General features: G+C 41.1%; 1 protein-coding gene across 3 annotated transcripts; it reads left to right on the top strand.

Moving 5' to 3' along the window:
* The first annotated feature begins 78,506 nt into the window (after nt 1–78,506).
* TAFA4 (TAFA chemokine like family member 4) lies at nt 78,507–248,258 on the top strand. 3 transcript variants are annotated; one of them, XM_075183425.1, is made up of 6 exons: nt 78,507–79,340; nt 138,330–138,449; nt 145,612–145,727; nt 227,363–227,518; nt 243,638–243,766; nt 246,348–248,258. In XM_075183425.1, exons 2-6 carry the CDS (start codon nt 138,370–138,372, stop codon nt 246,407–246,409), a joined length of 543 nt encoding a protein of 180 aa, XP_075039526.1. In that variant the 5' UTR covers nt 78,507–79,340; nt 138,330–138,369; the 3' UTR covers nt 246,410–248,258. The 3 variants fall into 3 exon arrangements, with proteins under 3 accessions (XP_075039526.1, XP_075039527.1, XP_075039525.1); XM_075183426.1 differs by lacking the exon at nt 78,507–79,340 and having other exon boundaries at nt 138,320–138,449; nt 243,638–243,762; XM_075183424.1 differs by lacking the exon at nt 78,507–79,340 and having other exon boundaries at nt 138,320–138,449.
* The last annotated feature ends 37,809 nt before the right edge of the window (nt 248,259–286,067 follow it).

The raw sequence follows: 286,067 nt of genomic DNA, 5'->3' as shown, positions 1-286,067 counted from the left end.
CCAAATTCTTAATGACTACTATGTGAACCCCCCTCCAGACCTCAGTGCCAAACCATTGACACACGCATTCCAAACCCTTATCGCTATATCTGTGTGGCGATGGTTCTCCCCTCTATATATAAACCATCTATATGCACAGAACATGTATACAACACGTTACATACAAATGGCCTGGCTTTACCTGTGTTTCATGCAGATATTTTGAATCCCCCCTCAGTCTTTAACATGTTGTACAGAGGCGTAGAGCCCCCAATCAGAACTAATATAATGTTGCAAGGTTATTAGATCTCATTAGTGCAAGATAGGGCTTCTGATTGCTACCGTGCTAAGGCACAGTGACAGCTTAGATGGAGCATTTAAACGGCTTTCTGTGATGGGTAAAATGGGAGAGATTTTTTTTCCCTGTACATTTATACAGTGGAAGGTGTGAACCATTAAATGTTTTGTCTTGGCACAGAAATTCAGTACGGGTACATAGCGCTCATTCTTGCTGTAGCTTACCTGGTAAGAAGGAACACCCTAAAATATTCTCAGGGTCCTTATTAATATTATATATTTTTTTGCATATAGAATTGTATTAGAACATTTAGGGGTATATTTACTAAACTGCGAGTTTGAAAAAGTGGAGATGTTGCCTATAGCAACCAATCAGATTCTAGCTGTCATTTTGTAGAATGCACTAAATAAATGAAAGCTAGAATCTGATTGGTTGCTACAGGCAACATCTCCACTTTTTCAAACCCGCAGTTTAGTAAATATACCCCTTAGGCTCAGCATTGCCATTTCAGGTTATAATGCGATCTCTGGTTACGGGGAGACAAGCCGACTAGTCTAAGGTCTCGAGGAACAGACGCTGGGGTTTAAATCGGGATCCTCGGCAAGTCGCTCAGTGTCGGCATTATATGGTTAACCCCTTTAGACACCGAGACGCTGCTTCTATTCACTGGTGCCTGGTAACGCCAAACCCACGATATCCGTAATTGGTATTCCGTCTTCAAATCGTTTGGTCTGTCACCCTTACAGCAAATGGATTCCTGCACACTCTGCCATTTGACACAATTTGTAGAGAACCCGAGCGTCTGAGGACTTGCAGTGACAGAGAGGATTTCCCAGCAGGCTCGCACAAGCAGTGACAGATTACGGCCAGTCTGCCGCCTCTTTCACTATCACTTATTTTTTAAGCCATTTTCTCTCTTCCATCACACTGGGAGTTCCCATCTCCAGATCAATATTTTATCCATTGTTAACGGACAGAGATCAGTGGCTCGTTCTGCCTTCACAAAAACCAGGTCATCAGCAAATACTGCCTGTACCGCAGGTATAATCCTTCACGTACTTTAATCACCGCACTGATTTTTATCTCCCATTCCTTGTCTTGCTACGAATAGTTTTTTGTTCCCCCTTTTTAATCTGGTTAACATTTAAATTATATTTACAAGTAAACTATGTGTCTTCACATTTTGTGTTTATATAAATGTTTATTTAAACATCCAGACATTTTATCCATTACAGAAAGCCTTTTTTTCCTCTCTATATTAGATTTTTTTTAAATGTATTCAGCCATCTTGCCTGCTGTATCAATGTCCAATGAAATATAACTTATAGAAAAGGTTACAGAACGCTGCCCCCAGTGGCCATATTATATAATGAAAGATGGGATAATTGTTCGGTATTACCAAACAAGATTGATAGGAATGATACATTTTCTTACTGTACTATTTTATAAACTCATCAAGAATTTAATTGTATTATAAAAAAACATGAAAATACCTAAATGTTTAATTTAAAGACAGTGATCACAAGTGGTGATATAATAAAGCACATATTGAATGGAAAGAAATAGATCTATTAAAAGCCTATTAAATATTACTCAGATGCTGTAGTAGGTACTAAGTTTTATATTTGGGTGCATGTCACTTTACCAACCTGCGGATGACACTTTGTTGTGGCTACCTGACTTACGTAAATGTTCAAAACCCCAGTGGTGTAAGTGGGGGGTATATACGGTGGTATGCCAGACCGGCACTTCTACTGCCTTCATTGTAATACTATTAAACTCCATTCACTTACATTCCCATTACATTTTCCATACCGCCACTTCTAAATTTCCACTTCGACCACTGCACCAACCTGTACTCAATTCTCTCTCTGCCTTTCATACTGTAGGGGTATTAGAGGTGCAGTAAGACTTTTTCAAGTCTTCCCCAATAAATATCCATCGTTTTTTCTTATACATTGAATTGCCCCATACTCGAGGACCTGGCTCGGTATAGTATACAGCACACTCACTTGTAAATTATATGGATATTAGAAGAAGCCAAAATGTTCTGTGACCATTGGACTGTAGGTCAAGGGCTTTTAAGCAGATCACAGAAATTTGAGGGGGCTCCTAATATTTGGGTGCATTAGTCCCTCAAAATACACAAGATTTCTTAATTAAAACAGTAACAATGACATATCTCACCGATTATAAGCAGTACCATTAGATCTCACTTCTTCTACAGACATCAAGTGCTGGAGTTTATACATATTTTGACGTTCCTTGTGTATTATAAGTGAAGTAGAACAGTTTGCCTTTTTCTGTTTTTCGTCACTATATCACATCCACTTTTTCCTTTTCGGTGATATCTGTAAGGCCAACAAGAGCAATCTATTATTCATTGCGCTAGATGAAACCGGCCAAATGTAGAGTTGAACCGTTCACTCTACTTGGTCAAACTCTAGCCAATGAACTCGTCAGAACTTTCACAGGGCTAGACCAAACTTTAGCCAATCAGGGCATTAGAATATTTAAAGGGCTGCACTATCCTGTAGCCAATAAGAATATTAAAATATTTAAACGTCTAGAAATAGAATATTTAGAGGGAATATACTGGAACTGTGTATGCACGTATGGTGTAGGCTAGTTTTTGTCGATTTTAACCAAATTAGGTAGACAATGTAGTGGGTGTGGCCACTTGTTCATCCATCTATCAAAGAGGATGGAAAGTAGAGTGATAGCAATACAGCACAACTGTCTATGTATGACTTCATCAGCTGACATCAATAAGGAGCTCCTTACGGACATGTCAAATAAAGTTGTTTGGTTTTGGGCTGCCAAATTTGCCACATATCTGGTCATCTTTCTTTTTTATGCTCTTTCTTGCTCTTCTGCTTCACTCCTCTATCTCCTCTCTTTCTCTCCTCTTTTTCTTTACTTTCACTCTTCATTCTCTTTTGTTTCACTCCTCTTTTTCTTCTCTTTCTCCCCTCTTTCTCCCCTCTTTTTCTCTCCTCTTTCTTTCACTTGTCTTTCTCCCCTCTCTTCTCTCCTCTTTTTCTTCTCTTTCACTCCTCTTTCTCCCCTCTTTTCTCTCCTCTTTTTCTTTCTCTTCTCTTTCACTCCTCCTTCTCCCCTCTTTTCACTCCTCTTTTTCTTTCTCTTCTCTTTCACTCCTCTTCCTCCCCTCTTTTCTCTCCTCTTTTTCTTTCTCTTCTCTTTCACTCCTCCTTCTCCCCTCTTTTCATTCCTCTTTTTCTTTCTCTTCTCTTTCACTCCTCTTCCTCCCCTCTTTTCTCTCCTCTTTTTCTTTCTCTTCTCTTTCACTCCTCCTTCTCCCCTCTTTTCATTCCTCTTTTTCTTTCTCTTCTCTTTCACTCCTCTTCCTCCCCTCTTTTCTCTCCTCTTTTTCTTTTCTTTCACTCTTCATTCTCTTTTGTTTCACTCCTCTTTTTCTTCTCTTTCTCCCCTCTTTCTCCCCTCTTTTTCTCTCCTCTTTCTTTCACTTGTCTTTCTCCCCTCTCTTCTCTCCTCTTTTTCTTCTCTTTCACTCCTCTTTCTCCCCTCTTTTCTCTCCTCTTTTTCTTTCTCTTCTCTTTCACTCCTCCTTCTCCCCTCTTTTCATTCCTCTTTTTCTTTCTCTTCTCTTTCACTCCTCCTTCTCCCCTCTTTTCATTCCTCTTTTTCTTTCTCTTCTCTTTCACTCCTCTTCCTCCCCTCTTTTCTCTCCTCTTTTTCTTTCTCTTCTTTCACTCCTCTTTCTTCCCTCTTTTCTCTCCTCTTTCTTTCTTTCTCTTCTCTTTCACTCTCATTGCTTTAATGTTGAGACCTTTTGTAAATAAATATTGTCAATAAATTCCCAAATTCACATTTGTCCATCTTTATCTATGTGATATAGTTCACATTTTCAATGTAATATTCCTCCAATTACACAAGGTTTTATTTTGCCATGAAAGCCATATTGTGAAGCTGTAGCCTATTCTTGTACATTCCAAACTGCTTATACAACCCATCCATTAGACCAAGTGTTCTGTGTGAGCAAAATAGTCTTTCATTAGACTTTTAAAGCAAGAGAAATCTCTGCGGAAAAAAAAATGGATCTGAGATTTTCCTAGCAGGTGGTCAGACAATGAGTTTTTCACCTGTAGAAGCGTACTCAGACTTGTCTTCTAAGGAATATGAAACGCCAGCTCAATCTCTTTGCATTAAATGCCATCTTGGTCGGGTGCATTGAACTGTGCACAGTGGATGGATAGTGGCATTTTAATACTTCCACTTAACAAAAAAAAAATGGAAAAAATATATATATATACGCACTGGCTTTTCTGTTTTAATGAGACAAGGAGCACCATTAGGCTAAAATGTGTCTACAAAATGTTACACTTTTATTTTTGTCATATTGCCAGCTGGGTGGTGTTAATGCAATGGACGAATGTGCTAATTGCTAACTGAATGCTATATGTCAGCTGCTGTGTTTTGCAGTTCTGCCATAACATCTGCACATTTATTTATTTTTAATTTCATTTATATTTAAGACTTGTATGAAGCACTGACGATAGCTGGAATGACAACATTTTATAATAAAAAAAAATGGCACACAGTTTTCAGTGGAAACGTGCAACCAGCAATAGCTGTTAATTAAGTGTTCTGCAATAGCTATTTTCTATATCTGTTAGCACGCAAGGCGTCATACAGCTGTTGTCATTAAAATCTTAAAATGAAATGTTTGTTTGCAAGTTAAAATGTATAATCCTGCACAGGTATCGCAAACAGCACTGGTCTGAGCCTGCGTGATGTATGTGTCACAAAGGGTTAATCACAGCAAACCCATCTGGTCTGTCCAGTTTTGGGGTTTCCCTATTTTTTACTTTCTTTTTCTTAAAAAAATAACTTTTTTTTTTTTTTTTTTTTTTTAAATGGAACACACCAGAATTGGAGCGAGCCGCAAGACTCCTGGTACAGCTGCCAGTGGAATTGGCGTCATTGTATTGATAAATTGGGCAGTCAAAGATTTTCTATCGCTACGGTAGAAATTATTCCATTTCGAATGGTCTTAATCAACAGACTCCTACATAGGGTTGTCCTGTACAGCCGTTTTCCAATATTGCCTTTCAGACTGGAGTTATCATAAGATAAATATTCTAACTCTATCGTTTCCAGATCATACGGCTTGAAGAGAAAGAGAGAGAGTCTACTCCTCATGCTAACAAACCCCAAAATATATATACTAAGAATTATTAATTTTAATAACCAAATAAACAAGTAACTTTATTGTTACGTGCGTGTTTAAGGGGTCAGAATTTTTTTCTGGATATTTAGTCTTCATCTACTATTCATCTGTATGATTTTGAAGTGGATAGGGGGGTAGAACAACCTGTAGCCAGGTCATCGAAATGTTCCCAGCAGAATAGATTGTTGAGAAGCGGAGGATGCTGTTATTTTGTGATGATGTGACGAGGCAGCGTCATGAAGTGTAGAGGGGAATGGAGGCAGTAGGAAATCACAGACTGAGAGTTGGATTGTGGAAGGAGCAGGGTCCTCAACAGCACAGAGTAGTGATGTCAGGCTCTCGTCAAACTGCTGTAGGAAGATTGCGCTGTCCTTTGATTTATGTTTATGACATTTGTCCTTTAGTTATTGTTTTATATGTTCGTCAACACTAGCCCTGAAGAAGTATAATTGCCCATATTGATCTTTACAACAGCAGTAAAGAAGGAGCGAAGGTCGTAAGCAAGTGCCTTTTTTGCCAACCTACCACAGTCTTTCACATCCTCCCTTTCCATGAAGCTCCTGTCTAATGGCATGATGTTACCTGCCCTCTCTCAGCCCAAGTGCCCTCGCTGTAGGTAACATTTTGATAGGTCACCTTCCTCTCCCTGCAGTAAATCAAAGTGATGTATCAGAAATACCAGCAGTCTGCTCCAATAACGGACGCTTGTAAATGCCAAATAAAGAACACATGGAGAACAGCTATAAACACAGAGGTTTCACGTTATCACTAACACGCCACAGACTTGTAATTAGCACGTCTGGTTAATATTTGAAGCCTTGTGAAATCTGTTCATGTAAAGTGTTAATCAAAACTATGAGAAAATATCAATATGGAACTAGTTGTGATAACTCAGGTAGTCAACTGTTTCCATCATTAGTACTCTCTAGCGTCATTTCAGAATTCTTTTTTTAAACAATTTTTATTGAAGAAGTTAGGAAATAATAACAATATTTCAAATGTTAACCATTTTCAAATTCAATAAACATGTGTACATGTGAGTTTTTACATGCTTTATAGACGCGTAAGGAGGAAGATGGATAAATCTAGTCCGTCATATTCTAGCAATGGAACATTTGCGTAAGAAAACTCATCAAATCGTGAATTATAAAGTCACAATAGCAAAGAGTATGTATAAGAAGAAAAATAAGAAAAAAATTAAATAAAATAAAAATAACTCGATTGTCTACCTTCTGCATACTTGAGGGTAACAAAGTGGAAAACCGGAGGCGCTGGGAAGCCCCCCCCCCCAAAAGAAGTGTAAAGCTACATACTCTTCTGTATCTCGATCGGAGGGTCTTGAAGAAACATTCTAGTTTTGGTGAAAACATTCTCTAAGCTGTACAGCTTAAAATAAAATAACCACAATGGTATAGGTAGAATGTTCATATAGCTCTCTCCAACCAGTCCATTCTCGGGAGAAAAAAAACATATCTTTTGCACCTACATATGCAGAATGGTTTTCCTGGCCGCAGCAGAGATTGCCATCAGCAATTTCCCCCCCCCTGCAGTAGTCCGCGTGCCAGGTGGGAGTACGCCCAACACTGCCCACTCAGGGGTGAGCGGTAGGTAGTTCACCAGCTCTGTCGTTGCGAATCTCCATATGTGGGTCCAGAAGGCCTTAATCACGGGGCAGGCCCATAAACAGTGGTATAGGTCAGCTTGGGGTTCGTCACATTTAGGGCATCTAGACATTTCTGAATTTTTAACTATGGGGAGTATTTTTTTTTTTTTATAGCTATCTATCTATCTCATTTCTATCTATCTCATTTCTATCTATCTATCTATCTATCTATCTATCTATCTATCTATCTATCTGACTCAGGTCTGTCTAACTCATCTATCTATCTAAGCTATCTTTTTTATCTCTATCTCATATCTATCTATCTATCTATCTATCTATCTATCTATCTCATTTCTATCTATCTCATTTCTATCTATCTCATATCTATCTCATATCTATCTATCTATCTCATTTCTATCTATCTCATTTCTATCTATCTATCTATCTATCTATCTATCTATCTATCTATCTATCCACTCATCTATACCTATCTATCTGACTCAGGTCTGTCTAACTCATCTATCTATCTAAGCTATCTTTTTTATCTCTATCTCATATCTATCATCTATCTATCTATCTATCTCATTTCTATCTATCTCATGTCTATCTCATATCTATCTATCTATCTATCTATCTATCTATCTATCTATCTATCCACTTATCTATACCTATCTATCTATCTGACTCAGGTCTGTCTAACTCATCTATCTATCTAAGCTATCTTTTTTATCTCTATCTCATATCTATCATCTATCTATCTATCTATCTATCTATCTATCTCATTTCTATCTATCTCATATCTATCTCATTTCTAACTATCTATCTATCTATCTCATATCTATCTATCTATCTATCTATCTATCTATCTATCTATCTATCTATCTACTCATCTATACCTATCTATCTATCTGACTCAGGTCTGTCTAACTCATCTATCTATCCATCTAAGCTATCTTTTTTATCTATCTCATCTACATATCTATCTATCTATCTATCTATCTATCTATCTATCTATCTATCTATCTATCATTATCAGCCTATTAAACCTTTCACACCACACGGTGCTTGAGCACGAAGCTGCTCTGAAAATCCATTTGCATTTCAATGTATCGAGTCGGAGTGATCACAATTGTCCTGTCACACTTATTTATTTGGCAAATATTACTCTGCAACGAGAGGTGATAAAAAAAATACGATTTTGTTTTCATTTCTCCCGGTTATGAAATCTGATTACATCAGATAGCTCAGCTTTGCTTTAATGTGTCTAAAGATAGAAAATATTCTCAACGGCTATAAATACACAAATTGTTTCTGGCAGGCAATCAAAATGTTTTCCACCGCGTATAAATGTGATGTGCGCGGATCTGACCTCCCCGTGAAATGCGCTCGTATACCTGGTCAAGTTTGGAAACTTTCATTGTGACTAATACCATTAAGACGGCAATTGTCGGTGGCTGGTCTGGTTATGGGAACTGTGAAAGGGAGAGAGCGCTGTGTTTTACATACAAAACATGTTACACATCTAGTCCTGTGGCCTTATATATCTGTTTTCAATATATTTCCGCACACACACATACATATATAAATAAAATGAAAGAAGTAATCAGAAGGGACCATACACTGCAGGCTGTTGTAGTCTATCTTATAAACTGTGTTTCTACATCAATAGGAACTTGCAATGTTTAAACGGGGGTGCTGGAAAAAATGGGCTGCTCCAGTACTGTTTTAAAAGATAATTCCTCCCTAAAATAATTTTTAAATCTCCCCTCCCAATAAATAGAACTGTGCGGCGAGCCATATGCCAGGAATCTTTGAAGTTGTGGAGATCTACTCCTAACTAGAGCTCCTGCGGCTGCTTGTTTCACATTGATAAACAATGCTTAAAATCTTAGAATTGGGAGATGTAGTCTTTTAGTGCTAGTGTAGGGTTTGGGGTATTTTTTTTATTTAGTCATTATAGATATAGGGTTAAAATTTAGGATAGTTTAATTTTGGGATGCTATTATCATCATCATCATCACCATTATTTATATAGCGCCACTGATTCCGCAGCGCTGTACAGAGAACTCACTCACATCAGTCCCTGCCCCATTGGAGCTTACAGTCTAAATTCCCTAAGTTACACAAACAGACAGACAGACAGAGAGGGAGACAGACAGACAGACGCACAGACTAGGGTCAATTTTAGATAGCAGCAAATTAACCTACTAGTATGATTTTGGAGTGTGGGAGGAAACCGGAGCACCTGGAGGAAACCCACGCAAACACGGGGAGAACATACAAACTCCACACAGATAAGGCCATGATCGGGAATTGAACTCAGCACTGTGAGGCAGAAGTGCTAACCACTTAGCCACCGTGCTAAGTGGTTTGATAAAACAAATATTTGAGAACAAATAACTTCTTCAGCCTTTACGAAGGAAACAACTAGACCCAGATTAAGACCCCATTGAGATCAAGGCGAGGTCCTGGTTTTGGACCACCCTCCTCCGAAGGTCCCTTCCTAAATACCTTTCCCATGGCATTCCCCTGAATCTTTCCAACAACTACTCTTTTTACTGTACATACCCCCAACTTTATTTCTACTTTTTTCTCCTTGTAATCAATATTACAACACATATATACTTGGTAGCTCTTTTATTTCACTTTCCCTTAGCGGCTCTTTGAGAAGGTTGTTCTGCTGTGATTGGTATCTCGGAAGCAGCTCGCAACTCTTTCATGAGGCCAATGTTGATGCAGATAATGCTGGAGGCAGGGTAGAGCTGCATTGCTAGTTGAACAAGCTGCCCACCCTCCTGTCCTCCCAACAAGTAGTGATGCAGACCAGTCAGGTCTAGGCAGGAGTGGGAGGGGCAAAATACTGTACTAACCGAAAAAGGCCCATCTGGGCCTCTCCGCAAGTAAAATCTAAACAAACTCAAGCTAAGGAATTGCAATGTGTTGAATAAAGATGAAACTGTAAAGCATTTCTTACTGAACAATTCTGCAAAGCAAAACGCAGTACGATACAACTGCTAATAGCTGGAAATGATGGCCCGTCTGCCCCTTAATTTAGGTTGAAATTAAATTTTTTTGCTCCCTGACTCCCCACCAACATGACCCAAAATCCTCAAATACATCCACACTATACAAAAGAAATTGCAATCCTGATACCATACGTCTGTGCCTATTTGGCCTTTTCACACAGCCGGGCCTGCTTTCATTATATCCTGATCTCTGGTCCAATCCTATGCTGGGCCTTTAGGGATCACAGGGGCAAACGCAGGATTTGTAGAGGGGGGTTTCCACACCACGTCACTAGTGGGCGTGACTAGCATGCATGGGGGCGTGGCTATAATTTTAGACAGTGCTTGGATGCTCTCCAACTCTTCTTAGCCCTATAATAAACATGAGCAATGCTGCGTGCACTACTGTTAGGTGCACACAGCTCTCCCTTTTCAAACAGAGCTGTGTGAAGCGGGGGCAGGGTGCCGCCACCTCATTTATACAGTGCCCCAGGCTGGGGGGGGGGGTTTCCAGGGACTAGGAACCCCCCCCCCCCCTCTCGGTTTGCCTATGGGTCACACATCTGATTGCATTTGCAACTGCTATGCCCTGTATGTCTACTTTACAATACACCGATACCAAAAACGGCACCATGACATTCCAGTAACTACAGAAACTATGGAAGCTGTCAAGGTAGCCATCCACCAGTAGATCATTCCAATAGCCAAATCACTGTTCTTTGGCCACAAACACATAGAGCCATATTTGACAAGTTTAAGTTGGATCACGAGGAGGAAGGGAGGGATCAGAAGACGCCCCCAATGTTTTGGACAGCTGGTGACCACTCACACAAGCTGACATGGTCATCCATTTATATTTTAATCCTCCAAGAACATTGTTTTTAGGTTCCTCTAATGTGCCAGTTTGAGGCCCCTTTGTTCAAAATGACGACATCAGTCATTAGGTTTGTCTCATACGTAGCTATCTTTAATCTACAGCATCTTACCCTCCCACCGAGCTACCACCCTCTTCTATCTCCCCTCCGACTGTTGTGTGGGAGCAGTCCTTTCTTTTAGTTGCATACATCAAAGGTATCGTCACTGCAAGCGATTATCCACTTCAGTAATAATATACTTTATGGATCTCTTAGGCGAGAGGGACGGAGAGTGCTGTACAAGTATAAAATGAGGACAAATTAATCCCATGACAAGCAGAAAGCTAATCTTGTACAACATGTTCATAACAGGAATTAGAGTGCTGCTTGAGTACTGTGCAACTCTCTGTGCCTTAAAGGGACAATACAGCTTATTTAAGAACACTATTCAAAGGTGCAAATATGCCCGTAACCCATAGCTACCAATCAGACATTTGCTTTCATTGTCTAATTAGCATTAGACAAAATAAAAGCTAACAGCTGATTGGTTGCTAGAATTTGAGTGCAGGTTTGCACCTTTTAGAAATTAAATATCCTTGGTCAAAAGTGAGCAATTAATGAGTTGCATTCTCATAAATATTGTTTATTCATGAAAAGGTGAGCTAGGTGCGCCCAACTGACTTCTCTTATACCCATGTGCAAAAATAATATTTTGTTCTGTAGGAAGGGATACAAGAATAAAAATCAGTGTAAGCGTTTTTCACCACATAACTAAGACGTGAAAAATACTAATATTCCCATGTTTGCCAATACCTCTAATTGGCTACGCCAAATGCGTAACAATCTGGTCACAACCTCGTGGACATAGGGGGGGATATTTCTGGGTTAAAGTTAAATCCCATCTCATCAAATTCTTATATCAAGGTTACTTTGATAGTGGTACATTTTGTGTCCCGTCCGATGGACAGGAACCTAAATCTTGTTCCTAGACTTGCATAGAAGATGCCAGGCCCTGGGAAGGTTACGTGGCAAATCTGAGATGGCTGTTTTACTCCTGGGGTTACTAAGGCATTGAGACGTAAAGGGGTATATTTACTAAACTGCGGGTTTGAAGAAGTGGAGATGTTTCCTATAGCAACCAATCAGATTCTAGTTATCATTTATTTAGTACATTCTACAAAATGACATCTAGAATCTGATTGGTTGCTATAGGCAACATCTCCACTTTTTCAAACAGTTTAGTAATTATACCCCAAAGTCTGTTTCCAAGAAAGGGGAAGGTCCTCTCGTGAATATCAGCACAAAGTGCCATTGTTGTGTATGTATCTAATAACGCTGTGTCAGCAGATTTGGGAGGTTTGGGAAATCTGGACTTCTGCACTGGAAATAATTTTTTTCCTAATAATACAGGAGGGAACCAGGGGTGTATTGAATAAGGGGAGAAGGGTTATATCTCAGCTTGCATTTGTCCCATATTTTAAGAGAATACACTGTAATCTTATTGTCTATCCTTATCTTCTTCCGAATCAGCTACAATGCCCATAGTAATGTAGGCAATGAGGAAGGGATGATGCAAAGACATCCAGACTGGACCCAGGGGTTAATTATGGTTCCATGTTACACTATTTGGGGCGACTTGTGCTGCCAAGCAGTAAAAATCCAAATTTCCTCAGAGAGAGGCAACCCAACTGCAGGATGACTGGTTATTGGCCAATTTTGTCCACAAACTTCTTTAGACAGAGTTATATGATGTGTGGGTCACGAGGCCCCCACAGATTTTTGGAAAATCGAGCTTTCCTGTTACCCAAAAGGTGCTGAATCACATGTCTTTGGAAATCACATAAAGGTCCTGGCTGAGTTGGTAAAGATGGAGCCCGGAACAGGTAGAGCAGCCTGGGAAGAATAACCGTCTTGATCGCTGCAATCATTCCCAGCTGTAGGCCAAGTTTGCCTAGGTTAAGCAGGGTGCCAGGATATAGAGAAGTGAGGAAGGTGTCATTAACCCTCTAGGCGAGGATTCTGGGTCCTTCAAGGACATTTTCTAAATAACATGATCTGACCAAGTGTAGGGGGGAAATGGGAGTTAAGTAGATTAAGTAGCATACCTCCCAACTGTCCCGATGTCAGCAGGACAGTCCAGGATTTAGGGCTCTGTCCCACCTGGGGACATGTTGGTCCTGACAGTGGGAATGTTAGGGGACAGGCGATAGCTAATGGGCAGCCTAGTGCTTTACAGAGTTAGGGAGCCCTATGAGGGTGTGGTCACATGCCCAACATGACTAGGTCACGCCCCTAGAAAGACGTGGCCACACCCCTTGTCCTGCTGCTGGGTACTTGCATTTTGGGAGGTTATGTAAAAATAGTTGATGGTGGACTAACTGGCTTTTGGGGACAAATCCACATTAAATAACCTTCAAAATTACTTTGGTGATTTTCTCTATTGCATCATATTCTAAGACCTCAGGACTTATTCAATAATATAGTGCAAAGAGCAAGCGGGTGCTGTTACCCATGGCAACCATTCAAATGTGAGTCAATCCAATGTTACTAACATTCCATATAAGAATATTGGGGTGAATTAGGACACATCTATGATCTATGATCTTACAAACCACACCCTGATCTATCCAAACCACGCCCTGATCCTCTGATCCAGCCCTTGCCGCACCACTTTCAGGTGAGACCACGTCACTTTCCGTACAGGCTTTGCTTAGTTTGACCACTAAACCGTGACTGTCTTGGAAAGATCAGGGCTGTTGACTAGTATGGTTAGATTAATGACAGCTGATATCTGACTGGTTGCTATGAGTTACAGCTCGTGGGTTCTGCTTTCACATTTAATTAAGTAAGCCCCCTTGTCAAGTTCTATTCATTTTCTTGATATTTATGTTGAAATCCATTGCATGTCAGGGAGATTGCTTCCCAAATCTATACACTTCTGCATAATTTATAACGTTTCAGTAGGATTCTGTGCATGCATTGGGTAGTAAATACAGACAGCTTAAGCAATGTATGTTTTTCCAGAGCTTCATCGTGCACCTATATTTCACATTTTTTACCCCTAAATCTTTTTACCTTTTCCAGTCTAACATTGTCTAAAGCTGGGTACACACTACAGAAATTTCGACCAACTTTCTATGCCGATCGCTCAGTCCATGGACTGCATACTGACACACACTGACCTGACTTTTGAACGAGCGGTCGTATGTCGGCTGTTTGAGCCGATTATTGGACGAAAACAGTGTAGTGTGTACCCAGCTTTAGACACAGAGCTCAGCCAACCAATGTTCAATTTTAAATACGCACGTGTTGTTTAAATGGTGGCACAATTTTATGTGGGACCCATAAAAGAATATGATATCTCTCCAACAACCACATTTAAAAAATAAATAGTTTCCAATAACATCTGGGACTCAGTGTATATCTCTTCAGTTGACTCATCCCGAGTCGTTTTATTTGTTTATATGGTACATATTAAAACAGAGATCCATAAACAGAATGATCATTTCGCCTAAGACTGCTGACTGCAGCCATCGTCCGTATTAGATATTTGGGTTAAATGAATTAAGATGCTTGATAAATGTTGATCCAATTGTTTTTTTAATGCCTCCGCTATGAACCGATAAAAAAACAATTATTATAATGAGAAAATGCAGAGAACCCAATACTGTTTGCACAGCTCCTGAAAATGCTTAATAACTGCAATCCTATTTGGTATGGTTTCAGTTGTCTGGTTCAGCTAATAAGACTCTTAGGCAAAATGCAATTAATAGCTATAGAATAAGCAGTGATTTGGCCGGTGTGAGCCGCTCGCAGACAGTCTACGCCTTCATGTTGTTAAGAATGCTGACTACATATGTCTGCGCTGATTACTTTCTGCACTTTGTATCTTCCAATTACGCTTCCAAATTTACTATGGACTTTTGAAACCTGTAGGACAAATACATTTAGTTGATCGAATTACATTTGAAGGTCAGGACTCAAAAAAGAATTTCAAACCCCTTGGCTGGAAAATGTGTGATGGTGAAAGCAGGGGGTGGGGCTGTTGGGGCAAAAAAAAAATCATCTAAATTATTGATACTGCTATTGAGATGCTAAACAGACACTAATTATAGGTCCTCAGAATGCTTTCTGAAAATGCTGTGGCCCAGGTAGTTCATGTCGTCAGACACTAGGTGGCACTGGAAGACTTCAAATGATTAAGTGCAGATGCTATTTGGAACTTGGTTCAGATTCTTCAAGCTTAGGTGCTGTAATTGTCAATTGTTAAGTTGTAATGCCAGGCATTTAAATACCACAGTCTGAAGGTTATTTATGTTATAGACATTTTACCAACTGTAGTGTTTTGTGTGGGTGTTTAAATATAAATTAAACACACATGTATACTATGTGGACAAAAGTATTTGACCACACCTGTTAATTGTTGAATTGAGGTGTTTCAATCAGACCCGTTGCCAGAGGTGTATAAAATCAAGCACCTAGCCATGCAGTCTCTGTTTGCAAACATTTGTGATACAAAATGGGTTGTTCTGAAGAGCTCAGTGACTTCAAGCGTGGTACTGTGATAGGATGCCACCTTCGCAATAAGACGGTTCGTGATATTTCATCCCTGCTTGATATTCCATGGTCAACTGTAAGGGATATTATTAGAAAGTGGAAGCGTTTAGGAACAACAGCAACTCAGCCACGAAGCGGAAGACCACGTATAATCACAGAGTGGGGTCAACGACTGCTAAGGCGCATGGTGCGTAAAAGTCGCCAACGCTCTGCTGATTCCATAGCTGAATAGATCCAAACTTTCACTGGCATTAATGTAAACACAATAATTGTGCGGCCGGAGCTTAATTGAATGGGTTTCCATGGTCGAGCAGCTGCATGCAAACCTCACATCCCCAAGACCGATGCCAAGCGTCGGATGGAGTGGTGTAAAACACACAGACACTGGAATGACTGTGGAGCAGTGGAAACGTGTTCTGTGGAGTGACGAATCACGCTTCTCTGTTTGGCAGTCAGATGGGCACATCTTGGTTTGCGGATGCCAGGAGAGCGTTACCTGCCAGACTCCATTATGCCAACTGTGAAGTTTGGTGAAGGAGGGTGTCACGGCAATAGGGTTTCTGGAATCCATCTCGGGACCCCTGGGGCTAGCTGTGGCAGGAGTGTAGTGGAACCTGGGAGGCCGGATGAATGCCTTGCTCATAGAGCTTGCGCTAATCTCGAATACTGGAAGTTAGGAGGAGGAATGCTAGATTCCATACTGAAATAAATGCCTGTAATCTGGAGCTGATGGACTGGAACCTGGACGAAGGAACAGGGGGGACCTGAACCCACAACCAGAGACTCACTACCTCCAAGAACTCAAAGACTCAGGCAAATATAGTACCACAACTGGGACTGGGAAGACTCAGAACTCAGGCAGAGGATTTACCGGAGTGGCAACTTCCTGAACAGACTAAGCCTGTATATATATATATATATATATATGATCAATGTGTCCTGCAATTCACACTAATTATATATGGTATGTCAGGTCACATGATCAGATCCTTTCTCTGGTCTGACAGGTCACATAATCAGCTCGCAGCAGCACTGGCATACTTGCCAACTCTCCCTGAATGTCAGGGAGACTCCCTGAAATAGGGATGATCTCCCTCACTCCCTGAAGAGTCTGGCATTCTCCCTGATGCTGAGCCAGTACAAGACATGGTTGGCTTCACCATCTGTGACATGATGACACAGTTCAGAAACTATGTCCTATGTTCATGCATTGATGCCTGTGGAGGTGGCCATTTTCATGGAGACCAAGATTTAATCAAAGACTGACAGGTAAGACAACATGACTTCAGTAATGGAGACAGAAATGTAAAAGACACTTCAGTCTCTAGAGATTCCTTAGCTGCTTTTCTTTAACGCATAGTTGCCTACTCCCACTTTTCTGGAGAGCAGGGCAACCTCCCGGTTCTCACCCCTGCTATAGATAAGTGGCGGGGGCAGCGCTTAAAGACGCATATATCGCGTCATCTTAGCCCTGCCCCCTGCTGTAATTGGCCATAATTGTGACAATGATTTAGGGGGCAGGGCCAAAATGATGCGATTCATCAAGCCCCGCCCCAGCACACCCACCTCCCCCGGGATCTCCCTGAATCCAACGAGGAAAAGTTGGCAAGTATGAGCACTATAGGTGTGGAGAGATTTCCCTAATTGCTACATGTGAGGGATAGGTAAGATATGGAGGAATTGCATAGTAGCTGCTAGAATGCTTTGTGTATTGTATATCAGCCACTAAAATGTTCTCCATATATATTGGTCACTACAATGCTCTATGTGTTGCGCTGTCCACAACAACACAGGAAGAAGGCCTTGGAGTTATGGTTTGATCATGTAGGGAGAGGTGGTGGTGTAGCAAAGACAAAACTACAGGGCTGCAGGGACCACTATGAAGATGGGAGGGGTGGGTCATGGACCATGCTTGGTCAGTCCCCCTCCAAGGCCGCTGTTCCCTCCATGACCCCCGCTCTTCTCTCAAAGAGACCAGCGGAAGCCTCTCCTGAGCTGACGCAGGATCAGCAGAGGCCCGGTAGGGCAGAGCGGCGTTGTCGGTCCATATCCGAATTTTGCTATGAGGCCTGGTGACACAGTGTTCTGCTCATGTTGTGTAGGAATCCCCCCGGGATCCCAGCTCAAGCACGCGCAGGACTGGCTTGGCAAGCGATTAGACTCCTCATATCGCTGTCAGTCAGTATTACCGGGGAGCTGAGCATTTTCTCAATAAATTACATTGTAAAATATTTTCTATCGCTGCAATACACAGCAGTAGAATGTCATGTCTTAATAAATAGACCCTCTAATGTAGTAATGCAGTTACTTGGGTTGAATTAAACAAAGAGAAAACAAAAAGTAGACTTCTAAGCAATTAATTAATCCCAGGTAACTATAATATTAAGTTAGGTGGAAAGTTTTGGAGCAGAGGAAGTCATACTTGGTGGGGCTAAAGTACTCTCTAAAACTGCGTACACACTACAGAATTTTCCACCAACTTTTTATGCCGATCGATTTTACATGCGACCGATGGTCCGATCGCTCGGTCCATGGACTGCATACACACTAGCCTTGTTTAGGACGATAAAGGGAAGAGCGGACGTCCCTTTAGCTACTTTTTACAGCCATGTTGTCGTGAGCAATGACTGTAATTTCGTACTCACTGTTGTGGATTGGTCGGAAGTGTATATACACTACACAGCGGAAACGGGATTGGAACGAAAATATTAAACTGTACGACCAACCAAATGAGGCGACAATCGTCCATTTGGGCAGACTTTCGACCATCGTGTCACTGCACACACTGACCCGACCTTTGAACAAGTGGTCGTATGTCGGCTGATTGAGCCGATTATTGGACGAAAACCGTGTAGTGTGTACCCAGCTTTAAACTCATTAGTGACACCCCCGCCCCAATGTATTCATGATAAGGACATTCTCCCCATGTGATTATACAACACACAGCTCAGCTTTAACCGATACAAAACTTATTGTATGGAAAGACCCAAGGCTGATGTTGATAAATGCTATGCCTGCACATACAGTACTGCTCACAAGATTCTATTCTGAACAGCTAAATAAAGTCTATAAAGAATGTGAATGAACACTTAGGGAATACTTGAAGTTTTCATGCACATAACGTAAAATAAAGGGAATTATCACCCGAAGGCACAACGGTGACGCCTGAAATAGATGGAGGTGGCAAGGTTTGATCTTCAAAGTTGTTCCCGCACTTGTTGCTATAGAGACTCAAATATATATTGCAGTAATAGTTTATTATTTTACAGGTAGGTGGGGAGCAAAATGACAGCAAAATTTCACACAAGTCCAGTTTTGTGGCAGAAGAGGCTTTTACTTTCCTTCGAATTCCATTCTTCGCTGTATTTGTAAATTTGCATTTTGCAGAATGAGGAGATGTGAGAGATTTGGGGCAGCACGGTGGCTCAGTGGTTAGCACTTCCGCGTCACAGTGCTGGGTTCATGAGTTCAATTCCCGACCATGGCCTTTTCTGTGTGGAGTTTGTATGTTCTCCCTGTGTTTGCGTGGGTTTCCTCCGGGTGCTCCGGTTTCCTTTTCCTTTTCCACACTCCAAAAACATACTAGTAGGTTAATTGGCTGCTGTCAAAATTGACCCTAGTCTATCTGTGTGTGTCTGTTAGGGAATGTAGACTGTAATCTCCAATGGGGCAGGGACTGATATGAGTGAGTTCTCTGTACAGCGCAGCGGAATCAGTGGCGCAATATTTAAATAAATGGTGATGATGATATCAGTTCTTTATGCGGAATGAGGCTTCTGCAAGATCGCTCATACAGGGCAAACCTGACTTGGCTTTCTACCTTTAGACGATTTTAACTAATAAGCCGTTATTTCCAACATTTGCTGAGTATGTTGCTTTAGTTTTCTAACTTCCCTTTGTGAGCAGGAAGACGGAGATTATATTGACTCTTTATAGGTGCACTGTATACAGTACTGAAGGCTATACCTTCAAAAAGACATTAATAAAACAGAAAAAAATTCAGAGAAGGGCCACTCAAATAATGGATGGGATATTTAACAAAACAGGAATGACTTTAATAGTTGAGAATTTATTAGAGGAGAGAATGGAAATAGTTGATTATTTTTGCGAGGATGTTGAAAAACCCATCTTTTACTCTCAAACATTTGTTTCTATTATTAAAAAAGCACAATTTATGTAGAGGTCTAGGGCCTGATTCATTAAGGATCTTAATTTGAGAAACTTCTTATTTCAGTCTCCTGGTCAAAACCATGTTACAATGCAAGGGGTGCAAATAGTATTCTGTTTTGCACATAAGTTAAATACTGACTGTTTTTTCATGTAGCACACAAATACTTGATAGCTTATTTGTACACTGACATTTAAAGTTGATATTTGTGTGCTGCATGAAAAAACAGTCAGTATTTAACTTATGTGCAAAACAGAAAACTAATGTTCACCCCTTGCATTGTAACATGGTTTTGTACAGGAGACTTAAATAAGAAACTTCTTAATTTAAGTTCCTTAATGAATCAGGCCCAAGTACACTAAGTACATGTCTGGTAAACTTATTAAGGTATTTCGGGAGGTCTAAGAAGGGGAGCAGCAGTAAGGCATACTGCAGCTGGAGAGGGAGGTCAGTGACAGTGAGTGTGTTGGCTTAAGTTCGAACTTCTGACCAGATCCTCTGCACGACCGGGCAGGACCACCAAATATGGAAGAACGAACCTGGTTCTTGACAGCCTCTCCAGTAAAAGGGAGAAGAGCTAGGATAGATTTTATGGAGTCCGGTCAGGGCCAGGTACCAGCGGTAGATCAGCTTATACGCATTTTCTTTAGAGGATTTGAGGACGCCCTCCTATATGTCTGATCATTATTCTTCATCCAGTGCCTCACCAAAATCCCCGTCCCAGTTCCTAACATGGGTAGACATGTGCTGGGTTGATGTAAGCATGGAGTGCTACAGAGAGGAAACAAGGACCTTGGACGAGGAACCGCGGAGACAATATTGTTTAAAGGGACAAAGAGGTCTGGAAGAGACTCTGGAGGAAGAGGTACGAGAGGAATCTCAGATTTAGAGAAATTGATGAAATCCAGCAGTTAGAAGTATTATAAGAGTCCTGGAGGTAAATGTTGCCTATAGAAACCAATCATGTTTTAGTTATCATTTATTTAGTACATTCTACAAAATGACAGCTAGAATGTGATTGGTTGCTATAGGCAACATCTCCACTTTTTCAAACCCGTCGGAAACTCGCAGCTTGATACATTTACCCCTTGGAGTGCAGCGAATGTAGGAAATACATTAAGAAATCGAAAACCAGTTGAAGACCAAGAGGGGAGGGAGATAGGACTGAGCCCGGGGGTAAATCTGGATTGTACCAAAGAGGTATGAGAGGAGAAGGTACAGGGGCCAGCTTATAAATCCAATTGCAACAAGACCATATGGTAACAGATAAATGAACGACTGGGTTAGAGGGGGCCACAAGGTGCCAGGGGAATCATTGAAGTGGATTGAGAGGAGAGCGAGTCAGATTCTATATCAACCCAGGGTGAAGGTGCTCCCCATAGCAACATGATTTTAGCAGTCATGTAGCTTGTACATTCTAGAACACGATAGCTAGAATCTGATTGGTTGCTATGGGCAACACCTCCACTTTTCCTTTTTAGAGGCTTTAGTAAATATACCCCTAAGTGTTTGCAAACAATGGGATTTAGGCAAGTAAGAGTTAGTTCAGAAAAAATGTAGAATGTAGTTTAGAAAAACACTAATGAATGAAACACGCTGGACAAAGTATTGATGTACAAACCACTACATTAGACAGGTTATTCTATCTCGGACATGACTGTTAATGATCGCTGGTAGGCAGGGTCAGTGGGGCATGGTAACAGGAATGCTGGATCTTAGCAGGAAGACGATATGGGCTGAACAGCTTCTATTGCTTCCAAAATAATTAGTGAATTTGTAAGTCATGTCGGTGTTTTTAGACACTGAACAAATGTTAAATATAATAATAAAAGCTCAGCTTAAAATCCACTGTAAGGGCTTTTTTTTTTAATCCAGAACCTGAAAATTACAATGATTCTAATTAGACTCCTGTGTAGTTTTAGCCGGTCTCATTCTCCCACTAATGTTATTAAAATCCTTTCCCTCTTGACCCTCTCCCATCTATACGTCTGTTTAAATTTAACATCGCAGCAAAACATGATTTAGCCAAGGTGCAATATTGTACCTTCTAGACGGATGTCCTCCTCACTCTAGTAATCGAAGTAGGCTGGTATACGTTGGTATGTCATGCCCATACTTGCCAACTTCTTCTAGTTGGCGTCCCGGAGCTGCCTGGGGGAGGTGAGCGGTTGGGAGGGGCGGGGATCCAAAAATCGTGCCCTTTTGGACCCGCCCCTCATAATGTAATGACGCAAACGTGTCATTTTACAGCGGGGCGGGGTTAAATGCCGAGATTCCCGGAGAATCGCGGCATTTTGGACCTAATTCTGCCCACTTCACTAGGAAGTGGGCAGATGCGGGAGACTGTTATACACTCCCGGAGACCCACCCGGAATCTGGGAGTCTCCCGAACATTCTGGGAGAGTTGGCAAGTATGGTCATACCGCCACTTCTTCTACTGCCTTCCTTGTGATACTATCACATTCCATTCACTTACGGTTTCCATACCGCCACTTCTAAGTTTCCGCTTCGACCACTGCCTATCTCTAAATGCTTATTCCTCTATGTTCAACCTTCACTCCTTCCTTAGATTTACTGAGAAAAATATGAAGAAAAAATAGTATAAAGAGGAAAAAGTAAATCAAACCAGCATAAAGCTATTTCTCTACTGATCAATGCTGTCCGAGCAAGTTTCCCTATATGGCAAATACAGCCCTAGTCTTATCTTGTCTCCAATTTACCTAGAAATACAGAGTGTGGTAGGCCAGAAGCCCCCATAACAACTAAGCACTGCTTGTGAGAGAGACTAGCATTTAAATTTGTATAGATTATTACATACTAATGTTACCCACCCATGCCTAGGGGCATGAAACACAATCAAAGGGCGCGGCGCCCATTAAATTTCATATTCTACTACATGCCACTGAGAGCCTTTAAAAGTATTTTTTGCAGTCAGCAGTAGGACTGGTCACGTGCAGGTAGGGATTAAAATAAGTTACCTGGACGTGGAAAGTATATAATGTCTGAAGATCCAAGAAGTAGATCCAGAAAGAAGAAGAGTCAAATAGAATAGCTGAAGTCAGAGATGTCAGAAGGTAAAATAATCGTGGTCATAAGTCAAGCTCAGGACTGGAGGCAGCGGAGTGGTAGATGTCACTAGCCCTAGTCAAGGGTTGGAAAAAACAGGATAGTCACCAGGCCAAAGTTCAGTGACAAAGGAGTACTGGTCTTCCTTGATATGATTGTGTTTGTCCATACCCTACAAAAGCACAACGACCTGCTTTCAAAGTATTGGAACATGGTCGAACATGGGCTAAAGTTATCGTTAGACAAGTGACAAGTGTAAGTACTATCAGGCGACCATGAAATATGTGAGACATATATTTGGGAGACCTGTCCATTTGCTTATTCAGGTGTACCCGAATAAAGCTCCTGGTCTAAAACTTAGATAATGAACACTTCATTCTGTCCAACTTATTTCAGTATATAATGGCAGCCCTTAGTTTACCCCCCATTTACTGCTGGAAATCCAACGCGTTTCGTCCCAATTGCTGGGACTTTTTTCAAAGCAGCTTGAGGAGTAATGAAACATATTGAATATTGAATATGTTTTCTGAGCTAAGGTAAAAGAACTTATTATAAGTCACCTTTTATCCAGATATTGTATTGTGATTCATAAATGAGGAAGATTATCATTTGGGGATAGATTATCTCCTAACTGAGTGGACCAGGGAGAGTTCCTAAGGGAATCTGTGGACATTCTAACCCTGTCTGCGGACTGCGACTTATGAAGTACTAACAACTATTCAATATTTATAGAAGCTGTTGTCTCTAGTAAGATATATAGTTAAGATCTGAAAGATCTACTGATCATAATATATTCACGCACAAGTGTTTAATTAAGCCCATATACATACCATGTTTTTTTCCTCTGACAAGCTGGTATTAATTATTTATGCTATGTGATAGTTTGTTTATGTGTTTTTATTAATTAATTTCATCCTCTTTAGGAGATATAATTTTAACATGTGACAGTATTTTTTTTATTAATAAATATCTACTCAGTTTGATATAAAACAAGCCACATATTTTATTTCTGACCAGAGGTTTTTAATTTAGTTTTGACATTTTTGATCAATTGAATTTTTAAAAATAGTATATATCATATATCTAAACTGCTAGAAAGACTACAACGCTATTTCATCTTTTATGAAGTTCATGTTTTGATTATGGGGGATTCAGGAATAAAGACTTGAAACAGCAGCAATAGTCTTAAGCCCCAATTAATAATAAACGGTAAAATAATTATTGCCGATCCAGGAGCCAGTTGTTCTTAAAACGTTTATTTATATAGAGCCATTATATTAATGTCATAAATTAATGTTATACACCATCCCTGGCTAACTATAAATTTAATTTATATCATTTTTTTTTGTGTTTGTGTTTTGGGGCAAATATTTTTACTGAGGAGAAGAGACTTCTGGGTAATTCCGTTTACATGGTAGCCCTTTAAATCAATTGATTTACCCACTGGGCGTAGCCTTGGTTCCAGTTGTAGAGTCCCATGCACAGACTGATAGCTGTTACAATAAATCTGTTTGTAAGCTGAAGTGTCAGAATTTAAATGTTGTAACATGTTTGACATTGACTAAAAACTAAATAAAATCATAATGTTTAATGAATTACTCACTAGCTGGTGTTATCTGGGGTTAACTGACATGACTTAATTGCGTCTCTAATTTACCTAATTAGCGCTGTTGCTTTAAAGAATTCTGCGACAACTCAACGAGCATGTTTGTTAAAATTCTTCAAAAGAGACGCAACGGCTAATTATTGTGATCTGCATAAACAAAGAACTGTAACATATTTTACAAGGGGAACAAGGCTTTCATCAAACAAGTAATGAATGAAATATAGGAGAAGGCAAGATTTGAAAGACACAGTCTAGACCATTCATCTTATTAGCAGAAGACTTGTACAATGAATCCTTTATTTAACAATTTGTCAGTTTGCCAAAAATTGCCTAACTTATAAGGGCAAGAAGAAGTTTCGCTTGAAAGTTTCATTCCAATGACGTATCTTTATTGACATATTTGCCATGTCCAATGAATCCTACGTGAAATTCCAGACTTTTGTTTGTCTTGAGATCTGAATCTTTAGAAAATACTGCTTTACTTTTATTTGAACTTTTCGATTTTCTATTTGTTTTTTTAAATTCATTTTGATCGAGGTGGGTCCAGAACACAGAGAGTAGGCGTACCACAGTAAGTGCACTTAGTTGGCCACCAAGATGAACCCTTAGTTTGCAGAGGGGGGTCCAGAACACAGAGAGTAGGCATCCCACTGGAAGTGCACTTGGTTGGCCATTGAGGTGAACCCTTAGTTTGCAGAGGGGGGTCCAGAACACAGAGAGTAGGCGACCCACAGGAAGTGCACTTGGTTGATCATCAAGGTGAACCCTTAGTTTGCAGAGGTAGGTCCTGAACGCAAAGAGTAGGCGTACCACTGGAAATGCACTTGGTTGGCCGCCAAGATGAACCCTTAGTGTGTAGATGTGGGCTCAGAATGCAGAGAGTAGGTGTACCACAGGAAGTGCACTTGGTTGACCATCGAGGTGAACCCTTAGTTTGCAGATATGGGCCCAGAAAGCAGAGAGTAGGCATACCACTGGAAATGCACTTGGTTGACCATTGAGGTGCACCCTTAGTTTGCAGAGGTAGGCCCAGAACACAGAGAGTAGACGTACCACTGGAAATGCACTTGGTTGACCATTGAGGTGCACCCTTAGTTTGCAGAGGTAGGCCCAGAACACAGAGAGTAGGCGTACCACAGTAAGTGCACTTAGTTGGCCACCAAGATGAACCCTTAGTTTGCAGAGGGGGGTCCAGAACACAGAGAGTAGGCATCCCACTGGAAGTGCACTTGGTTGGCCATTGAGGTGAACCCTTAGTTTGCAGAGGAGGGTCCAGAACACAGAGAGTAGGCGACCCACAGGAAGTGCACTTGGTTGACCATCAAGGTGAACCCTTAGTTTGCAGAGGTAGGTCCTGAACGCAAAGAGTAGGCGTACCACTGGAAATGCACTTGGTTGGCCGCCAAGATGAACCCTTAGTGTGTAGATGTGGGCTCAGAATGCAGAGAGTAGGTGTACCACAGGAAGTGCACTTGGTTGACCATCGAGGTGAACCCTTAGTTTGCAGATATGGGCCCAGAAAGCAGAGAGTAGGCATACCACTGGAAATGCACTTGGTTGACCATTGAGGTGCACCCTTAGTTTGCAGAGGTAGGCCCAGAACACAGAGAGTAGACGTACCACTGGAAATGCACTTGGTTGACCATTGAGGTGCACCCTTAGTTTGCAGAGGTAGGCCCAGAACACAGAGAGTAGGCGTACCACAGTAAGTGCACTTAGTTGGCCACCAAGATGAACCCTTAGTTTGCAGAGGGGGGTCCAGAACACAGAGAGTAGGCATCCCACTGGAAGTGCACTTGGTTGGCCATTGAGGTGAACCCTTAGTTTGCAGAGGGGGGTCCAGAACACAGAGAGTAGGCGACCCACAGGAAGTGCACTTGGTTGACCATCAAGGTGAACCCTTAGTTTGCAGAGGTAGGTCCTGAACGCAAAGAGTAGGCGTACCACTGGAAATGCACTTGGTTGGCCGCCAAGATGAACCCTTAGTGTGTAGATGTGGGCTCAGAATGCAGAGAGTAGGTGTACCACAGGAAGTGCACTTGGTTGACCATCGAGGTGAACCCTTAGTTTGCAGATATGGGCCCAGAAAGCAGAGAGTAGGCATACCACTGGAAATGCACTTGGTTGACCATTGAGGTGCACCCTTAGTTTGCAGAGGTAGGCCCAGAACACAGAGAGTAGACGTACCACTGGAAATGCACTTGGTTGACCATTGAGGTGCACCCTTAGTTTGCAGAGGTAGGCCCAGAACACAGAGAGTAGGCGTACCACAGTAAGTGCACTTAGTTGGCCACCAAGATGAACCCTTAGTTTGCAGAGGGGGGTCCAGAACACAGAGAGTAGGCATCCCACTGGAAGTGCACTTGGTTGGCCATTGAGGTGAACCCTTAGTTTGCAGAGGGGGGTCCAGAACACAGAGAGTAGGCGACCCACAGGAAGTGCACTTGGTTGACCATCAAGGTGAACCCTTAGTTTGCAGAGGTAGGTCCTGAACGCAAAGAGTAGGCGTACCACTGGAAATGCACTTGGTTGGCCGCCAAGATGAACCCTTAGTGTGTAGATGTGGGCTCAGAATGCAGAGAGTAGGTGTACCACAGGAAGTGCACTTGGTTGACCATCGAGGTGAACCCTTAGTTTGCAGATATGGGCCCAGAAAGCAGAGAGTAGGCATACCACTGGAAATGCACTTGGTTGACCATTGAGGTGCACCCTTAGTTTGCAGAGGTAGGCCCAGAACACAGAGAGTAGGCATACCACTGGAAATGCACTTGGTTGACCATTGAGGTGCACCCTTAGTTTGCAGAGGTAGGCCCAGAACACAGAGAGTAGACGTACCACTGGAAATGCACTTGGTTGACCATTGAGGTGCACCCTTAGTTTGCAGAGGTAGGCCCAGAACGCAGAGAGTAGACGTACCACTGGAAATGCACTTGGTTGACCATCGAGATGAACCCTTAGTTTGCAGATGTGGGTCCAGATCGCAGAGAGTAGGCGTACCACTGGAAGTGCACTTGGTTGACCATCGAGGTGAACCCTTAGTTTGCAGATGTGGGTCCAGATCGCAGAGAGTAGGCGTACCACTGGAAGTGCACTTGGTTGACCATCGAGTTGAACCCTTAGTTTGCAGATGTGGGACCAGAACGCAGAGAGTAGGCGTACCACTGGAAGTGCACTTGGTTGACCATCGAGGTCCATTATCGAAAAACCAAGGCCAATTGCTATTTGTTAGTTTCACTGCTTATAAAGGGCCTGTTTTTCAGGCTCTAACAAGTCTATGGCTAGTATAGCAGCTGCCACTATTGTATGTTATAGCTACATATAAATAAAAAAAAGAATTTAAGGATAAAAGTCCTAACTTGTTTTGCGGAGCTGTTCACATACAAATCTTTTTTTTTGGAGACATTCCTACCTAAATATTATACTTTATAATCTGATATAACACAATTAGATCACCATTGTACAACTCTCTACGGTTGTGTTTCACCAATGGACTTTTGAAGATTAAGGACAGTATTGGGGATCAAATGGGAAGGTGGATGTAAAACGTTCCTTAACCATGGGTTAAATAGTTTGTTTTTTTACGTACATATACTGAATGTATATTTCTCAGAGCATCATCATGTTTTGTATTAACAATTTAGAAATTATTAGCTGAACATTTCCCCTTTACGACTACCCCTTGACAGATAACTTTTAATATAGTGACCTTTCTTTCCACATTCCGTAGTTCTTATAATGAAACTATCATTTCATGCTTGTCCTGAATTCAGGGGCATAGCGAGGAGCCATGGAGCTTGAAGCAAGCCCCCCCCCCATTCAATCTTTAACTACCCCTCGGTTTCCTCTTCTCTCCTGGTTTACCCTAACCCTTCTCTCCCCTCCCTCGCTCCTCCTTCCCCAGCGCTTTTTAGACAATTTTAGACAAATTTTTTGATTTTTTTTGTTATTTTTATAAAATCCTCTTGGGGAGACTCACCTTTAATCTCCAGTAGTTTCTCCTCAAACCAACTTACGAGAAATGGGTTTTCTATTTTTAATTTTATTATTGCAAAATGTCTTACCTGCTCTATATCTACTCGAACCAAATATGGAATCGAAAAAGACACAAACATGAAAAATACAAAATATAGGCATAGTCAAAACCATAATAACACATTAAACATTTGGCAAATACTTCCACGTTTTGACTAGTGGACATGATATAATGACACCACAAGACTTAAGGGAGCCTGAAGGAGGTGAAGGAAGTAGAAGAAATTAAGCACCTCTTGCTCCGCCCATGCTCTGCCTATGCCCCGCCCCTGCTTATATTCTCAGCAATTGCGGAGACAGACGTTTCGTGAGCTGAATCAGTAGCGATGGGGAAGCAGCCCAACAATTCACTAGGAACAAGCGATCGCACTGAGGCACACTTTACGTCTCATGGATGTCAATGGTTTCTAGTGAATAGATACTCTGCCTTCTCATGCCTGTTAGTTCGCCCACAAAACCCGAAGAATTTGTCCGTGCATTTCATTTTTTTACAGTTGATTTGCTGTTTATTTGATATACAGCATGATATAGCAGCCATCCAATCCTTTTTTTTTTTACTGTATTCTCAGCAATTATCAAGCTTCCTCTACTCCTGCTCAACTCTAATCAGATATGATACTGTTAACCCTTTCCTCCAGATGACAAGTGTGGATGAGAGCTGATGAGCTGTTACATTTCACCTCTGCAGAGATGTACATGTGTCATTGTAGAACGCAGATAACTGTGAAACTCCACAGTTAGCAAAACATTCCTTTCACCTCGCTGGTAAATTGCTAATAAATAGCCGGGATATTACACATTCTCATACTAACATTTTTTTTTTTATGTTTGCATTTGTAATTTAGTAGGACATACAGAAGGAAGATATTTTGTTTACCCTTAAGCCTCGACTAACATATTCTGTTAATTAAAAGCGTAAAATTGCAGAGTTCCTAGGCTAAAATACAAGGGCGAGCAATGCGCTCATAAGCTGTTAGACTTAGGTACCTGACTCGCTGTTAGACTTAGGTACCTGACTCGCACCAGGACACTGGGTCTTGTAGAAGCTGCTTGTACCACTATATTGTTATCCTATGTATCTCTTCATCTATCTTGTATTTATCTATCACACATTACATCTATCTATCTCGTGTCACATTATCATTTATTTATGCAGCACTACTCATATTACACAGCGCTGTACAGAGACTATGTCATTCGCATCGGTCCCGGCCCCATTGAAGCTTGCAATCTGAATTCCCTACCCCCCAATACCCACACCCTACCTAGAGACTAGTGTCTAAAAACCAGTTACCCTTTGTATGTGTTTGGAATGTGGGAGGAAACCAGAGCACCCACTGGCATAAACACAGGGAGAAAATGTAACGTCCACACAGATGGGGCCTTGGTCAGAAGCAAACTCATGACCCCAGCGCTGTGGGACAGCAATGCTAACCACTGTGCCACAGTGCTGCCCATCTAAATAAATAAATCAATAAATCTTAGATTTATCTTTTATCTTATTTATTAATCTATAATCTACCTCTCTATCTCATATCTATCTATCTATCTATCTATCTATCTATCTATCTATTTATCTCATATCTATCTATCTATTTATCTCATATCTATCTATCTATCTATCTATCTATCTATCTATCTATCTATCTATCTAACTAATATTAATCTATATATCTATCCATCTATCTATCTCATATCTATCTATCTTTCTATCTCATATCTATCTATCTATCTATCTATCTATCTATCTATCTATCTATCTAATATTAATCTATATATCTATCCATCTATCTATCTCATATCTATCTATCTTTCTATCTCATATCTATCTATCTATCTAATATTAATCTATCTATCTATCTATCTATCTATCTATCTATCTATCTATCTATCTAATATCTATCTATCTATCTATATATCTATCTAATATCTATCTATTTATCTAATATCTATCTATCTATCTATCTATCTAATATCTATCTATCTATCTAATATCTATCTATCTATTTATCTAATATCTATCTATCTATCTATCTAATATCTATCTATCTATCTATCTAATATCTATCTATCTATTTATCTATCTATCTATCTAATATCTATCTATCTAATATCTATCTATCTATCTAATATTAATATATCTATCTATCTATCTATCTATCTATCTATCTATCTATCTAATATCTATCTATCTATCTATCTATCTATCTATCTATCTATCTATCTAATATCTATCTATTTATCTAATATCTATCTATCTATCTAATATCTATCTATCTATTTATCTAATATCTATCTATCTATCTATCTATCTATCTATCTATCTAATATCTATCTATCTATTTATCTATCTATCTATCTATCTATCTAATATCTATCTATCTAATATCTATCTATCTATTTATCTATCTATCTATCTAATATCTATCTATCTAATATCTATCTATCTATTTATCTAATATCTATCTATCTATCTATCTATCTATCTATCTATCTATCTATCTATCTAATATCTATCTATCTATTTATCTATCTATCTATCTATCTAATATCTATCTATCTAATATCTATCTATCTATTTATCTATCTATCTATCTAATATCTATCTATCTAATATCTATCTATCTAATATCTATCTATCTATCTGTCTCATATCTATCTATCTCATATCTATCTATCTATCTATCTATCTATCTATCTATCTATCTATCTATCTATCCAGTAATACCATTGGGCATTTTTTGGTGATAAATGTCTATACATAGTAAAATAGTCTTCACTTTAAGCTGATGAGGAGACGGATGAGCTGGAGATGACCGTACACCTTCCAAGGCTCAGAACATTTATGCATTTATTGTTTTTTTCCCCTGCCTATTATTTCCTCCTGATTCTCCTTAATGCTACAATTTAGGAAGCTATGAATTTTAAAACTAGAAAATGATTTCACCCAGCCGCAGGAACCTCGTTGTAATGCGCCAATCTCTCCCCTGGCCAGCTGCACGCGGAATAAAAATTGACAGTATATATTTACAGGAAGTGCATACTAAATGCTAAGCTCTGCTCGTCTGTACAAACAATGTTACTTTTACATTTTGTTGGGTGTGAACACGGAAAATCAGGCAAAATACTCTCAACACATCTTATTCAAGAGTTTAAATGATTTCGGAACATTGCTTGTGAGAGATAAACCCAAGCAGTTCTGTGGATGGGTTAGAAAACCGTGACGTTGCTTTGTGGAAAATACCGCGCATTTGTCAACAGACAAACAAAACAGCAATCCACATCCGTTTATATAGTCAATTTTACGGTAAATTTTCTTCTGATGTTGACAGCGAAATAGGGTCGTGTACCTTATTACCGGTGGGAAATAAAAGAACGCTAAACCTTCTAACACCATATCTTCAGTCTGAGGTTACACAGAACCATTTGTTTTCAGGAATTAGGTCTGCATTCAGATTTAAACAATATATAAAATACCATCTATAACCTCTCCGGGGAGTTATCTGTAAAAGTCAATATGCTATTATATATCAACCTTATTTCTGGGATGTACTTTTTAGTAGCATTGCAGAAATACCTGGCAATGGAAGAGAAATATTCCAGTTAACATGGGAATTGTATTTTAAAATAGTTTTATTTGTATGATAATTTTTTTTTCCTACTTTCTCGGATAGGAAACTAAGATTAGAACAAAAGGCCACATTCGGTTTTGCAGCTTAAACAATTGAAATAAATGGTTATTTGTGTAAACGAGCGGAACAGAGATGCAAAAATGCATTTCTTGGGTAACAGAGAGAAGAGGGAGGGTTTGTTTGATTGGAACTTCGTACAAATTTTTCCAGATTGATCGATTCATTGTGATTCACTGATGAATGAAATTGATTCTGATGGTGAGAAGTTTTACAGTTGGACTAGAAATGTTCATTTAAATGGCCGTTCAATCGTTTCGAGGCATTTCCATGGACATTTTATATGGAGAGATCTTCTGCCTTGGGTGGTTGTCATCATCATCATCATCTATTTATATAGCGCCACTAATTCTGCAGCGCTGTACAGAGAACTCATTCACATCAGTCCCTGCACCATTGGAGCTTACAGTCTAAATTCCCTAACATAGACACACACTCACACAAAGACACAGAGAGACAGAGAGGGAGAGACTAGGGTCAATTTTGATAGCAGCCAATTAACCTACCAGTATGTTTTTGGAGTGTGGGAGGAAACCGGAGCACCCGGAGGAAACCCACGCAAACACAGGGAGAACATACAAACTTCACACAGATAAGGCCATGGTCGGGAATCGAACTCATGACCCCAGTGCTGTGAGGCAGAAGTGCTAACCACTAGGCCATTGTGCTGCAACCATTTCTTTCTCCACTCCGAAGCCTACTTATTACCGGGTGTATGCCTGATCTCAAACTGTTCACCAGTGATACCTTTAGGTGAACCTAGGGCGCCATTGGTTGGGGGGGCATTGGAAACACTGAATGAGTGACAAAATGTTGACATAACATCCTTCTTTTACTGTTTTTATTGTCCCTGAGTCACCTCCACTCAGACAACTGCCCGCTGACACGTAGAAGCAAGAGCTGGAACGTTCTTTACCGCTGAAGTTGCCGGCTTGTACGTCTCCATGTCTGTGGTACGCTGGGAATGTGGCGCTGGGCTATGATGTGACAGTCCAGCACCACGCTCCCAGTCTGAGGAACAGAAGATGTCGCCTCCTGCCTGCTTAGGTCCTACCTCCCAACTGTCTGATTTTGGTGGGACATACCGATACGTGGGCCACAGAAGGGGCGGGGTTAACAGAAAAGCGAGTGGGGTTTCACTCACAGTGGCCCTTTTGGGGGTGGCTAAGGGGTTAGCACTTCTGCCTCACAGCACTTGGGTCATGAGTTCAATTCCTGACCATGGCTTTATCTGTGTGGAGTTTGTATGTTCTCCCTGTGTTTACATGGGTTTCCTCCGGGTGCTCCAGTTTCCTCCCACACTCCAAAAACATACTGGTAGGTTAATTGACTGCTATCAAATTGACCCTAGTCTCTCTCTTTCTGTTTGTGTGTGTGTGTTAGGGAATTTAGACTGTGAGCCCCAATGGGGCAGGGACTGATGTGTGTGAGTTCTCTGTACAGCGCTGCGGAATTAGTGGCGTTATATAAATAAATGGTGATGATGATGATATTGATGGAACGGGGATAATTTTGTCCTACTGTTGAGATTGTAAATGTTGGGAGTTCTGGTTTAGGTAAGAAGAGGTGGGTACCAGCTATATTATGTTCGGCTGCACCTACAGACCTTCTGTCTGCCCTGCTCTTCACTCATATATTTCAGTATGCAGGATAAGAGTTAGGTGATGCTGATCACTGATATCTATGCAACTGAACCCATGTTTAGAGGTTTACTGAATACAACCAAGTGTACATCCCATTGAGCACACGCATAACTGATCTGCCTGTCCTTTGGGTGCGATCATTGTAGTTTTGTAGGTGGGAATATTGTAGAAGTGGAAACGTCATCACTAGGTACCGAGTTATTCACCCTGATTTATGTTCCATGTAACTCATAAAACTGTGAAGACACCAGGTGGTATATTTACTAAACTGTGGGTATGAAAATAGTGGGGATGTTGCCTAGAGCAACCAATCAGATTCTAGCTCTCATTTATTTAGTTCATTCTACAAAATGACAGCTAGAATCTGATTGGTTGCTATGGGCAACATCTCCACTTTTTTTTAACCTGCAGTGTAGTAAATATACACCATGGTTTGTCTTTATTTCAAGTAAAACATAAGCTAATTTGCATGGGTGCCCAAATAAATGGGATTGAGTTTCATATCCCCCCGCCTTCCTGATTATTTAAATATCTTATCCTGCAAAAGAAAATCTAATTTTTGAGGATTGACCAAATAGTGAGGTATATCATTGAACTGGTTAGAAATGCTTTTTATCCAATGGAAAAATACATACTTACCTCCCACCCATCCGTCTTTCCTTCCTCAAGTAAATGCACTCTTGGTCCCAAATCCTTCTGTCTTTCTTTCCACTCAAATTGACCCTCATTTCTGGTCTTATAGGTAGATTTGTATAGATATTTTTTTAAAATTGGCTCCAAAAGATGCATACTGACAAAAATGTCTTATAATAGTGTGTGTTTTAGTGATTTATTTAAAAAAAAGAAAAATATATGCTTAGGCTGTTTAACTAAACTAATTTGTGTGTGAAAGTAATTAATTAAGACACATATACCTTGCACTGTGCTACACCCCCAAGCTAATGTACTATACAAGGATTATCACACCTCCGCGTCCTGTAACTAGAATGTTGTTAATTGTACCTTTATCTCTTAACATTTACATGAACCAAATAGCAATCACAAAACAAAAATGAACATTATAGGGATAGTGTCACTTTAAGGGGGCCAATCCCACATGAAACACCAATGATGTTGTTCAAGCTACTATCAGCATAATTTAATAAATATTATTTTATGAGGAAGGGGGGGGGTACAAGCCCTATTCAGCTTAAAAAGATCCCTCTTGAAAAAAATCATTTACATATCAATAATTGCTTTTTTCAGTACAGTGTTTCCGTTAAAGGCATCCTGGGATGGAGTTAAGAGTACAGGTATTGTACAGAAATGCTGGTAAAATCATTGATGGACTGTATGCAAGTCCCAGGTTTCTGATCTATGTGTTTTGAACTGCAGGCAAAATTGAGGGCTTTGGAAAGCTTTGGGCTCAAGTAAGAGCCGGATCAAGGATTCCCTGGAGTGAATGGAGAGAGAGGGAGGGCCTCCATTCATTAGGCCCATTTAGGGCCTAATGAATGGAGGTGAAAAATGGTATTTGTTCATAAGTGAACTAAACTTGCCAACTGCTGTTGGTTTGTGAGTTGGACATAAAGTCCTTTCACACTTAGAGGAGGGTTCTCTAATGAATTAGTTAGAGCCGGACAGGCCAGGATTTATTTTGTTGTTTTATTTTGTTTTTCATCTTTAATAAAACTAGCGGAGGCTAGTTGTACCATAACATTGGATTACTGTGACTTTTTATGGCTTCTGGCATTTCCAGCGCTATCCTGCCAGAAGTTTGAGCATACGTCACCCTTCATACCCAGACACCTACTCCGATCACTGCTCTGCTTATAATGTGGACTCGGAGGCTTAGGGGAAAGGTGCCCAAGCCGAAAAAACATATTGCAGTGTGGGAGGGATGGCTGGACGCCCCTATATGCTTGGTGCCCTCCTACCACGTTTACCGTGCTTACCATCTTCCGCTGGCCCTGGCTTTATGAAATGTGCCCATCTACCCTAGGAGATGGCCTCTGTACCCTGATCTCGTGACAATATATATATATATATATTTATTTAAAAACAAGGCGATGCTTTCCCTGGCGAGAACCGAACATTTTTATTGTCAATGGAGTTATCATCGCAAAAACTGCCAACATTTACAGGACAGATTCCTATTGCAGGGAATGAGGACTTTTTAGGACTTTTCACACTTTGATAACTAATGGCCTGATTCATTAAGGATCTTAACTTGAGAAACTTCTTATTTCAGTCTCCTGGACAAAACCATGTTACAATACAAGGGTTGCAAATTAGTATTCTGTTTTGCACATAAGTTAAATACTGACTGTTTTTTCATGTAGCACACAAATATCAACTTTAAATTTAAGTGTACAAATAAGCTATCAAGTATTTGTGTGTTACATGAAAAAACAGTCAGTATTTAAGTTATGTGCAAAACAGAATACTAATTTGCACCCCTTGCATTATAACATGGTTTTGTCCAGGAGACTGAAATAAGAAGTTTCTTAAGTTAAGATCCTTAATGAATTAGCCCTAAGTGCCTATATAGCCTAATAAGAGAAAGGCTCAATCTTTTAAAATTATGTATGTTCTCTTTATTTCCATGGGAAGTTGCCGTTGTTACAGATTATTGCTGATATTAATATTGAAAGTCCAACTGTTTGTTTCTGCTATGTCATTTCTCTCACTTTGACCATCTATGAAATTACGATATAATATTAGATTGGGGGGACTGCCACAGACATCAGTCGGTTTAAAGGATTTCTATGCACCCAGCATTGATCAGTCTGCCTTAGCGATGCCAAAACTTGATGGAATAATGAATTTTACACCGCGTGACTCGTTTTGTCTTCATCAATTCTCCTGGATGTGTCTTTTTGCCTCCTCTAGGTGGGTAATATAAAATGTAAAATAAACAAGGTCCCTGCCAAGTGAAAGGCACAGTGTCTGGGGAGTGCGGTGCATTAATGTGTGTTGACAAAAGCGAAGGTTTGATTTGTGAACAGAAACTGTGATATTCTTACAACGCTCCATCAACAGACAGATTCCCTCCTTCACCGTTCTCCGTCTGTGGCAGTGATAGAAGACAATACTTACTGGATGTAAAAGCAGCTTTAGGCAACCTGTGTTGTGATCCAGCTGTTGGGGAACTACTGGTACCAGCATGCCCTCCAAAATCAATATGAGCCAGGAAACCACAGGTAGCCTAAAACTGGGTACACACTACAGAAATTTCGACCAGCTTTTTATGCTGAGCGATTTTACATGCGATCGATGTTCCGATCACTCGGTCCATGGACTGCATACACACTAGCCTTGTTTAGGACGATAAAGGGAAGAGCGGACGTCCCTTTAGCGACTTTTTACAGCCATGTTGTCGTGAGCAATGACTGTAATTTCGTACTCACTGTTGTGGATTGGTCGGAAGTTTATACACACTACACAGCGGAAACGAGATTGGAACGAAAATATTAAACAGTACGACCAACCAAATGAGGCGACAATCGTCCATTTGGGCAGACTTTCGACCATCGTGTCACTACACACACTGACCCCACTTTTGAACGAGCGGTCGTATGTCGGCTGTTTGAGCCGATTATTGGACGAAAACAGTGTAGTGTGTACCCAGCGTAAGTCTGCTTTAAACACACACAAAATATGTCATTAAAGAGGATAAGGTGCTGATTGTTAACAGTATAGCAATGATATGAACACTACATACTGTGGAAGGTATTACAAATATTTTTTGTAAACTCTTAATTCATTTTGATAACTGGGAGCACACATTTGGAAGTTGGGTCGAAACATTTTTGTCACAAAATCAATTTCGTGCTCAAAATTATTTCTGTTAAACAAACGTGGCAGAGAACTTAAAAATGGTTAAATGATTTCGCCTTACAAAAGTTGCAACACAGTGATTTAGCTTCTGAGGCAATAACCGATTACATACTAATGTATGATGAATTATGTAAACAAAATAACTCATTCAGAAATGTCAAAAAGAGCACCTATCTGAGCGGGTTCTGGCGGCCGCTAGATGGCCGATAGCTAAGTTGTGGAAGTGTGCAGAGCCCCCCGTGTCTCTTCTCTAAGCTCTAAGATCCTATGGGGTATATTTACTAAACTGCGGGTTTGAAAAAGTAGAGATGTTGCCTATAGCAACCAATCAGATTCTACCTGTCATCTTGTAGAATGCACTAAATAAATGATAACTAGAATCTGATTGGTTGCTATAGGCAACATCTCCACTTTTTCAAACCCGCAGTTTAGTAAATCTGGCCCTATGTCTGGTTTATTGCCAACTTGGAGAAAATCACTTCGCTACTTCGAAACAAAGAAGACAAATTCCATCAAATCTGGGCTGCCTGGCTCTATCTCTAGGATCCCACATTTTCCACCCTCTAAATAACCCTACCCCTGTGCAAACCCCATTTAACACTGGGCCTATTGCCTCTTCAAGTCCCATAATACAGGCTTAACAATATCCCCTTCTGTAGGAGTCCACACTCTTTTTAGCTCCCCTGACCCGACGACCATACCCCCTTCCAGCCCTACACCCCTTCAATGTCCATAGTCTCACCCACCCTCCCTTTATTCATTATTACCCTGTTTTACTGTTATCTATACTTTTACTATAGAAAGTGACATTGACTGATATTTTCATTTTGAATGCTTCATTCAAGTTTTCTCTCAATTGTGTTTATATAACAAAATTTTGAGTTAAAAAAAAATCCGACCGTAGGAGTCAAATTTTAAAAATTATTGGGGATGTTCCAATTACCCCCCATATAAATAAAAATTGCCATGTATTACTACAGCACAAATATATGGGCTCCAATGGATTCTACAACAGTTTAATTATTGGGATTATAGCGAAAAAATATTTTTTTTACACAAGTACATTTGGCGGGTTTGAATGTTTAACGACATGTAAAACATATAGCTTAAAATTGGCATAATTAATATTTAGAAGTTAATGCAGAGTGAAAGTAACCAGTATAATACACAATAAATGATTTTAATATGGAGGGCTTTGCCCTACGGAGGATGTAGTGGCCTTAATGTGTTTACTGTGTCTCCATTGTTTGGATAAAGGTCGTACGGCGGTTTGGACCAGTCCGTTGGTCGCTTCACAAACACTTCAGCATTCACCTACTATTTTGGTTCATGGATTTATTTTACCATGAGATGAGATTCTCACTGTGTCTGTTCAGGAATGTCATAAATAAAAACATTGCTTTCCTCCCTGATAGTTTTTAATCTTTCTGTCAGGTATTGCTTGACAAACAGATTGATTTTGGCAGGTATGTTTAGTCCACTTTTGACCTCACTCAAAACACCCAACTGTATATTCCTGGACAGCCTCAGCCATCGCCCTCAAACCAAAGCGGACTATAAAATATTTAAATTTCTTAATGTAACAACTTATAGTATACCAATCTCATTTTAGAAAAAAACAGCACTGTCATTGCAAAAGACTAAGGGGTATATTTACTAAACTGCAGGTTTGAAAAAGTGGAGATGTTGCCCGTAGCAACCAATCAGATTCTAGCTGTCATTTGTGTAGTACATTCTAAAAAATGACAGCTAAAAGCTGATTGGTTGCTATAGGCAACATCTCCACTTTTTCAAACGCGCAGTTTAGTAAATATACCCCTAAGAGACAGTTTCCAAAATGATGCTTTCTGGAATCTATGAGATCTAGATTTCTATTCATTTGCGTTAACCAAATTTAACCATTTATTTTTTTAATGTGCTCTGTATAACTCAAAGCTATCATAACCTAGTCCATTAGGGAGTACAAGCTATTATTGGAAGTATCAAAGAAATACAAATTTAGTTTATTAACCTTATTCTTAAAGAGTTTAGGCATCAAGGCACGCGCACTGAGCGCAACGCGCGTTTGCTTTAAAACAGACATAAATCAATTCTGCGCACTCCCGAATTCAACAAGAAACGGATCTGAGGATGCGTGCGTTGATGAATTTGGTTGTAGGTCTGCTGTGCTCTGCTACACAGAACACTGCAGGATACGTCCAATACCGATGTGGATTATAAATCTGCAAAAGAACGCAGAGAAAAAAAAATATTGAATTAATGTTACCTGTTAATAATATAGACATTAATGACAATTAATACATAGCTAATTAATACTAATAAACAGTTAAATATTATTTTTTAGGATGATCTTAATGTCTAGTGAACATAAAATACATTTTTACAGTTGCTTCTGATTGCAAACACATGTTATAGCATGCATACGAGAATGTCGGCCCCACTGATCCGGACTTAGACTAGCCCTGTAGCTGGAGGAAGAGATAGGGCAGAAAAACAAGTAACTTTGAGACGCCAAGAGTTGATTCGGACGTGGCTGGGTGCGCTTGAGTCCCGCTCCGTTCAAATACGGCTCCAAGATTCCACACATGAGAGTTTGGCGACTCAGAACCCCCAATAAGAAAGGAAATTATTTTAAAATTGGCAATTTTCTTAACACAAAATTATAAATGATTGTTTTTTTTTACCGTGTTGGTGGATCTAACAATGCTGAAAAGTGCAATGTTTTTATTTCAAACAGATATCACTTACATACAATCGCTAAGGGTAGTTTGTATAAGGGACGTTAGAGGGACATTTCAGTTCCTGCGTCTTGCAGCAGGATGTCCGTGCAATCACCTGTTAGCTAAGTAAGGCCACATTGCAGATTATTTATATTTTTATTTACAGTATAGAATCCATGTACTAAAATAAAAATATTATTTTCAACTCGAAGTTAGATCCTTATTATGGGATTTACTAATAATACTGAATACCCCAGTCTGATACCGGCCACAGTTGTACAGTCTTGATGACGGGATTAACAGTCTGTGATAGATTAATCTCTTCTCCTGCAGTTATTTTTTTCCCCCAGAGGTAATGAGAGTCGCTATAGACAAGTATATATAGTTTGGAATAGATTGATAGGGATTAGTGATAGAGGACGATATCTGCTCTCCAATGTATCAGTGCGGCTTAAGAAAAGGATTTTCAATGTGTGGATCAAGTGAATAATTCATTGGCAACCGGACATCTTCTTGGGAATTACCTGCAAGATGACATGGGAGATGGTAACAGATTGACCCGCAGCCATAAGGTCAGATGAGTATCGGATTTAATTCTACAGTGATAGGAAACAGGTATCACAGTGACAATCTAGAGATTGCGTTGAATGCGTCTGAGAGCAAAAACAGGCAGACAAACTAACTAATGATTTCCTAATCTGTCCCCTTTTCTCATCAGCATATCTACAAATTCCAATTAGACTATAATGATTTAAATTACCAGAAAAACAAAATACTGCCGTCCACATTTTATTACATCACCATATGATATTTGCATAATAATGGTCATTTATTTATGTAATGTACTAGCTAGTCATTGCTAGGGTTCCTCTTAAGTAGTTTGCGTCACCATTGCTAGACCCGGACTACAGGGACCACTCAATGATCAAGTAAGAAACTGTTCACTCATCATCATCCTCATATATTTATATATATATATATAGCGCCACTAATTCCGCAGCGCTGTACAGAGAACTCACTCACATTAGTCCCTGCCCCATTGGGGCTTACAGTCTAAATTCCCTGCCATACACACACAGACAGAGACACGTGTCAATTTGAGAGTAACCAATTAACCTACTAGTATGTTTTTTTGGAGTGTGGGAGGAGACCCATGCAAGCACAGGGAGAACATACAAACTCACAGATAATGCCATGGTTTGGAATCGAACTGAGGACCTCAGTGCTGTGAAGCAGAAGTGATAACCACTAAGCCACCATGCTGCAATTCATAAATGCACAAAGGATGAATCACGCCCCCCACCCCAAGATCACCAGCCCCCCAATAATTGTCCTTCCACCTTTACTCTGATTAACCCTTATTTCTGTCCGACGGCTCTCTGAACACACTTATATACTTATGAAACAGAACCGTATAAAGCTGCATGCTTTTTAGCCCATTCACGTCTCATCTGAGAACAGTCTCCCATGCTAATTACCTTGTGTCTATATTCTGATTATCAGCATTGCCCGGACAATCCGTGGATTGATCACTACCTGCCTGTCATGTTACTCTTGTTTCGCTGTTAAGAGAATTCAAAACATTTCCTTTGGGTCCAGCCTAATAGTTCAGTACCAAAATGTCAATATTAAATGTTAGGTATAAGATACCAGATAATGACCATAATGTTTTAACTTTCCATAAGAATCCATTGCTATTAACCCTTATTCATATAGAACTGACATATTTCAAAGCTGGTATACAGTAACCCTGGAGTCAATTTAGTCTGAAGCAGTGTATTCGGTGGTACGCCATACCGCCACTTCTCCTACTGCCTTCATTGTAACACTATCAAATGCCATTCACTTATATTCCCATTGCATTTTCCATACCACAACTTCTAAATTTCCACTTCGACCACTGGTCAAAAGCCAATTAACTTACCGCTATGTCATTGGACCAGGGGAGGATACAGAGCACCAGTAGGAAACACACAAACTCCTCACCAATAGCATCCTGAGCCATAATTGAAACCAAAGTTCCACCAATGACAAGCACCATTGCTAAACCCTGCACCAACTTGCCACATGGAGAACCGTTGCAACGCCAGTAACATTCTTCAATTTTCAGAAAACTACTCATACAACACTCACGTCCAGCACAAACTGACTGACTTATAGATCAATTGACTCAATTTTTTAACCTGTTATTTGCAAATTTGAAGTTTTTTCAATGCGCCTGCCTCAGTGTCCACTTCTATCACAGCACTAGTTTATTCAGGAGCTGACTATGATTTGAGTTAGTGCATCTAATCCCTCCTGTCCTTTGGCTCTTCAGCACAGTGACAATCACCTCTCCAACACCTCTTCACTGTTTACTATGCTCTTTTAGGGTTTATCCAAACAATCATTTTTTTTTATTGTGTTCCATATGTAACAGCGTGAGAAATCTGTGGGTAAAGTAGAGCAGGATAAAGTTAAATTGCTATATTGTGCCTTATGTACCATCCACATGAGCATCCATATGCCATGCACATGAAGATCCTGGCGGCATGAATATGAATGTTGTGAAAATGAGGACGACTGCATTTTACCTACAGCTTTTTCAAGTTCAGTTGAATGTAGCTAAAAAAAACAATTGTCTGCCTTAATAAAAAAGAAAACAGTTGGCAGATTGTATGGGCTAATTGTAAGTCCTATAAATATTCTGTGTCCCTATATCCTATATCCTATTCTACCTTCTGCTATTAATATTCTATTTCCTGTAGATCTATAGCATATCTATACATGGCACTACCCCTCTCCACATAATGTCTGGGTGATTGCAGAAGTGTCTGTGACATTTACTCTGTGCTATTGATTGCATAGGGAAATTCAGCCAGTGCATCTCAAAGAGACAGTAATGCAGAAAGATTATCTCTGGGAACCAAAAAACTTGTTTAAAAGAGCTTTATACGTCATCAAGAGCACTTACAACAATATTGAAGTATTGCTCTAATTCTGCTGAGTCAGCACCAGAATAGACAACATGACTACTGGTTTACACTGGTTACATTTTAGAAATACATATTAGAAAAGTTCGGCTGCCTGTTCAAAATGAATTGTTCAGGTTGCAATTGCGCTGGTTAAATCTAAGGTGTCGAGTCTAACGGGGACACTGAATTTTTACCAGAAACCCCTGCAAGGGAGTGATGGTCTTTGGTCTTTTTTTAACTAAAACACAGGCTGTAGTCCCAAGAACCTAGGCAGTAGATGACTGCGCAGAAGGACCAGATGGGAAATGAAGTTGATATACAGATCATGGCATACCTCCCTGTCCCGATTTCAATAAAACAATCCCAGTGGGAGTTTGTATGTTCTCCCTGTGTCTGCGTGGGTTTCCTCCGGGTGCTCCGGTTTCCTCCCACACTCCAAAAACATACTGGTAGGTTAATTGGCTGCTATCAAAATTGACCCTAGTCTCTCCCTCTCTGTCTCTCTGTCTGTCTGTCTCCCTCTCTGTTTGTATGTCTATGTCTGAGTGTGTGTCTATATTAGGGAATTTAGACTGTAAGCTCCAATGGGGCAGGGACTGATGTGAATGAGTCCTCTGTACAGCGCTGCAGTATTAGTGGCGCTATATAAATAAATAATGATGATGATGATAGGGTTCTGAACTGCCCGGGGACATGTTTGTCCCACAGGTGGGAATGTTGAGGGAAGAGAGGTTTGTAAAGGGAAGCCTAACTAGGCAGCCCTCGGGGGCGCGGTCATGCCCCTGCCGCAATGTGGTCACACCCACATGTTGCTGTGACCACGCCCCCTTCCCCACTGGTGGGGAAAGACATGTTGGGAGGTATATCAAGGTCAGGGAGGTCAGCTATGCTTCAGAATCGGTACAATAGGCCGGGATCATGGTCATTAACAGGGTAAAGGACAAGCAGGGTCAGTAGCAGAATGACAGAATGAGCAAGCACACACCCACAGCAACACAGCCTGTTGCTCAAACATGACAACTCATCTCATAAAGAGCCTCAATGGGAGCGTTTGTATAATAAGAAACCATTAACAAACACACACGCATGAAAAAATGTCAAGGTCAAGGAAAATGGTCACGGTGCCTAAAACTACAGGAATGTAGGAACAGGTTTGTAACACCCGTGAATTGCTAATGGAACAGTACTGTTACCTGAACGTTCCGTTACGCTGTAAGAGAAAAGGTACTGTGACAATAGTTACATGCCAATTGTGGATCGCACAGAGGTTTGCCAGTGCTGGTACATGCTTACCTGCTATAGGGGTATGTGCTGGTACATGCTTACCTGCTATAGGGGTACGTGCTGGTACATGCTTACCTGCTATAGGGGTACGTGCTGGTACATGCTTACCTGCTATAGGGGTACGTGCTGGTACATGCTTACCTGCTATAGGGGTACGTGCTGGTACATGCTTACCTGCTTTAGGGGTATGTGCTGGTACATGCTTACCTGCTATAGGGGTACGTGCTGGTACGTGCTTACCTGCTATAGGGGTACGTGCTGGTACGTGCTTACCTGCTATAGGGGTACGTGCTGGTACATGCTTACCTGCTATAGGGGTACGTGCTGGTACGTGCTTACCTGCTATAGGGGTACGTGCTGGTACATGCTTACCTGCTATAGGGGTACGTGCTGGTACATGCTTACCTGCTATAGGGGTACGTGCTGGTACGTGCTTACCTGCTATAGGGGTACGTGCTGGTACATGCTTACCTGCTATAGGGGTACATGCTGGTACGTGCTTACCTGCTATAGGGGTACATGCTGGTACGTGCTTACCTGCTATAGCGGTACGTGCTGGTACATGCTTACCTGCTATAGGGGTACGTGCTGGTACATGCTTACCTGCTATAGGGGTACGTGCTGGTACGTGCTTACCTGCTATAGGGGTACGTGCTGGTACATGCTTACCTGCTATAGGGGTACGTGCTGGTACATGCTCACCTGCTAAAGGGGTATGTGCTGGTACGTGCTTACCTGCTATAGGGGTACGTGCTGGTACATGCTTACCTGCTATAGGGGTACGTGCTGGTACGTGCTTACCTGCTATAGGGGTACATGCTGGTACGTGCTTACCTGCTATAGGGGTACGTGCTGGTACATGCTTACCTGCTATAGGGGTACGTGCTGGTACATGCTTACCTGCTATAGGGGTACGTGCTGGTACGTGCTTACCTGCTATAGGGGTACGTGCTGGTACATGCTCACCTGCTATAGGGGTATGTGCTGGTACGTGCTTACCTGCTATAGGGGTACGTGCTGGTACATGCTCACCTGCTATAGGGGTATGTGCTGGTACATGCTCACCTGCTATAGGGGTATGTGCTGGTACATGCTTACCTGCTATAGGGGTACGTGCTGGTACATGCTCACCTGCTATAGGGGTACGTGCTGGTACGTGCTTACCTGCTATAGGGGTACGTGCTGGTACATGCTCACCTGCTATAGGGGTATGTGCTGGTACGTGCTTACCTGCTTATCATTCCACAGTTTGGGCACTACAGTACCACAAAGCATCCTTTCCGCATGGGACTCGAATGTTATATCCAGAAAGTGTTTATATTATCATAGGGAAAACGTTTCACCGCTAACGCTACATAGACTGCATATTGTGTCCTATAACCAGGTGGACATCATCGTTACAAACTAGAGTCTGTTTGAATTAAGAGGATTTATCAGTGAAATTTAATTGCTGTTTTTATGTGGGGTTTTATTGTATGTTTTTATTACATTTTTGTATTGCTGCTGGTGCTTCTGTGTTGCGTTGCTGTTTTTTCTGCCACATCTATTGATTAAATACTCAGCGCAGGGTTCAAGTTCTTATTATTGTGTGCATTTACTTTAGGATGTAAGCTTCTTATCTTACAATGTTTTAGGTTAAAGTTTACTTATGTCCTACACACAGCAGAGAAAGTCATTTTGTGGTCTTACAAACCTTTCAGTCTATCGATTTACTAGGAACTAATGACATAACTGAAGAATGAGGCACACGGAATAAAAATTGTCTGTGTTCTCTGAAAAATAAAATGTAAAAGTGCCATATTCCATTGTTTCTTGTTTTTCAGCCAATAAGGACACTGATAATATGCAGAGGTGCTTACTGCTCCCTGAGCAAGCACTGGTTGGGGCTACTGTTCTAGGGCAGGGGGTCAGGAAACTTTTTTACCTTTTACCCCCAAATATCTTTAGCTACGCCGACATTACCCCCTTGATTTGAAAGGAAGGAAATCATATATTATTAAGTATTGGAATTCAAAATTTTATTGAATCGATTCAAAATTTCAACTTCAAAACTTCAGGTTTTGGAGAAATGATGTTGCTTCATTTTTGATACGAGAGCATCAATATTGAGGCATTTTGATGCCAGAGCAATTTGGATACAGTCTTCAGCGTCCAATCGATTTCTCTGCTTTGTTTTTATGTTCGTTAGAGTGGAAAATCCTTGTTCGCAAAGGTAGGTTGTTGCAAAAGGCAGCAATTTTTTTACTGCCTCCTCATGTGCAATTTTGAATGCCTTTGCAGCTGTTGACATCCAAAAATATGACAGATCTGCTTTGTTTTCAAATGCAATACGTGCTTCGTTATTGCATCAAAGCTCAAGAAGTGCCTCTGCCAACCCTTGAGGCTCTTCTGGTACAACAGCAATTTCACATTTAAAGGGGTCTACAATCCAACTGACAGCATGTGAATCGGCAGCATTACCCCCAGGAATTTAATTTTTACCCCATTTGGGGTAATTTATCCCTGTTCCCTGACCATTGTTCTAGAGGGTAGAGTCATTGTAGAGCAGGACCCTGAAGTAGGTAGTTGGGTCATTGTTAGAAGATGTGATAGAGGAAGGTTAGTCCTGATGTTATAAAGTCCTGATATTACACATCCTGATAAATATGCCAAATTGGTTGATATTAGGGTTGTCCTTTCAGAGGTAGCATCATTGCCACAGGAAACATGCACTAGAAACCAGGGAAATGACTGCTCTAGTAAATATGGAACCAGGAGTGTAGTCTGGACAGAAGCTTGTGGTAGGACATTCAGAGAACAGATCAGATTAAGTATAGAGGATTGGGTCAGTAGACTGGTGCCATTGAGAAAGACCAATATGGTACATATTGGTATTAATGACAAAATCAGAGGCGTACGGATGGTCCTCAAAAACGGTTTGAGAAAATTAAGCTGTAAACTTTAACAGGGAATTCCAAACTAGAATTTTCTGAAACACTACCTGTGCCTCGTACTACATCTGAAAGACAGTGGAAGCCTAGGAAGGTCTCGGAAGTTGGTCTAGAAAGAAAGGTTTGGGTTTTTCGGAGAACTAGACTTCCTCTCTCAGCTACAGACTATACAGTAGGGATGGACTACACATCAATGGGGGTTACAACTGTGATTAGGGGGTTAGAAGTCTGGACCAGATTTTAAACTGGGAGCAGTGAGGGTGGTCAAAGATAAGAAGCAACATGCAAGACAAGGAACAGGGCTTAGACATAAATTGGGAGAATAAAAATGGTTCAGGTATAGGAAGCCAATTCTAGAAAGTGGTTGAAGAAACAGAGTAGAACAGTTGTTACTATTTAATATAAACTATATACTATCTGAAGTACAGGTGCACAGGAAATTAGGAAATAGATCTCACAACATGGTGACATTTGACTTGAGTTTCAATAAATTGTTTTGTAAGGGAGCTACAAAAACTATGCATTTAACAAGGGAAGAGTTTGATCAGCTCAGAGAACATTGAAGCTTGTAGACCGTGTTCTCAAATAAAAATACAGAGACCAATTTCTTGGAAATAGATTAAATAAATACTGTTGTAAGAACGTACTGCATGGCAACAAAATATCTATGGATAAAAACAACCATTGTGGGTTTATAGGAAATATTAGAGATAATAAATGAACATTATTAGCCTAAAAATTCAGAATGGAAAAAATAAGAATGTAGCAAAAGATGTAAAATGAAAATAGATTAGCAAATATTGAAGCTGAAATACAGAGTTCTAAAATAAGTCTAAATTATTTTTCAACTACATCGACAACAAGAAAAATAAAACTGATAATATTGGCCCACTTCATGATAAATTAGGGAAAATAATTGTAGACGATAAAGAGAAAGCGAATCTTTAAATATGTTTTTATGCCTGTATGCACAAAGATGGAAAAATGGAAGGAAATAGGTTGGGTAGCTACAGTACATGCACATCACTAAATGTAGCTTGCCAAAAAAACAAGAGGAGGTACAGTTAGAGTGAAAGAAGTTATAGACTTGGAACACATACCATACACCCATGTGAGCTAAAGGAACTAAGTTCAGTAATTGATAAATCATTGTTGTTTCTTATTATAAACTCTCTAGCAACCAGGTCAGTGCCACAAGCAAGACAGTGGATAGCAAGATATAGCACCAGTTTTAAAAAGGGCACAAAATTGAAATCAGTAAATTATAGTGTTTGCGTGGGTTTCCTCCGGGTGCTCCGGTTTCCTCCCACACACCAAAAACATACTGGTAGGTTAATTGGCTGCTAACAAAATTGACCCTTGTCTGTGTCTGTCTGTGTGTCAGTCTCTGTCTGTGTGTGTGTGTGTGTATATTAGGGAATTTAGACTGTAAGCCCCAATGGGGCAGGGACTGATGTGAGTGAGTTCTCTGTACAGCGCTGCGGAATTAGTGGCGCTATATAAATAAATGGTGATGATGATGATGATTATAGGCCTATGACATTGATTTTAGTCGTGGGTAAATTATATGAATTGATTCTGAGAGATGCAATTCTGAAAGACACAGTTTTGTAGAAAATAATTTGATAACACAGTCTGTTGAACATTTACTAAACGTATAAGTGTTATTTTATATATACACACAAGCTGGGTATTGAATTGTAACCATGCATCTAAATATTCCACATTATAAACATATATAAATTTCCATTTAGAAAATATCAGTTTACAAAAGTGTTTAAATTTTTCTTTTTTCTAAATAATTGACCATGTCTTCCAAAGTGCTCACACACAGATAATCTATTGTTTGCCAGGGATATCCGTTGGTTTGCCCATTAAAGGTATCTCGATGAAATAAAAAAAAACATTAGTCATTTTCTTTGCATGATTTCATTATTTTCTTTCTGCATATATAACACTGACACTTTAATTGACATTTTCACAAATTAAGATAAATGATGTAAAATTAAACAAACACATTCTCCACTGAAACCTGCCTTAATTTAAGGTAAATTGACATTATTCAGAATTTTTTTTTACTTTTTTTTAAACACAAATTCATTTTAACCAACTATGCAGAGTTTAAACAACAGGTAAATTAGTGATGCATTTTAACGGCCTGTATTACATTTGATGCATTTCACAAATTACAATGCAAATCCTGGTGCACGACTAATTAATTTTGATCGCATTGATTTTGGCATCGGTCTAACTGAGCTTGCACAGATGGGCACTTTGGTAAACAATACACACTCGAGTTTAATGCAGCATTAAATTGTGTCATTTCAAATTTGTCGTTTGGTGAGTTAAAGTGCACGAGAGGCTGATTTATAAATACAATATCTGTCCAAAATGACGCAGCAGATGTTTCAAGGATGTAAAGGGACACACGGCCAATGGAATATTTGAAAAGAAAGCAGTGTTTTAAAAAGATGTAATGTAACGTAGCTTGATATTTTCATTGTAATGATTTGTACATCGGTTTAGTATAATCTAACGCACTGGGGCACATTCAATTGTAAAAAAAAATCGCTACGCAGTGTCCCAGAACGGTTGCGAGACACTACACGGCTATTTTTTTTAGTGAAATATTTGTTCACTTTTGCTTGCGCCCCATAGAGATGCGAGCAAAAGTGAGCATTACTTTTTACCATATAAAAGAGGAACATTGCGGCTAATTGAATCTGCCCCACTGACTGATTGCTACACATCTTGGGAAGAGGGGCGGTGAAACGTGGTAAGACGAGTGAAAGTGGAAGGAGATCACCACCAAGCCGTCTGCAGTAAAAAAGAAAATTTTACGCGGTGGGTGAGTCTATGGGGAGGGCGGGTAAAACTAAGTGAATCCTCTTCCACACATGCGCAGGGAAGCGCCGAACAAGATTACGGGCGCGTGCACCCACCCGTACAACCCAGCTCCGACTCTGCTTGTGAATAGCCACTAATTCGGTACCTATCAGCTTTAGATAAATTGCCAATGTATAACACATGAGCAGCGTTGGGTTGGAATTTCATTCAGATCCAGTTTTGCAGCGGAGTAGTCTGTTTTGCAGAGCTGCCAGCAAGCCAGTCTTTAAGGTTCAATTCCGCTTCACAGCTCCTCACAGTGCCATTCTGCATTGTATTTGTAAATGTGGATTTTGCAGAATACATAGTCTATGACTAGAGCGGGGATGATGATAGTCCATCACATTCTGCCTATGAAGTGTAGAACAGTTTTAAAAATGTTGCTCATCTTTATACACAAGGGACATTAAAGGGTAGCTCCGCTGACAATGTATGTATTTCTTAGCTTCTCTAACTATCGCTTCAACTATGCAAGCTACGCAAAGCATTGGGGACAAGTTGTTACATCCCCTCCTTCTCCTCTGTCCACCAACGTGGAGGAATGGTGTGTATAATACTATGCTCCAGGCCATAGGCAAATCGAGGGGGTGGGGGGTTCCTAGTGCCTGGAAACCCCCCCTCCAGCCTGCAGTACTGTATGCTTGAGGTGACTGGACTCTGCACCGGGACCAGCCGCTATGCAGCTTGTGTGCAGATCGTTTCTGTCTGCACTGTTCACAGCCATCTCTTCCCAACAAGTATTGAAAGCATCAAGAACAGGTAGGAGAGAGCACGACAGCCTGTCAGCTGTTCTGACACACTCAGTCAGGACTTTGTCCTGATTGTAGGGACAGTTGGGAGGTATGTCCTGCTTCACATGGCTCTGCTCAAAAAGGGAGAGCTGTGTGCCCCTAACAGTAGTGCAGGCAGCATTGCCCGTGTATATGATGGGGATAGGAAGAGTTGGAGAGCAGCCAATCACTGTCTAAAATTATAGCAACGCCCCAAAGCATGCTGGTCATGCCCAATGGTGGTGTGGCATGGAAACCCCTCTCTACAAATCCTGCGTTTGCCCCTGCAGGCCCTCACTGCTGAGATACAGGCACTGAGCGCCTCAGCTGTGAGTCAGCAGGAAAGCGGACTGGCGCCCGCGGGGAACGCAATGGGGCGGCTGGTGCCTGCAGCTACACCCCTGTTTGCAGCGGAAATTTTCCGCTTCGTAAATGACCTCTCGAGAGGGTAAACAGTTAACCGGTTGATCTTTCATCATTACGAAGTCATGGAGATGTCCACAAGCCTCTCGTAATGGTATCTCTGGAATCAATCCAGCCTGAACCGCAGTAGTCAAAATGTTTCCCCAAGGAAGACTTGACAGCATTCATCTGATAATGTTTTTTTTTTAGCCGTCTGTGGATATGATCTGTTGCATACAATGTTGTGTCTCCTGTAAGCTAACTCATGCAAGGCCAGAACCCGCGTACGCATAATCAGATGTGTTGCCCTGTGTCATGATTTGATTTATACCCGGCCATCGTTTCATTAATACCTTACCATGGAGCTAACGATTAGAGAAAAAACTACAATCCTTTTACATAGAGATAATGACACCGCTGTCAATGCCGCTGTTTTATTAAAGTGTGCTAAGAACAAGAGCAGCTTTTATTAAAATAACGAATATTGATCCCGCTAGGATCGGACTTGTGTACCTGCCCGACCGATAGAGCAATATTTATAAAGTACTCTCATAAATCAACACAGAGTCCGCGGCATCTGTGGAGAGCTTAATACTATAACTGCTGATATCGGCATGCTTAGATTAATGTTAACTTAACCAGGAGAGTCAATATTTGAAATGTAGGCCGTGTCGTTGTAGAGATCAATACATTATGATTCTACTATAAAAAAAAGAAAGCTAATTTTGTATGTCCTGAATATGTTTCTATAATATGCTCTACGGAATGTTCATGTTAACTGATAAACGTTCGCCAACGGCAATCTCATTTTTCACTTAATTCATTTCGTTTATCAAGTTAATTGTACGAAGGAGAATTAAACAGGAGCATAACTGTCTGTTCAATGTGCTCTTTATATGACTATTTTGCATATTATTACTATATGTTTTACTGCAAAGAATAGAAGCCGGTTATTCAGTTTAATGCTGAGGCTGCTTTTAGGCAAATAATGAAATAGACATATTGGGCATGATTCATTAATGAGAGGAAGGCAAATTAAAAAGCAAAGTTGATCCTGGGCAAAAGCATGTTGCAATGCAAGGGGTGCAAATTAGTTTATATTTTTGCACATAAAGAAAATACTGGCTTTTTTTTGTCATGTAGCACACAGGTACTTGACAGCTTTATTTTACACTGAAATGTAAACTTGATCTAGGACATATCCTACCTCAACTATAAATCTGTCACCACATTTTAAATTTACCTCCCCCTCCAATGTAACATGGTTTTGCCAAGGTGCAAAGTTACTCTATTTTTATGCTTTGCTCTCCTTAATGACTCAGGCCCCTCGTAGCTGGGGGCCTCAGGTGTAGGTCCGGAGGGCCGCAAAGGGAGACCTGTTGCCCATTACTTATGTAAACCAATTGCCATAGAAGAATATTAGCACCTTACGCTGATTTATAAGACATCAATTTTTTTCTGATTGAGCCAGTGTTCGACCTGACACCAATAAAGCATACTTGCCAACTCTCCCTGAATGTCAGGGAGACTCCCTGAAATAGGGGTGATCTCCCTCACTCCCTGAAGAGTCTGGCATTCTCCCTGATGCTGAGCCAGTACAAGACGTGGTTGGCTTCGCCATCTGTGGCATGATGACACAGTTCAGAAATTGCGTCCTATGTCCATGTATTGATGCCTATGGAGGTGGCCATTTTCCTGGAGACCAAGATTTAATCAAAGACTGACATGTAAGACAACAGGACTTAAGTAATGGAGACAGAAATGTAAAAGACACTTCAGTCTCTAGAGATTCATTAGCTGCTTTTCTTTAACGCATAGTTGCCTACTCTCCCGGAATGTCCGAGAGACTCCCGCATTTCTGGGAGACCTCAGGGCAGAACAGGTTCTAGCCCCCCGCAATAACTAAGTGGCGAGGGGGCGGGGCAAATATTGTGTCATCTTAGCCCCACCCCCTGCTGTAATTGGCCAAAATTGCGACAATCGTTTAAAGGGCGTGGACAAAATGATGCGATTCGTTTACACTGCATTTAGATAAACTGCAAAGTGAAATAGTCGTTGTCAGCTTTCAGTGACACTCACCTAAGAAGACGTGTAAAAGTGTTGACCTCTCCGCATTATTCCTTGAATATCTCACCATCTTCTTCTCCTTTGTATTTTTCTAATAAATTCCGTTCAGGCTTCTATACAAATAGAGGCTTGCATTCAAAAGCTACTTTGAAAGGAGTTATCCTTTTAAAGACTTGGCGTTAGTATCTCAGCATCCTACGTGATGAATATTTTAATAGTTTCAAGTCTCGAGGAAAAAGCTTTGGGATGATTTAATGTTATAAACAAAATGTTTTGTGGGATTTAATGTGTGAAGATGGACAGTGTTGGCTTCTAAACCCCTGAGAGGTATACTTTGCATGAAATATCCACTGATGCCTTTACATAAAAATACTTTTTCAATAACCACAAATTCCTTCTGTAATTTGCCTTCTTGCTGCCAGCAATACTGAATTGGATGCAGTTCAGTGTTATGTATCCACTCTCTGTATTTGGTCACCAGAGGAACATTTTTCTGCAATTTACTCCCCGTTTATTAAGGCAATTAAAGACAATATATATATATATATATATATATATATATATATATATATATATATATATATATATATATATACCATGTACAGGAATTTACTTGTAGATTTTGCAATAGATTAATATGGGAGAACTTTATTTTTTATTTTTTGATCCCTGCTCCCATGTTTTTATGCATATTTTGAGCTCATCTAAACCATTTTTATGTTTCTATTTAGTAAAACACTACTCGCCTTTAGGAAGACATAGTTTAGTTTCTAAAACATTTCAATGTACAACCTCAGTTAAATTTGTATTTAATTTTCTTTTATAAAATATATATTTTAGAAATTGTCTTCCCCTAATAAATGAGATCATATCCTTTAGACTCTAATATTGTCAGTATTATTGTATGAGGTACCCAGTGTTTAGCTATCTAGCCCATCTACTCCATACATGCCCAGTCTTCCGGAATGTCCAGGAGACTTCCGAATTACAGGTAGGCAGACGAGTCTCCCGCATGCTGCCCATCAAGTGTCAAAATGACCCGATTTGTGGGGATTCACATCATTTGGGCCTTGACAAAAATTAAGATTTTGTCATGGGGGCCTGGTAAAAGTGACGCAAGTTACTCTGCCCGTGATGCAGGTATAGAGGAAGTTGTGCATTGTTCCTACAAGTTCTGTTTTCTTTCTTCTTCTGAAACCCTAAATGGAATCTTAAATATTGTCATGAATGATTCAAAGCAGCGACAACACCATTCACTAATTTCCATATTATGATTTTCCAGCACCCTTATTGGGCAACTTAAAATGAACTCGACCTTGGTTCATTTGGGGATTTAGACATTACAAGCTGGAAGTGTTGAACATGTCAAAATCAGTCTGCACATGGCAAGTCATTGCAACAGACACGAACAGAAAGCCAGTCTGTCACATACAAGGTCAGGCAAGACGATTAAACAACCTGACATCAACAGGAGTAGGTCAGACTGGAACGGTAACTCAGATGTGTACAATGCATGCCCTATAATAGACTGGAGAAAGGATTGTTATGGATAACATGCCAGCTGACCACAGGTAAAATGTGGATCCTCAGCTGCTGTAAAACTACAAGTCTTGTAGGTTGTCTACAACTGGTCTCCAGGTGCATAGGCAGCATGGTATAAATGTCCTGTCACTTACCTCTTCGCTGTCTTTCCAAGTTGTTCCTGCAGTCATCAGGCTCTGCTGGTTTCTGTCTGTAAGATGCTGTCCAGTCTGTCTCCACTCCAGAGAGCCTTCCAAAATCAGTGTATGGGTGCGGCCATCTTGGATTCAGTCACATGATTCCTCTCAGCCAACCATGTGATAACAGCCACCATTCCAGGTTTGTTTCCAAAACCGGTTCATGGGAGCTGTCATCTGATCCATCCCAGCAACTCGGAGTGTTGCATTAGTCCAGCTGACCGCAGTCTCCAATCAGGAAACAACTGCTATAAAAGGACTTCCTGTAGCTCTTACATGTTGCCAGTGCAATGTTGTATTTCAAATGCTAACCTGGTTCCCAGCAGTCTGCAGTCTTGTTATCAAACCAGCTCAGACAGTGCAGTCAGCATTCCGGCTCCTGTCTGATTCCAGCACTCTGGTTCCATTCCACTTCCAGCATTCCGGTTGCAGCAATCCACTTCCAGCATTCCGGCTACAGCATTCTGGTTCCAATCCAGTTACAGCGATCCACTTCAGCATTCTGGTTCCAGTCTGGTTATAGCGATCCACTTCCAGCATTCCGGTTGCAGCATTCTGGTTCCAGTCTGGTTATAGCGATCCACTTCCAGCATTCTGGTTCCAGTCTGGTTATAGCGATCCACTTCCAGCATTCCGGTTGCAGCATTCTGGTTCCAGTCTGGTTATAGCGATCCACTTCCAGCATTCTGGTTACAGCATTCCGGTTCCAATACGTCCAGCGTTCCGGTTCCAGTCCGTCCAGCGTTCCGGTTCCAGTCCGGGCCAGCAATCCAGTTCCTGTTTGCTCTCCTCTGCAAGTGTAATCACCATCTGCACCTGTCCTTTCACCACATGCAGAATATCATTTTCAGGCCACCCAGCTTTGTAGTCACCAGTCCAGCTCTAGAGACACAACCCAGTCTGGCTACAGACAGATCCTCAGGTGGGACATGTCGTATACCTGACTTTGAGATACGCATAGCATTTCTCAAAGCTCTCATTTGTTGAAAACAAACAGCCAACTGGTGCATCCATATGGCAAAGATTGTCCAAATAATTTAAGACAGCTGCCACGTAAGTCCTATGTGCTCTCTATTATTTAAGTTTAGAGCCCTCATCTCTATAGGGACTTTGTAGAAATACCACTTCTACAGCTGCGAAAGGATATGTTTTGGGGGCCGGGTGGTGGGGGTCCTTAATGAGTCTTCCTTTACAATGTTTTGGGTTTCAAATGCTTTACAATAATTATAGAACCATATCCCTACTAACCTAGGTGTGCCAGGAGTACAACATTTTTTTTTTCAATAATAATCGGGTACTGGCCTTAGTAAACTGGTACACACGGTAACTATGTTACATATTATGTATCCCGCATACTACAAGCTGACACAATGCCTAATGGTTATTACATAAAGTAAAAACAAATTATCAATAGCTATGCAAACATCAAAACGAAATAAGAGTTATTTTTATGCAATACATACTGTAGGCTATATAAATACAACTATTTCTTTCACAAATGAAATACCATTTAAGAACAATCTGGCAATAGTCTGACAAGTCTATGGATACTTAAAATACTCTGACCTTCGTAGGCTTCAAAGTTTAGTTGCTATAGTAATCTGTTATAAGCCATTATAAGGTTCAATGATCCACATGCTAATCACCCAATAATTGACACACAGCATTGCCACAATAAATACCAATAAAATAATGTTCACTTTGTGTTTTTATATTTATTTGTAAATTTATATTTATATTATATTGAAATTTATTTGTATATACATAATTTTAGAGTGTGTTTCCGTACTCTTTCCAAATAAGGGGCCTGATTCATTAAGGATCTTAGCTTGAGAAACTTCTTATTTCAGTCTCCTGGACAAAACCATGTTACAACGCAAGGGGTGCAAATTAGTTTTCTGTTTTGCACATAAGTTAAATACTGACTGTTTTTTCATGTAGCACACAAATACTTGATAGCTTATTTGTACACTGAAATTTAAAGTTGATATTTGTGTGCTACATGAAAAAACAGTCAGTATTTAACTTATGTGCAAAACAGAAAACTAATTTGCACCCCTTGCATTGTAACATGGTTTTGTCCAGGAGACTGAAATAAGAAGTTTCTTAAGTTAAGATCCTCAATGAATCATGCCCAAGGTCACTGTTATCAAAATTCGTCCCCTGTTAAAGACAATTCAAGGTTCAGGCTTTTCCTCTCAGAAAAACCGAGCTGTATTTTGTATAATGTGTCAATCTTGCATTGTGTGCACAGAGATATGTTTGTCACGTCACTTGATAGACAAGGTGATGCAAGGGATTTTGTTGAACGTAAACATTTATTTTGTGGCGTCCTGTCAAGTTTTCCTGCTCTAACATTTGCCGTGTGACACAAGATTCACACAACGCCAACAGAAAAGCAATTTTGTCGTATGTTATAACTGAGCGTTGGTTTGTTTTAGCGTCGCTACATCTTCCTGTGGACACAAATATTTCTGCCTGAATATATTTCGCTCACATAACATACAGGGGGAGAGTCTTAAAGGTTTGATCTACAAGGCCGATCGTGAAACTATACACTGGTGTAACATTTGCTTTTTTTACAATCGTTCTTTAAATGATTCATAAACATATAGACAGAAACCATTTTGCAAAGGGAGCCTCAAATAAGTATCATCCGTGTACAGCAAAAATATAGTCCATCTGGTGGCTAGATTATCGTGAATAATGATGGTTATTACTTAGCTTTACAGTACAAACCAAAGCAAAACAGTATATCTCAGACATCGATCTCTGCAAAGTATGTATTATTTTTCAAAATAAGTAATGTTTCAAGATATTTGTCTAGCAAAACAAAAGATCAAGTGAATATTACAGACGTATATTGCACTCTGAAATAAACATGAGGAATGTCGTTTCGGTGGCAAAATGTCACCCGTACACAAACCGCCATAAACGTCATTAAATATGATTTGTGTGCACTTCAAAAGACAAGCATTGCCATTTTTAAGCATTCATTAACTGCTACAAAAGGTAAGTAGCACTAATTAAGAATTTTGCATAAAAAAATAACCTTCATTCCCTTTGTTTTTCTATCGCCAAAAACGTGCTTCCTGAGGCAAGTTATGTCATTATAGGCTCATCCCTGATCATAACTCGTATCAGCCAATCAGATAAAACCTTTTAGCAGTTATGTGTAGTCTAACCAATGAATGCTAATATCTGATTGGTTACAAGATGCAATAGACAGCTTGATATGTAAGGAGTTGTTTTCCAATTCTAGTGAGTGTTGGTATTTACCATTTTCTCTTGTTTTTTTATTCTTCAGACTGCTATTAGTGATTTATTATTCTTGCTTACCATGGCAACCACAGTCACATGGCACATGATATAGTGAGCAGAGAGGTTTTGGAACGCCCCTCAGAGCTCTGTCTGTACTCTGATATACTCATTTTCCTCTCCCTGCCCTCACATGACATGCCTGTGTCTGTGTAGCAGACTGACTGTGTCTGGCAGCCATTTTTGAAAAGGAATGAATGATTTGGAGGAGGATAGCAATGAAAAATGACAGATCAAATGCATGCTTTAAAGAAAGTTAACTTTGCTATTTAAAGAAAAAAAAATATCTACGTGGGGGTGTTGATTTAAGTGCTAGTGGCTGAGCCAGAGACAAATCTTTCAAAAGATTAAAACTTTGCATCGCACCCAGATGACTGACATTTATCACAGGAGTAATTTACTAAACAATGTAACAGGTCTGCGATAGTTGTGTTCGGGGGGTGAGTTTAATCCTTGCAGAGTCCAGCAATAAGGAAAGGAGGTTGCTATAGAAACCCTGCGATGAAGCCTCTGTACTACTAACCTGTACTGTTCATTCTGCCCAGTAGCTGAAGCTGGACAGTTCTGTGTCCTAAATAGAGTTTATGATTAAATATATAAATCTAAAACTTAAATATTTTTTTCGCTGCAGGCGGGCTGGCGGGGTGCCCCAGTAAGGGCGCAACCCTCCTTCTTACCATGTTCCACCGTCCCTGCCCAGGCGGACGTGTCATGCCCCAATATGATCCATGGAACACCCCCAGCATGGAGTGACCACGCACCCAAGTTAAAATGTTGGGAAGCATGGGTCTAATTCTGTCATGATATTCACGAACGGCAGCGTTTTATTCACACATTTTTTTCGTGGCTGAAACGTCTCTGCCATCATAAATATAAATATAAAAATTAAATATCTGTTAAGCTTTTTTTTTTTTATTATTTTATTTTACTTTCATTTGACTTACTGTCCAGCATGCGTTTCCTGCCTAAGGACAATATGCAAATGAGGGGAAGTTAACACAATCAACCACCGGCAGAATTCTAGTAGTTTATAAACAAAATTGTCCTTTGCCTTTTCAGGGTTTGCAGAGGGGTATGAATAATGTCTTATTTGATGTTCAACAAAACCACTGTGTTCTTATGTACGGATGTCAGATCTGATTTTTGCAAATAAGGGGGTTAACTTTCACACCTTCGACATTCCAGGAAAAACATGCAATGCTATCTGTGAGACGGGTTTGTTATGAAAGGAAAAAGAGAACAGCGGAACGAGAGGGTACAGGCAATCATATAGGTAGGGCGCAGTTGTTAATTACGATATTCAGTAAAAGGTCACATTGAAAGCATTCAGCAATTATCACTTCTAGCTCGGTATGTTTTTCAACCAGGGTTCCCGCTGCGAGTTCTGAGCCGCCGACCAGCCTGAAAACTCTCCTCTCCACTACTCCCGTTCCCAGTAATCTAATTCAGCGTGAAAAAAAAAAGTTTCTGTCAACAAATGACCTTTTATGTTTTATAATGATTCATCATATTTCCTTCGGACTATAATGGATACTGTGCGATTTAATTGGAGTAAATGCCTCGTTAGCGAAAGCCTTTTTTGACAAATTGTAGGCTGCTCCTTAGAGTTTGGCGTGAGGAAAAACATTTCATTTGTAGGGAATGCGCTGAGAAAAGCAGGTGAATAGGTAAATGTTTAAAAGAACCATATGTTCAGCATATCCTAAAGGGCACTAGAATAATGTACAATGCTTTGTAAAGTACGTTGTCCATGGCCGCATACTTACATTACCCCCAATAACAGCGTCACGGTTTCCAGTGATGTCATCAAGTTGCGCCGGCTTCTTCGGTGTGAAGACGTCTGGGTAAATCTTGTCGGGGTAGTCAGCTTCGATATGCTGACTACCACCGAGGAGACTCGGACCCTGGGGTAAGGATGGGGCACCCCCCACACTTCATTATAAACTGCACCCCCCCACACAATCTCTGTTCATTTCACCATCAAGTCAGCATGTCAGCTAAAAATAATGTTTTAATCCCTATCTTTCCTGGAGGTGGTTTACACCTGAAAGACCAATGGGATGACAAGGTTAAGCTTCGTATTGAAGTACATTAAGCCGTGTGGTTCTGCAGAGTGCTTAGTCTTTATCATGTGTGGTGGCACAGTGGGTAGCATTGCTACCCTCCCTTCTCATTGGGGTTCGATTCAGACCCAGGCGCTATCTGTGTGGAGTTTGTAAGTTCTCCCTATGCTTCTGTGGGTGCTCCCGTTTATTCCAACACTGCAAAAACATACTGCTAGTTTAATTGGCTTCTGATGAAAACGTTCCCTAGTACGTGTGTGTGTGTGTGTGTGTGTGAGAGTGTGTGTGTGTGAGTGTGTGTGTGTGTGTGGGGGGGGGGGGGGTAGGGAATATAGACTGTAAGCTTCAACGGGGCAGGGACTGATGTGAAGGATTACATACTCTGTACAGCGCTGTGTGATATGATTAGCGCTATATAAGTAACTGATAATAACAATGTCCTCCAGGGGGGTCAGATCTGACAAAATTGTGTCCGTTCTCTTCCTCCTATAAAGCCTGGACAGCTGTCCAATGTTAACACAGCAGAGGAGGGGTTAGGTAGATGACTTGGTAGCCTAGTGAGCAGCAGGGACATAGTGGATGGGGTGTTTAGTCTCAGGGGGCTTCTAGATTAGAAATAATTCTTTGTAAAAAGAGAAAGTCCACCCACCATTGTTTCCTCTTTTGTTCCATTGACTTAGATGATTTGTTTCTGTTTTTTGGAAGCTGCCGGATAAGAAAGCAGGAGAATAGGACCGATGAATCACAGCATCTAACTCATAATAATGCACATTAACCATAAGCTTGAATGTATATGGAATATATCTGGTAAAAGAGGCAAAAAAATGGTTCTTTTCATAATTTATTTAAATCTAGAAAGTTATTCCATAATTTTATATGTTAGTCTGTATTTTATACAAGATGTATGGTCCAGGAACAAGCCAATAGTTTTATTCTTGTTTTCTATTACTTTTATTTGTTTCCCCTTTTCTCTTTATGTGGTACAGAAATAATGAATCAGTTCTACCACATACCTCCTAACAATCTGGATTACATCCATGACAAAGGAGGCCATGGGGTAAATGTATCAGGATGCGAGTTTCTGGTGGGTTTGAAAAGTAGAGATGTTGCCCATAGCAACCAATCAGATTCTAGTTATCATTTCTTCAGTACATTCTACATAATGACAGCTAGAATATGATTGGTTGCTATAGGCATGTCTCCATCTGCACTAAACACACCTGGATGGACCCACACCCATTTCTAACGAAGCCACTCCTCTCTTTGGGTAGCTGACACCCAATTTCACCAACAGAAATCATGACTATAGAGTATTAAATATATGTACTCCATGTAACTCAGTCTGAATATTCCTGATGACTGCAGGGTACCTGCAAAGTCTTACTGTTCCGTCACGTGTTGGCATGCAGGGTAGTTTGGGAGGTGTGACCTATGTGACCTCAGCATGATGTCAAAAGCATGAGGAGTTCAAACCGAGTTTGAACTGGATTTCCACCCTCCACCCTTCATGGATTCTGCAAGGTCTCAACAATGCACCTTACTACTCTCCGTTCAACTATCCTACAACTATAACTGCATTCACCTGCTGTCTGCCCTGCTGGTGTCTGTTCTTCAGTGTACAGCTGATTCATATAGAAAAATATGTGTGACAAACACCCATCTTTACTTCCAAGAGCAGCTCCAGGCTCCTGCACCATCCAGCCTTCTGCACTACTTCTACCAGACACTATCTTGGCCTCTACGCCTCCTAGGTCTCTGCACCATCCAGCCTTCTTCACTACTTCTACCGGACATCCTCTTGGCCTCTACACCTCCTAGGCATCTGCACCATCCAGCCTTCTGCACTACTTCTACTGGACATCCTCTTGGCCTCTACACCTTCTAGGCCTCTGCACCATCCAGCCTTCTGCACTACTTCTACTGGACATCCTCTTGGCCTCTACACCTTCTAGGCCTCTGCACCATCCAGCCTTCTGCACTACTTCTACCGGACACCGTCTTGGCCTCTACTCCTCCTAGGTCTCTGCACCATCCAGCCTTCTTCACTACTTCTACCGGACATCCTCTTGGCCTCTACTCCTCCTAGGTCTCTGCACCATCCAGCCTTCTTCACTACTTCTACCGGACATCCTTTTGGCCTCTACACCTCCTAGGCCTCTGCACCATCCAGCCATCTGTGCTACTTCTACGGACATCCTCTTGGCCTCTGCACCTCCTAGGCCTCTGCACCATCCAGCCTTCTGCACTACTTCTACCTGACATCCTCTTGGCCTCTACACCTCCTAGGCCTCTGCACCATCCAGCCATCTGTGCTACTTCTACCGGACATCATATTGGCCGCTACTCCTCCTAGGCCTCTGCACCATCCAGCCATCTGCACTACTTCTACCGGACACCATTTTGGCCTCAACTCCTCGTAGGCCTCTGCACCATCCTGACTTCAGCATTTTCCCATAGTGAAAGCCCTCTGTGCTTTTGTCTCTCATTCCCCCTCCCTCTAGAATGTGAGCTCTCACGAGCAGGGTTCTCTACCCTATGTTTCATGTCTGTCCACTCATTGTGTTCCTCGCTTGTCCCTGTCATGTCTTATGTTTGATTTTGTATGCCATGTGATTTGTTCTGCTAATTGCATCCATGCATTTAGAATTCTACTTATCTGTATCCATGTACCTATTGTTATGCCCATGTATGTCTTATCTGTTTGATTATATCAGGCGCTGCGGAATCTGTGGGGCCATATAAATCAACAATGATGAGAATAATGAGTGCTACAATATTACATTGCTTCATAAAAGCAACTTAAACGACCTTGTTGTTACAACGTTCTGCACTTATCAGCAGCAAGAATAAATACATTTGTTATTTGTTGTCGCTGTAATTTAGTTGGAGGTGTAGCTTTTACTTGCAACACAGTTGCATTCATGTATTTACTATTCATTCACAAAATAAAATCTTGCAGAGCCCAATCACTCAGAAACACATAAATATTATTGTATTAAATAAAAGCAAAAAACCCCCAGATTATGCCATTATTTTCATTACAGCGATTAGAAACATCTTTTAATCAGATATAATAACCCAGTTTAGGGACTCCCTATTCTCTGTGCTCCAAATGCGATCCAACAGAAAGAAATCTCCTAATCCTTGGTTAGCACAGAAAGAAATGAGGAGGAAGCAGATGGAAGTTGATTAGTCTGTCCTTTGCTGCGGACAGGAGGCTGCTCCTGGGCTTCAGGAGGAGGTGGGGGGAGGGGGGGGGGCTGTCACTTGTTGGAGAACATATGGTGCAAATGAGAACGACTTCAGTGTAGAGATATAGGACACGATTCACCAAGGCACACAGTGTGAGCGCAACCCGCGTTCAGTATTATACGCACGTATTTAGGCTCTCTGTTCGCCCAAATTCATCAAGGCACGGATCTCAAGATACTTCCAGTACCTATGTGGATTATAAATTTGCAAAAGAACACAAAGGAAAACAAAATCTTGAATTAATGTTACCTGTTAATAATAAAAGCATTAATAATAAAACAGTAAAAAAAATAAAAAATGATACCCCCCCCCCCGTGAAATATATATATTAGGATGATCTCAGTGTCTACTGCTCATAAAATAAATTTTTGCAGTTGCACGAGATTGCAAACACATGTTATAGCATGCATTTGAGACTGTCATCACTACTGATCAGGATGCAGACTAGCCCCATAGCTGGTGCAAGAGATACGGCATAAAAGCGAGTGACTTTAAAATGCGTCGGGCCGAATTCAGACGTTGCTAAGTGCGCTTCAGTTGAGCACGCCCACAATGTTCTGCGGCTATGTAAAAACGCTGCTTACCCACCCAGTTCATTCCCCGAAATCGCAAGCTGTAGTAAGTGTCCTTTGCGCTCTCCGGACGACGGAACAAGGCTGCGTTCACGGCCGTGTCTGGGTATGCGCAGAATGATTTCACGCACAATATGCTTAAAATCGGCAGATATGTGCAGTGATGAATCAGTCCCATAGGATCCATTATCTAGAAGGAGTGGGACATGGAATAAGAGATTTTTTTTTAGTATTACTGGGAGCACCATGTTTAAAATTTACTAACGCACATTTAAAAAGTATCCCTGCAGTTCCCCAAACTGCCCCTGGCATTCTTCCTATATCAGTAAATTGTCTAGCAGTGCTCCTCACAGTTAGCCTCATGTAGAATTAGACGCATTTTCTTTATTTACATATGAAGATTGTAGATGTAACATGCGTCCAAAAAATGCTGCAAATACATATGTATGATGGACTATGCTGGGCTATTGTTTAAAAAACAATGCAGGCAATACTCTGCTATACTCTTTTACCAATTGATTACAGACCTAAAACCATTCTGGGATAACGCTTACTCGTTATGGAGCCGCAAGCGGGCTTAGTGTCACCAGCCCAACCTGGTATAGACTTGCGCAGAGGACACCAGACAGTTTGTCCACCTCGATTGCCACAAGCAGCCCAGGCTATGAACGAAGGTGCTTGGATCACTTTATTGTGTGTGTGTGTGTGGGGGGGGGGGGGGGGGGGGGGGGAAGCATCCTGTTTTAATAAAGAATGGTTTGATCTCTGTTTATTAACATCATCATCATCATCATTATCAACCCAGATCATGCTCCATGGATTCAGCATCTGCAACAGAGACACCTTCAAACAGCCTGTAGCTTCTTTTACCTCTGAATGTGCCGCAGTTACGTTCACATTATACTTGCCTACTCTCCTGGAATTTCCGTGAGGCTCCCGAATTCCGAGGAGTCCTCCAGGCATTGTTCCGGATGTGATGAAGGCGGAGCTTAGTGTCATGATTTCACATCATCAAGCCCTGCCCCCTGCTTTGAAATGCCGTGAATGTTAGCATTTATTAGCAGGGGGCAGGACTAATGTGATGCAACAGCATTACCACGCCCCCTCCTACCCCCTGTCACATGACCTCTGCTCCAGGCAGAGGTTTAAAAATTTGGCAAGTATGGTTCACACGTAGGGATGTGTACCGGCCACTTTTGGTGTCTCGTATTTTGTGTTTTGGATTCGGATTTGCTTGAGGTTCTGGGTTCGGATTTGTTTCGCAAAACACCTGACGAAAGGTTTTGGTTCGGATTTAAGGTTTTGGATTCGGATTTATTTTGAAAAAAACATAAAAAGTGCTAAAAACCAGTTTTGTGTTTTTTTTTTCCACTACTACGCTATTATTAACCTCAATAACATTCGATAACAATCATTTCCACTAATTTCCAGTCTATTCTAAACACCTCACAATATTGTTTTTAGGCCAAAAGGTTGCACCCAGGTAGCTTGAGCACATAATGCCAAAAAAGAGGTACAAGATGGAATTGTTCTGGGCCCTCCCTCCCACCCCTCGCGAGATTCGAAGCGAGACTTGGACGACAGAGCCTCGTTTTCAATTTTTTGCCCGCCGGAAATATCCGAACAGTGCTCGGATCCCGTTCGGATCCGCACTGTTCGGGTGGGCTCGGATTAGCGGAATCCGAGCCCGCTCATCTCTATTCACACGCCGACTGTACTTACACTACGAATAACCACCCCTTCCCTCTCCCGTTCCCCCTCTAAATATAAAGAATATTAAGTGTAAGCTGCAGCTGAATCTGAATCGGACGCAAGCACACAGAATTTTTGTGCACATGAGCAGTACGGACAAGTGTATTTTACGGGGCTCACCGCTACCTGAACCCCGGTGACTGTAAAATGAGGCCCTTCGTGATCATTTCAGATAATGTCACACATCAAAAGTCAGCTAAGTCCTCATGATAAAGATACAATACAAAAATGTTCTTTATTCAATGAGTCATTCAGTGTCACCTACTCAGTCACTTCAGATCAGATGAAAGGTAGTTATTTAGGGATGTAAATTGTGTTTGCAGCAGAGTTTCCGAACTCGCCCAGGGCTGCAACTGCAGATTGATGTAACTGGGGGCAATGGAGTGGTAAACGCACGTCTCCTCCTCTTAGGTAATTGTGATCATGTAGTCACCTAATCCTCTGTCTTTACGTCGGCGGCCCTCATATCTAATCTCTGTGACTCAGATATCTCCTTCAGCCCAGATTGTTTATTTTTATATTTGTTTCTAGTCTAGCTAACGCATAGGTAGTATTTTGCATAAAATGTGTTGGATATAGGGTGATATAAATTGTACATTGCTGCATGAAATGTTGGTGCTTTAAAGCTATGGGAGAATAAGAATAAAAAGTTGCACCATCGGTCTAATTTAGAGTTGGGTGCATCCAAAAATATGGGACATTTACGTTTTCTTAACCCACATGTTAAATGCGTCTGCTGTAAGATACGTTTTCATCGAGCCGTGACCACACACTATAGACCCCCACCGTCGTCAGTGTAATGACGACTGGCAGTTTAATGTATAACTAAAAAATAAGTAAATACATTATCTTTTTAAACCCCCCCTCAAAGTGAGCTAAGCACCAGAGCTCACAGACTGGGTCCCAGCAGGCTTGGATTGCCAGGGCATGCTGGTGCTTGTTGTTCTACAAGCACCAGTATGCTCTAGTAGCCATGGGTATGCTGGCACTTGCAGTTGCACAAGCGCTAGCAGTTTATCGCTGCCTGGGCTTGCTGGGACTAGTAGTGCCACATGGGTAAATGCTATGTTTTTACTTAAAACTCTTATTACTCCAATACCCACCAGCCAGAGATGTTGGAAGGAGCTCCAGTGCTGTCAGCAAGGGGCGTTTATTTCCTATAGGCTGGGGGGGCAATTTTTGCCTCTTGATTCCCCAATGGGAATTCCACTCCATGCTGAAGAGGCTGTAGCTGTGTCCCTCTGTGACAGGGGCCCCATGCTGTGACTGTAACCAGCACAGTATGTCATAACCTTGTGCAGATTGCAGCTTTGGGGGGGCCCCATGATGTTGGTGCCCCCACATTAGCGGTAACTAGCCAAGACTACGGGCACTGATGCTGGAGTCACTTTTGCCCTGTGCTTTTTTTTTTTATATATAAAGTTTCATTAGTTCATATTAATTAATATTGTGAAGGTCCCGTCATCAACATCATCATCATCAGCAGCGATCGGGCACCTGTGTCCTGACAGGAGTATCTGCAGCTGCGTTCACCTCTGATTAACTTGATTAACTCACAAGTCCACTAACACGTCCTTAATGTACTTGGCCTACATCTGTACGACTCTTCTCTTCCCCGTATTACCTCTCCAGATGTAAAGGAGATGCAAAGCAGGGATACACACAAATCTGAATACGGATATATATATATATATATATTATGGTTGTTTTTTTTTGGGTGTGCATAGGCAATACAGTAACGCATATTGTACACGATAAATGTACTTGTGTCTTCATTCATCCGTTTGACAGGAGCCTAATCCCACTACTCTGTTTTATTTGGAGACCCGGCTCTCCCACTATCGTGCTCTCCCCGTACCTTACAATTGTCACCATTTTGGCAGAACAGTTGAGAATCGCTGACCTGGAAAGAGACGGAGCATCGCCCATGGGATCCCATTATGGGGTGGAGTTCAAGGTCAGCAGGGTCTTCTCCTGAAATACTCTGCTGCCGGCGATACTCTGAGGATCTGATAGGTTGTTCTGTGCCCACCTAGTTTACCACAGAGAACACACAAACGTGCACAATATTAACAAAAATAGGACTTGATCCAAGTGAAACCATAAAAATAATAATAACTATAATATTCTTCTTCTTCTTCTTTTTATTATTATTATTATTATTATTATTATTATTATTATAATTATTATTATTATTATTATTATTATTATTATAATTATTATTATTATTATTATTATTATAATTATTATTATTCTGCCTCCTTACTTTGGTTTTAATTTACTCTATTTATTTTTTTGTTTCTGATTTCAAAACCTTCTGCATAGATAATTCTATCGATCTATCTATCTATCTATCTATCTATCTATCTATCTATCTATCTATCTATTTATCTATCTATCTATATTAATCTATCTTATATCTATCTATCTATCTATCTATCTATATATTAATCTATCTCATATCTATCTATCTATCTGTCTATCTATATATTAATCTATCTCATATCTATCTATCTATCTATTTATCTATCTATCTATCTATCTATCTATCTATCTATCTATCTATTTATCATTGATCTATCTATATATCCCATATTTATCTATCTATCTATCTATCTATCTATCTATCTATCTATCTATCTCATATCTATCTATCTATCTATCTATCTATCTATCTATCTATCTATCTATCTATCTATCTACCGTATTTCCCCATGTATTAGACGCACCTTTTCCCCCAAAATTTTGGGTCTATTAACTGGGTGCGTCTTATACAGGGGTAGTAGCACTTACCCTGTCAGATGATTCCTCTGTCCGGTAAAGTCTTCTCTCTGTCTGATCCTGATGCTGGAAACCCGATTTAAGGTCCTCTCTGCGAGGTCCGGATGTCCTTTCTGGACCTTGACAAGTTCCTGAAATGCATCCTTTCAGGACCTTGAGCTTCCAGCATCAGGATCAGACAGACAGAAGACTTTACTGGACAGCGGAAGCATCTGACAGGGTAAAGCAGAATTGACTATAGCGTTGTCTCTCCTCTGTATAAGGAGACAATGTTTATCCTCAATTTTTTCACATGATTTATATAGGTGCGTCTTATACAGTGGAGCGTCATATACATGGGGAAATACGGTATATATTAATCTATCTCATATTTATCTATCTATCTACTTTCTATCTATCTATCTATCTATCCATCTATCTAACTCATATCTATCTATCTATCTATCTATCTATCTATCTATCTATTTATCATTGATCTATCTATATATCCCATATTTATCTATCTATCTGTCTATCTATCTATCTATATATTAATCTATCTCATATCTATCTATCTAACTCATATCTATCCATCTATCTATCTATCTAATCTATCTATCTAACTCATATCTATCCATCTATCTATCTAATCTATCTATCTATTAATCTATCTCATATCTATCTATCTATTTGTCTATCTATCTATCCATCTATCTAACTCATATCTATCTATCTATCTATATATTTATCTATCTATTAATCTATTTATCTCATATCTATCTATTTATCATCGATCTATCATTGATCTATCTATATATCCCATATTTATCTATCAATCTATCTATCTATCTATCTATCTATCTATCTATTTATCTATCTATCTATCTATCTATTATCTGTCTATCTATTAATCTATCTCATATCTATCTATCTATCTATCTATCTATCTATCTATCTATCTATCTATCTATCCATCTATCTAACTCATATCTATCTATCTATTTATCTCATATCTATCTATCTATCTATCTATCTATCTATCTATCTATCTATCTATCTATCTATCTATCTATCATATTATAATATTAAGCATCTGTTACATGAATCATCCATCTAGTAATAACACTGACATGTACTGACTGATAGATGTGGTGCAGGCAGCTGTAACTGCACACTCAGACAACAGATTATATTCCTACAGTCCAGTCCTAGTGTTACCTCTCAGCTTATGTTCTCTCTATGTGGAATGTGCTGTAATGAAGCCATACCACCTGGCTGTCTATGAGGGTAGCTGTGATCACTCTATGCTGGAATGTGGATGTAAAACAGCAGAGAGCAGCGGGCAGGACATATAACCTGCAGATAAAGGTTAGCTCTGTGTTTGTTAAATGGTGAAATCCGATTTGCCCTTTGAAATGCGATACAGTACATTCAACATAAAAAATAAATGCATGGCTCTCTCGGAGGCAAAATCTGACTCCTGTTACATTGTGGCTGAATGTAACACTGGTCACAGAGGATGAATAAAATGCATAGAACCTGATACAATAATAACGCCAACCAGACCTCCCCACCCAGGACACAATGACTCAAAAGTTGTTCAAAACATCAATAAATACAATAAAATCAATATCATCTTGATATTGTTACAGATAATGCATGTGTAATACATGAAACAAAACAAATAGAACTTGTGCTCTATCAAAAACCCAACTGATATATAGAAGTAAATAATAAACAAACAGTCTAAAAAGAAAGAAGAATCATATAATATCAAGGGAAAATAAACACTAAAAATAAATAAATTGTTGTAGCGATTTAGAACGGCAAGTGTAGCATACACTTATTTCTATACTACTGATTATATGTTGCTTTCTCTGTTTAAGTATAATAAGCGAGTAGCAAAACTGGGATCACATCATCTCTTATCTTAACGTTTGCTACATTCTTAATTTGTTGTTTTTAACTTTTTTAATATCATTTGTTGTTCGAAGTTTAGACTTTTTAGCAGAGATGTTCACTGACCCCCGTGTTTTGGTTTTGATCTGAATTAACTTTGTGTTTTGGTTTTGGCAAAACTGCCCTTGCGTGTTTTGGTTTTGGACACCTATTTTTTTTCTAAAATCACATAATTTTATCCCTACATTATTAATAACCTCAATAACATTAATTTCCAGTCAATTTTTGGCAATTGACAAGAACACTGCTCCCCTCCTGTTTCTGTATGAGCAATGGCACTGAGCAATGGCACTGGAGACTGGAGAGTGACAAGAACACTGCTCCCCTCCTGTTTCTGTATGAGCAATGGCACTGAGCAATGGCACTGGAGACTGGAGAGTGACAAGAACACTGCTACCCCTGTTTCTGCGTGAGCAATGGCACTGGAGACTGGAGAGTGACAAGAACACTGTTACTCCTGTTTCTGTGTGAGCAATGGTACTGAGCAATGTCACTGGAGACTGGAGAGTGACAAGAACACTGCTACCCATGTTTCTGTGTGAGCAATGGCACTGAGCAATGTCACTGGAGACTGGAGAGTGACAAGAACACTGCTACCCCTGTTTCTGTGTGAGCAATGGCACTGAGCAATGTCAGTGGAGACTGGAGAGTGACAAGAACACTGCTCCCCTCCTGTTTCTGTATGAGCAATGGCACTGAGCAATGACACTGGAGACTGGAGAGTGACAAGAACACTGCTACCCCTGTTTCTGCGTGAGCAATGGCACTGGAGACTGGAGAGTGACAAGAACACTGTTACTCCTGTTTCTGTGTGAGCAATGGTACTGAGCAATGTCACTGGAGACTGGAGAGTGACAAGAACACTGCTACCCATGTTTCTGTGTGAGCAATGGCACTGAGCAATGTCACTGGAGACTGGAGAGTGACAAGAACACTGCTACCCCTGTTTCTGTGTGAGCAATGGCGCTGGATCTCCTGGGGAGGGAGGTACTTATGGAATCCAAAACTCGTGAGATCCGACAACACAACAATGATGTTTTGCCTCAATTCAGATCCAAGGACGAGCGAAAGCACCCAGCCGGCTCGCGAGCCTACTCGGATCCCCTAAGTTTGGGTGGGCTCGGTTTTCAGAAACCTGAGCACGAGCATCTCTACTTTTTAGCAATTTTTTTTTTTTGTTGAAGATCATTTTGTTCTGTTTTTAATTTTTTTTTCCTGCATGAACTTTGCAAAATGATTTACCGGTTGTGAAAAACTGAAATTCGTCAACACTTGATAATAAGCAATTTTTTTCCACTGGTCTGGAAACTTATATGACTCCGTTAGACATCTTTAAAAACGTCCTCTTTATAAAAGTCAAGCCTGGCCACCCGCTAATATAGTTGGTATCATGTATCCTGTTGTTTAAATGATACATTTATTACAAGTTACAGAAGAATTCTATAACTAATGCTACCCTACCTCCTCTTTTTCAGTCATAATTCTCTGGTTCAGGTGAATTTTCTAATGCGTCCGGGTGGAGCAGCCGTTTACCCCTCTTACGGCTATAAAAAGAAAAAAAGACCTTTCTTTGCTCTACTACAATCTCACTACTCAGTTGTCGCTGTTCCCCAACTCTGCAATTACTGTGGGTTCCCCATCATCACCTTCCACATGGGAGTAACTGACAGACAGTGCTAGATGCTTGCAGCAGAGAACTTTCTGATTGCAGGCAGTGCTAACAACAGAGAACGACTCGCTAGTTCCCCCTGGACTAGGCCCCACTATCTCCATGGGCCCCTGTGGACCACAACTACTGCACCAATGGTAGTTCCGCCACTGTGCAAAACAGCGGGCATGCTGTATACTACCAGACCTGCAATTTCCATCTCACCACCTTTTGTGGAAGTCAGAGACCTCGAGTCTGGCATGGCATGCTTAAACTTGTAGTTCCACCACCATTGTCTACATCTGCTTATTTAATTGGGAATTACTGTAGGGCGATTGACATGAAGGTGTGGCATATTATAGCCAAAGGGGGTGGCCTAAATATTGGCTTGTGTTAAACCTTTCACTAACCCCATGCATGACCGTGGCGAGTCACGCAACTACAGGCAAAGTGCTCTTATACAGGCGGAATTCTGAGGTGACTTCTAATGTCTTTAGAACTAACAGTGAAGGATATCTTAACCCTTATCATAGTACAGTATTGTTTCCTGATTAGTTGAAATGTAAAGTTCTTTAAATAAAAAGTTAAGTAAAATGTGTGTGGTAATCATGGAGGGTAAAGTGTGTGGAAACTTATTTTGTACACTGACCGTTCCTTGGTGTTACCAAAAAACAGATGTAGCCTGGTACCTGTCTGATCCTGTCTGGAGCTCTATCCCCCTATTTGCTGCTGTTACCGTGTGAGGGGACGGACGCTGTAAGTTAGGTCGGAGCTCTTGCTATATTGTTGTACAGTAGATTATCTGCTCATTCCCTGATTCTAAAGAAACAGAATTCCACACACCATCAAGTGTCAGGGGTTGGGTACGCTTGGCCGATGAGGAAAAATCCGACATCGACAATCTCTACAAATGAAAACCGATTGGAAAATAAACAGACTTACCTTGCAGCCAACACTGGAGATCACCGATTGGATCACCATGCTGATAGCAAGTCATTCCGATTGGAGAAGTGTTCGGCAATGCAGCTTGACGTCATCGCGATGCCTGTTAATATAAATTTAAAGCGGCAATGTGGGGACCCCTAAGGTTAAGTGTTTAAACACTTAACCCAACATTGGCGCTTTAAATTTCTATTGACAGATTTTTCGATGACGTCAAGCTGCATTGCCGAACACTTGTCCAATCAGAATAACTTGCTGTCGACATGGTGGTCCAATCGAAGATCTCCAGTGTCGGGTTCAAGGTATTTTCCAATCGGTTTTTCAGAAATTCTGATTTTCTTTGTAGGGCTTGTCGATGTCGGATTAGTGGTAATCGTGAAACCGAGCGTCAGTACAGACAAAACATACCTAGATAGCAAGAGCATAGATTGTAAGCCTGCGAGCTGGGCCCTCTTACCTCTCTGTATGTATGTGTTACTCAATATTGTTTTCTTACTGTTTATTCCAAATTGTAAAGTGCTACGGAATATGCTGGTGCTATATAAATAAATGATGATGATGATGATGATGAAGAGCATCTCAGCAACTGCGTATTGAAAGAGCACACACAGAATAATCTTTTAAGACACATATGATGGTAATATATGTATATACTCCTGCAAATAAATGATGAGTTCTGACACTTATACCTAATGAGTTACTGATGGTATTATTCGGTGTTAATTAGAAAGACGCGTGTATCTTAAGGTATATCAAACACGGAATGTAAATTACTACGGATATTACAAGTCACCGGGGATTTCCATTAGCTGTATAGAAGCACTCTGCCCTTTCTGCGGTCACAGAACTCCTCCTGGACTTAGACTATCCGTAGTAATTTACGCTAGGAGATATATTATCCCATTTACAACTGATGAAGTCTGACCACATATCACTGATTATAAAGTTATTCAGCACAGAAATGTGTCAGTATATGATTGTCTAATATGTCTTATTAAATCTCATAGCATCTAATTGCAATCAATACATTGTTGTTGTTTGTGCATGTCTATACATTATAGGCAGGACTGCCATATACATACCATATATTGTAGGTATTGTTTATTCCCATAACCACCTGTGAAATTTGATGAACTTACTATCTTGGATTTGAAGATTAAGTAAAATGTATAGGTATAATGTGATTGACCACGGTGTACTACAGTAAAAACCTTGTAAGGTATAGAAGGTATTCACATGGTCAGGGCCAGTATTCACACGCACAGGGGGGGGATTTCCAGTTGAGCGCAAAATATGCCTTATTTGCATATATGCTAATATTTATCTGCCCAATTATGTTTGCTCAATTGTTGTTTGACGTACGTACATCTTAGGATCAGAGCAGCGTTTGCAATCGCGTAGCTTGGGGGACGGACAAATAGACACTAGATAGGTGTAACCCAAAATAAGACGCATCTGAAAGAAATGTAATTATACCTTATGTACATAAGCAAAAAAATGGTGCTATACGCAAAGGATTATGGGTAAGAGGAGAGTTTCTGTACAATATGCTGTCACAATGAAGATCCCTATATACGGAAGAAATTTAGAAAGTAGACCATCTGAAAGACATGCAGTGTGGGACCTATAAAATACCCAGTAACCAAAATCAATACCTACCTGGGAGGAGGCTTTGGCTGTTCTGCAGATCACTAGAGAAATTAGTCAGCTAATAATAAGCAAATTAATAATGCATTAAGTAAGGGTACACAGCGGAATATGTACTACGAGATGTTACACGGTACAGGTCTACTGGTAGATGTGTTGAATACTTTTGTGTAAGAAAATCTATTTGCACCTTGAAGCAGTGGGCTTTGCTTTAGATTTCCCTTAGATTGTACGCTCCTCTGAGCAGGGCCATCTCTCCTCCTGTTTCCACCACTTCTAACTCTGCTCTCCAGCTACTTAGCCCTCCTCCTCGAGGGTCCTCCACCCCACGTCCACTCTCGCTCCCTCCTCCCCCCTGGGGGTCTCCCTGTCTTCCGCGCCCTCCTTCTTGGGCCCCGTCGTTTGCGGATCCTCCCTCCCCCTTCCCCGCCCTCTCTAGCTGTGCATTGAGCGTACTGAGTTGCTGTGTTTACTGTACTGTGCTGTCTCCCATTGTATTGTGATTTTGTTTGTCTCTGTACGGCGCTGCGGATGCCTTGTGGCGCCTTATAAATAAATATTAATAATAATAATAATAATAATAGATAGATTTTTAAAAGAGGTAGCAGATTTTGCTTAACGAATGCACCACCGCTTCTTACCCTGCATTGGATGGGCACGTGACGTGCACAGCAGCTAAGCAGAGCTGCAAGAATCCAACAGGGAAGCTGAAAAAGGAATGCATTCACATCAGGGGGGATAGTGGCATCAAACGTGGGCTTAGGTGGCACTATGTTAAAGATGACATTAATGCCCATCTCTCTTGATATTTTTTTTTTTTACTGGGGTGTAATAGTCCCAAAAAGTGAATTGTATAAATCAAGTATTTGCCAATCTGTTATCATTGGGTAGATACATTCTACAGTAGAGTGTATACGGATCTGGAGATTTACTTCTGCAGTGGATGTGGGATTACGCACTCCCGCTTTATCTGACAATCTATTTAATATCAGACCTACATAAATAACTTTTCACACTGATGACCTGTGACCCACTAATGTCACACAGATGATGTAGCACTGGGCATATGCATATGATAACTCCGTCCAATGAGGAGAGTTTTTAAGTGGCAGGAAAAGTTAGCTACACCCTGCTAGAGTGTATCCAACGGTAAGAATTGTTGTTACAAAATACATCCTTTGGGCAAATTATGTCTGTTTCAGTTAAAAATAAGTTCATAATGTTTGAAATATCTTTTAATGATAAGATATTCGGGACTTCTGCATATATATATATATATATATATATATATATATATATATATGTAATGAGATGCAATCTACATATATCTCTGTCTGATTTTTAATGGTTATTTTTAAGGCCAATTTCTTCATGGAGTAAGGTAACATGTAGGCAATATAACCAGTGACGGGGAACAGAGAAAGAAGAGCCATGTAACGAGTTACTTGTGAGAGGGGAAGACACAAATATTTTACACAAATCTCTGAACAATCTACATCTCAAGAGTCAACTTATCTCTTTGCCTGACGTTAATGAGTTTAAATCCCAGTAAGGTGAATTGATTTTAAAACGATGGAATTAATTAAAACAGCAGTTGGTTATTAATATTGCATGAATAATTGAATTATGAGAGGTAGTTTACACCTGCATTACCCTCAAATGGTGTCATTTGTAAGTTCTATTGTCTACCTATCACATTAAATGACCAATTTTATTTATTAGCACTTAATGGGCTACCCATAAAGCAGGCTAGTTGTGTGAGTTATACATTAGCATTGGTTGAGTTATTTCCTTCTATCTTTCTTGCATTGTAGCCCCTCCTTCATGTCAGAGGCATGTTTTTATAGTTTTTAAGCTTTGTCCCAAATCACGATGGTCAACTGGTCAAACATAGGCTGTAAATGGCTCTCACCCCTACATGGTAATGCTTGCTGTATGTCAAATGTTTATTTAAAGCATTAAATGGTTACCATGGTCTGTAGTAAAACCATGAATAGTTACCAATCCCCCACCAAAACCCTGTGTTTGCTCCTAGAATGGTAATTTTAACAATATGGACAGTAAGATGAGAGAAGATGGCTGGTCTGCTTCAACAATATGGCTGGATAGGTAACAGAATATGACTAAAAAAGTAACAGAATATGGCTGGGTAGGTTAAAGAATATGGCTAGATAGGTAAGAGAACATGGCTGGATAGATTAGAGAATATGGGTGGATAGGTAAGAGAAATATGGATGGACAGGTAAGAGAATATGGCTGGATAGATAAGTGAATATGGCTGGATAGGTAAGTGAATTTGGATGGACTGATAAGAGAATATGGCTGGATAGGTAAGAGAATATGGATGGAAAGCAAAAAGAATATGGTAGAATAGAAAAACAAATATGGCTGGACAGGTAAGAGAATATGGCTGGATAGATAAGAGAGTATGGCTGGACATGTAAGAGAATATGGCTGGACAGGTAAGAAAATATGGCTGGAAAGGTAACAGAATATGGCTGGACAATGTTTCTCTCTTACCTCCCTTCACATGCAACCCTATGCTCACTGATATAATTACATTAGAGGCTGTGCAGAGGTCACTGCCTGCCACAAGACCCGCCTTCTCCTGTTGGCATGACCATTCCGATTATCTGATTGACTGCTGGGTGTTCTATCCCTGCCCACTTCAAAACAGGTAAAGAGGGGATGAATATGGAAAACATAAAGTTGCTCCGACCCAAACAAAATGCACTTAAAATAGTTTAAGGAGATTAAAAGTTAGGAGACTTTAAAGTAGTGGGATTATCCAGAAGGCCAGAGGCAATAGCGGATAAATTGCATTTCAGAGAAAGCTAATATATAGGTAATATAGGCAGGAGAAGATGGATTGATTGGTAGAATAATATGGGCACACCAAATGCAATGGATTGAGGGAATTAAGAACAGGAAGTTTTAAAATGTACTCATTGTAGACAAAAGGTATTTTTAATGAGTCAGAACATGATACCCTGGGTCTGACTAGTGACTTGTATCTCTGCTAACAAGATATCCTAAAGCCGACATTGTTATCCTAACTAAAGGTTGTCCAGGCCCCATAAGCTGGGACAATTATAATATAATTATAGGTAAAGGGGACACTTGACCCTCTGTATATCCCTCAGTGGGCTGTGAAATGTCTATGCTGAAATACTAATACTGCCCCAGTCCATTTTGAGAACACTGCTACACACCTGGACAAAGCTGTAGGAGCCAGCAATAGCTTAGAGAATTCCAGGACTGGCAGAGGTTGTGTCTGAGCCTGTGATAGTGAAAGGGAACATGACACAGTGTTGAAGGGGAAGGATATGAGAGAGCAGGGAGGAGCCGGAGCAGTAAACTGATCTTTGTCTGCTCCAATCAGTTATATGTGAACACCAGCCTTGTTAGTGTCACTCTGGATTCAAAGCAAAGCATCTGTCTGTGGCTCTCTCTCTCTCTCTCTGCTGGTTATACGGACATCTCTGGTCCAGGAGCAAAAGGGGCGCAGGAGAGGGACAGCAGCCAACACTCTACACCAGAAACAGGGGACTTTTATACCACTACAAAGTGCAGACTCGCAGCTGCAGCGCTGTAACTAGTTCACACCTGCCGGCTGCGCTTCTCAGTCACTATTATTTGCCTTATATATAGCTGGTGGCTCTGGACTGTCTTCGCGCAGAGCGCAGGTGGCTCTGGACTGTCTTCGCGTAGAGCGCAGGTGGCTCTCGTCTGTCTGCGCGCAGAGCGCAGGTGGCTCTCGTCTGTCTGCGCGCAGAGCGCAGGTGGCTCTGGTCTGTCTTCGCGCAGAGCGCAAGTGGCTCTGGTCTGTCTTCGCGCAGAGCGCAGGTGGCTCTCGTCTGTCTTTGCGCAGAGCGCAGGCTGCAGCCGGGATGCAGATCTCTGCTTTTACTACTTTCCTCTGATCAGCTTGGGGATGATGAGATGATTCAGCCTCTGGGACCGCTCAGGATGACAGCAACTTTCTGATACACCCACAACATGAACGTACCGGTCTGAGATATGTGTCCTGCTTTTGAGAAACACAATATGTAATTCTCAATCACCATCTGGCCAATGGACAGGGTAATGGAACAAAGCTCTCACCAGCTCTCCCCTTCCTGCAGATGAAGCGCTGGTCCTTCTTATCAGTAAGTTCTTGGGATCTGTGATTACTACCTGTAAAAGCAATCGTCCTCAGCCGGGGGGGTCAGGCAATAAGTTTTACTTTAAAGGCTCAATAAAAAGTAAAAGGTTCTGAACTATTTAATTGATGTAATATCACTGATTACTATGTCGTCTGCCTTATCAATGTGGCAACGACAGTGTTAAAGAGATTAACGTTGTATGCACTAATTAGTGTTGCTTGCAGTACAGTCATTGCATGTATGCTACTATGTGTTTACAATTCATTATTTGGAAACTTACCTTATACTTCAAGCTGACTTTAATACCCTTTGTCTTTCACCCCCTGTAATTATCATTAAGCCCTCTCTATATTCCTAGCAGATAGTCGGGTCAATACTTGCCGGGTTATATGTAATACACTCATTACTAGCTGCATAATTTAGCTTTATCCACCATCCGTCTATCTATGCATATGATTATCAATAATCTGCAAAGAATGCGCGCTATAGTATTATTTGAAGTGTTAATTAATTTCCATTGATGCTGTTTATAGTATGCATATTTGCAGCGCAGCAATTGTTTTATATGCATTGTCTAATCCATTGTTATAAGCATCTCCTCTGTGCATCACCAGCCCTCCTATGACTTGTGCCGGGGGAGGCTTAGTTAAAGGGATAGAGGAATTGTCCTTGTGTCAGGTGCTGGTACCAGCTGCTTTCTTCCACGGTCTGATCAAATGGACAAGCTGCTTCCACTACAGATGACCTCCTGCCGTGGCTTTTCCTCTATACTCACAAGGAAAATGCCTCTAGGATCACTTTCATTATCCCTTTATAGATCATCCGCATCCCTGGCAGGAGTGTAAGGTGCACAGGTCTGCTCATCCATTTGAGTCAGCTGGATGAGAGGGAGTCAGATGGTGGAGTAGCATGCTCTTTGGTTGCAAGCTGATGCACTTTTCTGGTCAGACGCGTTGTGTGTATTGTGAGTTTATTTGCACTCTGGTCTATAGATGAAGTTCAGGGAACAGCTGCTGACAGAATATTAGATTTTATTTGCTGCTTTGATAATTGCTATAGTTCAGGAAGGTCTATATGTGTAGAACATGATAAGTGCAGGAGTTTTGTCGCTGTCCACGAATTAGTGCTGAAAACAGAGTCCTTCTCATGCACTAAGTTCCTTCCTTTTATGCAGGTGAAAAACTTTCTACTAGTGACAAAAACTCTCAATGTTAAACTCTCTTTTATAGTTCTACATTCTATGACCTTTGTCTGGAGCTTTGCATAAATCAGCGTAAACATTTGATCCATTATTGTATTGTTATAAATATAAGGAATGATAAATATTATCATATCAGATAAATATAGGATGTTTAAAATAAGTGCAATGCCCACTGTGTAATTAGTACACACAGTGATGAAGAAGCTATCTCAATGATGACCCATACCTCAGACTTTGCATTTAAATGCAATTATTTTGCGCCAGTTTCTCCTCCATATATAATCTACTCAGCGATACAACCAAATGGTATCATAGCAGCATCTTGAAATATTTTGCATTACATGTTGAGTGCAAAGTTACAGGTACTGAGCAATCCATTGATTTTCTCAGCTACAAACGCTGCTTTGACAGATTATTTCATAAGCCCACATTTGAGTTTGCTTGATTTAATAATGAAATCAGATCAGTGTAATGATAGATTAATGGCTGCAATTAGCAGGCTGCTTACACATAATTAATATTTTAATGCTTTGTTGTAAATAAGTGAGTCAGTATCCGCACATATTGTTTTAATGCGGATGCTTAGGAAGTGAGTATACATCATATTTAGATGCAATTTATGTACTTTTTTTTACGTTTTCCATTTCTCTTACACATTCTGTTCCTCTTATTTTGAATTTAAATAGCGGACGACACACAGTTAAAAGGCTTAAACTGTATTATTTAGAGCCATATGCCTGCTACTGTTTATATGAGTAACGTGTTAAATGGAACAAAAAAAATAAATAAAAATCCTTGAGTGCATTGCGAAGGCAGCAGCACTACTAATATTGAAATGAAAATGTGTTTTGTTGCAGTTGATCATAATGGGAAGAATGCCATTGGAAAGGTCACTACGTATTCATTTTCCTATCTGACACAGCTTGGTATTGCAAAGCATTCATTTTGCAGATGTGAGTCAATTTATATTTAGAATCTTATTTTCTCCGAGTGTGTTTTGTTTTGCTGTAGGAGAAAAAAAAACAACACACAAAACAAATGAATCTACTGTTTGATTGATGTGGTTCAAGTGTTTGAATGCTGGAGGTAGCGCAGAATAGACTGGCCGTCCTTGAGTTTGCAGTCATTGACCCAGTAGATTATAGGGAGAAAAAAAAGTGTGTGTAAAAATGGCTGAAAAGGAATCTTTTTCATTTTCCTAGTTCAAGGATGTCTTGGGTGACATAGACAAACCTGTAAACAATCTCACCTCTGCACATCTGTCTTTGCGATGGCTGATAACTGTTTAACATAATCTTTTAATCTCAGTAATGTACTAAAAATGACTTTTTATAAGCAGTTGTGGATAACATAATACACAAGTCTACCAGAATTCACAATGCAGAAATATAATATACCCAATATTCTCCAATCACTTTCTCTTTTCCTAGAAACATCTGCTTCGTGGGTCAATTTCTAAGGATCATGCTGGGAACTTTATTTTTTTTTTAGTTCACTCTTTAAATGGTTTGCATGGCCCCTTACTGAGTTATATGCAAGATAGGGTCATAAGGCCAAGACGGTATAGAGAGAAAATATGTTCATGTAAGCCGCATCGTCTAATCACAAATCTCATGAAGTGGGGTCGCAGACGCAGCTGGCTGTCTGATTGCATCGTCTATCAACCAAGGCACTTCACAGTAACCCCGTGCATCTTCCTAAAAAAATGCATTATGTTTGTGTACCAAGTTTCCCAACAGTTATATTCTGTGAAAATATAGAATGCACAAAAGTGAATATCAATGTAGTGAACATGTGACATACTGACAATATCAATCAATCAGCTACTACTATAATAACTGAATGGACAGCTGCCAATTCTAGTGTGTGCGCAGGATTATAATTTATTTAAACTTTGGAAACAGACAAAGTTAGCAGATATATAACGGTATAGGCTGGTATAGGCTTTTGGAAACAGAATGTACAATTTAATTTATATTGGGGTCTGGTAATGGGTACTACCCCAAATGAACCCATGTAACGATTTTTAAAGTGTTAGAAAATAGAAACCCATTTGGACCATATAGCATTGAGTGCCATAGAAGGAGTTGTGCTCCAAAGAGTCGTTGTTCAAGACTGAGTGTACAGCAAACTCTGGATTCAGTACGTACTGTGCCATTTATTTATAGCAGTGGCTGTAAAATGAAAACCTAATCTATTTTAAAAATCCAGCCGGCTACGCATCTATTGCCTGAAACACATATTGTAATCTCTTGTACAATGATTTCAGCTCTGACAATAGTGACTTTAATTGAATGTTTTCTCTTGAAAAGAGTGTGATAGTTGCAGGAAAATTAGAGTGTACTGTACTGTACTCTGGTGATCTAAAAATAGATGTGCAAACTACCAAAGACGTGGTAAATAGTCTCGCAAGGGCAGCTAGCCTGTTTGAACTTGGGGCGAGCCCAGAGACGGATGCTGTGCTTGAGAATTTAATACCTTGACTTGTGTCCTTCTTGTGTCTACGAGATTTTGACTTAGGAAAAACACTGCAAATGTTCATCTGACCTGAGCCTACAAAGCAATGGTGTCTTGTGCTAAATACTCTCCCATCATTGACCTGCTAATCCACACTGTCCCTTCAAATAATAGAAACGATAGAATGGATTATTGTTGTTTCTGTCATGTAAATATCCCTCCTCCCCAAAAAAAAGATATATTCATCATTTAATCTAAAATAAAAGAATTCAATTTACTGTTACACTACGACCTCCCGCTTTTCTTGTCTGCTGGTATGTGGTGGAACAATTTTCTGAGTGAAAAAATAATCTTTACATGCAAATTGTATGCCAGATTACCATCAGTAATTTGCACTACGCAAACGTAAGCACATTTTTTTTAGCAATAATTATTCAACTTTGCAGCTGGTTGGCCTTTTCCAGAACTTGACAAACAACCTACTGTATGTGTTGCTTCCCCAGAATTCTAAGCAGGCTGCTAGCAGGCTTGCCTCTGCAAAGCAATTGGGTCTAGGGGACTACACACTGGACATAATGCAATGTACCCCAAGTTTGCATGAATTAAGCCGCATGGGTAACATACTCTGCTTTGTGTTTTATTTTATTGTTAACGTACGGTGCACATGTTTTAATTTATTGTTTCGTGGTGATTGCATCAATGGACATAGACCATTATTTAAGATTTTACTTAATAACAACCATTATTACTTCTGTAGGCCTTCACTTAGAACGGCCAACGTTTCATACAGCCCCAAATAACAACCATAAGTTAAAATAATGTAAAATGTGTCTCTTTAAATCTGTATTTTAAAGAAATAAAACATATGCACCCTGCAGTATCCATTTCTATTCTATATAAAGTGCAATGTAGCATCACAGTCCTTCACCCGGATTGGATAATCAAAGATCTGTGTACTTGTTAAGCAGGAGGGGGTTATAAAACTCTAAAAGACCCTACGTGGTAATTAAATATACAAATTCAATAAGAAATTATCCATATTTACACCACAAGTTTATTGTTATATTGACTGAGTTAATGAAGTGAATTAATCGAACGTGAGACTAATTTTAATTTATCCAGAGCAGGGATAATGCTGATGAGGCAGGAGCTTGTGTTGCTGGTAATATAGTCAGCTATTAACCTGTGTTATTGGTCTGCTAGATTTTGTATTTTGTATTCTTGCTTTATAATCATTAACTTAATGTGTTTTTATTTGCATATCAAGCCAACGATTATGCTTGACTGCAAATGAGCCGGCTGAAGTGGCCAAAGTTACACGGCAGCCCTTAGATGGGGTTTGTTAGACGACTGTGAGGCGAGTTAGAGAGTCCTGATTGGTCACATCATGTCACATGGTTAGTTTTAGATCATGTGATAAGTAAAGTGGCCTTTAGTGCCTTGGGGCACTAAAGCATACTTGCCAACATTTCTTTTTCTTTTTCCGGGAGATGCCGGCTGGGACGTGGGCGTGCAGGGGGCGGGGCGGCGAAATCGTGTCATTTTGGCCCCGCCCCCGTGACGGAATGACGCAAATCGCGTCATTTTACAGCGGGGGCGGGGCTAAACGCCGCGATTCCGGGTGAATCGCGGCGTTTAAACTGAATTTTTCCCACTTCCTATCAGGGAGATTGCCACACTCGTCCGGGAGACTCTCGCAAAATGCGGGAGTCTCCCGGACAAATCGGGAGAGTTGGCAAGTATGCACTAAAGGCTATTTTATATATTTGTCACCAGTATGATGGCTGTGGTTTAAATACTAGGGCAGCAGTGGGCAAGGGGCCAGCGGCCCTCTGAGCCTGACCCTACAGCCGCCCCCCAGCCGGTTGCTCCAATCAGAATTGGGGGCTTCTGCATCATGTGACTTCCTCTGCACAGTGCAGAGAGGTCACATGGCCTACCCAGAGGAGGGAGGGGGGGCGTGCCCTGTGCTTCTACCTCTATGCGGCCCCTTTAAAGGCTAGAGGGTCTCACATGCGGCCCTCCACCACTTTCACGTTGCCCTGAAACGTGGACCCACCACTAGGCAGAAGTTTAGTGTGGGGGGAGGTGCAAAAGTGGGCACCTGACCAGCTAAAAAATAGCCCTCCTGACAGAGGTGAGCATATACTAATTAAAAAATGTTTGTGATTGTTAAAAACCAACTATTATGAAGCAATATATGAAAGCTGCTCATGGATATCATCAAATAATACCCAAGGCAAAGTTGACAAATTGCACCCAGATATATATATATATATATATATATATATATATATATATATATATATATATATATTTATATAGTGTGAAACCACTTATGATACATAATGCTGGGAGATTATCTTCCTGTATATTCTGTTAAAGAATGTAACAAACCACAGAAAAGGCTGTGAATCACCTTTGCTTCTAATAGTCAGGTGGAGACTCTACACTAAAGGCAAAGTTAGCCTTCTGCTGTTATATACACAAGGTTACTTGTGTCATTTTAATTATGGGAACAATAAACAATTTTTTTTATATAGATATGTTTACAGAAAGATGTTGGGTTATTGATCAGATATCTCTTTTATAGCACGTGAGTGCCGATGTGCCGTGTGTTAGGAATATTTGTCTAAACCTAGACACACACTGCCATATTGCAGCTGAAATTGGGCAATTGGTCCTTTATTTCAGAGTGCAGCCCCAAAATAACCACGATGAACAGTGAAATCGATAGGATAATTTTCAGGCATGTTTGGGGATGACTGTTGTCTGTCTATGGGCTGAGTCATTGAGAGCAAATCATAAAACAGGAGTAACTTTGGAACTGGGCAAAACCATGTTGCACTGGAGGGGGAGGTAAATTAAAATGTGGGGACAGATTTATAGTTGGGGTAGGGCATGTCCTAGATCAACTTTAGATTTCAGTGTACAAATAAAGCTATCAAGAATTTATGTGCTGCATGGAAAAACAGCCAGTATTTAACTTATATGCAAGATAACAAACTAATGTACACCCCTTGCATTGTAACATGGTTTGTCCAAGAGAAAGTGTACTCCTTTCTAGGCCTTACTTTCCTTAGCGATCAGGCCCATTTTATTCATGGCCCTAAAATCAGCCAATCCTGGTCAGCATGTGATTGGAATCGATTATATCTTGATTGGGTTTAGCAGACAATGCAGTCGCCGTAGTCATTACCCAACATCACTAAATGAGCACCATGACGTCTGTCTGTATAGCCGAACTGACTCACAGTCATAATGGTCTAATGAGAACGCACACATGTGTGACCAAATTGTATAGAGATCTGGTTGTCTGACTTTATGGGCACTAATTGGCTGACCTTGGACTTAAGAACACACAAAGAGAACTGTCACAAAACTGTGTCAACCCCCTTCAATATCATACAATGATACTAAATGAAATAAAACATGACACACCCGACAACATTTCCCTGTTTAAGTGACTGCAGGACGGATAAATATGGATATATATTATATATTTGATATATTTCACAAAGCATCTGCTACTTAGAAACCAAGAGTTGCTCCAAAACTTGACCCTTTACATAAGTAAACCGAGGGGGGTTTCCTAGTGCCTGGAAACCCCCCATCCAAGCCTGAGGCACTGTATAATTGAGGTGGCTGGACCCTGCTCCCGCTTCACACAGCTCTGCTTGAAAAGGGAGTGCTGCGTGCACCTAACAGTAGTGCACGCAGCATTGCCCGTGTATATTATGGGGATAGGAAGAGTTGGAGAGCAGACAAGCACTGTCTAAAATTATAGCCACGCCCCCATGCATGCTGGTCACGCCCAATGGCGGCGTGGTGGGGAAACCCCTCTCTACAAATCCTGCGTTTGCCCCTTCTTTACTTTTGCAAACTCTTATTCAATGCTGGGCGGCTTTTTTCCCACAATTCCACGGTGTGGAGGCGCTGTGATATTGGGAGACAGGCGCCCAGCCATGAGCATAGTATGTGTCTCGAATAAGAAGCTGAATTAAATAATTTACATACACAGGCGCTAATAGGTTATCACCCTTACTGTGTTTTGTTTTTATCGCCCCACACTCTTAGGGGTCTATTTATCAAATAACGGTGATATGAAAGATTTTCTTTTACCGCCCATGGCAGTAATAGCAAATCTTTCTCACCGCTATTAACTAATTCATTTTTGCCCAGGCAGCTAAGTGACCATCGGATCCCTGGCAATTTCGACAGGCAGCGGTGTGGCTGAATTTATCGCTTCACCAGGCCTGTGAGTGAGCCCTAAAAAAGTAAAAATAAGTTTAATATATATATATAAAAAAAAAAAATATATATATATATTTTTTGCTTATATTTATAAAAAATACTTTATTTAAATGCAAACAAGTGAAATTGGAGAGGGAAGATGTGTTATATGTTGTGGACATGATATAAGTATGTGGTATGTTTTAATACCTTGTAACACTTTCTATAGCTTCAAAGCAAATATATGTGTGATCATTACAAGGAGGGATTGGAGTTGTTCCAAACAGACATTTATTTTGTTTCTCACCTTCCTCCAGTTTCATATTTGTCCTATTAAAATACAGTCCCTTGTTCAAACAGACTGACAAGGATGAAATCAGCCCAGGCTCCTGGGACTCTGGAGAGACTGAGCTACAATCTGAGAGCCGTACAACTGTCACTGTTGTGATTTCTGAGAAACCCCTCGAAATCACCTTAGGCATTTCTTCCACTTGTGGTTTTATCGACCCACGCAGGTCTATCACAAGCAGACACATCCTGCAGACCCTGATGTTCTCAATTCGTCCACCAGAGGGAGCAAATATATCTTTCATAAAATCTCCTAGCGTGCATTCTCTGAATATGTACAGCTATTAGCTATGCTACAAGTGAACTATATCCCAAAATAATATGTAAGTTAGGAATTGCTGCTATAAATAGCTCCAATATGGATGCTGAATTGTAATTTTTAACATGTGGAATATAGGTCATGTTGGAAATACATGTTGTTTACAATATATTGTATGTTACACGTTGCATAGACACACATTATATACATCGGATGAGCATAGGTGGAAGGGAAATAGTACAATGGCCCTTAATAATGGTAAACTATGCACATATTTAGTAGCTCATGTTTGCATATATGTTAGTACTACGTGAGGTCAAAATTTAATGATATAGTCTCTCTATACAGGACATATGTGCACATTTACCATCAATTTGTTGCCCCCTCCGTATCTCTCTCATCGCTGTCCCCTCCATGTGTCTCTCGCATTGATGCCCCCTCCGTGTCTCTCTCATTGATGCCCCCTCCATGTCTCTCTCATTGCTGCCCCCTCCATGTGTCTCTCTCATTGATGCCCCCTACGTGTCTCTCTCATTGATGCCCCCTCCATGTATCTCTCATTGCTGCCCCCTCCGTGTCTCTCTCATTGCTGCCCCCTCCGTGTCTCTCTCATTGCTGCCCCCTCCATGTATCTCTCTCATTGCTGCCCCCTCCATGTATCTCTCTCATTGCTGCCCCCTCCGTGTCTCTCTCATTGCTGCCCCCTCCGTGTCTCTCTCATTGATGCCCCCTCCATGTATCTCTCTCATTGATGCCCCCTCTGTATCTCTCTCGTTGCTGCCCCCTCCATGTGTGTCTCTCATTTCTGCCCCCTCCGTGTCTCTCTCATTGATGCCCCCTCCATGTGTCTCTCTCATTGATGCCCCCTCCATGTCTCTCTCGTTGCTGCCCCCTCCGTGTCTCATTGATGCCCCCTCCATGTGTCTCTCTCATTGATGCCCCCTCCATGTCTCTCTCTCATTGATGCCCCCTCCGTGTCTCATTGATGCCCCCTCCATGTGTCTCTCTCATTGATGCCCCCTCCGTGTCTCTCTCATTGCTGCTCCCTCCGTGTCTCTCTCATTGCTGCCCCCTCCGTGTCTCTCTCATTGCTGCCCCCTCCGTGTCTCTCTCATTGCTGCCCCCTCCGTGTCTCTCTCATTGCTGCCCCCTCCATGTATCTCTCTCATTGCTGCCCCCTCCGTGTCTCTCTCATTGCTGCCCCCTCCGTGTCTCTCTCATTGCTGCCCCCTCCGTGTCTCTCTCATTGCTGCCCCCTCCATGTATCTCTCTCATTGCTGCCCCCTCCATGTATCTCTCTCATTGATGCCCCCTCTGTATCTCTCTCGTTGCTGCCCCCTCCATGTGTGTCTCTCATTTCTGCCCCCTCCGTGTCTCTCTCATTGATGCCCCCTCCATGTGTCTCTCTCATTGATGCCCCCTCCATGTCTCTCTCGTTGCTGCCCCCTCCGTGTCTCATTGATGCCCCCTCCATGTGTCTCTCTCATTGATGCCCCCTCCATGTCTCTCTCTCATTGATGCCCCCTCCGTGTCTCATTGATGCCCCCTCCATGTGTCTCTCTCATTGATGCCCCCTCCATGTCTCTCTCGTTGCAGCCCCCTCCGTATCTCTCTCATTGATGCCCCCTCCGTGTCTCTCTCATTGCTGCCCCCTCCATGTGTGTCTCTCATTGATGCCCCCTCCGTGTCTCTCTCATTGCTGCCCCCTCCATGTGTCTCTCTCATTGATGCCCCCTCCGTGTCTCTCTCATTGATGCCCCCTCCATGTCTCTCTCTCATTGATGCCCCCTCCATGTCTCTCTCTCATTGATGCCCCCTCCATGTCTCTCATTGATGCCCCCTCCATGTCTCTCTCATTGATGCCCCCTCCGTGTCTCTCTCATTGCTGCTCTCTCCGTGTCTCTCTCATTGATGCCCCCTCCGTGTCTCTCTTATTGCTGCTCCCTCCGTGTCTCTCTCATTGATGCCCCCTCCATGTCTCTCATTGCTGCCCCCTCCGTGTCTCTCTCATTGATGCCCCCTCCGTGTCTCTCTCATTGATGCCCCCTCCATGTCTCTCTCATTGCTGCCTCCTCCGTGTCTCTCTCATTGCTGCCCCCTCCGTGTCTCTCTCATTTCTGCCCCCTCCGTGTCTCATTGATGCCCCCTCCATGTGTCTCTCTCATTGATGCCCCCTCCATGTCTCTCTCGTTGCAGCCCCCTCCATGTGTGTCTCTCATTGATGCCCCCTCCATGTGTCTCTCTCATTGATGCCCCCTCCATGTCTCTCTCGTTGCAGCCCCCTCCATGTGTGTCTCTCATTGCTGCCCCCTCCATGTCTCTCTCATTGATGCCCCCTCCGTGTCTCTCTCATTGCTGCTCTCTCCGTGTCTCTCTCATTGATGCCCCCTCCGTGTCTCTCTCATTGCTGCCCCCTCCATGTGTCTCTCTCATTGATGCCCCCTCCGTGTCTCTCTCATTGATGCCCCCTCCATGTCTCTCTCTCATTGATGCCCCCTCCATGTCTCTCTCTCATTGATGCCCCCTCCATGTCTCTCATTGATGCCCCCTCCATGTCTCTCTCATTGATGCCCCCTCCGTGTCTCTCTTATTGCTGCTCCCTCCGTGTCTCTCTCATTGATGCCCCCTCCATGTCTCTCATTGCTGCCCCCTCCGTGTCTCTCTCATTGATGCCCCCTCCGTGTCTCTCTCATTGATGCCCCCTCCGTGTCTCTCTCATTGATACCCCCTCCATGTCTCTCTCATTGCTGCCTCCTCCGTGTCTCTCTCATTGCTGCCCCCTCCGTGTCTCTCTCATTTCTGCCCCCTCCGTGTCTCATTGATGCCCCCTCCATGTGTCTCTCTCATTGATGCCCCCTCCATGTCTCTCTCATTGCAGCCCCCTCCATGTGTGTCTCTCATTGATGCCCCCTCCATGTGTCTCTCTCATTGATGCCCCCTCCATGTCTCTCTCGTTGCAGCCCCCTCCATGTGTGTCTCTCATTGATGCCCCCTCCATGTGTCTCTCTCATTGATGCCCCCTCCATGTCTCTCTCGTTGCAGCCCCCTCCATGTGTGTCTCTCATTGCTGCCCCCTCCGTATCTCTCTCATTGATGCCCCCTCCGTGTCTCTCTCATTGCTGCTCTCTCCGTGTCTCTCTCATTGATGCCCCCTCCGTGTCTCTCTCATTGATGCCCCCTCCATGTCTCTCTCTCATTGATGCCCCCTCCATGTCTCTCTCTCATTGATGCCCCCTCCATGTCTCTCTCTCATTGATGCCCCCTCCATGTCTCTCATTGATGCCCCCTCCATGTCTCTCTCATTGATGCCCCCTCCGTGTCTCTCTCATTGATGCCCCCTCCATGTCTCTCTCTCATTGATGCCCCCTCCATGTCTCTCTCTCATTGATGCCCCCTCCATGTCTCTCTCTCATTGATGCCCCCTCCGTATCTCTCTCATTGATGCCCCCTCCATGTCTCTCATTGATGCCCCCTCCGTGTCTCTCTCATTGATGCCCCCTCCGTGTCTCTCTTATTGCTGCTCCCTCCGTGTCTCTCTCATTGATGCCCCCTCCATGTCTCTCATTGCTGCCCCCTCCGTGTCTCTCTCATTGATGCCCCCTCCGTGTCTCTCTCATTGATGCCCCCTCCGTGTCTCTCTCATTGATACCCCCTCCATGTCTCTCTCATTGCTGCCTCCTCCGTGTCTCTCTCATTGCTGCCCCCTCCGTGTCTCTCTCATTTCTGCCCCCTCCGTGTCTCATTGATGCCCCCTCCATGTGTCTCTCTCATTGATGCCCCCTCCATGTGTGTCTCTCATTGCTGCCCCCTCCGTATCTCTCTCATTGATGCCCCCTCCGTGTCTCTCTCATTGATGCCCCCTCCATGTCTCTTTCATTGATGCCCCCTCCATGTCTCTCTCATTGATGCCCCCTCCATGTCTCTCTCTCATTGATGCCCCCTCCGTGTCTCATTGATGCCCCCTCCATGTGTCTCTCTCATTGATGCCCCCTCCGTGTCTCATTGATGCCCCCTCCATGTGTCTCTCTCATTGATGCCCCCTCCATGTCTCTCTCATTGATGCCCCCTCCATGTCTCTCTCTCATTGATGCCCCCTCCATGTCTCTCTCATTGATGCCCCCTCCATGTCTCTCTCTCATTGATGCCCCCTCCGTGTCTCTCTCATTGATGCCCCCTCCGTCTCTCTCTCATTGATGCCCCCTCCATGTCTCTCTCATTGATGCCCCCTCCATGTGTCTCTCTCATTGATGCCCCCTCCATGTCTCTCATTGATGCCCCCTCCATGTCTCTCTCTCATTGATGCCCCCTCCAAGTCTCTCATTGATGCCCCCTCCATGTCTCTCTCATTGATGCCCCCTCCGTGTCTCTCTTATTGCTGCCCCCTCCGTGTCTCTCTTATTGCTGCTCCCTCCGTGTCTCTCTCATTGATGCCCCCTCCGTGTCTCTCTCATTGCTGCCCCCTCCGTGTCTCTCTCATTGCTGCCCCCTCCGTGTCTCTCTCATTGCTGCCCCCTCCATGTGTCTCTCTCATTGATGCCCCCTCCATGTCTCTCATTGCTGCCCCCTCCATGTCTCTCTCTCATTGATGCCCCCTCCATGTCTCTCTCATTGATGCCCCCTCCATGTCTCTCTCATTGCTGCCCCCTCCGTGTCTCTCTCATTGCTGCCCCCTCCGTGTCTCTCTTATTGCTGCCCCCTCCACGTCTCTCTCATTGATGCCCCCTCCGTGTCTCTCTCATTGATGCCCCCTCCATGTATCTCTCATTGCTGCCCCCTCCGTGTCTCTCTTATTGCTGCCCCCTCCGTGTCTCTCTTATTGCTGCCCCCTCCGTGTCTCTCTCATTGCTGCCCCCTCCGTGTCTCTCTCATTGCTGCCCCCTCCGTGTCTCTCTCATTGATGCCCCCTCCATGTCTCTCATTGCTGCCCCCTCCATGTCTCTCTCATTGATGCCCCCTCCGTGTCTCTCTCATTGATGCCCCCTCCATGTCTCTCATTGCTGCCCCCTCCGTGTCTCTCTCATTGATGCCCCCTACGTGTCTCTCTCATTGCTGCCCCCTCCATGTCTCTCATTGCTGCCCCCTCCATGTCTCTCATTGCTGCCCCCTCCGTGTCTCTCTCATTGATGCCCCCTCCATGTCTCTCTCATTGATGCCCCCTCCATGTCTCTCTCATTGCTGCCCCCTCCGTGTCTCTCTCATTGCTGCCCCCTCCATGTCTCTTTCATTGATGCCCCCTCCATGTCTCTCTCATTGCTGCTCTCTCCGTGTCTCTCTTATTGCCGCCCCCTCCGTGTCTCTCTTATTGCTGCCCCCTCCGTGTCTCTCTCATTGATGCCCCCTCCGTGTCTCTCTCATTGATGCCCCCTCCGTGTCTCTCTCATTGATGCCCCCTCCATGTCTCTCTTATTGCTGCTCCCTCCGTGTCTCTCTCATTGATGCCCCCTCCATGTCTCTCTTATTGCTGCCCCCCTCCGTGTCTCTCTCATTGATGCCCCCTCCGTGTCTCTCTCATTGCTGCTCCCTCCGTGTCTCTCTCATTGATGCCCCCTCCATGTCTCTCTTATTGCTGCTCCCTCCGTGTCTCTCTCATTGATGCCCCCTCCATGTCTCTCATTGCTGCCCCCTCCATGTCTCTCTCATTGATGCCCCCTCCGTGTCTCTCTCATTGATGCCCCCTCCGTGTCTCTCTCATTGCTGCCCCCTCCGTGTCTCTCTTATTGCTGCTCCCTCCGTGTCTCTCTCATTGATGCCCCCTCCGTGTCTCTCTCATTGATGCCCCCTCCATGTCTCTCTCATTGATGCCCCCTCCATGTCTCTCATTGCTGCCCCCTCCATGTCTCTCTCATTGATGCCCCCTCCATGTCTCTCTCATTGATGCCCCCTCCATGTCTCTCTCATTGATGCCCCCTCCGTGTCTCTCTCATTGATGCCCCCTCCGTGTCTCTCTCATTGCTGCCCCCTCTGTGTCTCTCTTATTGCTGCTCCCTCCGTGTCTCTCTCATTGATGCCCCCTCCGTGTCTCTCTCATTGATGCCCCCTCCATGTCTCTCTCATTGATGCCCCCTCCATGTCTCTCATTGCTGCCCCCTCCATGTCTCTCTCATTGATGCCCCCTCTGTGTCTCTCTCATTGATGCCCCCTCCATGTCTCTCTCATTGATGCCCCCTCCATGTCTCTCATTGCTGCCCCCTCCATGTCTCTCTCATTGATGCCCCCTCCATGTCTCTCATTGCTGCTCCCTCCGTGTCTCTCTCATTGATGCCCCCTCCGTGTCTCTCTTATTGCTGCTCCCTCCGTGTCTCTCTCATTGATGCCCCCTCCGTGTCTCTCTCATTGATGCCCCCTCCATGTCTCTCATTGCTGCCTCCTCCGTGTCTCTCTCATTGATGCCCCCTCCATGTCTCTCTCATTGATGCCCCCTCCATGTCTCTCTCATTGATGCCCCCTCCATGTCTCTTATTGCTGCTCCCTCCGTGTCTCTCTCATTGATGCCCCCTCCGTGTCTCTCTCATTGATGCCCCCTCCGTGTCTCTCTCATTGCTGCCCCCTCCGTGTCTCTCTCATTGCTGCCCCCTCCGTGTCTCTCTCATTGCTGCCCCCTCCGTGTCTCTCTCATTGCTGCCCCCTCCGTGTCTCTCTCATTGATGCCCCCTCCATGTCTCTCATTGCTGCCCCCTCCATGTCTCTCTCTCATTGATGCCCCCTCCATGTCTCTCATTGATGCCCCCTCCATGTCTCTCTCATTGATGCCCCCTCCATGTCTCTCTCATTGATGCCCCCTCCATGTCTCTCTCATTGATGCCCCCTCCATGTCGCTCTCATTGCTGCCCCCTCCGTGTCTCTCTTATTGCTGCTCCCTCCGTGTCTCTCTCATTGATGCCCCCTCCGTGTCTCTCTCATTGCTGCCCCCTCCGTGTCTCTCTCATTGCTGCCCCCTCCGTGTCTCTCTCATTGCTGCCCCCTCCATGTGTCTCTCTCATTGATGCCCCCTCCATGTCTCTCATTGCTGCCCCCTCCATGTCTCTCTCTCATTGATGCCCCCTCCATGTCTCTCATTGATGCCCCCTCCATTTCTCTCTCATTGATGCCCCCTCCGTGTCTCTCTCATTGCTGCTCTCTCCGTGTCTCTCTTATTGCTGCCCCCTCCGTGTCTCTCTTATTGCTGCTCCCTCCATGTCTCTCTCATTGATGCCCCCTCCATGTCTCTCTTATTGCTGCTCCCTCCGTGTCTCTCTCATTGATGCCCCCTCCATGTCTCTCATTGCTGCTCTCTCCGTGTCTCTCTTATTGCTGCCCCCTCCGTGTCTCTCTTATTGCTGCTCCCTCCATGTCTCTCTCATTGCTGCCCCCTCCATGTCTCTCTCATTGATGCCCCCTCCGTGTCTCTCTCATTGATGCCCCCTCCGTGTCTCTCTCATTGCTGCCCCCTCCGTGTCTCTCTCATTGCTGCCCCCTCCGTGTCTCTCTCATTGCTGCCCCCTCTGTGTCTCCCTCATTGCTGCCCCCTCCATGTCTCTCTCATTGCTGCCCCCTCCGTGTCTCTCTCATTGCTGCCCCCTCCGTGTCTCTCTCATTGCTGCCCCCTCCGTGTCTCTCTCATTGCTGCCCCCTCCGTGTCTCTCTCATTGATGCCCCCTCCATGTCTCTCATTGCTGCCCCCTCCATGTCTCTCTCATTGATGCCCCCTCCGTGTCTCTCTCATTGATGCCCCTTCCATGTCTCTCATTGCTGCCCCCTCCATGTCTCTCTCATTGATGCCCCCTCCGTGTCTCTCTCATTGCTGCCCCCTCCGTGTCTCTCTCATTGATGCCCCCTCCATGTCTCTCATTGCTGCCCCCTCCATGTCTCTCTCATTGCTGCCCCCTTCGTGTCTCTCTCATTCCCACCATATGTGGGTAACGCCAACGAATGACGTCTAGCAAGGAGTAGGTTTAAGCGCTGTGGAGTAAGTAACCTCCAACATTGTGATTTCATATTTTAACAATTCGACTACCACAACTGTTAATTTATAACATATGAAGAATTACATTGTAACAAGTAGACAATTGATGTCTGTGTGTGTAACCCCTTGGAATAATTATCCTCAATAATTTGTTTATGGTGTGGATTCTGTGGAGCCTCTTAATGTTGAGTATGGGCCAGTGCAGGAGGGGGGCGTGGTGACACTATGGGCCGCCTCCTATTTTGACATGTACAACATTGCAGAGTGGGGTGCCGCTTGATGACGCAAACCGTCATCAATCCTTCCGGGATCTGGAAGGATGCCTACTCTTCAAGGAGTAAGGAAGGACTCCCGAAAATGTAGGAGCTTCCCAGAAATTCACAATTTGAATGATCACGTATGCAGTGTTAAAACTCAATTAAAAAAAATTCCACCCTAAAGTAAAATGATACAGTATCACCCTATGTACCAAGCTAGGAGAGCCGTAGTAGGAGTCCGGCATCATTGGTGTGTGCAGAATTAGGCAGAGTAGCCCAGTGATTAGGTAGAATAGGCATAAATTGAGAAGAGGTTTTTCTTTGAAGAAGTTCCTTTCTTTTTCATTTTCTTTGATTTAGAAAAAGTATAAATTAATTGAGCAAATGATAAAAACCGAGTAATGTTCCTTACTGTGATGGGCATGAATTACGTATGTTTGCAGCGTTATAATTTGCTCTGTTACACACGTGGTGAAGCTCTGACTATTGAGTGTTAAACTTGTGTTTAGAAGTTGCGTCAGAGCTTACGGTGCCAAAGGCTATGTACCTGCGGCTCCAGTTCTGTAAATCTAGTCCTTCGTGGAACCCGGTCCTCTGGAGAAAATGATCCTTCATTATAGATTGAGTAGTTTTTAGAGCTCCTAATTTACAGACATTTGGACTAACAAAATACACAATAACCCTTAGTAACTACCCAGATATTTGCTTTTGGTGGAGGTCATGTAATAAGGGCACTCACAGCGCACCACAAAGTGCCGTGTTTTTTGCATCGGTGCGTCCAGCGGAACTGTACAGCGCACTATAACGGGCGCACTTACGTTCTGCACTTGGGAGACTCCTCTGCAAATTAGAATTACACTATGATGTGCGGGAAGTGGAAAAATCTTTAGAGGTGCATTGTGAATAGTGTAAAGGTCACATCAATGGTCAACCCCCTATCCTTACTACCACCCCCCTCATTAAAATAAACTTTGCATTTCTTTTACTCCTTAAATGTTGTCTTTATTACATGTGGCGCCTGTAAATGTGCTTCTCTGCCAAATCGCAACATTGAGGCGTAAACACGGCCCCATTAGTAGTATTGGATGAGACATGGGGGTATATTTACTAAAACTGCGGGATTGAAAAAGTGGAGATGTTGCCTATAGCAACCAATCAGATTCTAGTTTTCATTTATTTAGTACATTCTACAAAATGACAGCTAGAATCTGATTGGTTGCTATAGGCAACATCTCCACTTTTTCAATCCCGCAGTTTAGTAAATATACCCCATGGTCTTTGGCAATTCTGAGTTGGTGCAAAAAAGTCCACGACAAGTAATGCCCCAAAAATTGCATCCTCTGCTCCCCTTTCTGTCATTACAGTAATCTCACTGCAAAATAAAGATTTATTCCTGCACAGTTCCCGAAAAGTAGGCGCAACGCTAGTATAATATAAATATGCACGTTCCTTACCATCAAATAAATTCACATTATAAGAGTATAGAAATTGTGATGCTGTTTTCAGTCCTCGGTGGTTAGGATTTTCTCTGCAGTCTCCCAACCTCTTCAGCACGTTCTGAGCGACCTCTTGGCACTCCACAACAGGCCCTGTACTATCCTAAGTGTGGGATAGGAAACTACATATGCAGAGAGAGAGAGAGAGAGAGAGAGAGAGAGAGCTCTAATCGAAGACAATCCCTACCCAGAGTGCAGCTCTATAAATACAATTTTAATGGCCCATTTTCAACCAGGAGAATCAGGAAAAAGATTTTACTAACTGCCTGAAGACTGGGATATATTGATACAATCATCTCATTAAAATCAATTACATTAAGTGCCAATGGATTGGTAGAAAGTGCGGTATTGATATAGTTAAAATGCAGGGCAGTTCTATTCTGTGTGTTTTTCTGAAACATATCCTAAAGGGCAACAATCTAATGTAAAAAATACAACATGCTTACATAGAAAGTATAATCTTTTGCTAATAATAAGCAGATCGTTAAAACTTTTCTTTAGATTAGAGAATTTAACAAAGAGCTCCAGAATGCATATTTACTAAGCATCGGTTCTGACAAACAAATTATTGGCGGTTTGCCGCCATTTTTTAAAATGGCAATTTTATTAAAGACAATCGGGTTTTGTCTTTAATACAATTGCCGGTTTAAGAAAATGAAGGCAAAGCCTAGAATCGGTGTTTTGTCGGAACCGCCGCTTAGTAAATATACCCCCCAGGTGTTTTACAAAGACCCCTCCCACCAAATAATAACTTGATCCCCCTGGTGAAAGGCTTGCAGTGTTTTTAATGCCCCCACCGTGCCCCCACACGCTTGCCGCTGACATGTAGGAGAAGCAGATTCTTACCTGTGCAGAGGCGCACGCAGGGGGGGGGTTTCTGGTTCCCCAGAAACCCCTCCCCTTCGCGAACGAACGGTACTATACAGCTGCAGCGCTGTCAAAGAAACGTCCGTGGCGGTGCTGTATTGCAGTACAATACAGCACTGCAGCGGACGCTTCTTTGACAGCGCCGCAGCTGCTGTACAATTCAGAATAGCCGAAATGGAGCTGCTGGGCATGCACAGCAGCTCTCTCTCTCTAAAAATCCTGCGTTTGACCCTGCTGTGAAGCCGCTGGCTGCTGCTTCTTCATGTCAGTGTTACGCTGAGGGTGGCACTGGATAATGTCACAGCCAAGAAGTCAAGGAAGCCATCCCCTCTTCTGGCAAGGTAAGAAGCATCAGGGGCTTAATGCCAGAGGGCGGAGCACTTCAGAATTGGCCAAAAGTGACGCCCCTGTGACTCGCACTGGCCATCAGTGTGTCAAGGAAGCTGATTGGATGCGACGCTTACACTCGCCCAATCAGCTGTCTCGACATACTCCTACAGTAGACCCATGTTGAACAACAATTCAAAGAGCTAACTGGGCGCCACAAACTGCGCTACCACATAGGTGGGAGCCATGCAGTTATAGTAGCTGGGGGGATGGGGAGGCAATGTTTTTCTGAAAATAAATTAGATAGATTGATAATTATAGATAGTTTGCAGGACTAAGAGGCTCTTACTTTGGGTTAACGGCTTGCGGGGAGAGGGAGTCTGTGTCATTAACAATTGCAACCTCTAATGATTAATTAATCCTTTTGCTGTCTACCATGAATTAATCCTACTTGACTGGCTAACACGGCAGCGCACTCTAATTACTAAGTCTGAAGAATACATGTCACTTTAGGTTCCTGTACTGGATGACGTGCCGTCTATGTGGGAGAGGAGACAGGCTGAAGAACAAGAATGGGGGAGAACAAGTAGTGAGATGAGAGTGGAAGCGGGTCAGGTATCAGTAGGTTTAGATGGAGCCGCTGTCATTGTACTACATGAGAATACCCTTCTGACTGCAGAAGGGGCGGGTCGTGCTAATAGGGGAAAGGCGGAGTCAGAGAACAGTATACTGTCCAATCAGATTTAGGGCTCATCTACATAAATTCTGCAACTCATTACAAACAGAAGGGGAGGTGAGTAACCTGTGAGTAAGATACTGAAGACTGTGGATCTGTTGATCCCTATTAAACGCTGCACGTGATGTACATCCAGACATGAAATTGGGAAAAGTTCTGCCTTACAGCACTGGGGTCATGAGTTCAATTCCCGACCATGGCCTTACTTGTATTTGCTTGGGTTTCTTCCGGGTGCTCCGGTTTCCTCCCACACTCCAAAAAAAACATACTGGTAGGTTAATTGGCCGCTAACAAAAGGTCGTTAATTGGCTACTCTGCCTTTTGGCTAAGATCAAGTGCAATTATGGCTGAGCTGCACTTGGTCCTCTGGCCAGGGGCCAGGTGAGCCCCGGACTAATGTGCCCCCGGAGTGGCGATTTGGGGGTGCTGAAAAAAATCAGAGGTCAGGAGCAGCTTAAAACAGAAAATATGTGATTATGTTGGCACCGAGCACGTTATACCACTTTCAATATACGCACCACCTTTTATTCTTTGCCCCGGCCTTATGGCTGGGTGAGAAAATTTTTATAATAGCCCAGCCATGAGACTGGGGCCGTAACCACTCGGCACTTTTTTATTTTTCTATTTATGACACTTCTTGTTTGTCACTTTCACTTTTATGTTTCATTGCTTCACGGATTTTTAGGGGTGCGGGTAGGCGCTTTTGGGCTCTGTGTCCCCTAAGATCTAGGGGGGGTTGTGTGGCCTTTTGGTTCCTGCCCCCCTAAACCCCATCCTTCCGGGGATGAGCTAGTTGTCGAGCCCTGGTTGAAGCCTCGGTGGATCCCAGGGCCAAAGGGACCCCCCCTAGCCTTGCGGAAAAGGGGGTCTGAAGACCCTTGCCCCCTGAAGGGTCCTTTTGGATCCGGGGGTCGGGGACTAGGGCCTATCCTTTTTTGAGGAGGGTCAAGAACTGCACCCTAGTGCACGTTTTTTTAAGTTTTGCACTTTTTTCGTTCATTAGGGCACGAAACCACTGTTCCCAGGCTTTCAATAAAAAATAAATAAAAAAAATTGACCCTAGTCTGTGTGTCTGTCTGTCTGTGTGTGTGTTCGGGAGTTTAGACTGTAAGCCCCATTGGGGCAGGGACTGATGTGAGTGAGTTCTCTGTACAGCGCTGCGGAATTAGTGGCGCTATATAAATAAATGGTAATAATAAAAAACATCATTTTCTGGTGCATCTGGAAATGCGTCCATATCTAATAGTGTCGAAACTATGTGATCATTACTTACTGTACTAGGCCTATGATTCACCTCTACAGGAATATAAAGTCAACAATATGCAAAAATATATAAATACATTGCCCAGTACGGAAATGCATGTCTTAGATATACAGCCAATTGTAAACACGCCCCATAGTGTGTAAAGCGCTACAAGTATTGAAAGTCCACTGGCTTTATCAATGTACCGCATATACTTCACCCTGATTAAATAAATGTAAAACAATTAAATCAGCTATACTGTAATGTGCACCAATTTAGTGGATTCAGCAACGCAGTGCACTTAAAGCTCCCCCAGCAATTGTAGGGTTAAGTGGTCTACAGTCAGGGACAAGGTTGCCCAGAAGTCATTGTCTTCTCCCTCTTCTTCCACATGACAGCTGGGCTGACGGTGACTGGTACAGTCTGTGTCACCTGTCTTACACTCAACATCAGTTTGCAGCTGCGAGACATCCGCTTTCTAACGCGCTGTTGTGGTCCCGTCACCCATCAGCTCCCGTCACCACTGGTGCTTATTGTTACATCTTTCCAGATATTTTTTTTATTGAATTGAGGCAAATTTGTAATCTCTGTTGTTGGTGCACATCTGTGTAAACATACATAAGTCTGGCTGTAAGGACTGCAGGTGAATATAAATGTCATTAGTTAGGTTATATATTGAGTTTTACCATAAGAGTGTTGCATTTAGGTGGAAATGTGCTCAAAAACCACTGCAACCAATCAAATGTTTGCTTTCATTGCCTCACTTGCACTGGACAGTTAAAAGCAATTTGCTGATTGGTTGGTATGGTTTATTGCAATTCTCGACCAAATGTAATATAAATAATTAAACCCTTAAAATGTGTAATCAAAGGTTTGGTTTATGATGGTGAAGAAATTTTAGCATTAATGATTAGCAAAAGTATCCCTGTGTCCCGCACCCCCTCTAGATCGTAAGCTCTCGTGAGCAGGGCCGTCCCTCCACTATATCCTCCCACACCCCCCCTAGGCTTGTGCTGTAACATCCCACACTATAGATCTCTCTTCGTCTCTACCATGTCTGCACCTCTCCATGTAACCTGTTCTTGTCTACCAATGTTTTGCTGTCTATGGTACTTGTCACGTTATATTATGTCTTGCCTGTTGCCATGTTGTGTCCTGTAATATTATGTCATGCCACTTGTTTTGTTTACCCGTTCTGTCCTTTCAACTGTACGGCGATGCAGACTTCTTGTGGCATCTTATAAATAAATAAAAGAATCCAAATTTAGGATGAAATAAAACCCATTTACCAGGGGTGTATCAATGGGGGTGAAAGGAGTGAGGTGGCTATGGGAAGTGGGTAAGCCTGGCAAAGCTGGATCGCCCCCCTCCCCCCCTACGGGGCCCCCGATTCCCCCAAGGCCCCAGGGCTGCTGTCAAGCGTTGCCTTGTCAGCTGTTTCACATCTTTCCTGTACCCTGGGCATCCTAAGTACCCCCAATCGGGAAACCCGCCACCCCCCCCCCAATTGTCTTGTGCCCAGCTGGACGGGGTAGCATGGCATACCAGCATTGCGAGGAGGTACCGCCGTGACAACAACGACATTGGATGAGTGACATTATATCACGGGTGCAGTGTTTTAGATGCCCCATAGACATCGGCGCCCCAGGCGTCCAGCTAGTTTCAACTAGGGGTAGCATTGTCCCTATACTATTATTGGAAATGAAGGAATAATGATCAGGAAGAGGATAATGATCAAGGTCACAGTAAACTGAGGGGGGTTTACTAGTGCCTGGAAACCCCCTTCCAAGCCTGGGGCACTGTATAATTGAGGTGGCTGGACCCTGCCCCCGCTTCACACGGCTCTGCTCGAAAAGAGAGAGCTGCGTGCACCTAACAGTAGTACACGCAGCATTGGCATTGACCGTGTATATTATGGGGATAGGAAGAGTTGGAGAGCAGCCAAGCACTCTCTAAAATTATAGCGACACCTCCATGCATGCTGGTCACGCCCACTGGCTGCATGGTGTGGAAACCCCCCTCTGCAAATCCTGCATTTGCCCCAGAAGGTTATGATCGGACACTTGCTGTGATTTCATATTACACGAGGAAAGCAAATAACAAATTGGCCATTATTAGTTATTGGACATTCAGTTTTTGCAGTTAGCAAATAACCTGCATAGACGACAATGCTGTAATTCTGTTAATGGGCGTGTTAGCGAGAAAACGAGTACAAAATGATTTGGCTTTACTGAGCAAATAAAGAGAAATCCCCCCAAAAGTTTGTAGTGACCCAACTGGCTGCATAACATGGGGTGTTGTCCATAGCAGCCACATTCTGTCTTTTGTCTTGTACAGATTAGAGGGGCGGCCCATGGGCGGCATGCGGCCCACCGGCGGCCCCCAGCTCTGTTTTATTGTCAGATATGTTTGTCATAGCTTGTAACACTTTTATAAAATGCCTCTGATATATCTCAGGTTGCCTGCTGCTGGATTAGACAATTAAAGCAAATGTCTGTTTGGTGGCTTTGTATTATATCACATTTTTCCTCAGCCAAAAGCACTATAAATACGATATACAATATAATGTATTAGTGTCCCAGTACCTTCACCAAATATATCTACCTGCAAAGAAATGGCTAATACCAGTTTTTCTGTGTCTGTACTTAGCCCATCTGTTTAACTTCTCATTTTTATAACCATAGATAAATAACACGGAGGATGAGGTTTCACTAGTGTTTTTTTTTTTTTTTATCTATAAGATTTTCGCTGTGCACATTTTTTATGATCTGACACATTGGGGCTTCGTCTTGGTTTGGAAAACCTTGGGTACAAGGTCATGTAGTGTATGCAGAAATAGATAGAGAACTCCATAGATTAACACTGGCTGTCATGCCTTCATTACATCCTGCAAGACAAACACTAATTACATCCCCCCCCCCTCCAGAACCAAGTCTGCTGCAGTCTCAGCTCTCTGCGTTCTTCCTAACCAACCAAATGCTCCTCTCTCCTCTATCTATTCTATTTTCTTGTGTGTTCAATGCACTGATTGTCTCTCATCATTACTAATTCAACTGTGTTTTAGGTATAATAGAAAATACTTAGGGTCAGCTACCTCTACATATGTGATCCAACAGGGACTCTTGGACGCCTCCTAGTGGAAACTAACACAACCTGCAGGACATCCTGAGTCATTATTCATCATCATCATCATCATCATCATCACCATTTATTTATATAGCACCACCAATTCCGCAGCGCTGTACAGAGAACTCACTCACATCAGTCCCTGCCCCATTGGAGCTTAAAGTCTAAATTCCCTAGCATACACACACACACACACACACACACACACACACACACAGACTAGGGTCAATTTTGATAGCAGCCAATTAACCTACCAGAATGTTTTTGGAGTGTGGGAGGAAACCGGAGCACCCGGAGGAAACCCACGCAAACACGGGGAGAACATACAAACTCCACACAGATAAGGCCATGGTCGGGAATTGAACTCATGACCCTAGTGCCGTGAGGCAGAAGTGCTAACCACTGAGCCACCGTACTGCCCACACATCATCATCATCAACATTTATTTATATAGTGCCAGCAAATTCCATGGTGCTTTACAATTGGGAACTAACATTAATAAGACAATACTGGGTAATACATACAGACAGAGAGGTAAGAGAACCCTGCTCGCAAGCTTACAGTCTATGGGATCATTGCACAATTAAAAATATAGGCAAATAAACTGTATTAATCAATAGGCAATGCCTCAATAACCTTTATTCATTGATTTTTTTTTTAATGCAATGGATATTGAATTCTGGTTGCACAGATGTTAGACCCCAGTTCTCACAAACTTTAGAGTCCTGCAGTCACAATCTACCAATATTATAGCTGCAATATATTCCTGACAATAGAATTCAGGAGATGATTGAGCCAGGAGAGTAATGTAAAGCTGTAATGTGTTCTCTCTTTAAGGGCTCTGCATTATTGCCTGGTCATAACCTACCATTATATATTACTTAGTATGTGCAGAGTTGCCAAGATTTTAAAATACTTCCTAGAGGTATCCTGCGGCTGAGCAGTTGCTGGTGCACTACAAACCCTACATGTTTACTGAACAAGATCATAATGTATTTTTGCATTCAATAACTATTAATTTGTAAATCCTAAAGAATAAAACATAGATAGTGACCATTATGTCAGATATAGAGCAGTGGTACTGTGCAGTCATATTGCAAAATGAGGCAATTTCCAGGGATCTGACTATGTGGGTAAATCTTTGAAGACAAAGATATTGATCTGTGCCATACTTAGAGATTCTCCGGGTTCCGTTCTGCAGGGTTGTGATTGGATAAGTACCTACAAAACATGTTTGCTTCTGCCCCCCCCCCCCCTGTAGAAATTGTGGCCTAGACAAGTGCCTGTATAGGCCTATAAGGGCCATTCGGACATACCACTGTCTAAATATAAAGTTTTATATGTTTTTGCCCTTATGTGGGCTACATTGATTGCAGTAGTCGGTGTATCTGCCATTCAAGAACACTTCTCATGCTATGTCCGCTACTTATGTTCATCTGTATCCAGTGGCGGAACTACCGTCAATTTAGGGGATGTAGTTGCTACAGGATCCAGAGGGGAGGTGGTCTGGCAATGCCGGGGGGTGGGCTTCTTCTGAGCATGGGCTGGTCTGGTGAAGCCCCGATTGGGAGGCTGAAGCTGCACCACCTGACACTTCCCCAACTTTTGCTATGGTGCTCGGCGATGCAGTGCTTCCTCCCTGGCAGAATCTCTATTATACGGGCTCCTTGTTGCCGTTTGTTGGCCTCATTCAAATAATCCCCTAACCCTTCCCTCTTCTAGAGTGTGCCCTCACGTTGGCCAAAGCCTACGTTTGGCACAGACACAAGAACATATAATGTTCAGGAGGTAACAATAGGCAGCTTACCCTTCACGATACATATTATGCATTAAAATAGACATTAGAATGAGTCCATGTTGACTCCTGGGCATAAAACCTTTAAATAATGACTTGTTTGTACATAGCCTAATGATGCAATCCGGCCATTAGTCCCCTGTCGCTGGCATTGTGAGCCCTGATCGGGTACTCCCAAATGTATGGACACTCCAAACAACAACCTAAACAGTCCAGCCCTATCCTCAGCCCTGAGTCTCTAGATATTTTGCAGAGTTCCGTGGATGCTCGATAGAGTGAAATCCTGGATCAAGGTAAGCTCAAAAGCAGATTTAAGGCATCCGGGAGGGTGGTGACTGTATTAGAAAGAAAGAGTATTAAGAAGAGGATGATAAAAGGCCAGCTCCCCCAGAGACACCTCGTCAAATAATTGCCAACGTTTTAAAATAATTCCCAGAGTCACTTGCTGCAGAGCCCGTCCATCTAAGTGCATCCGAACAGGTAAACCTGGTTGCACTGAAAGTGATATGTTGAGATTTCAGGTAATTGGGTTACACAACGTCTTTTTGTTTTACATTTTACAAACTCTCATTCAATAAAGTTTTACTTCTAAATCCCAAACCATAAGAACGGATATTGTGAATTGCATTTAATATACAGAGTAAGAAGGGGCCTGATTCATTAAGGATCTTAACTTGAGAAACTTCTTATTTCAGTCACCTGGACAAAACCATGTGACAATGCAAGGGGTGCAAATTAGTATTCTGTTTTGCACATAAATTAAATACTGACTGTTTTTTTATGTAGCACACAAATATAAACTTTACATTTCAGTGTACAAATAAGCTATCAAGTATTTGTGTGCTACATGAAAAAACTGTCAGTATTTAACTTATGTGCAAAACAGAATACTGATTTACGCCCCTTGCATTGTAACAGACTGAAATAAGAAGTTTCTCAAGTTAAGATCCTTAATGAATCAGGCCCAAGAACTGTATTGTGAATTTGGTCAATACTGAAAAAATAGAATCATTTACAAAGGAAGGAAACCTGGCACTGTCCATAGAAATTAGGCTACACTTTCATGTACCCACATTTTTTTTTTTAAAAGAAAGCCACAGAGAACTTATAATGAAGTGTTTTCTATTGCCAGGAAAAAATGGAAAATATTGAAATAAAAGTGCCCACTCCGCCATTTGCAAGCGGGGAACATGTTTATTTTTATTTTCCTATAAACGTTTGATTAAATACAATAATAATATTTGTTTGCATGTTGTGTGGGAACAAACATAGATAGCGCTGAGCGATGGTTACATAATATGGAACACGATCTATAGAGGCTGTGTTATTATTTATTGTTTCAGTTTAATACAATTTGAAAGAGAAGTTATACAAAACATTTCATGGTCTAATAAACATTATGTTAAATAGAGCTTATTGTTGAACAATATAAAGGTGCTTTGCTCTGTGTAGATGCTTTGTTTGGTCAAATCAATCAAGCGTTCTGCTGTTATATACACAAGGTTACTTGTGTCATTTTAATTATGGGAACAGTAAACAATTTTTTAAATATAGATATTTTTACAGAAAGATGTTGGGTTATTGACCGGATATCTCTTCTGTAGCACGTGAGTGCTGATGTGCCGAATTTAGGAATATTTGTCTACACCTAGCCACACACTGCCATATAGCAGCTGACATTGGGCAATTGGTCCTTTATTTCAGAATGTGGCCAAAATGACCACAATGAATAGTGAAATCAATAAGATAATTTTCAGGCATGATTGGGGGTGACTGCTGTCTGTCTATGGACCTGAGTTATTAAGAGCAAAGCATAAAAAAGGAGTAACTTTGCACCTGGGCAAAACCATGTTGCATTGGAGGGGGAGGTAAATTTAAAATGTGGGGAAAGATTTATAGTTAGGATAGGGCATGTGCTAGATCAGCTTTAAATTTCAGTGTAAAAATAAAGCTATCAAGTATTTGTGTGCTGCATGGAAAAACAGCCGGTATTTAACTTATGTGCAAAATAATAAACTAATGTACACCCCTTGCATTGTAACATGGTTTGTCCTGGAGAACATTTACTCCTTGTTTTGCCTTACTTTCCTTAATGACTCAGGCCCTAGGTGTGCAATGATCTTCCAATCACACTAACAGGCTGCAGTGAAGGCAGAAGTGATCCAACCACTCAATCCAAGAGCTGAACTTCCTCTTATGAGACTTCCCGTCTCTTAACTCTTGGGTTGAGCGTCAGGATTGGCCATTACGAAGCTAAGGAGTCTAACAATATCAGCTGCTCATCTTCCCTCGCCTGAATTTACCATTACACTTCCACTACCAGCCAGTGATACTGCAAAGAAATTATATAAATTATATTCAAACCATATACCATCTTTCTTTTCTGCATTTTGTTTTACAATGTAGTCTGTAGAACGTGCTAGAACAGGTCCACCCAACCTGTGGCTCTCCAGGTGTTGTGAAACTACAAGCCCCAGCATGCTTTGCCAGTAGATCACCAGCTGATAGCTGGCATTGCATTCTGGGACTTGTAGTTTCACAAACCCCTGGAGAGCCACAGATTGACCAGTCCTGTGCTAGAAGGACCTTCACATATACTACAGTGTATACTGTCCTGCATGTTATATATATATTATGCATATATAAAAATGTGATAAGGAATTTTACAGAAAGTAAAGGTTGAATTGTGGCCATGAAGGTCCCCTGCCTGCCCCCGTGATAGTTTCCATTCTACATAATGGATGGGCAGCGACCTTTTTAAATAACCCCCTTCAGCCGCCACCCAAAAATAATGTATATGCCCCCAGCCTTTCTCCTAAGTTTTCCAGAAATTTGGAGGTGAATTGATGCCTTGCTTGATGGTTATTATTGATTAGTAAATATATTCTTCACGGGAGCTTAATCCAATAGACTAATGCATGTATTTATGGCTTTATGTTGTTGTCATTTTTCATTGAAAAATAAGTTGCGCTTGATACAATCCTTGGAGGCAAAATACACTGAGATACGAGGTGCATCTCATGTACTTGTTTTTTATTACTGTGTCTTGTTTCTGACAAAGTCACCTCACACAAGGTGGTAGCTGCACCTGCGTAGCGTCCTCCGACGTTCATAGACCATTCTCTGTGGATTACCGGGCCAGAGTGACACATATGTAATGTGGTTCTGGGGACCTTAAAAGGAGACATCCGCTGTGATGCAGATAATGCCTGAGGGCACTTTGTGTATTTGTTTTAATGCCATCCAAGTTTTACCCATTGAAGTGAAAACAAACAACACCATGTTATTTCCACACATGTATAAAAAGTGCAACATTTAATTTCATTTAGAGTAGAAGCTTGTAGGGTAGTAGAAGAAATTTATATTGGGTTCTTTGAAAAACAGGCAACCAATGTAGAGACTGACAGAGTGTCTCAGCAGAGTAAGAACGATTTGCAAGGAAAATCAAACTAGCTGCTGCGTCCAAAATAGATTGTAGGGGCGAAAGTCTAGTTTTAGGAAGATCAGTAAGGAGGAAATTTCAATAGTCGATGCGGGAGATGATAAGAGTATGAATTAAAGTTTTTGCAGTGTCTTGTGTGAGATATGTGTGTATTCTGGAAATAGATTACAGGACGTAAATATAGAGTCGATGTGGGGAAGAAAGGATAGTTGTGAGTCAAGGATTACACCTAGGCAGCGAGCTTGCAGGGAGTGCTTTATGGTCATGTTATCAACAGAAATAGAAATGTCAAGCAGGAAGCTTCTATTGGTGGGTGGGAATATTGTTAATTCTTCTGGCGAGAGGACATCCAAGACATAATGGCAGAAAGACAGTCAGTAACGCGAGACAACACAGATGGTGAGTGATCAGGAGAGGATAGATAGATTTGTGTATCATCCGCATAGAGCTGATACTGAAATCCAAAGGAGCTTATTAGTTTTCCAAGAGAAGTGGTGTAGATAGAGAATAGCAGAGGACCTAGGACTGAGCCTTGCGGTACTCCAACTGATAAAGGAAACAGAGTTTAGGTTGTTCCAGATAAATTAGCACTGAAAGAGCGATTAGATAGGTAGGATGAGAACCAGGATAGGACAGTGCCTTCAAGACCTAGGGATTGTAGTGTCTGTATGAGGAGAGAGTGGTCAACAGTGTTGAATGCAGCAGAGAGATCCAGAAGAATTAGAAGAGATTAATCACCTTTAGTTTTTGCTGTGATCAAATCATTGACAACCTTGGTCAGCGCAGTCTCTGTGGAGTGTTGAGAGCGAAAGCCTGACTGAAGAGGATCCAATAGGTTGTTTGCAGAAAGAAAGTGTTTGAGGTGAGTGTAGGCAATACTCTTGAGAAGCTTGGAGGGGCATGGGAGCTGGGAGATGGGGCGGTAATTTGCGAGAGAGTTTGGGTCAGAATTTAGTATTTTTCAGAATAGGAGTAATCTCTGCGTTCTTGAAAAGTGATGAAAAGATACCAATAAAGATAGAGATTACAGAGGGGAAATGAGCACAGGAGACAGGGACCTACCAATTTGTGAAGGCATGGGATCAAGAGGACATGAGGTAGAGTAGGAAGATAAGAAGAGAGTACAAACTTCCTTTTCTTTTGTGAGATCAAATAAAGAGAGGGTGTCAGAGGATTCTGGGTAGGAATTTAGCTGATTGCTAGTCGAGGGAGATGATACCATTTCAAGTCGGATCTTATCAATCTTGTCCTTGAAACAGGAAGCAAGATTCTAGGCACTGATGGTAGTTGGAGGGTTTGGGGTGGGAGGGTTTAGTAGAGATTTAAATGTGCTAAAAAGGCATTTGGGGTTTGAAGCCTGAGCATAGATGAGAGATTGGAAGTATGTTTGTTTAGCAGTGTCCAGAGCATTTCACTAGAAGTGGTAGATAGCAGTATAATGCTCTGAAATCATTACAGGTAGAAGATTTTTGCCAGTGACGTTCTGCTTTACAAGGAAGTTTTTGTAGATTTCTTGTTACTTTAGTGTGCGACGGTTGACAACGAAGTCTATGCAGAGTATGAAGAGTCGCTGGATCTGCATGATCAAGCCCGTTGCTAGGCTATGGTGAAAGTGAATAACTGCAATATCAGGGGAGGAGAATGTAGAAATTGGGGAGAGAAGGTATTAAAGAGAGGGGTGAAAAACAGTTGAAAATCAATAGAGTTAAAATTCCTGCGGGTATGAGGAGGCTTTTGACGAGTTTGCAGCTGGGAGGTTAAAGAACTGAGAGTGAGTAACTAATAAGGTGATGATCTGAGAGGGGGGAAAGGAGTGTTAAGGAAATTAGAAACTGAGCATAGTCTAGAGAAAACAAGATCAAGACAGTGGCCATCCTGATGAGTAGTGGATTCAATCCACAAGTGAGGAGGTTAGAGAAAGTCGTTTTGAAGCAGCATTGGAATGTGGATTAATAATAGAGATGTTGAAATCACCCATGATGATGGTGAGGATATCAGAAGACCACCCAGCAGGTCACATGTTCCAGGTCACCCAGCGGGGGCTGCAAATAACTGTCACAGTTTCCAGACCACCCAGCAGGTCACATGTTCCAGGTCACCCAGCAGGTTCACTAACTGTCACAGTTTATATAGCAACCAGCAGGTGCACAGGTGTATTGCCGACTGTCACATTTTCCAGATGACAATGCTAATGCATTGTTGTAAATGGCAGCCGGACATTTTGCTAAATTACTCCAAAACGATGCAACTGACTACAAGGCCAAATTTTTTTTTGAAAATCTATCAAGACCAAGATCTTTAATTTTGGTATATTATGTGCCCTGCTCAGACAATGGCATCATAGAAATAGGTCACTCATAAAAGTCGTACTTATGCTATTTATATATAGATTCAAAAATGCTCCCAATAATTCACACATATAAAATATGAACAATAAGAAAACATGTAGGGACCAAAGTGGTGAATACCACAAACCTCCAGTCACACCTGTCCAGGATAAACTGGAGTTTGGAATCTATCCAGAACTTCTTTCTCTTGCGTGGTGTCCACTTGATGTACATGGTACACCAGTATATTGGGACTAAACGTGGGCTGTTTACAAGCACCTCAATGGGTGTGTAAATAAAAATGTAAAAAGGGTGCAATAAAAAGAAAACAAACTTTAATAAATTGTGGCTACAAAGAGGTATAATAATACTATAAAGCTGCCCTATATTTCAGAAACTCGAGGGTTAGAGGAGGGAAGTGGGTGGAAGGGTAAGTGGGGGAATTTGCACCACCAATTGTGTGACTAGCCGGTGATGGGGTCAGGATTTAACACGAGGAATTGGAGTTTTCCCTGCAATCTTCTCCGTCAAACCCTGAAACACAGGGTGGGAAGTTAGGTGAAGGGTGAATAATGTGACAGAGGGGGTTGCATTATGCAGTCACAATAAATCCTTTTTTTGAGTTTAGTGGCCCTTTAAAGCTCTTTACACATCACAACATATCAGGCTGAGGTACATCAGAACAATGCACTAAATATAACCAAAACGAAACATTTTTACCTAAAGGCACAGATAAGAATGAGGCAAACGTCTATGGCAATATTTTACATTTGAGTGGAATTGGAACAATGACATTAGGGGAATACTGATCAGCATGTATGTTTCACTGTCATTTTAAACATCTAGTAACTCCGTACCCCAGACCCGACCGTCATCTATACCTCGTCTGACCCATCTACCAAGCACAACCAGAAAACACAATGCTAATGTAAGATGCTTGAAGTACACAAAAGAAAAACAATATAAGATTTGAAATTGGTATTAAAATTGGAATGTACCCAGCATCTAATTGCTGTGCTTCAGGCAAACCAGGATTATGCTACTAATGAGTGTATGTTTTTAAATGTCAGGACACTGTTCCTTTCAGTAAAGTGATACAGAAAATAATGATATTCGTAATGACAAAGGGAAGACATCCAGTGATTATATTACAGCGGGGGAGACCAGACCGGCCGCTCTGCTGCAGAACTGACCCCATTAGAAGCAATGTGTATTAGGTGGTAGAGGCCGCAGAGACTGCTGTGCGGAAAGTAGAGCAGGTGGAGAAGAGACACCTTAAGATTTATTTATTTGAGTTTTTTTTCCAACATTTCCCGATGCAGGGTTGCCAACTCTATGAGACCCCCCCCTTCTGAAAATCACCCAGCGGTAGCTGGGGGATGATTGGTTCTAGTTACTGTCAGTTAATTGTGACATCACATATTGTCTCAACCGACGCATTTCACCAAAGAGGAAAAAAAATAACGGGATTCCATTCCTCCACCAAGTAAAAATACAGCAACAAAAATTGTCTGTACAATAATATGCAGAGCTATATTACACCCCAATCCTCCCAGCCATGTCTCCAGTTTGTCAACCATACTTCCAATTGTTAAGCAATGTCCCTACAGAGTGTAGGATTTGGGACTGTCCTGCAAAAATTGGGATTGTTTGGGCATGCATTTTTTTTTCCCAATCTTTCCCCATTATACTTTGTAATTTTTTCGCTTACTTGTTTAGTCATTTTGTGCTAAAAAATGTGTTATTCATCTGCTAGGTGAGCTGTGAATGTGAGAAGTAAAAGAGAGAGAGAGAGAGGGCTTATTAGATCGGTCTGCACCTACTGTTCATAAAATAACTAAGGTCCAGTTCAACAATGAATTTCTGAATTTACAAGCTGATTCGTTGAAATGAAAAGTCATTTGTAAAATGGGGTAGTAAGCGATCTCCCCATCCATCAGCCATGAAGCTGTCATACAAGACGACGTCTTTGTCCAATTCGGTAACACGTGTGTGAGGCCAATATGGACAGTTTTGACAGCTTGGTTCTCAGGCTAAAGGACTTAAACCTAATGAGCCCAATTAGTGTGGTTGGCCAGTGACTACACACACTAAGAATACGTAGCCATCAGGTGACTTATTGTTCCACCAGCCCCGGTAGATGTTGGTCAAGTCTGGTTGTCGTTTTCAGCCCACAAATGCAACGATTTGGGGTCAATTTGGTCTAAAGAGACTAAAATCGTTGTCCAAATTAAAGAATGCAAAGGCAACTTAAGTTGTAAGTTATATGGGCCTGATTAATTAAGGAAAGTAAGGCAAAAAATGAGTAAGTTTTCTCCTGGACAAAACCAGTTTGCAATACAAGGGGTGCAGAGTAGTGTATTATTTTGCACATAAGTTAAATACTGGCATTTTTTTCATGTAGCACACAAATACTGGATAGCTTTATTTTTACACTCAAATTTAAAGTTGATCTAGGGCATGCCCTACCCCAACTATGAATCTGTCCCCACATTTTATATTTAGCTTCCCCTCCAATGCAAAATGGTTTTGCCCAGGTGCAAAGTTACTCATTTTTTTTTGCTTTACTTTCTTTAATGAATCAGGCCCTATATCTTTATATAAGAGGCACATTGGTTCGAGCATCAATAAGCAGTACAGGAAGTGCATAAGTTTGTATCTTCAGGTAGAAAGAGTTGGCCTCATATTATTCATGTCCAAAAACAAGATTTTGTGCAACAGAATAACATATTTGCATAAATTTCAGGCGGTGGAGAATATCCATTCATGGGGGCATATCTAGTTCATCAGCAGTCTGCATAGTCTTTTTCGCCCTGCAAAATGATTTGCTTTTTACAGGTCTTTAGATAGATTGCATAATCTGATAGTAGTTAGGACTCTGAAGTGACATATTCGCTATTTCCACTGTTTACTTTTGCATTTTATTGCATACAGCCATAAATAATTGCGCAGGGCTTGAATGCAATCACTTTCCAAACTGCATAGTAGACTTTCACCTATCTACACACATAAAGTTGACAGACAGGTTCAATTGCCAAAATAAGAATTGAGTGATGTGGTGTTAATCGTATTAACGATGATGTAAACACCGACAGTGTTTACACCTACATAATTATTACGATAGTGAAGAAAGTGACATGTAAAAAAATAACTACTTACCTGTAAACAGACACACTGGAAATATGATGTGAAGAGAGGGCAAAACTTCCAAATTATGTCACTTGCAAGCTTGACTAGGACATTTCGGATTTTAAAGCGGCAACGCACAGACCCATGTAAGTACTACCTTTATGTTAGGGGTTAGGTTTAGGGGTTAGGGGTTAGGGGTTAGGGTTAGGATTAGGGTTAGGAGATAGGGGTGAGGGGTTAGGGTTAGGAGTAAGGATTAGGGGTTAGGGTTAGTGGTTAGGGGTTAGGATTTAGGGGTTAGGATTAGGGTTAGGAGATAGGGGTTAGTGGTTAGGGTTAGGGTTAGGGGTTAGGGTTAGGGTTAGGATTAGGGTTAGTGGTTAGGGGTTAGGATTAGGGGTTAGGGTTTAGGGGTTAGGGTTAGGAGATAGGGGTTAGGGTTTAGGGTTAGGGGTTAGGGTTAGGATTAGGGTTAGGGGTTAGGGGTTAGAGGTGAGGAGTAAGGATTAGGGTTTAGGATTAGGGTTAGGAGATAGGGGTTAGAGGTTAGGGGTTAGGGGTGAGGGGTTAGGGGTTAGGGTTAGGAGTAAGGATTAGGGGTTAGGGGTTAGGGGTTAGGGGTTAGGCTTAGGAATACAATTGATATTACCATAATTAAATGTGTTCGTCGTGCTTGCAAGTTACATCATTTGGAAGTGTCGCCTTCTCCTCAAATCGGATTTCCAGTGTGTCTGTTTACAGGTAAGTAGTTGTTTTTTACATGTCGCTTTCTTCACTATCGTAATAATTATGTAGGAATAAATACTGTCGGTGTTTACATTATCGTTAACTCCTAGTACACCCGTGTGCTGCAGCTGCATAATCTGTGGTTATTAAGGAGTAGATTTACTATAACTTCTTAAAAGGAAAATGGGAGGTGTTGCCCATAGCCAATAACCAATCGTAATCTAGCTATCATTTGTCTAGTGTATTGTAGAAAATAATAGCTAGAATCTGATTGGGTGCTATAGGCAATATCTCCACTTTTCCATCTTAGCAGGCTTAGTAAATCTACTCTAAAGTGAGTCGTACACTCTTTAAAGAACGTTCCATTTGTTGTTCGGTAAACACTGCAGACGATAAACTGAAGAGAACACAGTTTGGGATTCATGAAATTCTCTAATCGATTATTTCATCTCTAACAATGCCCCAAAACCTTCACTGCTTTGCAGAAAGCTCAAATTAAGACATAACTCTGGGCTTGAAATGTGGTTTCAATAAACCACTGGTTAGAGAATTTAACCAACCCCCCCCCCCCAGCATGCCATAAACTGATTCAGCTATTGATAGTAAATCCACGTCTTCATTCCAAACTGGAATTAACAATTGATCAGCATTGTTAGAGCGGAGCGTGCTATGCTTATTCATTAAGGTGATTACATCTTACATCAAGTCAGCGATACCTCCAGAAATGCCACTGACAATAAAACATCGTTAAGTTATTCAAATGTTTAATTTGTCTATTTCACAGATAAAATAATCTTACGGGTTTAATACGCAGAATCTCTTTATCCATAAATAAATATCAATTTGGAGGGAGGGTGGACGATTTGCCAGCTCGTTACTCCCTCTTCCTCATAATCTTTCAGCCTTTGCAGATTAAAAAGGGGGTTTACATTTAATTGTAATCTAGATAATTATGTTTGTTCCAGACCTAACAGAAACAAGTTTGCTCTGTTATCTGCTGTCTGGCATTTGTTTCAGAAGCCTGTCAGAGGCGTTTAACCCATTAGCTGCCGGGGGAACATAAAACAGAGCCAAACTATACAAATTGCCAGATTGCCTGGTCATGAAGGGTTAAAATGACTAGGAATACTGATGTTGGTGATGGATAATGGAAAGGATTTATGGGCTGGATTCATTAAGGAACGCAAAGCAAACGTAATGTGCGTTTTTAAAAAAAAACGCACGTACATCGGGTATACGCATGTCCGTATTCAAGGAGTGGATGTAAAGCTATGTCTGTTGATGAATACGGGTCTAGGTCTGCTCTGCTCTAACAGACAAGACGCTGTAGGATAGGTCATACTTTCAACTCTCCCGGAATGTCTGGGAGACTCCCGAAATTCGGGTCTGTCCCCCGGACTCCCGAGAGAGCAGCAATTCTCCAGATTCCCAGCGGCTCGGTAAATTAAACAGAGGGGGCGGGGCTTAGTGGCGCCGTGTGCGCGTCATTGTGATGACTGCTTTGGGGACGGGGCTAACAACACGATTCTTTGAGCACACACCCACCTGCCTCCCGGAACACAAGTTGCCAATGTTGGCAACTATGGGATAGGTCCAATACATATGTGGAATAGGATGTCACAAAAGAACGCACGGAAAAAAAAAACTATTCAAGTAATGTCACCTGTTAATAATATAGTCATTAATGACAAAACATTAAAAAATAAGAAAATATTTTTTTGTAATTCCACCCCCTGTAAAATACATTTATTAGGATGCTATGAAGGGCGGAGGGGGGTGAGGAAGCGGTGGATGCACGTAGTCAATGTACAGTAAGGGCGTGCCAAACTCGAGCGCACCCAGCAGCGTCCGAATCAAGCTTTGGCCATCTCTAAGGTACTTGATTTTCAGTTGTATCACTTGCACCAGCTACAGGTCGGGTGTAAGTGCCGAGTGATAGTGATGACGGCTGTGTATTCATGCTATAACATGTGTTTGCAATCAAGAGCAAATGTAAAAATGCATTTTATGTACAGTAGTCATTAATAACATCACGATAAATGTATTTCATGGTGGGGAAAAAAAGTAAAAAAACACTTTTTTAAAAAAATCTTTTAATGTTTTGTCATCATGGCTACATTATTAACAGGGGACATTAATTGATTAGTTTATTTTTTTCTGTGCATTCTTCTTTGACTTGATACTACACATATGTAGTGGACGTATCCTGCAGTGTATTGTCGGATAGAGGAGAGCGCACCCAGACCTGTATTCATCCCCTGACGTATCTTCAAATCCGCTCATTGTTGAATACAGACGTGCGTATACCAGATGTACGCGCGTTTTTAAAAAAATTCACATTACATTCGTTTTGCGTTTCTTGATGAATGAAATCCTGGACATCTGTCACTCAAACTGAGGCTTCAGCATTGCTACAGAGTGATGCATGATAGAGGTTTATAAGGATAACAACTGTCAGAGGTATCAAAATCCACAGGAGAGAAGAGACGCAGGCTGTAATATTCTAGTAAAAATACCATGCAATCAATTGGTGCTTTGGTTATTTGATAGAACAGGTAATTAAGTTAAAAATAAATAAATCTGTTTTTAACCTACAATTACCTAGATAAGTCTTTTTTATATGAAATGATTACTATCATTATTTATCTGATTTATTTTTAAAATGCTGAGTAGCATTTAATATATATGAACCTTGCGTTATACTTATACAAAACTGTCTGGTTTATATTGTTTTCTTATGTTTTTTAGTAGTTCGGTAGTTTTTATAATCTGTCGAGTTGTAGCTGGTTGTTACTGCTATCAATGACGTGGGAAAAGATGGCCAAATCACGGTGTCATTAGTGATTTTCAGTAACCCATAGCATCCAATCAGATAATGGCTTTCATTGTCAAACTAGCACCGTACCGATCAAAGCCTATTGCTGATTGGCTGCTCTGCGTTACTTCACATTTACACCATGTTAGCGAATCGGAATGCAGCCTGCGGGCGGGATTGCTGCCAGCATTACTGTGTGGGGGGCAAACACGACCGGATTGGTCACAAAGTTTACCTGAAAATGCCTTTGGCCGATTACTGGAATCAGTCACTGGTTGGCTGCGGTGTCTGTGCCCTAGGTGATCATGGCGTTCAAGGTCGGAGGTCAACGAAGAGCTGAAACTATTGAAAAAAAAAAAAAAGAGGCAGAAAGATAAAGTTCTAGTTCTGATTTTAAACGAGCGACTAATTTCGGTTACATAACGAAGTAAATGAATTTAAAAAAACAAAACAAAAAAAACAAAACATCCTTTCTCAGCACATTTTTGACAGCCATAAAGAAAAGGCAATGACATTTCACTGTAAACAGCCTGGGTAATCGTACTTGTCGCTCTGCCAGTGTGCTCATGTTTTAATGAGGCCTCGGAGACTCAGCTGGTCCCTCAAGGTTTACATCCGCATGTTCTCGACCCTGGTCTTAGACGGTGTCTGGCTATTTGTGTATGTACATCTCAAAGTGTACACTTCAAACAGAGCCCTATGGGGGTTTCACAGGCTTCTGTGACTCATGGCACACCAGATCAGGGCATACTAATGACCATCATGTCTAAAGTAATGTCAGGGATTGTCAACTAATATTGTACTACAGGGAAAGGCTGTATATCTAGATTTAAAGGGGAAGTAACTACAAATACAAGAACACATCGGGCCTGGTTCATTAACAAACGTAAAACGAACGTAATGTGTGTTTTTTAAAAAAATATGCACGTACATCATACTTGCCAACTCTCCCGGAATGTCCATGAGACTCTCGCATTTCGGGTGGGTCTCACGTACTCCCGGGAGAGAGTGTCAATCTCCCGCATCTGCCCACTTGCTAGCGAAGTGGGCAGAATTAGGGCCAAACTGTTGCGATTCTCCGTAAATCACAGGCATTTGGCCGTGCCCCCCGCTGTAAAAATGATGCGTTTGCGTCACGGGGGCGGCTCCAAAATGACGCAATTTCGGAGCCCCGACTCCCTGCACGCCCACTACTCCCCAGGGAGACTCCCGGACGCCAACTCCAAAAAGTTGGCAAGTATGATGTACAGCGGGCACACGCATGTCCGTATTCAAGGAGCGGATGCTCTAACGGACAATACTCTGCAAGATACGTCCAATGCATGTGTGGAAAATCAAGGCACGAAAGGAAACGCACAGGAAATAAAATAAATTTATTAATGTCACCGATTATTATTATGTTTTGCATTTGAATCGTGACCATATTTATGTCTTGACTGCCCGATGGGTCAATGTTTTAGCATAAGAAGGATTATCATTCTCATCCAGGTCTTCGAACCCCTCCCAAATGGATCATGATGAGAGGAACAGTCAGATAACTGTAGCCCTGAATTGCTCTCTTATTTTACATGCCACGTTACCCAGTTAGATTGCAAGCTCTCTAGTCCGGATCACATGCCTTACATTTCTTTTGTCAAAGTGCTTGCACTTATCCCCAGCATTACAATTTCTTGGTGTAACTGCAAACTTTATTTAATTAGGATATTTTATGGGGAAGGAAGGCGTTGTTGCAAAAAGACGCGCAATGGTACAATTTGTCTTGGGAAAGTACAAAACGTTCAGGAAAGGGGTATTAAAATACAGAAAGGATTAAATATAGAGATGGTGGGGGCTAGAGGATACGGAGTAAAATACACACATCCGGTACCCATGAAAAGAGGGATGGTAAGGAAATAGCATGTGCACCATAGAAGTTGCCAGACTTTCTAAAGTTGAAGTTTATTGGACTTTCTGCTAAAAATATCACTAGTTCCGGAGGTCTCAATTAAAAATATCTTTTTCAACAGTCTGATTGTAGAACAATGTTAGTGACAGCGACAGAGCGATCTATCAGTCCACAATGTCTCATAGGTCTGTGAGTAAAGACGTATTATAACACTTTTGTCCTAAGCTATAACACTAGCTGTGTCAAGAGATTTCACCAGAAACTTACATAAAGGGACAGCGCCCTCTACAGGACGTGGGAGTGATATCCATGAATGGAGAATACAAAGGTCCTTGTTCATACTGTCTTCCTTATATAGCACACATGAATCATTTTATTTAATATTCAGTTATTATTTAATATGAAGTTAAAACATCTATACATATTCATCGCCACACAATGCGGTGCATTTATTTGACATGATATAATACATTTTGGACAATACCACACCTTTAAATTATTGTGCAAAAAAACTTTATAACCGTTCTGTTGTGAGGTGGGAAGTCAGTGATTATAAAGTTATTCTGCATGTTAACCCTTTCATCACACAGCTGCTAAAATGCTCTATTGATAAGTGTGTTTTACATTCAGTGGAAATTGTACATCCTGTTGTATTGAAGCAGGGAATTAATGGAATAGGTATAGGTATGGGCAGCACGGTGGCTCAGTGGTTAGCACTTCTGCCTCACAGCACTGGGGTCATGAGTTCGATTCCTGACCATGGCCTTATCTGTGTGGAGTTTGTATGTTCTCCCCGTGTTTGCGTGGGTTTCCTCCGGGTGCTCCGGTTTTCTCCTACACTCCAAAAACATACTTGTAGGTTAATTGGCTGCTATCAAAATTGACCCTAGTCTGTGTGTCTGTATGTTAGGGAATTTAGACTGTAATCTCCAATGGGGCAGGGACTGATGTGAGTGAGTTCTCTGTACAGCGCTGCGGAATTAGTGGCGCTATATAAATAAATGGTGATGATGATGAATAGGTATGAAGGACTTTAAATTGCAACAAAGCATATTAGCAGGAGACATCATTTTCCTTAAATGAACCAACTCCACCTTCCCACAATGCACTCTGTTATTAGACTAACAGACGATTACAATATGACAATAAAAGAACTTTAATTTCACATTCATTGCAGGTTTTTTTTTTATAAAATGACCTCATATATTTCCCTGAGTAATTATTTTAATTGCACAATCTTAGTATTAGAAGTGGAAATGCATCCTTTCTTAGAAAATAAGGATATTAAGGGGGAGATTCAGTGAAATGCGTTGTTGTCCGGAACAGTCAGCGGAGACACTTAGAGGTGATGTCCGGCACGAAACGCTCACTCATTTTTCCTCGTTCCCCATAGAAGGGCGCAGATCAATGAGCGGAGATTCCTCCCCGCAGTAAGCCGCGTTGTGCGCAGACGGACATCGCGTTTTTGAGTTTTAGTTCATTTAATTAAAACTAATAAAGTATTAAAAAACAAAAAGACACAAGCATAAACTAAATTATATATAATACACCACTTCTATTTTATATAATGTTGTTTTTATCATATTTCAATAAACTGTATTTTGTTTAGTTGAATCAGCAAGTGAATATTATTCCGGCAGTGTTGCAATAATAAGGCTATAAACTATGATCCCAGGGGCTGCGTTACTACATGTAGTGTGTGCAGGCATTGGAGGGCCAGCTATCATTATATCGTTATATTCGTTCAATGACAGTGCGGCTGCTAAGTGCTTCTAAGCAGCACTACAGGAGAATGTAACTGACTTCAGCAAACAAGAACACATCCTCATAAATATTGTCCTTGGGGGTAGATTACTGAAATATTCTAACAAGGAAAAGTGGAGGTGTTGCCCATAGCAACCAATCAGATTCTAGTTATCATTTATCTGTGCATTCTAGAACATGACAGCTAAAATCTGATTGGTTGCTATAGGCAACACCTCCACTTTTTAGAATGCTTGATAAATTTATCTCTTGGTCGTGCAATCTGCTAATAGACATTGACTTAGGGCTAGATTTACTAAACTGTGGGCTAGCAAAAAGTGGAGATGTTGCCTATAGCAACCAATCAGATTTTAGTTATCATTTATTTAGAGCATTCTACAAAATGAAGCCAAGCGCCACATCCCCCCTGCCCATTACAAATATGGAGGAGCGGCAGCAGCTAATAGCTTTGCAAGGTGGGGGCGTCCCAGTGACAATCAAGACACCGAATAAACATATCACTCATTCAGTGTTTTAGGCGCTCTCTACACCATAGCGCCCAGGTTCCATAATGGAAACGCCTTTTTTGCTTACGATAGTGTCATTAGCAGTGTCATACTTAGGATTTTTTCTAAATTCCTGGCTTTAAGATTATAAATTGTGTATTGATAAATAAATAAATAAAAGAAAATTATACATGTGTGGATCCCACCTGGAACTGATAAGATCCTATAGATCTACAACCTTCACAATGCTTACATAGCAGCACTTCTAACCACTAGGACCTGGCCCTCCTGACAGATTGCATTCCTATGAAAATAAGACTCGGCAAGTTTAATATTACCCCCCTCCCCGCTCCCAGCCTCTGCGAGGATGTTCCTTACTGGCGATCTCACACATTTGAACTGAGCGGATGTAGATGACATTTTTTGCATGACAAAGTGTTAAGGTCACCCTGAGCAAATGAGGAATAATGAAAAGAATCCTACAGAAATCTTGGTTTGCTGAAGGAAATGCAAAGTTTACTCCATTCTGTGTATTGCTAGAACAAAGACGCGGGTTCCCCAGTGTACACTGGGACTCAGTTCTGAAGTGCAAATATTTTAAAACTATATAAGATTTGACAGTCACCAGACCCATCTAGTATTCAGCGGCTTCACATAAGAGTGACTTGTGTGGTAGAGGGCGTTATCCAGCGGAACGCAAGAGATGGCTATGGTTAACCCTAGAAAGCCTGTAAATATACATGGTGTAATTATTATTGAGCTTCATGGCATTTTTCGGAAGAAGGATAGATATATTGTCCTTTGCATAAATTTGGGGGATTAAGGCTCATTTGCAAACGTGGCTTTTGTGGCAACGTGTGCCACAAATGTGGATAAGTGTATGGTTTTGCAAACCAAGGTGGTGACGTCTAGGAGGTCAAACTTTTGCATACACTGACGATCGGAGCTTGTCGCATTGGGGCTGCTGCTTACTGACAGGCACCTACCTATGGAACCCGCGTGAAAAAACACGGTTTCATTTTTTTTATTACTTATATGAGATGCAGGGTGAAGAAGGAGATTTCCCTGGTGACTGAGATCGTTCCACATACTTTCACTGACCCTCTCTTTGACGAACTTCAACCAATGCAATAAAAACATTCCAACGCCAAATAATGAATAAGGGAAAGAAGAAATGCCCCAAGAGGAAATAATACTGTGCCAGAGGTCATAATTTGCTCAGCAATATCCATGAATGTAAAAATAACTGAATAAAGTATGGCCTGATACCTAACTGTTTTAAAATCATATAAAGTCAGTAGGATCATGTATGCAAGATCTGCATCATCATCATCTTTATTTATATAGCACCAACATATTCCGTAGCGCTTTACAATTGGGGACAAACACAGTAAACTAATAAACAAACTGGGTAAAACAGACAAAGAGGTGAGAAGGCCCTGCTCACAAGCTTACAATCTATGGGACAATGGGAGTTTGATACATGAGGTTAAGTCTACATTTTGCATTTCGGCCCAGCCAGACTGCAAAGGTAAAAGTGACTCATAAGCTAAATGATTCCGTCACACAACAATGTTGGTCAGGGGGTAGTTGTCTTGTGTGAAATTGTGCAACGGGTGGTAATAGGGTAATATAGTGAAGTTAAGAGGGTGGTTGAGGAATATTATAAACTTGTCTGAAGAGGTGGGTTTTCAGAGAACGCTTGAAAGTTTGTAGACCAGAGGAGAGTCTTATTGTGCGAGGCAGAGAATTCCTTAGAGATATATTTGATATGAAAATAAATGATACTATTAAATGAATAATGGTGAAACACTATGTAAATAAATTGAAAATATAAATCCATCAATTGTAAGTTAACAACTGGTAGAATGATGTCTTCATCAATAGTCTATGTCAAATTAAATAGTCTAAACTTCTAAAATTTTTAACCTCAACAAACAATCTAGTTCACCTTTACATACATATTTTGTATATAGCATACATGTAGTTACATATATACACTGTAATATAATACTTGGCATTACATGCATATACTGCATATAGTTACATGTAGTTAAGTACATACACTGCATATACAGGGCCGGATTAACCCGAGGCCTAACTGGGCTGTAGCCCAGGGGCCTCGGGCATCCAGGGGGCCCTTCAAAGTCCTCAGCAGCATTATTGATTGGTCCGGGGGCGGGGGCGCCCCCAGCCCGATCAATGCTGCTGAGGACTGTCACTGTAGTCCTCCGTCCCCGGCGCTCAGTACTCTGCTTACTGAGGAGATCTCGCGAGTGAACTCTTGCGAGATCTCCTCAGTAAGGAGCTTACAGCGCGCCGGGACGGAGGACTGCAGTAACAGGTAAGCGCTTGGGGGGGGGGGGGCCCTCACGGGGGACAGTGGGCGGCGGGTGGCTCACTTTGGGGGCCTCATGGGGGAATGGAGGCGCCCTTAGCCCAGGAGCCTCCATTCCCTTAATCCGGCCCTGTGCATATAGCATGCATGTGGCTACATACATACAACGTATATAGCACTCACGCCATTACATAAACACACAGTACGCATCATGCATGCAGTTATATAAGCATTTGACAGCACAAATCTGCAATTTTGTAACGGAACTCTGTTACTGTAAGTCATGTTAATGCTACATGTGTCTCTCTAGTCATTAAAGAACTACAAGTCTCAACATAACACACCAGACAAGAGTGGAACAAAATGATAGTGTAAACTCTGTGTGGAGTGCTCCAAATGTGGAATGTGGTCATTATTCCTTGGAACAGTTTTAAAAACTAAGCTCCTCTCTACATCAAACGTACAAAGGTGACACATGTAATAAAGACTGACTCAATGGCACTTGAATCTCATGAAGCTATGTATGAAAACATTGAAAAGGTTTTGGACAATAAGAAGCAGTGTGTGTCTGCATTTTTTGCAGTTTATAATTTAACCTTACTGTGTGTAGGTGACAGGCCCACTAGAAAGTAGCAATGAACATGGAAAAGCAGGTTATGTAATTACACATAAAAACTAGTGATGCTCAGGCTCGGTTTTCTGAAAACCGAACCCACCCGAACTTAGGGGATCCGAGTAGGCTCGGTACTTTAGCGCGTCCTCGGATCTGAATCGAGGCAAAGCGTCATCGTTGTGGTGTGGGATCTCGCAGGTTTTGGATTCCATATGTACCTCCCTCCCCAGGAGATTCAGTGCCATTGCTCATACAGAAAAGGGGGTAGCAGTGTTCTTATCACTCTCCAGTCTCCGGTGACATTGCTCAGTGCCATTGCTCACACAGAAACAGGAGGGGTAGCAGTGTTCTTGTCACTAGACAAAAATTGACTGGAAATGACTGGAAATTAATGTTATTGAGGTTAATAATAATGTAGGAACAAAAAGAGGCAAATTATGTGATTTTAGCAAAAAAAAATATGGATTTTAGGGAAAAAAATAGGGATCCGAAACTAAAACCAAAAACAAAACACGAAGTTAATCCAGATCCAAAACAAAAACACGGGGGTCAGTGAACATCTCTACTAAAAGCACAAGGTACAAATGGCCAGCCCATTTTAGAGCATAAGACGTATCAAATTGCTATTGGAATTTCTCAGGATGTAATATCAAATGATTCCACAAGGTGGCAAACTTGATACATTTAAAAGAAGACAGACTAATAGTGCATTGTCTCTAGACTGTACATTAATCATCCGTCTACAGAACAGGGGAAAATGGCCATTATTTCAAATAAAGATTCACAGAAAGGAAACTTTATTCTACAGTTTTGCTTACAAATCCTTTGCTATTTTTAGATGTACTGTTCCAAAAGGAAAATCAGAAAAAAATAAAATCATGTGATTTATTCTGATGCATCTTAGTGTGTCTTGATGTTTTTAGCTCATCCAGATGCATTAATTACGTTTGACTGGCTGTCACAGGTAGCACCGGGCTAGGTGTGCTGGCTCCTATCCCAGGGTTAACTCGCTGTAGCCTGAAATCAGCAACTGTATCACAATGATGTTGTTGATTAAAACTAATTATTAAAATGAATTGAGATGTTTTGAAAAATAAAGAGACAACCTCCCTCCAACATTGATTTGCTCTCTATCCAGTATATAAATATATTACCTGTGCAACATTTTATATTTTTTTTGTTGCAAATTTGGAACCTTTTTCATTACCTGTAAATCTGATACTTTGCATTCCCGCAAATATTGATGTTTTGCATAACTTGCTAGAAACGGGGCAACTTTATTGATCAGTGAGGTCAAGTTTGAGCTGACAAGATGGTAATCCATACTTGCCAAATTTTCCTAGTTGGATTCAGGAAAATCCCGGGGGAGGTGGGTCTGCTTGTTGCCTTCCGCTGTACTAGGCACTCCCAGAAAGCATTAAACAGCAGTGTAACTAACACTGTGAGTGGGCTCCGATGCCCAGGGGTCCGCCCAGCTCAGAGAGCCCGGAAGTCCAGTTTTAAAGCCAAGAGCTGTGCCAATTGGCTGTCTGCATCCCTGGTCCTAGTTGTCAGTCCTGATTTACAAGGCACTGATTCCTGTCACCCAGTCTGAGACTTTGACAGTCATTCCCCCTCTTGAACCAGACAGGCCAATATCTCTAGAAGGAATAAGAACATGTTTTTCTCCTTCATACTTTGTGCTATTATAACACACAAGCATTGTTAGTCTACATATAAACTCCTGAAAATAATATATGTATAAAGAGGGCGTTCAGATGTCATCACTTATAATTGCTGAGCTCTGATGTCATCACTTCAGTGTTGTGTATTAACCTATGTATTATAAGAAAGAATCCATCCCCTACTGTAAGTTATTATGTCCCCTTGGATTTCTGTTACCTGTGTTAAAGCATTTGACTTACCGCCTAGTTCTGTTATATGGTCACATGACTCCTCTGTGGTTTCTGATATAAATATAATTTACAGTATGGATTGAATTGCCCATTATCTATACTAACACATTATATATACTACCACTTTATATATAGTACTCTCTGTTACTATATGCTACTTTTATTATTATTATTATTATTATTATTTTATCCTTTATTCATATTTTACTTACATATTCAGCAATGTTTATAATAATGAGAACTTGCACTTACAATCGAATTCCCCTACAACACAAATAAACAATACCAGTGCCAATTTAGTCAGAAGCCAATCAGTAGATTTATCCAACCTTCTAAAAAGTAAAAGTGGAGGTGTTGCCCATAGCAACCAATCAGATTCTAGCTATTATTTTCTAGAATGTACTGGATAAATGAGAGCTAGAATCTGATTGGTTGCTATAGGCATCACCTCCACCTTTTTAGGAAGATTGATAAATCTACTGTGTGGACTTTATGACTTAGTATTTTGAATAGTATTAATAATTGAATAGTATTTGACTAGCATTTACATAGTCTGAACATATACAGTATGTGACCCGCTTCATATAGATAATACCAGGCGTAATATCAGACATTTAAGGGGTACACACTTGTATATGTTGCTGCAGGGACCTAAGGGATCCAATTAGGACATGTCACTGTATCCATGAATATATTATCTAACATAACGCATGTATAATCTGATAAGAAAAAAAATAAAAAGTTAAAAATACATAAACATGAATGGCAATTACTTCACTTTTACAATAGTAAACAAATATTACCACAACATAAAGACAATCACAATCTAATTATCATTGTTTTGACTATTACCAAAAAAAAAACCCTGAAAGCAAGAGTCCAATTAAATTGTGGCCTAATTAACGTTGAAAGCTCCAGTGATGGTAATTGGTCCTTTAGAGATTTGTAGCTAAATAGCCATTAACTTGTTTTTTTTTTTTGTTTTATTTCTGTAAAGCAAGCAAAAGTCCTGTTAGAGCTTGCATATAATAACTGGACGGGTGCACTATAATTATGGCTGCTTCTAGGTATTTGATTTAACAAAATTTTAAATCTGTACAAATAATCCTGATCGTTATCTTTATATAATGCAGATATTATAGTGAGCAACAACACCAAATAGACATACGCATCATACAACTGAAAGTCAAAGAAACATCTTGGGTGTTTATTTAAACTTCTTAGAAGGAACAGTGGTGGTGTTGCCCATAGCAACTAATCAGATTCCAGCTATCATTTATCTAGTGCATTGTGGAAAATGATAGCTAGAATCTGATTGGTTGCTATCGGCAACACCTCCATGTTTCCTTTTTTAGAAGTTTTAGTAAATCTATCATCTGCTTGGAAGAGATGATCCTCTTAACTAGGAGTGTTTTACCTTCCGTGTCACCATGGATTAATTTCAGAAGGAGTCATGTGACCTCCTTTAGTCACATGACTCATAATTGGTTAGAACTTTGCGTAAGGGGCATAAGTGTTTTTTTTACGCTTAAAATGTCTTGTAACAATTTTACAAATAGCTTTATTATTATTTTATTGCTCATTTAGGTGGCTACCGCATGTGACACGCGATTTGGGACAGTCAGTGTCATTAAAGTAAAATGGTGCGTGTAGAACAATAGCACCAACCTATACTGTTATTAGGTATTAGCCATGTTTGCTTCATCTGCAGGGAACTTTGACTATCTGTTGGAATATTACACTGTAAAGCTGGGTACACACTACACTGTTTTCGTCCAATAATAGGCTCAATCAGCCGACATATGACCGCTCGTTCAAAAGTCGGGTCAGTGTGTGCAGTGACACGATGGTCGAAAGTCTGCCCAAATGGACGATTGTCGCCTCATTTTGTTGGTCGTACCGTTTAATATTTTCGTTCCAATCCCGTTTCCGTTGTGTAGTGTGTATAAACTTGCGACCGATCCACAACAGTGAGTACGAAATTACAGTCATTGCTCACGACAACATGGCTGTAAAAAGTTGCTAAAGGGACGTCCACTCTTCCCTTTATCGTCCTAAACAAGGCTAGTGTGTATGCAGTCCATGGACCGAGCGATCGGAACATCGATCGCATGTAAAATCGCTCGGCATAAAAAGTTGGTAGAAAATTCTGTAGTGTGTACCCAGCTTAAGAGAAGCAACCAGCTCTATTAACCCAACACGGCTCAAGTGGCTTTCTGTTATTTATAGTCAGTTTTGCACCCGCAGTATGAAATAAAGAGGACAGAGACATGTAGATGGGTCTTGGATGATTTATTCTTCCTATAACCGTACACAGGATCCACACGGGAAGTTAAGTAACAGCAGGTGGTTGAACACAAAGTCAGACCTGCCTTGTTCTTGGGAAGAAAGAGAGAGTGATAAGCCCAAAAGCCTCTTATTGGGGATGGTTTTGGGCTTATCTCTCCCTCTGCAGAGATATAATTATTACTCCTAGTTCCCTGTTACATACCCAAATCCCTGATGCTGGTTGGGGGCTATTTAATGTGTTTGATAATTGGGTGGTATATGAAATTCTGGACAATTGGAGATACATTGATCACTGGGAGTATATAATGTACTAATACTAGACACGTATGGGGTACTTCATGTGTTAAACATTGTATACATTTATTTTGATGCTTTAACTTTGTACATGAGGCAATGAGGGGACACTGAGAGTGCTGGGGATAGGAGGAGAGGGGGGCTGGGGGTAGGAGGAGAGGGGGGCTGGGGGTAGGAGGAGAGGGGGGGCTGTGGGGGGGGGAGGGGTGCTATAGAGTTAACATGAAACCTGTTGTGACGAAAATGATCACATAGGAACATTCAGGAATGAAGGGTAAAACAGAATCGGGATTTTAAAAGTTATTATATTGTATCCCTGAGCTATCGCTGCCATATCGTGGAATGTGATACAATCTTACACCTGATGTAGACCTGATACAAATGTTACTGTTTTTCAGAAATGTCATTATATTATTTTTAAATGCCACCGGCCACAAATCAGACTTGTATGAGGCGGCTGTTTATTTGCACTCCTAATATTCATAGGGGGAACATTGTGTCTTATAATGTATCTTTTTTCCCATTATGATTGTATTCTCCTATAGTTACCCTGTTTGCATTTATTCGCAAAGGCGGTGTCTCTTATATTTTTGTAAAATGATAAAGCAAAAACACCAGCTATTGGTAATGCAGAGTTCTCATTCAAACCATGTGTATTTTATATTCAATATAACAATATAGTTTGTATGATATAGAAGGGCAGGATTCACATATTCGGCCTCAAGTAGGGTTGGACGTGAGTCCATTTGCGTATGGTAAAATACGAATTTCACTACTGACCCACAAAAAAGACTTATGCTTGAGTCTGAAATTAATTTATCATCTTGCCTAAACAACTCCTTACGCCCATAGAGGCAGACTGGGAGAGGCAGGGGTCATGCATACTCAAAGAACAAAAGGGGCGTGTTCAAGTACATGTGACTGATGTAGACCTGGGAGTATATTTACTAAACTGCGGGTTTGAAAAAGTGGAGATGTTGCCTATAGCAACCAATCATATTCTAGTTATCATTTATTTAGTACATTTTACAAAATAGAACACACAGTTTAAAAAAATAAAATAAATACATTAACACATGTTAATAATATAATCATTAATAAAAATACATTTAAAAAATATCTTTATTTTTTTTTGCGTGAAACACATTTATTACGATATTATTAATGCCTACTGTACAAGAAATGCATATTTACAGTTGCAAACACATGTTGTAGCATTGCATACGCGAGCGTCATCGGTCGGCACTTGCTCCTGCCCTGTAGCTGGTGCAAGTGATACGTCTAAAATACCCCTACCCAAGAGATGCCCGGAGCTTGAATGGGGCGCTCAACCTTGGCACACCCTTAATGTACATTGACTACATGCATATGCCCTTCCCTCCCCAGTTCCTCCCTTGAAATCTTAGGCTGACGGTAGTGTCATTTGCGCTTGAAGATGAATCGCGTGCCCTTGTGTTCACTGTCGTATAGTCCGTTTCTGAGCATGCGCGGAACAATTTTACAAAAAAAATGGCACTTATCAGGATCTACGTTCCTCAGTGAATCAGGCCCAGAATGTGCCTTTTTTTTCGGACTTAATTTACTCCTGCTTGTTAGATGGAAGTTGTGTCCAAGTCTACGTGAGGCCCATACTGTAAAATGAATATGGACATTAGTCGTTCATATACCTGTGTTTATATTTTATTAGAGATCTTCACTGACCCCCGTGTTCTGGTCTTGGTTTTGGTTTTGGATCTGGATTAACTCCGTGTTTTGATTTTGGCAAAACTACCCTTGCGTGTTTTGGTTTTGAATCCCGATTTTTTTTTCTACAATCCCTATTTTTTTTCTAAAATCACATATTTTTGCTTTTTTACCCCCTACATTATTATTAACCTCAATAACACTAATTTAAAGTCATTTGCAGTCAATTTTGACCACCTCATAGGTTACAATATTATTTTCATACACTTTCGGACAAAGACTGCAGTGACCTGGCTGGATGGTAAGCGACAGAGCAATGACACAAACACACGGCAGTTCCTAGCACATCTAGGTACCATTGTCACACAACAGTGTCAGTAAAGAAAAGTGGTGCAATTAGCAATGGAGCAATAGAGCTCTCCTCTTTGTATGTCACCTATATAACACAGTAAAATGTGACTACAGATTTAGAAGACCAAGCCTGCCAGACCTATTATTTCTATTTTAGCAATGACAATTAGCAATGGAGCAATAGAGCTCTCCTGAATGTCACTGGAGACTTTGAAGAACACTGCTACCCCTCCTCTTTCTATTCTAAGTATGACGCTGCTCAACTGCACTAGAGACTGCCAAGAACTGTGTTACCCCTTCTGTGTCCCTCTATCCCTTCTGTGTCCCTCTGTGAATGGCACTGGATCGCTGTGGAGGGCGGTACTAATAGAATCCAAAGCTTGCGAGATTCGACAACGTAACAATGACGTTTTGCCTCGTTTTCATTTCCGAAGGCGCACAAAAGGGCTCGGTACTCGGATCTGCTAAGTTTGGGTGTGTTCTGTTCTCGGGGAACCGAACCTGAGCATCTCTATATTTTATGCATGCTGTGCATATATAACAAAAAAAGAATCTGACATTTGACAAACTGCACCTATCCCTTGGATAGATCCCATTTAATTTTACTATACAGAATCCACAACACTGAATCATTCACTTTCCTCTGTTGTATAAAACATTGAACACAAGGATCATTGCGCACGAGCACTAAAAACATACTTTCCAACCTTTTAAAACTTCATTCTGGGCAATCCCAGGCAGGGGTGTGTGGTTGGAGGGCGGGAGGGTTCGGGACGCAGTGAATAGCGGCATTTTAGCCCCGCCTCGCGACAAAATTCCGTTTTTGTCGCGGGGGTGGCAAAAACGAGGCAAAACCACTCATTTTGACAGCAAGTTGCCATTTGCGGGATACTTGCTTGCTCTCCCGGGAGTCTGGGAGACCTACTCGAATTTTGGGAGTCTCCCGGACATTCCGGGAGAGTTGGCAAGTATGCTAAAAAATTCGCCACAATTTCATATTTTTAGCAGAATTCAGAAGGGCATTGCTGGAGCATATAATGTTTTAATGTGCTTTTGAATATACAAACTATATTACATTTTCTTCTGCCACCTTTAAACCATTTCTAAACGTCTTCACATTAGTGATTTGGTTTTAAGCCCAGCCGGCACCGGGTGAGTTAACCAGTCACGGTTTTGTATACAAGGCATTTGAAAGTTTAAGTGTCTGGTCCTGCTGCAGGACTGTCAGTATTAATGCCTGGAAAGTGATTGGACAGGTCCTCCAGCATTCAATAAGATACAGGCTCTTCCTTTCATCAAAGCAGTATCATGCGTCTAGTCATACAAAGAGAACCGTCATGCATCGCTACCCTAAGCTCTGATTTGCACACCAAACACAAACCTTGACTTTCATAATTAAAAAAAAAAAAAAAGATTTAAAATGAGCGTCAGGGAATCAGCGAAGCTCATTTCGGTCGTTTCAAAGACGACAGCTGCCAATTAAGAATTTCTCGCAAATTACACCGTGCATTAGCTTTGATAATGGAGGAACGCTCTGCGGCGGAGGCAGTGAGAGGAATATGTATATACAAACTCGTTTTCACTGCCGTGGGCTGAGAGATTGTAAAATAAGTTGTAGGACAACAAAGAAAACAATTGTGTTAAAACTGGACCAACTAGACACTCCTTATATAGTATACAAGGGTGAGAGCTATGGACCTTTCAATAGTGAGTAATGTTCATATTAAATTATTACATTTTTTTTCAAGTGTTTTTAAATTTATTTCGTTGGTGTCTATTACATCTATTTCCACTGGTGGCTTTTTTAATGAGTCCGACTACTGAGGTGTCCGTCAATAGATTTTAACGTCAGTGCGACTTCTTTTCCTCCTAAAGCGGCAAAGTCAAACCCCGCAGGTTAAGTGTTGAAATACTTGACCAAACATTGCCGCTTTAAATTAAGACGTTAAAATCTCAGACACCTCAGTAGTCGGACTCATTTGCGGTCAGCATCCTGCGCTAATTGGACATCTGCAACTTCGGTATACAGGTAAGTCTGCTTTTCTTTACATTGTTTTTTTACAGATTCGTCTTTTATTTGGAGGACTTCTCGGTGTCGTTATGGTGGTCATCGTAAAAACGATTACCACTGAAAAATAAGACATACACTATTTCTTAGACAAAGTAACACAATTTTGAGGCAAATCCTATATACATACTCAATGCCCCCACCTGTACACCTGCTCGTTAATGCAAATATTTAATCAGCCAATCACGTGACAGCAACTAAATGCAGCTCAATAGCGGGCAGACATGGTCAAGAAGTTCAGTTGTTGCTCAGACCAAACACCAGAATGGGGAAGACATGTGATCTAAGGTGACTTTGACCGTGGAATGATGGTTGCTGCCAGATGAGGGGGGGTGGGGGGGGGGTGGTTTGAGTATCTCAGAAACTGCGGATCTCCTGGGATTTTCACGCACAACAATCTCTCGAGTTTGCAGAGAACGGTGCCTAAAACAAAATGAATTCAGTGAGAGGTAGTTCTGTGGCCGTAAATGCCTTGTTAATGAGAGAGCTCAGCGGAGAAAGGCCAGACTGGTTTAAGCTGACAGGAAGATGGCAGTAACTCAAATAACCATACGATACAACAGTGATATGCTGAAGAGCATCTCTCAGTGCACAGTACGTCGAACCTTGAAGTGGATGGGGTACAGCAGCAGAAGACCACACAGGGCTACAGTGGCACAGGGTCACCAAAACGGGACAAATGAAGACCGGAAAAACATCACCTGGTGAATCTCCATTTCTGCTGCAACAGGCAGATGCTAAGGTCAGAATTTGCCTTAAAATAAATCCATGTATTCATCCTGGGATGTGGTGGAATGGGAGATTCACAACGTGAAGGTGCAACTGATAAATCTGCAGCAGCTGCTTGATGCTATCATGTCACCATGGACCAGAATCTCTAAGGAATGTTTCCCGCACACTGTTGAATCCATGTCATGAAGAGGGGGGGTATTAGAAAGGTGTACCTAATAAAGTGACCTGTGTGTATATTGCATATTGCTGCATCATCAAGACCCTCCCACAGCTCAAAGGGCTGAGACTGCAGTCATTTGAGCTGCTGTGACATTGCTATCCTTGCCCGTTACGCATGAATCAACCAATCCGCACAGCTGCATTTCTTCTGCCAAACTGTCAGTCAGTCTCTGCCAGAGGGGCTTTCAGTAGTGTTGTAAATACATACAAAATTAGGGTCTATTAAACAATTTGGTGAACACTCACAAGCGCTCGCTCTGAAAGTTGGGTGCTCTTTGGACAATGATCTCTGTACCAGAGTGTACAGAAAATGAGAACACTAAATTTATTTAAACCCTCAGTTTTTGCGCATTAATAAATGTTTCTAAAACACCTTGGGGCTGATTCATTAATGAACTTAGGCAAAAAATGTAGTAAGTTTTCTTACTTAAGTTTTCTGGACAAAACCATCTTACAATGCAAGGGGTGCAAATTAGTTGATTATTTTGCACATAAGTTAAATACTAGCTGTTTTTTTTATCTAGCACACAAATACTTGATAGCTACACTGAAATTTAAAGTTGATATTTGTGTGTTACATGAAAAAAACAGCCAGCATTGAACTTATGTGCAAAATAATAAACTGATTTGCACCCCTTGTATTGTAACATGGTTTTGTCCAGAAAACTTAAGTAAGAAAACTTACTCAATTTCTTGCCTTAATTCCTTAACGAATCAAGCCCCTTATCATGAAGCATCACAGAAAGTAGCTTTATTTGGTCTTGGTTTTATTTATACTTGTTCCCAATAATAAAATAATTATATATAAAATAAATGATTAACTCAAAACGTAATCATGGGTGCTAAGACAGACCCATAAACCAAATACAAGTTCCAGGTGTCCAAAAAAATACAGATTGTATGCACTAGGGGCCTGATTCATTAGTGATCTTATCTGTGGTTATTTGCTTATCTTAAGCAAATCCACTCTGTGCATGCTCAGAAAAGGGAGATAAGAAGCAAAATCTACTGCGTAAGTGAAGAATTTCTTAAGTTAAGATGAAAATCCATCTTAACTTCACTCTTATCTCCCTGTTTCTTCTTAAAATAAGCATCTTAACTTTTGCACAAGATAAGATCACTAATGAATCAGGCCCTAGGTCTTTATCATGCAGCTCATAACAATAAAAATATTAAACCAGTTATTTAATAAAACATGGTTTGTATGTCAACTTATCCAAGTGCCCTGGTTATGTCCATATTAATTACTCAATATTTTGTTCATTTACATTCCCCTTTCACAAGCAGCCATGATGACAGTGAGATCCTTAAAACCCACTTAACACGCTCTTATACAGCAGTTTAATTGCAAAGGGCCTCTGGATCACAAGGTCAAACTAAATGCATAATATTAATACCCCAGCTGACTGCTGAGTGCACTGAGAGAAACAAGGGTGTACTTGAGTTCATTTATAAGCCACTTTAAAAGTACAGTGACAGATGTAGGATGTATTTGTCATTTGAGAGTGAGCAGTGAAAGAAGGAATGGTTTGCTTAAGAACTTCGCTAAAGCAGTTATGTTCTACAGAAAGTATAGTTACAGTACTCCTGTCATAAGATTGCAGCCAATCAGATCACTAGGAACTAATGACATCATGGGCGTAACGGGGAGTCGACAGGGCGCATGCACATGGTCAATGTACAGTGAGGGCGTGTCAAGCTTGAGCGCACGCAGCAGCACCCGACTCAAGCTTTGGGCATCTCTCAGGTAACGTGTTCTTCAGTTGTATCACTTGCACCAGTTACAGATCGGGTGTAAGTGCCGGGCGATAGTGAAGACAGACGTTTTTACATGCTACAACATGTGTTTGCAATTAAGAGCAACTGTAAAAATGCATTTTATGTACAGTAGACATGAGAGCAGGCTGGGTTGGGCTGGTCCCATAGTGGGCTACCTTGGGCTGGGTCACTGGGCCACATGAATTTTTTTTCCCTTTAAAATGTTCCTAATAGGCTGCTGAGTCGACTCTTGCCCCCTAGGCTAAAATTTGACAGTCCTCCCCTGGTAGACATTAGTAACAGCCTAATACATGTATTTAACTTTTTTTTTTTTAATGATTTTTATTAGAGATGCTCAGGCTCGGTTCCTCGGTAACTGAACACACCCGAACTTTGGGGATCCGAGTACCGAGCCGAGCCCGTCGCGCGCCCTCGGAATTGAAAACGAGGCAAAACATCATTGTGACGTCGTCGGATGTCGGATCTCGAGAGCTTTGAATTGCTTTCAAGATCCAACATAACGGTGGGTGGGAGGGAGGACGGACCCCCATTTATCTTTTCTGCCACTGCTGTGTGCCAATGTTTCCTAGATGTGCTAGGAACTGCCGTGTGTTTGTGTCATTGTTCTGTCGCTTACCACCCAGCCAGGTCGCTGCAGTATTTGTCCCAAAGTGTATTTAAATAATATAGTGATCTGTGAGGTGGTCTAAATTGACTGCAAATGACTTGAAACTAGTGTTATTGAGGTTAATAATAATGTAGGAACAAAAAAAAGAGCAAAATTATGTGATTTTAGCATATTTTAGTATTTTTTCTAAAAAATCCAAAACCAAAACCAAAACACATGAGGGTGGTTTTGCCAAAAACAAAACCAAAACCAAAACACAAAGCTAATCCAGATCCAAAACCAAAACCAAAACCAGTTCACGGGGGTCAGTGATCATCTCTAGTTTTTATTAATGACTATGGGCCTGATTCATTAAGGATCTTAAGTTAACTTGAGAAACTTCTTATTTCAGTCTCCTGGACAAAACCATGTTACAATGCAACGGGTGCAAATTAATATTCTGCTTTGCACATAAGTTAAATACTGACAGTTTTTTCATGTAGCACACAAATACTTGATAGCTTATTTGTACACTGAAATTTAAAGTTGATATTTGTGTGCTACATGAAAAACAGTCAGTATTTAACTTATGTGCAAAACAGAAAACTAATTTGCACCCCTTGCATTGTAACATGGTTTTGTCCAGGAGACTGAAATAAGAAGTTTCTCAAGTTAAGATCCTTAATGAATCATGGCCCTATATTGTTGACAGGTGACAATGATTGAATACTTTTTTTTCCTGTGCGTTCTGATGGGACTTTATATCACATATAAGTATTGTACGTATCCTGCAGTGAATTTGTGTCTGTCTCAATACGGCGAGTGCCGTATAATCAGAGTGTACCTAGACCTGTATTCAACAAGAGACGTTTCTTCAAATCTGCTTGTAGTTGACGTTTTTTAAATCAGGCCCATGATGTTGCCCATAGTAACCAATCACACATGCGCTTAGTCTGTATACAGCTGCTAAAAGCTGATTTCTGATTGGTTGCTGATTGGGTAAATGCATAACATTGGTCGTTGCTCCGTGTTATTAATTAGCCCCTCTTAGTGTTTATCACATTAATATCTGTGGCTATCAGTGTTTTGTTAAATAAAAAAAAAGAAAGATATAAAAAGATTTAGGAAAGCGCTGACATATATGTGGGAAAGAAAGTTGATCTACCGACCTTCATGTATTTAAACAAGTCTAGAGGGTGATGCTAAACTATTATATTGGGAAAGAGAGCTTAGCAAACATCACCATTTAAACCTCTAATTGCCATCTGTTCTGTTTTCTCTCACAGGTCTCTTTTGGGGAAGACATTTTCTGAAATGCGGAACGAGTTACCTGTAGTGGCAAATGGGAATTTGGAGCAACTTTGAAGTAGATACAAAAATAATTGTGTTTGACTGGAATAAAATTCTTGCAAAGCCCGTAAGGTAAGATAATTTTTGTTAAATGCAGATAGGGTACGGGTGAGGGAGAGCGAGGCGGATTCTTATGGGTAGCAGCGGAATAGACATCATCTGTTGTGGTTGTAAAAATGTTATATATACTGACTGCAAGATGCCATCCCCCATTACCGAGGCAATTATTGCCGAATAAACTTCTAACTACTGCAGAATTTCTTGTCAAAATTAGCTGTCAGTCAAATCTGTTTAAATGGGCGTTATGCTGACGGAGAGATACTCTAAAATAACATAAGGATATTACTATAATTCTAACATTGAGAGGTTCTTTGTTCAAACGATAATGCTGATCATTCCTAAAAAATATTTGACTTTTCTATCTCCCAACTGTCCCGAATGTGGTGGGACATCCCAATTTGCGGGTCGCTTATGGGGTGGGGTTTAACAGCAAAATGGGTGGAGCTTTACATACATATGCTCGTTTGTGGGTGGGGTTTGGCCAGAATAGGGTGTGACTTATTCTGCCCCGCTTTCGGATTTCTAAATGTTGGGAGGTATGCTTTTTTTAATTATAATTATAAATTAATGACTGTGTATTTTAGCAATGTCATTTTACACTTTACCTATTTAATTAATTATTCATTTAAAGGGCTATCCCTATCAACTGGCTCAATATTTCATACACAAATTGTACCTATGTGCCCATAAAGTGTTTCAAGGTCCTCACCCACTTTCCTGTCCTGAGAACTGCCCCCATAGATAGGGGAAATGACTAGTTTTGCGTGTTATGTCTACCGATTATGTGCATAGTGGCGGGTATGTCTGATCTACTAACTCTTTAGGGGAGTGATGGGAAACCTGACACACATCAGGGGCTGGTCCTATAGGCTTCACAATGGCCACACATTACCCATAATCTCAGTAATAGGTTCAAATAATACATGTACTCAAATAAAGAGACACCTATCTATCTTGATGTACTAAACTGTGGGTTTGAAAAAGTGGAGATGTTGCCTGTAGCAACCAATCAGATTCTAGTTATCATTTATCTAGTGCATTCTACAAAATGACAGCTAGAATCTGATTGGTTGCTATAGGTAACATCTCCACTTTTTCAAACCTGCAGTTTAGCAAATATACCCCCTGGTGTAAAGATAGATGATGATGATGACACCAGCCGCTTCTGATTAACTGTTTACGTATTGACCCCTCCAGCTGCAGTTCATTCACTAGTATTGCGGCCGCATAATGCCAAGTTGCAGCCGTCTGTTTGCATTTCATATTTGTCATTTCCAACTGGACCACGGCAGGAGGGAAGATTCCCGTTGGATTTATAAAGCGGTAAACGACGGATGTGGGGATGTGTTAGTTCATGACATTTTATGTGGAAGATGCAACTTTCGCATTTCTTAAGAAGACTGTCAAAATGCAACGCTATCTTGTGTATATGACACTTCCTTACGTTCTATTGTGCAGGAATAGGGTAACGCCACTTCTGCATTTACTACTAACACTGTCAAGCTGCTTCTCTACGTTATTTGAGGCTCAACATATTTGTATATCTGACGTGCGACTGACACAGAAATACTGCATAGTTTTGAGTTGAACATACACTTATAACAGCTCCCTGCCCTCTTCTCCTTGTTCCATTACGTGTACCTCCTGGTCTTACATTACGTGTACCTACTGGTCTTACATTACGTGTACCTACTGGTCTTACATTACGTGTACCTCCTGGTCTTACATTATGTGTACCTACTGGTCTTACTTACGTGTACCTCCTGGTCTTACATTACGTGTACCTACTGGTCTTACATTACGTGTACCTCCTGGTCTTACATTACGTGTACCTCCTGGTCTTACATTACGTGTACCTACTGGTCATACATTACGTGTACCTCCTGGTCTTCCATTACATGTACCTCCTGGTCTTACATTACGTGTACCTCCTGGTCTTACATTACGTGTATCTCCGGGTCTTAAATTACGTGTACCTCCTGGTCTTACATTACGTGTACCTCCTGGTCTTCCATTACATGTACCTCCTGGTCTTACATTACGTGTACCTCCTGGTCTTCCATTACATGTACCTCCTGGTCTTCCATTACATGTACCTCCTGGTCTTACATTACGTGTACCTCCTGGTCTTCCATTACATGTACCTCCTGGTCTTCCATGTCTTATATCTGATCCGTTTGTCTCCGCCATGTCTCTTCTGCCCTCTTGTCTCAGCCTTGTTCTCCCTTGTCCACCACAACCTCTTGCCTCACGTCCATTCATTGACTCCTTCATGTCTCTTTTGCCTCTTGGCTATCCCACTATCTCTCCCTCTTGTCGGCCTCCCTTCATCTCTCATCCCTTAACTGTATCCTGTCCCTATAACTGTTCCCCCCTTGTCTTATATCTGATTTTCCTTTCCTCATGTTCATTGTCTACCACTTATTTAATCGTCTGTCACTCTATTGACGCCTCCCCCATTGCCTCGTTGGTTACTCTTGTCTGGCTCGTGTTGCTCTAGCCTACCTATTTATCTGTCTTTTATTAATTTACCCAATCTATTATATAAATATCCTCTTTTATTTCACTGCCTGTTCCTTTGTCTGTCTTCCATCTCTGCCCCCATAACTGCTGTTAGCCTCCATCTAATTGCTTCCCAATATTTCACCCCTGTCTGTTCTTGTGCTCTGTTCCCACCAATTTTATCATGTTTGCCCTCTGCCTTTGCCTTGGTTTTAGATCTCATGCGCTCTGTGCATCTGACCGGAAGCGTTTGGTACAGCTGACTCTGTCCTACTTACCAGTTTTTGTGAGGAGCAGAGGGTGCTCTCAGTCTTTGTCCCGATCCTTAATTTACTTTTACCTGTATATCCACCAAGCCAGTCACCGAACGACCATTACTGTCTAACGCTGCAATAGGTTGCAGTATTCCATTGTAGACAGTAAGGTACAGTCAGCTAATTGTCTTGTGGATATGCAGTCAGAAGTAGGTCAGGGGTCTTGACAAACACCCACTCTCCCTGGGTCCTTGGGCCACACCCATTTCTAGTGATAGGCAGGGGTGAATAAGGTCCAATGAGGAGCCTCTAATCTCCGCTGTTCCTCATAATGCCTATTGGAAGCCATCAGAAGCTGTTTCTTCCAATAGGCAGCCATTGCTGTGATAGTTCTGCACTGTGATTACTTTACATATGACCAATCTTGGCTAAAATTATACCACTGTCCTTAGCTATCAACTGCACCTACAGCATTGGTGGGGCATTAGACTAGGTGGCAACTGCCCCCTTCCCCCTCTGCAAAATCACCTATCACGGTTCCAAGTAATGCAAAATATGTCCCATTGTAGGTGAAATTCAAGGACTCTGGGCCTGATTCATTAAGGATCTTAACTTGAGAAACTTCTTATTTCAGTCTCCTGGACAAAACCATGTTACAATGCAAAGGGTGCAAATTAGTATTCTGTTTTGCACATAAGTTAAATACTGACTGTTTTTTCATGTAGCACACAAATATCAACTTTAAATTTCAGTGTACAAATAAGTTATCAAGTATTTATGTGCTACATGAAAAAACAGTCAGTATTTAACTTATGTGCAAAACAGAATACTAATTTGCACCCCTTGCAATGTAACATGGTTTTGTCCAGGAGACTGAAATAAGAAGTTTCTCAAGTTAAGATCCTTAATGAATCAGGCCCTCTGAGATTAGGTGAAAAAGTCAAGTTCTCTTTAGGAGAGGAAAAGGCTGTGCATCCTCCTGCAAATCAGGGAACACCCCAAGAAATGTGCCTTCTACAACCATTTGTCTTATTTAAATAATCATGATAAGACTTCTAGGTTTACCCTGTCAAACGTTGTACTTGGAATCGGTGGACATAGTGAGAGAGTTAAACATTGATTGTTTCTGTTTTTCAAAGCGAAGGAAAAAAAAAAATCAATTCCACCTTTTTCAGACGCCTTTCTCGGTTTCCCAAAACAGTGTTTAAAAGTTTTCACCAGTTAATTAAGATATGTCATGTGACTATGAATCCATGACATGAATATATCACAGACATGACTAGGGAATAGCTTATCACGCTTTCTTATTCTGTAAAGGAAAATAAAGCTTCCTTTGTTTATAATGTCATAGACAAGAGAAGACAACTGTCATCACTAATTAACGCTGTATAATATTCCTTACATTTCTATTTATTGACTTGACTTCGTGCATTTAATGAGAGCTTGCACCTTTATAAAGTATGTTGGTGCCTTCAAACTTAAAATATGAATTTCGGGGGTGTTTTCCCTGACTCCCGGGAGAGTAGGAAATCCACCCTGATCTCACAACACTTCCTTTGAAAGTGGGTGGGGCCTTAATGATCCGATATGATGCTAATTGCGCCAGCATTGTTGTTACACCCCCTGCACTTATCCCTTGGACGTCCTATCTGGGTTCCTCCAAAAAGGTTCAAAAAGAAGGCAAGTATAGCCCACCCCTTTCAGATTTGAATCCATACTGATGAGAGTATTACCTCCTGATCGTCAATCTCCATTCAGCACCCATTAATCACATAGGGGATAATTTAATATAATAATGCTATATGCACAGCAACCAATTAGATGTTTGTTTACTTTGTCTAAACTGCTCTTGAATAGTGACAGCTAGATTCTGATTGGTTGCTGTTGATTATGACACATGTGTGCTCATAGCGCCATTTTATTAAGTGCGCCCCCTAGTGGATGCCTGCAAAGGAAACATTGCAAAGAGGAATACAGTACTTCAGCAGATACTTCATTCAGTAACCAGCATGGCTACAGAGCTTCTAGAAATTTAAATGGCCACAGACAATTAAAAGATTTAATTTTGAAGATCGCCTCTCTTTCACCAACTCCCAGGTGAGGCAAATTTGCAGTCAATGGCATCATCAGAGCCCTGTACTAATGCAAGAAGATCGAGTGGGGTCTTGGAGGCTGGCCTGCTCTTCTGGGAGTCTGGGATATCTCCCTGAAATTCGGGAGTCTACAGACATTCCCGTAGAGTAGATAAGAATGAGAAACACTGGAGAACAGGAAATTCAAAGCAGGTGGTTGCACACAAGAGTGGTTATCAGGTTAATGAAGTAATTCAAATCTTATTATTATTGTTATGTGCACAAATTAATGCCAATATATTGCCTACCATCTCTAGAGGCAGAGATCACATACTTGTTTCTTGTGCATGGCTGTTTGTTCCATTACCCCATGTCCACAGACCACCCTGCGTTGACAATGAGCGCTCGTCGTGCGTGCATATTAATGAATATAGTTACCAACCTTGTAAGACAGTTACCAGAGACACGTTGCTATTGGAACCGTTGCAGCTCAGCAGATCTTGTGCACTATTGTATCATAGGACCTTGGAACGCTACAAAACCCATCATGTCACGTTTAATGAATTTCAAGTTAACAACCTTTATGTATTTTAAATAATCATCTTCAATAAATATTCATGTATAAAACCACTAGGATATAATTAAAAACCTTGAATTTCCTCTATAAAGGAGAAAAAGAGGAATTTTCTTGCTCGCCTTGTCAATACTGACAGTTCGTGATAATAACAGGGTGAAAAGGAGAACCAGAGACGAATCTGTAAAATCAATGGTTGTCCTTGGGAAATAAGGACAATTGTCAGCTATGAAAGTGCCTAGTTTTCTGTGTGTTCACAACAACACGCTTTAAAAGGGCCCTAGAGCGCCACCCCATGGACACTTTAAAACATACTTGCCTGCTTTGTGGAGAGAAGAGATTCTTAAGTAGTACCCAAGACGGTGTTTCCCACCATATATTCATTAAATTCATCATCTTTCCCTACACTAAATTGCCCCCAGCATTTATGAAGAAAGTGTCAGGTGGGTGACAATAGGGTTGTAGTGGCTATATGGGCAGGAGGTAAGGGGGGGCCTGGAAATATCGTGTTGCCCCACCCCTGGTCCTCCACTTCCCTCTGAGGCTGGGAAAACCTGAGGATGGGGCCGAAAACCTCATTGTCGGGCCCATAGGAAAACCGAGGTGGGGGGTTCTAGTGCCTGGAAACCCCCCTCCAAGTCTTAGACACTGTATAATTGAGGTGGCTGGACCCTGCCCCCACTTCACACGGCTCTGCTTGAAGAGGGAAAGCTGCGTGCACCTAACAGTAATGCACATGTATATTATGGGGATAGGAAGAGTTGGAGAGCAGCCAAGCACTGTATAATATTATAGCCACGCCCCCATGCATGCTGGTCACGCCCACTGGGGGCGCGGTGTGGAAACCTCCCTCTACAACTCCTGCGTTTACCCCCGGGTCCCCCAATCAAATTTTGCTATGTGGCCCTGCGATGTGCTATAACCCATAGCAACCAATCAGATGTTGGCTTACAATTTTTTTCAATTTTATTTACGCGCCATAACTCATAGCAGCCAATCAGATGTTGTTGTTCATTTTCTAAAGCCTACTGAAAAGAAATATGACAGAATTTATTTGTTTTTTATGGATTATAGCTGCGTTTTATTTCACAGTTACCCGTGCTCTAAGTTTCATACACATCCCCTTCTGTGTTTTAGATTCTCATCCTGTCAGACTTGTCGTTAGATCCCCACCATGTCACAGCTGCCATTGCCCTCAGTGAATTCTGATTCTGGAGGACGCCCGCCTATGAAAAGCACCTGGGTGCCCTAAAAATGACAATTCTGTCCGGTCCCACAGTTAAAAAACTGACCTATGAGGTGATTTAACAGCTCAGCCCTCCTTAGCAACCTCAGTGATCAAACACAGTTTCCAGCTTAGAGAATGGCAGTCACACACACCCAGTTCATAAGCCTGTGTTCTTATCAGTGCTACAACACACATAATAGCAGAAAGGAAAATATCTCACATCTCCTCTGAAATTGGAAATGAAACCGAGTCCTAACCTCTCTTACACCCCTACGCTATAACGTTTGACAGAGCACTGCCTTCCAGGTTTTCCTCTGTGTGGGAGAACAAAATGGCTCCCGTCCAGCTTCATCGCAAGAGCTTTCTACTAACATTACACTCCTTCACTGAAGTGACTTTAACATTACTGTTTATTATTCTGTTTCAGCTACTTATTTCAACCTGACGTCTTGTTCTTTTCTTCATAGTACAATGTCTGTATTATTCATTGACTTTATTATATTGTTTTTTTTTTATATATATACTTTTTTTTTTTTGCCTTCAGGATGAGATTCTATGCCAAATCAATGCTTCTGACTCACTGGCTCATTTTGGCCTACGTCTTAATGGTGTGCTGTAAACTGTTGTCAGCCTCAAGCCTCCATTCCCGAGGGCAAACAGGTACGAATGTTAAACTCATTACACGCTGCTGAGACCAATTAATAACATGTCCAGTTTTTAGCCACTGGTAATTCATGAGGCCGTTCGCATGCAATCTCCCTGCACCCGTAATCACGCCTCCCGATATTATGCTACAAATTTAAGACGTATTGTTCTGTTGTTTATGATAAATCTTGGAGACTTTTATTTTTTTTTCAGCATGATATTAGTGCTTTCCCCATCCGTCATTTTGTTTTATAATTTTCATTCCGTTCTGCTCCTATTTCATCCCCCCAAAGAGATGTAAAAATACAAAAAAATAATTTCTTTATGCATTTTCTTTTGTCAGACGTCACCTGTTTATGTTACTCTACTGCTGTTGTGATATGGAGCCCGCAGATGAATTATTTAGTATAATTTCTTACAGTGTAATCATCTCAGCTACATACTGTACTAGACTCTGCTCCCAAATGGGGAATGACTTAGCATAATGCAACGTACAGCAGTGAAGACAAAGGCGGGATTAAATTTAGCCCATTTGCTTCAGTAGATTTTCCTAAAGTACAATGAAATGATGCAATGCACGTTCTTGCAAAATTTGCACCTTCTTTGTGAACAAAATAAACTTTAGAAATCGTATAAGTTAACATTTAAGAAGAGCTGGATTGCAAATGAAGGCTTATTTAAAGTTCTCCTCTGTAATCTAGTTATCAGATCGGAATAAAGCTTATCTAATCAGGGCTGCTGATGTCCAATATAAATTTGATTGATGCCATCAGTCCATACACTTAGGCAACATTTCAACAGTATATATTATAATGCACTGTTGCTAATGGTGGCTGACATCACTTAACCTTGCATCCAAAGGTTCTATAATGTGGCTTGTAACAAATTGACATAGGGACTTACTTAATTACATTGTACAAGCCCCAGTGATGTACTGTAAGCACTAGCAACCAACAGGGCCGTCTTAACGGCATTAAAGGCCACCGGTCACAGCAGTGCACTGGGGCCCTACCTAAAACCGAAAACAAAGCCACTGTCGCGTCATAGCGGTCAAACTTCGTTGCGCTCAGTTCCAATTCTTTCATTGTTTACGTTTAGCAGAGAGAGCCAACTGATATGGACTGTTATTAGAATTGATATTAGAAGGACTTTATGAAAGCTTTACGGCTTCAAAAAAAGATGTGTGTTGATTTTGTCTTGCTTATATACAATTAGTCCGTGTACGTTGTTTTCGTCGTAGTCAAGATATGTATTAGCAACAGCAAGATGGCAGATAGCAGCTGATACTGAGGTGATTAGTCCCCCTAAACTATTTAATAAAAAGGGTTTGAAGGTTCTGAATAATTCTCCCGGAATAATGTACTGAAAACTTGGAAAGCCTATGGGGCCCCTATGCTCGTGGGGCCCCCGGCCAACTGTCCAGCGTGCCCATGCGTTAAGGCGGCTCTGGCAACCAATCAGATATTAGCTTTAATCTGCATAGTTTAGTGAGACAAAGGAAAGCTCATTTCTGATTGATTGGATCTAGTGTTCATTAGGAATGCTGTGTACTGAATATATAAACGCTGAGTGCTTCTGTGTTCAGTACAAGGAGATTGCTGGGAAATGTGGGAATGTTCTACCTGGAAACTGTGCTGTTCTATTAGTTTATGGGAAAGAGGTTTAGGGGATAATATTAACATATATTAACATATACAGCTATTATGCAAGATCTTCATTTATATGGCTCCTACCCAGGGCCGAATTAAGACATTGTAGCCCCCTGGGCTAGGGGTACTCTGAGGCCCCCATTTGTCAAACGACTTATGCCCAATCCGATATTCATTGCTAGCCAGAATATGGGCAGACTTATCATTTAGAAAATTGTATAAAAACAATCCAGACATCATTATTAAGGAAGTAGCCAGGGGCTTGGGTGTAAGGATGTGATAATGCCCCGGGAATCATACAAACTAATACATTAATTATGGTAAGTGATAAGGGATTTTATACACAATTTAGAAACCTACAGATGAAAGATCTGTTCTGGAATAGACACTAAGGGCTAGATTTACTAAGCTGCGGGTTTGAAAAAGTGGAGATGTTGCCTATAGCAACCAATCAGATTCTAGCTATCATTTTGTAGAAGGTACTAAATAAATGAAAGCTAGAATCTGATTGGCTGCTATAGGCAACATCCCCACTTTTTCAAACCCGCAGCTTAGTAAATCTAGCCCTAATTGTTGGTGTTATAACTAAACAAGAACTTGACTTTGTATATAATGATATGCCTAGAGTTTTTAATTTTTAGGATAGACAAAACTTGTATTAATCCACCTGGAAGACCAATAATTTTTGGTTTAAGATTATTATCTGTCGATTTATTTGTATTTGTTCTAAAACCATTGGTGCTTTATTTGAGATCTTTTGTACTGATGTTATAGGACTTATTGAGCCACTCTACAATTTATTACGCCGTGATTAGTGTATACAAACTGTACAATGGTTCCTTACAAACACCTCTGTGCTAGATAATCAAATACTGTTTATCATTCTATGTCCTACGACATAGAGATGTCACAGTCACATTCTCACGAGACCTTCTCACTAAGCACCGCGCCCGCAGGGCGGGTGTAAGGGTGCACGGCACCCTCGACAAATCTACAGCCTACCGCCCCTCCCCCCCCAATACTGCCTTCCTAGCCCCTTAAACACCTGACAGTTGTAAAATATAACTAATAACTCTTACCCCCTAGTGGCTGGCTGGCAAGGCTGCAGTCTAGATGCACTGATGTCTGAAGCAGAACGCTGTCCAGTCTTCACTGCTGCCCAGGAGCAAATGCAGGATATCTGGAGGGGAGGCCCCAAATGTTAGATTTAATAATATAAAACAAAACAACTGGACATCACTCACCTGTTACACACTGACATGTCCCCTGCTGCCTACCAACTTGTCTCACATATGCCCACTAGCTATTCTCACTCCTATTATGCCCTGCTCCTTTTTCTGTAGCCCTCTCTTTCTGCCCCCTTATTTTTCTGTAGCCCTCTCTTTCTGCACCCTCATTTTTCTGTAGCCCTCTCTTTCTGCCCCCTCATTTTTCTGTAGCCCTCTCTTTCTGCCCCCTCATTTTTCTGTAGCCCTCTCTTTCTGCCCCCTCATTTTTCTGTAGCCCTCTCTTTCTGCCCCCTCATTTTTCTGTAGCCCTCTGTTTGTGCCCCCTCATTTTTCTGTAGCCCTCTGTTTGTGCCCCCTCATTTTTCTGTAGCCCTCTCTTTCTGCCCCCTCATTTTTCTGTAGCCCTCTCTTTCTGCACCCTCATTTTTCTGTAGCCCTCTGTTTCTGCGCCCCCTCCACCGCTCTCTGTAGTCTGTACTTACCTTCTATGCTTCTTTTCTCGCTTCTCTGCTTGTTTGAATGATCGCGGCTCCTCTCACTGGCAGCGCCGTGACCAACAGGGCGCACACTAAGATGCTGTGCTGCACTGTAGCAGCACCGCAATGCAGACCCAACGGTCAGCATACTTGGTGAGTAGCGGGTGGGCGTTTGCACTGCCCTCGTTAACTAATAATGACCCGATCAAGCCGTCATTAAAGATATTTTGTTTTTATAGAACAAACATATTTTGTTAGGGCCCCTCAGCTGACTGAGGCCCCTGGGCTGTAGCCCAGAGGGCCCTGTGGTTAATCCAGCCCTGCTCCTAACCCTTTCCAGAATACCGTTCTGTTTCTCTTCCAAAATGAATTTCTGGCTATTGAAACAAACAGACAATTTTGTGGATACAGATTAATATGCACATTCAGCGTGATGACATCTTGAGGTCCTAGAGGGACAGTTTTCTCTGCCAAAACATCTTGACCTTCCTCAGTGAACAGCCAGTGAGCGGAGAGCCTGGGGGAGATAGGGGGGGGGGGGGACTGTAGAGAGATGCCCCTTGGTTGGTGCTGCTTGAGACAAGGTTCTCACCTCGCCTTATAGGAGTGACAGTCCTGGCTAGCAGTCAGTAAATGCTCTCTCTTTCTATAAGCAGAATAAAGGGTACACTTATGACAAGGTAATTTCTCAGTCCATAAAAACCAGACAATGCTTTCTTTAATTACAAGTGCGGTATTATCAATATTATCTTATGGGCAGCACAGTGGCTCGGTGGTTAGCACTTCTGCCTCACAGCACTGGGGTCATGAGTTTGATTCCCGACCATGACCTTATCTGTGTGGAGTTTGTATGTTCTCTCCGTGTTTGCGTGGGTTTCCTCCCACACGCCAAAAACATACTTGTAGGTTAATTGGCTGCTGACAAAATTAACATAGACTAATGTGAACGACCAATATTCTCTGTACAGCGTTGGCGACATCTAAATAAGTAAATGATGATGATAATGAGGATATTTTATTGTAAGGTGCCACAAAAGGTCCGCAGTTGAAATTTACAGTACTACACAATAACCAGACGTCAATGATCCATTATACCTTAAATAATTCATGAAAAACAAAATATTACAAAGATAACATGGTAGTGCCGGTCAAATTATTTACGGGACAGTGAGTGAAAGTGAGGTTAATGTCCAACGAGTACTAGGCCTGCCCTGAAGAAAACGGGGCAAGGGATGCAGGCTGAGAGATAGAGACAGTTATGCAATAGGAGAACACAAGGAAAGAGGGCCCTGCTCGTGAGAGCTTACATTCTAAAGGTGGGGGGGAACACAAAACAGGTGTGTGTGTGTGTGTGTATGTGTGTGCGTGTGTGGGGGGGGGGGGTGGTGCGGAGGTAATAGGCGAGGCAAAGGAGTTAGGAGGAGGACTGATAGACTTAAATAAAGACATGAGTCTTAAGGGCGTAGGAGATCATTCCACAGCTTGGAAGCAGCCCGGGTAAAGTCCTGGAGGCTGGGGTGTGAAGAGTTAATCAGTGAGGTACAGTTATATTACTATTGCTGATAATCACAAAGAGTCTCCATTCTTGAAATGCTTTCTGAGATATGTATTTCATTAGAAAAGATTGAACCAATGCGACATCTGAGAGGCCTGTGTTATATACAGCATGGGCTGTTGAGAATCTTTATTAATTAAGGTTCCGTAGTACCTGAACTATTGTTAAATTCCACTAGAGGGCTCTGCAAGGCCAAAAATGGCAGCACAAAAAGCCTGCCACGTGATTCAGTCATTCAAGTCATAATATTGTTTACGCTAATTAAAATTATGAGTCATTTGTAATTTTATGAAGCACAATATGTCTCATTGCTGGATGCTTTTAGTTACTTGTACATTCCGATGTTTTATTTAATATATTGTTTAACCGTGTTTAAATTCTGCTTGAAGAGAAGAGGTACTGTAACGTGTGGGGATGTTTTGTGCTGTGGAAACAATAAATGCTGGTAACAAGGAGGTTAATCCACCTTAAAATGGCTGTTTGGCTGTGTGTTTGCAGCATTTGTCTTATAAAGCTAAAACCAGAAAATGAATCAAATCCTAATACATGTAATTCTTCGTTTACATTCGTCCCTCTTTGGCGAAGGGTAGCTAATTTGTAGACTGATGCTGATCTTATTGTACTTTAAAGTAAATGTTTACCCTCCATTGGGATTCTTATTTATTTTGTGCGAGGAATGTTTTATTATTTTCTTTGTAATTGTATTTGAAATTCAACAGTGTTTTTTATGAAATTTGTTTATCACTATTCAAGAGATATATTTTGACGTCTTAAGCAAACTTCAGAAATGTTTCATTCAGTCCTTCCTGACCTGGTCGGTGCTTGTTTTTCAAAATTCTAAAACTCTTCTGTGGGAAATTCACCTCACGCTGCATTTGGCTGCAGAAGTTCACACGTTTCTCCAACAGAATTTGGCCTTAAAGTGTTTCCATGTGGAATTCTCTATCCCTCGAAATTCAAACACCTCCTCAGAGCAGAATGAATTTACTGCTGTTTACTTAGAACTACTTATAGACTATAAATGCCACAAAATGTGAATGTTTGCATATCGTATGGATTGGCCATTGTGCGGAATGGAAAGACATTATTGGATCTTGAAGATTGTTTTGCCAGAACTTTGCTCCTCTATAAAATCTTCTGTTCTGATGTGAATTCTGCATTAAAATTTCCATGCAACTTAGCTTGTCTCTACTCCCAAATTTACCTCTTACATGAAAGCTTTGTTCTCTATATCTAGTGCCACTGGGCATGCTCAGGAGATGATCCATTGTAGAGCCACTCTTATGATAATATTCTTCTCCCAGCATAATTTTAAGTCCTCGTCACTCACTCCCTCATTTGCCATTTTGTTTTTGGGTTACAGCTAGTTCATACCTTAAACCCTAATTTAAACTCTACTGCTAATTAGAGATGCTCGGGCTCAGTTTTCTGAAAACGGAACCCACTAGAATTTAGGGGATCCGAGTAGGCTTGCAAGCCGGCTTGGTACTTTCGCGCGTCCTCTGATCTGAATCGAGAAAAAACGTCATTGTTGCGTTGTCGGATTTCATGGGTTTTGGATTCCATAAGTACCTCCCTCCCCAGGCGATCCAGTGCCATTGCTTACACAGAAACAGGGGTAGCAGTGTTCTTGTCACTCTCTATTCTCCAATGACATTGCTCAGTGCCATTGCTCGCACAGAAACAGGGGTAGCAGTGTTCTTGTCACTCTCCAGTCTCCAGTGACATTGCTCAGTGCCATTGCTCACACAGAAACAGGGGTAGCAGTGTTCTTGTCACTCTCCAGTCTCCAGTGACATTGCTCAGTGCTATTGCTCACACAGAAACATGGGTAGCAGTGTTCTTGTCACTCTCCAGTCTCCAGTGACATTGCTCAGTGCCATTGCTCACACACAATCAGGAGGGGTAGCAGTGTTCATGTCACTTCACAAAAATTGACTGGAAATGACTGGAAAGTAATGTTATTGAAGTTAATAATAATCTAGGAACAAAAAAAGACCCAAATTACGTGATTTTAGCAAAAGAAATAGGGATTTTAGGAAAAAAATAGGAATCCAAAACCAAAACACGCGGGGGCGGTTTTGCCAAAACCAAAACAGAAACATGAAGGTAATCCAGATCCAAAACCAAAACACAGGGGTCAGTGAACATCTCTACTGCTAATAAGATCCTTGCCTCGCTGTAATGTGTTATATGCTGATGTAATTATTGGTTATGACAATATATTTAAACTCTTGCCTCTTAAGAGGGGAAGGAAAAAAAATAATGTTACATGGAGGTACCCATTAAAATTTGAAATGATGATTCGACTTTTGTTATCTTCTCCCCAAAGCACTGAGACATTAAACGTCTTTCTTTTGACACTACTAGAACTCTGAATCCATTTACCTTTCATTTGTATAAATAGAGCCACTGGCATTTAACAGGAAATACCAACTGGAAAGGGTGAAACAGATTACAAAAATAGTAATGACTAAAACAAACAGTAAAGCTAAAACTAGTATAATATATAAAAATAATATAGTTTGTATAAAAAATATTTATATAAGCAATTGTGTTTATTCAGTTGTACCAGAAAAGGAGAGTGAATATCCACCTTCAGACACCTTTATTTTATTAACTTGGGCACGTCGTTCTACAACTTTGACAAAATAATTTGGGTTATTTTTCTGGCTCGTGTCTGTGCCTTCCAGCAAACTCTAAATATCAACAAAGCAGAATTATTTGTATTGCCCTTGGAGATGACAAGTGCACTGGAGACAATTGTACCCATGGAGCAGCCCTGTTGAAGAGTACCCCTTCAACTCCAATTGGTTAGTATACAAGCCTTGCTACAGAACAAAGAAACAATATATTTTTAGTAAATTTTAGAGGAGGCCATATACAAGTCAATAACTGAATGTTATATGGAGGCAGAAATCCTTTTAATTGAGGATTACAAATGCGCTTTACAGGGTGGGTTTATCAAACCGTCTAAAAAAGAAAAGTGGAGGTGTTGCCCATAGCAACCTATCAGATTCTACCTATCATTTTCTAGAATGTACTAGATAAATGACAGCTAGAATCTGATTGGTGGCTATGGGCAACACCTCCACTTTTCCTTTAATGAAGATTTGATAAAGTTCCAGGACAGAGTTATGCTGCAGTTCGAAATTCCACCACAGAAAAGGATTGTGTTCATTGTAACACAAATTGTAGATTGCACACTGATCATTTTGAAACATAACATCAGGGCGAACTTATGACATTGTTTTATATCATCCATACATTTGTGAAGTATATTTTTCCTTTAAGGAAATATTTCACCGTGAATAATTAAACGGATCATTGATGAACGTTTTCAGTTCATACGTTGTGCAATCTGATTGATTGCTAGAAGACTATAATAAATAGTTCTCTGCATTCAGAAACTGCTCTATTCAGTGTCATTTCAACTTGCATAAATAGTCACCCAGGTCTTATTAATCTTCCCAGGATAATACTGAAAGCTACCCTTCTCCATAATAGCAAGGTGACCTGGTGCTAAAGCTATGTGAGAGTTAGCGTTAATACCATTTGACTTTATTTGTTTTAAACAGACATCATCATTTGTTACCAAATGGCCATCTGAAAAAGGCATTGACAAATGCATTTGCTATCTTCTTTTTCTTTTTTGAATACCGTTTGGATTTTTCTCTTTGAGCACTCACAATGCTACCGAGACCCATAGGGACCTTGGGCATTGAGAAGGTCACTTGCAAAGAGCGGTCTCTTGCTACGAGTCAGGTACAGGCCAGTGTTTTCAACACTTACTGTAACCTTGACGATGTATTTTATACAACTTCGTATTAAATAATCCATGAACTTAAAAAAAAATAAAAAAAATTCTAACCTTTTGATTTTTAGTTGTATGTATTAATTGCTATTACTTTAGTTATTATGTTTTGCTCTTTGCTGTTTTGCTGTTTTTGACTTTGAAAAACAGTGTAACAGATTTTAGGCTCTCTATAGAAGCCAGGCAAGGAAAACAGGACAAGTGACCGCCACTATTGAATTTCACAAAGAAATAACGCTAAGAGAAAGGTGTCACATTTAGTGCACTTAGAATTGTGCAGTCATCAGGAACTAATATTTTCTCACAGATCAATTATAGTAGCTGTGATCTTGTGGAAACATATATGTATGACATGTAGATATAGTATCTGTTCTGTTGTCTTTAAAATATCACATAACAATGTATCTAAATTAACATTTTGTGGGAAAGTAAAAACTACTGATTCAGAATGCTCCTCTGATGTCACTAGTTCCTAGTGAACTGATATTAAATCATAATTGCCTACCCTCCCATAGGCAAACCCATAGGCAAACCAAGGGGGGTTTCCTAGTGTCTGGAAACCCCCTCCAAGCCTGGGGCACTGTATAATTGAGGTGGCTGGACACTGCTCCTGCTTCACAAAGCTCTGCTTGAAAAGGGAGAGCTGCACCTAACAGTAGTGCATGCAGCATTGCCCATGTATATTATGGGGATAGGAAGAGTTGGGGAGCAGCCAAGCACTGTCTAAAATTATAGCTACGCCCCCATGCATGATGGTCACGCCCACTGGCGGCGTGGTGTTGAAACCCCTCTCTACAAATCCTGCAAATTTCCGGGAGGCTCCCGAATTTCGGGGAGTCCTCCCGGACTCCGGGAAGAGTAGGCATCCTCAAGGAACACTGTGAAGGTGGGGCTTAATGACGTGAATTCGCGCCATTAGGCCCCACCACCAGTTAGGATATGGCGTTAATTTGGCCCCAAATATTCCTGTCACATGACCTCCCCTCCGGAGGGAAGGTTTCAAAAGTTGGCAAGTATATATGCTGTTTTATCCTCTTTTTCTGCTCGGTGCTGTACTGTCACGATCTGCCTCCGGCTGCTCTGCAGCATCTCCCTTGTGGATGCTGCTTGCCTCCTGCAGCTCTTGTCTGGCAAGAACTTTGTTGTCCATTATATGTATCCAGCCTGCAGTACCACTGTTCCACCAAAGGGGCCACTGTGGTACTGTTCTTCTACCTGCCAGAGTTAGCTTGTTGCTCCGAGATGCTTAGCACCTGTCCCCGGCCTATAAAAGACTGCCTTCCCCAGCAGCCCTTGCCAGTTCATCTGTTGCCTTTACCTCTGCTGGTTCCTCTGTGTGTAATCCTTGATTGATTTTCTAGTTTTGACCTCAGCTTGTCCCTCCGTTTTGGCACTGCTTCCTGTGACCTCTGACATTATTGTGACTCTGCACCTACTTCTCCCTGGTATCGTGGTGGACCATCTGGCTTTGATCCCTGGCTTGTTTGACTCTTCTGTGTTGCTGTATCTGCCTTATCTGCCATGTATTGCTCACCTATCAATCCAGCTTCTACAGCTGTAGCAGCTATCTGGCACCCGTATCTGCGGTAGTTACACCACTGAGTCTGATCCAGTCACCTGTCTGTCTGTCTACCTGTGCCTTGTGCCTCCTGTGTAACCTGAGTCCTGACATCTGTGACTCCTCTGGTGCCTCATATCTCCTAAATAACCTGAGTCCTGACATCGGTGACTCCTCCGGTGCCTCGTGTCTCCAGAGTGCTGAAACCTGTGTCTCATCCGGTGCCTCGTGCTCTTGAGACTTCCAGGTATTCTGACCACCGTGGGTTATCCTGCTTCTCCAGCCTCTGAACTAGTCCTTGTCACTCAACTTCTCAGCACTGACTCTTTGAACCTTATTATTGACCACTTTCTGCATCTGCGGCTTTCCGAGTTGTCTATGCTATAACTGCCATACCCAGCTGTATTTGTTGTACCTGTGTTACTAATAAACCACTTTGTTCCACTTACGTTCTCTGTCAGTGGTCTTCACATTGGGAATCCTGACATGTACCTGCTTGACGCTCTGTCTTCTTCAGTCCCCAGAGCCCCTCTTCTGTTTTCGCTCCCTGATGGCACCGTCTTTCTTGCTGTCCCTCCTGCAATGGTCTGGTCCTCTTGACTGTAGAGGATCTCTCCTCTTTGTGCTCCTGCGCCCTTCCTCTGCTCTTCTATGCCACCGTCAATGGTCTCTATAGACCTCTGTGGGGGGCAGGTCTTAGCTTGTCTCGCTGCGGTAGGCTCGCCGCAGTGCCAAATTCGACACACTGCGATTGGCTTGCTCGCCTGACCATTGAGTGGCTGTACAGATTCACTGTCACCTCACCGGGGGAACTCTGCACCCACTCCGTAACACACTTAGGGGCATATTCAATTAGCTTTCCGACACGCGTTTCGCTTGTATGCTTTTTCAAGGCAAGAAAAAGCATACAAGCGAAACGCGCGTCGGCGTTCGCTTTGTATTTCTCACACTGCTGTTTAAATATACCTAGTTTAATATAAGAAACCAATATTATACTCTTATTTTAATAACAAAGGGTCAATATGATCGCTACTTGAGAGGTTGGGATAATTCCTAGGCAGCATTGACAATAGCTAGCCTACTGAAATCACCCCGCTTTACAAATAGATAGCTTTTGACTAACATATGAGTGTTATATAGGGTGCCGTGACAATCACATATACCATCAGACTCTATTATACACGGTCCTAATAGATATTTTTTACATCATTATACAGCTCTCTGTGGCCACAGAGACTGGTTAGTCTAGCGGCGCTGATATTGCCTTGACCCTATTATAGATCATTATACCGTCGGCATAGGAGTATTATACCATGCATGATCTTAATACTATATAGGATCTTAGATCTAAGTCAGGCATTGTTTGTAACTTAGCGAATCATTACAACCCTTGTTATCTGTTATAGATAACTCGCATTTGTGAGATATTGTCAAACATACGAAGGTGTATCTTACTCATTCTCTTCCAAAGCAATTATTACCATTAGGGTCTTATTTTGCCATGACCCCCAGGATGTTTGAGTAATTAAATACTACAGCAGTCATTATTGATATATCAATACTTATCTACAAAATATTATTAGTGAGAATACAAGCGATTTGCAGTAGTAACTGCAATTTTATTTTCACCTCCCTCACTTTGTTTTTATTTTTATATTTCGCTAGTTGTATCCAGATACTTCAATTTTTAATGAATACTAATAAAATATGTAATTTTAATATTCTATACACCGGAGTGCCCCTTGATACACTCTTTTCTTTGTTCTATACTCTTCTCAATGTGTTTTCATAGTCTTATACTCTTCCTGCAAAAGACGCATGTGTTTCGTTCATTTAGTAATGTAATAGCCGTTGATGAATATCCATTGTCTAATTGATTACTCATAAGTAAGAGCAAATAAGCTATTGATCACTGATTGAGGAAACAGCAGGGAGACGTAATAGATTATTAGATTACTGAATGTTGGCAAGTTCCCTATAATGACCCTAATACATTACAGATAATTCATATTATGTAAAATTTTGTTATATTGTTTCTATAATGGTATGGTAATGTAATGCTGGACTTGCAGATTAAATTCTAAAGAAGTGAAGTGAGATTTGCAATTATTTTTCTAATTCATCCTAAAAGTTATAACTAGTTTTGTTTTGTAATGGTCAACATCGAATATAGTGGGAATTGTGGTTCAAAAACAACCACACACATGTCGAATGGATTGTTTTACTTAGGCACCAAGGGCCTGATTCATTGAGGAAAGTAAAGCAAAAAAAAAAAAAAGGAGTAACGTTGCACCTGGGCAAAACCATGTTGCATTGGAGGGGGAGATAAATTTAAAATGTGATGGCAGATTTATAGTTCGGGGTAGGGCATGTCCTAGATCAACTTTACATTTCAGTGTACAAATATAGCTATCAAGTATTTGTGTGCTACATGAAAATCAGCCAGTATTTAACTAATAATAAACTATTTTTCTCCCCTTGCCTTGTAACATGGTTTGCCAAGGAGAAAACTTACTCCACTTTTTGCCTTACTTTCCTTAATGAATCAGGCCCCAAATATACAGACTTCTGCATGTTTGCTGCATATGTGTTCCAACTAGTGGCGGATCCAGGGGGAGGGGCGATCTGGGCAATCGCCCCCCCCCCCCCCCCCCCCAACAGTACAAGTCCTTTAAGTTTGGGTCCAAGACACCGATCAAAACGGGTGGAGGGGCGGGTCCAATCGCGGGTGGTTGGCGGGGTTTTCCGAGGCCAGCTAATCAGAATGAAGAAGGGGTGTGATTATGCACAATCGCCCCCCCTAAAAATTATGTCTAGGTTTGCCCCTGGTTCCAACCATGTGAGGTCCAATTAGTATGGTTGGCCAAGATCAACGCTCTACATGTGATCTCGCTTTTGAGTTAGAGGTCTGGCTCCTCAAAATACATAGACCTTTGTTTTTCATTATTTGTTTTTACTGTTGAATTCAGTAAACTCTTTTAATGGTTACCACGCTCCAGCTCTGTTTGCCCAAATGAAGGCAGCACATCGACACCAGGGCATTGCAAATACAATGTCTGAAACCAAACTACACCTCATCAAGTTAGGTTTGAATCTATCCTTGAAACAACACTTTTTCTATACTGTACGACTACTATTTTTTTTTTGCTTTTTATTTACGTTAATTTTTTTCCTTATTTCGTTAGTTGCAATGTTATTTCATCCAAATCGAATCTGTATTTTGGCGAATTTTTAATCTACGCATATACCTGGGGAGACGATGGCCAGGTCAGTTTGCTGCCTGGTGCAGTTGGGGTAGGACTGAGAACAGTTAGGCCAAATTCCGTCGGTGAAACGTTTTCATGACCACGCGCGCAATTGGGCAAAAACCTTTATTCATTCGTATATGTAAAGTAATAATGTATCAGAGAATGAAGTTATGAGCAATCTAAAGGACTTGATGATGGCCCACATAACCTACACACGGACAGCCCACAGGTGTGTGTTATTATAGAAATGTGACTAGTATATAAAATATAGGCAACATGGTGGTTCAGTGGTTAGCATTGCTCCCTCTCAACACTGAGGTCATGAGTTTGATTTCCGACCAGGGTCTTATCTGTGTAGCGTTTGTATGTTCTCCCTTGGGTTTCCAAAATAGACCCTAGACTGTGAGTGTGTATTAAGGAATTTAGATTGTAAGCTCCAATAGGCAAGGACTGATGTGAATAACTACATATTCTCTGCACAGTGTTGCATAATATGATTGGCTCTATTTAAATAAATGAAAATAATAAATTATATTTTTAAAGATAACTATTTATTTTTTAACTGATGGACAAAACTGAACCTTATTTTCTACTGGCTGTTGCTAAGTAAATGTAGCACCATGGCAGGGTTCGACAGCCGGAGAATTTTCGACACCCAAGCCCCTGCTCTAGGCCACTGTTGAGAGTGGTTCTTAGATTTAACAAGTTGTTTATGATGTAGTACATGCTCTAGATATATAGTTGAGTATTACCTCCACTGACACAATTATGCTTTCCGCCATATAACATTTTTACAATGACTAATGACACAAGCTGGGTCTATTTCCTCCGAGCCCACGGACTTTCAGACAGATAAAACAAAGGACTCATATTTCCACAGCTGAGTCTTGGAAGCCATAGGGGGAAAGCTAGTTAAACAGAACCCAATTTCTGTTCACGTGAGTGCTTTGAGGGTCCCCGGGGTTTGAAGTTATTTGGAAACGGACAATCAGTGTCTTTATTTTCCTTTGGATTTGCAGGTGTTTAGCAGTCGCTCAATCCTCTGCCACAATAATATTTATAGACTTAATTGGGGATGTTTAAGAACACTGAACTGTAAGACATAGCAGCTAATGTGATCCATGCTTTTGTTTTGCAAACTCTTCTATAAAAACAAGATTAGTTGCTATGGATTGCGTCCAAATTTTTCCTATGCACCAGTTATCATAAAACTATTCTCTTTAAAATGAGTAATGTTTCGGAATAGCTGTTCCATTTATTTGCCTTGTCCTGCTGAAATTGTAAAATTTGGTCTTTGGATAAATGTGGTCTATCTAAGCGTTAGTTGGAATTTTGTTTTTGATACAGTATTCGAAATATGACAAATGACTCTTTGTACGAGGAATTTGTGACTATAAGTTTTTTTCCCTTCAATGCACAAATGATCCCAGTTTCAAAGCTCTATGTAACATCGGAGATTATATCAAATATTTATTTCTTGCAAGATGCAGTCAACAAGTTTTGGGTTTTTCTGTTTGACTCATGGTCGTTTTATAAATCTGGAGGGATCTCGGTTCCTTTGACACAGACTTGTCTCCCGCATAAATCTCCGGGATGTGAACAATTAAAACGTGATCCATATCGCTTGCCCGAAATTTCGCTCCTGTCGTCATTTACTGCTGCAATCTAATAGCCTTTAGAAAAAAAGTGACAGCGAGCTGATGGCTTTGAATTCTAAATGGTGAGATTAAAGATGTCTTGTAAGTCTCAGCAAGGCAATCTCTTCTCATCAGCCGAGAGATGATATATCAGTACTGGGATGTAAGCAACAATTCTCCATTTTTCCCATTTATAGCTGCAATCTTTACAAAAACTGACAGGCGGGAAAGAATTATTAGGCAGAAACTTTCGCGATGTCGACTTTTTTTTATTGTTTAATATCTTAGATAGTGAAGGGGTGTAAAAGCTTGCTGACTACTCTCAGACAGGATGGATGCAATATATTAATATATGTGTTACATTGTAAGACATAGAGCTGCCAGTGAAACAGCAATCACTTCTCTTATCTGATACTACATGAAACAAAAAAAATATAAAACCTCATCCTGTACCTCACTTTAAATAGGTCCCAACAGTCTTGTTTTTAAAACACATTTGACTGGGATCCAATGATGTTCTTGTTGTCATTCTTTAGCATGTCCGAATGTCCCCAGTTTTGAAGTAGGCGGAATAGAGCAAACTGTAGCCAATCGGCCACTAAGCACATATATCTATGTAGTGTGCACTGAGGGGCGGCTCTATAACCTCCTTCATTATCCCCGTGCATGAGCCACTGTTTGATTAGGATCAGCTGTTTAGATTCAATGTGGAGAGCAAGAGGTCAGGGGGAGTGGTGATGTAATGTAGGAGGCTGAGCCCTCAAGCAGTGGGATCTAGTGGGGAGAGGAGGAGGTCAGGAGGCGTGGTGATGTAAGGTAGGGGGCTGAGCCCTCAAGCAGTGTAATCCAGTGGGGAGAGGAGGAGGTCAGGAGGCGTGGTGATGTAAGGTAGGGGGCTGAGTCCTCAAGCAGTGTAATCCAGTGGGGAGAGGAGGAGGTCAGGAGGTGTGGTGATGTAAGGTAGGGGGCTGAGCCCTCAAGCTGTGGGATCCAGTGGGGAGAGGAGGAGGTCAGGAGGCGTGGTGATGTAAGGTAGGGGGGTTGAGCCCTCAAGCTGTGGGATCCAGTGGGGAGAGGAGGAGGTCAGGAGGTGTGGTGATGTAAGGTAGGGGGCTGAGCCCTCAAGCAGTGGGATCTAGTGGGGAGAGGAGGAGGTCAGGAGGCGTGGTGATGTAAGGTAGGGGGACTGAGCCCTCAAGCTGTGGGATCCAATGGGGAGAGGAGGAGGTCAGGAGGCATGGTGATTGAAGGTAATGGGCTGAGTCCTCAAGCAGTGGGATCCAGTGGGGAGAGGAGGAGGTCAGGGGGAGTGGTGATATAAGGTAGGGGGCTGAGCCTTCAAGCAGTGAGATCCAGTGAGTAGAGGAGGAAGTCAGGAGGTGTGGTGATGTAAGTTAGGGGGCTGAGCCCTGAAGCTGTGGGATCCAGTGGGTAGAGGAGGAGGTAAGGAGGTGTGGTGATTGAAGGTAATGGGCTGAGCCCTAAAGCAGTGGGATCCAGTGAGGAGAGGAGGAGGTCAGGGGGAGTGGTGATGTAAGGTAGGGGGCTGAGCCCTCAAGCAGTGAGATCCAGTGAGGAGAGGAGGAAGTCAGGAGGTGTGGTGATGTAAGGTAGGGGGGCTGAGCCCCCAAGTTGTGGGATCCAGTGGGGAGAGGAGGAGGCCAGGAGGCGTGGTGATTGAAGGTAATGGGCTGAGCCCTCAAGCGATGGGATCCAGTGGGGAGAGGAGGAGAGGAGGAGGTCAGGGGGCATGGTGATGTAATTTAGGGGCTGAGCCCTCAAGCAGTGGGAATCCAGTGGGGAGAGGAGGAGAGGAGGAGGGCAGGAGGCATGGTGATGTAAGGTAGAGGGCTGAGCCCTCAAGTAGTGGGAATCCAGTGGGGAGAGGAGGAGAGGAGGAGGGCAGGAGGCGTGGTGATGTAAGGTAGGGGGCTGAGCCCTCTAGCAGTGGGAATCCAGTGGGGAGAGGAGGAGGTCAGGGGGCATGGTGATGTAAGGTAGGGCCTGAGCCCTCAAGCAGTGGGAATCCAGTGGGGAGAGGAGGAGGGCAGGGGGCATGGTGATGTAAGGTAGGGCCTGAGCCCTCAAGCAGTGGGAATCCAGTGGGGAGAGGAGGAGGTTGGGGGCATGGTGATGTAAGGTAGGAGGCTGAGCTCTCAAGCAGTGGGAATCCAGTAGGGAGAGGAGGAGAGGAGGAGGGCAGGAGGCGTGGTGATGTAAGGTAGGGGGCTGAGCCCTCTAGCAGTGAGATCCAGTGAGGGGGAAGAGGTCAGGGGGCGTGGTGATGTAAGATTGGGGGTTGAGTCCTCAAGCAGTGGGAATCCAGTGGGGAGAGGAGGAGCTCAGGAGGCGTGGTGATTTAAAGTAGGGGGCTGAGCCCTGTTGGCAGTGGGACCCAGTGCCCAGTGGAGAGAGGAGGAGGTCAGGAGGCGTGGTGATGTAAGGTAAGGGGCGGAGCTCTTTGGCGGCAGTGGGACCCTGAGGAGAGAGCAGGAGGTCAGGAGGAGCTACTGGTGATTTCTTCTGTATTCTTATGGGCCAGTCTGACACTGAATGTTTGGAATAATTTAAATGAATGAAGTCTATGATCATAAAATGGTAGTACGATGGACTTTGAAGGAATATTCCCAAAGCCAAAATGTGAGTGTGCTCCTATCTATGTGACCTGGTGGGTAAATAGGAGCATTTGTAAATGTACAATGCTGCACATCATTGTGTTTTGCACATTTGTAACTTACATTCCTTCTTATAGAGTGTACTAACTTCTGTTGACAGCTAGTAAATTTACTGACTTGATGAATGTTAATTTTTGATATAGAAGTGTGTATGGAAAGTGCGAAAAAGCACAAAATGCAAAAATATGCTACTGTCTGCACACAATACTATCTCTTTACATACTGTACTAATACATCAGATAAATAAATGTGAGATAAACTCATATTTCTCTTTCTGTAATGCTATAAATTAATGCAATTCAGTATTACGTGAGTGATTAAAATTCCTTTACCACCGGCTGCATGTAAGTAGCAGCTAATACTTTATTGACCACAGTCTGATCAATGAGATAGCAAGAGGAACACTACATTTGTGCGTCTCACAGCTGAGTATTACGTTTTTTATATGGTTTACTAGTATGTGTAGAAGCAGAATTTATAAATAATGTTAAGGGGACTATATTCCCAATGTATTCGCCTAATGTATATATCATGGGTAATGAAAGAGTATATACATCTGTTCATATAGCATAATTTAATTTGCCATATTTTATTATGCATTGTCTATAAACAGTATAAGTAGTGGACAGAAAACTGGAAACACCAATATAAAGTCATTTAATATATACCTCCCAACATGCATGTCTCTGGCAGCGGGATGGGGGAGTGGCCATGTCTTGATTGGGGAGTGGCCACATCATGATGGGGCTCTGGCCACACCCCCAGAGGGCTGCCTAGCTCTGTGAAGCGCTAAGCTGCCAAGTAGCTGTCGCAAAACATTTCCCTAGGCAGGACTGCGGGACAGAGCCCTACATTCGAAACTGTCCCACTGAAATCGGGGCAGTTGGGAGATATGCTTAATAGAGCGTGGGGACATCACATGCGGCCAGTCTGGCCTGTATGTGCTGTGGCATTGAGTCTATTAATCTTGGGAATTGTGCAGAGGGGATACAATAACATTCTTCCACAAGAAAGTCACTCAACTGCAGGGGAGGGCTGGCAAATTTTAGCCCAATGGGCAAGACTCGACTCACCAGCCTATTAGCAACATTTTAAAGGAAAAAAAAAATGCCCCCTTGCCCTGCCTGCCCCTACTCAACTGATGCCTGGTGGATGGTGTTGGAAAACGCTGTCTCAAGAGTTGTTCCATAATGTCCAATAAAAACTCATTTGAGTTCAGATATGGCAACTTAGAATGGATAACATCACTATCATGCTCATGAGCGACCACATGTGCTCCATGGATGGGGGGGGGGGCATTGTCATCCACCCCATCAGCTGCAACGCTGGGTGTAGAGGATAATGCAGTGCCATTAAGTAGCAATAAGCATTGACCATGACTTCTAAAGGAATGGCTGCACCCAAACTGTGCCCCACAGCATTACTGCACCACCATAAACCTTTGCTATTGGAAACAAGAACTTATGGATGTAGATAGAGTCCTTGATTGAAGTAATACTTCTGTTGCCCTTTACTTGTGAAACACTAGCACGTTGAGCTGTATTGGTCATTGAAGCCCCTGCCAAACGTATCCAGTCAAGCACCCCTTTTCCAAAGGCAGTGAGATCTCCTCTTGCAGCCGTGCTAGCCAATGGTGGAATTAATGTAGTCCCAGAAGGGTGCAAAAGAAAAGTTGCAGTAACAACAATGACTTGCAAACCTTTACAAACTTTTTTTAAGGAAATTACTTAAAAGTTTTACTGACTCATAAACCATGCAACAAAGTATTGTGCAAAAATAAAACTAGGACATCTAGGGGAAATGGGCACTCAATATTAGAAATATGGGGGATCAATATGCTGCAATGGATGGAACATAGAGAAGAGGATATAATATGCAGTTTACCATTTTGACTAATTTGTTTCATATCTGCCTCAGAATGGGAAATGGGACAGATTGTTCAAGCAGATAGGTTATTGATAACAACAAAAATAATAATAATAATGATATATTAGCAGTAGTAATTAAAAACAAGCTCTTTGACGAATACCAATACTCCTCAGTTGGCTTTCTGAGAAATAATAAATGACATTAGGGGAAAATTACTGATAAATATTCCTATTGATTAAACAATTACATATCAGTATTCTTATTAGTTACATATCAATATTCCTATTGGTGAAAGAGTCGCTTATTAATTTTTGCTACTGATGAAAGAGTTACTTGTCAATATTCCTACCGGTGAATAAATTACTCGTCGATATTTGTACTCAGGAGATATTTAGCATGCAATGTTGAAGAAGTCTTTGGGGGCTTATTGAATACAATAATGCAACCGTCAGCATTAGATAATGTCATTCCATAGTGCAGTTTAGATAATGAAAACAAACATGTGATGGGTTGCTATGGGTTACAGCACATTTGTGTACTGTGCGCCGTGTTATAAAATAAGCACATTTAAATTCCAAAAATGGCTAGTTTTGGAACACATTGGCAGGGCCGTCTTTCCCATTGGGCACAATGGGCAGGTGCCCGGGGGCCCTGCAGCCCAGGGGGGCCCGTCGGAGGCAGCAAAAAAAAAAAAACCTGAAAAAAAAAAAAGACAATACTTACCTTGCGGTCAGCTGGCGATCCGGCTCCCTCCATGGTCTCCTCCTCCAAGCGGTGCTCGCAGTGCATGTCGGGCGTGACGTCATAACGCCCGCCCGACATCCATTGCGGAGCGCAACGGAGGAGGAGACCATGGAGGGAGCCGTATCGCCAGCTGACGCAAGGTAAGTATTGTCTTTTTTTTTTTTTTTTCAGGTTTTTTTATTTATTTTTTTCAGGGTTTTTTTTTTTGCTGCCTCCGACGGGCCCCCCCTGGGCTGCAGGGCCCATATATATAATCATTTTTTTTTTTTATATATATATATATATATGTATATATAGGGGCGCCGGTGCACTGCTTTGCCCGGGGGCCCAAAATGTTGTTAAGAGGGCCCTGCACATCGGTGTCGTATCCGATGTCCGAATAGAAGAGTTTACCTTGTGAAACTTGACATCAAAGCATCCTTAAACGTTGCAAATAAATAAACCACTGGACTCAAATAGAGGCATTTATGCTATATATTAGTTGCTTTTAGAATTAGAATAATAGATAGAGGTAACTGATAGGAAATTTCCTCCCATGTGTATATTACACAGAGCACATACCGTGCAATTTTTATTTCCCACTCAGTTTTAGTGAAAAGCCTAGATGGTGCGTATTACACCAGGGTATAACATGACAAATCAAGAGTGTCATAGCTGCCTTTTCACTATGTGGCCTTTCTAGCCCATAACAATAATGCTGTGAAATACTTAATAGAACCATAAAGTCAGTAAGTCCCTATCCAATCTATTCTCCTCGTAACCTACGGGATATAGCTATAAAGTAACATGTCCAAAGTCAACTGGAGATCTGGAAATAAGATCTGCAGATTGTAAAGCCTGCACAATAGAAAGGAACTGACAGCGGTCCTTCTTAGGTTCAAAGACAATTTTAATCATTTAAAGGAGACTGCATCAATGGACTATTGGGGGTATATTTACTAAACTACGGCTTTGAAAAAGTGGAGATGTTGCTTATAGCCAACCAATCAGATTCTAGTTATCGTTTATTTAGTACATTCTACAAAATGACAGCTAGAATCGGATTAGTTGCTATTAGGGATGCTCAGGCTCGTTTTTTTTTAAATTCGAGCCTCCCTGAACTTAGGCAATCTGAGAACCGAGCCGAGCCAGCTTGGTACTTTCACGCGTCCTTGGAACTGAAATCGAGGCAAAATGTCATCGGCACTTAGTCGGATCCTGCGCCGTTTCACAGGCAGACACAGCATTCTTGGCAGTCTCAAGTGCCATTGCTCACACAGAAATATGAGGGGTGGCAGTTTTCTTATCAGTCTCCAGTGCCATTGCTCAGTGTCATTGCTCACACAGAAACAGGAGGGGTGGCAGTGTTCTTACCAGTTTCCAGTGCCATTGCTCAGTGTCATTACTCACACAGAAACAGGGGTAGCAGACAGTGTTCTTGTCCCTCTCAAGTCTCCAGTGACATTGCTTTGTGCCATTGCTCATACAGAAAAAGGAGGAGTGGCACTTTTCTTATCAGTCTCCAGTGACATTGCTCTGTGCTATTGCTCATACAGAAACAGGATGGGTGGCAGTGTTATTACCAGTCTCCAGTGCCAGTGCTCAGTGCCATTGCTCATACAGAGAGAAAACAGGAGGGGTGGCAGTGTTCTTGACACTCTCCAATCTCTGTTCCATTGCTCAGTGCCATTGCTCATACAGAGAGAAAACAGGAGGGGTGGCAGTGTTCTTGACACTCTCCAATCTCTGTTCCATTGCTCAGTGCCATTGCTCACACAAAAACAGAAGGGGTAGCAGTGTTCTTGTCAGTCTCCAGTGCCATAGCTCAGCATCATTGATATGGCAACCAGCTGCTGGCACCAGTCACGATGATACTAGTCCTTCTATGTCATCTACTAAAGCCTTTTCTTAAGGGCATAATGGGTTTAAGACAGGGAAACTGAAATCCTAAAAACATTCTTTTAGACCAGATCAGATGTCAAAATGTTGTGGAGACTCATCTGCTTCACCACTGGGTGTCTTGGGAAAGCGAAGTTTTTTCCTAGCACCAGTTGCCAGATAAACTGAAGGAGGAGACGTCGTTTTGTCATGTACCACTTGAGCTGCCAGTTTGCTGACCAGGAGCTCATTGCATCTCTTGAGATCTGGGTCAGCTGGAAAGAAAGAAAAGACATACAGTTGCTCTTAAACCTAGGATGAAACACAGTTGCCAAATTGTAGTGATCCGATTTCAAGATGTTGATAATTCTCGGATCCTGGCGAAGCGAATAAAGTACTTGATCTGCCACTCAGACATACTTAGTGGAATTGCTTTGTTTCATCTCACGCTATCAGTGTCTGAACTCACTTCACAGGTGACTACTTTGAATGGTTTCAGCACCTTGCACAACACGAAAACTATTCTCCACTGTGTTGGACTAAAGTACATTCCCCCTCAAATTCAATTCTTCTTGCAGCTGCTGTAATCTCCTAAATGCTGTTGCAGAATGAAATGACCCAAAGTATTTCGGGACATAGACAGCATCTCCTGCCTGTCACTTTATAAAAAGCTGTGTACCACCAAGTTGATTGTGTGAGCAAAACAAGGAATGTGATGGAATTCTCCCTTCTGTAATGCTCTCACAATATTGGTGGCATTATCAGAAATGATATATCCTCAGGAGAGTCCAAACGGGATAGGCCATGTTGCAATGACATCCCTTAGTTTTTCAAACAGGTTGTCATCGGTATGCCGCTTAGTGAAGCAGATGATACACAGAGTAGCCTGCCTATGAAAGACCTGGCGTTGTTTGTTAGATGTTGCTGCTGTTCCTGCTGCTGAAGACGAATCACCAACCCAGTGGTCGCTGACATAGAATCTTTAGTTTTCCCAGAGCTGCCTGTCCACATATCTGTGGTTAGGTGTACAGTAGGTAGAATGGCATTTTGTAGCCCAATAATTTTCTTTTTTGCAGCCTCCTGGCACAGGTGAGGAATTGCTTATCTTGTAAAATGGTGTCGCGATGGAATTTTGTAATGGGGACACAAGATCTCAATAAACTGTCTAAAACCAGCTGCATTAAAACTGGATATTAGACACAGATCTAATACTAGCATAGTTGCCATGGCGCCTGTGATCTGCTGTGCGACTGGGTGACCAGTTGTCATACTTGCTTCCTCTTGCAAAGGATTTTTTAACAGTCAATTGTTGTAAACTACTAGTAGTCTTCTTCTTGGTCTGCTTCTGGGTTGAAGATCCACCCCCAGCAGCAGGAGCAGCAGCAGTGGGACTAACGCTCAAGGATTCTTCTGAGGAGTCCTGGATAGGGGAGGAGTCATCTAGATTAGCAACTTGACCTATACCTTGCCATAAACTTGCTTCAAATGCCGTAACATGGATGAGGTTCCTAGATAGTTTAGGTCCTTACCTCTACTGACTGTGGCTTTACAAACACTATAAATGGGCAGACAACTTTTTGGCAGGATTTGGGTAACAATAATTCCACACATAAGAGGTGGATTTTTTGGTCTTATGCCCAGGCATGACAATGGCCTTCTTATCACTGGCAAGAACTGCTTCCACTGGTGCATGACTTGCCACTGTAGAGTTCATTAACAGCACTGTTAGCTTAGCTGCTTAAAGCCCATTGGTAGCTTGTTTTGTGGGGGCCCAAACAAACCAGCACTTCATCCACAAAACTGGCACTCCTTGTCGCTGAAGTGCTTGGTTTGTTAAACTGTAGATGTCCTTTTTACTATCCAACATAATGGTGGTTGGGAGGGCCAAGGACAATTCCATCTTGCATAACTTTTCTTTTCTGCCACTGCTGTGTGGCAATGTTACCTAGATGTGCTATGAACTGCCGTGTGTTTGTGCCATTGCTCTGTCGCTTAGTATTCAGCCAGGTCGCTGCAGTCTTTGTCCGAAAGTGTATGAAAATAATATTGTGACGTGTGAGGTGGTCAAAATTGACTGGAAATGACTGGAAATTAGTGTTGAGGTTATTAATAATAATAATAATAATAATAATAATAATAATAGTGTAGGAACAAAAAAGAGCAAAATTATGCATTAGCATATTTTAGCAATTTTTCAAAAAAACAAAAATACAGATCCAAAACCAAAAACCAAAACCAAAACCAAAACACGCAAGGGCAGTTTTGCCAAAACGAAACCAAAACACAAAGTTAATGCAATTACAAAACTAAAACAAAACCAAAACACGGGGTTCAGTGCACATCTCTAGTTGCTATAGGCAACATCTCCTCTTTTTTAAACCCGCAGCTTGATAAATTTACCCCTTGGAGGTTATTCTATAAAAATGACTTAGAGCCCTTTCACAGGGGCATAAAACCGCATATGTTGTAAATATAACACATTGTGAAACATTTGCATATGTTACGACGGATAAACTTTCCCTTGTTAGGTTTAACGCGCATCTATAAATACAATGTAATATAAAATGCATTTTATTTAACAGGCGTCCTTGCAAAGATAACGTTTGGGCATTTATTATTCAAAACGTGCATATAGGTTTAACACGTTCACTCACACTTCATGCATATTTATAAAACATTGATTTAGGTAAAATCCATGCATTTTATGCACTTATAAGTAAATCCTTGGGGGAAAAATGGATTAAAAATATATATATATATACAGGTTTTTAGGAGAAAGAATGACACATACACAAAAATAAGTTTGGAAGATGGTGATTTCTCTGCACGTCAGGCTTTCTTAATATTCGCCCATCTAAAAATGTCCACCGTGCATGTCAAATTTCTAAAAAATAAAATAAAAAATAACGGTAATTTGAGTTACATACAGATTTAAACATTCTTTTAACGAAAAATTCGTTTTTTTAAAAAGCGCCTTTAAAAGTAATTAAATTCAAAAAGTTGTACAAAACTTAATTACTTTAATAAGAAAAGCTGTTTTCTCAAAATGTTTTCCTGCCGAAAAATTATTTCCTCTACCAAAATGTGTACCGTGTGTTCCACTTAAATTTGAGAGTGTCGATTTGTCGATGGCGTAGATTTTAGCCTGGTAATGTAAACTAGGCCGATCCTGTACAAATATAAACCACACAGATTTTAGCTCGATACAATAGATTTAGCTGACATGAATTTACATTGGTGTATGTTTTATAGAACTTTTAAGACACTTTTATTTCTGCATGGGTCTAAGTCATATTTTTAGAACAACCTAATTGATTTTTTTTCTACCTGATAATCTCAATAACATGTACATTCTTCTGAAATGCATTAGAAAATGAATAAAATAATGACTCAGAGCGAAGGTATTTCATAAGACAGAGGCAGATTTCTAAGCATGATACAGTAGTATATATTAATTAAAGAGATACATTTTTGTATACACAGCTCCGCTCCCATACATCTTGTTAATTTATAGAATTTTACCCATACATTCCGAGTCAATGCTTTCTGTTTTACCTATCTCCTAGTACCATCTGCTGGTATTCTCTTACCAAGGATCATTAGCCAATGCCTAAGTGTCAGGCGCCGTCCCTGCTGTTCTTCCGCTTGGCTGGGACGGACGCCTGTGGAGCCGCTCGGGGCGCCCTGTTGCCTAGCAACAGGGATGTTGCACCCCCAGCTGTCCTCCGTCGGGCGCAGGCGCCTAGGTCCGTCCCTTTGCTAGGCAACGGGATGCTATTATCGGCACTCTGCGTGCCTGAATCAGCCTCCTCCAATCCCTGCCCCCCTGCTATTTAAACCTTGCTCTGGCGCCATTAGGGTGCCAGAGTGACAGGTTTCTGCCTCCAGCTATTCTAGTGTGTGTTTTTCTGTTGTGATCCGGCCTTCCTGACCGTCCTCCTGAGTATCTGCTCTCCTGTTGTGACCCGGCTCGTCGACCATCCTCTTATCCGCGTGCCCCTCTTTGTTCCTGCGACCTTGGCTTGTTGACTACCCACTTGGATTCTTCTTTGCACCTTGCATTCCTGATTGGCTTGACCCGGACCGTCTGACCCTTCTATCACTACACCGGCAACTGACTAGTAGGACCGCTACCTGCGTGCCCTGTGCAGCGAAGTCCAAACCTCCTTGCGGGGGTCCCTGGCGAATACCAGGGGTACGTTGGTCTCCACACCTACTAGTTCAGTAGTGCTAATACCGGTTAGTGTTCTCCTCTACTCAGACCTGACACTAAGGCTCACTTGCACTAGCCAATGAAATGTAGAAAGAAACAGAGAATTTGACGGCAGAGAAGAACCTACAGGTCCATCTAGTATGTCCGTTGTTTTGTGTGTGTGTTTGTTCTGGTGTTTTATTTATATTTATTTTATGCTTTGAATTAATTTAGATAGTCTTTAACAATATCCATATTTTTGCCATTGCATTAGATGCAATGTATCTATTACACTTCCACTTAAAAGAAATCTTCCTTATTTTACCTTTGTCTTTCTCCCTCTAAATTCAAAATAAATCCCCGTGTTCTAGAAATCCTTATTTTTAAAAGTACTGCCTTCCTGAACTCTATTAATACATTTGATATATTTGAAAGTTCCTATTATTTCACCTCTGTCCCTTCTCTCCTCTCAGTCGTACAAGTTCAGCTCTTCAACTCCAGGTATTCTAATAATTAAGTCTTCACAATTCCCACTTTTGAAATTCTACTGTATGATATCATCTAAAGTAAAGAGACTGGTCGTGTTCCAGCAGGTGAAGATTAGAAGAGCCCAGAATTTTTGATGGCATTTCAAAGAAGAGACATTGTTATAAGTATTGAACTAGAGGGTTGTGTGCTTAGTTTTTAATCTTTAATTCCCGCACTCATCCTGAGTGGTGGCCTCCCTTCTTGAAATTAATTCTGTCTGTAGTTAGAGCAAATTCCTTCTTTTTATCTCATTGTTTTGCTCATCATGAGAAGACTTCATCAACAGCTTCTTAATCAGCTAGTCAATGACAATGGCAATCTCCGATACAGCATTTCTAATTAGAAATTAGTTTTCAATATCAGTCAAGATGTCAACACGTGGGCCGATCCCTTCTTTTAACCTCAAAATTGAGTGACAGGATCATCATTCAATGTAGCCACACATGTAAGTGGTCATATTAGATGAGATAAGGATGTTTAGTGCTCCGGCAGATTGGCCAGAGCACTTCCGGCTTCGATGTATAGAGAGGACAGAAGATGACATCTTCTGACCTCATTTTCCACCATGCCAAATCAAATGTTACTCTCAGTTTCATTATCAGGCATTGTGATCAATTTGAGGCCTCCTATGTTTTGTGAATATTGGGCTGTGCCGATAACTTCAGTTCAGTTAAGTCAGACTCAAGATTGAGATCTGCTGACTACTATGCTGATTGGTTAACCTTCATGTCAGTGGCCTTATTGGAGCCACTCTGCAACAGATTGGTGGTTAAGGCCTACAGATCATCAGCACCACAGATCATCAGGGGGGGGGACGGACTATAACTGTCACTGGGGATATAACAGTGATGTGGACTTCAGATGAGGGAGGTCTGGCGATGCTGGTCCAACAGCTACACCTGACCCTGTTTTGCTCTCCTCAGCATGCACAGGGGTGGCCTCTGCTCTTGTTCCGAAGAGGAGAGTGGGAGCCTACGAAGTGGATGTACATATATCCCAAGACCTTCCCCCTATCTTTTGCTCTTTGTATACAAGATAATATTGCTGGCTGTAGATGCAGCAGATTGACATTTTATGCGGTTGCCAAGTCTACAAATATAACTAGATTCTCCATCGAGCTTTCATTTTAGCATTGTCCTATTTGTATGTTGAATGCTTGCTTTAGGCCCCTTTATATTTATATAACCTCATAGTTGTCCACTTTGAAGCTCCAAGCTCAACCATGTTGCCCCTAAATTTGTGTGAGTTTTTTTCACATTTGCTAATGAACCAAATAAAATCCTGTAATTATGTTTGCTACTACTATGGTAAAATATGTAGAGCTGGGAACGTATGAGTTGATCTTTAAAGGAGGAATCCAGTGAAAAAGGAGTTTTTCCTTAAAGAAGCTTCCACCTTGGGTGGATGCCTCTGCCCCTGGTCTACGTCCTTTGATTGATGATTGCTTTATTTGCACCTGCCATAGACAATGTTATTTTCTGAGTTCCTCAGGGACTAGAGTTGTGTAGCCACCAAGTAAAGTTCAATTGGTTGCCATTGGGGAAGTGCACTGTCAATAACACCTGGGCAGGTGCAGAGGTGTTCTAATCGGGTAACACTTTAAGGACACACCCGTGTAACTATCTAACCCTTATCTGCTGCTCTATTCCTCTAGCACACCCATAGCTATGACAATGTAGATGTCTGTAGTGGTTCCATCATCAGTCGGTGAGATAAAGGAAAGAACACCGCCAGATGATTTGGAAAGAACATCGCCAGATGGTTAGGAAAGAACACCGCCAGATGGTTAGGAAAGAACACCGCCAGATGGTTAGGAAAGAACACCGCCAGATGGTTAGGAAAGAACACCCCCAGATGATTCAGATGGTTAGGAAAGAACACCGCCAGATGGTTAGGAAAGAACACCGCCAGATGGTTAGGAAAGAACACCACCAGATGGTTAGGAAAGAGCACCGCCAGATGGTTAGGAAAGAACACCCCCAGATGGTTAGGAAAGAACACCGCCAGATGATTAGGAAAGAACATCGCCAGATGGTTAGGAAAGAACACTGCCAGATGGTTAGGAAAGAACACCCCCAGATGATTAGGAAAGAACACCGCCAGATGGTTAGGAAAGAACACCCCCAGATGATTAGGAAAGAACATCGCCAGATGGTTAGGAAAGAACATCGCCAGATGGTTAGGAAAGAACACCGCCAGATGGTTAGGAAAGAACACCCCCAGATGATTCAGATGGTTAGGAAAGAACACCGCCAGATGGTTAGGAAAGAACACCCCCAGATGATTAGGAAAGAACACCCCCACATGATTAGGAAAGAACACCGCCAGATGGTTAGGAAAGAACATCGCCAGATTGTTAGTAAAGACCACCGCCAGATGGTTAGGAAAGAACACTGCCAGATGGTTAGGAAAGAACACCCCCAGATGATTCAGATGGTTAGGAAAGAACACCGCCAGATGGTTAGGAAAGAACACCACCAGATGGTTAGGAAAGAACACCACCAGATGCTTAGGAAAGAGCACCGCCAGATGGTTAGGAAAGAACACCCCCAGATGGTTAGGAAAGAACACCGCCAGATGGTTAGGAAAGAGCACCGCCAGATGGTTAGAAAAGAACACCCCCAGATGGTTAGGAAAGAACACCGCCAGATGGTTAGGAAAGAGCACCACCAGATGGTTCGGAAAGAACACCGCCAGATGGTTAGGAAAGAGCACCGCCAGATGGTTAGGAAAGAACACCGCCAGATGGTTAGGAAAGAACACCGCCAGATAGTTAGGAAAGAGCACCGCCAGATGAATAGAAAAGAACACCGCCAGATGGTTAGGAAAGAGCACCGCCAGATGGTTAGGAAAGAACACCGCCAGATGATTAGGAAAGAACACCGCCAGATGGTTAGGAAAGAACACCCCCAGATGATTAGGAAAGAACACCGCCAGATGGTTAGGAAAGAACATCGCCAGATGGTTAGGAAAGAACACCGCCAGATGGTTAGGAAAGAACACCCCCAGATGATTCAGATGGTTAGGAAAGAACACCGCCAGATGGTTAGGAAAGAACACCGCCAGATGGTTAGGAAAGAACACTGCCAGATGGTTAGGAAAGAACACCGCTAGATGGTTAGGAAAGAACACCACCAGATGGTTAGGAAAGAACACCGCCAGATGGTTAGGAAAGAACACCGCCAGATGGTTAGAAAAGAACACCCCCAGATGGTTAGGAAAGAACACCGCCAGATGGTTAGGAAAGAGCACCACCAGATGGTTAGGAAAGAACACCGCCAGATGGTTAGGAAAGAACACCGCCAGATGGTTAAGAAAGAGCACCGCCAGATGGTTAGGAAAGAACACTGCCAGATGGTTAGGAAAGAACATCGCCAGATGGTTAGAAAAGAACACCACCAGATGGTTAGGAAAGAACACCGCCAGATGGTTAGGAAAGAGCACCGCCAGATGGTTAGGAAAGAACACCACCAGATGGTTAGGAAAGAACACCACCAGATGGTTAGGAAAGAACACAGTCAGATGGTTAGGAAAGAACACCACCAGATGGTTAGGAAAGAGCACCGCCGGATGGTTAGGAAAGAACACCACCAAATGATTAGGAAAGAACACCGCCAGATGGTTAGGAAAGAACACAGTCAGATGGTTAGGAAAGAGCACCGCCGGATGGTTAGGAAAGAACATCACCAGATAGAAAAGAGCACCGCCAGATGGTTAGGAAAGAGCACCGCCAGATGGTTAGGAAAGAACACCACCAGATGGTTAGGAAAGAACACTGCCAGATGGTGAGGAAAGAACACCGCCAGATGGTTAGGAAAGAACACCACCAGATGGTTAGGAAAGAACACCGTCAGATGGTTAGGAAAGAGCACCGCCAGATGGTTTACTTTATTCTACTTCAAGAAACTTTTGGTGTAAACTTTTTGTCTTTTTTTTTGGTGTAAACTTTTAGCTTTGTAACTTTTTTAGGAAAACATTGTGATCCTAATGTCATGTTTAAGCTCTATTCCAGATTAATTTACATTGCAAAACGATATATAAATCTATGAAACAACTGTAAAACATCCCTGATCGATTTCATTCATCATATCACTATTATCAGAGAATTTGTTGGTTACTCTTTGCTTCGTATACCCACCCAATTACATCACGTCTGATAAATAACATGTAAGATTTCATTCTAAAATAATTTTCTAAAGTAGCTAATAATATTAGAAAGCAAAAAATACATGAGGAATACAAAGTACTTTACATTGACAGATGATTAGGACCTGCTCACCATATATGATTATACAGTGTGACAGCTCTTCCATGGGAGTTCTGTTAAATAATAAGCAGTATTACCAGTTAGTGATTTTCTTCTTGACCAAGGGGAGTAGAAAACTTGGGTTGTTAACTTCTGATATTCCCAAACAAAGCTTAAATGGAAATGGTTACACTAATTTTCCTCATTGGCCTTTTTGTGAAGCATGACAGGCAAATGATGTCTTGTATCTATGTAAATGAACGATCATTCCTCTTATTCTTATTGTAATATCAAATTCTAGGAACAACATTACTCTATTAGCTTAGCAATGAAACATTTCTAAAGAGGGTAACAGCTCCGCGCTTATTTAATTTCAACTTAATAATAATCTTTTACTTATAATTAAATAGCACATGTGTGATAGAATTGTACATTTAGAAATAGGAGTAAATCCAATTAAAAGGTGCAATTTTGCAGCTAGACAAAAACCATGTTGAACTGCAGGGGGTTCAGGGGTTAAGGTACGTGGACAGAATGATGGTTGCTAGGGATTTGGGATATATATATATATATATATATATATATATATATATATAGTGACAAAGGGAGTGGCTTGCAACAGTCCTCTAAGAGTGGCGTTAGGTAATTAGCTGACAGTCTGCTGGGCAAGGCTGCACATTTGTACAGCAGTGAACCTAGTTTAAAGATATACAGGTGGAGCACATATGTGTGATAAAATAATAGTATAGAGTGCAATTTAACTTACATATTTTGAAGTGGTTTAGAGGTATATTTTTCCACAACTAACAGCCGCTGACAAGGTGTGTCTTCACTGAGACTAATCAAGCAGAACACCTGAAGAGAACGCCTCTATAAAGACTAGAAGACCAGGTAGGAGTATTTAAGCCTGAGTTATTCACTGTGGCTAGGAAGTTGGTCTTTGTTAATTTAGCATTAGGGTCACAAGAAAGCCTGTGTAATTTTGTGTTATGAGCTACTTTGCCACTCTATATAGTGCTTTTTTTTGTTATAGAACTCACCGGAACTGAGTTCCGGCACCTTTTTTCAACAGATTTTCCTACTTTTAAAAAGTAACTTTTGAACATTTAATGCTTGGTCCACGTGGACTTGAATCGCCCTGTCGAGCGTAGCAGGTCGGCGGCAAAATCATTAAAACGGTGCATGCGGGCTGCTTGTGTGTTGAGTCCGATGCATGCGTACATCGTCCACGCTGGTTGTGGCGGCACTGCTCGGCTTGTGGCACTGCTCAGCTTGTGATTGGTTGTGTGATACCGCGCTGAGTGCTTACTGCGGGCGGCAACCGTAATGTTTCGTTACACAACTGACGTACGTGGGTGTGTGTACAGTGATTGGCTACATGATGTGAGTTCCGGTACCTTTTTTTCTGACAAAAAAAGCACTGTGTATATATGTATATATATATATATATATATATATATATATATATACACAAGTTAACCCGTGCATGATACTCATGCATTCTAGTCAAATCAAGCTACTTAAGGTGTTAAAAAGGTTCTTGTCATGCATTTGGGCCTAGCCCAGGCCTCCTCAGGGGAAGAGCGTTACTTCCCGACGCAAGCGCCCTTTTTTAACGTGGTTTTGTCCACATGTCACCACCTCATCATTTTTTTTCTCCATCACCTCATCCTTCATCTTCATCGCCACATCCTTCATCAAGCTACTTAAGGTGTTAAAAACTCCCCACTGTCCCCCCCGGCAACCACCAACCACTCCCAACTGTCACTTCTCCTTCAAGAAATATATAGGTCAATGTATAACTCTGCCCAGCAGGTGGCGTTGCAGCTTGGTTTTTTTTTTCGACACACGCCACTAGGCATTTATATAGTATATATATATATATATATATATATATATAAATATATATATATATATATATATATATATATATATATATATATATATATATTACCAGGTGTATAGAACTTATCAATTTAAATGGAGGGGGAGAAATAACAACAATTACTGGTGGATCAAGCACTGAGTATCAAGAGGTGCTTTCAGGTCAATACCAACACATTTGCACATTTACTTTCAGGTCAATAACGACACATTTACTAGTCATTCCGACAAATGTCGGAAAGTGAGAAGTCTGCGTTTGGGTTATAGCCTTTGTTAATACAGCTTGACATTTTGCCACTGAATGATAAAACTCTTTTTATTTTTACACTCTGACCATTACCATTTTCAAATATCCCCCAATTCTAGCACTCGCTTTATTTTATCTGTGAATTCTTTGGATATTGTACACAGACAGTGCAATCTCATTGTTTAATCCAATCAACGAATGGCAAGATCTGTAAACAAAATTTGCCACCCACATTGCACAGTCTTACAGAGGTGATCGGGTGGCTCTGTACATTTGTATGCTCAGCACATCCCCACACTTCAGGGTGGTTGACCAAAGTTACAAACCTGATGGTTTATTCTTATCCAACTGGATCAAATGTGGATCTGTCAAGAAGGGACCTCATGGTCCATTTATTATGTGTCCTTTCATGTTGGTAAAAACCTGCTCTTTGTGGAAAGTGGTCCAATAAGAAATCTTGAAGTTATCCATGCACGTTTCGCTAATAAACTGCAGCTTCCTTAGTCGGTGAACGGGATTTTGGTCATGGTAAACAAATCTCAAGTCAAATATCCTCAATTTTAGCAGAGTACATTAGTATTTACTTTGCAAATGTGTTTCCTTGTTAGATCAATGTGTGCTTACTTCTTTAGTCCACCTAAAAAAGTCACACTAATCACACAAAACTCTTTCTTTAGACACAGATTGTCTGAGCTGTTTCTATCTCACCAGTTCAGTAACACCATAACGCCTTAGGGCAATGCAGACTTCTGGTGCCGTGTTTTATACTGAGTCAAGAAACATGAAATAGTCTCCTACAGAAATCAATTTTTACGTCTCTAGAAAACTAAAACAAAAGGTGAGACAGACCATTACAAATTAATAAAAAAGAAATTTCTCTGGCACTCAGTTTCTAGAGAATAAAAGAATTGAAAAATTTCATTTAAGAAAATCAGAGATCTTAGTTGCATAACTTAGATAAGAATCTATGAACCAATCACCACAGTAAAGTTGACACTCCAGACATCACAATCTTAATCACGCTGGCCCCCACACCCTCACTAGTCATCGAAGGGACCTATTGTTCAAGCATATTTTTACCCCAAATCATGTGAAAACAGCTGAGCATATCTTACCGTATTCTATGGCCCCCAGAGAGTGTAATGTCTCCGTAGTGTGAATTAGCGCATGCTATGCCTTCTGACCACGCAGTATATACAAGCCAGCCAAACAGAGAAGTGATGTGTTTCGCTGATGTGGCTAAAGACATCACTGTAAATAGCTCAGATAAAACGGAACATAAAGCGTCAAAAAAGGATTGAAAAGTATCGGGGGAGTAACCCTGATAATTGGTAAACGGTCTTAGGGACACATTTATCAATGTTCTCAAAAAGCGAAAAATAGTTCTCAATCCTTATCGCATTGATAAGGATTGAACTATTTCTCAAATTTATGAAGAACGCAACACAGGAACAGCAGTTTCGATAAACTGCTGTTTCTGTGATAAAAAAAAATACTTACCACGTCCTCTTCATAATGCGCTGTCTCCGGATCTCCTCCTTGTCTTGTTCGTTCCTCTTCATACTGCAATTGCGCATGTGCAGTTCGAAGACCTGGGCATGCGCACAAACATCTCTGCTCTCTCTCTGCAACTATAGTTGCAGAGAGAGAGAGTGGTGAGTGACAGGGAGGGATCATGTGATCCCTCCACACATGCGCTGTCCAGCTCTCCTCTTCGGAGCAGAGCTGACAGCACTGAAATTTTTAAATTATGATAATCTACGCCAGCTTCAGCTAGCGAACATTAGCATAACAAGTTACCGAAAACAAACTTTTTTTCTGAACTTGTTAGATTGCGGAAGGGACCAGTCACCATAGTATTGAGTGGTGACTGCTCCCAAAAACGGAAAAAGAATGCAAAGCAGCAGATGTCCACGATATCTGCTGCGATGCACCTTTCATAAATATGCGGCACACTCCAACTTGCGTTGGAGTCACGAAAAGAGAGTGAAAGTTTGCTAGCACCCATTCATAAACATGCCCTTTTAGACTGTAAGCCCCAATGGGGCAGGGACTGATGTGAGTGAGTTCTCTGTACAGCGCTGCGGAATTAGTAGCGTTATATAAATAAATGGTGATGATGATGATGATGATGCCCCTTAGTCCCCAGAATGTGCTCGTGAACTGGATTAAAAGCTCACAATGCACAATATGTATACAACCTTTTCAACAGCAGACTAGCGTTATACATTTGGCAAAAGCAAAGTGATTGCAGTAGATTGTGAATGTTAACATAGTCTACTTTAATTTCCTTTTTGTGTTCCGGTCCTCTTTAAGTATTTGCATCAAGGCATTGCAAGACCTCATTTGCAAGTACAATGGTAATATTGTCAATAAATAAAACCACTAAAACATACCAGTCTTCAAACATATACTTGATAAACGGCCTTTGATTTTTCAATATGTCACTGTTTTATACTTAAAGAAATAACTTTAGTGTCTTTGTATATCTAGATGATGTTTATGTATGAGTAGCCATGCATGATGAATTGTTCTGGCTGATACAGCTGCGTATATAAATCAACATAATGACAAAACATAACAGTCTACTCTTACTTTTCACTGTGGCGCTGCGAACATTTTAATTGGGCTTGTGTACACGTGCGTGCCGGGGAGAGCAAATAAAATAGTGAAATGCGATACCCCGGATCACGCTCTGACAATTTTTCATGCCTTCACCTTTGTAGAATATGTGCACGAGACATATATTTTAAACATCTGTTTAATTAAAAAGTGTGAACATGTCGGCTTCAGGAAAGAAATACCTTGGTAGTTAATGATTTGTGATATATTTTACAATAACTCTGATATATATTTTAGTCTCACAACATATTTTTCTTCACAAGTGGACTTTCAACATGCGCCTATCTCGAAGAGCTTACAATCTAACTAGCGAAATGCTGGAATGGACTTTGACATTTCTAAGAATTAATTATGGTTCCTCTACATTAAAAAGGAATTTTTTTTTAGTATTACCATTTTAAGTCCTGGAATATACTAGCAATGCAATTTTTATGTAGATTGGGTTCATCTTAAAAATGCAGAACGGTAGCCTTGGGGGGTGATGTGGGGGCCCCAGGGGTGAAAAGGGGGGGGGGGAGGGGGTTGAAGTTTGTGGACATATGAAGAGTTCTGTTTATTTTTGGTTGCTAGTGGGCTGCAGTATATCTATATACTGTATATCAGTATATACGTTGGATATCGCAGGATTACAAAATGTACTGCCGCTGCTATTTAATATACCAGAGCTCACTGGCGAGCCCTGGGGAAATTTCCCCTCCTAAAGTAGCAGAGCACCCCAGCACCCTAGCACTGCCGGCGATTGGAGGACGTGACCCCGCTGGGACTATTGCGCATGCCTTAAGGGCGCTGCGGAATTAGTGGCGCTATATAAATAAATGGTGATGATGATGAATGGATCCATGGCAGCTTCTCCGGCGGGGATGGACTGTGCTGGTCCCCATTAAAACGGTAGGGTAACGTCAACTTGAGATGATGTTAGTTTTTTTAAGGCTGGTGGCGAAAACCAAAATTGTTTCGCATTGCAGTCCGCGTAAATCAGATTAAGACAGGAGACATCTCTGGATCCTCCAGCTTTAAACCCGTGATAAATTGAAAGAAGATCTGTGATGGCCATTTCCTGGTGAAAACAGCTGTTTTCTCTAGATTTTTGGCTCATCGCAACTTAATAAAAATACCCTTTAGAGTTGGGAAAGGGCACCTCGTGTATCAAATTGCAGTATAAAAATAAAGCTGTCTAGTATTTGTGGGCTACATGCAAAAGCAGACAGGATTTCTCCTGCATAGAAAAAAAGTAGCATTTGCTCCCCTCGCGGTGAAATATGGTTTATCCAGGAGCAAATTTGCTCCTTCTATTTTTTGATTTGCTCCTAACTCATAATGCATGAGGCTCATAATATGGAGAAAAAGCAGAACGATAGAACTTGAAGAACGTATTATACAGAGACTTATACAGGACTTTCTTTCTTCTGCGTTCACTCTGTCGTGTGCATTGTGCCTTCATCGGCCACCGTGACCCTCTGGCCTGAAACTTTTTCGGTTTCAGACATTGAATCATTTTTTTTTCCAAGGTGACTTTGGTTGACATAACAAGAATCTCAAGATTTTCAACCTCTGTGCTAGCTCTGCCAGCGGCTATTAATAATTACTGTCAGGAAACCTTGAAGCAAACTTCATATTTTATTTCTTCTGTGTTTGACTAGTATGTCCCTGCTAAAGAAATGCAGTTAATTTATAAGTGCGATGTGCCTGTGAACTGCCTGCTTCTATGTCAGGAGACAGAATTGAATGTTTTAAAACTTGAGCATCTGAGAGGGTCAAAATACTTTGAGGGAATATTCTCTTTCATCTGCAGTGGCAGCTTCCTAATTCGGGTGCAGGCTGCCGTGTTGGTGTGTTAAGGACTTTATACTATGAAGAGGGCAATATACATCACCGATAGATGAGATGGTAGTATAGACTAGTAGGATGAGGACCTGCTTAAGTGGAAAGTGAAATGTATAGTGTTTCACCAGGGCTGGTGCTATGGGTTGGGTACGCTTCACCTATTATCAGTATTCCGAAATGGAGAAGCCCTACAAAAAACCCCCGAAGTTATGAAAAACCGGTTTGAAAATAAACAGACTTACCTTCAAGCCTGCGCTGGACATCTCCGATGAAAGCATTATGCTGACAGCAAGTGATTCTGATTGGAGAAGTGTTCGGCCCTGCAGGCTGACGTCATCGCAACGTATAGTCAATAAAAATTTAAATCGGCAATGTGGGGACCCTTAAGGTTAAGTGTTTAAACACTTAACCCAACATCGGCGCTTTAAATTTCTATTGACACACGTCGTGATGACATCAACCTGCACTGCCGAACACTTCTCCAATCGGAATCACTTCCTGTCAGCTTGGTGATCCAATCGGAGATCTCCAGCGTCGGGTTGAAGGTAAGTCTGTTTATTTTCAAATCGGTTTTTCACAATTTTGGATTTTTTTTGTAGGGCTTCTCCCTGTCGGAATAGTGGTAATCATAAAATAATTACCACCGGGTGCTACTATTAGATAAATCTGGTATTGACTAGTGCGCCAATAGTTAGGGGGAACTTAAAACACTGGATGAGTGACATAATGTTGCTCATCCAATGATTTAATGCCACTACTGTGCCCCCACATGCAGGGCCGGATAGGCGGCTCAGGCCACCCTAGGCTAATATGCTCAGAGCGCCCCTTCGACTTCCACTAATAAGTGTTGGGTAAAAACTAACATGTCCTTTAAAATCCGTCTTCCTTCACCCCTCCAACAATGATTATGTTTCTAAGTTTTTCGAAACTCGGCTCCACTTGGCTTTTTATTAGGGTCATTCATTTTGGTTTTTTTTATTAAAATCAGAACTGTGTATGAACGAGCGGTACTGAGGGTGCAGATGTGAAGCTGAAGGGGGAGGGGCTGTCGCTTGCGCCTCTCACCAACTCGCCATCATTGTAGCTCCTACTGGCTTATTCTCAAGCGTCTGCCCAGGGTGATTTATTGTCTTCAGCTGTTATCATGGAAATACGTTAAAACCTTATTACATTTTTCTTTCATGTTTTATTTTTCCCTTTTAGAACAACTATTCTCTTAGATTTTAAAAGGAATTGTAGTTTTGCCTCTTCCTGTCACAATTCTGTACCTCCAAGAAATGTTGCTCCCCCCCACAGAAAAAACCTTGCACGCCCTAGGCTGCAGGCTAGCAAGCCTGTTGGATAATCGGGCCCTGTCCACATGGAGTGCCAGCCACACTTCTAGTATTAGGAGGAGAGGATATTGCTCCCACCTCGCACCTGCTAAGGTAAGCAGCATAGTGCAATGTGGGAGGGGGGTTCGTGCCGGTTCAGATCCTGCCTAGGGCCCAGGGAGCTCTAATCTACTTTTAGGGGGATACCAAACTAGTATCTTGCCTAGGGCTCCGTGGGGTCTTAATCTGGCTCTGATCATTACACATCTATACGACATTGGGGGTCACATAACTGGTCTCATTGTGGCATCTCACAAGGACACCACGGTGCTGGCTGGGCAGGTAACCTAGTCAGCAAAGAGTCTTCATTACATTGTGCAGTATAACTTTCAAAGAGAATCTTTGAGGCGCCCTGGCTCAGTCATCTGTGTGCTTCCTGCAGATGACTAAAATGTGTAAAAAGAGAAAAAACAGAAGAATCTGAAGGCTTCTGTTGCTCCCGGGAGTTAGATGAATAATATATCTCTCACTGAAGTCAACTGATATTTTGAATTTCACGGTGTCATTCTCTGTTTGCCGTATTAAACCAAGGGATACACTGAGTACCTCATTTATGACAAAAACACAACCTCCTACCACATTGCCATTGCAGCCCTTTTCAATAAAAAAAATATTTCTATAATTTGCACAAAAATACTGCTCCATTTAAACCTCATGTATGGCTTAAGTTAATCATGATAGTGAAGAGACATTTGGACAGTCTGTATTCATGCTTGCCTACTCTACTGCTATGTACGGCCTCTCCCGGGGGACTTGGCCGTCCTGCCATGCCCTGCCCTCTTTGCAGTGAAGTGGGTGGGATGGACGACTTGATGACATGATTTGCCGTCATTGTGATTGTGATGTCACTAGTTCCTAGCTATCTGATAGGCTGTGTCCTCATGAATATTGATTCCGGGGGCTGGTCCACTTTCATGTATGGACAAAACTTGGAACATTGACAACACCAGATGCAATTCAACATAAAAACATTAAAATCAAAACTACATTGATTATCTAATTAAAGCTAACTACACCGCTACCTACAATTTACTTTTAATTTTACGCACCACATATAAAAATATTTTAATGATACTTCTCCTTTAAGGGTGACATTGTATATGTACATGACACGAAAAAATACAAACACGCCTTTACGGTAAACACAGGACAAAGTCAAACCTTAACCCGTAAATGAGTTTTAGTCTTTGCCCTTTGAAAAGCCGTAGGTAAACTGTTGTAGTCAGCATCTCACAGTAAAGAGACTAATACAATCCAATTTAAGTGGAATTTCTACACAAAGCACATATGCCTTTTGGCCGCAGTGATTAAGTGTAAAGTCGCAGGACTTGCAGGTGACATAATTGGGTGTCTGGGGGCCAAGCACGCTCGGATATTGTAGAGAGACGTCCAGAAGATGTTTTTCCTCCTCTTATGTCCTTAAAGAACTCATTTAGTAGAGTTTTGTTGAAAATAGACTCTTATTGTTGCAAACGAAAACAAGGACAGATTTTCAGTCTGCCTTCAAGAAAATAGATTTTCCCCAGCTTAAATGAATATGAGCAATCAGGCTAATTATTTGGGGCTTTCTTTAGTAATAATGCTGTTTTCAGAAATGTGTCTCCTACCTGTATATTGACACATGTTTATTAAATGTATACAAAACATAAAATAAAAGTTACTTTAGAGCAGTGGTCAGGGAACAGGGCTAAATTACCCCAAATGGGGTAAAAATGAAATTCCTGGGGGTAATGCTGCCGATTCACATGCTGTCAGTTGGATTGTAGACCCCTTTAAATGTGAAATTGCTGTTTTACCAGAAGAGCCTCAAGGGTTGGCAGAGGCACTTCTTGAGCTCCGATGCAATAATGAAGCACATATTGTATTTGAAAACAAAGCAGATCTGTCATATTTTTGGATGTCAACAGCTGCAAAGGCATTCATAATTTCACATGAGGAGGCAGTCAAAAATTTGCTGCCTTTTGCAACAACCTACCTTTGCGAACAAGGATTTTTCACTCTAACAAACATAAAAACAAAGCAGAGAAATCGATTGGACGCTGAAGACTGTATCCAAATTTCTCTGACATCAAAATGCCCCAATATTGATGCTCTCGTGTCAAAAATGAAGCAACATCATTTCTCCAAAACCTGAAGTTCTGAAGTTGAAGCTTTCAAAGAAATTTTGAATAGATTCAATAAAATTTAGAATTCCAATAATTAATAATATATGATTTCCTTCCTTTCAAATCAAGGGGGTAACGTTGGCGTATCTAAATATGTTTTGGGTGTAAAAGGTAAAAAAGTTCCCTGACCCCTGCTTTAAAGAATAAAGTATCATTAACAAGCGTAATACAATGTTTTAGGAGCTTATCGCAGGTTCAGTTTGCCGCTAGGTATTTCTGTGCAGAATACTGGCAATTGCGGGACAGAAATCTTTGAGGTGCGAGCAAAAAAGAGTGAAGATTTTAACAGTAAACCTTCCCGTGGAGACCTTTGTTGCGACTAATACTCATCCCCTAAAATGGCTAAAAAGGGGCAATCGCTTGCACTTAGCTGGACCCATTCCCGCTGGCACTAGTGCTAGTAAAAATGAATTTAAAAAAAAGGATGTGACTTAATCCAAGGGCTGCGCCTATGATGGCGCTATCAGAAATAACTGTTTAGCGCAGCAGTTTTTGGGGCTGCTGCAAAATGAAGGTAATTATTTCTCACAGCATAAAACAAATACTGATTCTATTGCTGCAAGTGTTACTTTGTCATTGTTGGCAGACCTAGATAGTTTTGTACACAAATACAAATGTTTTTTGCTGATTAGTAAAAGGAGTGAAAAGGGTTCTCTTTCAGTTTTTGTTAAAGTTTATTTGTTGACTAATTATAATGTTGGCAGCCTTTTTGTGCACTGGTTTATAATTGATAAGAATGCAGCCTGTCAATTCACCTGCAACTAGTGATATCATTGAGTAATGAACGTACGTTATAGTAACACATCACAGTCACATCAGATTAGTGACCGCTACTTTGTCACTTGTCAGCATTAACCAAATTTTCTATTCCAAAGCTGACCTGACCCTGACAACTCTCCTAATTCATCCCCAACTATCCACTGTCCCTTTCTGTTCAACCCCTCGTTTGTGTCACCCCCCCTAGAATGTAAGCTCTTGTGGACAGGGTCTTTCCTTCTCCTAACTAATCCCCAACTATCGAATCTCACCTACTCTCCCTTTCTGTTCAACCCCTCATTTGTGTCACCCCCCCCCCCTAGAATGTAAGCTCTTGTGGGCAGGGTCCTTCTTTACCTTGTATTCCCTTTAACCCCTTTCCTGATCACCCACTCGTCCCTGTTAGGCACATTCGACCTGTTCTCTACCTCTGTATTGTGCCTACACCCTTCCTCACACTGATCAGCTCTCAACTTGTCCCCATTCACCTGTTCTCTACTAAGTCATCTTCTGTAAGTTCATTGTTGTTTGTTCTTATCCCTGCCCCCCATTGTATGCCTCTGTGGACCTTTAGTGGTGCCCTAGAAATAAATAATAATTATAATATCTGATGCTGCCACTTGACTTTGTTAATCATTATTGTCACTTGTCAGCATTAACCATATTGTATTTAGAAACTTGGAATCAATACATTAGCAGCTTAAGAAAATAGACAATCAGACCACAAAAAAAACCCCCAAAGTAAACCACACTGTATTTAATGTTGAAGATTAGATAATTAATAAATTAAGGATCACCAAAAACAAATTAATCAGCAGACATTCCACTGAGATGAACCATATTTTGAGTGACCTGTCTAGCTATTTCCTTCTATAACAAATAAACATATATAATGGTGAAACAATATTATAACATGAAACCCACTTATTAAGTACAGGTAGATGATTTCGCTTCCAAGCTATCACAGTGTTTTAATACCAGATATTTCACTTCAAATGAGATCTGGTGCTGACACCCGACACTGTCAATCATAGTATCATTGTTATTTGTCCTTTGCTCAAACTACGGCAGCACGGTGGCTCAATGGTTAGCACTTCTGCCTCACAGTCAGGGATGCCAAGAGGAATTCAGGGCCCCGGTACAACAAATTCATGGGGCCCCCCTTATAGTCGAGTATGCTATAAATAATTGCGCCTTACGGCGGCGCAAAATTTTTCTGGGGTGTGGGCATGCATTTGGGGGCGTGGCAAATGCGCCATTGGGGCGTGGCTAACACATTAAAATCACTAGGCTCTCAATTCGCCAAAGCGTCACATATGTCCAAGCACCCCTGACTTTCAGGACATCTAGCACCACAGTGTAGTATAGTAAGAATGCAGTGTGTACACAGAGTTCAGTTCCCCACACAAACTGGGGACAGAAATAAAGTCAGTATTCATTTGCGTACTTATGATCCGTGTGCATGGTTGTTGCTTATTAGCATTTATTGGCTATGTTTTGAAAAATATTATTTTTGACTGTAACGAGCAAGATTGTTATAATGTTGTAATGTTAAAATAGTGTGAAATTGTGCTATACACTCTACACACACAATAGACCCTGTTTATTATGTTCTAGGTATATTCACTAATTACGATTACTCATGAAGATACATAATTCTATCAATATCAACTAATAATTCTCACTACTACAGTTTGTTTTGGTCAAACTAGATAACTATTATCAATTATAAAAATGTATCAAATAGTTATAGCCAAAGTCTGAGGGCTGATCTGATTCTCTACAAAATATTGTTTCTATTTATTGCCATACATTCATAGATCTCCACAAGTACCAAGGAACACCAACATTACCAGTTTGTCTAATCCTATAAACCTTACTCAATATTACACATAACTTACAGTCCCAAGGGGCAACCAAAAAACCAAATGGTTCGTCATGCCATATTCTCTCTACATATTTGAACCATTTTTACAGCCAATGATTTGTAATATGTCAAGTTTCTTGAAAGATAACTAGAGTTAAGTTCAGGTTGTATGCGAACTTCCTCTTCTTTATCTTCTGGTCCCCCTGTTTTTTAACCCCTCTGTGCCCACCCCCCCTGTTTTCCTCCCTTCACTTACCTTTTCTTCTCTCTTCTTTTTGGTCTTGTCTGCTCCTCTGTGCTCCATTGCTCCAGACTGACTGAATGCTGGTCATGACATGATTTAAAAAAAAATAAAAAAAATCGCCAGCACAAGGGCCCGAGCCGGGCCCCCTGACATGCTCGGGCCCGGGTAATTAGTACCCCCCCCCCTCTCGGCGGCCCTGCTCACAGTGCTGGGGTCATGAGTCCGATTCCTAACCATGGCCTTATCTGTGTGGAGCCTGTATGTTTTCTCCGTGTTTGTGTGGGTTTCCTCCGGGTACTGCGGTTTCCTCCCACAGTCCAAAATAAACATACTAGTAGGTTAATTGGCTGCTATTAAATTTACCTTAGTCTCTCTCGGTCAGTGTGTGTGTGTGTGTGTGTGTTAGAGAATTTAGACTGTAACCTCCAATGAAATCAGGAACTGATGTGAGCGAGTTCTCTGTACAGCGCTGCGTAGTTAGTGGCGCTATATAAATAGCTGATTATGATGATGAGCTGTCAGAAACATTGTCTAGTGTAAAATAGATACATTTCTAGATCTACCATTCTGTGCTTCGTGCCTCAGAGATGTCACTAGCAGGCTCGGACTGGCCTGCAGGGCAGCAGGACTATCCACCGGTAGGCCCCTCCACATTATAGCCACGCCCCCTCCATTGTTAGGGAGGAGCTAAGAAAACAGCTGACTCCCGACTTGCATACAATTCATCTTTTGGACATACGCGAGAACAGTAAGGGACAGATGCGTTCCACAGTGGAACGCAGGCACCTTCCTCTCCAACAGTAACAAGCACGGACCACGAGAAACATCCTCTGATTTCAGCACACTGGGTACCCGGCCACCATCTCTATATACATCGAAACTGCAAGTAAACAAAGTTAAATTTTAAATCATCACAGCAATAACCATGTGATATAAGTGGACAGTGATCTGAATATTTATATTGCACTAGCAGAGACTAAAAGAAATACCAATTCCCATCTACTGGACTTGTATGCTATAAACATTATTTTATTGAGATATCATTGACTGTGTTATATCTGGATCAATGCAGCATTTATACCCACTGCCATTTGCCTCCCAGTAGCTAGACTAGTCCAGGTCTATATACCTAGGTTTGTCTGATTTTTTATGTATGTTCAATTGATGCCATACCATATGTATGTATATAGAAATCAATGCCTCATAATATAAATACTGTGGTTTAATTGGAGTATTTTATTTGTCTATATTAATGTATTTTTATGTATTTTAACCAGGATTCAATAAATTGTGATAAAACTAACATTAAATGTTATCCCACTAATTGAACCGAGCCTCTTGCTCACAGCCTAATACAAGATATAGAAAAATACGAATTGTATTCAAGATAAAAGAATACAAATTTTATTATTAGCATTGCACTTGGAATAATACATAAGTCAATGAGCGCTTAACTTTCAGTATATTATTAGTTCGTAGAGAGGGATAACCTGTGTTAATGCTGCTCTTGCAACAGTAGGGATAGAGCGCAACTCCTCCCCCCCCCTCCCCGTTTTTGCCAAACACTCCCGTTAAACACACTACCACACAGGTGCAGAGAGTCGCGTCTGGGCTCTCTGAACCTGCGCGGTAGTGTGTTTTTCACTTTGAGCAGGGCAGATGAGAGTAGGAGTTCCGGATATCCAACCGCCCAGAGGAGCATGAGCAGGTTAGTAACTAAGTGCGCAGTCAGCCTGTCATTTTAAAAAAGAAGGATGAGCACACTACATTCTTTATATACTACACTATGGTGCTAGCTGTCCTTCGTGGGCTGACCACTCTCCATTTAGTGTCTGGTCTCGCCTCTATGATGGCTGGCCACACCCCCTCTGGTGGGCCCCTAGCATTGCAGTCCCCCGGTGGGCCCTTCATGCCCCAGTCCGACACTGGTCACTAGTCCCTAGAGTATTGATGGTATGGTTTGATTGGGTTCAGCTTGCAAAATGTTATCCCCCCTCCCCCTTTTTGTTAGTGATGGGGTTAGACATTAGGCAATCCCTTGCTTGGATACTTTCATAGGATGCAATATTAGGCTACAGGTTGTATGTTGTATTTCTGTGTACTGCAAACAGCAGCGCAGTGTCACTATAACATTTTGCTAAATTCATTTTCTTGAGCAATTGCTGCAATAAACATTGAGCAGTTTTATGGTAATTTTCAGGTGTGACATGCAGAGAACAAAAACACCTGCAAACTTCTGCTTAACAGCAAAGAAAACACTCTGCTTGCAAGTCAGCATCGTATAGAGCTGTATTTACCAGTTGTGTTTTATCCACCGGGCTAAATCAGCACTAACTGCTGTTCGATCATTAGAGGAAGATCACAGGTGACAATATCCAATAACCTATAGATGACTATAGGAACATGTTTGCCTTGATTTTCAGCTTTTAGGGCTATGGAAAGATTGGGTGACACTATTAGGATTCCCTGAAGATCCAATAAGTGCAAAGTCCACTTGCACAGTTACTAAGGATCCCAGATTCATTGGTCTCGTACAAATTGAAGTAAAACTTTTCAGACAGAAGCTGTATCACTCTGGTTCCTGCATGATCACTCCGCAGCCCTTAATAAATTACCCAGTTAGAGGGTCATTTAGAGATCGCTACTGAGTTGCAGATCTGAGCAGTATTCATCTACTAAATGGGGCTGAAAATTGCCCGCTAATGATCATTTGCAAATATTGATAACCTTGTCAGGCGAGAGGTTTCTCATTTGGGAACGTGCATAAAATATCACATTTTGCAAAATCCTTTATGTGCGACTTTCAGTATTAGCGCAGTGTCTGCTATGCAGGAATTGCTCTGGTGTCCGTCCCACAAACAGTTAATATAGAAATTATGTAACGTGAATAGAGTAAGTGCTGCAGTCAAATATATATATATATATATTTCTTTCTTTCTTTCTTTTTTCTTTTTTTTTATGTTGCTCTCTCAGAGTCATATATCCAAATATCATATGGCTTATGTATGGCTTAGTGACAATTTCTTTTACTAGGATTAGATCTCTGTCATTAACCAATTTGGGTAAGGTCAAGGACATAATAGCTTCAAATTGTATTTTTATCTTTGGGCAGGGTCTTATTACAGGGTAAAGTTCCCCCTTGCCTTCCATGTCAAATGAACTCATCCATAATTTAAAATCTGGCTTCCTTCGACCACCCCCCACCCACCTACTCCACATTCACACATTTTCAAAACTCAACTCCCCTTGGCATTTTAAATGGGTCAAGGCGAACTTTGTCCCTTTTTTGTTTTCAATAATATCGTAACTATATAGTGGAGAGGAGGCGTGGACGAGCGCCACTGAGGGTGAAGATGGAGCGGTCACCATGCTTGTATCTCCTACTCACTTATCCTCCAATTCCCGCACTAGGATGAATCATTGTCTTCAGCCTTTACCATGGGAAAGTGTCAAGATTAAAAAAATCTGACGCCCCAAAAAATCTTGCGCCCTAGGCTGCAGTCTAGTCAATCTATTGGATAATCAGGCCCTGGACTTGGGTATAGCATTTATCTGAAGAAATGAGTGGGGGGACTGCCAATGAGAAATGTGTCTATTTTAATACTACTATGTTTTTGTGGTCCCAACATGTTCTCAAAGCTAGTTGCCTTTTGTTCATGCAGTTAAGCCCTGTAGAGCATTGTTGAGAGACTCTCAACTGGAGTGTTCTACTTAGGAATGTTGGCGAAATCAAGGCCAGCTATGTATCCATGTGGCCACCAAGAAGTTTTGTTGGAGGACTTTTCTGAAGGAGCCAACCTGAGGGACATAAGATGATTCTTTGTTTTGCCAATTTTGCAGAGATTTGTAGAGATAAGGAAGTTGAGCCACCTGGGCCTGAGACAGTAGATGAAGGTCATGGTCTCGGAAGGTGATCAAATAGGTGCAACCATTCTGAGAAATCAATCATTTTGTCTGGAACCCTCAATGATATGGGATTTGTGGCTGTCAAAGGGTCTTCTTCAATGGGTAAAGTTTGTGCTGTATTTTTTTCATATGTTTCAAATTTCACCTATTTATCGCTCTCGACAGATCTGTGTAGACTTGACAAACTCTTAGAGGACCTTCATGGTGGTGGCTCGTTAAGGATTTGTCTCTTCACCTGAAAGTCGTGAGGCCCATTAGTCATCTCTGGTAGCTTCCTCCGGAGCCGATTCGGGCTTGGGAATTCTGTGGATTCGGTCTATTATTAGATCCATGTCAGTTGTCATTTGACACTGACAACGTGGTCCTTCTGCTGGCTCTTTCTGAGATGGACTCAGTGAGCAAGAGGAAGAGTCAGACTCACTCAGTGGACTCACTGCTGTGGCGCATTGTGCAGCATCTAGAGACTTGTGTCCCGGAGGTTGAAAGAACTTCTGCAAACCAGCTACAGATTTCATTTAATGCCTCTTTTCTTTCATAATATAAGCTAGAGAACATCAGTTAATTCATCACTGTGTATTTAAATGACTTTCTTAGTATCTTAGTATAAGTTGCTTGTCAGCTACTTAATGCTGCGGATCTGAGATGTTATGTGTAACTTTACCTCAGCAGCTAGATGTGTCCTCTTATCTCCTTCCTTTCTTTCTTTCTCTCTCTCATTTTTACACAGGTTTTTACTTTTTGGTCTCTAATGTTCATTCTCCCTTTGCCCTTTCATACTACCTCTCTAATTTTCTTGCAAATGTTTTCTCTCTATCTGGGTCTCTCTCTCTCCTTCTCTATCTCTCTCTCTCTCTCCTATCTCTCTCTTTCTTTTCCTTTCTCACTCTCTCTAAGGGTATATTTAATAAACTGCGGGTTTGAAAAAGTGGAGATGTTGCCTATAGCAACCAGTAAGATTCTAGCTGTCATTTTGTAGAATGCACTAAATAAATGACAGCTAGAATCTGATTGGCTGCTATAGGTAACATCTCTACTTTTTCTAACCCTCAGTTTAGTAAATATACCCCTAAATCTGCTTCCTTCTCACAGTAATGTGACTGAGCCTCTCACAGCATTACTTTTCTCTCAGGAAAACACAGTACATCAGGACACAAAAGGAAGAAGTCCAGTCTGAGCAAAAATTCTAAGGGGAATTTTGTGTGGGGAAAATGAAGGCCTAATTCTTTTGAGGAAACGTGAAAAAATCAGCAACTAACTATCTAGGGAGAGAACAAAGAGAGCGGAGAGATTTAGAGACACAGAACGTGAGCAGTAACACAGTCTATCATGGAGCAGAAAAAGGGTTGGTGAAAAAGTACATGACACTTCAAGTAGGAAAATTTAAAATTGCAATTAAAAATATTTATTATTAGAATAATTGACTGTTATCAAATATCCTCTTCAATTGGTTGGTTGTTCTAGCTGAAGGGTATCTATTTTCTGATGTCACCATGCTGTAAGGGTTAAACAGAAATATGCTTTTATGTGGCTATATAACTTCATGTCATGTATAATGACAGTATGTAACCATGCTGTGCTAAGCAAACCATATATATATATATATATATATATATATATATATATATATATATATATATATATATCATACTTGCCAACTCTCCCTGAATGTCAGGGAGACTCCCTGAAATAGGGGTGATCTCCCGCACTCCCTGAAGAGTCTGGCATTCTCCCTGATGCTGAGCCAGTACAAGACGTGGTTGGCTTCGCCATCTGTGGCATGATGACACAGTTCAGAAATTGTGTCCTATGTCCATGTATTGATGTCTATGGGGGTGGCCATTTTCATGGAGACCAAGATTTATTCAATGACTGACAGGAAAGACAACATGACTTCAGTAATGGAGACAGAAATGTAAAAGACATTTCAGTCTCTAGAGATTCATTAGCTGCTTTTCTTTAATGCATAGATGCCTACTCTCCCGGAATGTCCGGGAGACTCCCGCATTTCTGGGAGACCACCCGGGAGAGCAGGGCATCCTCCCGGTTCTCATTCCTGTAATAGATAAGTATTGCATCATCTTAGCCTCGCCTCCTACTGTAATTGGCCAAAATTGTGACAATCATTTAGGGGCGGGGCCAAAATGATGCAATTCGCCAAGTCCCGCCCCTGCACGGCCACCTCCCCGGGATCTCCCTGAAGCCAACGAGGAAAAGTTGGCAAGTATGATACACACACATATATATATATATATATATATATATATATATATATATATATATAATATACATGTTTTATTACCATATATGGTCATGGTCAAGGGAGCCATTGTTCAGATAACACTAGAACCAGATTGAATTGAATACATTGGTGTCCAGAAGTCATCTCTCTAAAGAAATCAGTGTCTGAATGGAGACAGAGGAGCTCCCTGACTGTGATCAACTGTTTGTAGCTAAGTATATACTATTTAATCAATTAATTGTTTTTCGTTTTGATTGCTAGTAAGTTTTTTTTGGGCCGCTTATTAAATCTCTGGTATTATTTGAACATCTGTTCCACTGGGAACACATGGCAAATAGAATCGCTTGTTTAGCTAGACTAAAGCTGGCCACTCATGGACATTAAACATTTAAAGATCTCGAAGCTCATTCTGTTTGCCGAATGCCTGGATATTTACCAAATTTGACCACACGTGTTTGCCCCAATGGTGCCCCATGCTCTCAGGCTCATTGACTCAGGCTCATTGACTTTACTGTTTGTGGTTTTTTAGCTGAAAATTATTACAATCCAGACAGAATCGGCCAACAAACTCACTGTGTGATCAAGAGATGGCAAAACTGATGAGCTGCAATATTTATATGATCAGATGGGCACCAAGTGGAAGGGTCAACAACAGGGTAGTTTGTTGCAACCCAGTATCATGTCATAGGCAGCACGGTGGCCTAGTGGTTAGCACTTCCGCCTCACAGCACTGGGGTCATGAGTTTGATTCCCGACCATGGTCTTATCTGTGTGGAGTTTGTATGTTCTCCCCGTTTTTGCGTGGGTTTCCTCCGGGTGCTCCAGTTTCCTCCCACACTCCAAAAACATACTGGTAGGTTAATTGGCTGCTATCAAATTGACCTTAGTCTGTGTGTCTGTCTGTGTATGTGTGTTTACATGTGCGTGTGTGTTTGTGTTAGGGAATTTAGACTGTAAGCTCCAATGGGGCAGGGACTGATATAAGTGAGTTCTTTGTACAGCGCTGCGGAATTAGTGGCGCTATATAAATAAATGGCAATGATGATGATGTTAATGTCAAAGACCTTGGTGGGTTCTTGTTAGATCAAGGATAGCTATTGTTCCATCTCTATTGTGCTTTGTGCATCACATTAGCTGCATATTAGACTCAGAGACGTGTGTATTGTTAATTAGACCTCTCACCACATAATGGTAAATGCCTTATTTGCAAAAGGTAATTTTTCAAGAATTTAGGCTTCTAGAGTTACCTTAAGGTATAGCTCACAATTATATATATTATATTATATCCCATAGCATAGTGATTTATCTGCCGTTAAATCAATGCCGTAACATTAAGTATTAAACTGCTTTTTAAATAGGAGGCCTCTGTTAATATCATCAGGACATGCACGTGATTAAGTACGGATCCATGACATGTTATAATGTACCTAACGGTGGATATATTTGCAGATCCACTAAGATTCCTCTAAAAGACTGAACTTGTGTCTACTTTGTTACTCATCCTGAACCTTCCTTCCTAGACCAATATTGCTGTGTTAGGCGACTGTACTGCAGAACTCACACAGGACCAAATTAAAGGTGACAAGTGCTTTGAAATGGTATTAATTTCAGCACTTCAATTCTGAGAAGTCATTTTCCTGTTATAAATGGAAAAAATAAAATGTTGCGTATTTCAAATTGCGGAAAAATGATGTGATGTCCTCAAGTCGGGAGCAACGTTAAGGGACAATCAACGTATCTGACATTTTATTATTTCTGTGCTGTTTCCCTCTTCTCTTTGGATTCCTTTCATAACAAAAGCATCACACGTAGTGCACATGATTCAGGAGAGTTTGGGAAATTGCTTTAGAGGAAATAAAATGCTATAATTACTGTAATATAAACCGACTGGAGTGTAAGGCGTTTCCCCGCACTGAATATTTACTTTATAAAAAAAATAAAAACTGTTTTAGAATGCCAATATTAGATGACCATAAGTGTTTTTAAAAAACTAAAGGTTTGTCTTATATAACAATGCTATCATTGGGGATCTGTAAATGTGCATACTAGCCATTCGTCTATATAGGGGACACCATGAGAAGGGACTCACATACATCATGTAGGGCTAAACTTGGAAGCCATCATGGTACTGAATATTCTTAATCCAATAGAAACATTAACCTTGGTCTAACTGCTTCATTCAACAGTACAATGAAAACAGAAAGTGATACGTTATAGCTAGAGATGGGCGCACTCGGTTCCTCGAAACCGAACCCACCCGAACTACTCGACTCGGTACTCTCCCGCCCGCTCGGATACCAAATCGAGGCCGAACGTCATTTTGAAGTCGTCGGATATCGGGGCTCGGTTCTCGCGATACTTCAAGATTATAAATACACGCCTCCACAGCAATCCATCGCCATTTGACAGAGGGAGAGAGCAGGGTGTAGTCACAGGCTGATTAGAGCAGGGACAGAGAATACAATATTCTGATTCCAATTGTGCTAACAAAAATCGCTAGAGAAGAGAGGAGGATAGAGGATTTTTTTTTTTCAATATTTGGCAGTCAAAGTGCTTTTGGGGTGTCCCCCATAATTGTGCATAAATATTTCTGGCTGTCAAAATTGCTATCTGCCAGCAGTATCTACCAAATACTTTTTAGCACTCCCCACTGCTTTTGGGGTGTCCCCCATAATTGTGCATAAATATTTATGGCTGTCCAAAGTATTATCTGTCAGCAGTATCTAAAATTTGTAGCACTACAAGTGCTTTTGGCTCAGAATGGATTCAAAGCAGTCCACATATGAGCAGAATGAGCAACCAGGTTCTGTCACCAGTCCTAATGGTAGTGTTCCCAGTACGTCATCTGGGAAAGGCGATGTCAAAGTACACCGTCCTTTGAAATCATCCAAAAAAACACACACCAAAAAAAAATTTACGCTGTTGAAGCGAAAACAAAGTCTAACTGAGGAAAAGTTAACTGCCGATAAAAAAAAAATTTGCACTATGCCATTCTACACACGCAGTGGCAAAGAGAGAATGAGGCCTTCGCCTTTCTCTATTAGTGGCAGATCCAAAAATGTTACCGAGCCTACAAGTGGTGCACAACTACTGTTACGCGTCAAAGCCGAGCTGCAAGATAACAGTAAGGCATTGGAGGATAATGTTTGCTCTGAATCAGAAATGACACCAATCCCTGTGGAGAGTCCATCCAACAGTGGTATGTCTAATTGTGAGCATTCTGTTAGTGTACCCATAAAGAAGGGCACTTTCAGCAGTTCTGCTGATGTGTACCTGAACAGCCCGAGTGTAGCCGCTGATACACAAATTGGGGATGCCACTTTGGAATTAGAAGAGGATGAGGGGGAGATTTGTGGAGGTGACGAGGGCGCTAATGAGGATGTTGATGGATATGATGCAGACAGATACCAAATTGCCTTTCTCAATTTCTATTTATATTCCAAATTATAAAACGGCTGAAAAGTTTTCTATTTTACTCCTAGTGGAGAGGGGGTCTGATGCAGACAGATACCAAACTACAGTGGTCCATTTATTTTTACTTTCTAATTCCACAGTCTATGCAGGCTGCTTTTTTTTGTATTCAACTTCAAGTGGAGGGCGGGGTGGGGGCATAGATAGCCACCAAACTACCGTGGTCCATTTATTTTTACTTTCTAATTCCACAGTCTGTGCAGGCTGATTTTTTTTGTATTTAACTACAAGTGGAGGGTGTAATATACACCCAAAGACGATGGCTGCATTGCCAATAATCAAAGATGGAGGAGGTAGACAACCAGGTTTGTCTGTATAATTTGCAGGCAAGTGTTCGCATTAAGGACGGCCTACCAGGGATTAAACTGTTTTTTGGATAATTTATTAGCTTTAGAATTACCTCACTTATCCAAGAAACTTGTTGAGCACTAAATTAGGTTATTTTAGACCAAAAACATTGTATTTTTTTCAAAAATGGCAAAACAAAACCAAACAAAACCAAAACCAAAACACGCAATGGCGGTTTTGCAAAACCAAAACCAAAACACGACGGTAATCCAGATCCAAAACCGAATGCAAAACCAAAACAAGGGGGTCAGTGACCATCTCTAGTTTTAGCCCACACACTATGGAATGAAGAGGGGTGGATCTAGGCGATAGATTAGGTACGGCACCTGGTAAAGAAGGATCTACTTAGAGATCCTCCTCTGATACTTTATATCTGTAATCCCGAGGGGTCTGGTGCTCATTTTGGTGATATAAAGAGGACAGTTTTCAGGTTCAATAAGTGGAGATGCCATGCAACACAGAACAGTAACATAATCATCATCATCATCATCATTTATTTATATAGCGCCACTAATTCCGCAGCGCTGTACAGAGAACTCATTCACATCAGCCCCTGCCCCATTGGGGCTTACAGTCTAAATTCCCTAACATACAAACACAAACCGACAGAGAGAGAGACTAGGGTCAGTTTGATAGCAGCCAATTAATCTACCAGTATGTTTTTGGAGCACCCGGAGGAAACCCTCACAAACACGGGGAGATCATACAAACTGTATGTATGCTGTGAGGCAGAAGTGCTAACCACTGAGCCACCATGCTAAAGTATTTAGAACACCCTTTGCTAAACAGTAGCTCAGGACCATTGACCATTTTTGGCTGGGCTAACATAAAGAAGATATTACTTGACACGTGTATTTATTAACAGGTATTTATATAGCCCCTACATATTATGCACCATTTTAATCAGAATATTTTGTCATTCACATAAAACCCTACCTCAGCGGAGCTTACAATCTATATTATCTATCATACGGAGGACGTACGCACTTAATTTCGTCATAAGCCAGTTAACCTGTCTTTGGAGTGTGGGAGGGAACCGGAGCACTCAGAGGAATCCCACGCAAACAGGGGGAGGACGTACTTTTGCCAATCCCAGCATCGGCAGGGAGCTCCAAACTTTTCATAATCTTTATAACACATCGTTATCTCATTGACCTTTCTTCATACGGTTCTCTTTGCTGTACAATTTCCTACAACATAACAAGGACTTTAGGCTGAGAAAAGTAGATGCATTTTTGTTTTCGATACAAAGTTTGTGCAACCCTCTACAAGGAAGCAAACGTTATCATCGTTTCCGACCCATCACTCTACATCACACGACTACTCTAAAACTGGCCTAAAAAGGAGATTAGGATTACTATCCAAGTGCTCTGACCATAGTCAAAGGAACATTAAAGGCTGTTTTACCTTAAGCACGTGACTCCTTAGGCCTATATAATATATATAGTCATTGAGGATATGTAAAAGAGGGACATATATGTCTTATGTGACACAGATTTGGGAATATATTTAAATGTTCCATAGAATCAGATCTTATATTTCTTTAAAATTAAAAATCACTTTAAAATGGAAATGTTAAAAAACGAGCCACCGGATAAGTTCTAAATATATTTTAGCTTTGGCGTTTTATTTTCTCCTAGATCTAGTCTGTATAGACGCACATATGCCAGGTTTCTAGGGTAACACATAATTATGCTGATTGGCCTAATTAGAATTATAACACTAAAGCTACTTCCATGCAAATGATTTGCAGGACTGAACTGATGGCTGTGGTTTTGCATTCTCTCCTTGACTTCCTCACACCGCACTGATTTGTAAAGTGTTTAACTCCCTGATAGTCTAACCAAGCGGAGTGTGTCTTAAAAAAATGTTATATTGACACACGGCGCGGCTTACAAATATAAAAAATAATAGGGCATGCGATATTCACAGCCAACAAAGGCATCTCTTGGATACATATCAACTACAGCCACTTCCAAGTCCTAAATATTTATGACCGCCTCGGGCCATCTGCTGATCTGTTACTGATCTGAGAGTGAAGGGGGAAAAAAATTATGGTAAAGAGATTCTTGCTTATCGCGGCAAAACATGCTTAGCCATGTTTAGACCTTGTCATGTCTCCAGATATCAGGAACGGAAATTAACTTCACAGGCAACACACCCTTTGCTGTATACAACCAAACCACCTTTGTGAAAGTTTTCATTTAATTGCTATTTATTTTTAAATAATAGACATGAAAGCATTTAAGAAGAGTGATATCCAAAATGATGATGATTTAGCCAACGTGTATGAATACTTAATTACATTGTGCTTACTCGTGGTGTTCCTGAAACTTTAATTTAAATATGCTATGAATATTATAAAATGTGTCATTTGTCTTTATTTAAGGTGAGCGAATCTCACAAGATTTGATTCCTAAAAGTATTTAGGCCATTGGTCAGAATTTTGCACATTTTGGTCAAATGTTTGCCTAAAGTTTTGTGGGTCTTTTTAATCTTGTTGACGGAGAATAATCTGGAGGTATCTGGAGAATAGTGCTGATCCTGCTGCAGTAGCAAGACCAGTTTTTTTAATCTTATTTTTAACCAAAATTTATCAAGCACAGAATGTGCTCCCTCTACAATTTTAAAATACAGCCCATGTTGTAGCCATCTGATTTATTAATGTGATATTGTCTCAGGATTAAGAATTCTGATTAGAGAACCTTTCAACATTCCGTTTGTGACTGATTCAAATTTGATCATATTAGGCATAAATCTGTAATATGATCTACTGATTAAAACAACATTTCCTAAAGAAACTAGGGCCTGATTCATTAAGGATCTTAACAAACTTCTTATTTCAATCTCCTGGTAGATGAATTGGCTGCTATCAAAATTGACCCTAGTCTGCCTGTCTGTCTGTGTGTGTGTGTGTGTGTGTGTATGTTAGGGAATTTAGACTGTAAGCTCTAATGGGGCAGGGACTGATGTGAATGAGTTCTCTGTACAGCGCTGTCAGTGGCGCTATATAAATAAATGGGGATGATGATGATTATCTGGATCAAGTAAAGAATATTTACTCTGTTTTATTTTCAAAACTGATATAATTTTTCATTAGTTTGTCTTTTTTCCCTAAGAAAATAGCACAGCCGCTGCTGGAGTTGGCACCTTCGGGGTTAATTGTCTACTAGCCCAAACCATTCTGCAAACAGATTTGTCCAAACAGAATGAAATCCCCTTTGTGCCGATGAATCTTTAAATGGTGTGTGTAGGGCTGGGAGAGTGGTAATTCCAAGAGACAGCAGAGAGCAGAGCCAGAAGCAGAACTGATGTTCGCAGTGTGTCATAAACCAATAAAGTAATGTTTCATGATGTTTCAAGTATGTGCTCAGCAGTGAATGGCATGGTCATGATGGGTCTTCTAAGTACCGGAGTGAACCATAACAGGAGAGAAACACAACGCTACGTTTCCCCCCAGCTTCATAGAACAGATTGAATGAGCTATGCTAAAGATTTCATTACAGATATTAAGAATCCATTGTAGATGTTACAATAACATTTGACTATGTGATTGTAATACGGCTCAGTCGTCGGTGTCATCTTTCTGTGTACAAACGACGCTGAAGTGAGTCATTTTCACGTACGGTTGGGCTGACGGCACCGCGGTTAAACGTGCCCCAGCTTCACAAGTCGATTTGTAGACAAAAGAGAACAAAAGACAATCTAAAAGTATATTCTTGGTAGTGATGTAATTGCTTATATTAAGAGATAAGTAGTGTTATCTTGGTAAATATATACCCTATGTTTGAAGATTAGTGATGTCACTAATGTCACATGGTTCATTTTGAAAAACGCTTCAGGGTGTGAGGATCATTTCACACCAGCTACTTTCTTTATTTCATAATGAAACTTGTGTATTATAACAAGCAATGCACCGATCTTAATACTCCAGTGGTTGCTGTACATTCCCCAATTGGAGATCTAATCATTTGATTGCCAGTGCCACATTGTCACTGATGACCGCCAAATCTACCTGTCCTCCAAGCACCTCTTTCCTTTTCTCTTTCTTCGATATGTCTAGCTGTCTCTCTGCCATCTATTCATGGATGTCTCAATGCTACTGGAAAGCTCAACGTGCCTAAAAGTGATCACCACCACACTCTCCACTTTTTGTCCGCTACCTGGGTGTCATTCTTGACTCCACACTCTACTTCACTCACCATCATCAGTCTTTTTCCCAGGACTGTAGCTTCAACCTTCGAAACATCGCCAGGATACTATCCTTTCTCAATTTTGACGCTAAAAACGATCATCCATTCTCTCCTCATGTCCCACATTGGCTACTGTAACTCTCTCAGCTAGAATTATGCTGTTTCTGTATCTTACATTTTCTTTGTTTTATATCGTATGTATTCTTTAATGTTCTTCAATTTGCCTTCGCTTGTTCTGTATTTTGTACCTTGGACCTCTACGATCTGTCAATTCCGAAAGCCTTGATATCGAGAGGAGCCCTTCTGATATCCTATATGTTTATATAATCAGAAATCTGGTAGGAATTCATTTTCACTATTTCCACGAAGGTGATGGGAAGGTGTTTAACACTTTGAAGAACAGTATTCGTATCACGGAATTTGTCATCCTCTATAATTTTTAAGAGTGGGACTTTTTATTATGGACATGTTTGATATTTCATGCTGTTTCTCTACATTGTCACCTATGATTTAAATAGTGTTTAAAGAAAGTAAAAACACCCATTTTAATGCAAACAGCAAATGCAAACCTTGAACACAAATGGTGAGCTTTGAATGTATAGCTCAAATGTGGTGGATTACTTTGAACTTGATGGGTGACCGTGAACTGAGACTGGCAAATGTAAACTATGAATGGCAATTTGGGGTCTACTGATTGTACTTGGACCATCTTCATGGCCATCGAGTGAGTCAAATTTGATCAAATTTCAAACTGGTTCAAGATTTCTAATCTGCAATAAGAATAATAATTGTCTGGATTCAGCTTTCTGTGGATGTTGCAACATTGGAGTGAGTCTTTCCAACATACACTTTTAATACCAATGCGTCCCAGAAGGAATGTGCCACTTCTGCTGGATCATGTCTACATCATTGTCAGGTAAAAGAGAAGTCTTAAATCACAGTAGTCTTGTTTCATATGACAACTACTTTGGGTATTCACTACTTCAGAGTTCTAGCGATGACAATAAGGCTACACCTTCTATGAAAGATAGATAATGAATTAAAATAATGGACAAGGAATTATTTAAATCTAGAGAGGTTTGTGTTGCTTATCTGCAGCAATTTGAAACAGGATTGTCAAAACTGATTGTATTTCCACCTGGCTTCTGAAGTACTAGTCTACAGAAAATCTAATTGTGGGACCTGACTGTCGATAGGGGCAATAATTCTACCACTTCTCTTGTTACTTTGGACAATAGGCTGTTATTTCATTGTAGCCTGAGGATCATGTTTGTATCTTTCCTTGGCTGAGAAAGCTGTATGGCAGCGACCACTCGTGTTAATAAATACAAATATGAAGAAATATTATCTCAAAATGTGCCTCGTTCCTGGGTGAAGTCCCTAGCTCCTAGTAGGAGGATTGGCTACAGTCTCATGAATATTGATTCAGACCATAAAATAGCTGCCTTCACTGTTTGTCGAAAAGCTTTTTATCACTTTTGTAATACAGAATACATCCCTTCTGAGTTTGTTCCAGCTGTTGCTTTCATTCACAGACCAATAAGCTCGGGGGAGATTTCTGGCTCCGGAGAACAAAGGTCCACCTGACTAAGCTATTGTTCCCTGCTACAAAGGCTGATTGACTAAATTCCTCCCTGTGTTGGAGAACACCACATTCCCTCACCTTCCTTTAATCTTCTGTATTCTCTTTTTCTTCTCATTTGCAGGAACGTTTGGCTGTCACTGTATTTTGATTTATTGACCACTCACGTTTAATGCTTTATTCCACTATGAAGTCTCCTAGCTCTCATCTGATCCCGGGTCACCTACACTACTTATTTCAGGAGAGTCTAATCTCCATATGGATGTGACCTGTGACTCTAACCAAAGTATATAGTGTATTACATGATTCCCCTTCTGCCGAGCCAGCGCGTTCATTCCGCTGAGCATTGAAGGTCATAGATCTGTTTTATTTTGCTCTTTGAAATTGTCATTAAAAGGCTCAATGTGCTATTCTCTATCTAGAATGTCACCCTGCTGTAAATTCGTACAAGTGGAAAGCATGGAGATCATTAACTATTTCATAAGAAAAGTCTCACTCATGTTTTCTTAATTAAAGAGAAAATAAACCGTTTATATGGTAATGTTATTATTAATAAGTTTTGAATAAAACATCTCTCAGGCATGGGTAGGACTTTGTTTTTCAGAATACTCTCTCTTAAATTTGCAAAAGCTATAATTTTGGTCTCTTAAGGGGAGAAGAGTCAATTGTGAAAATGTTTGGTCGACCTGCTGTGTACAGCAAGCAAAAAAATCACTAAGGGGTAAATGTAACAAACCTTCTCAAAAGTAAAAGTGGAGATGTTGCCATTAGCAACCATTCCGATTATAGGGCCTGATTCATTAAGGATCTTAACTTAATAAACTTATTTCAGTCTCCTGGACAAAACCATGTTACAATGCAAGGGGTGCAAATAAGTATTCTGTTTTGCACATAAGTTAAATACTGACTATTTTTTCATGTAGCACACAAATATCAACTTTAAATTTCAGTGTACAAATAAGCTATCAAGTATTTGTGTGCTACATGAAAAAACAGTCAGTATTTAACTTATGTGCAAAACAGAATACTAATTTGCACCCCTTGCATTATAACATGGTTTTGTCCAGGAGACTTAAATAAGAAACTTCTTAATTTAAGATCCTTAATGAATCAGGCCCCTAGTTCTTATTTACCTAGGGCAGTGCAGCACAACATGAAGTAGCTGAAGGGTCACAGGATCGGTCCAAGATCTTCAATGGGGCTGCACAGACGGAGGAGGGAGAGCACAATGCGCTACCCCCTCCTCCTCCAAGTGTGCCGTGTGACCTCCGAGCACTGTGTAGAGGAAGTCACGTGAAGCGGAAGTTCTAATAAGATCAGAAGCAACTGGGTGGCGGGCCGCAACACAACACTGTCACTGAAGGTAAAAAACGCCTGGACGCAAGGATCACCTTATACCATAGTTGCTAACTTTAAAATCTTGGGTGGGCCAAAATAACGTGATTCCCCGAGAATCGCATCATGGTGACTCCAAATCCTGCCCACTAGTGGGCAGATGCGGAAGAATGCCCTGCTCTCCCGGGAGTCCGGGAGACCTACCCTAATTTCGGGAGTCTCCTGGACAATCTGGAAGAGTGGGCAGGTATGCCTTATACCAGCATTTTTATCAAATTGAAACGTGTTATTAGATATAACATAACCCCTTACAAAAATAAATAAAATAAGAATGATATTGTAAGTTCTCTCTGAGCCCTCTGACTCTGCAAAAGAACTCGACCTGCGGCATCTAATATCGTTATATTTCACGTCTGCAATTAAAAAAAAATGAAGGCTGCATCTTATGGTAGTAAAACCATTTGATGGAAATATTTTCAGTTCTGTTCCATCCATCTAGCACTGCCTGGCTCTGAGATAATGCTAGCAATCTCCCCCGTAACTCACCCACGCCATGCCTGGCTGGGTTCTGCTTAGTTCTACCAAGCGTGATGTCACAATACCCAGTCACGCTCCTGAGTCTCAGCAGCCACCGAGATTCCTGTGCAGCTGCAAATAAAGGCAGTTATGTCTGCAACAGCCGGGTGAAGAGGAAAATCTGGTAATACGCTGTATATGTCAAAAGCCTTTATTTGTTATGTGTGTACGTGCATGTCTGTTTAAAGGGCCATTGATCCTAAAATGCAAGCTAATTCAATGTGAAAGGCATAGTGTAACATTCAAAAATGTACTTCTGTAGGTTGTGAGGAGGAATTATGGGTGGGTGGGTGTCCTCGATAACGGTCTCATCATTGCTTAGTATTCGTGAGCTGGCTTTTTTTAGTCCTCCATAATTATACATATATAATTCAGTTTCTCATTAACCTGGTAGGAGGTTAAATTGAAGCACATATTATCCACGTACAATATCCTCATATGCTTTAAATTTTTTCAAGACCTCACCGCCAGGTTAATAAGACTTGGCTCAGGGACAGAACGGTGGCTCAGTGGTTAGCACTTCTGCCTCACAGCACTGGGATCATGAGTTCGATTTCCGACCATGGCCTTATCTGTGTGGAGTTTGTATGTTCACCCTGTGTTTGCGTGGGTTTCCTCCGGGTGCTCCGGTTTCCTCCCACACTGCAAAAACATACTGGTAGGTTAATTGGCTGCCATCTAAATTGACCCTAGTCTCTCCCTCTCTGTGTGTGAGTGTGTGTCAATATTAGGGAATTTAGACTGTAAGCTCCAGTGGGGCAGGGACTGATGTGAATGAGTTCATTGTACAGCGCTGCGGAATTAGTGGCGCTATTTAAATAAATGATGATGATGATGATGATGTTCCTTCATGTCAGTGACGGGCTGGGACCGTTGTCCTGATCTATGAAGTCACAGTCCGCTACCACACCCCCAATCTGTAGAGCAGAAGATGAACCCCCCCCACCCCCAAAGCCAGACAACCTAGGAAGCAGGGCAACAAGACAGTGCCTAAAGTTGGGCTCCCAAGGAAGAAGAGGGCACCTGGGGCGCTTCCACCAGCCCTTTAAAAAAAAAAAAAAACCCCATCCCATTTGGCTTTTGAAAGTTGTGACTGTGACAAATTCTATATGCACTCATCATCATCACCATTTTTTTATATAGCGCCACTGATTCCGCAGCGCTGTACAAAGAACTCATTCACATCAGTCCCTGCCCCATTGGAGCTTACAGTCTAAATTCCCTAACACACACACACACCAAGAGAGAGAGAGACTAGGGTCAATTTTGATAGCAGCCAATTAACCTACCAGTATGTTTTTGGAATGTGGGAGGAAACCGGAGCACCCAGAGGAAACCCAAGCAAACCCGGGGAGAACATTCAAACTTCACACAGATAAGGCCATGGTCGGGAATCGAACTCATGACCCCAGTGCTGTATGGCAGAATTGCTAACCACCGAGCCACTGTGCTGCCCCACTTCATATAAAATAGGTATTATGAGAGAAGTGATTATGTTTTCATATATTTGCCTCCTTCTGTTGAACTCTGGGACAGTTATTGACATTTTATAAATGTTTTTGCAATTTTATATTTAGTTTGGGCATTCCATCTTGGCTACAATTTGCTTTTACACCCCATCCACCGCTGGCATGGCATGATCTCACCCCAGCCTAGTACTACAGGAAAGTAAACTAGTACAGTGTTATAAGACCTCAGCGTTAGAATTCATGTGGTGCATCTATGTAAAATTTCTCATGCCAAGTCAGAAAGTAAATTAAGTTTATTGACCTCATTGCAAATGATTGCATATTACACTTACTAATCGGAAATTTAATGTTCATCGGTAAAACGTCTCCTCCTCTGACCAAAGCCTAATCTCTAATACCTGTTGTTCTGGAAAACTCCTGAAACTTTTAGGTGTAACTTATTATTATTATCATTAATTTGTAAGGCCGTACACAGTATAGACAGTTGACATTACAGGGTAAGGCAGTACCGAACAAAGACCGAGTAAACCAAGACTCCAGAAGCTCCAGACCTAGCAATTACAGAGAAGTTGGAGCGGAAGAAATGAGGTAGAGACAGGAGGGAAGAGGGCCCTGCTTGTAACAGCTTACATCCTGAGGGAGGGCAACCAGACAGCTGGCACAGAGGGAGTCAGAAGAGGGGGATCAATTGCAGGAGAAGCGAGTAGGGGCACAGAAAAGAGAGGTGAAGAGAAGGAGCATGGAGAGGGGTTTAGGTGGAAGGCTGGTAGACTTTGAGGAGAGGTAAGTTTTCAGTGTCCATTTGAAGGAGCACAAATTGGGGGACAGTCGGTTGGAGCGTGGGAGGTCATTCCAGTGGAGGGGGGCAGCTCGGGAGAAATCTTGGATTCGGGAATGGGAAGAGGTGATCGAGGTGGAGGAGAGGTATCTCCTCCACCTTGATCAATAATGTATCTTACGGAAGATACATCATTGTATCCGCAACATACAATAATGTATCTTACGGAACATTATTAGTAGAACTTTTATATTTTATTATGTGCTTTAGTCTGAATAACACAGACAGGCCTTGGGACCAGATGTACAGTACATTCAATATGGCAACACACTGGCAGATCTGGTTTATGCAGATTGGAGATTCAATTGAAGTATTGACCAATCCGTATCAGATCAGTTGATTGGGATATGTGGCCCTTTTGGCCCCAAACATGCATCAATATAATGGAATGAGTAGCTTTAGAATGTATGAGTAGCTTTAGAATGTATGGGCAGCTTTAGAATGTATGGGCAGCTTTAGAATGTATGGGCAGCTTTAGAATGTAGGAGAAGCTTTAGAATGTATGAGTAGCTTTAGAATGTATGAGTAGCTTTAGAATGTATGGGCAGCTTTAGAATGTATGAGTAGCTTTAGAATGTATGGGCAGCTTTAGAATGTAGGAGAAGCTTTAGAATGTATGAGTAGCTTTAGAATGTAGGAGAAGCTTTAGAATGTATGGGCAGCTTTAGAATGTATGGGCAGCTTTAGAATGTAGGAGAAGCTTTAGAATGTATGAGTAGCTTTAGAATGTATGAGTAGCTTTAGAATGTATGAGTAGCTTTAGAATGTATGGGCAGCTTTAGAATGTATGAGTAGCTTTAGAATGTATGGGCAGCTTTAGAATGTATGAGTAGCTTTAGAATGTATGGACAGCTTTAGAATGTAGGAGAAGCTTTAGAATGTATGAGTAGCTTTAGAATGTATGAGTAGCTTTAGAATGTAAGAGTAGCTTTAGAATGTATGGGCAGCTTTAGAATGTATGAGTAGCTTTAGAATGTATGGACAGCTTTAGAATGTAGGAGAAGCTTTAGAATGTATGAGTAGCTTTAGAATGTATGGGCAGCTTTAGAATGTATGAGTAGCTTTAGAATGTTTGAGTAGCTTTAGAATGTAGGAGAAGCTTTAGAATATATGAGTAGCTTTAGAATGTATGAGTAGCTTTAGAATGTAGGAGAAGCTTTAGAGTGTATGAGTAGCTTTAGAGTGTATGAGTAGATTTAGAGTGTATGAGTAGCTTTAGAATGTATGGGCAGCTTTAGAATGTAGGAGAAGCTTTAGAATGTATGAGTAGCTTTAGAGTGTATGAGTAGCTTTAGAATGTATGAGTAGCTTTAGAATGTATGAGTAGCTTTAGAATGTAGGAGAAGCTTTAGAATGTTTGAGTAGCTTTAGAATGTAAGAGTAGCTTTAGAATGTATGGGCAGCTTTAGAATGTATGAGTAGCTTTAGAATGTATGGACAGCTTTAGAATGTATGAGTAGCTTTAGAATGTATGAGTAGCTTTAGAATGTATGGGCAGCTTTAGAATGTATGAGTAGCTTTAGAATGTAGGTGAAGCTTTAAAATGTATGAGTAGCTTTAGAATGTATGAGTAGCTTTATAATGTAGGAGAAGCTTTAGAATGTATGAGTAGCTTTAGAATGTATGGGCAGCTTTAGAATATATGAGTAGCTTTAGAATGTATGAGTAGCTTTATAATGTAGGAGAAGCTTTAGAATGTATGAGTAGCTTTAGAGTGTATGGGCAGCTTTAGAATGTATGGGCAGCTTTAGAATGTATGAGTAGCTTTAGAATGTATGAGTAGCTTTAGAATGTAGGAGAAGCTTTAGAATATATGAGTAGCTTTAGAATGTAGGAGAAGCTTTAGAGTGTATGAGTAGCTTTAGAGTGTATGAGTAGATTTAGAATGTATGAGTAGCTTTAGAATGTATGGGCAGCTTTAGAATGTAGGAGAAGCTTTAGAATGTATGAGTAGCTTTAGAGTGTATGAGTAGCTTTAGAATGTATGAGTAGCTTTAGAATGTAGGAGAAGCATTAGAATGTTTGAGTAGCTTTAGAATGTAAGAGTAGCTTTAGAATGTATGGGCAGATTTAGAATGTATGAGTAGCTTTAGAATGTATGGACAGCTTTAGAATGTAGGAGAAGCTTTAGAATGTATGAGTAGCTTTAGAATGTATGAGTAGCTTTAGAATGTATGGGCAGCTTTAGAATGTATGAGTAGCTTTAGAATGTAGGAGAAGCTTTAAAATGTATGAGTAGCTTTAGAATGTATGAGTAGCTTTATAATGTAGGAGAAGCTTTAGAATGTATGAGTAGCTTTAGAATGTATGGGCAGCTTTAGAATATATGAGTAGCTTTAGAATGTATGAGTAGCTTTAGAATGTAGGAGAAGCTTTAGAGTGTATGAGTAGCTTTAGAGTGTATGAGTAGATTTAGAATGTATGAGTAGCTTTAGAATGTATGGGCAGCTTTAGAATGTAGGAGAAGCTTTAGAATGTATGAGTAGCTTTAGAGTGTATGAGTAGCTTTAGAGTGTATGAGTAGCTTTAGAATGTATGAGTAGCTTTAGAATGTATGAGTAGCTTTAGAATGTATGAGTAGCTTTAGAATGTATGGGCAGGTTTAGAATTTAGACTCTTGAAAGCCTAGAATGACAGGTTTAATGGGAATCTTTGCTTTCTGCATTTAACCTACAAAAGGAAGCAAGGGGTAGGTTTTATAGAGTTAGACAATTTCACATCAATTGCAAATCCCAATTCTCTGTTTTAATCAAATTGAAAAAACGGGTGTAGATGATGGACCCGTCACATACACACAATTGAGAATTAGTTCCTAATGAACTGATAGTCCGAATATTGACACAACCCGCAACATTTGTGTCTCCATTGTATATAGGTGATTGGTGCACTGAGTTAGCCATACACCTTCCTGAAGACAGTCACTTTATTTCAGTTTATTGTATACGGCTGCATATGCTCTGAGATGTCAGTAATCAGAAAATAATGAAGAAACTCGCTTCAGAACCCCAATTCATATACAGTTTAACTATACATTTGAAACATGATCTATGGTCCGTGCTACATTAATGTTGTTTTATCAAGGCATAGACCTTCTTCGTTTCTTTATTCAAATTTATTGTGTCTTTTTTTCTTCTCAAAATAATTCATTTTTCTTTCCTCGCGAACACCAGGTCTGAGCTGATAATAATTCCTGCTGTTATTACAATGAGGAGCTGATAGATAAACTTTCCGCTGCACTGAGTAATGTAACATAATTCTGCATTCTCATAACTAGAGGTGATTGCTTGTATATTGAGCTGGGGATTGGATACATTTTGGGAAATGACTTCTAGATGGCGTTAAAGGTGATTTTCTGTGTGTCTTAGTTCTCATTAAACATTTTTTATAACTGGGTGAGCGAAAATAAAAACAAAATGAAAATGACATATTTTATTTACGCATGAAGAAGCAGAGCCGAAAATGACAATCTCTCTTGTAATGAAGCTGACTTTATGCTGCCGGATGGTCTGCGCCTTATGTTGCCATATTAGACTTTATTAAGTCTATACTTTATTCTGCTGGCTTAACGGGGCAAAATAGTTCAGTCTGAATGCCATATTTGCACATATATATGTACTATACTGTATATATCAGTGATAGACTACCTGATACATTAAGGGGCCACTTTGGCGGCCCTCTAACCTTCAATAGCGAATGTAGTAGAATGTATGGCCTTAGTTCATATAGTGTTTCATAAATTGTTACTGTTTTCATTGCGCTCCTCAGTTCACTCTGACAACCTTGGTGTTGTTAAGGTTCTAAATGGCTACGTGTTGGTCTAACCCTTGGCATATTGTCAAAGTCAAATAATTGGATGAAAGAAAGTATATTGATTAGTATTGTTTTACCATGCGATTGCGATCAGTACACCACATGTCATTGCGCAAATCGCATGATAAAAAACGCAAGCATACACTTAACCTTACACATTCACATGTATATAGTTCATTTTTATAATAGTTCCAATCCACAGTCGTTTATGAACAGATGTTATTTAGTTTATAGTTAGATATTATAAGGTTATATGCACATGTTAGTGAGATCTAAGGCTCAGGTCACGGGAAACGTATCATGTTTGGTATCATTCTAATCCCCTATTTATCTGCAGACGTCTGGTTCATTTGCCGAAAGGATCGCACATTGCGTATGCTAGTTATGGATTATAGGGAATAAATGATTAGAATGGTATTGTCTGTGTAATGCTAATAGACCAGCTTAAATAAGTTCTTGGCGGGAAGATTAGTATTCATCTTCTGGAGAGCTGAGGATCGTTTGAACTGGCCAATGACCTGCTTTACACTGGACCTTCCTGAAGCCTGAACCTATGGAAACTTCCCAAGTTATCTGTATTGTATTTACTGTAACACCAAATGTATATATATTGCTCCCTGGAATCAGCTTGCAGTCACTTTGACCACAGACTTCGGGACTGAATGACTGTATAGCTGGATCCAGAACTGCACAGCACAGCGCAGCGTATTTATCGGCAGTATTTATTTTTTGAACTGTTATTGTTTTGTTTTTGCTAAATAAATTGCTTGTGCTTTGGAACCACACAAATCGCATAGACAATGATTATTGGAAAACGATGAAATTACTTTAAAAATATTTTGAAGGATTTGATTGACTACAGATTGATCTAGGCCTCAAAACAGTCTGTTGATCTGTGACAAGTTGGTGTGACCCTGAGCATGTTCTAAGGTTGTGATTGGCTACAGGTTGTTTATAGCTCTGAAAGAGGAGGCTGCTGGACCCCTCCTCCCATCTTGGAAGGAGTAGATGCTGTTTCCCAGCCGTGGCGCCCCCTTGGCATTGTGCCCTGTGAGGCCGCACTGCCCTAGTTACAGCCCAGGGTGTACAGTCATGGCCATATGTTGTAAGAATGACACAAGTATTGGTTTTCACAAAGTTTGCTGCTTCAGATTTCAGATGTTTCTATGGTATACTGAAGTAAATTAACAAGCATTTAATAAGTGTCAAAGGCTTTCATTGACAATTACAATAAGTTTATGCAAAGAGTTAATATTTGCAGTGTGTCACGATCTGCCTGCAGCATACAGCTTTGCCTGGCAGCTCCTAACCTGGACTATCAGGCTTTACTATTTGTGTTTATTTTATGTGTTAGCAGCAGTACCTCTGATCACCAGAGGTGCTGCTATTGTGCCTGTTCCTATTTTCTTAGGAGTTAACACTGCCTCACTCATTATTCCATGCACCTGGGTGTGTTCCATATATACCTGTCACTCCCAGCACACACTGCTGGTTATTGTTGTCCCATCCTGTTGTCTCATCCTGAGGTTATTCTCTGTGGTCACTTCCTCCTGTTTGTGCTCCTGGATTTATGCTGCTGGAGATCTATCTCAACATACAATCTGCTGACCTGTTCCTTATGTGAACCTGGGACTTATCTGTGCATTTCCCTGTGCATGCTGCCTGGAATATTTCCTCACCTCCCATTTACCTGCATCTGCCATATATCTGGTAAATTCTGCAAGCTATTATGTTATCAACTGTTCATACTCTCCAGCAATAAACATTGTTTGTTTTTTCACCTATCCATAACTCCTTAGCTGTATTTCTACATTGATCCGTGACACAGTGTTGACCCTTCTATTTGAAGACCTCTGCAATTCTACCATGACATGCTGTCAATCAACTTCTGGGTCACATCCTGACTGATAGCCGCCCATTCTTGCCTAATCAATGCTTGGAGTTTGTCAGAATTTGTGGGTTTTTGTTTGTCCACCCGCCTCTTGAGGATTGACCACAAGTTCTCAATGGGATTAAGGTCTGGGGAGTTTCCTGGCCATGGACCCAAAATTGCGATGTTTTGATCCCTGAGCCACTTAGTTATCACTTTTTAACTTATGGCAAGGTGCTTCATCATGCTGAAAAAGGCATTGTTCGTCACCAAACTGTTCTTGGATGGTTGGGAGAAGTTGCTCTTGGAGAATGTTTTGGTACCACTCTTTATTCATGGCTGTGTTCTTAGGCAAAATTGTGAGTGAGACCACTCCCTTGGCTGAGAAGCAACCCCACACATGAAAGGTCTCAGGATGCTTTACTGTTGGCATGACACAGGACTGATGGTAGCGCTCACCTTTCCTTCTCCGGACAAGCGTTTTTCCAGATGCCCCAAACATTCTGAAAGGGGATTCGTCAGAGAAAATGACATTATCCCAGTCCTCAGCAGTCCAATCCCTGTACCTTTTGCAGAATATCAGTCTGTCCCTAATGTTTTTCCTGGAGAGAAGTGGCTTATTTGCTGGTCTTCTTGACACCAGGCCATCCTCCAAAAGTCTTCGTCTCACTGTTTGTGCAGATCCACTCACACCTGCTGCCATTCCTAAGCAAGCTTTGCACTGGTGGTGCACCGATCCCGCAGCTGAATCAACTTTAGTAGACGGCCCTGGCGCTTGCTGGATGTTCTTGGATGCCATGAAGCCTTCTTCACAACCATTGAACCTCTCTCCTTGAAGACCTGGATGATCCGATAAATGGTTGATTTAGGCGCAGTCTTACTAGCAGCAATATCCTTGCCTGTGAAGCCCTTTTTGTGCAAAGCAATGATGACTGCACGTGTTTCCTTGCAGGTAACCATGGATAACAGAGGAAGAACAATGATTTCAAGCACCACCCTCCTTTTAAAGCTTCCAGTCTGTTATTCTAACTCAGTCAGCATGACAGAGTGATCTCTAGCCTTGTCCTCGTCAACACTCTAACCTATGTGAACGAGAGAATCACTGACCAGATGTCAGCTGGTCCTTTTGTGGCAGGGCTGAAATGCAGTGAAAATATTGTTTTTGGGATAAAGTTCATTGTCATGGCAAAGAGGGACTTTGAAATTTATTGCAATTCATCTGATTACTTTTCATGACATTCTGGAGTATATGCAAATTGCCATCATAAAAACTGAGGCACCAGACTTTGTGAAAAATATTTTTTGTGTCATTCTCAAAACTTTTGGCCATGACAGTATAATAAATAAAAAGAAAAACATTTAAAAAAAGGGTTCTAACAGCAAAGAACGTTCGCTATCGCAAAGCAAGTCTGTACAACCAATGCTAAATACTGGCTGATTATACAGATTATTATATTGCTATGAGCATTACCTTAAACCCTCTCCAGTTTCAATGCTGTTTCTGTCTTTCTCTGTATCACCAAGGTATTGTATGTGCACATTGCCTTTAAACTCTTTGGGTGTATCCATTTTAGGTTTTGAAGGGAATTTTTTTATTAGCTTCAAGATTATTTCTTATCTTTAACCACTGTCACTTTGAACGAAAGGCGATCTCCTTTAATGACTCATTTAGGATGATTTTACGGAACCCCTCTAATCTTCTGCCAAATCGAGGGCACAATAGAGAGTGTGCTCCCCTTCTCTGTGCTTTATGGTCTGCTCAGCGAGACGTTTCAAAGCCTTGCAGAGATGAGTATCATGGGGAAATATTTTATTGATAACTTTTGGTAATTGGGTGATAGATACAGACAGACAGACAGACAGCAGGGGGTGGGGGAAGTATGGAGACAGCAGGAAAATGAATAGGATGCAGGGGAAGCAGGAACAGCACATTATGTAGAGGAGAAGCAGAGATGAGGTCAGTGTGTGTGCATGTGTGCACATGAAGACACCGCACCCCCTGGTGATCAGTGTGGCTGCATGCTGAGGGTTGGTGAGGACGAAGTGTGAGCTTAGTTGAACAGTACACACAGTACCAGTTGCGGGTGGCCATCCTCGGTCCTGCGCTCTGCACTGTCACCGCCCTTGTTACGGTCAAAATGGTCTAGATCTAGGAACGGTCTAATGCTCTGTATGGCTGCTGTTTGGTCTAGACTTAGGAATGGTCTAATGCTCTGTATGGCTGCTGTTTGGTCTAGATCTAGGAACGGTCTAATGCTCTGTATGGCTGCTGTTTGGTCTCAATCTAGGAATGGTCTAATGCTCTGTATGGCTGCAGGTTGGTCTAGATCTAGGAACGGTCTAATGCTCTGTATGGTTGAAGGTTGGTCTAGATTTAGAAATAGTCTAATGCTCTGTATGGCTGCAGGTTGGTCTAGATCTAGAAATAGTCTAATGCTCTGTATGGCTGCAGGTTGGTCTAGATCTAGAAATAGTCTAATGCTCTGTATGGCTGCAGGTTGGTCTAGATCTAGGAATTGTCTAATGCTCTGTATGGCTGCTGTTTGGTCTAGATCTAGAAATAGTCTAATGCTCTGTATGGCTGCAGGTTGGTCTAGATCTAGGAATGGTCTAATGCTCTGTACGGCTGCAGGTTGGTCTAGATCTAGGAATTGTCTAATGCTCTGTATGGCTGCTGTTTGGTCTAGATCTAGGAATGGTCTAATGCTCTGTACGGCTGCAGGTTGGTCTAGATCTAAAAATGGTCTAATGCTCTGTATGGCTGCAGGTTGGTCTAGGCTTAGAAATGGTCTAATGCTGTATATGGCTGCAGGTTGGTCTAGACCTAGGAATGGTCTAATGCTCTGTATGGCTGCAGGTTGGTCTAGGCTTAGAAATGGTCTAATGCTCTGTATGGCTGCAGGTTGGTCTAGCCCTGGGAACCTTGGCAGAACCATTGCTACAGTAGGCAGTGTGGTTACTATGGGGCGCTAGGTTTGGCGCATGTCCTGAAGAGAAATAACAAATTAGTTAAGAACTAAGTTGGCAGCTAATACGAAACTTTTAGAGAGAAAACTCTATCTTTGTATACATCCTATTTTAATAAGCACATGGGCTTCACAAAATATAACCTCTAAATATAATAGTCTAATAGCTTGTCTAATCAATTATACCTGATAAATAGACAAGGTTTCAAGATCCAGTGAGAATTGTGTTTGTATTTTTCAGTCAAGTTTCGGTTTGTGCTAGATGTGAGTGGTACTATTTGTTCATTTGTTTTGTCATTAATTGGATTAGACCTGTTTTACAGCTACTTAACTAACTTTTAAAATGAAAACACATGATAGGAATATAAATACAGATGCTAAAAATTGCTTTTCATGATGCTGGTTTTACTTAAGTTCCATTCAAAAGAAAAAAAAAATTCCAAAAAAAACCAAAACAACTATTTAGAAAAACAATCATACATTATGTCATTCTTAACAAGCAATTTTTAATATAGCTTTTCTTTTCGAAATTAGAACTATTGCCACATTAGGGCTCAGTTACTAACATTATATTTAGGTGCAGGTTTTACACTGAGCTGCAGCAACCAATCAGCAATTAGCTTTTATCTGTGTAATGCAAGTTGGCATTTGCTCTTAGACCTGCTTAAGTAAAGTGTTGAGCAGCGTTATGTTGTGACTGCAACTCAGCCAAACATAACAGAAGGCAACTGACTCGTCTTTTTCTCCAACCAGCAGTTCAGAGTGTAATTCCCGGCCATGTTGTGTTACTTGTCACTGCCATCACTAGATGTTATCACAACTGTCATTGCAAAATGACTTGCGAGTAAAATTCAGAAACCTTGTTTTGTATTTACCCACTTCCAGATCTCGCTATCATTTCAGCCCTCTCTTTGGAAAACCTCCCAACTTCTTTAATCACAAACACAATGGGCCCACTGCTGCCCCTAAGCCTCCTTCGCTCCCCTAAAAACTGCCATTCATTGCCCCATGCCCCAGTGCAGAGCATTAGATAACGGGACATACCATCCTATGTTATTATTATTATTATTATTATTATCGTTTATTTGTAAGGCACCGCATGGTTTCCGCAGCGCCGTACACAGTACAAACAGTAGACCATACAGGGTAAAACAGTACAGAACATTAAACATAAAATACCAATACTTCAGAAACTCCTGGCAGGCAAATACAGTAGAGACGGAGTGGAAGAACAGGTATGGAGACAGGAGGAAAGATGGGCCCTGCTCATACGAGCTTACATCCTAAGGGAGGGTGAACAAAATCAGGCACAGAAGGGAGCCAGTGAAGCAAGGGGAGAGAAGAAACCACCGTTGCCGTTACCACCGTTACCACCGTTGCGTAGTAAATGTATCAAGCTGAGAGTTTTCCGGTGGGTTTGAAAACCAATCAGATTCTAGCTTTCATTTATTTAGTACATTCTACAAAATGACAGCTAGAATCTGGTTGCTATAGGCAACATCTCCACTTTTCAAACCCACCAGAAAACTCTCAGTTTGATACATTTATGTGTGTATGTGTGATCTATTCTGGTATACGAGATCACAATTCCATACAGTGTATTAAAAATTGCTCATCTTCCCCAAATTTGATGGCCCTAGCTGCCCCTACCCCAACTAACCAAGACCTCACCTAGTTTTGCGTGACTTGTAACAGTTTAAGTTCCGTGTGCTTAATTGTCCCAAAGGTGCTGCATCTATTGTCTTCTATTACTAATGTCAATTTATGCTTTGTTAAGCTTTTTGTTATGCCTGCTCCCCACTATGTAACCCCTCCACTCCCCTCCTTTTTTCTATATCCTTACTCGCTTACTCCATAAAAGTAAAAGTAAAAATCTCAATAAACATAATTTTGTTAAAAAATGTTCATCTTTGTTGCAATCTAAGTGGTCTATTTTTTATTCAACAGAGGTATTTGCAATGATACATAATGCAGTACAGCTGCAATATACTATGCAGGGGCTGCTCTGGGAGCCCCTACGAAGACCCCCTTCCTCCACAAAGACCCCTTTCCTTCCCAAAGATCCCCTTCCCCTCCACAAAGACTTTTTTCTGCACAGCTTACACCCGGGAGGGATCCATTGAAGCTGGATAAGGCTTCAGCTGGATCCCATTAAAAAAGATCAGTAAACAGTAACTGAGAGGATGTTATTTGCAGAGAAAAACGTTGCTTTTCGCAGCTTAATAAATCATCATCAACATCAACATTTATTTATATAGCGCCAGAAAATTCCGTAGCGCTTTATCATAAATAACCTAATGCTTCTGTTCTCATAGAGATCTATGGGGACATGCTGGGAAGTAGTTTAATGTCAATGAAATTTATGACTTCTCCAGCATGAGCCCCTTGTTAAATAATAAGAAGAGCCTTTTGTCAGTGGTTAGACCAGAATTTTGGCTCCTCACCACTTGTTAAATAGTCCCTTAAAAAAGCAACTACACCGAACATTAAACATTTACATATTCCAAAGCCTGGGTATTATTGAGTTAAATAATAAACGTAAAATAACGAAAGCTTTTCTATAAATTTAATAATTTAATAATGGTTAAATGGTTATGTTACCAAAAATCATATATATTGCGATTAGTAGAGGGGATCATCCATGGAACATCTGATTTTTGGGATCAGGGAAAGGACCCCCCACACCTTGCGTCAGGTTAACTGCCAAGTGCCTCTTTTGACTGTTTGTTTTTCCTTACACTGGATCAACCCAAGCAAAATTTCCGACGGGTTGAACTTGATGGACCTGCGTCTTTTCAACCTCCCTAAGCATGTAACTATCTTTACAGATATGTCATGCATTCTACAGTATCTATTCTCTATACTGAAAGTTGTCAAAAGTCTATGGAGCAATGGAACCTATAATGGGAAGAAGAATAGAAGCAGTGCACCACAGCCTAAAGCAGGCCTGTGGAACCTGCGGCCCTCCAGATGTTGTGAAACTACAAGTCCCATGCATGCCCTTCCAGCTATCAACAGGTTGTCTACCGGCAAAGCATGCTGGGGCTTGTAGTTTCACAACACCTGGAGGGCCGCAGGTTGGACAGGCCTAGCCTAAAGCTTCACAATTGCTAATTTGGCACATCTCAGCAGCAGCTTAGTCATTGTCATGAAAACGATTATAACGAATGGAAATAATTAAATCGCTTCTTTTATATTTAACATATGGAAAGTCAGAGTTACTGGAGACGGAAGACAGAATTTCTCTTCTTGTTTTATATCAAATTATCACTGTTGGGGGTTAGTTGTCCATTAAATTGCTTCTCTTTTATCTTTTTTTTTGAGTGTGATAACAAAGAGAAGTTTACTTTTCAACTGTAATAAGCTTTTTGCCGTTTGCAGTTGTGTGAAACACAATTGTCGGCAGCAGTCATTGTGCTACGAGGGAATCTAAAAAAGATATTGTAGTTCTGTAAATGGATTAAACTCTTTCCCTGTAGACCACGAAAGCAAAAACACACGCTTCGTGCATTCAGCAGATTTCAAAAGTCACATTTTCTGAAAAGGGTGCAAGACACATAAATCACCCCTTAGATGCATTGAAAAGATCTGTATTGACTCCACAGGTGACAACAATAGCCAAGATCCTCAAAGACAAAATAAATGTGATTGTGTTTGTGCCCTAGGTTACAGAATCCTGTGTTCTGAGCTTGGAATTGTTTGGTATTTAAGGTCACCTGGGCTTCAGGATGGAATTTTCAAGGTTATTCTTTGTATGAGTAAACGGTCCACATTTTTTAAACCTTGGATTGTACTTAAATTCTCAGAAATTCCATCTAAATACGCTGACACATACTAACAAATACATGTTCCAGCAATCTGCAGTGTGTAAAAGAGTAATATTTGCACCAGACATATGTCAGGTTTACACGTGTACTTACGACCCACAATATTACAGCCATAGCACAGCGATGTGGCTTGACAGTGTTATTAGTAAATACTCGTATTACCCTATTTGTAGACAACATAATCATTTAAGTAGTGTCATTTGCACAAGAGAGAATAATGTCTGGAGAGTTACAAATAAATGCTAAAGTCACATTGCAATATAACATGTAAACACAAATGCAAATACAAAATAATTGAAATATAAACATCGACTTTTCCGCTTTAAAAAGCAGATGGGAATCTCCTTTTTTGCAGTAATCCAAATGGAAAGTCAATTTAAGTAATGCCGCGACTTCATAAAATATAGCTGCAGTGCTAATGAATTAAGCACTGTCAGCTGGAGGGGTCAAGAAGCAATCAGCCAATCAGAAGCAGCTATATAGCGTTGCTGATCCTCATTATCGTGTATCGTTGCACCAGACTTCCAGTACCCGCAAGAGACATATCTGTGTATGCGTCCATGTCTAATTGTATCACAATTTCATGAACACACCCTTACTGTACTTGCAGAAATGCATATCATATGCAAAAAAACAGACCAACTGTAAATGAGCCAATTATCTGGAATGAGCTGCATTTAAAAAAACTGAATATATCTCTTTATATATAATTGTGATTAGCATTGTGGAGATGATCTGCTGCTGCTAAGTAAACTCAGGGCCTGCTAATCCTTTTGTGAATTTATGAAATAAAATAAAAAATGATGGCAGAGTGACAGGCAGCTGGCCAATGCTGCTTATCAGTATGCCACTAGCTCTCTGCTAGAGTTGGTGCCAGCAGAAAAATTAATCCTTCCAACTCTCCTTTATTGAATCAATACATTTCCCTCACCTTGCCTTTGAAGCATATTGAGCCCAACAAAATATTTTTTGACCTAAATGGTAAATAGTAAGTGCTGTATCTGGGCCCGAGGTTTTCAGCCATACCCATAGCTATGACAGTTTATTCTGTGCTGGTTGCCCAACTATTTTCTACATGATCTTCCAGCTAATTTTTTCAAGATAGCCAGGTGTCCAACCATGCCCGTGATACAAGCCGGGGTGCCAGTGCATGGCCCAGGCCGTGCCCTCGTAACCGAGAATGGTCACCAAGTCTCTCAATTCTGGTGACATCTCATACTTCTCTGACAATGGCAGAATTTTTGTAATGTGAAGTGCATTATCCAGTTTTATTTCACGTCTCTAATTACGAGATATATTGTATCTTAGTTTTTTCCGAAGTTTTGTTAATACTTAAGAAGGAACTTCATCCTCTCTGTATTTTAATGTGTGTGTGGTTATCGAAACTATAAACTAGACAGAAAAAAACAGAAGTTAAGACAGCCAAAGATGACAAGGTGTTGGTATCGCTGCTTGTTTCTGCCCACTTCCCAAAAGATACCATATGTCGTGGCGAGGGATGGGGCCTTCCACAAATAGCTGCCTAAATATAGAAACAAAAAGAAAAACACATTTAGGTCACTCATCTGAAATCACATGGAAACAGAAAAATATATACGGAGATGGGAACAAATATTTGTGCAAGTTTAGACCTTTATCTGATTATTATTTTAGGATTCCTAATTTCTGCATCTTAAACTTTGGAATCTAGGGGCCTGAGTCATTAAGGAGAGCAAAGCATAAAAAATGAGTAACTTTGCACCTGGGCCAAACCATGTTGCATTGCAGAGGGAGGTAAATTTTAAATGTGGGGACAGATTGATAGTTGGGATAGGACATGTCCTAGGTCAACTTTAAATTTCAGTGTAAAAATAAAGCTATCAAGTTTTTGTGTGCTGGATGAAAAAACAGCCAGTATTTATCTTATGTGCAAAATAATAAACTCATTTGCACCCCGTGCATTTACTCCTTTTCTTTTGCCTTATTTTCCTTAATGAATCAAGCCCTATGTAGCAGTGTGTTTCACATAAATATCTGACTTGAATTATACCTTTTTCTACAATTAAAAATCCTCAATTAAAAGTCTGCAAGTTTTCTTTTATTATGCACTATGAAAGTACTGGTAGAATTACAGTTTGAAGGCACAAGGGTTTTTGCGGTCTCACCACAGAGATGCTAATTAAATTTTTTTTTTTTTACAGTGAGAAGGCAGAGAATATTTTAGAGTTCGGCATTATCAAAAGGGCAACTTAATCTGACGTGGGAAGCGTGCTGCTGAAAGTTAACTTAGTGTGTTACGTAGGTGCCAAGCACTTTAATGAGCATGCCAGGTCGCTATAGCCAAAAATCATATATGTTGTCCACTGCATAGTATAAAAAGTAATTCAGTAGCACAATATTTTTCGTTGCACGTAATTACAGCAAAAATGGTTAAACACTGAACACTTTATTGCCAAGTTTGACAAACAAAATATGTACTTATTGCAGCGTGGAGTTTAATATTTGGCATGAGCGATATGGTAAAAATAAAGTACTTTTTTTATCACACTGAAAATGTAAATATCTATTGCGCATGATATGAAAAAAGAAATGCCATGTACATGAGACCTAACCAGTGGCAGACCTACCACCCCTGCCATAGGCAAACCGAAGGGGGGTGGGGGTACTAGTGCCTGGAAACCCCCCTCTAAGCCTGGGGCACTGTATAATTGAGTTGGCTGAATCCTGCCCCCACTTCACACGGCTCTGCTTGAAAAGGGAGAGCTGTGTGCACCTAACAGTAGTGCATGCAGCATTGTCCGTGTATATTATAGGGATAGGAAGAGTTGGAGAGCAGCCAAGCAATGTCTAATATTATATCCACGCCCCCATGCATGCTGGTCACGCCCACTGGTGGCGTGGTGTTAAAACCCCCCTCTACAATTCCTGCATTTGCCCCTGCCTGCAGGGGGTACGGCATGGTTCCTCGCCATCACAGCTATGAATGCCGTAATATTCTTTGACGTGTTTAAAGCGTGAGTCTCGTTGGCCAAATTTCCGCTCCTCAACGGGAGCATATTGAAGACGAGAGTAACTGTAAAAGTCGCTAAAGCTAATATTTTTTTTTTTTTTAATTTTAGCTCTAACTTGTTCAGTCTTTATTTTGATCCTGGAATCACATTGTTGGTAATTGTAATTCGACAAGAACTCGAAAAACCACATGATACCAGATAAAGCCTAGACCTGTGAATTTTCTTTTTTAACTGACAACAGAGCGAATCTTTCAAAGTGTTCCGTTGAGTAAGCGTCTGAACGGAGAGAGCAGTACCTGGTTTCATCTCCTCCGTGACCCTCTTTCTTCATATTGAGCTATTATAAAACGTACAAGTAAACAGAATAATCAAGGCCTTGCGAGTGTCATTGATAAACTGTAAAAGCAGCAGGAAACTAGCAATCTTTCTACTAGATGATCATTTGGCAAAAGCAAGACATTAAGAAAGCTAAATGAGTTGCAGCACAGACCCAGAGACATAAAAAGCCGAGTAACACTGTCTATGTGTTGCTCGCTGTTATTTAAAGAAAGTACTGAAACAGCAGAGATTCCAAGTGACATCACGCTAAGATCACACTTCACCCTGAAGGATTTGTTAGCAGAGAAATCTTTCACGTACTTAATTTACTTTCAGTTATGGGACAATTTGGAAAACAGTGTTACTCCCCACATAACTGTGTTTTTGTTTGCTTTTTTTTTTTTTAAAAAAGAAAGAATTGCAATAATCAGAATATTTATTTTAAACCATGTCTAATATTAAATATTACAATTCATTTAATTAGAAAAAAATGCTTTATTGGGATTATATATAGATTTTTGGTGGAGGGTGCTTCTTCAGTGGAGTATCATTGTCAGACCACGCTAAGAGGGTGAGTTAAAGTTGTTAACTCCTTTGTATTTTGAGTTGCATGCATCTTAAAATGCATAAAACCGGGCAGTACGGTGGCTCAGTGGTTAGCACTTCTGCCTCACAGCGCTGGGGTCATGAGTTCAATTCCCGACCATGGCCTTATATGTGTGGAGTTTGTATGTTCTCCCCGTGTTTGCGTGGGTTTCCTCCCACACTCCAAAAAACAAACTAGTAGGTCAACTGGCTGCTAACAAATTTGACCTTAGTCTGTGTGTCTGTCTCCTCTGTCTGTGTGTGTGTTAGGGCAGGGACTGATGTGAGTGAGTTCTCTGTACAGCGCTGCGGAATTAGTGGCGCTATATAAATTGATGATGATGATAGATGCTTCATGAGCGTTTATACGGCAATCATCATCATGAACTTGTAACCTGCACCCTAAACCGTGAAGGTGCAGAATTTGCACTTAATAAGAAACATATTTCAAAAATCATGTAACCCAAGATATACATCTGCCCACCTTTACTGTATCCTAGGTGCTATAAAAAAACAAATTGGTATATACGTTATCTCAATATGATTGCAACCAGTTATTTATTCATTGGGTACCTCATTATTAATAAAATCAACCGACTTCTGTGGCATCTCTCAAAGCAACCACCCCACTTAGAAGATGTATTTCTTTAAATAGCAAGTTAAGTACTTTTCATCCTGTGCTATCCTCCAACAAATCATCATCACCTTTTCAAAAGCTCTCTTGTTGGCAGCCAGAGACACACAGCCAGTCTGTTACACGGACACAGGTTCACAGCTCTCAGTATATCATGTGATGGCAGAGCGGGGAGAATGAGGATGTCACAGTGCAAACAGAGCTCACAGGGGCGTTCCAAAGCCTCTCTGCTCATTACATCATGTGCCATGTGACTGTGGCTTCCGTGGTAGTCCAGAATCATTAATCATTAATAGCAGCTAGAAAAACAAAATACAGGAATTCTTATAATTTGACACTGTGATTTGCATTGAAAAACACATTATTTTTTCATGGGATTAATTCAGAATAATGATATCATCTTTCACTGACCTATGACTGTTAACTGTTTCTAGTGCATCATCAAGTCAAGCAAGGGACGTGTGAGGTTGTTGCAGTTCATCGATGCTGCAATAAAAATCGCATCGAAGAGAGATCGCAGACTGTGAAATGCTCGTGCTTCCCAGGGCAGGTAGCTGGCACTACCAGGGCACAGCCGTCTTGTGTGGAAGGTAAGCAAGCATAAAATGTTATAATTTCCTCACACATTGTTTGTTCTATGTCAAAGTAGTCAAGTGCCACTATTTTACTGCAGTCTTACACAAGTATGTCTATGATAGCCCCTTCCCCTTCCTTCAGCCCACCCCACATCACCCCAATCTTAACTCAGTTTACTAAAACCTGAGCCTAGCTACCACCTTAGAATGTATCTAACATACCCATGATGACCACTTTAAACATCATTTATATTAAGTGTCTTTGCTTACACCTGGAAAATACTACCCAATTATTGGTATGATTCAGTTTTAGTCAACATTACTTTAAATACTCACATATTATAGACAGAGAACCTCAATTACCTGCATATTTAGATTCACTAACGTGTGTACCTATCCTCAGCACACAGTAGAGGCAGCCGGTTTAATGACGGAACCAATACTGGCCGTAGATTCAGTAGGTACTAATGACAAAAGATGAATAAACTGGCTGCCTCCAGTGAACCACAGTACAAAGTGCACTTGATGCACACTGCAAACTGGTTTGGTTTTGTCCTGATGTGCCTAGATCTCTTCCTTTGTCTCTTATCTTGTGTGTTCAACTGGCTCTCTTTCTTCCCCTTGGATGAATGTCCAAAAACCAACTAAAGCTCAACATCTCCTAAACTGAGCTCATCTCTGCCCCTTTCAACATCTCTCTCAACATTGGCAGCACTCTCCTGTCCCTCAGAACTGCTGTCTTGGGGCTAGATTTACTAAACTGCGGGTTTGAAAAAGTGGAGATGTAGCCTATGGCAACCAATCAGATTCTAGCTTTCATTTATTTAGAGCATTCTACAAAATGACAGCTAGAATCTGATTGGTTGCTATAGACAACATCCCCACTTTTTCAAACCCGCAGTTTAGTAAAAATACCCCTTGGTGTCAACCTCAACTCTCTCCTCTCAGTTACGACTTCATATTTATATTGTCAGGATATGATATTTTTCACATTAAATGCAACCAAAGTTCTCATCTACTCTCTCATTAGCTCTCATCATCGACCCCCTGAGAAGCATCCATCTCAACCTATTATCCATCCTGGACACCCGGGATTTTCTCCTCCCGCTGCTCTTCTTCTCCTTTCCCACTATTCCAGTCCCTACACTTTCTCCCCATACCCTACAGAATCTAATTCAAACTCCTGACCTACAAAGACCTTATCTAGTCTTCCAAACCTTACATTCCTGACCTCATCTCACTGACTTCATCTCCTTACAGACTTCATCCTGCCCTTCCATGGAGCGTTCTCACATACCCACCATTCTCTCACCTCATTCCTCTTGCACTCGCCCAGCCTGCCGTGCCCAGACCATGTTGTATCAGACTCCTGTTTCATCCTCATTCCTCCCTAAAGTTCTGTTCCTGGAAAATGCATCTGAAAACTAGAAGTGCGCTTAGGTGTACAGAGAGGTGGAACAGTCTGAAAAGGTGCAGAGCGCAAAGCGTAAATGTTACATCAACAGTCCAACCTCCAATCACTTTAAAACCACTCATTTCATTAAATAAAACGTTTCTGTTTTCACTCCTAAAGTACTGCTTGGTTTAGCCTCATTTATGCCGTAAATAAATCACGAGGAGACATCAAGACTATCTTCTACTTCTCTCTACTTCTGGGCATTTTAGATTGGGCAAATTGTGTCTAGAATTGGACCTCCACTGAAAGGCACACAATGTGTCTCACTAACAGTATAGGATAAGATCCAATCTCTGTCATTCCAGATCTGGTGCAAATATCAAGTCCTTTTGCGGAGTGAAAATGGTCGCATGCCACTCCACACAGCAAAGAAACGCCCCTGAAAATCCAGTGACTCCAACTCTTTATCTTTTTTCAATAACCGCACTCTACAGAATGAAATCTTGGCTTTGTATTGCTCTGAAAAGTTAGATGCAGCACTGTGCTTACTCTGTACAATGCAAGGAATGATCTCGCTCCACCCAACTCCTTCCCTTGAACTGTGCAAACTGCCACTCATACTTGCCTACTGAACCGGAATGTCCGGGAGACTAAAGAGTTCTCTCGGACTCCCAGCAGAGTAGGCCATTCTCCTGGGTTCCGCATCCCTTCTGTTGGAAGTTGGCGGGCTGGACTTTGATGCCAATTGCGTCATTGCGGAGGAAGAGTTGAAGTCATAATTGCCACCATCATTGCCAGTGTCATCAAGCCCAACGAACTTGTCTTGACGGGAGATCCAAAAAGTAGCCTCCGCAAACACAGCTATTTTTGACTGCAAACCTATGCACTTTGGCAGAATTCTAGGCTCCCTTGCACAAATTGAGGTGCTTGGCCACTCCAGAGCTGATTTTACACTTTAGCTCAACTTTTTTTGCACTTCGCAAGTGGCGTTCACTGTCTGTAGGTGGTGCGTACCCTTTAATACGACTGTAAGCTTATTTTTGCCTTTTTAGCTGATGCATATATTACCCCTATTGGGGTGGATAAGATATTGCTGGGAAACTGAGCTATATTTCCAGTGAGCCTGCATTCAGCTTAACTAACACAACGTGACATTTTGCTGTGAGGTCTACATTTATTTTCCTGGTGATTTTTTCTCTCTCTGAAATTGAAATAGTCTACATTAAGTTCTAATAGAGGCAATCGATCATATACAACTGCATGAATATGTTTACGCTCTTTCATATATGTGTTAATAGGAACAGCTGGCAAAATGCACTATAGCTTTGAAGACATACATTAATGTGTCAACATTGATCCAGCAAGTTTTACTCATTGTGTATATGTTTTTCAATCTATATTCCTTGCTTGAATACATATTTACCGAAATGGGCAATGAGTCTTCAAGTTAAAGGGGAACCCCACCTAAAACATAATATTTGTACAATAAGACCCCTTCTAGTAGAACAGTGAGGTTCAATGCTCTAGGTCCCATTCTATGACCTTGGCTCATTAACTCATTCAACCAGTCAACAATAATTCTACTAAAGGTAAAACATAACAAAAATGCAAAATTACTATTATATGAGTGTGTATTTTATAATTCTGATATTCTATTGAGATTTAAACAGGCAACATGTTTACATTAAGTCTATTGAAGGGAAATTTTTCTTTGCACTTTTCGCCTACTGAACTAGATGGCTGTAGTGTTACTTATGACTCCCTTGTTGTTATATAAATGGACATGTTTTATATACAGTTGAGTTGGGCTGAGAATTTTGGGCTGTTTAAAGTCTAATTGCGCACAAAACTCCTTTTTTATTAGCTAAGAATGAAGTCGAATGAATTACGCCAGAAAATCTCCTCTATTTGATCTCCTTTGAACATCCTATTTGACAAAATAAATTGCACCACAAAAACACTACTCACCTGATCTTGTTTAATCCTTGGATTTATCAGGTCTATACGCTGGGAATGGTCCTCACCAGTGGATCATCTATGCTGCTCAGGTTGACCATTTTAAAACTGATAAGGGTGTTTGTTGATCCCTGAGAATAGTCTGTCTGCTTTAGAACAAAACACTGTTTTAGTATGCCTCTTACCAGGTAATGTGCACCACTCTTCCCTCATGGACCAACCACATTGAGATATACATAGATCTAGAGTACCACGTTTATAGGCTCAGGAGAAAAGAGTTGGCATGGCAGACACTGAAAAAAACCTTAATTCATGCACTCATTATCTCCCGCATCGACTATTGCAATTCCCTCCTTACTGATCTTCCCAAAGTCAGACTTGAACCCCTACAATCTATTTTGCACGCAGCGGCTAGATTGATTTTCTTTGCAAACCGTTCTTCCTCTGCTGAGCCACTCTGTCAGTCTCTACATTGGTTGCCTGTATTTCAACAAATCCAATACAAAATTCTTGTACTAACATATAAGGCCGTCAACAAAATTGCACCGACTTACATTTCCTCACTTGGCTCAAAATATCTCCCAACTGGACACCTCCATTCTGCACAAGCGTTCTCTGAAAACCCACCTCTTCAGACAAGCTTATGATATTCCTCAACCACCATCTTAATCTCCCTAGGTTATCCTATTACCACCCTCTACACAGTTAACACAAGGCAACAACCCTCTGACTAACATTGCTACACACACAGCTCACTCAATATTTTTACCTTTGCATTCTAACTGGTCCAGTGTGCAATATGATGTAGCACGTGCCCTTGTGTTTCAAACTCCCATTGTCCTATAGATTGTAAGCTTGCGAGCAGGGTTCTCTTACCTCTCTGTCTGTATGTATTACCCAGTAATGTTTTATTAATTTCTGTTCCCAATTGTAAAGCGCTACGGAATTTTCTGGCGCTATATAAATAAATGTTGATGATGATGATGATGAGGAACGAGCAAGAAACTCAAACTTCCCTTGTGTGTATTGAATGCAGTGTCCGATTAGAGCCACAGAAGTACCAGCCAGGTGATACATTGACTACACACCTCCGAGCACACTGAGTCAATACGATGGGTCCAATCTTCTGGCAATTACAGATCCCCTCTCTACATGTGGCCCTGTGGAGTCTGTGTTCAAGTAATGAGAGGGGAAACACCACAGTATTACAGGTGCAGGGCCTAATTAATAAGAGACCTATTTTAAAATATAAGGTATAAGAACAGCCTTTTATCCCCCTCTGGATCACACTCTGGAATGTGAGCCTTTTAACTTGTCAATATACAACACAACAAACTGTTGAACTAGGATCCTCCACAGTGAATCTGTCTCCATGGAAAACTAATGCCCTACTGTATTTTATATAGAAGTCTGGGGAAAACCTCCACTATGATATAAAAAAATGATCTTTTATAGGTCACAGCCAAATATCCCAAATATCTCTAGATCACATGATATGGTAGAACTAATCCTCCCATTTGAAAGTATCTGCAAAAATAATAAGGGGTTATAATATACCGAATGGCACCAATTCTACAATTCCGGCTTTCAGCTGCTGTGTGATGGTCTGATCAGTACTGTGCACAGGACTTCATTTACCAAAAGGCAAACTAGGCACACTGCTAGGGCAGCAGTGCTCAGAAATTGTTACACATTTCTTTATTACAATTGCAATTACAGCACTGACTGTGGGACTTGTTTTACAGTAGGTGTCCTGTAGACTGTTGTTTTCTAGGGCACGCATTTCTTTATGTTAACTATATTTACTTTTTTTCTACTTGATTGTCACCAACCACTAATTTTTCACAGTAAAAATAATGAAGGAGAATTGTTGGATTAAGGGATGTAGTATATCACATAGTTAGACTGTATTTACCCACAATGTGAAAATCCGCATCCACTTTAGACACAGCCCGGACTGCAATGAAAACAGGATTCTCCTCTGTGAATATTGAAATCAAAGTATAATTCACCCTGCTTTCTGGTGTATGTAGTTCCACAGTAAGATATCATAGTCGACTCTCACTGTATCAATCTATCTATTGTTTTCTCTGTCACTCTCCCTCTGCAAACAACATGTTGTATCTCCAACGCTGACCCGTAGAGGGAGCTTTCTTTGCATGTAAATGAAACTCAGTTCTTGAATATATTAAATCCGTGTACATTTTATCACAGTAACCCATGCACTGCTTCCTGCAGAATTGAAGGTTGCGACAGAAATCATTGTGTAGTGATTTTGTCTCATACATAATATTCCCCAACACAAGCCCTGTAACATAATCTACTACAGTAAATGAATATTTCGTAACTGCGCTTCGCTGGTCTCTGTGTTATGTTTGTATTAATGATGTTTCCTGTTGCTTCTCAATCTGTTCCATTATAAAACAAGGCAATTCATCTTTTCCTCTGTGTTCATTTTGTTAACAGTGTTTTAAATCATCTATGAATAAGAGTTCTAGAAAGAGGTTTTGATTTATGTCAGTATTCCATTCTTCCATGTTCGCAGTGATTATTATATTTTCCTCTCGAGACAATGACTTTAGCACCGATACAGAGTTTGCATTGGGATTCAGACTGGCATAAGATTTGACCCGCTGCAATTCTGTTTTGGAAGGTGGCAGATATAAGACTTTTATTGTCATTCAATAAATATCCACAATTGTGTATGGCATGGGGAGGTAAAGGCTGCAGTATTTTGTAGTAAACGGGAACCTCCAATCCCCATTAAATTAACATTATTTCCTTTTGGTAGAAAATAAGCATGTATTTAAGCTGTTTGTAACCCATGTGCTTGTGAGCTGGAGATTTCAGCTGGCATGCATCAATTTAGTTTGAAGGACAGTAGTCTGAGTTCTCATATTCTCCTCCTCTAAGTAACGACTGTGATAGAACTTGGCAAGCACACCTATCCGTAGTTAATTTGCTTTTCAACCACTAACCCCTTAAACTACATTAAAAAGTAGTTTTTGTTAGAAAGTGGCACAATCTATTATTCATGAGTTAACACATGCCACTAGTACAATAAATTGTATAGGTAAATGCTCAACGCAAGAAAAGTACATGTAAAATATATTAAAAGGACATCACTAAAACATGTATAAATGCCACGTTTGTTTCATGCAATTTGCCCATCTTCCCAGAACATATGTGTGAATGAACTCTAAAATTTGCAAACAAACTAAATGTACAACCATAACACATGGACGGTAATTTCGTGCATTCAACGCAAGTTCTTTAAAAACTGGTAAACTGAAAGCCCAAAAATTAATGTAAACGTTTGGGCAGCACAGTGGCCTAGTGGTTAGCACTTCTGCCTCACAGCACTGGGGTCATGCATTTGATTCCCAACCATGGCCTTATCTGTGTGGAGTTCGTATGTTCTCCCTGAATTTGCATGGGTTTCCTCCGGGTGCTCCGGTTTCCTCCCACACTCCAAAAACATACTGGTAGGTTAATTAGGTGCTATCAAAATTGACTCTACTCTCTCCCTCTCTGAGAGTGTGTGTCTATATTAGGGAATTTAGACTGTAAGTTCCAATAGGGCAGGGACTGATGTAAATGAGTTCTCTGTACAGTGCTGCGGAATTAGTGGCGCTATATAAATAAATTATGATGATGATGACAATAAAACAGTCTTTATAAACTTTAAAGCAACAATCCCATGAAAAAATTGTGTTTTTTTAACATAAATTACTGTGGCAGGCTATCAGAAGAATCTTGGTAGTAGACATTTCCCCTTGGCTTGTTTCTTCAGGCTGCTATTAATGATTTATAATTATGTAGGGTTTTCCTAGTGTCTTGTGACTACCATGGCAACCACAGTCACATATCTAATGATATAGTGAGCAGAGAGGCTTTAGGACGGCCCTCTGAACTCAATTTGCTCTGTGCACTGGAAAATCCCCTTTCTCCTGCCTCCCCTCCTCTGCCATTACAGGACATGCTTACAGCTGAGAGTCTGCGAGTGTGACTGGCAGCCATAGTTGTCTCCCCTCCAGAGACATTTTGAAAAGGAGATCGTGATTTGAAGGAGGGCAGTTAAGAAAAATAACATTGTTAAAAGGTACTTAATTTGATATTTTAAGGAAAAAAGTCTATATGGGATTGCTGCTTTAAAGTTCCACTAAACCTAAAAAGCAAATTGATTTACGTAAAATAACTATTAGCAACAGTCACAAATATATATGCGAAAGATACAGGAGCCAATCAGAAGCGAAGATAGTTGATTCTTGCGTGAAATATTTCCCCAACCTGTCAGTTAACCCATTGTGGAATACTGCAGCCAAACTTTGTTAACCTCATTTTAGCTGAAACATAAATGTAGATGGAAACATTCTATTAGGTGTGGAATCTTTTACATGTTTGTAAATATTAGTAGTAGTTCTTGCATATGAGGCAACTTGTCTTTAATTTTACTAGTCCTTTAAGTATATATTTACAGCCATGGCCATAAGTTTTGAGAATGACACAAGTATTGGTTTTCACAAAATTTGCTGCTTCAGTGTTTTTAGACCTTTTTGACAGATGTCTCTATGGAATACTGAAGTAAAATTACAGGCATTTCATAAACGTCAAAGGCTTGCATTGACAATTACATTAAGTTTATGCAAAGAATCAATATTTGCATTGTTGACCCTTCTTTTTGAAGACCTCTGCAATTCGCCCCGGGCATGTTGTCAATCAACTTCTGGGTCACATACTGACTGATGGCCGCCCATCCTTACCTAATCAATGCTTGGTGTTTGTCAGAATTTTTGGGGTTTTTGTTTGTCCACCCACCTCTTGAGGATTGACCACAAGTTCTCAAAGGGATTAAGGTCTTGGGAGTTTACTGGCCATGGACCCAAAATTGTGATGTTTTGATCCCCGAGCCACTTAGTTATCACATTTGCCTTATGGCAAGGTGCTCCATCATGCAGGAAAAGGCATTGTTCATCACCAAACTGTTCTTGGATGGTTGGGAGAAGTTGCTCTTGGTTGATGTTTTGGTACCATTCTTTATTCATGGCTGTGTTCTTAGGCAAAATTGTGATTGAGCCCACTCCCTTGCCTGAGAAACAATCCCACACATGAATGGTCTCAGGATGTTTTACTGTTGGCATGACACAGGACTGATGGTAGCGCTCACCGGACAAGAATTTTTCCAGATGTCCCAAACGATCTGAAAGGGGGTTCATCAAAGAAAATGACTTTACCCCAGTCCTCAGCAGTCCAATCCCTGTAGCTTTTGCAGAATATCCATCTGTCCCTGATGTTTTTCCTGGAGAAAAGTGGCTTCTTTGCTGGCCTTCTTGACACCAGGCCATCCCCCAAAAGTCTTCGTTTGCACTGGTGGTGCTCCGATCCCACAGCTGAATCAAATTTAGGAAACAGTCCTGGCATTTGCTGGACGTTCTTGGGCACCCTGAAGCCTTCTTCACAACTATTGAACCTATCTCCTTGAAGTTCTTGATGATCCGATAAATGGTTGATTTATTTGCAATCTTACAAGCAGCAATATTCTAGCCTGTGAAGCCCATTGTTTGCAAAGCAATGATGACTGTACATCTTTCCTTGCAGATAACCATAGTTAACAGAGAAAGAACAATGATTTCAAGCACCACCCTCCTTTTAAAGCTTCCAGTCATTATTCTAACTCAATCAGCATGGCAGAGTGATCTCCAGCCTTGTCCTCATCAATACTCTCACATGTGTTAACGAGAGAATCAGTGACCTGATATCAGCTGGTTGTTTTGTGGCAGGGCTGAAATACAGTGGAAATGTTGTTTTTGGGCTAAAGTTCATTGTCATGGCAAAGAAGGACTTTGAAATTAATTGCAATTCATCTGATCACTCTTCATGACATTCTGGAGTATATGCAAATTGCCATCATAAAAACTGAGGCAGCAGACTTTGTGAAAAATAATATTTGTGTCATTCTCAAAACTTCTGCCCATGATTTTAAAACATTTTTTCTGATTTTACAAAATATTTAAAATTTTTGCAAAGAAGTTGTTCATTATAGTTAAACCATTTGGTAGGCGATAACATTCTCTGAAATCCTGCTGTATATTCTATATAATGCTTATAGAAAGGCCGCACTTTCTTCTAAACATGTCTACACTTTTTGATAGAGGATATATTAGGCCAAGGTTCTATCTTCTGCTGAAGTAATTTATCTTCCTCTCCTTCATCCGCCGAGCATCTACTCAGACATGCTCTTTCACACCACTGTCGTCTTTCATCTAGCTTTTCTTTCATAGTTTCGTAATTCTTCTGGATCTCTGCTCACATCGGACATATTCCTGTTTTAAGATTGTTTCAACAGATAAAAAGTTCAGTACTTATATTTTATGGGGGTTTTTTTGAACCTTTTACAATTTTTCTTAAAGGGGAAGGAAACCAGTGCTTATATTTATCTCGATTGGCTGAGGGATTTGGGTGTAACCATCATAAACTCATCTCACATACTACTCTGAGGGGTAGATGTGTCAAACATTCTAAAAAGGAAAAGTGGAGGTGTTGGCCATAGCAACCAATCAGATTCTAGCTATTATTTATCTAATGCATTCTAGAAAAATATAGCTAGATTCTGATTGGTTGCTAACGCCTATCGCTGAGAGTCCTTATTCGGACAAGTACACCCCGCTTCTAAGTTTGTTTACAATAAAAATTTTGATGAGGATGTGTCTTTCACCCCCTTTAAAACTGCATTCCCGAATGTGGTGAAAAATCACACTTCCCCCCTTCCTTCTCTCTCCTCAGTTCAGATGAAAGACTGAGTTGTTTGGCCCTGCAAAGGGATGTGTGGCTGCGTGGACCAAACCTTGTGACTTATTATTGATCCATGTGCCACGCCCTCTTTCAGGCGCCATTTTAGAATGCCCCAAAGAAGCAGCACTCTAATGCCTAAACGGGAATGCAGATTTTTTTTTTTGAATGCTAGTTACGTGTTTTTTATTGTGATTGACCAAAATCGGTTTGAAGAAGGGAAATAGTATAGTGCTATAGAATGCGTGAGTGACAACCAATCAGACGCCACCCTATGTACTGTAGAACTAAATACTCCCCCCTTCAAACCTCTGCCCACTTAACACAGTGAAAACAAGTGATTGGTATTTATGCCAGGCGCATACATAACCCCTCAGGGCAGTATGGTACTTTAGTGGTTAGCACTTCTGCCTCACAGCACTGGGGTCATGAGTTCAATTCCCAACCATGGCTTTTTCTGTGTGGAGTTTCTATGTTCTCCCCATGTTTTCGTGGGTTTCCTCTGGGTGCTCCGGTTTCTTCCCACACTCCAAAAACATACTGGTAGGTTAATTGGCTGCGATCAAATTGACCCTAGTCTGTATGTGTGTATGTTAGGGAGCTTTGTCTGTAAGTTCCAATGGGGCAGGGACTGATGTGAGTGAGTTCTCTATACAACGCTGTGGAATTAGTGGTGCTATATAAATAAATAGATGAAAAATCAGTACAGCTCATTAAGATGCCCTCTGCTTAACCTGTACAAAATTGCATATAAGCATTATCGCTGTCTGGAAAATGCTATATTAATTGGCACAAATTAGTCTACCCCCCCGATATATCAAGACCACACCCAATAAACCAATATATTACTCGCCCATGAAACTTTTCCAATAGACACATCCTCCTTTGACCACCACACCCTCAAAAATTGGGATTATTTCCTGTTGGATCTGTTATGTCTGTTGCACTCGATAAAGAGGTTCTGCCTACTTGCATTAAGTATTAGTAGAGATTCCACAATGCAATTTATAACACAGAGACATGAAGTAAAACACACTTTGAGCTTTTATAACTTGTCATTTGTTTAGCATACACATGCCCCTAATAATTACTGACAAACAGATATAGCATATACACTAAAAATAAGCATAGAAACACAGGAGTGTGAAATAAATCTAGCTACAAAAGAAACTTCCCGAAGTGGGAGTTTTCTGCTTATGTAAAACTGAAAAGGACTTTCTGTTTTATTTTGAAGATTAGTAAAATTACAGTATGTCAGCCATGCTGGTGTCAAGCCATCAATTGTATACATCAGAGCGTGTCTTTGAACTAGTAATTATTATGTGTAACAACACAATGTATCGTGTAATTTTCCGCTGAGCGTAAGCAATGCCTGAACACTCTCACTATAGTTAGGCCTATTGTGGCTATTTAAATAACTTGCTACTAATTACAGTGGGTATTTAACTTTCTATTTGCACAGACAATTTAGTTTTAATGTATTCTATACATTTTTTTTTAATAAACATGGACATGGATAATTAGTTTCTTACAAAATGCAAGAGGGCTGCCCACAGAAACACATGAAAGAGAAACGTAACACAGAAATGAAAGGGTTTCTGCACTTAAATAAAAAATGTAGCTATGTACTAACCAAGGACATAGCATAGTAGAATAGCCGTACTTGCTGAAATTACTCAAAGTGGTTTGAAATTGAATCAAATACGGCTAGATCGAGATCAAAGCTCTTTGACCTGGTTTGTTTTGGGGTTGGCTGCCATGGCCAAATTTGCAGTTCTGAGATAAAAGAACATAGCAATAAACCTTTTTTAAGTAGAACACAGAACATTACTGTGTTGAAGTTCAGAGATCGCTTTTGGAATGTAAAGCCATTAAAAATATTCCAGTCTGGGAGGGGAGACCTCCTTGCTGCCTCCTAGGGGCATGGCCATTTGAATTGTGTCTGTCGAACCATACTAATTTTGTCCTATTACAGCAGGGGGCAGGGCCAGGATGACGCAGTTAGCCCCGCCCCCACCCACTTCACCAACGAAGAGGCCAGGATCCGGGAGGTTGCCCTGCTAATCATGTTATATACATCTAAAAAAGATTTCCAGAATTCGCACATATATCACACAAGACACTGCAAAAACCTTAATGCATGCACTTATCATCTCCCGCATTGACTATTGCTATTCCCTTCTTACTGGTCTTCCCCAAAACAGACTCAAACCCCTAAAATCTATATTGCACGCAGTGGCAAAATTGATTTTCCTTGCAAATCGTTATTCCTCTGCTGAATCACTCTGTATGTCTCTACACTGGTTGCCTGTTTTCTACAGAATCCAATATAAAATACTTTTACTAACCTACAAGGCCATGAACAAAGCTGCACGTTCTCTGAAAACTAACCTCTTCAGACAAGCTTATAATATTCCTCAACCACCCTCTTAACCTCCCTACATTACCCTATTACCAACCATTACACTATTTCACACAAGACAACTACCCCCTGATCAACAATGTTGTGTGACGGGATCATTTAGCTTATGAGTCACTTTTACCTTTGCAGTCTGGCTGGACAGAAATGCAAAATGTAGACTTAGCCTCATATCTCAAACTCCCATTGTCCCATAGATTGTAAGCTTGCGAGCAGGGCCTTCTCACCTCTTTGTCTGTTTTACCTAGTTTGTTTATTAGTTTACTGTGTTTGTCCCCAATTGTAAAGCACTACGGAATATGTTGGCGCTACAGAAATAAATGATGATGATGCTCTCTTGGGAGTCCAGGAGAACTCCCAAAAATTCGGGAGTATCCCAGACATTCCAGAAGAGTTGGCAACTATGGTTCAAACCCGTTCCCCTTGCTCGAACCTAGTTGACATTTTTTAATATTTCGAAAGTGTAAGAATTTATTGCAAAAATTTAAACTTTAGAGTCAATTTGACAAGTCAGTTTAAAGAATTTGAAACAAATACAAGAACCTATAATAACTACCTTCTGTCCCCTGTAATCCAGTGAAAATGCGGCATGTCCTTTCATTTCCAAGGATTATGTATGAATACACTCATCTGTAGAGCCATCTATAACTTACATTTTAGTTTAAACATCATCTGCATCTACTTTAAGGGATTGTTCCATAGTAATCACCGTCACTTCGGTTAATAAAATATGTGTTCACTATGGAGAGCATTCAAAATGAACAACTATAGATCAAGTGAGATTAAACTTTTAATTAATCAAATTATAGGTCGGTGATGGGCATCAGGCGGCCCTTAAGCTGGGTACACACTACAGAAATTTCGACCAACTTTTTATGCAGAGCGATTTTACGTTCGATCGATGATGCGATCGCTTGGTCCATGGACTGCATACACACTAGCCTTGTTTAGGACGATAAAGGGAAGAGCGGACGTCCCTTTAGCGACTTTTTACAGCCATGTTGTCGTGAGCAATGACTGTAATTTCGTACTCACTGTTGTGGATTGGTCGGAAGTTTATACACACTGCACAGCGGAAACGAGATTGGACGGAAAATATTAAACGGTACGACCAACCAAATGAGGCGATAATCGTCCATTTGGGCAGACTTTCGACCATCGTGTCGCTGCACACACTGACCCGACTTTTGAACGAGCGGTCGTATGTCGGCTGTTTGAGCCGATTATTGGATGAAAACAGTGTAGTGTGTACCCAGCTTTAGACTTCACCTGTGGCCCCCAGCTCCGTTCTGCTTTATTATCAGATGTGCTTGTTATAGCTTGTAACACTTGTGTTAAATGCTTCTGGTATGTTATTACAGATAGGTATCTAAACTGCAGGTAGCTGTGATGACCAGCTGCTGGGAGAGACAGTTGATAGGAGTCGTTAAAACTGTTACTTGTTTTTCACAATAGATTGCATGGGGAGAACGTGGGGAGCATTTTACTACATATGGAGATTAAAAAATGTAAATGTATTTCAATATTTCCTTCCCTTTCCTATCACTAAGGACTATAGTCACTGCGACAATTGTTAGACAGTGTAAAAAGAGGATCTGATGTAAGACAAAAAGCTTAAACAGTAAAGCAAATAATGCCAGTTATGTTTTGGTGGGAAATCACTGCATCTGGTATGTGCACAGAGCATTTCTCTTACCTGTTACCCGTTACACTAGAGAGCCAATCACATTAGCACAAGCTTTATCCTGGCCCAGACTGATAGCCACCACAGTCCTAAGCAATTTCTGTTTCTTCTAAGGGACAGAACAGAAAGCATGCTGGGTATAATTAGTTTAAACACCTTTGGTTAGGTTTTAGTGGAACAGACCAGCGCCAATTCAATCTGTAGTGATCATTATTCACAGTTGACGCACCAGACTGGAACAGAACTACAACTAATACACATGTTAAACACGTATTGCAATATTAGTTTATTTTCCATCTCTTCTGGTCTGGTGAACCGAGGGATTTTTCTACTTTGATTTACCATCATTTTTGCCTTAAATTAATCATAACAGTAAGGAGACATCAGAACTGTCTTTAATACGTGCGTCACTTTTGTGCGTTTGAAGTTTTTTGTTATATTGATCGAAGTGCGCATAGAAATGTGATTTTCCGCAGAAATACAACTGGAAAATTGTGTCCTAATAAAAGTATAAGAATAGAACTGATTTCCATCAACTGCAAAGTGTCCAACAATGTATGTGCTTTCCTGGTGAGAATAGGTCTGTGTGTTCTCCTGTTTGTCATAGGATGGTGTAAATGTAGACACACTATGAGTCATTAAGGAGAGCAAAGCATAAAAAAGGAGTAACTTTGCACCTGGGTTAAACCATGTTACATTGGAGGGGGAGGTAAATTTAAAATGTGGGGACAGATTTATATTTGGGGTAGGGCATGTCCTAGATCAGCTTTTAATGTCAGTGTAAAAATAAAGCTATCAAGTATTTGTGTGCTACATTAAAAAAAACAGTCAGTATTTAACTTATGTGTAAAATAATAAACTAATTTGCACCCCTTGCATTGTAACATGGTTTGTCCAGGAGTAAACTTACTCCTTTTCTTTTGCTTTGCTCTCCATAATGACTCAGGCCCTGCAACTGCAACATTAAAGTGAGACTTTAAACAGAAATTATACAGAAATATTTAAATACATTTTGGCCTGGGCTTTCCAGCAAAATTAAATGCAACTACAACCAACGTAGGCAAATGAGGTCACAAATTAAAATTTATGCTGCTTAATTGACCATACTTGCCTACTTTTTAAATCTGTACTCCGGGAGATCGGAGTACACGCCCCCCTCCTACAGAGGGTAGGAGGGGGGCGGGACGATGTCATTATGTCACAATAGCCCCGCCCCTACCATAAAATACAGACATTCAAGGGATTGAATATCAGGGGCGTGGCTTAATGACTTGATTAAGCCCTATCCCCACTATTCAATGCAGTGAATTTTGGCATTTTACAGGGTCCAGAAGGTTTGTCTACTCTTCTGGAAGTCCGGGAGGACTCCCAGAAATTCGGGAGCCTCCCGGAAATTCTGGGAGCGTAGGCAAGTATGTAATTGACCCTTATTCATATTTATTAATGCCCAATCTACATTGCAAGTGACATGTTAGTTTATTTACTCATCTTAGTCAGTAGTCACTTAGCATATATTAAAGTTGTTCCTAGCCTATGCACTTGTAAGCTGAAGATTTCAGCCAACATGTATCAATTCAGTTTATAAAAATAGTAGTCTGAGCTGTCATATTAACTGATTCACTACAATAGAACTTGGCAGACAGCCAGGACTTCTGTGATTAAAATTGTTGTGGATCTCTGCTAAGCAATACTTTTGAAATACTAGTAAATGTCGCTTTCAACAATAAGACAGCTAAATAATGAATTAAATTGTTTGCAAACCCAAAATTGTTCATTGGAGAATGTAAATAATAAAAAAAAATATGCTAGTCATTTTTAAAAGTCCAGTTTGTTGTCTGTTTTAGATGAACCATTTGACCTGTACAACACATTTCTATTTTAACTCCTTAGCATCCATCGTCATCCAGAAATGGTGGTGTCATATGCAGCCGTGTATGGAATGGGAAGATTGTAAAGTTTTGCCGGATCTTACAGGCTGGTCCTGCAGCAGCGGAAACAAAATCAAAACGACAAAGGTGAGTGATATAGAGCATTGCTGATAAGAATGTCATATAGATAAATTACACAGGAGGTCGGTAAGATTCTTACCAGTCCAGTGCCTTGTTAGCAGCCTCCCCAGTTGATTCCAGGCTTCTTATGGTCCTTAAGTGCAGGCCTGGCATCACTCAGGCATCCGTTACAGATTTTACTTTCTGGTTGCTATCACCTATTGGATTACTGTTACCGATCTTCGTTCCGTTCCTCGCTATCTTTCTTTGCTGCCTGTCCTGACTTTAGTCTCTGTTTTGACCTGGTCAGCGACTAAAGTTACCCGTACAAATCCTGAGTACTGATGAACCCATTAAGTTCTATGGGTTGGTAAAGACGGAGACAGCAACAAGTTTGGCTATAGTGATTGACCAATTGGTGTCGCTGGTAACCGATACATCATTTCATTTCAGGGTGTTGTCATTTACAACACCCTGTACGCCGTATATATATCTGTGCCAGATTGTATGCTTTTGCAGCAGACTTTGTCAGCCAAAATAACAACAACAAAAGGCAGCGCTTAGTTCAAAACTTTACCTACAAAAATAAAAAAAATATAAAATTATTATTATTATCATTACTATAAACGAGCCAAATCTTAAATCACAAATTAATACTTTAATAGATAACAATATTTCACCAGCAAAAACAGTACAATATCAATAAAATGTAGCTATCCAGAGAAGGACATTATACTATTAAAAGAACATAATATGCACATTTGTAGTTTATGAGAAATAATATAAATAATATAATTTAATAATAACATTAATGATAAGTGCAGTAAATGAGCACAAAGAACTCTATAGACTTTGCTAGAATATTGAATGAATCAAACAAGTCATTAGAATACTTCTATATAGAAGCAACAATGTCCTAGTTCCTTCAATGAAGAATCCATTGAAAGATAAGCTTATTCGATACACATCTACACAGTCTACTCATCTACACAGTCTACTCATTGTAGCAACGCTACTGTCCATTAAACTATGAACGTCTCACATTGCTCCTATGTGTAGGCTGTGTTGATGGGTGTCTGGACACTCTATAAGCTTTCAGAACAAAAGACCAGGTCCTGATCAGAGAAAGCTCCTATTACTAACGCGTTTCTTTGTGGATGGTAATATACTAACGCGTTTCTACACAAATGACGATTTCATCCGAGGACCTTACTCATCCACCTACAGAGCCGCAGAACATGATGGCACTATGAATAAAAAAATAAGATTACAGGTTTTACGAATACGAATTTGCTTTAGCCCCCCTCCCCCAACCTCCCCCAACCTCCCCCTGCATTAATTATACATTTATCAGTAAAATCCGTCTCTTCATGTGTCTTAACTAGAATCTAATAACAGAATACACACTGACAACCAAAAGCTGTTCGCTGTGCATTTTCCTTGCGGCAATGCAACTTTTCCAATTTCTTGTGTATTTCCCTTATTCGTTTCATTACAGATGCACACGATTTTTACTTAGACATTTGCCTTGCATGAAGAAAATACATAATATTTGATATGACAAGAAAAATATGCCTAAACTCTGCTGTCGCTTCCTTATTTTCTACTTGCACGCCTCATAGTTATGAGAATGGACGTGGGGGGATCTGCATGCACGCAGTAAAGTAGTTTAATGCATAATAAGTGAGCCAGTATAGATGGAGAGAAAAATGTTGCTTTTTATACCAATCTCAATTCAATGTAGTTAACAAAATATTGAAATTGTGGCAGGAAAGATGCATTTCATACACTTTTCATGAACTTTCATGGGTGCAACCTTAAAATAGTTTGGTCAAGAGAAAAGTTTTGCAAGGCAAAACTTTTCGAATGGGGCATGTCCTGTTAGTTGGATGCTGAAACTAAATTCATAGATAATATATTAGTGGTATGAATATATTCATGTACTAACAGCTATGCAATATATCTATCTTTTGTGCATACAGATATCTACTTCATACTTTTTCTTAGTGATGCCAGAACATGACTAAAATAACAATATATTTCACAGATGTTCATACGCTGGTTTTAAATAAAACATAGAGATTCTCTACTGCAGTCCTCACCATCATCATCATTTATTTATATAGCGCCACTAATTCTGCAGCGCTGTACAGAGAACTCACTCACATCAGTCCCTGCCCCATTGGGGCTTACAGTCTAAATTCCCTAACATACACAAACAGACAGAGACAGACACAGACACAGACTAGGGTCAATGTGTTGGCAGCCAATTAACAGTATGTTTTTGGAGTGTGGGAGGAAACCGGAGCACCCAGAGGAAACCCACGCAAACACAGGGAGAACATACAAACTCCTCACGATAAGGCCGTGGTCGGGAATTGAACTCATGACCCCAGTGCCGTAAGGCAGAAGTGTTAACCACTACGCCACCCTACTGCCCATTCATCTGCACACAGGTATTTTAAAGCACACAGCAGTGACCCTAACACTATACCCATGTTGAAACTATCACAATGAAATACAAACTACCCTTATCCTGCTTTGCATTTTCCTGTTTATGCTATTTTAAGCACTACGTGTATTTATTTTTATAATGTTGTTCTTTTTGGCAGGTAACACGGTAGCAAAAAGAAAAACCGGCGCCATAGCGGGAGAAATTGTAGCACCTCACTGACAATATGTGCACTCAGTTTTCTCTATGGACTTCGAGATTAACCTTTTTAGGAGGAATGCTAAAGAAGAGGAAGATGTTCATCCTATTTTTTTCTGTCGATCCAAATATCCACAGGAGCTTTAAAAACATAATAACAACTACAATTGATAGATATAATTTCTGCTGACAACAATGTTTTTTTTATTTTCATTGATAGCAAAGAACCACGTGGACTCCATCTCGGGACTACATTTCGCTCTTAAAACAAAATAAATAGGTTGGATTGGATTTTGGAACCTTGAAGATAGAGCCGAGAATGAAGAAGATTATTGCTTTTAACGCTGTTTGTTAAGATGTGTCGGCAAAGCGAACATTGTAATGTATTGCACCGGCGGATATTGTTCAAAGTCGTAAAAGAGAGGGTCGTTTCCAAAGTGCACACCGGGAGCTCCAAAGCGCAAATGCATCTCCAGAACCACCATGCGCCTTGATTTACACTTTGGCACATCGGCTTGCTGAGCAAAACGGGCGCATTTGCGGAGATGCAGAATATTGCACAGCCAGAGGGGAGGACTCGGGTTCAGTAGGGTAGAGTGAAGGCCTTCCCACTAAAGTATGGAAGAGGTGAACCTTATTTGGTAGAACAGTGAAAAATACATTTAATTTTGCAGAGTGAGATATCTGTACTGAGGTAAATGGGTTAACAGGGGACATTTTCAGGCATGTTCCTTGGTAAGGCGGTGTAAAAACAAGGTATTATGCAGCCTAGGGTGCACTTTGTATATGAACTCCAGACATGAGGCAGCCATTTTGTAGCCTGAATCAATATTCATGAGATTGCAGCCTATCAAATCACTTGAAACTAGTGACATCACTAACTCATGACACGCTTTGTGAATATTGCTTCATCACACAAAATGTCTGGCTCCGCTTGTGTAGGTGATGGGTGCACTTTAAATAAACAAAACAGTGTTTTTAATGGTTTTAAGGTAGGTAGGTATGATACACGTTATTTTTTTACATTTTTTTTTTCAATGATTTGTAACTTTTCCTTCGTATTGTTTTTAGAATCTGGATGTTCTTTGGTATCCAATTAAACAGATTACTGCATTTCATTTTCTATCCTTCAGATTTAATGTTCTTCAAACGATTACACTGTGCATGTACTGAAGGTTGCCCTCAAGAAAACTGTTTAGAAGGAAGATAAAATGTTAATTAGTTATAGGAGAATGCTATTTCTATTTTCATGGTTAAAAATTACCTGGCCGTCAATATCACTTGGAAATATTCTTGAACAATAAAATCAAAGAGGTAAAATGAAATGAGAAGAGATATATAATTATTTTTGGATTCATTACTGTATCTCCATTTTGTATCCTATAACACTTAGCTGTTTTAAATATGCAGTTTTTAGATCATTTAAAGAACGTCAAATGTTTGTTTACACACCAGGGAGGCAGCCATTTTGTCGACAACCAATATCCATGAGAGTGTAGCCTATCCGTCCTCTAGCAGCTAGTGACATCACTGGTTCTCTTCAAGACTAGTTTTATTTTTATGAGACCCTGACGAATATTTTCAAGGCACTGACTCCTACTAAATTGATTGGCTGTGGTCTTGCTAATATCATACTTGCCAACTTTTCCTCGTTGGCTTCAGGGAGATCCCGGGGGAGGTGGGCGTGCGGGGCGGGGCTTGATGAATCGCATCATTTTGGCACCGCCCCCTAAACGATTGTCACACTTTTGACCAATTACAGCAGGGCGGCAGGGCTAAGATGAAGCGATATTTGCGTCATTAAGCCCCACGTTTTGCCACTTATCTATTGCGGGGGCGAGAACCAGGAGGTTTCCCTGCTCTCCCGGGAGCCCGGGAGCCCGGGAGCCCGGGAGGTCTCCCAGAAATGCGGTAGTCTCCCGGACATTCTGGGAGAGTAGGCAACTATGCGTTAAAGAAAAGCAGCTAATGAATCTCTAGAGACTGAAGTGTCTTTTACATTTCTGTCTCCATTGCTGAAGTCATGTTGTCTTACCTGTCAGTCTTTGATTAAATCTTGGTCTCCATGAAAATGGCCACCTCTATAGGCATCAATACATGGACATAGGGCACAATTTCTGAACTGTGCCATCATGCCACAGATGGCGAAGCCAACCACATCTTGTACTGGCTCAGCATCAGGGAGAATGCCAGACTCTTCAGGGAGTGAGGGAGATCACCCCTATTTCAGGGAGTCTCCCTGACATTCAGGGAGAGTTGCCAAGTATGGAAAATATTGGTTCAGCTAACAAAATGGCTTCCTCCACTTATATAGATGACAGTTGCTCTTTAGAGAAAAAGAGGAAAATTAAAACATTAGTCTCAGTAAGTCTAGCTGGCCTTTTTTTTTCCGTTCAAAAACCCAGTTGCTTTGTGTTGCTTATGAAAATCTCTCACCCTAATTCTGAGGTACACGTTACGTTTTATAAGACTATAAACAGTAAACAAATTGAAAAAAACAAATAAGATATATGAGTAAAAGCTTTAAAGGGTTGGTATCACCTCTCCCTAAAGTTTGAAAGCCTCACCCCATTCAAACACTGTTATATTGATCCAGTTTTCAAGAAGTTGTCAATGTTCTTCATATCTCTTGAAAAATACGTATTATTAGATTATTTTCGAATTACTGATTGTAAAAATAAAAAGTGTGACATGAGAGATTTCATCTAATCTTTGGACTATTTTTTGGAATCTATAATCAAAACGGGCATATTGTTGTAAAAATATGTTTTTTAGACTATTTGTTTCACATAGATTGTGGTTTTTATAAGTTTTTCTGTTTCTGATTGATTTGCTCTTGCAATAAATCCTTCATATGTCCCAGCCTGTGATTCTTATTGTCCCAGTTCAGTTAGCTTCCTAAGTGTGTAAAATAAATATAAGTGATTTGTATTAAAGTGGATCTTTTTAACCTTTTAAGGGGTGTAAATGCTTGTGATGCATTTTGTAGTCTGATAAATTAATAGACATCAAGGGGTATATTTACTAAACTGCGGGTTTGAAAAAGTGGAGATGTTGCCTATAGCAACCAACCAGATTCTAGCTGTCATTTTGTAGAATGTAGTAAATAAATGATAACTAGAATTTGATTGGTTGCTATAGGCAACATCTCCACTTTTTCAAAACCGCAGTTTAGTGAATATACCCCCAAATCTTTTAGGGTTTTAAGGAATAAACCTAATTTTTGTGGACTTTTCATGTGTATAATAGAGACAAAGGAATTAGTATGCAAACACATCTCCTACTTTGGCTTTTTCATTCAATAGATATACTAGGTATATTCTTCAGCTTCAGTATCTAAAAGGTACCTTTAGACAGAGCCGTCACTTCAAATTTTACTGCCTGGGGCGAGAAATAATAATGTTGCACTTCTAGGACTCAATTTTAACCAAATGAACCTAAAGTATTCATAAACTGTGCCCCCCTACCCCTTCTGTGTTGTGCCCTAGTTACGATCCTGCCTTCAGGTTAGTTGTATTGTATGTAGTCTATTGTTCTACTAATCTGCTGTTTCTGTTCCTCTCTGTAATCCACTCCCCTAATTGGATGAAGAAAAAGTAAACAAATTAGTTCTGATCATGGGGGTCAGCAGGAACGATGGACTATAGTCAGGGGCAAACACAGGATTTGTAGAGAGGGGTTTTCATGCCACACCGCCAGTGGGCGTGGCCATCATGCTTCGGGGTGTGGCTACAATTTTAGACAGTGCTTGGCTGCTCTCCAACTCTTCCTATCCCCATCATATACACGGGCAATGCTGCCTGCACTACTGTTAGGTGCACACAGCTCTCCCTTTTCGAGCAGAGCCGTGTGAAGCAGGACATACCTCCCAACTGTCCCTATAATCAGGACAAAGTCCAGATGAGTGTGTCAGAACAGTTGACAGACTGCTCTCTCCTATCTGTTCTTGCTGCTTTCAATACTTGGGGAGAGATGGCTGTGAACAGTGCAGACAGAAACAATCTGCACACAATCTGCAAAGTGGCTGGTCCCGGGGCAGGGTCCAGTCACCTCAAGCATACAGTACCCCAGGCTGGGAGGGGGGTTTCCAGGTGTTAGGAACCCCCCCCCCCCCCTCAGTATGCCTATGATAGTGTCCAGACCACAGCTACAGTATTAAGCAGAAATATTTTCTTCCTTCTCAGCAGTGTTTATTATTTGACTTTATAAAAACCTATTGGCATTTAAGATGTAATAACAAATACAGACAAAAATAGCATTATCAGTCTTTTAAACCCAGTGTTGGATACTCAGTGACAAAATTATGAAGCCATTTATTTCAAACCACTTACTGCGTGTGATATTGAGGTGCTTCTATCACCTTAATTCCACGTGACACCCGACACTCTTAAATATTTGCTCAGGTATTTTTCTTTTCTGTGATTACAAAGGACTGAGCCGTGAAATTAGATTTTGTGGCTATTTAAAACATATTAACGGTATCCCCATCAATCAATATATCTAGCAGGAACTCTAGATAATGTCACTCTCATCAATTTCAAGCCGCACGCTGGTCTGGTGTATTTATTCTTTTTTTTCCCAAAGAATATAAAGCACCACTTCATGAAAAAAATACTTAATTATCTGAACAACACCACATACTGAAGCTGCCCTTAATATACTGGTTTATGAGGTATTTTTTAAAAGAAAATAGTGGGGGAAAGTTTCCTCACAGCAGTACAGAGGCCACAACATTTAATTTCTTGTACCAGCCATGGAATCATCATCATCACCATTTATTTATATTGCGCCACCAATTCCGCAGCGCTGTACATAGAATGTCATTCACATCAGTCCCTGCCCCATTGGAGCTTACAGTCTAAATTTTCTGAACACACACACACAGACTTAGGTCAACTTGTTAACAGCCAATTAATCTATCAGTATATTTTTGTGGTGTGGGAGGAAATCGGAGCACATGGAGGAAACCCACGAAAAAACGGGGAAAGCATACAAACTCCACACAGATAAGGCCATGGTCGGGAATCGAACTCATGACCCCAGTGTTGGGAGGCAGAAGTGCTAACCACTGAGCCACTGTTGACTGCTGTCAGCATTTTTAAAGTGCGTTTGACTAGGGTTGGAATATCTTTCATTTTTCAATTTCCAATTTTGAAGTGGGCAAGGAGGATTAACCAGTAATCAATTAGATCATCAAATCATGTTCACAGCAGCAAAGACTATTTCAGGAAATTAGTGTTTTAAAGACAAAACCAGTATATGTTTGGCTTGGGGGAAAAAAATATCTCCTTGCTTCTGTCTCCCACAGCATCCCGGATTCATTTCACCATGGGGAGCTGGCGTGAATAGTATATTGGAATGTGCCTCTTGTAAGATTTTTTTTTTTTTAGGTTATTATACAAGTGGAACAAGGTGTCTGTTACCATGACAGGCTCACAGTGGCGAAGAGGAGCCAGTATTCTGTGGGAACCAAAAGCGATTAAGGTTAATAAAAAACTTTAGCCCAATAGTCCACACACAATAAATAGCAAATTATGCATTTTTGGTGGAGATTCCCTATAAGTATATATTCTCACGTTGTAACCTGAGTTCTTTTTTGCAAAGCAGTTGCTATAACCATCGTCTTCATCATCATCATCATCATCATCATCATCATCATCATCATCATCATCATTTATATGGTGTCACATTTATATGGTTCCATATAGAGATGGGCTGGTCCGGTTCCCCGAGAACCGAACCCACCCGAACTTTGGGTATCCGAGTACCGAGCCGAGTAGGCTCGGTACTCTCCCGCCCGCTCCGAATCCAAATCGAGGCCGAACGTCATCGTGACGTCGTCGGATCTCGGGGCTCGGTTCTCGCGATACTTCAAGATTATAAATACACGCCTCCACAGCAATCCATCACCATTTGACAGAGGGAGAGAGCAGGGTGTAGTCACAGGCTGATTAGAGCAGGGACAGAGAATACAATATTCTTATTCCAATTGCTGTAACAAAAATCACTAGAGAAGAGAGGAGGATAGAGGTTTATTATTTTTTTTTAATATTTAGCACTCCTCAGTGCTTTTGGGGTGTCCCCCATAATTGTGCATAAATATTTCTGGCTGTCAAAAGTCATATCTGTCAGCAGTATCTACCGACTTATTTTTAGCACTCCCCAGTGCTTTTGGGGTGTCCCCCCTAATTGTGCATAAATATTTCTGGCTGTCAAAAGTCATATCTGTCAGCAGTATCTACCAAATAATTTTTAGCACTCCCCAGTGCTTTTGGGGTGTCCCCCATAATTGTGCATAAATATTTCTGGCTGTCAAAATTACTATCTGTCAGCAGTATCTACCAACTAATTTTTAGCACTCCCCAGTGCTTTTGGGGTGTCCCCCATAATTGTGCATAAATATTTCTGGCTGTCAAAAGTCATATTTGTCAGCAGTATCTTACCAAATAATTTTTATCACTACAAGTGCTTTGCGCTCAGAATGGATTCAAAGCAGTCCACATATGATCAGAATGAGCTACCAGGTTCTGTCACCAGTCCTGATGTTAGTGTTCCCAGTACGTCACCTGGGCAAGGCGATGTCAAACTACACAGTGTTTCGAAATCAGTCCAAAAACCAAAACCAAAAAAAAAAGTTACTGTGTTGAAGCGAAAAAGAAGTGTTACTGAGCAAAAGTTCAGTGGCAAAAAAAAAAAAAATTGCCAACATGCCATTCTACAAACGCAGTGGCAACGAGAGAATGAGGCCTTCACTTTTGGCTATTAGTGGCAGATCCCAAAAAGTTACCGAGCCTACAATTGGTGCACAACTACTGTTACGCGTCAAAGCCGAGCTGCAAGATAACAGTAAGGCATTGGAGAACAATGTTTGCTCTGATTCACAAATGATACCAATCCCTGTGGAGAGTCCATCCAACAGTGGGATGTCTAATCGTGAGCATTCTGTTAGTGTACCCATAAAGAAGGGCCCTTTCAGCAGTTCTGCTGATGTGTACCTGAACAGCCCGAGTGTAGCCGGTGATACACAAATTGAGGATGCCACTTTGGAAATAGAAGAGGATGAGGGGGAGATTTGTGGAGGTGACGAGGGCGCTAATGAGGATGTTGATGATTATGATGCAGACAGATACCAAATTGCCTTTCTCAATTTCCATTTATATTCTAGATTATATAACGGCTGAATAGTTTTCTATTTTACTCCTAGTGGAGAGGGGATCTGATGCAGACAGATACCAAACTGCCTTTGTCCATTTCTTTGTATATTCAAATTTCTAGTTCTACAGTCTATGCAGGCTGCTTTTTTTTCTATTTTACTACAAGTGGATGCGGGGGGTCTGATGCAGACAGATACCAAACTGCCTTTGTCCCTTTCTTTGTATATTCGAATTTCTAGTTCTACAGTCTATGCAGGCTGCTTTTTTTTCTATTTTACTACAAGTGGATGGAGGGGGGGGGTCTGATGCAGACAGATACCAAACTGCATTTGTCCATTTCTTTGTATATTCGAATTTCTAGTTCTACAGTCTATGCAGGCTGCTTTTTTTTCTATTTTACTACAAGTGGATTGGGGGGGTCTCATGCAGACAGATACCAAACTGCCTTTGTCCATTTCTTTGTATATTCGAATTTCTAGTTCCACAGTCTGTGCAGGCTGCTTTTTTTTATATTCAACTACAAGTGGAGGGCGGGGGGGGGGCATAGATAGTTACCAAACTGCCATGGTCCATTTAATTTTACTTTCTAGTTCCACAGTCTGTGCAGGCTGCTTTTTTTTATATTCAACTACAAGTGGAGGTCGGGGGGGGGGCATAGATAGCTACCAAACTACTGTGGTCCATTTAATTTTACTTACTAGTTCCACAGTCTGTGCAGGCTGCTTTTTTTTATTCAACTACAAGTGGAGGGTCGGGGGGGGGGGGGGCATAGATAGCCACCAAACTACAGTGGTCCATTTAATTTTACTTTCTAGTTCCACAGTCTGTGCAGGCTGCTTTTTTTTATTCAACTACAAGTGGAGGGTGGGGGGGGGGCATAGATAGCCACCAAACTACAGTGGTCCATTTAATTTTACTTTCTAGTTCCACAGTCTGTGCAGGCTGCTTTTTTTTTTATTCAGCTACAAGTGGAGGGTGTAATATACACCCAAAGACGACGGCTACATTGCCAATAATCAAAGATGGAGGAGGTAGACAACCAGGTTTGTCTGTATAATTTTCAGACAAGTGTTCGAATTAAGGATGGCCTACCAGGGATTAAACTGTTTTTTTCATAATTTATTAGCTTTAGAATTACCTCACTTATCTAAGAAACTGGTGGAGCACTAAATTAGGTTATTTTAAACCCAAAAAATGGTATTTTTTTCAAAAATAGCAAAACAAAACCAAACAAAACCAAAACCAAAACACGCAAGGGCGGTTTTGTAAAACCAAAACCAAAATCAAAACTCGAAGGTAATCCAGATCCAAAATCAAAAACAAAACCAAAACACGGGGGTCAGTGACCATCTCTTGTTCCATAGCAGCTGACATATATAACATAGATGACATTCAAAAGAGCAGAAGTGGTTAAAAGAGCTGTAGTGCCGCCTCTGATCACATGACATGGCAGCCGCCATTCAGTGATGAGGTCACCGCGGCACCTGAATCCCAGCCTATCAGTGACTGGGAGCTGTTACATCACATGTGAGGTAATAGGAGAAACAGTGGGGAGGGGACAGTGCACCCCACAGGGTAAAACAATGACAAAATGGTTCTGCCTCATGCGTACAGGGTGTGTCCATGAGTAAAGAGGTGCATGCAGGGCCCCCTGACTCATGAGCATGCACTGCTTACCCTGCACCCATAGTGGAAACACCACTAGCTCTTACCTTATAATACCCTTTATAATGTCATCAGTCAAGGAAAGCTAAACATGGAATAAGCATTCGTTTTTCTAAGTCTGCTGATGTAGGGGTTAATTATGTTATTATTGGAGGCTACCATATTGGATAAAGGCCACCTAAAAAAATTCTCAATATACAGCAACAAAAAAAGGCATACTGGAAGCTAAACCAATACATTAATTAATCATTTCTGTCATTTACATGAGAATCCTGCTGTTTGTGACCCCTGCTGCCGTGGGGCTTCACCAGGATGGCGCCAACAATGGCTACAACAAAATGGCAGTGCGAAAGCTGCATCCCTACCTGCAAGAAAGAAAGATAAAGTCTTTAATGAGAGGGAGAGGAGACTGTCCAGGAGACCAAGAGCCTATCTGAGGTCAGCCAAGGAGAAGGGCTCGTGAGGCAAATACAGACACAGTTTACATAGAGTGTTGAGAGTGTAAGTATGGTACTCTTGAAAACCCTTATCCTGGTTAATTACATGTGTATGGGAGATTTATGCTTCAGAGTTTACTGACGGAGCTGTGGTGACCACTCAGCCATTTGTTGTATTCACGTGCATTGCTGTATTTGTCTGTAAGAGTTCTACTATTTAATCTAATTATTTTCTAACATAGTCAAATATATTCTACTCTATTGGTCAATTGCTTTTTTGTCTTGCACCGTCCTACTCAAATGAGGGTGAATGCTGACAGGCAGCCATGTTTAATCCATACTTGCCAACTCCCGAAATTCGGGTAGGTCTCCCGGACTCCCGGGAGAGCAGGCAAATATCCTGCAAACGGCATCTTGCTGTCAAAATGACGCGATTCGCGATGAATCGCCTCATTTTGGCCCCGCCCCCCCTTGACAAAAACATCATTTTGTCACGGGGGCGGGGCCAAAATGATACGATTCACCGCATCCCACCCCTCCCACCCTCCAGCGACGCCCCCCTGCCTGGGATCTCCCGGAAAGAAGTTTAAAAAGGTTGGCAAGTATGGTTTTGTCAGGTGTGACATATTGACAGTCAGAGTGGTAGGACTGTCGGAATATACCATCTAAATAGTGAGAGGTGTCTCATTGTAGGTGATTGATAAGTTGCATTATTACCGTGATTGAAAGATGTATCGGAGATTTAACTCAAAACTGCACTTTGTACGTTACAGACTTTTCCAGTTATGCCACCAATTAAATTCAAATAAACTTTCCGATTACCCCTCCAATTCAATACACACACAATGGTGGTTTTTATTTACATGCTGTGTCATGTTATTCCTGAGAGGTAGACAGGTGTAATAGAACAGTGGAACCTTTGCAGACTGTTTCCCCGCCAGTATAGAGTTCAGGTCACCCTGGATAGGCTCACGTTTGTACTTCATTGTTACCGCAGTAATGTTTCTCCAGATCTGCAGACTACTTTCATGTTCCCGCAATCCTTTGATTGACAGTAATTGATGCACTTTTTTATTGCTGTATGTGGCTGAGTAAAGAGTAATAAAAATATACTCCTTAAAATACTTTTAAAATTTCTTGTCGTCTACACACAGTTAGAAGCAGCAATTTTGTGGGCTGAACCAATATTCATGTGAAAGAAACATTTTCAATTCACTGTAAACTAGTGACATTACTGAAGGGCATCATAGTTGTTTCTAGCACCTAGTGAATTGTTAGGCTGAATAATGGTTCAGTTCACAAAACAGCTGACGCCATGGTGTAGGTAACCAATACATAGAAACATAGAATGTGACGGCAGATAAGAACCACTTGACCCATCTAGTCTGACCATTTTTAAACCTATGGTAACATCAAACCCTATTTGAACATTAGTTCTTTGTAAGGATATCCTTATGTCTATCCCAAGCATGTTTAAATTGCTCTACTGTATTATCCTCTACCACCTCTGATGGGAGGCTATTCCACTTATCCACTACCCTTTCTGTGAAGTAATTGTTCCTCACATTTCCTCTGAACCTACTTCCCCCCAGTGTCAGTACATGTCCTCGTGTTCTAATACTTCTCTTCCCTTGTAGAATGTACCTTGTTATAACCCTTGATATATCTCAAAAGTTTCTATCATGTCCCCCCTTTCCCTTCTCTGCTCCAAACTATACATATTAAGATCTTTTAGTCTTTCTGTGTAAGTTTTGTGCTGTAGGCCATGCACCATTTTAGTTGCCCTTCTTTGTACAGTCTCTAATGTATTTATACCCTTCTGGAGATATGGCCTCCAGAACTGAACACAGTATTCTAGATGGGCTCATACAAATGATCTATACAGTGGCATTATTACTTCTTACTTTCTGTTACTGATTCCTCTCCCTATGCAACCAAGCATATCCGTACCAGCAGATAATTCAGACTTACCTACTTTCTGGACCAGGTGTGTCATCACGCCCAGCCCCGCTGCACAACGCCACACATTGGAGTCAGGGCTCAGCGGGGGCGGGGCCATGGTGCATCTGTCGAGAGTCTACTACGTGGACATTCCGGGACAATTTCTTCCGTGTCGTTTGTTCCTGTCTGTTCCATTCTTACTTGCGCTACTTTTTTAGAAATCAAAACAGGAGGATAATTTTATTCAAATTGCTAATGGACCACAGGAAAAGCTCAGAGTGCTCTCCTAACCTTCTGACTTCAGAGGCTAAAGTGACAGATGAACTGACAAAATATACATCTATCAACTTTATCATGTAAATACCCACAGCTGTTATGCCATCGAGTCCTAATGAGAAGCAAACATTCTACCTTACCAAGTAACCTTGTCAACAGGAACTTTTTACAAAAGACTTGCGTTAATAATGTATGATTTGTAACTGAATCGTGCAGGGCAGGCTACTTAACATTGATTTTTTTTAGCTGTGAAAGATGATGAGGTAAGTTTCATTGGTCCCATGACACAGTGTACAGTTTTAATGTTTACTAATATCAATATTCATGGGATTGTATGTGGTAATTTAGAAATGTGTTTTCTTCTGCTATTTATTCTGCCTTTCTGGGTAAACAAATTAATTTATCCCTACCCTGTACGGATGGAGACGTTAAAGCGACGGGATGAATATAATGAGATTCAGTCAAAATATGTCTCTGAAGACCATTCTTTATGTTCCTCTTGAACTGTTTGACCTTAGATTTAGACTTTATCATGTCTTCACTTTCGTGCCCTAAGAAATGCATAAACTTCTCCTATTCGGGAGAATGGGCTTCTGGAGAGAAAGGGAGGGAGGGGGGGGGGGCTGATTTCCCAGATGTCTACTTTTCTGCAAAGTTGTGCCTTATATGGTTATTGTCCATTACTTTAAACTCTAACATTTTTCAGTTGAACCAGTGAGGCTTTGTGTTATGCTAATGTCCTGAATGTTGATGTGGCAAACCAGTGCCAAGTGAGAAAAGCCTGTGCGTTTGCAAAAGTGCAGGGGCAGGGGCGGAGGGAGAAGTGGGGGTTACGTGTCTATTTATCAAGGCAAATTAGATTTCGTCATTAACTATCATTTTTTATCACTGCTCATCACAGTGATTGCGCCTCATTGCAGTGATTTCACCTGCGAAAAAGTAGCGGTGAAAGTGTTCTCTTTATTGTCTGTAAAGATAAAGGGCCTGAGTCATTAAAGAAAGTAATGCAAAAAAAGGAGTAAATGTTCTCTGGGACAAGCCATGTTTCAATACAAGGGGTGCAAATTAGTTTATTATTTTGCACATAAGTTAAATACTGGCTGTTTTTCCATCTAGAACCCAAATACTTGAAGTTTATTTTTACACTGAAATTCAAAATTGATCTAGGACATGCTCTACCCCAACTATAAATCTGTGCCCACATTTTAAATTTACCTCCCCCCTCCAATGCAACATGGTGTTGCCCAGGTGCAAAACGTACTCATTTTCATGCTTTGCTCTCCTTAATGACTCAAGCCCAAAGTGTTTCAGCACCTTGGACAGCATCATCCGAGATGCAGAGAGATACAGGGGGGAGACTGAAGGCTGAAAGCAGGAGGAGAGGAGGTGGAAAGCACAGGACCTTGCTGTCAGGGTGGGTACTTTAAAAACGGTCATAACATTCCAGATTTGTTCACGGTCTACTATAGACAAAGGGGGAAAGGACACAACCACACCAATAATTTTATAAATACATTGAGCAGTAAAGTCTATCAATACACATATTACCTAGCAAGCCATCTGTCCATTAAGGACTTTTTACTGCTTAAATCTTTAGCTGTCAGTTCAGATGTCCTGGATCTCAAGGTGACCTCTGTGCTCGAGATCTTGGATTTTCACCTGCAGGTCACCAGCTCCCATGAGCTGGATCTCCTATGAATCAGGAATGGGTATTGCCTAAGGTGGCATAGAGAGGTTGGCAACACCAAAGTCAAAGCTCAGAGGCAAGAGGAGCGGGAAATGTAAAAAGCCGTGCAGTAATTTGAATGGTAGACACTGTAGAGAGCTTGCATTTCAACACTATGCACTGTGTATTATGTCTGCAGCTAACAATGATGACAGAAAGGACGGGAGGAGCTAGCGGCCTGCCGTGAACGAATCAGGAAGGTGCGAGCTGACTTTTAACTGATCTCCGCTCCCGCGGGGCTGAAATACATGCGAATAGTGCACAGATGGTGTTAACTTGAGAAAAAAAATCCAAGTGGCTAAAAGTTAAGCTTTTTGACTGCTGCCCCAGTCCCACTGATGTCCCTGCTTTTCCATAAGCAACCCTATTCCCATAAGCATATTGTATATATTCCAGAGGCTTCCAGAGTTATCTTCCTCACCCTATATAATATTATCACCCTGCTGCCAGCAAGTAGGGACGAGGACGAGGGGAAGGGGAAAGTGGGAAGAGATATTAACATTTCACCAGAGAGATGGAGGGCTCTGGTTTTGTAAAGTCTGGGTCCACGTTCCCATTATCCTCTGCGCCTATGTGCGCATAATGACATCACACACAAGCTGACACATAAAGCACGTTGGCGCCCACATATCAACGTCTATACAAGTCTGCATCATACCATGCAAGCGTCGGGCCCCCAGTTTGCTGTTAAAAAACGGTCTGCACTTATAAACACTAGAGATAATACACAGATATCATAACTACTTCTTTAAGTGACAGCGAAGGAGTTAAAACACAGTGTCGTTTTAAACCAATCATCTCTGTAGACCCCACCATCGCAAGCCCTGGAAATGTTTAGTCTACAAATAATTACTTGTCAATTCAAATCATGAACTTAGTATTTATGGGCATAAATTGTCGCTCGAAGCGCCTGCAAGATTGGGAAAACCAATAAAATCTCAAATACTATTTATTAACATAATAATATCCCACAGTATCTCAATTGTATTTATGGCATCAGTATGAAATACGCTTGTTTTACATATCATTAAAATGCCATCAGTGGGCGATAGCCTGTAAGAGCTGCAGGTTATGGCTGACGTCTCTCTTGATTTACAGCACCAAACTATATACCTCCTTTATGTCTCCTGCTGCTGTAACTCTTTCCTGGTTACCAACATTCTAAAAGAATTTCTCGGGACAGCTTGCATCTGAGCAGGTGAAACTAAACGCGTCTTGTACTGTACAGACTCGGAGGGCACTTATAAACTACAGTTCCCATCAAAACGTATTTACCAAACTCTGCAATACAGTAATATTTTATCAATTCTTTTTTACATTGGAGTTATTTGTATTTGAAATGCACATTTGATAAATGTTGAGTGACAAATCCCACACTAGATGAATATATAGTAAAATTGCATTAAGTACGTCATGTAAGAGAAACTGATGGTCTGAAATGAAAAATAATGACATATCCAGGGACAAAAGGTTCCAGGGCCTAAGCTTTTAAACTTGTGACTGTATCAGAAACTTAAGGGCAGCTGAAAGCGATGTTCCTGCCACCGGTAACGTATCTGTCAGTTGTTAGACTACAACTCCCAGCATGTTTTTTCATATTTATGTATTTATTCTCAGCTTCATATCTAGTGTTACTGATGATGACAATCTGTAAAAAAACCCCAAATAAAATATTGAAGGCAAAATGCAATATTACGAACAAAGAAATATGTGTAGTTTTATTTTCTAAGCTTAGTTAAATCATATTGGTAATCATTACTCTCAATAATCGCACAAAGGATATTATTTCAGTGTTGGTGTAGGTCAGGGCTGCCAAACTTGTAAATATTTTTTAATAACCATTATATATAATAATTACAGAGGGATATAATTTTTTATTGACAAATTTTATGCTTAACCAAAATCTCTCAAAATGTGAAAACATTGAAAAGTGTACTTGTCAGTCTGTTCTCAGATTGAGACGTATCTCCCCCTTGGGTCTTTTTACACTAAGAGAGGCAGAATTGGGGTGGTTGGGGTGGAATTGGGCGGGCAGGCATTGGTGTCACAATCTGCCTCCATCTGCAGTACAGCGTCTTCTATGCGGATGCTGTTTTGCTTTCTCCAGATCCTGCCTGCAAGAGGTTAACTTCTCATTATTAGACTCAGGTCCTAATCACCTGTATCTGGCCTTTGTAAGACTGCCTGTTCCAGCAGGCTGTGCCAGTTCATCATATGTCTCTGCTGCTGGTCTATCTGAGAAACCCCTGTGATCTGGTCCTGTGTGTTCCCTGGCATCTGACTTCTGCTTGTTCCTTCGTCCTACACTCTTTCCTATGCCCCAGACCCTGGCTTTGTTTGACTTTGCTCCTGTCTACTCCCTGGCATTGTTATGAATCCTCTGACTTCTGACCCTGGCTTGTCTGACCTTCCTCCTGTCTGATCCTGTGCTCCTCTGCTAAACTTGGTAATCCTGGTGTCCTGTGTCTGCAGTCATCCTATTTTGCCTGGTCTCCAGCTTTTCTGCTAAACCTGGTAATCCTGGTGTCCTGTGCCTGCAGTCATCTTATTTTGCTTGGTATCCAGTGTTTCCAGCATCCCAGCTAAACCTGATAATCCTGATATCCTGTGCCTGCAGTCATCTTATCTTGCTTGGTATCCAGCTTCTCAGCTAAATCTGGTATATCCTAATATCAGTATCTGCAGTCCACCCTTTGTATCATGTATGCAGCGTCTCCAGCTTCCAAGCTAAATCTGGTTATACTGCTGTCCTGTGCCTGCACTCCACCCATTGTACCTGCTACTCCTTTGGACTTTTGTTTGCTGATTTAGCATTGACTCTTTAGTTATACCTGTGTGGTCCGTGTTTAAATAAAGACCGACCACTACTCTCCGTGGTAGCCATACTCGGAATTCTGACAATACTATGCTAAGAGGGAAGTAGCGGCAGATACGCCTCCTGGAGGCCTCCCCCTGCCGCAGTAATAATGATTACATGCATTTTGCATAATATTCCAAGTCACATGTATTTTAAGATAAGTATGGATTGAAATATAAAATTAATATTTCAAGCCACGCGTACATGACCCCCTGAATCTCCAACAAGCAGTACATTTGCCATTTTAAACTATTTCACAATCTGTTGTCAGTGAATTTTAGTTGTTTATAGAGCTTCAAGGTGACCTTGTGTGTCAAGAGCTGAAAACACATTTCGACAAACAGGAGCAATAAGGAAATGTCATCTCTGAACAAGCTGCACTGCACGGAATTCCGTACATGTGAAGTCTTTAGACCAAGGCCTTGAATGTCAGAGACACAATGTAGGAAGACAGAACAATATTTTAGTCTTCTTTCACAGACAATCAAATAGTTTGTCCACACAAATTGATGCATTCCGTAGGTAAATTAATGGAGCTTTCCAACTTCGGATAGCTTTGTTGTATTACCTAATACTAAGCTTTTACTTAATGCATCAATTGAATGCATTTAGTAAGATGTAAAAAAGGCATGAACCTGCCAATACATTAGTCATCAGAAGGTGGACTACCTCTTCAAATATTAATGTTATTGTAAATAAAGCTTATTTAAATTGTGTCCCAAACCTTCCTTTGCATCATCAATCTTGTCAAAGATTTCAAATCCCCTGTCCTGTCTAATTGACTAGGGTAGGCAACCTAAGACATCCCAGGCACTTTAGAGTTTGGTTTCGGTGGCGTTGTAAGATGCCCTTGAGACCATGTGGTCTGCAATGTATCCTTCAGGGGGGGAACATATGTTGGACGGAAGAAAAATAGGTAATTGGTATCTATGTTAAAGTATAAACCATAATAAATCCGAGAATAGAACAAACAGATCATAGGTTCATGAACTAAATATAATATGAATATAATACACATCAGTGGATGCTACACCTCATTATATATATATATATATATATATATATATATATATTGCTATAACACACCGTCAATAACACACCAATGAAATATGTGATTTCACATAAAATGTGATACCCACACCCCTTTTGTGAGTGTACTTGCTCTAAAAATCAAATCAAAGTCACATCTATCACCATCAGTGGTGTTTATCTTCAGGTCCCACCCCTTAGGTTAATTTGCTTACTCAATTTCAGAGAAACGCGTGGCTCTCAATTCATAGGCAGAGAACCAATCGATGGCTTCAGTTCTCATGCGGAGTGAATTTTACAACAAAAGAAAAAGAGGCATATAGTACATTACCTCTAAATACATTTGAATAGAAAACCCTATTAAACCAAAATGAAATAAAATTTCAGCAAATACAGGTATGGTGTCTCCCAAATCACAATTAGCTTTAATACACGCCTACCAGAGCTTGCAGATTTTGTTCATATACAGCGGTTTCTTTATAAGGCTCGAGAAACAGCTGTGATGCAAGATGAACAGGGTGACAGTCCTTGAATGATTTGAAGGGTCTTACCCAACGCGTTTCAACACAGCTTGAAAAAGACCCATATAGGTTGGAACCCCAACACTTTCTTTTCAATGTATTATTATTAATGATTATATTATTAACAGGTGTTAATGTTTTTTGTTTTTATCTGTGTGTTCTTTATATATACATATGTATCTTGCGTATCCTGCTGTGTGTTGTGACTGTTTGCACATGACATACGGCAAGCAGGCAGAGCGTACTAGAAACATTTCTTCAGACCCGCTTGTACGTGATTACGGGCGTACTTGTGTGCAATTTCCCGTCCTATTAAAAAATTGCGTTTATTTTGAGTTCCTTCATGAATCAGGCCCCTTGTCTCTTTTAAGTAGTTGGTTGTGTTCAAATTGAATTAAGTAAAGGTAGTTGTGAATATTTACTACCATGTAGCGATTAGCTCTTATAGTACATACGTTCACTATTGTGTTGAGCTGGTTAAAAATGTATGATCTTGGCAATGCTCTGATTATATTTCACAAACGTATAAAGGGGTGTCTGTATTTACTAATTATTATTATTATTATTATTATTATTATTATTATTATTATTATCTTTTATTTATATAGTTCCAGCATATTACACAGCTCTATATATAGAACACTTGCCACTCACATCAGTCTCTATCCCATTGGAGCTTACAGTCTAACACACAAGAACACACTAGAGTCCAATTTTTTGTGTGACTTAGGACACTGTCATGCCCCCTTCAAAAATCATCATGTTATGGGCCTGATCTCATCATAATGTGTGTAATAACTTTAACCTGAGGTTCATGGTAACCTGGGCTGTCCCAACACCCCTCCCTGCGCTGGAGACATCCCTACTGGCAACTGTTCACCACAATCTGTCGTGCAGAGTTTTGTAATAACTCCCAACATTCCCAGCTAGTTGGGAGAAACATCCTTCCTGGTTCAATTCAGGTTTGCTTCCACCCAGTGGTCAAATTTGGGGCTGGCCTTTATGGCAAGTGGATGGAATTCAATAGTTTTACAAGCAGATAAGTATTAGAAGTAGTAATAGGGGATACCCACCTATCAGCCCACTTCCACAACTTCTTCCACTATTTGCTGAGGATTGTTGCAGAAGTTGCAGAATTTGGTGGCTCTTCATCTTCATTTTCAAAATAATTTCTGCATCATTCCCATTGAAATAGATTTTTTTAAGGATTGCTAATAGCTTTTCTCTTCCACTAGGAAGGGGAGAGTTTTGGAGACAGCCGAATCTCATTGTCACGTTTTCGCATTCTTCTCTAACATTATTAACTTTTCGTGCTGTAAGAATAAATGAACAGTTTGGTGTAAGTGTTGCCTATTTTGTTTATGTAGCAAATTTAACAAATGCGTTGGTCAAATGATAATGAATTGCCTGTGTATATTCCTACATATATATATATATATATATATATATATATATATATATATATATATATATTTAACTAATGACGGCAGTGACAAGGACAGTAATAAAAGTATTTGATGCCTTTATTGCATGGCATTGTATGTTTTTGAAGTTGTTTTACTTTAGCAGAGCGTGCCTAGTAATGCACATCAATACCGAAGTGCAACAGAAAGGTGGGAAAAACGTGGCATTAAAAGTGTGGGATAAAACACCATTTGGTGCAAAAATATAATCTCGTAAAATTCAGAGCACCAATGTGCCTACTCTGTACTTTGCAACGAATGTCCTCTCTCGGCCCAACTTCTGCCACCAGCTGTCATGCACTTTTGCTGCTTCACAAATGCCACAGATTCCGAGCCCACCCGAACGGTGCGGATCCGAACGGGATCCGGGCACTGTTCGGTTATTTCCAGCGGTCAAAAAATTGAAAACGAGGCTCTGTCGTCCAAGTCTCGCGTCGAATCTCGCGAGGGGTGGGAGGGAGGGCCCAGAACAATTCCATCTTGTACCTCTTTTTTTGGCATTATGTGCTCAAGCTACCTCGGTGCAACCTTTTGGCCTAAAAACAATATTGTGAGGTGTTCAGAATAGACTGGAAATTAGTGGAAATGATTGTTATTGAATGTTATTGAGGTTAATAATAGCGTAGGAGTGACAAAAAAAAAACAAAAAACTGTTTTATTAGCACTTTTTATGTTTTTTTCAAAATAAATCCGAATCCAAAACCTTAAATTCGAACCAAAACCTTTCGTCAGGTGTTTTGCGAAACAAATCCGAACCCAAAACCTCAAGCAAATCCGAATCCAAAACACAAAACACGAGACACCAAAAGTGGCCGGTGCACATCCCTAATTTTTGTCATGTGATTGTTTCACCTGGAATAACTTTGTTATGTATTCTTGCACTAAGATACTACTCATGGTGCGGTAAAATAATTCAGGAGGCATCGGTGATATCACTATGAGCCTCACTGAGGTTTTCTAGTGAGTTTATAGCCTGTATTCTCACAAACATGGACTCCACTCACAAAATGGCTGCCTCCACTCTGTACAGACGGGGGGATCCGGGAACGGCCACTGAGGCAGAAATAACATGAAACATGAAATCATTCCTAACAGGCCATCCTATTACCGTTTACGTTCCACATAATTTGCATCCATTCAGCAACGACTGGTCCTGTTGAAGTTTTTACTAGCAAATTGACTTTGACACCGTGAACAAGAATTGGCTTGGAAACATTGTTTTATTCCATAATTATAGCTGAATTCCCTAAAAGCAATGCATCATTCAATTAAATGCAAAGTAATTACATGAAGTGAGTGGGTATAATTTGATTTTTCTGTAGTATTTTGGTTTTGTAATTAACTTGTTGGCACGAGTACTGTTATTTGATGATGCCCAGGAATGGAAAAATTAGCAGTGTAAGACAAATAGCAAGGTTCACGTTAGATGCTTTGATTACAATTAGCTGTTGTGTAACTTAATTTCATTGCAGTTTTATGCTGCTGTTCTTTGCAAGTGAATATGAATTCGCTGCTATCCATAGAGCATCCCATTGTAGAGTAGATCTCACATGATACAATATCCGTCCAGGGGGAATCAAGAGAAGACCAAATGGTTTGACATCCTGTGACCTTGCTTGAAATTAACTTGCCACACATGTGCGATACATAGATAGAAGTTGACATGTTTGTAAACCATGAAACAAACCTGAATGAAAAATATTTAAATGAGATTGTGGAAAAAAAGCCCAAACAATTCATCAATGACACATAAAGAAGAGGATAGCACTGTATTCTAAAAATTACTGATTTTTTTATGCTGACAATTGGCTGCCATACTTTTGCAACCCTAACTGCGTACCTTTAAGGTTTTCTCCACAAATTCAGTATTGGCTATAGAAGTGCTAGTTTTTCAGACCCAGAAAGAGTGATTGATGCCTGGCAGAAATGGGGTGTGGCTTCAGTAAAATGTGGGAGTGGCTGGGTTAGATTGCAAGCTGCACCAGGGCAGGAACTCATGTGATTGGATAAAAAAATCCCTGCAGTCCTGGGCAATATCTTGCTGCCATATAAATCAAAGATGATAACAGCGGGATGTTGCAATTTATTTAATTAAAAAGCAATGCTTAATTTGTATTACATTTATCGTTTTGTGGGAATTGGAATGTTCATCTTTCGTGTAGGTTAAATGATCTGACCATTTACTCAAGCACTGAGGACAGATCGATCTAACTATCTAGCCCAGGCTTGGTCAACCTGTGGCTCTCCAGATGTTGTGAAACTACAAGTCACATCATGCCCTGCAAGATATCAGCTGGCTATATACTAGCAAAGCATACTGGGGCTTGTAGTTTTACAACACCTGAGAGCCACTGGTTTTGCCAGGGCTGATCTAGCAGCTTAGTACTTAGACCCAAATTTATTAATATATGCGTACTTGACAATTTTTTCTTGGCTTCAGGGAGATCCCGGGGAAGGCGAGTGTGCGGGGGCGGGGCTTGATGTACCATATCATTTTGGTCCCGGCTAAGATAACGCGATATTTGCGTCATTAAGCCCCGCCCCACCACTTATCTATTGCGGGGGCGAGAACCGGGAGATTGCCCTGCTCTTCCGGGAGGTCTCCCAGAAAGGCTGGTGTCTCCCGGACATTCCGGGAGAATAGGCAACTATGCGTTAAAGAAAAGCAGCTAATGAATCTCTAGAGATTGAAGTGTCTTTTACTTTTCTGTCTCCATTACTGAAGTCATGTTGTCTTACCTGTCAGTCTTTGATTAAATCTTGGTCTCCATGAAAATGGCCACCTCCATAGGCATCAATACATGGACAAAGGACACAATTTCTGAATTGTGTCATCATGCCACAGATGGTAAAACCAACCCCGTCTTGTACTGGCTCAGCATCAGGGAGAATGCCAGACTCCTCAGGGAGTGAGGGAGATCACCCCTATTTCAGGGAGTCTCCCTGACACTCAAGGAGAGTTGGCAAGTATGATTACTATAGGTAGAGGGAAAAGCTTTGCACCCAGTTTCCAGGATTGTTTCTCTCCCTTTGTCTCACTCTCTGCTTTCACTTTCAAAATCACAGAGTGAACACAAAGACTAAGGGGGTATATTTACTAAACTGTGGGTTTGAAAAAAGTGGAGATGTTGCCTATAGCAACCAATCAGATTCTAGTTATCATTTATTTAGTACATTCTACAAAATGATAACTGTAATCTGATTGGTTGCTATAGATAACATCTTCACTTTTTTAAACCCGCAGTTTAGCAAATCTAGCCCTAAACCTCTTATGTACACATACTTCCCTTCATTTAAATATGCAAAATTGTAACAAACTAAATTCCATCTAAATCCAAATTTGATCTGACAAAGCCCCGCCTCCAATCAAAACAAACACACCCATACTCAGGTGAAACCAAGCCCATTTGCAGTAGGCTCCACCTCTTTAAGTGTCCAAGAAACAGGACAAACCAATCAAAATCGGGACCATTGGAAAGTATGTGTTCAGGATCTTAACCCTTTGCATAGATTACCATTTCAGGAATTGGCCAGTGAGGAAAAATGAGCTGATGATATTCACTAGATGGTTTTTAACCCAACTTTTATTAATTTTAGGATGCCCCTGATCCCCCAGGTACTGTTAGATGAAACCTCTGAAGTCGTATTGACAGAGACAACTACAGGGCAAAAAAAAACTACAAAGACATTACTAATGTTTTTGCTGAAGCTTCGTTTGTGAAATACATCATTTGCATACTAATCATTGCTTTTCCAACATGTATTTTGTCTCCAGCTGTGAATGTCGTCCTTAGTATGAGCAAAAAAACATGTTTCAAATCCATATTAACAGATTAAAAGACTTGCAGATATATCTTGTACTACAGTTGGGGACATGTACCACGTATTAAAATAAATATATTTTGGCTTATTTTACAATGTGTGTACAATATATCTGTAGAATGTTGAATGATTTATTCTAAAAACTGTTGTGTTCGGGTAAATTTATTAAAAATTATGTAGGCAGGTTTAGCAAATAATTTATTAATATTAAAATTGGTCTTTTGTAGTGCCAGCTTCTCTGATATGGGTTTAGTTAATCTGCATTCAGCTGCCCACTCTAACCAGCTGCTCTCTGAGTTGGTGATGTTAGAAGTTACCCAACCACACATTTGAATGCCCACCATATCCATCCTACGCACACACGGCTCTCAGAAGCTGATAGCTGCTAAATAGCTCTGGAGAGTAGCGGAGTCTTTGTTCCAAACTTTGAGCATTTGGGAGAAAGTGTACAAAGGCAATCACCTCTGCCAGCGACACAGCCTGAGAGCGGATGCATACATCGGTGTGCATCAGGCTGAAATGGCACAAGCTATAGACATGACTGAATTCCCTCTGGTTTGGTTTGTATTAATATTCTTGATATTAGATCAATAATTTATTTACTGACAAAACAAGTACTGATATTAAATGCATTTTTGATATAAGCAGATTCCCTTTCCCCCCATAAAACCCTGTTTACAGATTGCTTTGTTATAGGGCTTTGCCTATTTTCTCTGATGGTGAGTAATAAGCCCCGCTTGCACAGCTTAAAAATCAGTAGAGTTGTCATTATTTGCCTTCTCTTCCCCCATAATCCTTTTATCTCCTCCTAGAGACATACTATGACTATTGCTGAGGTGACACTTATTACACTGCTGTGTCACTTCAGCAATAGTCATAGTATGTTTGGAACTAAGTGACCACAGCCAGTCACTGTGGTCACTTGGTTCCGGCTTTAGGATCAACTCTCTTGCCAAACTCTTGTCTGGTGGGCACCAGTTTAAGACATTTGCCCCACGTCTTAATGGAAAGGTGGTCTGTCTTTAGCTGGCTCCATGTCTAGGCATCCAGCAGGAATGGCCTCTGCTCTCCACTGAGCTCTCTACTGAGTGTCCCACTGAGCTCAAAATGGGTCACCCCCCTCCCCCTGTTCAATGCTGTCTGGGAGGATCCCAGACTCCAGAGTGTGAATCGGTTGCAAACTAGCACCACCTACCTACAATTGTCAGCATGGTGGCTTAGTGGTTAGCACTTCTGCCTCACAGCACTGGGATCATGAATTTCGATTCCCGACCATGGACTTATCTGTGTGGAGTTTGTATGTTCTCTCCGTGTTTGCATGGGTTTCCTCCGGGTGCTCCAGTTTCCTCCCACACTCCAAAAACATACCGGTAGGTTAATTGGCTGCTATCAGGGCCACCTTAACAACTTTATGGGCCTCCGGGCAATGCAGTGTACTGGGCCCCTAAAAATATATGTAAAAAAAACGTGATTATATATATAATCACTTTTTTTTTTACACATATATATATATATTTATATATATATATTAGAGATGGTCACTGACCCCCGTGTTTTGGTTTTGGATTCGGTTTTGGATCTGGATTACCGTCGTGTTTTGGTTTTGGTTTTGCAAAACCACCATTGCGTGTTTCGGTTTTGTTTTTGTTTTTGTTTGGTTTTGTTTTGCTATTTTGTTGGAAAATCCATGTTTTTGTGCCTAAAATAACCCAATTTAGTGCTCCAACTGTTTTAGAGATAAGTAATCTAATTGTTGAGGTAATAAATCATCCAAAAAAACTGTTTAATTCTTCGTTGGTAGGCCTTCATTTATTCTACATACAAAACAGATTGTCTTCCTCTCCATCTATGCATATTGGCAATGCAGCCATCGTCTTTGGATGTATATTACACCCTACACTTATAGTTAAATATGTAAAGAAATGGAAAAAGACAGTTTGCTTTCTGTCTCTATAGGCCCCCCTCCACTTGTTTAAAAAACCAAAAAATTCAGCCATTATAGACTGTACAATAATAATTGACATGGAGAAAGACAGTTTGGTTTCTGTCTCTCTAGGCCCCCCTCCACTTGTATAAAATACTAATAAATTCAGCCGTTATATACTGTACAATATAAATTGAAATGGACAAAGGCAGTTTGGTATCTGTCTGCATCAGATCCTCTCTCCACTAGGAGTAAAATAGAAAACTATTCAGCCGTTATATAATCTAGAATATAAATAGAAATTGAGAAAGGCAATTTGGTATCTGTCTGCATCATAATCATCAACATCATCGTTAGCGCCCTCGTCGCCTACACAAATCTCCCCCTCATCCTCTTCTAATTCCAAAGTGGCATCCTCAATTTGGGTATCACCGGCTACACTCGGGCTATTAAGGCACACATCAGCAGAATGCTCTCGATTAGACATCCCACTGTTGGATGGACTCTCTACAGGGATTGTTGTCATTTGTGAATCAGAGCAAATATTCTCCTGTAATGCCTCACTGTTATCTTGCAGCTCGGCTTTGACGCGTAACAGTAGTTGTGCACCAATTGTAGGCTGGGTAACTTTTTGGGATCTGCCACTAATAGCCAAAGGTGAAGGCCTCATTCTCTCTTTGCCACTGCGTGTGTAGAATGGCATGCTTGCAATTTTTTTTTTATCGGCACTTAACTTTTGCTCAGTTACACTTCTTTTTCGCTTCAATACAGTAATTTTTTTTTTGGTTTTTGTTTTTTGCACTAATTTGAAAACACTCTGTTGTTTGACATCGCCTTGGCCAGATGACGTACTGGGAACACTAACATCAGGACTGGTGACAGAACCTGGTTGCTCATTCAGATCATATGTGGACTGCTTTGAATCCATTCTGAGCGCAAACCACTGGGGAGTGCTAAAAATTATTTAGTAGATACTGCTGACAGTTATGACTTTTGACAGCCAGAAATATTAATGCACAATTAGGGAGGACACCCCAAAAGCACTGAGGAGTGCTAAAAATTATTTGGTAGATACTGCTGACAGATATGACTTTTGACAGCCAGAAATATTAATGCACAATTAGGGAGGACACCCCAAAAGCACTGAGGAGTGCTAAAAATTATTTAGTAGATACTGCTGACAGATATGACTTTTGACAGCCAGAAATATTAATGCACAATTAGGGAGGACACCCCAAAAGCAATGAGGAGTGCTAAAAATTATTTAGTAGATACTGCTGTCAGATATGACTTTTGACAGCCAGAAATATTAATGCACAATTAGGGAGGACACCCCAAAAGCACTGAGGAGTGCTAAAAATTATTTAGTAGATACTGCTGACAGAAATGACTTTTGACAGCCAGAAATATTAATGCACAATTAGGGAGGACACCCCAAAAGCACTGAGGAGTGCTAAAAATTATTTGGTAGATACTGCTGACAGATATGACTTTTGACAGCCAGAAATATTAATGCACAATTAGGGAGGACACCCCAAAAGCACTGAGGAGTGCTAAAAATTATTTAGTAGATACTGCTGACAGATATGATTTTTGACAGCCAGAAATATTAATGCACAATTAGGGAGGACACCCCAAAAGCACTGAGGAGTGCTAAAAATTATTTAGTAGATACTGCTGACAGAAATGACTTTTGACAGCCAGAAATATTAATGCACAATTAGGGAGGACACCCCAAAAGCACTGAGGAGTGCTAAAAATTATTTGGTAGATACTGCTGACAGATATGACTTTTGACAGCCAGAAATATTAATGCACAATTAGGGAGGACACCCCAAAAGCACTGAGGAGTGCTAAAAATTATTTAGTAGATACTGCTGACAGATATGATTTTTGACAGCCAGAAATATTAATGCACAATTAGGGAGGACACCCCAAAAGCACTGAGGAGTGCTAAAAATTATTTAGTAGATACTGCTGACAGATATGACTTTTGACAGCCAGAAATATTAATGCACAATTAGGGAGGACACCCCAAAAGCACTGAGGAGTGCTAAAAATTATTTGGTAGATACTGCTGACAGATATGACTTTTGACAGCCAGAAATATTAATGCACAATTAGGGAGGACACCCCAAAAGCACTGAGGAGTGCTAAAAATTATTTGGTAGATACTGCTGACAGATATGACTTTTGACAGCCAGAAATATTAATGCACAATTAGGGAGGACACCCCAAAAGCACTGAGGAGTGCTAAAAATTATTTGGTAGATACTGCTGACAGATATGACTTTTGACAGCCAGAAATATTAATGCACAATTAGGGAGGACACCCCAAAAGCACTGAGGAGTGCTAAAAATTATTTAGTAGATACTGCTGACAGATATGACTTTTGACAGCCAGAAATATTAATGCACAATTAGGGAGGACACCCCAAAAGCACTGAGGAGTGCTAAAAATTATTTAGTAGATACTGCTGACAGATATGACTTTTGACAGCCAGAAATATTAATGCACAATTAGGGAGGACACCCCAAAAGCACTGAGGAGTGCTAAAAATTATTTGGTAGATACTGCTGACAGATATGACTTTTGACAGCCAGAAATATTAATGCACAATTAGGGAGGACACCCCAAAAGCACTGAGGAGTGCTAAAAATTATTTGGTAGATACTGCTGACAGATATGACTTTTGACAGCCAGAAATATTAATGCACAATTAGGGAGGACACCCCAAAAGCACTGAGGAGTGCTAAAAATTATTTAGTAGATACTGCTGACAGATATGACTTTTGACAGCCAGAAATATTAATGCACAATTAGGGAGGACACCCCAAAAGCACTGAGGAGTGCTAAAAATTATTTAGTAGATACTGCTGACAGATATGACTTTTGACAGCCAGAAATATTAATGCACAATTAGGGAGGACACCCCAAAAGCACTGAGGAGTGCTAAAAATTATTTAGTAGATACTGCTGACAGATATGACTTTTGACAGCCAGAAATATTAATGCACAATTAGGGAGGACACCCCAAAAGCACTGAGGAGTGCTAAAAATGATTTGGTAGATACTGCTGACAGATATGACTTTTGACAGCCAGAAATATTAATGCACAATTAGGGAGGACACCCCAAAAGCACTGAGGAGTGCTAAAAATTATTTGGTAGATACTGCTGACAGATATGACTTTTGACAGCCAGAAATATTAATGCACAATTAGGGAGGACACCCCAAAAGCACTGAGGAGTGCTAAAAATTATTTAGTAGATACTGCTGACAGATATGACTTTTGACAGCCAGAAATATTAATGCACAATTAGGGAGGACACCCCAAAAGCACTGAGGAGTGCTAAAAATTATTTAGTAGATACTGCTGACAGATATGACTTTTGACAGCCAGAAATATTAATGCACAATTAGGGAGGACACCCCAAAAGCACTGAGGAGTGCTAAAAATTATTTAGTAGATACTGCTGACAGATATGACTTTTGACAGCCAGAAATATTTATGCACAATTATGGGGGACACCCCAAAAGCGCTGGGGAGTGCCAAATATGAAGAAAAAATAATAAACCTCTATCCTCCTCTCTGCACTAGCGATTTTGGTTAGAGCAATTGCAAGAACAATATTGTATTCTCTGTCCCTGCTCTAATTAGCCTATGACTACACCCTGCTCTCTCCCTCTGTCAAATGGCGATGGATTGCTGTGGAGGCGTGTATTTATAAAGTTGAAGTATCGCGAGAACCGAGCCCCGAGATCCGACGACGTCACAATGACGTTCGGCCTCGATTTGGATTCGGAACGGGCGGGAGAGTACCGAGCTGCTCAGCTCGGTACTCGGATACCCAAAGTTCGGGTGGGTTCGGTTCTCGGAGAACCGGACCCGCCCATCTCTAATATATATATATATATATATATATATATATAGGGGCCCCCTTAACTTACCTTAAGTCTGATCCTCTTCTTTTTTCCGCGCCGCTGAGTCTCTTCTGCCCTCTTCCGTATTGTGGTTGCAGTGAATGCTGGGTGTGACATCACGCCCAGCATTCACTGCGAGCACAGCACGGAAGAGGGGACCAGGGATTCGGACGGGCCCCCCTTGCCTGCAGGCTTCCGGGCACCTGCCCATCGTGCCCAATGGAAGAGACGGCCCTGGCTGCTATTAAATTGCCCTTAGTCAGTCTGTGTGTGTGTATGTTAGGGGATTTAGATTGTAAGCTCCAATGGGGCAGGGACTGATGTGAATGAGTTCTCTGTACAGCGCTGCAGAATTAGTGGCGCTATATAAATAATTAGCTGATGATGGTGATGAATTGTTAGTATATAAATGCATATATATATATATATATATATATATATATATATATATATATATATATATGTATGCATGCATGACCTTTAGCCCACAGGACTGTCCACACCAACTCCTAATTTAAATAATGCCATTTTAAATATATTTCTGTAAAGGGAAAGAAACCGGTATGAGAAAGATGGCTGCTCTCCAACTGCTGATGGTGACAGCTATCAAGTTTAAATACACGGAAGGAACATTGCTTGTGGTTTATCACCAAAGACTATGTACTCATATAAGGGGCTAGATTTACTAAGCTGCGTGTTTGAAAAAGTGGGGATGTTTCCTATAGCAACCAATCCGATTCCAGCTGTCATTTTGTAGAAAGTACTAAATAAATGAAAGCTAGAATCCGATTGGTTGCTATAGGCAACATCCCCACTTTTTCAAACCTGCAGTTTAGTAAATATACCCCAAGGAGTGCAAGGGTTAAATCTCTTCATTCAAAAGTGGCACCTCTGAATAGAATGCAATATTATAAATATAGAATACCTGCATCTATAATTTACTTTATAGGATAATTTATACAAGCCAGCCCACTGTCCCTGCGTCTCATTGCATTAACTACATTTGTATTTCATACAAGTAGGTGAGTTTTCTTTGAGCCAGTTTTCAGGACACATATGACAAAGTGTAGAATCAACGTCATTTTAACTAAATGTTTTACATGATCTGCACTTTAATCCACAACTATTCTGTGGCACCGAACAAGGAACTTCAAAGGAAAGCACAATGCAAGTGATTTTCTAGGTCACCTCTTTCAATACTTCTTCAAATCAGAAGTCTGTTTGATCCACTTCCACCGACTGAATTAAGCAACCTCCGTGCTGTCAAAACAGTTGTAATGATTTCAATGCTGTGGTTGCATTTGGGAAACAGGGTGCATTTAGCAAGGTCAGAGATCTGTAGTCCCTCAACTTCACATTAACATTGTTGCAGTGATTGCTTTTACTAGAGCCTGCTCAATATGTCATAGACCTCATAATGCTGATATCAGGCCTTTTCCTCACCAAGTCGCCAACAAACGTAACCCGTTGATTGAAAAAGTGAACTTAAGTAGATGGAGTTCTTAGCCTGTCACTGTAAACATCAGCGACACTTACAGTCTGATCTTTAATCTTTCTGCAGGTTTGTAGCTTATTTAATCCTTGACGATGGTTTTTGACACTGCTGGGTGTTTTTTTTTTTTGTGGCCATTGAAAAAATGATTTAGTAAAATGAGTGCAGAGAATCAGTGCACTAATTATTAACCTGGTGTTTTTAGTTTGTCGTTTATTTGCAAAGTTAAAATGTTTTCTTGGCAATCCTTTGAACTAACACTGAAGTGAAACGGGAATAGACAACATATAGAACTAATCAGACTAATAGAATTGGGTGAATTTAATTGGTTGGCTTTTACACACCACCTTGCACCCGTGTCTAAATACATAATTTTATCTTTGTGGTTTTCTTCTCTGTTTTGACACAAAGGGACTGATGCCGGGTTAGACGCAGGCTGTTGGTCATTTATGATTAAAAACAAAGTTGCCCATACAAATAGCATATTTACACCCGTATGTTAAGTCGCCGGCATCCAAAGGTGCATCTAGCTCAGCACCTGCGCATATATGACAGGTTTATGTCAGGCACACATAAACATACATTCCATACATGCCAACTCTCCCGGAGTGTCCGGGAGACTCCCGGGAGAGTATGGCAGCCTCCCGCATCTGCACACTGTTTAGTGAAGTGGGCAGAATTAGATCTAAAATGCCGCAATCTTCAGGGAATTGTGGCATTTGGCAAAACGACTGGATTTTCTGAGCCCGTCCCTAACACTCCCACCTCCCCCGGCAGCTCCCGGATTCCAACTATAAGAAGGTGGCAAGTATGATACATCCACATGCACATACGTTTACACACAACCAGGTCATAAGCACAATAAAAGTTTGCTAACGTTTGTGTCGATAACAAAAAACACTTCACTTTTTAGTTTGATACGATACAGCAGATATAATACGTCTTCCCGGATGTGAATGAAGGTAGCAAACAAATCTTATAATGTAGGCAAGATCAATGAAGAATCAGCACCTATCAGCTTTCAGAGGTGAATCTGAAATCAGCCAATCAGAAGCAGTCTCTCTAGCAATTGTTATTTGCTCTCCTCCCCTTCACTCCAAAACACCTTCATTGCCATGCGCCTCAATGTGAGCGGCAGCCATTCGCCGCTTCTCTGCCGTGGGATTGGCGGGTCAGAGCTCTCAAATTGTGACAGTCCTGCCTAAATCAGGACGGTTGGGAGGTATGCCCTAAAGAAGATATTGCTGTTACAAAGGTTTTTCCCCACTGCACACTCAGCCGACCTCTCATGCTCTGTCGTGGGCTAATTCCTCTCTTTGTGGGAGGAGCCAGGTGACATGGGACCTGCAGGTCTCTTGTGTATTGGGCAGTCATTCACTTCACTTGGGCCCTTCCATATTGGGCGTGGCCAGAAGCTGCACAGTTAGACAGGACATAGGTTTATTGGACATATATCTTTCTAGAGATCTTTAAGACATTCCCAGGGGCAAACAGAATTTACAAAGGGGAGGTTCCACGCCATGCCACCAGTGGGAGTGACCAGCATGCATGGGGGCGGGGCTATAAATTTAGAGAGTGCTTGGCTGCTCTTCAACTCTCCCTATCCCCGTAATAAACATGGGCAATGCTGCATGTACTACTGTTAGGTGCATGCAGCTCTCTCTTTTCGAGCAGGGTCCAGCCACCTCAATTATACAGTGCACCAGGCTTGGAGGGGGGTTTCCAGGCCCTAGAAAACCCCTCCTCGGTTTGCCTATGATTCCCAATAGGAAAATGCTTTTTTACCGGTGTAACTGATATCATATTGAATTCCCACTCTCATTATATGTATTCTTTATAAGAATATCCTTTCCTTCTTTGTTAAATAGCTGTAATTCCTCCTATGATGGGCTTTTCTCCTTCTGCCGGTGTAAGAAAAATACTTGCAATAAAAGGAGATGTTGATGTCTTTGAGGAATCATGATGCCTTTTCAGGCCAATAATTGGAAAGTGTTCAGTGAAAGATAACGACCTTTCAAAAACCAACAGCAACGCCGCTGGGAATTTTGCATGAGAGCAGGAAAGCATCGCTACAATGATATCATTCACTGATACCCAATAGCTATACTGGTAAGAAGAAGACATGAATCCAATACCTGCCTAAGAGATAAAAGCTGAATTGATATCTATTATGCTAAAACTCTACAGATCTCATATGTATGGAGTAACACGGCGGCACAACAACTAGATTTATTATGCAGCGGAGCTAACTGTAGTGCTTCCTCATTAATCTTGATTTACAAACAACATAAAGTCATAGGCAAAAGTAAAAAAAAAAAAAAAATGTAGAGCAGGAATTCTCCGTGGCTCATTGCACAAAACATAATTCAATTTTATAGCTAACTAACACGTTCATCTCGTTCTTTAAGACCTACAGTGTTCGGTATCCAGCTAACAATGTAACATTTATGGATAAGATTCCGAGTGCAAGTTTGGTTACGTCAAACATTTCATCTTACGCGTCTCTATATACAAGACAATAATGCTGTGTTTTATTTGTCCTGCATTAAAATCATTTGGGAAAGACTGTGATTGTGCAGCTAGAAAGAAATAGGCATATCTCCCACTCTCTCTGTCTCTCTCTGTCTCTCTCTGTGTCTCTGTGTCTCTGTCTAACGTTCCCCATCTCTTGTTCTCTCCCTTTCTCTCGCTTCCTTCCTCTTTCTCTTTCCCTCTTTCTCTGTCTCTCCCCTCTTTCTCTCTCTTCCTCTCTCTCTCTCTCTCCCTCGCTCACTTCCCCACTCTCTCTCTCCCTCCCTCTTTCTCTCCCTCCCTCTCTCTGTCTCTCCCCTCTTTCTCTCTCTTTCTCTCTCCCTCGCTCCCTTCCTCTCTCTCCCTTTCTCTCTCTCTCCCTCGCTCACTTCCCCACTCTCTCTCTCTCCCTCCCTCTTTCTCTGTCTCTCCCCTCTTTCTCTCTCTTCCTCTCTTTCTCTCTCCCTTGCTCACTTCCCCACTCTCTCTCGCCCTCCCTCTTTTTCTCCCTCCCTCTCTCTGTCTCTCCCTTCTTTCTCTCTCTCTCTCTCTCCCTCGCTCCCTTCCTCTCTCTTTCTCTCTCTCTCTCTCCCTCACTCCCTTCCCCACTCTCTCTCCCTCTTTCTCTCCCTCTCTCTCTCTATCTCCCTGTCTCTCTCTCCCTCTCTCTCTCTCTATCTCTCTGTCTCTCCCTCTCTCTCTCTCATAACATATTTTAAAAAGTCTTTTTTTGGGGGGTCATTTCCAAAGCGCAAAATGGATGAGCAAAGCACAACATCCTCACTGGTGCTGTCACAAGATTTCATTTAGAGGAGTGAGATTGATAAGAAGAGGTGGAGAGGGCACTCTGGGGTGGGGGACACTCATGGGGGGAGGAACACTGTTTGGGGGGGGGGTGTTTCCTGCTTTGTAAAAGGCTGTACAGTTGTTTCCACTGTGCAAATATGCTTTGTCAGCTCTGAGCTGGCGGATATTGAGTCTCTTCCTATAACTTTACAGTAACGCATTTCGCACCTTCCAGTTGCATGCCAGCGCAGAAGCGCGTTTCTAGTCCCGATGGTTGCATGTAATAAGGACAGTCATAATGTTCCCTCACTCATGATGAATGTAAGCCATAAATCAGTGTAAACAGAGGAATATTTCAGTAGCAATAGTGAAAAATGTAATCTAATGATAGGGGTGGTTATAAAGCATAGCAGACTACTCTCCTGGAATGTCTGGGAGACTCCCAAACTTCTGAGAGTTCCCCCAAACTCCTAGGAGAGCAGGGCATCCTCTGCCGGCTTTACTAATTAAGTTTTGGGGGGTGGGGCTTAGGACGCCATTCACGTGTCATTGTGGTCCCTCTCCCTGCTGTAATAGGTAAAAAATGTGTTGCTAGTTTAAGGGGCGGGGCCAGATGATGCGTTTTGCCGAGCCCCTGCAAACCAACGCATGCTCTAAAGATCAGAAAGTAGTCTGGGTAGCCACCTAGGTCAGGCTTGCTCAACCTGTGGCTCTCCAGGTGTTGTGAAACTACAAGTCCCAGCATACACTGGCAGTTGTCGGCTGGCTATTGCTGGGGCTTGTAGTTTCACAACACCTGGAGAGCCACAGATTGGCCAGGCTGCACTATTGCGTTTCATCAGAAGCCAATTAACTTATCATTATGTTTTTGGAGCGTGGGAGGAACCCGGAGCACCCGGAGGAAACCAAACACAAACTCTTGAAGAACATGCAAACTCCACACAGATAGGACCCTGGTCGGAATTGAACCCATGACCCCAGCGCTGTGATAAAGTCAGAAGGTGCAGGTGACACCACAAAGACTAACACTTTGAGGGCTTAACCATACTTGCCAACTCTCCCGAAATGTCCGTGAGACTCCCGGGAGAGTGTGGCAATCTCCCCGAGATCTGCCCACTTCACTAGGTAGTGCCCACTTCCTAGTGAAGTGGGTAGAATTAGGTCCCAAACGCCGCGATTCCCGGTGAATCGGCCCCGCCCCCTGGATGTGAAATGACGCGTTTGCGTCAATACGCCACGGGGGTGGGTCCAAAATGACACACATTTTGGAGCCCTGCCCCCCATCACGCCCACCTCCCCCGGCAGGCTCCCGGAAACCAACTTTCTAAAGTTGGTAAGTATGGGATTAACCGTTTAAATCACTAGGAACCCATGACATCATCGAGTGCTAAAGTATTGCTTCCTAGTGATTTCATAGCAATTCACTGCTATGAAGTGTCGGGTCATCATTAATCATCGAACCATTCATCCTTCCTTTCAAAATATAAACTAACTTTGAGTCACTTTTCATTTCCGTAATGTAAATGTTTACAAACCTGTATCCGTTTCTGAATCTGCGACTGCACCGCCGTTAACTGAAAAATTATATTGAACATTTGGGAATCGACACTGGAGAGAATATTGTCCACTAAAAAGAGAATGTGATATATTACAAAAATAATTTTCTGTTCCTCCAACCATCTGTGTAATACGCAACTTTCGTCAACATTAAGTTCTACTCCGAGTTGAATAACTTTGATTTAATTTGCCATATCCAAGCATTACAATCTACTGTGCTGTGGATAATTCATACAGATCGTTTATTTCCATGTGATCGCCTTTAAAAAAAAGAGAAGTAGCAATTGAGATGTTTTCCAAAATGCTGTTCCTAGCAAGACAATATAATTACAGCTGCGTCTCCAAGGGATCGGCAAGTTGTTTGGTTTCGCACAAATAAAATACGCCACAGGAAAATTGCATCTTGAAATTTGCCAGGCATCTTATATTATATTAAAACCAACATGCATACATTCCTTTCGTACAGATAATTAGATTACTGTACATTGGAATGGAGGCAGAAAGTATCTATTCTGCTGTTAGACTCTAAACGCTCTTCTCCTGCAGGGAGGAAACATGCTGGAGTCTGCGGGAAAAAGTTTTTAATTAACATGTGAGGGACCCAATTCTATACAACTTCTGTATACTTTATACAGGTCTTTCAGCCTGAGCGCTTGTCACTTGAGGCTTTATGGATGCTGTTTCTTTCCAGGCACCGTGCCTAAAATCTACTAAAGTACATGTTGTCTTTACTCTTTGTCCCCCCCCTCCACTGGCATTCCTGCCCTCATTATCATATGTAGCAGTGCTTCTCACAGTGACTGAAGGAAAAGTCTGTCTGTGTGTATGGCGATATCTTTATCATTACCTAAGGTAGCAGTGCTCCTCACAGTGGAAGTATGAGGAGATACAGACTGATCATGTCTGTCTATATGGCGATCTCTTTATCATTACCTAAGGTAGCAGTGCTCCTCACAGTGGAAGTACGAGGATATACAGACTGATCATGTCTGTGTATATGGAGATATCTTTATCATTATCTAAGGTAGCAGTGCTCCTCACAGTGGAAGTACGAGGAGATACACACTGATCATGTCTGTGTGTATGGCGATCTCTTTATTATTATCTAAGGTAGCAGTGCTCCTCACAGTGGAAGTACGAGGATATACAGACTGATCATGTCTGTGTATATGGAGATATCTTTATCATTACCTAAGATAACAGTGCTCCTCACAGTGGACGTACGAGGAGATAGACACTGATCATGTCTGTGTGTATGGCAATCTCCTTATCATTACCTAAGATAGCAGTGCTCCTCACTGTGGAAGTACGAGGATATACACACTGATCATGTCTGTGTGTATGGCAATCTCCTTATCATTACCTAAGGTAACAGTGCTCCTCACAGTGGAAGCATGAGGAGATACAGACTGATCATGTCTGTCTATATGGTGATCTCTTTATCATTACCTAAGATAACAGTGCTCCTCACAGTGGAAGTATGAGGAGATACAGACTGATCATGTCTGTGTATATGGAGATATCTTTATCATTATCTAAGGTAGCAGTGCTCCTCACAGTGGAAGTACGAGGAGATACATACTGATCATGTCTGTGTGTATGGTGATCTCTTTATTATTATCTAAGGTAGCAGTGCTCCTCACAGTGGAAGTAGGAATAGATACAGACTGATCATGTCTGTGTATATGGCGATATCTTTATCATTACCTAAGATAACAGTGCTCCTCACAGTGGACGTACGAGGAGATAGACACTGATCATGTCTGTGTGTATGGCAATCTCCTTATCATTACCTAAGATAGCAGTGCTCCTCACTGTGGAAGTACGAGGATATACACACTGATCATGTCTGTGTGTATGGCAATCTCCTTATCATTACCTAAGGTAACAGTGCTCCTCACAGTGGAAGCATGAGGAGATACAGACTGATCATGTCTGTCTATATGGTGATCTCTTTATCATTACCTAAGATAACAGTGCTCCTCACAGTGGAAGTATGAGGAGATACAGACTGATCATGTCTGTTTATATGGCGATCTCTTTATCATTACCTAAGTTAACAGTGCTCCTCACAGTGGAAGTATGAGGAGATACAGACTGATCATGTCTGTATATATGGCAATCTCTTTATCTTTACCTAAGGTAGCAGTGCTCCTCACAGTGGAAGTATGAGGAGATACACACTGATCATGTCTGTGTGTATGGCGATATCTTTATCATTACCTAAGGTAACAGTGCTCCTCACAGTGGAAGTATGAGGAGATACAGACTGATCATGTCTGTCTATATGGCGATCTCTTTATCATTACCTAAGGTAGTAGTGCTCCTCACAGTGGAAGTATGAGGAGATACAGACTGATCATGTCTGTGTGTATGGCGATCTCTTTTTCATTACCTAAGGTAGCAGTGCTCCTCACAGTGGAAGTATGAGGAGATACAGACTGATCATGTCTGTGTATATGGCGATCTCTTTATCATTACCTAAGGTAGCAGTGCTCCTCACAATGGACGTACGAGGAGATACACACTGATCATGTCTGGGTGTATGGCAATCTCCTTATCATTACCTAAGGTAGCAGTGCTTCTCTCCCTTTGTGTATGTATGTATGTATGTATGTATGTATGTGCACCTCTATATGCATCTTCTTTCTTTCCCTTTGTGTGTCTTTTCTTCAATCACCCCTCCTGATTTCAGCAACTGCAGAGTTCATTAAAAAAAATAAAAAAAAATGTAAAAACCTTCATTCATTAAAAAAATGCTTTATTCAAAGAAATAAGCATTTTTAAAATGATATTAAACCGTGACCGCCATCCTGAGATCGATAACAGAACAGGTATTGTGGCACTACAAGTATTGTCACAATACTTGTTATATAGTCTTCCCCATGCAAGGCTTTGGAAACCCTCTCTGTAAATCTTGCATTTGCCCCTAGTGTGTGTGACATTGCGCTCATTGTGTTGGGTGGAAGTGCTCCTCACAGTAATTATAGGAGGAGACACTTTGATCATATCACTAAGAAGCAACACTTGTTTCAACTTTTTCTTTTTGTTTTAAATTATTTCTGGATACCTGGGGGTAACTGTGTCAAGCTGCGAGTTTCCAGCAGGTTTGAAAAGTGAAGATGTTGCCTATAACAACCAATCAGATTCTAGCTGTCATTTATTTAGTACATTCTGCAAAATAACAGCTAGAATCTGATTGGTTGCTATAGGCAACATCTCCACTTTTCAAACCCGCCGGAAACTCGCAGCTTGATACATTTACCCCAAAGGTCTCTGGGAAAAGATAATATCTGTATTTGAAATGTGCACTCAACTGTGTCTATGGGTATAGTTATTTATTTATTATTTGTTTTTGTAGCCTTCAGTCCTATATATCTATGTACCATGTTGAGAAGTGTTACATTTCAAAAGCCTCTAACATTTTAGGAATAAAATTTGCCCCCTACAACCTAGCTACGCTGTAATACATTCACCCATGTCCCCCATCCAACCAGCCGTGACTCTCTTTTACAGAGGAATCCCCCTTACTGAGATACATTCTTCCCCATCCCAATCAATGCACTTTAATTTCATTATATAGTCAACAAGAGAAGCTTATTATGTTACTAGACTACATGTAAACATTGAGGCAGTTTAGTGACATTATTTGTAGAGTCATTTCACATCCTAGTGTTTTTAAATAAAATAAGACAGCACAATGTCATCTGTTTATGTATTTAATAGCTGAAAATTCAATGTATCTATTTGATAAACTTGATACATAAAATACATTTGGTTTAAACAAACAAACAACAAAAAACCCCATAGATTAGACAGCTGCCTGTGATATTTACAAAACCTTTAAGACAGCAAATTTCTCTCCAACCTCTCAGTTTACTTTTTGCCCTACAAAGATATCTGTTAACACTATGGCAATAGCCAACGGAGACTCAACTGAAAACCTATAGTGGATATTTATAGAACCATTCTATAGGTACTATGTAGAAAAGTTGGTGCTGGACACAGGGGCAAACGCAGGATTTGCAGAGGGGGGTTTCCACACTATGCCGCCGGTGGGTGTGACCAGCGTGCATGGGGCGTGGCTATAATTTTGGACAGTGCTTGGCTGCTCTCCAACTCTTTCTATCCACATAATATACATGGGCAATGCTGCATGCACTACTGTTAGGTGCACGCAACTCTCCCTTTTCAAGCAGAGCCGTGTGAAGCGGGGGCAGGGTCCAGCCACCTCAATTATACAGTGCCCCAGGCTTGGAGGGGGTTTCCAGGCACTAGGAAACCCCCTCCCCCTCAGTTTGCCTATGGGTGGAAGTAGTGATTTCACAAGGTGGGGGCATGGGAGGTGGATTAATTCCAATCTAAAAAAGCTAAATATAGCAAACAATACAAATTGGATTTCCTAACGTGTTTTATTAATGGAAAACAACATATTTAATATTTTTGGGCAGGGTGATAAAAACATATGATGACACTTAGGCCAAATAATACATTTACTCAGTATTTTGTAACAGTAAAACAGTATTTGCTCTGAACTTAACAATATATTGCAAATAATAAAACCCTCTCCCTACACCCTGGACTTCCAGTAATGTT

The sequence above is a fragment of the Mixophyes fleayi genome, chromosome 8 (genome assembly GCF_038048845.1).
Source record: "Mixophyes fleayi isolate aMixFle1 chromosome 8, aMixFle1.hap1, whole genome shotgun sequence".
Taxonomy (NCBI): Eukaryota; Metazoa; Chordata; class Amphibia; order Anura; family Limnodynastidae; genus Mixophyes; species Mixophyes fleayi.
Note: the sequence above shows the minus strand (reverse complement) of the source record. Positions and strands in the feature narration are given on the sequence as shown.

Bases quoted from the DNA above. Each gene is read 5' to 3' on its own strand.
- TAFA4 (XM_075183425.1), top strand. From the start codon at position 138,370: ATGGGAATTTGGAGCAACTTTGAAGTAGATACAAAAATAATTGTGTTT. The intron at 138,450-145,611 runs GTAAGATAATTT...TTTTGCCTTCAG, and splicing joins ATTCTTGCAAAGCCCGTAAG to GATGAGATTCTATGCCAAAT. The intron at 227,519-243,637 runs GTAAGCAAGCAT...TTAACTCCTTAG, and splicing joins ACAGCCGTCTTGTGTGGAAG to CATCCATCGTCATCCAGAAA.